This window comes from Bactrocera oleae, chromosome 6, assembly GCF_042242935.1.
Source record: "Bactrocera oleae isolate idBacOlea1 chromosome 6, idBacOlea1, whole genome shotgun sequence".
NCBI classification, from domain to species: Eukaryota; Metazoa; Arthropoda; class Insecta; order Diptera; family Tephritidae; genus Bactrocera; species Bactrocera oleae.
This window is the reverse complement of record NC_091540.1, coordinates 5187854-5476211: the sequence shown is the minus strand read 5'-3', so window position 1 is coordinate 5476211 and position 288358 is coordinate 5187854. Positions and strand designations below refer to the sequence as shown.

General features: G+C 32.9%; 4 protein-coding genes and 1 long non-coding RNA gene across 23 annotated transcripts; 4 read left to right on the top strand and 1 right to left on the bottom strand.

Annotated features, from left to right (window-relative positions):
* Positions 1-81030: 81030 nt before the first annotated feature.
* mub (poly(rC)-binding protein mub) lies at positions 81031-237467 on the top strand. Of its 19 annotated transcripts, none has more exons than XM_036358145.2 (13): positions 81054-81976; positions 149017-149089; positions 186084-186384; positions 187837-188355; positions 208236-208292; positions 208386-208502; positions 209652-209745; positions 209915-210078; positions 210328-210447; positions 217359-217496; positions 221754-221838; positions 221919-222189; positions 226063-228553. In XM_036358145.2, exons 4-13 carry the CDS (start codon positions 188275-188277, stop codon positions 226841-226843), a joined length of 1908 nt encoding a protein of 635 aa, XP_036214038.1. In that variant the 5' UTR covers positions 81054-81976; positions 149017-149089; positions 186084-186384; positions 187837-188274; the 3' UTR covers positions 226844-228553. The 19 variants fall into 19 exon arrangements, with proteins under 19 accessions (XP_036214040.1, XP_036214038.1, XP_069967641.1 ...); XM_070111540.1 differs by having other exon boundaries at positions 186084-186738; positions 209664-209745; positions 221922-222189; XM_070111529.1 differs by having other exon boundaries at positions 186084-186738; positions 209664-209745.
* Positions 197131-198138, bottom strand: LOC118680075 (uncharacterized). The gene is made up of 2 exons (XR_004975580.2): positions 197771-198138; positions 197131-197711 (listed from the first exon to the last, which is right to left on the bottom strand). It is a non-coding gene; the product is annotated as an uncharacterized lncRNA (long non-coding RNA).
* A 26599-nt stretch (positions 237468-264066) lies between the features above and the next one.
* LOC106619967 (organic cation transporter protein) lies at positions 264067-269624 on the top strand. Its single transcript, XM_014238325.3, has 6 exons — positions 264067-264577; positions 266577-266826; positions 266891-266994; positions 267054-267823; positions 267902-268083; positions 269334-269624. Exons 1-6 carry the CDS (start codon positions 264327-264329, stop codon positions 269517-269519), a joined length of 1743 nt encoding a protein of 580 aa, XP_014093800.2. The 5' UTR covers positions 264067-264326; the 3' UTR covers positions 269520-269624.
* Positions 269625-272503: 2879 nt separating this feature from the next.
* LOC106619969 (organic cation transporter protein) lies at positions 272504-280083 on the top strand. The gene is made up of 6 exons (XM_014238326.3): positions 272504-273404; positions 277646-277895; positions 277968-278071; positions 278148-278917; positions 278987-279168; positions 279577-280083. The coding sequence occupies exons 1-6, from the start codon at positions 273190-273192 to the stop codon at positions 279778-279780; spliced, it is 1725 nt and encodes a 574-aa protein (XP_014093801.3). The 5' UTR covers positions 272504-273189; the 3' UTR covers positions 279781-280083.
* Positions 280084-284379: 4296 nt separating this feature from the next.
* LOC118682938 (larval serum protein 1 beta chain-like) lies at positions 284380-287014 on the top strand. Its single transcript, XM_070111139.1, has 2 exons — positions 284380-284649; positions 284731-287014. Exons 1-2 carry the CDS (start codon positions 284440-284442, stop codon positions 286861-286863), a joined length of 2343 nt encoding a protein of 780 aa, XP_069967240.1. The 5' UTR covers positions 284380-284439; the 3' UTR covers positions 286864-287014.
* The last annotated feature ends 1344 nt before the right edge of the window (positions 287015-288358 follow it).

Genomic DNA, 288358 nt, shown 5'->3' with positions numbered 1-288358 from the left:
CTAGCACAGCGCGTTGTGGTGAAAATAGCAACAACAAGAATAACAACAACAACAACAATGATGTAGGCAAACATTGAAAATGTACCCAGAAGGAATAATTGACGATATATTTATAGCGTAGCTGCCAATATGTCCAGCATGGAATTCAATTAGTTGTTAGCGTAGGGGAAAGAAATGTGAGCTTTAAGAGGTTAATTATATATACGAATCAATGAATTCGCTAAGGTGAAAGCGGAAATTAAAAAAAAAATTATAATTTTTATAGACATGTGGTTTTGAAGAAAAATTAAGGCGCATTTAGTTTAATGCTATGAAGTGGATGAGCACAGCTCCAACAGTCGCGCGCAATGGCGGATGAACTCATTCAGATCTTCTTCGATATTCTGCTCCACACTAGCCATATTGTATGCACTAGAGTAAACGTGGTTCAAAATCGATCCATTGTGGTTTGAATTACCGACACTGCTGGGCGATTATGTCGAGAAAAGTCTAAGAGCTGGACTGCATTAGTTAACGTTGTACGCTCCGTACTATATACTTTTAGACTCACGAAAATCCGATCTGCACTAAATAGCCTACTGAAATCTTATCGACTTAAATCTCTTCATTCTTTATACATCGGTTGCATTCAATTTGGACCAATATCGGTCTCAGAGAGCTAATTACTTTTTGCAGTAATGATGATCTGAAAAAAGTTTCGATCAATAAAATAATATCTTTTTATATTTTTACCTTTAATAATTCATAAAATTTCTACCATTTGGATAGATATAGATTTAAATAACCGTCTAAAATGAACTCTGCGCTAAAAATGACCATTTTTCAAGTAATCCTAAACCATTCAGGATGTGCATGAAATCCTTTGTACGGTTTAATCTTAGGTCAGCTGGCTATTTTATGGGCACCAGCCATAAGTTTAACAAGTTTAAGTCTTCAAAACAATCACTCGTCCCATTTTTTAAAGCTCACAACCTCAGGTGCTCTTTCTAGAATAACGAGAGTACGCTGATCCAATTCATTGAGTATTTTCCCACGATTTTCACAAGTACTGGAAAATGTTAGCGAGACAATCCCATAAAACCTTTCCTTATACCATTTCAGGTATAAAGTAGGGAATCGTTTGAAGAAAATAGATTTCATATTTTAAAAAGTACTGAGAACTAATTAGTGGATCATTTAGATCTGTGGATCTGGATTATTTCCAAACCTCCATAGCAAATAGTAACGACATATATCGGTGGACATCTCGAACTAACTTAGTTTAATAACGGATTTTTCTTAGTGTTTATACCCAATTCAGCTATCGGTTTAATCACTTTTTTTTAATAAGTTTAGTCAGTAAAATACTTGCTTCAAGTCAACTGCAATTTTCAAATCTTAATTTTGCTATTCGCACTTCAGAGCAAAATGTCGATAATGTCAATAATTATCTTTATTACGAGACGTCTCCAGAGAGTTCGCTGCTGTCTCCATTAGACTTCAGTTTTATAAGAGCTTCCTACTCCCACTTATTCTCACCTCACCTAACCTTATATCTGTCCCATTGGGCACGCAAAAATAATCTCCGCACAATAGGCTGTGTAATTACAGCTGTATGCGTGTATGCTTGTATGTGTGTATATAAAGTTTCTTTAGCTTTTTCTGCAAATATTTTGAGACTGTAAAAAGAAATCAAGAAAATCAAATAGAAATTAAAGCAGAAATTTGCAAAGCGTGCAATTAGCAAGCCAAGCAGCACAGATTTACAGTTCTATATGTACATACAAACATATACCTGCCAATGTATATGTATGTAGTGTATGTGTGTGTTTGCATAAGAAAATTTACTTTTCAAATTTATTTTTGCTTTTAAGTGAAAATGGCATGAAAATCAGATTTACGATGCGGACGCCAATACAAAATCTTACAAATGACTTACACGCTCACACACACGTACATATGTACCATATGTTTATATGTATATATGAACAGAAATATAAAACTTATTTATGCTTCGCTTACTAAACTTCGTACAAAATTTTGATGCAATTTATTTTTAATATCTATTTTTGATATTTTTATTTCATATTTTATATTTTATTTAACATTTTAATTTAAAATTTTTTTTTTAAATTTTTTATATTTTTTTTTCAATATTTTTTTTATAATTTAGTTATTCTTGTTTCACCGCTGGGCGCTGCACATACACTCTTATGTATTATTATTATTTTTTGGCTTGTAAAAGCCAAATTGCTACATTTGCGAGCAAAGTTGAGTTAATGGAAATTGCGATCTGCCCAAATTTTATATGCCTTTAATAAAAATTCCCCTAAAATTCGCCTCATTACCTGCAAGATTAATATTGATAGTTATTTAAGTGAAAATTGTGTTATTTGCGTGAAAAGTTGTGCAAACCCAGCAGTAAAGTGAGCTAGTTCCAAACAAGTGTAGAACATTGTCGTTAGGAGGCGCTACTGGTTCTAATTAGAAATAATAATGATAATACCACCTACGCTAGAATTTCATAACACTATCTTAACTATTTTATTTCCATGCGGTCTATTCTATCTAATTTTATCGCTAGCTTTTTATATCCCACAGATATTATGGACATCAACTGTTCCATTTTACATACATTTTTCACTAGTCCTTTAATAGTTATTCCGCTCCTTCTTTCACTACAGGGAAGCGTTGGACGGCGTGTATTCACGTTAGCTGTCTTTCACCTGTCGCTTTATTGGAAAAGGCGGAAAGAATTTAAAATATATCTAGGTATATTTACAGTTTATAAGTTAGCTGTGGGCTAAATTAATTTTAAAATTTATTTCTAGATTTAACCAAAAGAAAAAAAACAAGAAGTGTAATTTTGTAATTACCAAAAAATATTTTCAAAATTGTGCTCTGACAATTTTTGCTAGGAGATCGTAAATATTTATGCAGTGTTGCTGACCTCATGTGCTATTTTCATGATTGAAATTTTTGTGTATTTTACTTTATGCCGAAAGCATTTAGGCATACGCAGACTGAACATTGTTTCCCAAGTTTATATATGTAGCTCTGAATACCTATTGTTGAACATATTTTAAACTTTTGCATCTTCATCATCATAAATCGTTTCTGAAACTCCGATAAGGCGCTTAGTTTGGTGACAAATTATTTCATTTAGATCTTTAACACTACTCTACTACCACTTACTCAATTTGGGAGTTAAAAGCGTGACTATTGGTCTAATAGAAGCACTTTAAGGCAGAAACCCCATTGTGTTCATGACTTTCTGACTTATGAATCCATTTTGTCCTTCATCTTGATAGTTAGCTCTCCACTGGTTTTTATCTTATCAAAAATTCTTGAGAGGGTTTTTCTACTTATAGTTTGAGTTTAAATGATAAGATAATAATAGTTTAGTCAAGTAATTTTAAGTTTACGGGAACAAGGCTGTGTATTTCAAGAGCAGATAGGTGCCAAAATTCTCTCGGATGCGTTGCAATATTCTAATATGGTATTGATATGAACTCCAAAGCATCTACTAGACTTCAGAGCCTTCTAAAAGAAACACAAACCAAATCGTCCCCGCCTGTAGTGACTAATTTGATGATCCTATGACTACATTTTTCTGTCTGTTCGTAGATAAATAAACATCGAACTAACTAAGAAAAAGTCGTAAGTTTAATATACATATGTAAAATTCATTAATCTCTCAAGCAATGGATCGATATACTCGAGGCTTTACAAGAACTTCTGAATCTGAGGCAACCACAGCTCTCGAAACAATGGTGGTAGTTTCTCATCAAGAGCATAATCAGCATCAATATATGTATGATTCCATGATTTCTCAGGCAATGCATCGATAATCCACCACATTTCATCTTCTGTGAAGTTTATATTCAAATATATTAGAGCATAATTTTTTAATCCATCAAAGAAAAGAGGCTCGAGTCAGCTATTTCAGGCTTGGCTAACGTTCATTGAACCAGCAGGTAGAAAGCCATGCCATATTGTGTAACTCTGAATCTACTATACATACAATAAATCATATCAATTTCTTCAAGAGTGCCATCGGCAGATTCTCCTGTTTTTTCCAAGTCCTGATGACATAAAGGCTAAGATTGACCTATTTATATGGGAGTAATAACCCTATTTTTGTCTATTTTTGGCATTACGACATATAAATAATAGATGGTTGAAAATAGTGATATTATTTATATAGGGTTTGGGGCAAGTTTCCATACATCTCTATCCATTTTAGGCACAGAGATGCGCTGTTATATATATATTTTAGATACAAAGATTCGCCGATATATGGGGTATAAAGCCAGCCGGAAGTTCGAAAATATTTTTATTAGGAAATATTGATCCGACTCAACACATTTTTGCCATACAAAAAAATTTACAAAACAAAAAGATTCTCTTCAAATTGCTATGATATATCACATAGATTGACCGATATTTTCGATAAAAAGTTCACTATAGAAACTGCGGTCCACGTATTCGGTATCTTAATCTCGGTGAAGTCCATAAAGCATTCTCATACTATCTCGTGTGTAACACTCATCCTATGTCTCTGGCGCATTTATTTATTTATTTATAGATTTGTCGCACTTTGAGTAGTTTTTAACAAAACCGTTAAATGGGGAGTGGGCGAGTTGTGATTACAAATTTTCAAAGAGTGGATAGGGATGCCAAAACTAATTGCCTGAAGCTAAAGAGTGAAGCCGTAAGATTTAGGAGTTCTTTCACTTTTGTGCTCGCTGTAATTTCTGAAAAACTTTCAATTGTTTCCGAAGAGAATTAAATTTACTACTTTTATGTTTGCTTTGCTTAATATCTCCGTGTTTATGAATTCGCAGAACAATTTTAATGTTTAATTTATAATTACACGTAGCAAGTGGCTCAAGAAGACAAGTGCGAAAGGTAAAAAACCACGATAAAGAAATTTTAGATGCGCAACACGGTCATGGCAACGACCGCAGCGGCGGCCACGCAAAACGCGAGCGCAAAATATTTGATAACATTAAATTGCACACGCGCGCAAATATAAAGAAATTAATATATATATATATATATATGTGAGTGTGTGTGTGTCGGCTGGTGCAGAAAGTTAACCACAAAGTTGAAATTCTTCAAAAATTTTACGCTGCCAAAATGCTAAAATAATATGACTTTCCCGATATATATGTTAGTGTATGTAAGCCCAAATACACACACATACAAAAACTAAACAACTGAATTTTGAATTAGTGTGCATAACAAGAAATAGAGATTGAATTTTCCCTAATTAAGCGCTTCCTGCGGTCGGCACGACAACTTCCGTCAGGCCGTGCGGCATGCAAATTTTCCTCACCTCACACACACCGCGTCGATTTATAGTGTTTGTGGAAGTGTGTGTGTAGTGTAGTAGCTTCTCAAGTAACTTTCCTTTTGCGAGAAAGGCTTTAGAACACACACACACACACAACCACACCGCCACCGTGAGGTAATTCACACCGTTGCTACGGTGTACGGGCACATGCCGTAGCGTAGAGACATTCTAATTATGCTCTACGTCCACGTTGTCGCAATCAAGTTGGTCTCTATTACGCGTACTTTGGGGAAAATTTTCTAATTTCCCTCTTGAAAGGGGTTAAACGTAAGTGCGGTGTAAAGTCGAAATATGGCTATGTTTGTGTTGGACGGTTGTTAGTGGCGAAATCACGTTATGATGGGCAATGAAATTGGCGTCGCCACTTGACCTCACGTTCATGTCATTTGCGCGCATCGTTGAATGGCAGTTAACAGGAAATTTATATTTTTGCCCAATTTTACCACTTTGGCGGCGCGGAGGCGTCGCTTGACTCGTGAAATATAATATAAAGTATATAGTATTTATTGCTGTAATTTCATTTTCTGTCGAAATTGCTATAATATCATGTTGAACATCATAAAATTGCATTATTGTGCGGAAAAATCAAGTAATTGGCAAAATATTTTATGAAGTTTCGTGTAAAGCTAAATATACGAAAATACGAAAATACGATACCGAAGCCGGAGCATTGTTAGAGTTAGTCAAAGACAGCTATAAGCTATAGCTTACCGATCACAACAATTCCTTTGAAAATCTAAAAAAATTAACTAAATTATCGATAGACCTTCGTGCATTCGTGACGGTGAATATCTCTGAAAGTGGAAGAATCGGTGATACCAGATTTTTCGATTCGCAGTTCAGCGTATTAAAATCTACTGACTATGTCTGAACTTGCCTGAACAGAAACTGAAAAGTGCACTTTCAGTCTTCTATGCTTGAAGGCTCATCAGAAAATCGATAGGTCTGGCTTTTAGTTGAGCTTTGCCAAACAGAACAAAATTATGCGAAGTTCATCCGGGTCTTAGCAGCTTACTTGGTTTCTTTATCTACAATTGTTGGATTTAGATAGTCACGGAAAGAGTGGTTGCCAGAATAGTTTAGTGTTTCATGTAAGGAATCCTCATCATCATCATCATCTTCAAAAATATCATCCCTTAATGTTTAACTTCCAGCACTTTTCCTTTGCTTTCTAAGGGGGTTCATGTTGATTTTTCTAGCTAATAATTAAGGAGATGATCTATAGCTAAGCATCTCTTTAGTACAGGCTTGTCTTTTTTTATTATATCCACAGTTACTAATCGTGATCTATACAGAGAAATATGAAATAAATCCTCGGCAGATCGATCGCTTTTACTCTTCATTTAAGGCAAAAGTCTCGCTTAGAAAATTGTATTTAATAGCTGTGAGAGTTGATTAAATGGGTTGTGAAAAGTTCCATAAGGGCGCCATAGTTTTTATATTTAGTAATACTCTGATATTTGTAGAGCTACAGCAAATCGTACTATTTGCGGCGCTCCTATTTAGTATGGAATATTTGCATTTCGATTCAATTTTATTTTTCTAAAAATTTTTATTATTCAACAATCTAAAGCTTGCTTATTTAATTAATTACACATTCCAACTGCCACAATTTCACTTTAGTTTAATCAACGCCAACAACTTGTGGCTGGTGTAGAGTGACCAAAAAATGTCAAACCTTCATATATATTTATATATATATATACTCCTCTTGGAAGTTCACACAAACAGCTGAAGAACAGGAAAAACGCAAAAACTACTTTGCAAGAGATTAAATTAAATTAGACTTAAGATGAAGTACAGTTTTATGGTCACTTTGTGGCTGTTGACCGAGACTTTGCGGAAAGAAGCGTAGCGTGATTATTTAAAAGACGGCTTTCAGTTGGCAAAGTTAAAAAATCTCGACAATTAGGAGCAAAAAAAAAAGTTCAGTGCACAATATTTAAAGAAAGCAACACAAAGAATAGAGGAAAGTAAATGAACGTATGGACGAAGAAGACAGAAAAAGCTACCAAAATAGAATAAGCACACAGTGGTGCTAAAAATCTGCGAAGTATTTACAAGCCCTTAATGCCGAAATGACGTCAGGCAGGTAAATGCGACATTGTCACCTGTTTTTTGATGAAAATTAGCATTTAAGACCGATAGAATAATACAGTGAAACATTTAACCCAGAGGCAAGCACGCTGCGTAGATTATACCGCTATCTTCTGTGCACAAATTTGGCGCTTTCGGATAGAATATGCATGGAGATGGTTGACAGCCGTTCTTCTCTCAATGCTCGTACATTTATAGATACTTGTATGACTGGAAGGATAAAGTGGAGGCATTGGTGCTGAGCTATAAACCCATACAATTTCGGAACCTGTAAAGCAGAGAGTTGAGCTGTCTTTGAACTTAGTTTTCATTTCGGTACAGAAAAAGTAGAGCTATGCGATAAGCTTGATATTAGGTTCCGTATCAAATCTGACCATCTAAAGCTGAGCTAAGCGTGAAATTAGGTTCCATTTCACTCCTGGAAAAGTAGAATTATTAAAAAAGTTTGAAGTTGGGTCTCGTTTAATTTTGGTATTGCATTTTGCTTTAGAGGAAGCACAGTTGTGAGCAGCTCCAAAGCAAAGTTAGAAGCTGAGATTGAAATCAGAAGCATAGGCAGAAATATTCGATAAATAAGACTGCCTAATATCGGAAGAGACTTAAAGGCAGCGAATCAAAGCGGTCGCAGTAGACTAAAAAGATATGATATCGATAGAAAAGGAGTGGAAGAAAAACAAAACAACTCAGAGGTAAGAAAGAAATTAAATTATGCTACAAAGAGGGCTCTTGTATCACAGAAACTAAAACGAAATCATCATAAAAATATGCGTGGCAGAAACTATGTCTTTCAACAATATTTACAAGCTTTGTTGAGCAGCTTCAACCACAAATTGAAATCGTTTAAGCTTCTTTCTTATTGACTTTCTGCGAATTCTAAGATGTAAATTTTAGCCGAAAATTAATTATAAAACACTTTGCCGGCGTTGTTCGATAATAACACGCCTCCGCTTTGATGCCGTACTCTATGCCTGTACGCCTGTATGTTTGTGTGCGCATGTGAGTGAGCGTTTTCAATCAAATCTTGTTAAACACATACGCACACACTTCAAAGTACTTTAATGTGTCAAATAGTACTGAAATTTATGCCTGTTCGGAAAATCAAAGGATCTAAAATTGAAATTCAATTACTACTTTATTTCGGCGACTAAAACGTAGTGCCAAGGGAGCTGTGTGATGTGTGTTGCGTGAACTAGACAGCGACGCACACCTGTATCAAAGTGAAGCACACACACATACATTCACCCACATACATACATACAAGCTTTTAATTTCAGCACTTTCACACTTTACGCAGGCGGCAGCCACTCTCACCAACACTTATACATCTAGCTGTAAGTACGCACACACAGGCACGCACAGCATTGACACTGTCATTGGCAAATACAAACGCACAAAAGCTGTAAATACTTGATTATGTCGGTGAATTGCACACAAAGGGTATTAAAGGTATTTTACAAAAGCAATGTGTCTGACATTTATTATTGTGCCACGCATACATATGTACATAATCGTACATATAACGTAGAAGTTAAAGCTGTCGAAAATGTCTAGCGACAAGTTTGCATATAGCAACTAGCAACTGCACAACAGCGTGTGGCAAGTAAATTAGTGCGCCAGTGTGTGCGCGTGTGCTCGCACTCAAAAATCTATGCATGCTTTTAGGCTGTTAAACGTTTATGTCGAATGCAAAGTGAAGTGGCATGGTGACTAAGTGTTTAGGTGGAGTGCTCGTGCTCGTGCTCTTGTATATATGTGTCAGCGCAAGTGTTTGTATGTGTGAGTAGAAGTGTTTGTATATGTGTGCCCAAGTGTTTGCATGTGTATGTGTGTGCCTTGTGAGTGGCTCTCCTGGCACGGCTGCTTTTGAAGGCCGCACAATTGCTAGCCATAACAACAACAACTACAAAGCCGATATATTTCGTCTGCAAGCGGCAGGCACAAAAGAATGGGATTCAGGCTGCTGCTTTATAATGGATTTATCGGGAAATTCAAATGCATTGTTGTCGAATTCGTCACTCGCTATTGTCGTTGTAGCCATTTTTACGAGTTTTTGTTATTTTTTTTTTACAATTTTGCGCAATTTTTGGTTTCTCCTGCCAATAGTAGTTGTTGTGCACACAATTTGTTGTTGTAATTGCACCCTCTAGCTTGGTAAAATATCTTTTGTACGGCGAAGTTCAAAATTTTGTTAACTGAAAAAAGTTAAATAATATACTTACAAGACTCTTAAGATCTAAAACATTGCAAATTATTAGCTAAAAAAAGTTATAAAAAATATTTCAATCCAAGGTTTCTTGAAAATATTTATGTATATTACATTACTGCAATAAATTGTGTCATTTGTTTGTACAATCACTGCATATCTCTAGGCGTAACCGAAACTTTCATTCGTTGCATAAATCAGATGCGTAAACTTCTCAGACGGTTAATAACAAAACATTTTTAAAAACTTTTACATGCCAAAATCAAAATCGCTTCACTAAACAGCGCTGCATTGTAACACGCAGCAAGTCTGTCCCAATTTTCTTTGAGTTTTCAAAAGTTTGCCTGACTTTTTCGCATATGGCATATATTTTAAACCTGCATTAGTAGTTGCAAAACAACTTTTTGTAATTTTTTTTGCTAAACCAACAACTCTAAACATTAAAAAATAATTACAAAAACAAAATTTCCTACAGGCCCTTGCATCAGCACACTAACAGTTGAATGCAGCTGAGTGCTGTCACTTCTTGTTATCACATCATCGCTGATAAGGGTTCTGGGAAACTGACTGTGGCAATTGTGTGTACAAATTTTTTCCTCTTTCAGTTCTAGGACTTGTCGCAACATATTGTATTGTTGTTGCTGCTGTTAGTGTTGTGCCTATTATCAGTTGCGTTCATACACACGAGTATGTTGTTGGACTTGACTCGACTGCTGTTACAACATTGAGTTTTCCAAGTTCATTATTGTTGCTTTTTCAGCGCACAGCCGTACTTGTTTCGCACTAAAGTATGTTCATGTTGCTGTTGTTGTTGCACTTGTCGCTGTCATTGCTGAAAGTTTTAAAATATTCACTTAACACAATTTAATTTGTGCATTAATGTGGGTAAACGGGTGTGTTAAATGCGTTTATCGAAAAGGAGCAGATAAACAAGACAGCGGCGAAGGGAGTGTGGAGAGAAGATAAGTGTATGTATGTCTGCAGTGTCTGCTTGAAGCTTTGTTAGGAATATATAGAAATAGCGGCCCAACCAAGGCTTGAGCTAAGTTTCTTATGGCCTCTATTTTTTCATGGAACTCGAGAAGTTTGTGTGCCTGAGTTTTATGTTTATATTTCGAATACTTTTCTATCAGCTCTATATGCTTGAATAAAAATCCGATCACTTACCAGTTACGAAAATCCGGTAATCGAGAAACGGCCTCGCAGCTTTGTCATTGTCCTCAGATGGTCAGACGCTGTTAGAAAGAGCTCGGTTACCAATAGAGACCGAATCCAACGACTGTGAAGTCGCAGTGCTTACATATAATCCTTACATCTCGGCTGACGGAATCTTTGATTCAAAAGATCTCTACAACTTACTGTTTAACCGACCTGTTCTATCTGAGCACATCAACCAGCCAGGCGAAACCAACTAGGTTTGTTGTTGTAGCAGAAAACATGTCGGATATCAAATCCGGTAGTCGAAAAACGCCCTCGTAGGTTTGTCATTGTTTGCAGGAGGAGGGAGACAACAGATTTCTATAACTTACTGGATATTTAAGGTATTTAGTAAGCTCTAGAATTATATAGACTTGCTGTAACTATTACCCATTGATTCACTATTCTTCGTTTAAGAAACACATCCGTTATTTAACGCATTAATTTTTAATGAGCAAACCCTTGCGCCATGAGTAAAATTTCACTTCTCATCAAAAAACTTAAATCCACATTTATGAAGCACTTAAGCAAATTTTATTAACTCAGACCTAAAGCTCAATAAATACTCGTCTCCAGCGTACGCCGCAAAAACTTTCAATAAACTTTTCCCCTTAAACCATCAAATATTAAAATAAAATGATAATAAGTACAACAGTAATCCCTAATTTTCTTACCCTTTCTTCAGCTGCCAAGTGAATTTTTGCTTATCGCAAATCTACAATTGAAACCGTCAACCATCCACGCCGACACGACGCGACGCCGAACGCTGCAATGAGCAACAATGTGCCCATTCCGCACGACTGTAAACGGCCATGTAAACTGTTGACAGCGCTCGAACGCTTTTCACGCCATTTCAAATTCCACTCAGGCAAACGGCAGCGCTTGTACGCCCGTTTCCGAAATCGACAACACGCCCGAACGCCATTGACGTCGCAGTGATGTGTCGCTCGAGTAGGCAAGAGTGGTGTAAATGGGGCAAAAAAGGAACACATTTTCACATAATCATTGAAAATTATCTGCTCAAATGACTATTTGGATACACTTTTTTCACTATTTCGCTCAACCATTCCTGCACGTTCGTCATCGTTGCGGTGCCACAGCAGCCCATAAAGTGATACTACGGCTGCCACAGTCAGCGCCACAGCCGCATCCGCACGTCGGTACGCTTGCTTGGTGCTTGCTACGCTGCCATTTTTGCTTTTTAAAAATATCCTTTTTTACCTCTCTTCATTTCTGCTTTATCCTTGGTTACCTCGCCTTTTTTTGTTGTTTGGGTGCTGCTGCCGGAGTTTCTGGCGCGTTGGCTGGGTTTGAGAAAAGTTAGTCGTCTCGTCGTTTGTACCCCACGGCGTAATTTGGTAATGGTATCGTGAAATCTTTGGTAGCGGCGCTCGGGGAACAGATTGTGGTAAGTGGCGCACAGGCCCGCGGGTTAGTCCTAACGTTGCTTGGCAGTTACTGACGCGCTGTGGCACAACAAACGTCATACTGCAGCGACAAACTCGGTGCGAGTCCCACGTAGGCACACATACTTAATCGGTATATTACACTTAGTTGTAGTACCGTGCGTTCGGATCGTATATACGGACGTGCTGTATCCTCACTCGACGCGCACAATGTGTCGCTCGTGGATATGTACTGTTATGACGGTGTGGCGTGGTGGATGGTGAAATTTTGCAACCAGTCGCGAAAGTAGAACGACCGCCATGGAGCCGCATAAGTTGGCAGGCGAACAGGAAGCAGCCAAAGCAAGCAATGTGCTGCAATTCAGCGCGCTTCTGCGGTCTCAGTTTATTCAGTTTGGTTTGTCATTTTTCGCTGCATTTGCTGCTGAAATCAAAATCTCAACCCACGGCATGTGCTTCGTACGCGCACTGACGTTCTTCAGCCGGCATTCTAACCAATTGCTTCTAACAACTGCTTGCCGCATAAGCGGTTTGTATGTCAGGCATTGCGGGGCAGCTGCAGCTTGCTAAGAAAAAAGAACACACGTGTCCGGAAATATTGAGTCTTCCGTTTTAAGTGTTTGCCAACCGCTATGACAGCAACAATGCCAACGCTATATCGACTCGCAAATTAAACTATAAGTGCTTTGGAAAATGTTTTCTTAAAAGGTTGTTAGCAAGGCGAAACTGAGTTGGCGAACTCGATTTTATGTAGTCGCACATAAAATGAAGTTGATAGTTTGGCGAAATATTAAACGCGTGCGAGGAGTGTGGCTGCCAAATTAAACTAATGGCGGTAAGAAAGTTTTCTCATGAATCTCATGGCATCGAACGCGACGTAGTACAGCTATTTATGTGGCTCTCGGTTCCAAAGACAGTGTCAGATGGTAAAGTTGAACAAGAAGTACGACAATCTATATATTCCTTTCCGCACCAATATAATTTCATACAGTCTAGGATGTTATCGAGAGTTCATTGCTTCCTTCAGCAAAGTAGTCAAATATTCTGAACTTTGCCTAAGACAGAACCTCATCAAGTCTTAAATTAATTATAACTAATTAATTATATAACTATATAAGAGACAATACTTTTTACCAAAATAATTGTTGGGTTCGCGCGACGCAACTCGCGCTGCGCTGCGCCCAATATCAGATCAACATAATAGCCCAGCAGAGTCGGTAATTCGAACAACTATGTATCGGTTTTGAGCCACGTATACTCTGGAAAATACGCTTCCTCAGAAACGCCGCACAATGCGCAGCGAAGACCCGAATGAGTCCATTCGCTATCGCGCGCAACAATTGGAGCTGCGGCCATCCGATTTTGCGAAGTGTTCTTAGTTTGCGAGCTTACAATGTCCAATTTGGAAAAGAATTGTAGCCGAACGATCACTAATCCAGATTTTACAAAAAAGTTTGGAAGATGTTGATGTGGACGACCCTCGGTTCCAACAAGATGGCGCTACATGCCATACTGCCAACGAAAAAATTCATTTATTGAAGGAAACTTTTGGCGAGCGCATTATCTCGCGTCATGGGCCTATAGTGTGGCCTCCAAGACCGTGCGATTTTGCAACCGACTACAAACCTTTTGTAGTCTCTTAGCTAGACCCTTAGGACTTATCTATAAAACGAATAGCCGAATATCGATCTAAATTCGTAACATAGTAGTATGGGAGGGAATGGTGGGTGACACCAAAAGACCGATTGTACTGACGGTCACTTAGCTCAGAGCTAAAACCAATATATCTCGAAAAACTTTAAAATCGGCTTAAAAGTTAATTAAGTTTCAAAATATATATATTAGTACTCATCAGGTATATCAGAAATCAGTTTTAATTACTTCGAAACTGAGTTGCTTCGAACTGACTAATCATAAATAATAAGTGGTGATCTGCAATGATATAATATATCAATATTTCTCGTCCGATCTTCAAGGGAAAAACGATTGTGTGTTTCGCATTATGATATTTGTATAACTTTACGATTTACCAAAGGCCTTGCACCTTACCCGGCGAAATCTTAAACATTTTCGTTTACGCAATATATTTTAATAAACCTTTGGCTGTAGTATTACTAAAGGTTTGTATTCCAGCTTTATCCACACTTTAGAGTGCACTTAAAAGTTTCTCAGAGACATTGTTTTCTACGTAGTACTTTTACCTAGTACGAGGTGTTTTACGGAACTTACATTTCGGCGCGGAGGGTAGTATGAATTGGTAAAAACTTACAGATCCGAAATTTCATATTTTATATACATCGAGATATTAAAATTTTTTAAAGATTTGTCTCAATATAAATAACAACAAATTTTCCTACTGGGTATGCTAAATATGCGCTTACATTAAATCTCTCTGTAATTGTATTTGCGCGCTTAAATTTCACCAAATTAAATTATTTACACACAGATTTCAATATTTCGGAAATTGGGATTTGAATTGGAGCACTTTGTAATTACCGCTGTCGCTGTGGTTGTTGTTGCTATTGCTGCCGTTAAGATTATTGCGTAACAGCGGCGGTTGGATATACGAAAATCTGTTGCTGAATGGTGGACAAAGATGAAAGAGGGTGGTATGGGAAGAATCTACTATTTGGCCGATAGGTAGCCGTTGATGTGACTAGACAACACTAGGGAATGAGGATGGGAGATTGTTTTATAGATGGTATGTAAGCAAACTGAAGAACTTTTTGAGCTGTTGGAGAATTTAGTATAGCTTGAGCGGTTCGCCAGGCACCGACATCGGTTGGACAGCTGACGAAGGGCGACGTTGTGGCAAAAGTATGTGACAGGGCAAAACTGCAATCTTCGAAGAAATTGTTCAGATCAAACCAATATAGCATATAGCCGTCATACAAACTGAACGATCCAAATTAACATAAAGAACTCTTTATACCCTTTTAGGCTTTAAGAAATGCAACTGTGAAGGATATTATAGCTTCGATGCAGCCGCAGTTAATGTTTTTTCTTGTTTGTTTTGTTTTTCTTTTCTTTGCTTTTCATTTAACTTTTGTTTTGAGTACCATAAACCAATTGTGTTGTGTGTATTTGTATTTGCTGCTTGCCAACGCCAATCAACTGCTGCTGTGTTTTCAATTTGAATGTCATTTACTGATTTGCCAAACAATGTAAAGAGCTAACAAATACAAATACACTTAGAGACATACACATACAAGTGTACTAATTTGTATGTCTGTGTGTGTGTGTGTATAGTATTAAAGATTATATTTGCATCAATATTTATTTACAACTAACTGAAAATGTGTGCGTGTGGGTGTGTGCACTGTCGGGGTTGAAGGAGTTGAGCATTCTGCTCGCACAAATTGTATTAAAACTTTTTGATGTTTCTTCTTTTGTACACAAATTGTATTCTATTTTCTTTGTACTATACACATACACACACACAATTATAGCGTTTCTATTTTTACTTGCTTCTCAGCTGTTTCACTGCTCGGTTATTTGCCTTTTTCGCTGTTGCTGTTTGCCCAATACTCGACAACATTCAGCTGTGCGAATATACTAACACATATATAAATATGTATAAATACCTATATATATACAAGCGCGTGTGTGCGCCTGTGTGTATGCTGTTTAATAAATTTACTGCGCGTTTTTAGGCGCTTCCACCCAGCTTTTGGCCCATTTTAAAGCCTCTTAAGCTACTTTCCTCGGACTTTCTTCAATTTGCTTTTTTACCTTTTCTCTTTTGTGCCGCTTTTCGGCTCTAAGCTGCTGCTGATTTTGTATGCTGCCTTAAATAAAACTAAATAAACAAAAAAAATATATTGGAAAAATGTTTGCACCCGGCCAATTTTCTCGCGCTGCTTGTTCATAAAATTGAAATATTTATTTTAAGCAAATAAATCGAAAAAAAAAATCAAAAAAATTCTTGCGCATTTTTTCGCTATTGATTTTTGCGCTTTTCGCGTATTTGATATGCCTTGGCATTTGATTTTCTTTTCATCCCCACTCTCTTGGCGCTTTGTTTTTATTTTTCGCTACGCATAATTTTTTTCTAGGAATATTTCTTCTTTGTTTTTGCTTTCATACGCTTGACTTATTCGCCATTTAAGCATTGATAAGGATGCTAATGCCGCACGTTTTCTTCGATAAGAAAAAATATAAATAAATAAATACAAGAAATATGTTGGCATAGACTTAACATCTAAAACGATATTTATCGACATGAATTATTAATGCCATAAGTTTTTGCTACTACTTAAGAAGTTGTTGGGTATCTCAAAAGTTGTTATGTTTAAATTCCGTACGCTTTTGGGTCGTTTGAATATTTTCAGACAATTTATGTAATAAATATATGAATTTGTGCATATTTGTTTTGTAATATGGTTATATAATTCATAAAATAATTGGTTATCAAATAAATTATTCATGCTGCTGTCTAAAAAATAGATTTCCAGAATTATTCAAGCTATGTTGCGGTAATCGAATGCACGTTTTCTCGACAGCTTAAAAATTATCACTTTATATACTAGCTCATCCTAAAAGTATATATATATATTTGATAACTGTTGCTATTGCATAATTTGAGGCGTTCTTCTATTTTATTGTGCATCTTACAAAATTTATTTTATTTTAAACTTATATTCCTAACAGTTATTTATAAAAAATGTATGAATTTCTCTCCTAGTATGGGAATACCAATACCTAAATTCTTCCTAAAGCTCATAGCGTCTTTTAAAACACTAGACACTTTTTTTTGAAAATTTGTTAACTTTATTTTTATCACAGTTGGAAGTTTTCTAAATATTTTCCATCGCTCTACCAGTATTTTAATTTTTAATTGCTTTTTGTGTCTTCTCTGACTAGGAAGAGAGGTCCCATCTTTTAATTATCGATATTCACTGAAAGTCTCTTTCCATTTTTTAGATTTGCAATCACAGTCATACGAATGGAATGACGTCTACGAGTTCTGACGCCTAGACCCAGGGATAAGAGGAACAGTTATGGTAAGCTATGAAAACCTCAAACTTAAGAATAAAAAGATTAAGAAATTTTGGAAAAAAGTTTAGTAAATGATTTTAATGAATTATGAAATTCGACGTTTATGAGGAATCTCCGAAACCTCCGCTTATCAAGCGTTACATGTATTCTTTTAAGCAGTTTTGTTTCATTTTCCTCAAACTATTCTATTATATGAATAGTACACTAGTTGGTAAAGAAAAAACCGAAGTGAATGGCTGAGGCCACTTAAGGATAATTACCAGTTTCCTAATATTTGTGCTTTACCTTTTCTCATACTCTGAACAGGGTATATTAAGTTTGCCAAGTAGTTTGTAACACCCAGAAAGAAACAGCGGATACTTCATAAATTGTATATATCAATGATCAGCGTGACGAGTTGAATCGGTTTCTGAGATACCGATCTGAAGTTTAAACTGAACCATTGAAATAAAGTGCTTTTATGGAAAGCTTTCTCGAATGACGAAATATCTTCATAAATTTTGGCATAGATTATCACCCAAGGCAGCGCTGCAAACTTCGAAGAAATAGTTCAGATCGAATCACTATAGCGTATAGCTGTCTTACCAACTGAACGATCGAAATAATGAGCTTTTATGGAAAGGTTTTTCAATTGACGAAATATCTTCACCAAATTCGTCATGGATTATTATCCAAGGCAACGGTGCAATCTCCGAAGAAATAGTTCAGGTCCATAACCTGCCATAAAAACTGACCGATCAAAGTTCCTGTATGGAATTTTTGTATATGATATGTGAAATGTATTAAAGCTTCTGTGCAGCCTAAGTTAAGTCTTTTTTTTTGTTTTTTAGAAAACTCCTTTTTTATTTTTTCAACAAGTTCTTATCAAATTTAGTATATTTTAATTAAGCTTCCGGCTTCATATGTATATTAAAATCGTCAAAACTTCGTTAGTGGCGAATCGAACAGACAACTGGTATAAATGCACTAGAATAAAAAGCGATTATACCACTTTAAATAGGTATCTACATGATCTGAATATATTGTTTTTAACAAGATTATTTATTTTAGTGTTATACATAAGAGAGCCCAACTGAAACAAAGGGAGCATAGAAGTGACAATTCGGCAACGACTGTCTTACTAACTCTGACATAATTAATATGCCTATGCTACCTAGTAAAGCCACAATGAATAACCACACCTATGAATACTTGGAAATATTAACCCATAGTTGGTTAACCCTTTTAAAGACTTTTTTTATGTCTTGCAATATATTTTTGAAGTAAACCACAACACACTTTTTTTTTATATATTATATTCATATATTACTTACTACAATTGAGTGGAAATTTAGCTATTTGTAAAACGCTTAGAATGTGCATTTCTCAGCACGCAGCTAGCTAACTCTGAATTCCGAAACCAAAAGGTATTACAATGAACAAAATACCTGTAAAACCTACAGCATAATTGAAAAGCGCACTTACCACAAGTGAAAAGAAATAAAATTATAAAAATTCGTATGGGAATTTCTACATAAAAATTAAATCTAATAAAATATCTGAACACATATGAGTACACAAGGTTGCAACAAAATGTGGTTTTAGCCAACGGCAGAGAAGCTTCGAATTTCAATAGTTAAATTCATTAAGACGAGTGTGCATGCAAATGTAATTTGGATACGCTAGCATTTAGAATAGTGTTTTAGTGTTATAAATGCTTATGCATGTAGTTAACTGTGTTTGTTGTTAAAAACTGGAGTGTGTGTAATTGTAAAATAATTTATATTTCTTTGAGCTAATAACTTGAGACACGTAGAGTAAGGTTGTAACCAATTTTTCACTAGAATTAGTTCGATTTTGTCTACAAGTCGATACTATACAGTGGTACAGATGCTTTTCCAAGTGCTATAATTGCTGTCAATTCAATAAACAGTTTACACCCAATCGGAAACATGAGACCAAAAAAAATATTATAAATAAAATCTTGTTTTTTCGACTACGTGTTTACTGTTTTTTTACATTTTCGGCTTGATGCTATTTCCGGTTTTCGTTCCGTTTCGAAAATTCTGAGCGAGTTCTGTAATGTTGACATATTTCTCTCTGACATATCAAGAGATAAACAAGCCTAGGCTTACTGGTCAGCTTTCACATTGACCCTCAAAACTCTGTCACTAGAAATCTAAGCTAGAATTTGTAAAATACTTTTTCTATTATTTTAACGAGCTCCTCGAGGTTGTCACGGTTGAAGTCACCGCCAGTAACGCTGCTTGACTATACAACTATATTGTAGTTTTTTCTACATGCCTATCGTTCTTCTGCAATACGATATAAATCCTCTCAGTTTCCAGTAATTTCACATGAGAACGCAGGCAAAGCTATGTGCAAGCTCTTGAAAGAGAAAGACATGCTTCGGACCTCAATGAATATACCGTTTCTACATGCCGGTTAATTTTGGATTTATCCAATCTATGGAAAGGCCGTTGTCATCAATTAATCAAAATTAATTGCTTGCATTCTTTTATAACTAATCTTACACCTTCCTGTGCACAAAGACTCAGTTGGAAATTACCTAAGAACTTTCTTACAAAGAATGAATACCATGAAAGCTTGTGTCATAGCTCCCACAGAAGATGTATATATTGTAACCTATGGCTCTGCGAAGCAAAGGGACAAACCATCCATTTATTTCGATCTTGTGCTAGCCGCTTGATTTGACGCCAACTATTTTGGAGCTTAGATATTTTGATATACAAATTTCTTCTCCAGAGTAGAGCCTTTCCTCGGCTGCCTTGTAGATTCCATTCAATAGCATTCTGGGTGATTGTGTCGGGATTTCGTTTCAGAACATGTCTGAGCCAACCCCATTTTATTTTTGTTTGAGCATTTCAGGCGCAGTGGTGTTTGGTTTGTGTGTGACCATGAGGCCGTATTAGAGACGGTAACGAGTCAGAAAATGCGGCAAAACGTGCGAAGTTGTGAAAACTTGCAGTTTTTTGATGTCAGACGCAGCGAGCTCCCATGTTTTCGCCGCGGCATAGAAGTGTAGACTTGTACACCGAAAGTTTGCATAAATTTCTTTAAACAGTTGGTGATAATAGAAACTTGATATCTAATGCTGATACTTCATACAGTCCCTAGAACTGCGAAGCGCCTCGATATCAAAGCAGACAGTTGGTAGGATCGCCTGAAATCAAGCTCCGCGCATTAGATCCCGGTTAACTCGGGTCGAATAAATTAGGATTTGAAATCTTGTACTGATGCAAAAGAACTCTTAATTAGATTTATCGCAAAAAGCTCCAAAACCACTCACGAAATGTATATAGGTATTTTATTAGCTATAGTCTTAACCTACCCAGAAGCTTACAGAGTTAATAAAAATAAGCTATGACTGCTTTTCCGACACTGTCTTAAACACAGTTCATTAACATCAGAAACCACAGCAGGCTCATGAATATGAGAATGCACTGTTGATACACACATACATATATACAATACATACATACCGACATACATTGTAATGCATTTGTATGGAGCTGCTGCCGCCCAAAAGTAAACGACAAACTTTTCTCATAAAACTTGAGCTGTTGCCATTAAAACGGTAATGTACTATGAATGTTCGAAGACAACAACAAAAGCAAAAAAGTACCACATTTTTGTACAACAAACAACAACAGAAGCGAATAAATAAAAACCGAAAGCGTGGTTTATACAACTCATCATCGCTGATACACTGATATACTGTGCTCGTGTACTCAAACAGACACTGATGAATATGTGTGTGTGAAGTACTTTTGTTGGGCTGGTAAACGAATATAATATCACTCGAGCGAGAAAATTCGAAATGAAAATACGAATTGCGTGTATTTAATTAAATGCGAATTGTGTGGGTGTGTTTGTGTGGTTGTGACAGGCAAAGTATGAAAAAGGATATGTGTAAAGGATATGCATATGCATTTGTGCTGGCGTCTGAAATGTTGGGTTAAAAAAAAAGAAGTAAAAAGTAAACTAAAAACTTACGCTGAATGGCTGACAGACGGAGTACGCTGATTGAATAACTGACTGTATGACTGATGTATATGCACTTCTACATGTGTATGGGTAAATTTGAAAACTGAATGACTGATGTATGCTTACGTCTACTGAAAAGCTCACAAATAACTGAATGACTGATGTATGCATGCCAGCAAAGTAAGAAAGCTAAAAAACATACACGTCCGACTCTTAAATCATCCAAAGACTCTCCGCTGACGACGACAAGTAGCCAACAATGGCTGTCATAATGCAATTGCATTGACAGTCAGCTCATATGACTCAAGCACCAACTAACTCACCGATAAATAGTTTCAGGTTGTGCGCTTCGAAGCATGACTATCATGCTGACTGCTGACTAGTATTCATAAGTAAATCTAGTATTCATAAATAAAATTGTCTTTAGTTGCAAAACTTGTGTAATATTCTTATTGCCATTCAAATGCATTAACATATATGACTATTGCTGACAGCGGGATGCTGTGTCGTGACAAGCGACTTCACTATGCGCTCTTGACGTTTGACACTTGACACTTTTCTAGCGCACAATTGCTGTCACACTCAAGTCCATCTAATGAAATTTGCAACTGACATTTGTAGCGCAAGCAAGCATATTGATATTCACACGTTTGTCATTGCATAAGAAAATATTGCAGAAGAGCTGACATACGTTTTGACATTAGTGTGTCAGGTTAGTGTCAAAACAGGTACAAAGCGAAGCTAGTCTGGGGTCTTTTGATTGGGAATGTATGTATGTGCTGTAACATAACTAATGATGTGTTCATAGAACTTTAAATATATATTATATTATTCAGGTCAATATGTCTATATCTTGACAGCAGTCAAAACTATGAACAATATTGGATAGTAATTAAGAGCAATATGGAATTATATATATTAAGGCTTTCCGGGGAAATTATAAAGCTAATAAGATATCAGGACCATAATAAACTGGAATTTGCATTATGAGTGGCAACTAGATACCTATCACTGACAACTGAGTAGACTTTCGCCATTTTTAGGATATTTTTTATGACTACTTGACGCTAAATCATCTTAAACTAGTACCAAACATTAATCCAACCTTGTTAAACCCTAGCCTGTATTTTTTTTAATTCTTAGAGCCTTTAAATTTACATTGTCACTAGTATTATCGTAACTTTCTTTAAGAATTATTACATAAAAGTTATGAAAAAATAGTTTTCCAAAAATATTGTTAAATTTTCAAAGTGGAAGAATTATAAAATATTCATTATATGTTCTTAAAAACCGCAAAATTACAATTTTCCAATGAAAACCAAATTAAATTATCAAAAATGGTACTATAGCGCCACCTAGCGATAGCTTTAAGGCAAAACAAACAGCAACTTTGAATTTCCCTTTCGAAGAACAGCTCATATTCTATATACATATTATTATATTTCATATAAAAAACGAATATCTTGACCCAAAATATAGCTATATACTATAACTTTTCAAAATATAATCATTATGTGATCAAATTTTACTGAATTTTTCCTGCATACAGGGTTAGGGTTTTTATGCGAGGTAGAAACTCTCATTTAGTTTTGATAAAAAAGTTTTCTGTTTCGTTTCATCATATTAAATTTTATATTTTATCTTTTTGTTTTTATTGATATGTAAATTTTTCTGCCTCACACATTTTTGCGCAATATCCCCCACTTGCCATTTAAAAATACATAAAATTCAAATATGAATGCGTATGTATGTTTGTTTACTTTCTTCACATAGTTAAAACAACATATACACATTTGTATTTCCCTAAATATATTAACACTTATGCTTATAACATTATCTGTTGGCGCTTTTCACATTAACATGCAGCATTCACGTGCTTTGCTGGCAACAAAATAACACTCATACGCCCCGGCGGCCTTAGAAAGTCGCAAAACTTGAATGGTGGACGCGCTGCGAGTAGCGTAGGAAATGAAACAGAAGCAAGGCAAAAGAAAACGCATACATTTAAAAATTTATAAACACACACATACATATATACACATATACATATTTGTCCATATAGCATATGAAAAGAGTTAAGCGAAATATGCGAATTTACGTGCGACAGTTAATGAATAAATAAAATTAATGGGCAAACATGTGAAGGCATGTGTAGATAAACAAACATATATATGTTTGTATATAAATGGAAGCAGTATTTTTACGATTGTGCTGCGCAAAAAACGATTGCATATAAAATGCGTTGGTGTAAAGTGTTAACTTTGAGCTTAGCTGTAGCAACTTCACAAATAAAAATATTTCTTGCAAGCACTCAATTCCGATTGTTCAGTTAATATGGCAGCTATATGCTATAGTCATCACATCTATACAATTTCTTCGCATATTGCATTATTGCCTTAGACAATAATCTATGCTTAATTGTGTGAAGATACCTTGTCAAATGAAAGAGTTTTCCATACCAGCACTTGACTCCGATCATTCCGTTTCGATTCAGATTATCAGTTTCAACGAATAAGCACCTTTTTGGGGAAAAAATAACGTATTTAAAATTTCAGAACGATATCTCCAAAACTGACGGACTAACTCGCGTATATATTAGCGCACAGATGGACTTAGCTACATCGCTTCAGTTTGTCATGCTGATCATTTATATATATAGTTTATATGGTCTGCGACGTTTCCTTCTTGGTGTTACAAACTTCGCGGCAAACTTAATATATCCTGTACAGGGTATAATGAGGATACAAAATTACACGAGATCTTCATTCCTTACAGAGGCCATTAAAATAATAGTGCTACACGTATCAGTATTATTATTGTCAGATAACTACTGACAGATAGCTACTATCAGATAACTACTGTCAGGTAACTACTGTCAGATATTTTCTATGAGAAAATAACTGTCAAATATTTTCTATCAGAAAATTATTGTCAGATAATTACTGTCAGATAACTACTGTCAGAGAACTGCTGTCAGATGATTACTATCATATAACTACTCATATGACTACTGTCACATAACTACTGTCAGTTGGCTACTATCAGATAACGACTGACAAAAAATTTCTATCAGATAATTACTATCAGACGGCTATTGTCAGAAGCCTACCAGATAACTAATGTCATACACTTATTGGTAATAATTACTATCACATAATTACTACCAGATAACTACTGCCTGGGGACTGTTGTGAGAGAACTACTACCAGATGACAGGCTAACGTCCTTACCCATCGTATTGGCTAAAGATCTGCTTAAAAAATTAAAAAATCTAACTACTTATTAGCTCAGTTTATGGGTCATGTAACCACAAATTCCATTAAACTATAACAAGCTTCTTTATATTTCGATTACCATATTTTATTGACAATGTGTGCATAAATTCAATTAGTTCTCAGCATTATTGTCGTTATAACTACACGAAAGCGCCTATTCAATCATAATAACAACATAGTCGATTTGTTGGAAAATGAATTTGTCGCACAAACACGACATTAGCTGTTAATTATGACAGCTCTGCGATGCTGGTTACGGAGTTGCAACTCGCGTTATCATTCATTTTCATAAACATAATACTCGTGTGCTTCGGGCGCTTATTATAGCGATGAGTTACTACGCAGTTACAGATATTTATACACCTCGCTAATTCAATTTTCCATTCCTCGTAAAAGTATCACATTCATCGCATATTTCTGTAGCTATTTTTAAACATTTTGGAGTGTGAGTAGATAATTGGTTTTGGTTTGAATTTCTAAACGCTGCATAAAAGCGTAAATATCAGATTTTTTTAAGCGGAAAATATTTAATATTATTGGAATGCTACTTGTCATAGCAACTCTTAACAAATCGATGCATGTGCGCGCCTAATTGTATGCTACAATAATGAGATTTATTTTGGGAAATGATTTATGCGTTCAAGCAGCATTTCTGACAAGCAAAATTGTCTTTCAACGCCTCTTGACGTCAAATCACATGGCATCTAATTTCCTTGCTTTTGAATAGATACGGTCCCAAAGATTCTGTGAACATTTCTTGTGCTTGTAAGCAATCTTCATCGATTATGCTTCCACTTTCACATCTACAAACTTTTTTTTACCACCTACGACATTCTTCGTCTTCTAAGCCAAAATCACCACCATTATTACACCATAATTTGGCAAACCGCTCGAATATAGTTATACGCAAAAAAAAAGCGAAAGCTCGATATGTATATACAGCACCTTTATTGGTTGATTTCAACTCCACGCTCCAGCGTAGCATTCGACCCATCCAGCTACCTTAGTTCGAATGATTGATTTCTGTATCTCCTTTTAATATTATATATATTTGATTCACATACGTGATTAAATACATATCATTAAAGTACCCATATAAACTCACAAACTCTAAATTTCATTTACTGCTCGTCAACGTAAAATTCTCGAATTCAATTCTTCCTCTCGTGCCGTGTCCATTTGTGGTTAAAAACAGGCAGCTAGACGATGCAACTTCTTTGAAGCCAATTTATAACCAAAATGTGGTAGACATCGAAAGAGAGCTGGACAATTACCATACGAATATGCAAAAATGCAAACAGAAAAGTTAAATACACATACATACTTACATGCTTATGTATGTGTGCAAGTGTGTGAGTGCAAACTTATCAGAAAAGTGCACAGCATGCAGACAGGTCACCTTTAAGAGCATACAGCTGTGTGGCTAGTTGAATGAAGAGCTTGTGGACAAAAGAAGTTTTCTTATTTTATTTCTACAAAAAAAAAAACAAAAAAAAAACAACACTATAGAAAATTTTCAATAAAAAAAATACGAATTTTCCATAGTTAAGTAAAGCAAAAATAAATCGATATTGAACATATACACTCACACTATTTGAGTTGAAGGAATGTGATGGTAGTTTTCCGGTAGGATTTATACTGTGTGCAAGCTACTTATAACTTCAATACCATTTCAATTCAATTCAAATCAATTTCAGCAAAAGTAACCAAATTTCATTCAACTGCACTCAACTAAATGACAAATTTATTTTTAACTCTTTTCACTAATTCACTTACTTGTTGGAGTAAGCGATAATACCATTGACAGTGTTTGTGCTACTTAATGTTTGCCTAGAATTTTACAGTGGTGAGTTACCGCATTGTTGAGGGGGTCATTGAGGTTGAATAGAGCGGGCTTTCAACCTCAATGATCTATTCTGTTTAGAAAAAAATCTAAGATGTAAGCATGATATTTAAAAAAAACTCTTATCAAAATGTGGTGGATATTATGAAAATATATCATAAAATTTTGGTATTGCCTTTTCTCCAAAAAAAAAAAAACTATTTCTAATGCTTTCGTATGGCTAGAAGGCATACATATAAAATATTGTCATATATTCGAAATATACCAGAATGTTGCCATTAACGATGGCTTTAAGTTTGTGGCACTCTGCTTTTCTCGTAGTATATTTTTATTCTGGTTTTTGTACGTTGTCATACTCCATTCCTGTGCTCTGTATATCTTAACCGGCTTAATTAGTGCTTCTTTTGTTCTTCGTTAAAATCTTTTATTTCTATGTATATGTTTGCTCATGTTAAAGTTATACTTTTTGCCTAATGTAATTCTACGTTCGATTTCTTGTTAAACATAACTTTCGGTGTTTATTCTGGTTCCAAGATAGATGGCATTGCCTACAGCTTTGTTTTTTGTTTATCACATTTAGTGTTAGCCTTTGCTTAGGTCATTTTTATTTATATATATAATCAATATACGCCGCAGTATTACTATCTCGGCACTATTTAAAACATCTTATAGTTTACCTATATTCTTTACAATTCCGACTAAACTGTTGATTAATATTTCTTCATAGAAACCAACCAAATTACCGTCTTCTACTATCCATAAGATTATACAGACTATGTCAGCTAAGAAGTAAGTGTTCGTCCAACAATTCGGCACTGCAACTGTTATACAATTCTACCATGAGTGTGAACTTTTATTCTTATAAATTCTGAAAGAACGACAAAAACGACTTCAATTCCAGTAAGGAACAATCTACTTATGTTACGAAATACATTCCAATAGTTGATTTCTATATAAACGATCCTCCAGCTTTAAAATTGCAATCTCACAAAAGGCCAAATATTTACTTGAGATCAAACAAGCTTTCCCTTAAAATTGATTAGCAAGCCTTATCATCAGTATGAGCCATATTTTTTAATATTTTGATTGTATCCGTCAACTGGCTTCTTCGAGAACATAATAAAGCACAACGGTTTCGAATATTTCAATACTATTTAAAATATTTATTAGTAAGAAATTGATGTTGAAATTTGTTATGCGCGTAATATACTTTCTAATGACTGACTTTGAAATTTGTTTAAATTACAAGATATTCGTAAGATAATTCTGAACTTTGGAGTATCAACCTTTTCCAATTTTCGATCATTTAAAATCAGCATATTTTTCGGTAACGCTGAATGATTTCCATTAGAGGTCATGGTACTGGTCGTTTCGAATAATTTTCATGAGTCTTTTCTTATTAATGGTGTATATGTATATTTAAAGTAGCTTTGTATAAAAGCACCAAAAGAAGTATATCTAAAGGTTTATAGAAAACTCTTGTGAACCAGCCTTTTCCTTAAAATTTGTTTCCCCCCAACCACTTCGGCGTTAGACCACTGTTCAGATATACAGACATTTATACTATGAACATATGTATTGAAGCCTGGAAATCTGTAACGTGTAAACCCAGCACAGAACTTTAATTGAATAGTTAAATGCTATAAAAATACCGACACTTTATTGGCAACCCTTTTTTGACCCTTTAAGCAGATATAATTCAATTAAAATTCATTCGTGTGCAATGCAATGGAAAAATGGATATTCATTAGAATATTAAATAAAATTAAACTTGCCAGAGATGGCCATTTGCAAAGCAGTGCAAGACAGCCAAGCCACTAAAGGATATGTGAGCAGACACCTACACACATTAGCCACAACACAAGCAAAAATAAATAAATATTCTATAATAAAATGTTATAAAGTGAAATAAAAATTAAAAAGTTGTCAACGGTAAAAATAACTATGAAAAATAATAATAAAAAAATATTACCAACATCTACACTTAGCGGCGCCAAGCCATTGAAGTGAGCCTTGTCGCGCTTGTCCCGCCGCGCCACCACGAAACTTGACGGATGAAGTGACCTGTCTGCCAATTCAATTGACCAAGCAAAGCGACAGAAAAGTGGGAAATAAAAATTATAATATAGGATCATGAACTGGCAACACACAAAAAACAGGGGAATAGAAATTTTGCGGCGACGACAAAATCAAAAAAAAAAAAAACATGGAAAAAACATTTGAAAAATTGAAAGCAGCATCATAATGAAGTCGCCATGAAAAAACTGGTGGCGGGGTGCTGGCAGCTAAATTAAAAAAGTGGTCGTAAATATAGTCAATACCATTGAATGAAGTAGGCAGTGGGAGCGTAAGCTTGCTACAGATTATTTTACATTTCGTTGGGCACACAAAGAATGTGAACGAGGAGGCTGCGACCGACGCGGAGTGCGGTCATTGCAATTATCACCAAACAGCTCAGCGCTGGGTTCATTTAAAGAGAGTATGCATATATCTATTATGATGACATAAAAAATTCAAAGCATCTTTCATATTCATTGAACAACAAAGCATTAATTTCGCTCATCCACTTACCGTTATGTGCTTGCTGTGCTCTCGTATAGGAAGTGTGGTTAAAAATAAAAATCGCACACAAGCACACACACCAAGAACTTAATGGGGCCGCCACATATATAGCTGCTTAATGACCATAGGCACCATGTGGACACTTTATATAGATAAGTGGGGGTAACACGTTGTCATACAAATAAAAACTCGTATATGGAGGACCTAAGCACATAAGTAAATGAGCGCATATTGGATTGCATAAAAGTGTTAGTTGATGGGAAAAAATGACAAAGCGGTGACCAATAATTACCACCAAAGAAAAAATAAACTGGTTGGGTGCCCGCAACAGCACAGTGTTGCCATTATAACAGAAAAATTAGCTAAAGGAAGAAATTTGAAGGAGAAAGAGAGTTTTGTTTTTAGAAACGTTTATATTGCTTGAAAGACTTCGGAACTAAAATTAATGTAATTACCTTCGCAATACTGTCTACAAAATTTAATGATAATATGAGGTTACTGTTTTATCGATATCTAAATACTTTGTAAGACTGATAAATATATTTGTAGTTCAATGAAAATCCACAAATTTCAGTAAAAAAAAAACTCTGAGAGAATCATAAATTTATTTGAAATGCCATAAAAATCCACAATTTCTACTCAAGCGTTAAAACATTATTTATTATAAAATGTTGTAAAGTAATCGGTATCGCCGAAGATGAAACATGTACCCACAAATTCTTTTCGTCAGCAAAGAAAACATTTTTGGGGTTAGCAGTCGTTTGATAAGTTCAAAAAACAGCAACCAGCAAACGTCCCAAGCGACAAGCGACTGTTCCACAAGTTCACTAAAAACAGCAACCAACCGTTTCATAAGTTCAACAGCTACAGATGGCGTACCTTACTTGGAGTGTGAAATAACTGTTAAATCATATATAAAGATCTTTGTATGAGTTAATCACCTCTTTATGGCGATATGAAATGGATTACATACATCGCTAAATTATACCGCTTAAAACTGAAAAGCGATGTTTGATAAGTTGTGATTTAAGTGCTTGTAAGGAAAACTTTTTTATTTGACGAGATCTCTTCCTCAACTTTTGCATGGGTTATTGTCCAAGCTTTAATGCAACTCACTAGTGGATACAAACCCTTAAACTCGATAGCACTCCTCATTTTAATAAATAATAGCAAAGCGCACACCGCAAATGGCTGTAGAAGCTGCTCGAGACACTATGCCAAGTTGCACCGCCTTAACTAAATGTATTTGTAAACGTTTATATTCAAAATTCATTGCATACAAATTGATCGGTTTGCGCTTATGGCAACCCTACTGTGAGCGCACGTGCCCAACAAAGCATATAAAACAATAATGTACGCAAATCCTTTAATAAGTAATCACTTTGTGTACACAAACATACCAGTTCATTGGTTTATTTGAAGTGATGCCCACAATTTACATAATACATATGCACGCACACACATACGCACAGCCGCGCGCATGCATGAGCTGAGCACTAGCATACGTTGGATGTGCGTCGTGGCAAGTTATTTTCCATGTGGCATAATAGCATAAACTTTTCTTTCCACTTATTTACATACACTTGCTGTGACTTCATAAACCTACAACGCATAGCCCTTTTCTTGGCAAGCTATATACACATACATACCTACAATATATATAGCTGCATGCATGCGCACATACATACTTATATTGACATATGTATGTGTGTGTATGACATCGCCGACATTCATTGAATTCAACTTCAGCACACGCGTCCTGCTGCGCTTTCAATGCTAGTTGTTGTTGTTGCAAGTAACTCGGTTATTAACTGAAACAGTTTGCAGCAAACAAATATGCACACATAGAGATCCCAACACACATACGCACAGAGTTGTAAGTAATCTTCATCATTACACTTACTGCTAGCTTCATAACGTTGATAAAGTGGAGCATAAGCTCATCAATGCTGGGCGTTAGGCGTTTGCCGCCTTCTGTTGCTCATGCTGTTATTGCTGTTTACAGGCCAACTTTTCATTTACTTACTTCCTTACACCATTTTACTCACCCTTTCTGGCCCGCTTTCATTTGCATAGCAAGCCAGCTGCCTACGACAAGCTTGATACAACGTAAGCTCCTTGACTGTCTGCCCAGCCGCTTTAGCACTCTTCAGCACTCTTTTTCGCTTTCCTGTGCCTTGTTGCTACACACCTCCCTCATCGTTTATGTTAATTTCCCTTTGAAGCTGTTGTTTTGCGTCCACTCATGCATTCAATGAATTCACATTTCCACTGACAACGTTAGCGCCGGTTCAGTAGTTGCACATTGGACTTCATCGTCAGTTTTAAACAAATACCCAAGCAGCCCTTGTAATGTCGGCATATATATATATATATATATAAGTCGTACATAAACATTTATACAAGTAAGCTCAGCTGCATGGCTTACAGTATTCCTTACGCGACGTAGATTCAATAGCCGAGTCGAGTCGAGTGAAGGAAACGCTTCCTTGTCTATATGTAGCGTTGCTTTCAGTTTGGTTATATTATCGTAAGCAGGAGTCCCACTGTAGCCGCTTTTCATTCGCAGCAAAACGCGGGAGCAGCTCATGCCAATGACAAAAGCATTATTATCCTTGATTCCAGACGCAAAGCAGTGGTCGGCATTTAACTGCTAACCGCAAATATACGGCGATATGTAAAGTAGTTCCTCTGGAATATCACAGAACTTAAATGCACAGGCGGACTGAATTTTGGTATATTCAAAGGGGTGCGTGCCGCTCTGTATGTGCTAGCTTGCTCAGGCTTTTAAAATTGTTATCACGATAAATTGGAGCGGTATAGTGGCAGCACTGACATTTTTTGTTTCTTTATTTACTATACATCTATTGTAAAACCTCAACCATAACTACCAACAACTGTGCGTTATTTATTCCAAGTAATCTGTGACCGTTAATCATAGCTCATAGCCCTTTATTTATACCAAGTATTCTCAGGAGTCTTAGTATAAACGATAGCGGATCAGCAGACCTCATAGTATATAATTTATTTCAGTTCTCTTATGGTATCGCAGTCGTAGTGATTGATCATAAGATCGTACAGTCCATTATTTTTTTTTCGTTTACCTAGAATTTTCTGGCCATAACAATTTCAGACGCCATAGTTTATTACGACACCTCCTATCTTTCAGCCACAAATATCATAAGACCTTACAACGATATTTATTGTAAAACCTCAACCATAACTACCAACAACTGTGCGTTATTTATTCCAAGTAATCTGTGACCGTTAATCATAGCTCATAGCCCTTTATTTATACCAAGTATTCTCAGGAGTCTTAGTATAAACGATAGCGGATCAGCAGACCTCATAGTATATAATTTATTTCAGTTCTCTTATGGTATCGCAGTCGTAGTGATTGATCATAAGATCGTACAGTCCATTATTTTTTTTTCGTTTACCTAGAATTTTCTGGCCATAACAATTTTAGACGCCATAGTTTATTACGACACCTCCTATCTTTCAGCCACAGATATCATAAGACCTCACAACGATATCTAGAGTAAGAGCCCAATCACAACTATCCTCAGATGTGCGTTATTTATTCCAAGTATCTTATGGAATTTCTTCTCTTTCATCAAACATCATATACTTTATGTATTTCAAGTATCTTGAATAATCTTAACATAAACGGACGTGGTCAGACCGTGATCCCAGTCACAGTGATACTCAGATCTTACTGTCTCTACGTAGTAGTGTATACCTATGTTGGACAAAGGGCTCCAAGATGACTTAACGAATGTTGAAAAACAGTACCAAAACATTGAGATAAAAGTGATCTTTGGAAATCTTAACTATCTAACTAACTTTCCTTAACTTTCATTCGTACTATATTTCTTCATACGAAGCGGTCGTCTCGAGTAATTATTTCGAAGTTCAACTGTGACTTAACTGTCGTTTTCGGCATAAACCTTTCTTGTATGATAGTTTCGAGAAAAGCTTTCGGCAGAACGGTCTATAAATGAAACAACCATACCCACACAAGTAGGTTCCGGAACGGATCTATATTTTTTAACCGCTCCACTCAACCACAGTTAACTGGAAATAGTTCAGAATTGTTTTTGTGGTTACAACGGCAGCAATATGAGAAACCTTAAGCGCTATAAAGGCTGATTATACTCCCCTAGTCACGAGATGAATGAGGGCTCAACTCGAAATAGCTGCGGTTACAAGGTCTGACCGGAGCCTTAATTCTGCTACCACGGAGAGTAGTAAACTAGAAATTTATAAACTTCTACCGATACTTCTACAAGTATCCATAGCTCCCCACTCAGCGAGTTTTCGCAATGCCTATGCATTCCTCCATTGAGACAAAGATTTATGTACGTATTCATATGGAAATATATATAAAAGTCTGTATGTCTCTATCAGAGGCGTCGCAGCTGTAACGTCGTCGTATATTTTGCAATCTTATAGCCCGGCACTCGTCAGTGATTTGATTGCTACGTCTACATAGTTGTAGCGCGCTTTTAACTTCAAACTAAATATTGCACAGGAGAGCCAATGGAGCCGATGATGCTGACGCTTAGGCGCATTCACATTTATTCATTCATTCATTCGTCTCAGCTCAATAGCTGTGCAGTTAGGGAAAGCAGAATGAACGTTGGTAATAATCATTGCTAACATTTGCTTTACACATTTACTCGCCAAGCAGACGGACAGACATTGTCGTTGTAGTTGTAGAAGTATTTGAATCGCTTATTGCCTTATTTGCATATATTTTATATTGCTTTCATTGCGTGGTGCCACGTACTTCCTACTCGGCGTCTCTCATCTTTTGTCAGTGAGCTCAGTTGCTCTTACTTCCTGCACACCTCTGCTCTTCTTTTGTCAAGGAACTCAGTGGCAAACCAAGCAGACAGCCATTTAAATTTTCTGAGAAGTCTAGGTTTCTTTTTATACCCTGAACAGGATATATAAGTATGCCACAAGGTTTTTAACACCCAAAAGGAAAAGTCGGAGTCCCTCTGTATATACGAACTAGTCTTTCAGTTTTTGAAATACTAAACTGAAATTTTGTACACATTCTTTTCTCACCAAAAAGCCGCTCAATTGTCGGAACCGCCGATATCACACAACTATGCCATATAGCTGCCATACAAACTGACCGATCGAACTCAAGTCTTTGTAGGGAAAACTTTTTTCTTTATCAAGGTCACTTCCCGAAGTTTGGCACAGAATATTACTCAAGGCATTGCTGCAGTGCCCAAAGAAAGTGTTCAGATCAGACCACTTTAGCATATATATAGCTGCCATATAAACTGACTGATCTAAATCAAAATAACGATCTATTTATACCCTTTCATGCTACAAAAAATGCACCTGTCAAGGGTATTACAGCTTTGAGCCAAAGTTAACGTTTCTTCTTTTTTTTCAATTTTTTAATTTTTATTTTTTTGCCTCGGCTGGCTACTACTATTTATTTTAAATCTTAATTCATTCTACAGTCTCTTTTTTTTTTTTGGTATATGTGTATGTGTGTGTGTAGTGGTAGTAAATTAGCTTGGCTGCACTTTCAATTTGTTTTTAATTAAATTACACTTGAAATAGTATCCGCCAACAACGGGCAACTAACTAAGCAGCCAACCAAGGAAAAAGGGGGGGTTAGCTACGTATACAATCAAGTCTTATATCGAAGTATGTATTCTATCAAATTTTTCATTGCTTTCTTCAAATGAAGCAAAAAGCTACCCAGTCACTACATCAAATATGCAAGTCACCATCGAGCTTCTGTTTTTCCTCTGTCTACAACGCACTCTATTGAACGAACCATTGCTCCGCCAGCCACCCACGAGAGTCCTTCAATGCTGTGCTCCAGCTCCGTTTCATTTATCAAATCTCAATTCACTTCAATTGCTTGAATGGTCGCGCAATTGGCTCACGAGCAGTGATCTGCTGCAGTTAAACGGCACAAACACACTCACTCTACTCGGTAGCTTTTTGTGTGAAGTGTAGCAGCGTCTGACTTCTTGACGGATTTGTTATTTTATTTAACAAATTATATACTTATTGATTAGAGCAACTATTAAAGCTACTTACCGAAGTAGTTTGTAAGTATCCTAAATGTGTTTGCTTTGGTGAATACGAAAATATTTTCGCACTCGATAATTGCGGGAGCTTAAAGGCATTGCAAGATGAGGGTATGCAATTTATCAGTAACAGACACTACTGGCTTCTAGAGCTCATAAGTTAAGTTGCAATTAAGTCATTGATAGAGCTATTAATATTATATGTTGTTGATTGGAATGAAAATGAAATGCATGCAAGAATTGTTTACTGATTTTTCTTGCATGTTTGGATTGAGACGCTCTTTTCAAAGCTGTGAGAAGAAAGCGATTATTTTTGGAACCACATTTAAATTTGAATGCTATACCTATATGAACCTTTTAGCGAAGACTCTCATGAAAAATTTTGGTTTGCCAGGCATTGTCAGCATAGCGTATTCTGTCAACAAATAAGTTTTACCTTCAGCAGCATCTAATTATATGACCGCCCGACGCTCAGTTAAGTTGATGCTTTTTTGGTTGAATCAACTCGCTCTTTGTCATTTTCATTATACTAACTACCTAGAGTCGATTAGGAATCATTATTCAAGAATCGCAGAAGCTGTCCCTTGTAATGTCTTATTGATCATATATATCAATATATTATATAGGTATATCTTGCGTTGGTTGATGAAGCAAGTGTATAAGTAACATCAATGGTGTACCTCAGTGAGACTGACTGAACCTTTTACTTGCTTAATGGTCAGGGTTGTGTAACCCAAGTATACCAACCTTTCTCTACACATCATTCTTCAGTCTAAAAATAGTTCCAGTTAATTTTGAAAAAGTCTCTATCAATAATCAGCGAAGTCTCCCCAAGATCTAGAGCTAAATCTGCAGCACTGGTGCTAAATTATATAAATATTAAGTTTAAGAGTGCCAAAACCCTTACTATCAGTATAAGAACTTACAAAATTACAGATCTGTTTTATAGATCAAGCAGAGTAATATATAAAATATTGCATAACGTCGTTAAATAAGCTTTAGGCTCTAAGAAAGAATGGAAAGGAAAGTATGTTATTCCGACAGTCACTTAATTGACTCAATCAGGCATTGGTTTTATTTAAAGTAAATTAGCAATTGTCTCAATTAAGGAGCTACAGATCAAACAAGGTAATGCTATAATAGTCAAAATTTTTTATATAAACTTTACGAAAAAATTAACAAAGAATAATGGGTGTCTCAAAAAAAACCTTAATTAAGTCAATTAGCGATTATTAGTTGTTGATTTAGTAATTGCCTAAGTTAAAGGATTAAACGTTTAATGTATAAAAATAAAAAAAATACTCAAACCAATAATGGGAAAAGAAGAATGAGTATCTCCGATAGATTCTTAATTGACTCAATTAATCATTAGTAAAAGAATAATTTTAAATAAATTTAGCAGATATCTAAACTGTCTGGAAATATAGTTCTGATAAGTATTGCTAAAAGTTATACATTTACTGCGTAAAGTTGTCTCAAAAGTATATGAGATTATACTTAAAGAAAATTTGTAAAAAAAGGTTTCTGGACCAATTGATTGAACATATTCTGCGAATATCAAAAATTTTGTCGCATCAAATATTTTCGTACAACACAAAGTAAGGTGCTGTTTATCGCTATTCCTGGAGTTTATATAAGCGTTGATAGGGAAAACGCAAATCTTTGGATCATTATGAACCCATGCTGTTCCTGAGAGTATGAAAAAGTTATACTATATATAAGGAAAAATTTTCACATTTCAATCCGTATATCTCTAAGGCTATCTCCCACTAAATTTCCGTACACAAATCCAGCATGAAATTCATATTCCAGTACCGCAATCTCAACACAAGTTTTCGCTCTTAAAATCTGGGAAAAAAAAAACACCAACAACAATTGTTAAAAATACATTTCAAATTAAACTTCACAATTCGAGTACGCGTTGCAGATATTCAAAAATCCAAAAACAGAAACGACACTCAATAACGGTGCATCATATGCAAATCCCCAAATTTCAATCCACAAAAGACATGCGACATGCGACATGTATACTAAACAAATAATTGGACTAAAAATATGTGAACAAACCGAGAATGTGTGAGAAAACATAAAGAATGGAAAACAAAAAAGAAAACAAAAAAACCTAAATTAAAAACAAAAAGGAACAACGAAAACAAACGCGAACGAATATCAATTTTCCGATTCAGTAGTAACAAGCAGGTACAATATACAAATATTTCGACAGGAGTGCAAAATGGAAGATTAACACACTTCAATATGACAACGACAGCACAATAACACTAACAGCGCCAACAAACAAGCAGTTAAACAAACATAACAATTACAACCATAACAGCGGAGGCCGGAACACTATTGACAACAATGCTGGGATGTGAAGCAACAAATTGTTTATAAAACAGAAGGACAATGGTAAACCAGCAAAACGAAACAAAAAACAGCAGGACTCACGAACAGCAACAACAAAAATAGACAAACTCACATACAAGTACATACCTCGGGATAATGACTACAGGCAGCCAGTTGACAGCGGGTGGTACATGGGTGCACCGTTGTCGCCGGAGGGATTGCGTTGAAAATGCCGATAAAGGTGGGCAATAAAAAAAGCATAAGGAAACACAGCAAGAAAAGGGTTTTAGGCATGCTGTTGGCATGACCAAAAAAAAAAAAACAAGGGTTACGTGCGCATTTTCTCACCCACTCAGGCGGAAGAGTGTTGTAGGGCGCTAGCTACCATCCAACCAGGCATATAGTGGACGCTTAGTGCGACAGGCGCTGTGTGCCTGTCGCTTTTCCGGCTGTTGAATTTCTCAAATATTGTACATACGCATGAGTCAAGCAAACGGACGCGCACCAAAGAACCAAAAAAATGAACAAAATAACCGGTTTGCTATACCGCGTGGCCAAAATATGACACTTATGTATTAAAGCAGTGGATTTTCTTTTCGTTTTCGGTTGAAAAAGCTTGATGTCCTTTGCTTCCGGTAGGAAAAGCGTTTTGAAAATATTTTTTAAGAAAGCTGTCTTTTAAGTTTGTAATCCTATCTTACTCCGGGTTTGAATGTTATTTTTGAAAGAGCGCTGAATATCAAGACAAGTAATTTTTCCTGATCTGTCACTCTTTGCAAGAGCCAGAGAGAAAAGCCAATATCCTACCTACCGATTTATAAAATTTCGCTGTCAGTATCATTTATTTGTACAAAATATATTAACAGTATACAAAATCGGTTTTAGAGAAATGTTTCAAGGTTATTTCAGTCCTTTTAGGCTATATGACGAAATATCTATCAATGATCCATCTCTTTAGATTTCCTACCAATAATTAATTAGACTTTAAACTGTTAAAGATCTGTCTCTTTAGATTTCTTACCAATAATTAATTAGACCTTAAACTAATTTCCATCGCTAGAGCGCTTAATGCTTTATCTGTTTATAGTTTCCGTGAAAGACTTCCGTCCAAATAAGCAAGGGAGGCATCATGAACCTTTTCCCGAACGATGTATGCCTTATACTCTTTTTAAACCAGTTCAGTTCAGTTATCACTCTATATCTAACAAACAGTTTTTGGCATCATCCACATATCAAATACTGATCTATTTAAATACATATTGGTTCTAACATGGTCGAACTCTTCAAGATCATCCCTTATATCAAATTAAGATAGCTTTGGAAATATACTGGCTTCTATCTCGTTTGAATTCTTCAATATCATGCTTAATAAATAAACATTTATCTGGCACTCTTTGGAAACCATTTTGGTTTTATTATGACAAATTTTAGTTGACTATAGAATTAAAAAGTCAGCAATAGGTCTTAATTTTTGGTGTCATTTCTGTAATCAGTAAAAATAAAGATCTATTTCCTATTCACCGTTTAAATTTCAGAATACGCATAATCTCTGATTCCGTTTCACATTCTCTAACGTTGCGACAAAAAGCGGTTTTGAGTAATCCGTCAGAGTCCTCGAATACTTTAATCACCTCACTTCTCTGAATACGTCTGGCTATGAGTTCTAACAGATCAATTAATCGCTAAAATCCATTTTTTTCCATACCCACATGTATGAAAATGTTTTCCTACATGTATTAATTTGTCTATATGTATGTGCATATTTGACCATCATTCATGACCATGCGAGCCAAATGCACACAGCTGTGAAACGCTAGCGGAATTATTAAATTCCAGTTTCTACTCCATTTCCTGTTCATAGCGTATGTTCGTGTGAATTATCCTTGATGACAGTCGGGACACGTGTGATACGAGTTGAGTGTGGACTTGTTTGCAAAACGAAAAACAAGGAAAATAATACAAAAGAATCCCAGTGTTGCGGAGGCTGCATAAATTGTGCCCAGTAGACATATTTTAGGGGTTAGGGAGGAATATACTTATTTTTCACATTTGGTGGGCAAACTTATTGTAGCTGCTTAGTCGAACTAAAGCTCATATTTTATACGAACTACTAATTACTTTGTAAACCTTAAGTATTTAAGTTTGATGACAACTTTGGCCAGCAACTTCGAGCCAATGTTGAACATTCAGCTCGCGACTGTGAAAACTTACTTTTTAAACAGGTTGCTATCAATTTCCATGAACCAGATGCTGATGGAAACATAGTAAAATAAGCCAATGAAAGTTTTTTCAATGGCTGAAGCCGCAAATCTAAGCAAAAAACTTGCTGGGTATAAAAAATACTCCGGACCTCACACAATGCACACGCAGAAGCACACTCTCGCCGCACAAAATCAATTCCCGTTGCCGCATATCAAACTTGGTCACTATCAACCTTTTGTGCTTCATGCTATTATCCCGGCATAACCTTCATGTTGGAGCGATGCGATATTGAAACAAAGGCGTATTTGATCACCAAAAACCAAAAAAAAAGAAAAAACAAAAAAAACAAATTCACCTGTATACATTGCCTCAGCTTTAAACATATGTCGGCAGCAGCAAAAAATGGTGGGTGAGTCTACAAGTGTTTTAACCACCCCTTTTCCTACACAAGGACAATGCAAGTGTCGAACGACCTGTCGCCCGACGCGCCCCACAAAACGTGCAAAAAGAAATGCAAAAATCAGAAAGCCCAAAATGAAGTACAACAAATGGGTGTACCACAAATGGATTTGCACTCAATAGCCATGGCAATCGATTGGTCGCCAGCATACTCTCACTCAGCACTGTTTCTTGTCTGCGTCCTTTTGTGCCTCGCTAACATACAAAATAATTAGGTAAATTCCTTTATTTTTGTTGCTTCCTTTGTCGTAACCGGAGATAGTATTTACCCACGTGTAAGTGTGTTTACTTTGATCCCATGGATTTGTTAAAGGAAATTAAGTTTGCTTTGCTTTCAGTCTGCTTCTCGTCGACGTTGTCGTCATTGCCGTAGATGCCAATAGCTTTTACTTCACCAGAGTCTCGTCCAGCCACCCACACCTTGAGCACCCACTGTACTCCAGCTCGAATGCCAGAAATACTTACTTCAGTCTATCTGTCTGCCTTGCAGTGTTTTAGGTTACTACAATATTTGTTTTTATTTGTGTTTGCATGCTTGGTCATAAGTGCATAATGCTTCACGTTACTTATATGTGGAGCTATGCACATTTATATGTTATATGTAGATACGTCTATAATACATAGCTTTGTGAGTAATTATTTGGTGTATGCTCGCTCATTGAGTAGCACATCAATGGTTGAGCCGAATACTGGATTCCTGCACTTTTTCAGTAATACTTATATATATTTCTAGAGCGTTGTTCTTATGTAGTTTAGTTTTTTTTTTTTGGATAGTAAGGCTGAGGGAATCATTTTCATATTTCTTCAAAAATTAATGTTACAGTCAATGGGGAACGCTATACCAGTCAAGTGTTCGAAAATTGTGCCTATCGACTGGAATTAATTCGAGCTAAGCGCAGCGCTCACTTGCCCGAAATCAATATCAGATAAATTCTTGGCCATAACATTCAATTATATGCCTTTTATTTCTTCTTGGAAATTAGTGTTTATGCTTTTATTAAAAGTCTTCTGACGGGCGATCTTGACACACCTTTATAGCACATCTTCTGGGAAACAACATCGTTTTACCCTTAATACAAGTTTAAAAATATTGTTTCGAGTTGTTCTTGAGTAGATCTCTGGTTTTAGCAGAATGTTAAATTTATCGCTACCCTTGTGTGTACCAGCATTAATATTTCGTGTCCCAAGATCCGTACTCGCTTGAGAGGTCCAAAGTCGATGCTATGATTTTATGTCATTAGCTGTTTTTGATAAAATTCCATTACATAGCTATGATCAATATAATATATATATATTTTTGTGATTAAGTTTCTGAAGGCGAATATTAAGTAAGCATTTGTTGAAAACTAGCCTAATCTGTATTGTTCACCCAAAAAACGATTACAGCTTCGTAAAAATTAATGAAATTATGCAGGAACATGGATGTATTAACGTTACAGAGTTAGCAGAGGGTCTGAAATTCTGTTAGAATTCGACAGAAAATCTTTCGCTGGTTGTTTCTGACAAGATAAGAGTCCTCTCCGGACTTATACCAAAGGACTCGATTTTTTTATTTCAAAAACCAACTCAACTGTTTATTAAAAATATATTAACCAATAAGATATAGAATCGACAAGCTCTTAGACGATTTATTTGTCACTTTTGGTTTCGTTTTCTGAAATTTTCTTGTTCTCGAAACTGAAATATTCGCTACGCGGAACGAACCATTGGTCGATGAAGTGCCTTAAAAAATTAGAACACTGAAGTAATAAGAATGTTTGCTCTTTCGACTAAACCCTTTACAAATATTCATTCAAAACAAAAGAAATGTGAATATACGAACCACCCTGTACATATACCATAGTCAATTACATAGTTACAGAGTTCGAAATCTTTTTCAGCAGACTATCGTATCAGTTTCGCTGGATTTAATGTACATACTTGTTGGCTAATCCTCGCAAATCCTGGCGTTCACTCAACTACACTTACATAAAAACACATAGTAAAGCATAGAAACACATAGAAATACATAGAAACACATAGAAATACATAGAAACATATATTGTATAAATTTTTATTGTTACTTAGGCACTTGTATATGACTGTATGTGTGCTGTTGCAACAAATATAACAAGTAGCTAATTATTTATTTAGCACTCGATAGCGCAAAGTGGCGCACGCCCCTTGATAGGATCACCACTACATTTACACCACAGCAATACACACACGCCTACACACAAATCATACTCCTCGACTCTTACAATGCCGAGCAGCAGTTTGAGTAGACAGTTGAATGAGTTAATTAATGATGAAGTTCAAATCGAATTAGTTTGTAAATTTGACTTGACGGTACTTGTGCTTGTAGTGTGGCAATTTCGTCTGTCAACAATGTCAATGTTGAGTGTTTGCATGGCGCGTGCGAAGCGGGAGAGCCACAAAAATAGGAAGCGGGAGTGCAAATGAAGTCGTCATTGTGTGCGTTGGTTATTGAAAATTTAATATTTTAGTAGGCGTCCGAAAATAGAGTTCAAATTGTGAGCATTGCTCTTATTGTAATTAAAAATGTATATTAATGTTGCAAAAATTAATGAATTCGCTGCTAGGCTGAATTATTATAAATTTAAGCGAATTCCGGCTTTAAAATGCACTTTCGGTGAAATGATAAAATTTTAATGTATTAATTTTGCTTTTGGTCAGATGTTATGTTTGTCTTTATCTTATTAAATAAATTTGGTCTCCATAATAATATAATAGGCTTAGGAGGCAAATTACTGACTAGTTGAACTATTAAATATATATACATACATATAAATGTATAATATATAGGTGTGTACAAAAACGATTATTTTTCACTTTATACCTTGAAGAATTGGTTTGTAGACACCTAAAAAAAATCTCTTCACGTATGAGCCCTTAATCTTAATAGGCAGTGCCTTCCTTTCAGCTTCATAATTTCTTTTATATTGGAAAAAATTGCATATCCCAGTATCTACTATTTGAAAAAAAAATTAAACTCGCCAAAATAATCTCTTACAACTTTTTCGTAAACCTCAATCAAACGCCATTGGTTTTTTGCTACAAAAATAATAATTCTAATCAGCTATAAAAAAGTATTTGCATTTAAGATAATGCCGGATAAATTTTTTGAATCAGAGAAATTTAAACTCGAAAAAAATCCAGACCATAAGTATATCAGTTCAGTTTAGATTTCATATGACAACTAAGCCCTTCGCCGACTTTTTATGCCAATATTGCTTCCACAAAGTTTTAACTACGGTGATATCGGTCTGAGTATCGCCACGCCTATAACTTGGTGCTTGGCACTGCTATCTTTTGATTAGTTAGAATAACTCTATTTGGTTGTTGGTCTATACATGGCATGATATAATATTATGCGCTTGATTGATAAGCCGACAGCTGGCTGCTCTTTCCACAACACCAAAAGCCAGCTCATCAATTTATTAAATTTCTGTCTAATTTCTAGATTTTTTTTTTAATATATTTAAATTTTTTTTAAATAAATTTTTTTAATTTGTAACACTTTTAAATTTTTTAATCATAAATATTAATATTTTAATTTTGGTAAATCTTTTTAAAAAATTTTGTCTATGTTAAGATTTTATTTTTTTTTAATTTTGTTTTAATATTTTCTGATTTTTGTTTAATTATTTTAAATTTTTTAATTTTTTTTTAATTTTTTACTCGACTTCTGTCAGTTTTGCGTATATAGGTATATACATATATATATGAAAGTACATACACATTTTTCTTTTCTTAATGCTGTTAAAAGGCTAAATATTTTTTGAGTTTTGCCAATCTTTTTGTTAATTTTTGCCTAATTTACATATAGATATTTTATGTTTTTAATATTTTAAATGTTTTTTTTTAAATATGATAATTTTTTTTTACATACCAACATTTTTTTGAATATTGTAATTTTTTAATTTATAAATATTAATTTTTAAGTCTGGTAAATATTTTTTTAAATATACATTTATATGATTTCAGATTTTATTTGTTAAATTTTTTTTACGTTTTCTGATTTTTTGTTTAATTAATTTAATTTTTTTAATTTCTTACTCGACTTTTTTCAGTTTTTTTTTATACACATACCATACACATTTCACTTTTATTAATGTTTTTAAAATGATAAATATTTTTTAAATTTTGCAAATATATATTTTAATTTTTGCCATATATAAAGATTTTATGTTTTTAATATGTCTAAATTTTTTTTAGTTATTATAAGTTTTTTAACATATTTAAATTTTATTTAATATTGTAATTTTTAAAAAATTTAATTTTTGAATTTTTTTTTTATGTTTCTTAATATTTTATTTTTAAATTGTTTAATTTATAATATTTAATTTTGGTAATTTTTTTTTATATTGTTTTTTGTTTAGTTTTTTATATTTTTTTTTATGCTTGTCTGTTGTTAGATTTTATTTTAATAATTTTTTCTAATTTTTTTTATTTGCTTTAATTTTTTTTTAATACTTTAAGTTTTTTTTTTACTTTCTGGAATACTTTTCTAGCTTTTGTAATTATTTTGAATATTTTTTTAACTTGTTTCTAACTTTTAATTAAATTTAATATTTTTTTTGTTTTTGTAATTACCCTAAATGTTTTTAAATAGTTTTGATTTATTTTCAATTTATTAAATATTATAAACAATTTGGTTTTCTAATTTTAAAATTTATTTTAAAAATGTTTAATATATTTTTGTGAATTATAATATTTAAGTATTATTTTTGTCATTTTATTTTTTTTTAAATAATTTTACGTTTTTTTTTAATTTAGCTTTTCCATTTTTTGGTACAGGGAGAAACTTTTTATTTATCAAACTATTTTCTCTTTTCAAGTTTTCTCGGATGATTTTCAAGGAGAAACATCTGTGAAGTGTAGGAACAAATTATATTTAAAAAAAATCGTCTCTAGCTTCTTGGCTCAAATTGCTTAAATCATCGATTTTCATCCCATATATACAATAGCAGTTTTGTTTTAGATATTTTTTTTCGTTATTTTGAATTCTATTTCCATTTGAATTATAAAAGAATACAAAATTGCTTATATCGGTAATCGGCATCTAAACGACCACACAGTTATAATGGAAAGTTGCTCCGATTTTATCAATTAATGTCTAAGCAGCATACATACACACATACACATACATGCAAAAATGTTCTATTAATTTCGCACACACACAGACACACAACATTGCGACGAAGTAATAGCGTTGCCATCAGTTGCAACAATAAGTGACACATGAAATTTGAACGAGAATGAGAAAAAAAGCGCTAAATATTGTAACTAGCATATGAATAAATTCAAAAGCGCACACATACACACATGCATACATGCATGTTTTTATTTATAGCCGCACAAACATTTGTGGATGCATTGTGTCGTGCAACTGGTAGCTGGGATAAATGCTACTGCTAACTGTCTGTCGCTTGCTGGCGCGTGTTTCCGAGTATCCGGTGATTGCGCCTGAAAGTATGTAAATGCAATTTTTAACACACCAACACACACACACACACAAGCATATGTAAAAAGTTCTAATTTTACTCTTGCTTCTTTCTATTTATTGCACTCTTTTCCATGCAACAACAACAACACACAAACACTCATATACATTTTAGTGTAACATAAATAAATAGAGAAAGCACGGCGCCGGTGACAGCTCGTAAAGGAAGCGTCGCACATGCCGCCGGGTGTGGGTGGTGGCTGCTGGTTGCTGGCTGGTGGTTTATGGTTGGTGGTTGGTGGTTGGCTGAGTGGCCTGATAACTGCTAGTTGCTTGTTTGGCGCGGACATATGCCACAAAATGTACAAACAGTTAAATGGCAGGAGTGTTTATCTGCAATGCAAGGTTTTATATTTTATTTTTTTTTCACACAAACACAGCCATTTTGCATTTGTTGTTGTTTTTTTATGTGTTTTTTGTATGGGAGAAAAAACCATGCTGTTTTCTAAAAACAAGTGAAATACGGGAAAAAGTTGTTGAGTGAATGGGCGACCACAAGAATTGTGAAAAAAACTAACATTTTGCATGTTTAAAGGGTACACACACACATACATACATGCATATGCACTCGTATATACATATATACACATAAACAAGCACTCTACAAAGAAGAGCATAAAAAATGGTTGAAAGCACTGTTGAAAAGGTAGATGAATGATTGTATGACTGGTTGAAGCATTGATGGCTTACTGTTGCCATATATTTGCACATACACACACACACACACGCAAACTTATTGTTTGGTATTTATGTGTATGCAACACATACAAACAACGCACTGCTTTGCATAGTTGGTCAGTTGCCTGACAGCAGGGAACGTTCCAATAGTGGCTGATGACTTTTGCTTTAACAGCATGCCTTCACTTTGACGATGTTTTTGCTCTCGTTGTTGTTGTTTTTACTGTAGCTGTTTTTTTATTGTTGTTATTGCCTTTTATTATTGTTGTTATATTGTTATAGTTGTTGCAGTTCTTTATTGGTATTGTTGTTGTTGTTATTGTTTTTTTTTATTGTTGTAGTCTTCATTGATATAGTTGTTTTTGTTGTTGTTATTGTTGTTTTTACTATTGAAGTTTTCATTGGTATTGTTGTTGTTGATATTTTTGTTGCGGTTGTTGTTGTTATTCTTTTAGTTGTTGTTGTTATTATTATTCATATTGTTGTTGTTGTGGCATTTGCTGAGGTCCATTGCTGACACTGGTTGACATGCCGTACCATCGTTGGTGCTGATGATCGCTTTATTATGGTTTCCCCACCGCACCCCACTCACTGCGCTTCTCTTCTCGCACTCGCCGCGCCACGCCTCGACGACTGTTTTCATCTCAACTTCACTAAACGTTGCATATCTTCTTCTGGCAGCCAGCATACAAAGTGATCCCTACCATTATTGCGGTTTCGGGTTAGTAGTCAATATGCTCTACTCAAACTCGGTTGTTGACCATGAGTGGTCGGTATTGCTTTCGGAATGTTGTTGTTGATGTTAGATTTGGTATTTTGTATGCAAAACACAGTTATTTATGTGTGCCTGTTTGCGCATACAAACAGTGTATTAAACTATGTCTAGGTTTGGGGACTTTTATTAACCCTTCGGAAAGCGCGAAGAGGTTTAGATTGTGGATTATGAAGCGAATCGGTGATTTTGATGGAAATCAGGATATAGTAGCTTTCCAAAGTTGATGCCAACTTAAAAGAGAGAAGTGTAAAATATTATCTTGCAAAAAGCAGCTCTAAAAAAAGCGGGTTCGAGGGGAATAATTCCCCTTCTTTCTAAAAGTAGAGATATATATTATATATAAGTTATAGATTGTAGAATATTAAGCAAATGATGTTAATTTGTATGTGAATGAGGGACCAGATCACCAATGTTGATACGAAGTTCATGCTTCATAATGAGTAAAGTTAAATATTCTCTACGAGTAAGCATCTTCAAAATTATTCGTTCGATGTTAATGATCTTCTCCCACCTTTAGTGTAGTGATTTAAAATCTCATTAAAGCAGTAGTGGTGGATTCTGTCACTAAATGGTTGGAACTAAGATAATCAGGCTAACTATACTCTAAAAAGCTCTAAAAAGCCCGACAATTTGAACATATCTACAGTTCAAAAACTACGGAGAGCATTATTTGTATTTGCATAAGCGAGATTTCTTTATGGAGACGACCCAACCCAAAACCAGTCATCGTCACTGAGTCGACGAAATAAGAATTACCGATCAGCAGAGCTGGTCAGTCGCGACATTTGCTGGTGCCAAGAACCTTATTTTAGCTTTCTCGTCGGTTAGGGTTTCAGTTAAAACTATTATGGCTTCTTAATGATTACTACAGATCGTGAAATTATAACTTTTATTGGTAATCGTTATCAAGGTGGGAAGCAACGCAATCGTAAACCAAAATTAGTCCATATCCCTACAAAAAGCATGGTTCGAGAACAAGAAAAAAAATATCCCAACATGCGACAAGATTTTTCTAGCTACATTCTGACTGTCAGATATCTCTAGAAAAATTATCGTTCGGAAAATGAAATAAAAACTTCAACTCTTGCAAAGAGATTTTTCAGGTTCCATCAAGACATTCAGAAGATTTGTGGACTTGGTCTGAAGTAAAATAACTCATATTAATAAAGCAAACTCGTGAGAGTGCTCTGAGAGAGAGGAAAGATCGCGCACGCAAAACTCAGCATATTTTATCATTAGAAACGTAGTTAACCGGAAATTAAATGCAATGTTTCAACACATTGTATATACTTCAAAAAAAAAACACAGCTGCTTTGAAAAATTCTGCGAAATTCTTCTGGGGATCTGCCTTAATCCGCTGTGCACCAACCCACTGTCGCATGAACCCCAAAGGTTAAGTGCGCACACCTGCAGATGTAATCGAGAACACCTGAGGCCACTGTGTAACTGCCAAAGTGCAAGTTATGTAAACCAAAGGTATGAGTTGAAGAGGACTGCGGCCACTTTCAACCACACGCACTCACACACACAAGAGTGACAGCAATCGTGTCGTTGAAAGTTTCGGTTATTTCAATGCATTTGTGAAAACAATGTCCGGCGTTGATGGGCGCCCAGCGCGCTAACATGCGCTCCATCGCCCGCACGTCACACGAATGTACGCTCTCTCTCGCTGAGCCAACAACGTTGCAGCACATTTCGTAATACTACAATTTGCTGTATCACCTTTACACCCACGGTGGCAATATGAGACTTGTTCGGGCAAAATTGAAATTGCACATTTACTTCGTAGCTGCTGTTGTCAACTTTCGGTTGTGTTTGTTGCCATTGTTATTGCAGTTGTTGCTTTTTGTTACAGCGCATGCATGCTGCATGATAATATTGCCGTGGATAGTTGCTGTTCGTTGTTGTTGTTCGTGTTGCTTTTAGTGGCATGCTAAATACGAGCATAAGCATGTGTGTGTGTGTGTGTGTGCGTGTATGTGCAACCCTGCATCCCGACTGTTCTACAGCTATCGCCAATTCGCGGCAGCATTGGCACTCGACTCATCATTTAATTTAATTGAAAATTGTTGGATTATCTGCGCAACACAAACAGCTCAACTCACCGCACACAAGTGTAGAAGCTTATGACCAACGTCATATACATACATATACACTCATAAAAATTCATTTGCATTTTTTCCTTAGTACACCTATAGTCATAAACAAGGTGTCCCGAAAGGGTGTTTGTTTCTTATAATATATGGCATAAAGATTATTACAAAAAAAACTAAAAGAGTGAGAAAAAAAATAAAAACTATAGTATTTGTGAGTGTATACTTCGTGCTTAGCAGATTTGAAGCTTTACATACAAACTACATATATTTGTGTCCATTGTAGTCAACCCTTCAAGATCATTATAAGTTCTTATAGAGATTATGAGCTTATCTTTAATTTCCTTGGAAAACTCTATGTTCACTGATAAGGTTTGAATAATCACTATATCTCTCTCTCAATTCTTTCAAACTTCATGAATAATTTTTTGCCTCAAAACAGATCTATATGAAGTCTTTTAAGTCCCTAACTTCGTAGTAAATTCAATCTTAAAGTCTTTTGAGCCAGCTGAGTTTCTAAAAACATTTACTTGAGACTACTGTGAGCAACAAACTGAATATTGAACTTCTGGAACACTATTATACTTCTCAGTTTTACGTTTTAAAAGGGCGCGGGACTTTCGACTTCGAATTATTGATGGTCTTCTCTGTCCAACAGCCTAGCTGTTATACCATTGACAAAGATTTGTACGCGATTTTACTTCAGTAGAGATTAGGAGTCCTAAAGAAAAGATGAAATTATATTTTACGAGTATTCGCCTACACCTTCTAACGCAGCCTGAAATAAACCATGTAAATATCAAATTATCGACTGTTTCTCATATGAGAATTCTCATATAAAGAATTTTTTTCACGGCATATTCAGTTTTCAACTAGTCTAGTTCCGTAAAGAGCATCCGCGCCTCCTCTGAATACTTCCGATATCTTTGTTTAATTAAAGCAAGCTGTGCTTAACGTGCTAAACTATTTAATCGAGTTAGTGAAAGCCGACTTGCCAAAACTGGTTCAGAAGTGGATACGAGAACTACATCCAAATGTAAGTATATTTTCTTCAGTTCTAATCTGAGTAGCTCATCACTCATTAGTAAAATACTAAACGTAGTTTTTATCGAGAACACATTTATTAAATGGCGAACAATAAAATGGTCAGTGTCTTGTCTAAATATATGAATTTTCGTACTGATTTTCTGGGCTGCACCGAAAGCTCCCAGTGATCTCGGAAGGTCGGTTGATAAACTTCATTCATGACTCCAGAAATTTCTGTGATTATCATCGGTGTATCACCGTGATTTAACCACCATTAACCTTATCCTCACTTCTTTAATTACGAAAAACTTAAAACATCTAAGTACGGTGCTTTTGATACAGTGTTTTAGCCACACTTTACCTGGTTGCGAAGTTGGCTACAAATGAACTGGGTATTACATACAAGGATCTATAATTTTGACTTTAATAATAGGTGCAATTTATATCCACAGCAAAAATGGACCAGACCTGCTGTCGGTGATTAAAATTTTGTCTTTTAGAATTATAATTTAATATAAGAAAAATTAGAAAAGGTGGTTGAGCTTAGTATGCTCTTATAGTTGGGTTAGTTTCGGTCAGATTAGTTTGGGTTAGTCTTGACTGGATAAGGTTAGGTTAGCTTAGCTTAGACCAGATCCGATTAGATTAGGTTAGGTTAGATTAGATCAGATCAAATTAGATTAGGTAAGAGTAGATTAAATTAAATTAGTTTAAATCTTATTTGTTTGAATTGGGTTAGGTTAGATAAGATTCGGTTAAGTTAGTTTAGGCTAGGTTAGATTAAGCTAGATAAGATTACATTAGATTAGATTAAAATAGAATAGATTAGATTAGACTATGTTGTATTAGATTCGATTTTATTAGATTAGATTAGATTATATTAGATTAGATTATATTAGATTGTGGTATATAATTTAAGATTATATTGGATTAAATTAAATTAGATAAGACTAATTAAATTAGATTAGATTATGCTATATCAGATTAGATTAGTATGGATTAGATTAGTTTATGTTATATTATATTAGAATAGATTTGATTAGATTAGATTATATTATATTACATGCGATTAGATTGGATTATATGATAAATTAGATCTGATCTGGTTAAATTAGGTTAGGTTAGATTATATTATATCAAATTAAATTAGGCTATATTAAATTAGGTTAGGTCACATTAATTTGGGTTAGGTTAGATTTGATCAGCATCAAATATCTTTCGCTTACAATTCTATGCCCAAACACCCTGTATTTTTTTAAATGCACATCCGCATTCATCAAATAAGTGCACTTGTAAGCCTGATTTTGCTATATTTTTTTCAGCCACTGATCACTCACTATTGCAACTATTGTGCGGTATTATTGCCATATAGTATGTGGAGTGTGTAATTGTTATCTTTGTATATTTACAATTTTTAATCTAACAAATTTGTTTTTATTTTGCACAATTATTTGCTGAAACTTTATTATTATTATATTTGTGAACATTTCGCAAAAATTTGTCAATTATAAATAAAAATGCTTACTTTACCAATGTGACTTACCAGTGGCGAAAAATATTGCTGCAAGCAAGCAAACACAGTGCGCCATAAAAGTAGCCAAATAGAAATGTATGAAAATTATGCTCGAACACATGTGTAAGAGTGTATGTGTGTGCTGTTGTGTGTTTCCGCAGAATTTTAATATCAGTGTCAACTCTGGCGTAAAGGTATCTTTCACCGTAATCTCATGTGTATGTATGTACATATGCATTTCAATTTGATTTACATATTCACAAATGCATGAAGCCCATCTGTTCAGCATGTTTCATCGCGGCTCTATAGCACAACATATATGGTATACTATATACAAAACGAACAATCAGTATGAGTGTTGAGCACATATGTATATTTTTATATATACATACGTATACGTATGTATGGTATATAGCGACATTTATGCAATTTGAAATTTCAATTGAATTGATGTTCATTGAAACGTTAAATCCAAAACTTCTGTTTACATTAAAAAAGGAAATAAGGTAGATTTCAGTTGTTAAGTCCCCAAAAAACTGATTCACTAAAATTTGTATTATTTTCAATAATTAAAATGTGTGCACAAAATTTAATTAATAATGCTACAAGCGGCAATTTAATATTTGGAATTTATACTAGTAATACAAAAGCTGTTAGATTAGCAAGTTTTTATTCCAGGAAAATTATGTTATATTATTTACGAGTAAACAATCTTCAACGAGGCAAAACAAACGCTTCAAAAATACTACTGAATAACTTTAGATTCTATGCATTTAGTGTGTGATTTATTAAATTAAGCTATTAAATTTCTTCTGGATAATGTCGGCATAATTGACGTTGTAGCATTAAGCAACTCCATTAAAAATCAAGATAATGAAATTCGTGGCTAAAATCCATGGACAAATATTGTAAAAACTGAAATTGAGACCATATAAAAGATCAACGATTTAAGAAGCCATTCCAGTTGTAAGTGAAGAGTACCGCGTTGTTAAGGAACAAGCTGGCAGTTATTTTGTGACGACCATAATTACAGGCCAACTCGGCTCTGTTCAAATGCCAAACGACTGTTTTTTTTTTTAATGTAAGAGCTGTCGGTCGCAATCATCATCAGGCATTTGAATCGTTTTAGAGCAGAAAAGTTCGTCTGAAAAATGGTAAAGTACTAAGTCACGCAAAGATTTGTATTCGATCTAATATTGCAAGAAAGGTTTCATAACTATTTATTTCACGGCAGATACTACAGTGCATAAAGAAGAAGAAAGAAATGCGCTAAAAATAATCAGAAAGAAGACAGCCAAGAGTCGAACTGACGCGCCTAATTGAGGTTTTCATAAATAGAAACTTTATCACGAACGCGCTTCGAAGAGTCAGTTCGAACTAGTCAGCAACACACTTTTAATCCCTATGTGGTAAATATGAGGGCGAAAATTTCGGTATTTATTTGTCAGCAGTACCATCAGAGGTTTAGAACTATTAATATTTTCTTTTTTGGATTTTGAAACCAACTCAAAGCAGGAAACTTTATTTTCAGTGCTTTTTAGCGCACATTTAAAGCTGTCGTAGAGCCGGTCATTAGTTTTTCAAACACATAGTCATTAGTTCACATATTCACGTACATTTTGTCTATAAGTATCCGATATTGTCTGCAAAGTTCAATTTCACGAATTCATTCAAGTTCAAAGTGCAGACGTGTAGGTGAAAAACTCAAACAACACGTCACCTTTAAATGCCACAGGTATTTTTTCAAACCTTCACACCTTCCACTTAATCTCCCTATGTAAGTCTATCACTCTACCTACATTAAACCATATCCAATTTTCATTTTCATTTTCCTTTCTTTTTTTTTGTTTTTTGTTGATGTTTAACAAAAAATCACACGAAATTAAATTTCCACACGTAGCAAACTCAATATTTGTATCCACAACCCACCGCAACACGTGCAACATGCCAAAGTTGCTCGGCGAGCTGTCTGCACAGCCAGCCGGGAGCGTTGCGAGCAGCAGCAGCAGCAGCAGAGCAGAAGGTATCAAATTGTGCGTGATGCAAACGTGTAATCACGTACGTGATCTGTGTTGTGGCAAACGGAAATTTTCGGTAGTTTAGCGCAAACTTACCACAAAGAGCAGCACATTATAATATTTTTCCCGTCGAGATTTCCTCGTCGTGCAGAGCATATGCGTCGTTTCCACGTTTGGCAAGTGCAAGTTCGGGGTTGGTTTAACCTCAAATCAGCAGACATTCAAAATGTTTTTATTTGGTTTTTGAAAGGGAAATTGCTAGAGTTTAGTTGGAAATGGGCGCAATCAAAGAATTACACAACAATGCGAGACACATACATACACACATACATATGTAGATATGTTTTGCTTGATGAAGGTTAACGCGTAAGTTTTTGATTTAGGCGGGTTTCTTTGGTTGGCATTGTGAAATCGCCTTGTCGCCCAGGGTTGATTATGTCTGTCATTAAATATGAAGCGGCGTTGAATGTCATTCAGTTCATTGTGGCTTGATTAGCGCCTCTGTTCGTCGTTATTATGAATATCACTTGCACGTCGTATTACAGGAAATTATGTGATTTATCAAACAAAAACATGTGGACGTTTGACAAAATTGATTACAATAAGTTCATCTTATTAGAAAGTTAGTGACATCAAAGGAAATGGGCGAAATTATTGTATTCATATTTTTAAATTATTATAAAAAAAAGTTGTCAAAGCCTACATAAAAATCAGAATACATGTCACATTTACCTAAAAAGAACTCAAATTTTGTTTTAAAGATTTTTTTAAATTTTTTTAATATATGTATAATATACTGAAATATTTTAGAACAGATTTTGAACATAAAAAGAATTGTTTCGCTCTGCTTGCGTTGTGATATCTTCTAAAAGGAAGTTATTCCTGTTAGAGATCCCTCTTTTTCTCACCGCCCTTTTTCTCTCTCACCCTCCCCTTGTCTCTATTCCTCTCGGCCTCTCTCTCTCTCTGGAATAAAAATCAATCACAGCGGTCCCTCTTTGACAGTCGAAACTATGTTCTTTTGTGATGTCAAAGTTTCTACATAGATATAAATCGAGAGACTCTCATGTAACGACGAAGCACTTTAACTTTTTACAAATTAGTTGAGACGACTCAGAAAATTCGAGCGATTTAACGAAGGTATGACATCGAAAGGTGTTAACCTTAGCTCACCATTCGTCCCGGCTTAGCCGGGATAGTCCGGATTCCGAGTTAAGCGTCTCGGCCGTCCCGGGCTTTATTATTAAAAAAAAGGATGAATTTAATAAAATTGTGGTGCTCTGGCACCCAGTCGAGTTTGACAATTAGCTACCGTGGAAATATTTAGCTTCACCTCCTCTGAGACAGAAGAATCTCACAGTCGAGCAAGTGCGGTTTGTAATGTTCATGTTATGTTCTTGTTAAGAGAAAATAGATAATAGTTGGAACATAGCGAGCTATAAATATTAGGTTGATATCTCAAAAACTGAGGGACTAGTTCCCGTACGAGTATATACAGACGTAGAGATGGACGAACAGACATGTCCGGCTAAATCAACTCAGCTTGTCACAGTGAATATTTATATATTTCCTTGATAGCGTTTCCTTTTTGGGTGTTACAAACATCGTGGCAAACTTACAAATATATATCCTATTCAGAGTATAAAAAGTGTGCAACATTAACTTAAGAATGAATTATGAGTTAAGCTGAGAATTAATACGAAAGTAGTTAAAGCAGGTTGAGTAATATTCCAGTTCATTATATACAATTTCCATACAGAATTTTCATTTTTATTCCTCTCTCTAACATGTTATTTTATAATAGCAAAACTTAAAAAAAAAAATCGAAAAAATAACTCTCAAGTTGTTTAAAAAACAACAATAATGCATATTATGTTATATAGTCATATCGGCAATAAATCATAAAAACATGTCGAGAAAAATATGTAGTTATTTAATTTTCGAATACATCCTCGCTGTCAACCCACACAACTTCGTTCACTCATACACTCACTCACTCGGAAGATATGAGTATCATTGCTCTCATTTCTCAACTTTTGACAACACACACGCTTGGGACACACAATCGATCGAATGGACAAATGAAACGGAATTGTAATGTTGTTTGACAGTCTTGTCAAAAACATTTTTTGACAGCTATGTTCAACCAAACCAAATGCGGGACACAATGCAAGGGAGATTTGTAAGGTATACAGACATACAGAAATGGATAGTAACAAAAAATAAAAAAACACTAAAATTGGAAAAACCTTGACTTTAGGAAAGAAAATATAATGTTTTTGTATATATACTCGTATGAATATTTTTTTTAAATTGTAATGCTCTATGAAAAATATATGCTTTTGTGGAAATTGTTCCTGCATATATAATTTTTTTTACTTATATCTTAGAGTTATTTTTAAAAGCAAGTGAATCTTAATGGTCGCAATCCTTTGAACTTATTTTCAACTATCCCATAACTGTCACGAAACCAGCAGGCAAGTAAGATTTTATGTTGTTGTCGCTCGGGTGAAAGTTATAAGTTTCGATTTAGCAAGAATTTTCCCATTTTATATAAATTTTTTATTTTTATTTTTATCGTAGAGTCTTAGATGAGTAAGTGCAGCTTACGATTCCATTTACGCGCACATTCGCAACTTAGAGATTCAGGTGTCGCAAATAAAACTGTGCGTATATATATGCCGCTTATACTTTGTCTATATGTTTGGCCGGAGTTTCTCTCTCATGCATTCTTCTTCTTGGTGATATACGGTAGCGCTCTTTACAAGTTTTAAGCCGCCTTTAATCAGCTAATGGATTTTAAGTACAGCTTCATTCCGGTATGGATTTATTGACTGCCGAGAGTTGACCGCTGTAAGAACAAAAAAAAATTGTTGATGCTTCTCGGAGATCTTGTGCGGCAAAAAGGAACAGTTCTTAACGCTACATAAATGATGGTCGTTCGACCTAAACAGCTTCCATTCAATCTTATTTCAAAAAGACGAATCAGCAATAGCTACCAGCCAAACAGCTATATTCAAAGAAGCAGATCCATCTGTCGAAACCTTTTAACCGTAATTATTGAAACACCAGCAGAAATGGGCTGCAGTCTTTCTGGGACCAAGTCTTAAATTTTCTTCATTCAAAGAGGCAACGACTGTGGACAATCTTCTGGTTAGGTCGGGACTTGGCAATACAGTACAGGTGGTGAATACTTCGAAACTCCAAATTTTCTCTTGCTTAATCATTTTAGATCATTCACAATAGTTTCGTAGAACTAATTGCATCGAATAGTAAATTAATCGCTGAGATCGATAGGTTTTGTATAGAGGCAGCAAATCTTGACAACATGAGTAAGTCATATTGCTTCTTCTTTCCGCGCATAACGTCATGACAATGATTCCTGCAGGGAGCAGGACTAGAGGCGGTGGCTAAAGCGTACCCTGACTTCGTGTATGGCTCTTAGCCGAACCCTGCACTACTGAGGAAATTGAGTAGATGCTGCAATACTGCAATCCTACGCTGCCCACTTACGTCTTAAGGGGAATCATGCCGAAGAGGACTAAGAAACCATATCGATAAGCATTGATATTCCTAAATAAGAAGCTCCTCAGTCCTCTAAGAGGCGCCAAGGGGGCTATATGCTATGGCTTCGAGAGGATGGCCTTGCAGATCCTCCCAAAAGACGCCAGAGCGGATCATCCGCAGACTCCAGTAGTGAGTAAAGAAAGCGATGTGAGGTCCAAACGGGCATAGAAATCGGCACCGTCCCTTCAGACCCTTAGAATTCACTTTGTACTACTATATTTGATCTATTCATGAGCTTTGTCCTTATCTGTCACAGTTTTTTTGTCTCATTAATTAACTTCTGTTTTGAGGTTAAGTTCATCTGATATAATGGAGGCCTATTTACGAAGTCTAAATTTGATAAATAACTGAAATTTTGACTCGTGAAGCTAAAAACGTCTCATCACTTGGGTAAATCACAAATATCCACTTCTTTCGTCGGTAGCTCTCCATCAATTCGCCATCTCTCGACCCGACAGGGAGATATTTTTTCGTCGGAAATCCAACTTACACTCCATATGTGTGCGCTAACGCGTGTCTTATACTCATAAGTAGCAGAATATGTCGCACGCTTGACACAAGTACCGGAATTTCCGTCAGTTGCTTCCTTGAATATCCGTAAGAGGCAAACACACACACTGCTGCCAACACACATATGTATACATTTATTTAGAAATATAAAGAAGAGCAAGGATGCATTCAGAGCTTGGTCGTCAGAAGTATTCATTCTGTAAGCTCCAATATATTTGTATGCATATATTTATGTGTGTCACTGAGTGCTGTCATACCCCTCTAGCTAAGACTTTTATTTGTAGTTACGCGCCCTTAGTGATATTAATAGTTCATATCGGGAGTGCTGACAACGAGTATTACTTTGAATGTCGAAGAAACCTGAATGGACTTTTCCAGCGAAGCGTCTTCCCCTAGAAGACAATGTACAACTGAAGCGTTTTCTAAGTGTAAATCACAACAACAACGAAAATGACAGCTGTTACTTGCATTGTTTTGCTGCTGAGGGGAGAAAATGCGTACAAGTTTCCATTCATCAAGGACATTGAACAATGGACCGCACAAGTAAGTTGCGTCTAAGTGCATATGTACGTTTTGGCTGCCACAAGCTCGGGAACAAGAAAGGATGATTGAATGGAACTAATAAGCAAAACTTTGATGATATTTTGAAAAAAGTCTGCTAATCTTCTTCAGTTTGAGGATTCTAAAAAGTGTTTAGTAGTAGTAGTAGTAGAGAGAGAGAGAAAGAGAGAGAGAGAGAGATAGGACTAGAGGTGAAGAATCAAAAGCGTAAGTATAAGCAGGTTTAAAAAGAGTGCGTGAAAGTGAAAAACAGAGAGAGATAGATCGAGAGGTAAAGAGGAGAAAAACCGGAAGAAAAAATAGAGAAAGAGTGTGGAAAAGAGCATCAACATTTCAGGAATCGGTAATGTGCTATGTTTATGAATAAACAAATAAAATTTAACGACTTTATTTAACTAAAGAGTGCGACAGAGCGATAAATAAGGATAAATAGAGATACAGAACGAGAGAGGAGGAGAGAAAAAGAGAAGGAGTATGCAAAAGAGCGACATAATAGGTCGTGAGAGTAAGAGGGAAAAACTGGAGAGAAGGAGAGAAATAGCGATAGATAGTAAGAGAGAGGGAATGATAGTATCAACATGTCAGAAATCTGTCATGTGATATAAATGGCCGTTAACAATTTGGGTGTTTAAGAAGCTCAAATTGTGCTTTTTCTTGATTTTTCAGAGCCCTTCGCTTTAGACAATTAACTTTTCTAAATTAGAACGCCAAAGACGACAAAACAATTTAGGGGTTCTATCATGGCATATGTCAAAACCGAGAGTGGAATCGCTACTAAAAAAGCAAAATCTACGCCTTTTCCTATTATTGTACATTTTTGATTTGTATGAGACAACCAAAAAGAATCGTGACTTAGATAAAGTCATAAAGAAATTCGTGAATAGAGAACAACAGTTGTCTCCTCTGAATCACGATGGTATAAATAAATATCTAAAATGTTACTAAGCGACCGAAAACCGTCTACTGAGCACTTCTCTCTAATACCAAATTATTTATTTTCCAATCAAAACTATTTCACAAACCTCGGAAGCCGCCTGCAGCGCCTCTGGCACCACGCGTTGCTAACAAAAACAAGCAAACTACTTTTTGGCGACCACGACGTGGCAACTAGCCTGCGAAAGCATCTTCAACTCAACCGCACTAACAACAACAATGACAAAACTCAATATTTGCAATGCGCCAGCAGCGCACAAACATTCACAACAACACTAAAAAAGTTACTTGCAAAACTTAACAACAACAACTACAAGAACAATTGCCAACTTGCTGGTGACTGTTGGCTGCTGGTTGCCGTCTGTGCTAGCTGCTATCTGTTCGCTGGCGCGTCTAATCCCGACGTGAGTGCAACAGAAGCTGAGTTTGCCACTCTCACAAGATTACAAGCGAAATTAGTATACTCGCTCACATAGTACGTGTGTGTGTTTTATATATATGTATGCAACAATGTTTACCGTGCTGTCTAGCAAGTATAGGATATAGAAGCTCCAACACACATGCATATCACATGTATTCGTGCAGTTATCTGCGTCGCGTGCAAACGTGCGTGCTTTCACGGCGATATGCCACTATTGTTGTTGTGGAGCCAGGCAACTACACTTTTAACCAGCTCATACCCGAAATTGAAATGCAATGCTTGCAACAGCAAATGGCTGTGACGCTGCGGTAGTTGTGGCAACACTTTACGGAAGTCATAGGCGCACACACACATACGGATGCATGCATGCATATATATACTTGTATATATATATATATATATGCGTGTAAATATATGCATTTATACACTCGCAATTTCGAAATCACATGTGTGTGAAATTTCTTGGTTGAAGTTATAGAAATATTCTTGCATATGTAAGTAAGAAAGGAAGAAAGCTCGTCGCACAGAAATATATATATACTTGTATATGTATGTACATATATTAGGGTGTCTGTTATTTTACATATTGTTTTTTATACCCTGTAACACACAGAAGAATATGTCGCAAACCCTATAAAAAAAAAAATATATATATATATATGATCAACATGACAGGCTGAGTCGATTTAGGCATGGCTGTCTGTCCTGTATATACGCGAACTACTCCCTCAGTCTATGAGATATCGGTCTAAAATTTTGCACGCTCTTTTCTCCTTAAGAAGCTGCTCATTTGTCGAAACCACCAATATCGGTCTACTATAGCATATAGCTGTCATACTAACTGAACGATCTAAATCGTCTCCTTGTACGGAAAACTGCTTTATTTGGCGAGATATCTTCACGAAATTTGCCATGGATTATTGCCTAAAGCAACATTGCAATCTCTGAAGAAATTATTCAAATCAATCAAGTTCTTGTAAACTTTTTTTGGTTTTTGTTTTTTCTATTTTTACAAACGCCCAGGGAAGTTTCAGTTTTTCCCCAAAAAAAATTGATCAACGGTAAGAAGCTCTTTATTTTCAATCAACTTGTAGATTAATGTACACCCTAATGTATATCTATTTATGTCTTTAATATATGCATATGTATGTAAGGCTCACCCATGTAAGCTCCTTAAGTGGCAGCAAATATCATTGTAAATCCAGGCAATTCGTACACACTGCTTGACTCACTAAAACTCACTGCAGCTTGTGCTCGAGTATTTAGCGCTACATTTGCCGGAAACGGAAGTCACGTTACCATGTCGTATTAGTGTTTAATCACATTACATTTGAAGAAATGTCACAGGGATATATGACAGCCAAAGTACGAATGCACGCTCAAATAAACGATTTCTCAGCTTGTAAGGCAGTAAGGCTAAGACAATGCTTCTGTATGCTCCACTAAGCACTGGCGCTCGGTATACACAACCCATGAATTTATGAGTAAATGCGTTACTTACTTGAATTCATGAAAAATTAAAATGACAGGAAAGCAGCAGTCAAGATGCAGCCAGAAAGGTACTTAGTGGCATAAGAACATTTAACGACTTAGTGAGCGACAGTATTGAGGTTATGTGTGAGTGAGTATTTGTGTCAAATAATCTTTGGTAAGTATAAATAATTCTTTGAGAAACTTAAAGCTGAGTGCATTGAGAATTTAAGCTATTAAAAGCTTCTGGTAATAATTAATGTAAGCAATATTACAAAATATGTAGGCCAATTCTGTAGTGATTATAAATGAGAATACTTCGTAAGACTAAAATTCTTTAAACAGTCCAAGATTTTGTACGTTTTTGAAAATATTATCTTATCCAATCAGCGTTCTGTTAATGAGCATGGTTACAGAGTTAAGGTGGTTACATGGTTAGAGCTTAGTATAGCTGAGCAAATTAAAAGTTCACTCTCTGCTATTGGGCGAAATTTTTATATTCTATTGAAAACCCAAATTCATAATACTTAAAAGTAATAATTAGTAATTATTATATATACTAATAAGTAAGTACCAACCACTTAGTTACAAAAAAAAAACCGAATACCCATAAAAAAGTGAAAAATTACTGATAAAATATACAAAATATCAAATAAAATATAAAAAAATAAAGTTTGAAAATGTATCAGAGAAATTGTATATTAACAAGCAACTACCAAACGCTTAGTTACAAAAAAAACCGAATACCCATAAAACGCTGAAAGATTACTGAAAAAATATACGAAGTATCAAATAAAATACAAAAAAATAAAGATTGAAAATGTATCAGAGAAATTGTATACTAACAAGCAACTACCAAACACTTCGTTAAAAAACCGAATACCCATTAAAATACCAAATAACCAAAAATGTATATTTTCTTTAAATGTTGCACTAAACGTTTCAAACAAAACTCAAAAACAAAAGAAACAATACATATCAAATACCAACTAACGGTTACCGAATACCCAATATTGTTAATAAAGAAATAACAGATAACTGACAACGAAATACTAAATTTCCGACTGGAAAAATTATCTTGTAAATTATATACTAATAAGTATCTATGTAGCTAAGCACCGAATAGTTCATTCAAAAAACCAAATACCCATTAAAATACCAAATAACCAAAAATATGCTTATACGCTTAAATGTTGCAATAAATACTCCAAATAATACTACAAAAAAATATATATGCCAAATATCAACTAATGGTTACCGAATACCCATAAATAAATAAATAACGGAAAACAAACAACTAATCGACTAGAAAAGTGATCTTGGTAACTAATACTAACAACCAAGTACAAAACACATTGTTAAAAACCCGATTACTCGTTAAAATATCGAAAACCGCATATCGAAATCCGCACTACAAAAACACACCAAAATGGTGCAAATGATAAAAAATAATACATTTTAAACAAATCCATGTTGCCACACGCAACTGTAAATTTTTACGAGGCACTAACTAGCATACCGTTAACTTATTGTCAACGCATGCGGCCTGTTAATAGCATATAAACTCATCTGCACATTTTAAGTAGCAACCAAACACATATCCAAACTAACCAACCACAATAATTGTGATTGTGTCGTCTCGCACGCAACCACACACATACGCACATAAATATAAATATCAGCAAATGAATGCCATACTTTTTACCTGCGCCTACGCACCGCTGAGGTGAGCTAATGCGATATGGCTAAATTGAATTTCCATATTTTTTTGCATTAACAGCTTACTGTGCTTATTTATACTCCTACTAAAACAGTTGTGTGTGTGCGTGCTTGCGCTTTCAGGCCTTGATTGCTTTGTGGGCACGTATTAGTAACTTTGTGCACACACAAGTGTAGCTAATATGTGTGTATGTGTGCGCGTAACGTTACCGTTAGCATGATTTTCAGTTTGTATTAACCAGGTGTTTGTTTGTAAGCAACACATTTTAAACACATCAAATTATAATTTCCCATTTTACTGGCAAACGCGCGCATATTGCTGCTAACTTTGTTTGCATGTACCTATATGTGTGTGTGTGTCTGTGTATTTTGTTGTTTTGGCCGGAAAACCATAGAGCAAATATGCATAGACGCCGGAATTTATGAGCACGCATACAAATGCGACTCACTGCCACACGCACGCATATATACACACATAAACATATGTGTATAGATACATATACACATAGATATGTTTACTCATATTTACACACATACTCATACATTTGTAGATGCGAAAAGCTTTAGCTCACTTTCCACGCTGTTTCAACTTTCAGCGCGGAAAATTTGCATTTTTTTATTGTTGCTCAAACTTGCGTAAAATTATTCACAATTTGCATTGATTGTAGTAAAATCTGTTTCGCAAATTCAATAATTACTCGTTTATGTCATTTATCATTTTGTAAATATTTATTCGAAAATTTTTAATGACTCGACGCTTTTTTGTTCAATTCGATTTTTATATAGTGATTTTATTGAAAATTGTTATTAATTTATCGTTTAGCTCATGTTGCATGCCACACGTATGAACGTTAAGTAAATTTTAGTAAATATGTAAATATTTGCATAAGTTTATTATGGTAATAAACTAAATAACGCCGTAAATTAATTTAATTAATTAGTGCAAATATTCTCAAGTGGAGTTTGTTTGATGCAAATGTGGCACTTAATTGTCGCAACATAAAGTGTGAGGTTCAGCTTAGTTAGCATAGATGTATTGGTTTGGCAACTAAGTAATTGCTGACTTCACTCATAGATGGCTTCAGTTGAATTTTTAGGTTTGCTGGCGTAGTCCAAATGTAAAACACATTTTGTTATTTGATAGTTGGCAATTCAGCTGTCAATCTGAAAAAAGAAGTTTTTTGATCGGTTGTGTAGTTTTAGTTTGGCGTTCGTTGAAAAATGGAAGATCAAAAGGAACATTTTCGTCATATTTTGCTTTTTTATTTTCGCAAAGGGAAAAACGCATCGCAAGCTCACAAAGAGTTATGTGCTGTTTATGGCGACGAAGCCATAAAAGAACCACAGTGTCAAAATTGGTTTGCCAAATTTCGTTCTGGTGATTTTTCACTCAAAGATGAAGGATGATGATGTCAAATCGTCCCCTATTCAGTTTTTTGCTAATAAAAACCAAAAGCTTTATGAACGTGGGATTATAATGCTGCCTGAAAGATGGCAAAAGGTCATTAATCAAAATGGACAATACATTACAGAATAAAGTTATTTAGTTTCATGAAAAAATTGTCTTTGATTTTTTTAAAAAAATCCGCAATTACTTAGTTGCCAGCCCTATATTTGGTTAGAGAGCGAAAGATGGGACTTTCATAAGGCAAAGCATGAAAAAATAATATCCTACACAGGTTCAAGTTTTCTTTACAAGTACTTGATTTTGATCGATTAGTTTGTATGACTTTTATATGAGAAAAAGACGTGTGCAAAATTTCAGATTGATGTCTCAGAAACTAATGGACCAGTTCGCGTATATACAAGCAGAGTGACGGCTAAATCGACTCAGCTCGTCTGCTCATCATTTATAGGTATACTATATAGACCATTGCTTTTACGTAACTCGACAAAAAATATTCTAAGTCAGTTAACTCGCTTGACTTATTTAGTCAACTAACAGACAAATTATGGATATGGTTTTGTTCACCTAAAGTTTGCGCCAACGAATTGATATTATCTCCTAATTTAGAGCTTGTTATATTTCTGCTTAAACCGACAGCGTATCATTTCCCAGCCGATCTTCCCATTGCTATTAAAGGTGGATCCATCTTTCGTATGAAAAAATGTATACACCGACACGCAAATCGCACTAAATAAAACCTTTCTGTCATTGAAAGGAAACTGGAATTCACTTCAATTTAACTTACTAAATAGCACTCAAGCCAAAAATGTAACTCACTGCTGATTTCTGTTACGAGCTATTTAATTTTACGACACCAAAATTGATATTGAAAACAAATTTTCATGTTTTTAAACGTTTTTCAATTATAACTACTTGCATGTTATGTACTTTTTCTGCCCATAAATGCTAAAACATGCATTTATTTTGACAGCTGGTTTGACAGCTATACCGGAAATGCTATAAATCAATTATATATTTTTTATTGTCTTGGCATCCATCTTCCAACATATCCAAAAAAAGTATAAATTGCAGCGTGGACCTAGATGCAGAGACTAACGTTATCACATCTGTGTGTATCGGTTATATGCCATCAACTTTCACCCTTTGTTATTGGCTTGAAATAGGCTCCTTTTGGAGTCAATACAAGCATGGTAACGCTTACACCAATTTTTCATATATTTTTTATAGCCACGACTGGGAGTGCTTTCAGCGAATGACTTTTAATGGCTTTAATAGTTTCAGGGCGCGTTCCTAAAGCGGAATTATCAATTTCGAAAACAAAAAGTGACTAGAAATCAAATCTGGCGAATACGGTGGCTGAGCGTATTCAGGCCTTTTGGTATGAGTCTAGCATTGTCACGCCGAAAACATTAACCAAAATGTGTTAAGTCTACCTCTCTGATAAGATATGTTGAAATTCTCTGCTATCTCTCTGATGCCAACAAGACGATTTTCAAGCACTGTTTCTTTAACTGATCAAATATTAGCCTAACTGACAAAGAAACAAATAACCAAAAAAACCAAACAACTTCAGGTATTTTAAACAAATCTAGCGGTAAATCCAGCAAAAAAGGTTTTTGGCGCGGTCGGATGAATATTGTTAATTATAAAATAGTGTTAATCATAAAGGTTTTACATCGAGCGCTTTATTTTGAGGTATTAATAATGATTAACACGTCACTTCGTGTCCTCAAAAAAGGTAACAAACGAAGAGTTTTAGTTGTGATTGAAGTCTCATTATTAACTAACAAGGCTGCCAAAGCTTCCCTTAACCTTTACGCTGAGAAAAAAAAAAGGTCACATACTCTCAAGTTGACTTGCCAACTGCCCCTGAAAGTAGATTACATTGCATAAGCTACGTCATATATTTGCATAAATTTCATTGTTATAGCCATGATCAATACCAAATAAAGCAGCTTAGCAACCTTATGCGGTCACATAGATATATGGAAATGTGCCAGCACCGCACCAACGCCGCATACACATACCGTCGTTTGGCTTTGAGCGCAACCGGCAACCAGTCAACTAGCCAGTCAACCAAGCATGTCAGTCAGCTTTATATGCTTCATCATCATTTTCAACAATTCAATGGCCAACAAAAATTTTGTTTGAGCAACTTGTGTGGCTCAACAATTTTCGAACAGCAGCAATTCAGCAGCTCATCGACTCGCTGCCGCCACGCATCATACGCTGCATGCCTCATGCCGCGCCGCGCACATGAAAAGCGACTTAATTTCCCTTACAACTATAAATTGGAAAGTTTAAGCGTATGCTGGCGTATGTAAATAGGCGTGCGAGAGTGTGTGGATATTTGGGTTTGTGTGTGTGTGTGTGCACCCATTGTGGACGACAAAGGAAATACAGGAAAACTTTTGCGCTGGTAAATGTGGGCGCTGCGTTGCATGTGTGGTAGCAGTGTGTGTGGTTACGGTGGCTTTTCTGCGGTGCCACTTTAAAGCGTCTTTTGTCGTTTTACTTACCGCTTACCGCTAACGTTACCGCCCTTACCCTACGACAATATCCTTTAAAGCTTACAGAATTCGCTTGGCACTTATTTTTGTGCAACTTGCGCATATAAAATTAATTGTGTTGCATGTATGCGCACATACATACTATGTATATGAGTAAAAGTTGTTACACTGACAATTGTTGTTGTTATATTCGTTTTTCTTGTTGTCCTTTCTGGTATTTTTCATGGCTTTGTCTTCAAGTCAAGCAACGCTGTCTGTCGTCACATATCCTGTGTTGTCACAAACACGCACGCACGCGACGCACACATGCACACCTCTACATTGTATACCATAGATACACACAAACACTCTCTACTTGTAGAAGCACATACACACACATACATGCATAATTTACGCAAGGAAATATATGACATGTGAAGTCCTGTTGTTCATTTTACTTTTCAACACCCTTCACTTTGCCTTACTTTAGATGAGCTCAATGCGGTTCGGTGCAGTTCATTCAAGTTCCGTTACGTTGTTTTCCTGACTCCGCTCCGTTTTGTTCATTTCGACTCAATCCAGTTCAGTTCGTTTCAGTTTGCGCTCAATTCAGTTCGAGCGACTTGAAGTTTAGTCCTTCAAGTTTTCTTATCTGCTAACAAACAGCAGCAACAAAAAAAAAAAAAAACAACAACGACAATGGCGGAAAAATACAAAAACCAAACTTCGTCGACAGCTGACTGTTTGAGTTGGTTGACTTCGGTGTAAGTTTGTCGGTTGCGTTGCGGAAACGCTTGAGCGCCTAACACGCAGGTAAGGAGACACCGCCTACTTAGGCGCCCAAACATACATACGCACACGTATACATACGTAAATTCACACATCCATACATCACTTATATTATATAATATGCACGAAAAAGTAAACATTAGTTAGTGGAAGTACCTAGCTAAAATAAGAACACACATATAAACACACGCTTGCCTCAAAAAAGCTTATTGAATTTAAATGCGCGCCGCTTTTTTCAAAGTTGCCCACCTCTCCGCTGCACGCACGTGTTCGTGCGCTCATTAAATACTCATTCGTTGTCAGTTTCAGTGTTCTTGTTGTTTATGTTTTCTTATCGCCGCCGACTCCTTCATTAGTAGCTGTGAATTTAAACTTTTTCAACCAAAGCTGCAAAGCGTTGGCCAAAAACAAAATTTACAAGAAAACCGCCAACTTTGACTGCACCAAAGCTAGAATATCCTTCACAGATTCACTCCTTATAGCATAAAAGCGCATAAAAAGTTCTTTACTTTGTTTTTGATAGTGCAGTTTGTATGACAGCTATATGCTATAGTGGTCCGATCTAAACAATATATTCGGTGATTATAGCGCTGACTTTGATAATAATACATACCAAATTTCGTGAAGATATTTGGTCAAATGAAAAAGTTTTCTATACAAGAACTAGATTTTTAAAGGTCATTATGTATGACAGCTATATCCTATAGTAGTCCGATATGAATATTATATTTCAAGATTGTAGCCTTGCTTTGTGCAATAATATATGCCGAATTTCGTAAAGATATCTTATCAAATATAAAGGTTTCCCTACAAGAGCTTGACTTTAGCAGCTTCTTGGGAAGAAAAGCACCTGCGGTAAATTTCAGATTGGTATCTCAAAAAACGTGGCTAAATCGATACAGCTCGTCACGACGGTCATGTGTACTTGTATATGTACTTTATAGGGTCTTCGTCCCTTCCTTTTGAACAAACATCGCGGCAAATTTAATATACACTGTTCAGGGTATAAAATATTCAGCCAAAAAGTGCAAACTCTACATAGCTACATACAAAATTTTGCAAATTACTTTTCTGCTTTCACCTTAAAATTGAAAATTGGTTAGAGCTTTGCTACAAATTACTGATACGAATCGAATTTCTTTTGCAATAATTAAAATAATTCAAGGGATTAAATGAAAGAGGGTTACTATAGAGCTTGGTTAATAGCATGACTTACATATAAATAAATTTAGATGTATATATATACATAAAATCAGCTTTGCGACATATTTGGCCGAGTTTCTGCTACAAAATGGAGGGCGCTAAAAGTGTTAGACTCCACCGAAGACGTTTTCACCTCTCTGAAATGCGCTCGTAGTTTTATTATTGCCTCCAACTTGGGTGAGCGCGCCTATTTTATCCATAATTAAAGATATTGTCTTTTCTTCCAGTAGTTGAACTCACGACACTTCGCCTAGTATGCGCGCACTCAAGACACTCCGTTACAGCGCATAGCATGATAACCAGAAAAATAATTGGTTCACACAAACTTCTTTCGCAGTGTAAAGTTTCCCAAAAAGCGTTTGTAAGAGATTAGCGATAGAAAGCGCGCAAATGAGTTTTAAGCACTGACAGCTGCTTTAAAGCACCCATTATATAAGGGATGGTTACTTTAAGGTGGAAAAAATTATATAAATTGTAACAATGAAAGTTAGAAATTAAGTTTGAATAAATGCAGTTTTAAGCAGCTTTAAGAACACCTACTCAAAATTAGATTTTTCCTGCTTGAGCGCGCCATATCGCTGTCGGTCAAACTGTGTAGGGGAAAGCGCGCTTTTATCATAATAAAAGTTCTAAGACAGCACTGCAACGGTAGAAATGCTTGTGAAGAGCATTCAAATTCTTGGTAATGCATAAAACTTTTTAGTCTGATAAAAAAGATATCCCAAGAATAATAATCAAAGCATTATTGCTCAATAATTAATGCAAGCTCCAGGTAAAAAATAAAGCTCATTGTATGCAGGTATAACTGCTATAACAGTTCAGTCGTTACTTAATGCATGCTACTTATTTCGTATTTTATACGCATTTATTTATGATTTATCTATGAGGGAGCAGTTACCGCAATTAAAATAACAAGCTAAAAATATTTGCCGAGTATATAAGAGAGGTATTAATACGCGTAGCTCCTAAACTTGTGCTTCCAAAATCTACACAGTATAAAAAGAACGAGCCAAAGAAGAAACCAAAAAAACCGTAAAATCTCTACCAAAGCTTATATGGACTTCTCAAAACTGATCAACACTAAATGAGACTTTGGAGTGTTAAATATATATATATATAGTAGGGTGGAATGGTGGTGTTTTTTTTTTGCTTAGCCTGAGGGTCAAATTTGTAGATTATAAAAACCAAAATTTTTTTAACATCACTCACTTTAAAAGTAAAGTTTCGAGCTAAAATTTTTATTTCGTAAAAATTTTTTTGATAAGTGTTGTAGAAGCTGTGGAGAGTCCTCTTTCTGGCCAATTAAAATTTATCAACATTTTTGTGGTCATTATTCGAGTTTAAAAAAATAAAGTCTTAAACGACAACATGCTCTCCTTAAGCCTTAAAATAAAATTTGAGTCAAAAACCGTCAAATTCGGAAATTTTTATAGAAATGTGAAGAGTTTAACCATAAAATTTTTTTTTTGTCTAAAAAAATTTTAACTCGAAATTTACGTTAAAAGTGAGTAGGCTCTAGATGCTAAAAAAATATATATTTTCCAAAATTTTATTTTCCCCAATTTTATTTTCCAAACTTTTTTTCAAAATTTTTTTTTTTTTTAATTTTTTATTTTATAATCGACAAATTTTACCCTCAGGCAAAGCAAAACAAAAATTATTTTTTTTTCGCTCCACCCTAATATATAAACTCTCTAACAGTACTTCTCTTCTTTTTATCGACTCTGTAACACACAATTTTTCACTCCCTGTAGACATGAGTACCAAACCAATTTTTTTCGCGATATTGATTTGAAATAGAAAATTTGCTTCGCAGATCTGACTGTGATCACATAGAGCACTCCTAACTACTTACTAAAATCAATAGTAATGTTTTTCAATAGCTTTAATTTCGAATTTAGGAGGCAAATATTTCGATTTTGGAGGCTAACTTCGAAAAACGGAGATATTGCTTATTTTTATATAGAACTCAATCTCTCCAAAAAAATTGATTATATAATTCTTCGCTTTTTGAGTTTTACGCAAGCTTTGCAGGCATTTTTGCTGAAGACCTGTTCATAGAGAAAGTGCAAGTATTCATCTTAAGAAAAGTAGAGATTGGGGCTGGGTGCATGAAATAAGAGACATTTTCTGGAAGTTTAAACAGATATGAGACACCTAAAGGTAACGGAAGTGGATACTTTCGAAGTATGCGGCTGCTATGTGTGAGAATAGCGCAAGGCTATTTCTACAGTAGCAAGTTCTAGGAAAACCGATGGCACACCAATTTTCGCAGTGCATATCCTACCATAACTAACTGTGTAAGCGAAATGAGTGTAATAATGTAAGCAGCATGGATTTTCAAAGCATCTGCGGCAATGCAGTCTCCATAATTACACACAAATATGCCGTAAAGTGCTGCAGGACAACAGGAACCGCATCATATGACCAAACCCAGCTAAATGTAGTGCTTTTTAATTATTTTACTATCATTTGCCATAATTTAATATTTTATAATAATTTATTAATTTTTAATAGCATTATTAGCCAAACATGACGCTGGCTTATTGCTTCAATGCAAAATATGCTTGAATAAGGAACTAAGTAAAGAGAAAAAGAGCGCCAGCCACAATGGCATTCGAATTTGCGCAACCGTTTATTGTGTCACTTTACACACACACACGCACCCACATACACGTACATGCCACAACTAAATGCAATATTTATTTGCCACAATTTTTTCGCCATATTTTTGCTGCGTGAAAAATGCTACATTTTTATTAAATTATCCTCAAAGTTGCAAAACAACCAAACATAACGGAATTATTAAAAACTTTCATTTTTACGGCGACAACGTGCAACAGTCAACATGCCGCCTGCAACACACTGTATGTATGTGTGGCGTGTGACAGCACGGAAGGTAACTACGTGGTGGCCTGATGCAGTAAATGCAAAAACAACAACGAAAATGGCTATAGCCCACGGCCATAATGCGCGTACATCCGTGCAACTCGTTGGCGTGAGTGCCACATTGCTGCCACACAGCGGTGCTTGTGCTTAGGTATGTGCGCGGTGTGTGTGTGTGTGATTTCTACGCCGCCATTTTAAGGCGCGCAGCTCGCCGCCTGGCCCTATGAAATATTGTGGCCAAGACAAACAGTGTTGCCAATTAATTGTTGAATTTATTGCCACGGCAGGTCGAGCAGTGAAAAGCGTGCGCCCCGGGCCAGCAAACAAATGAACAAAAAGCGAAAAGGTTCTCAGCGTGTTATTGCCGCCGAAATAAATTATATTGTACGGTGGCTGAGCGTGAACCAGCGTTGCTTTAGCGTTTATTATACCCTTAATGGGTGTAGTTTGCACAAAGTTTTGTAATATCGAGAAGCAAACGTCGGCAATCATATAAATTATTTAGCATATACGAGTATATGTCTAAATTAGCATGGTAAGCTGACGTGAACTAGTCTCTCCATTTTTGAGATATCGATCTGAAATGTTGCACACGCCTTTTTCTCGCTAAAAAACTGCTGATTTGTCGAAACCGCCGTTATCGGACTACTATAGCATATAGCTACCATACAAACAGACCTATCAAAATCAAGTTCTTATATAGAAAACTTATCTGATTGACAAGATATCTTCACAAAATTTGGCATAGATTATTGCTCAAGGCAACACTATAATCTCTGAATATATCATTCAGATCGAATCACTATAGCACATAGCTGCCATACAAACCGAACTATCAAGATCCAGATAAACATCTTTGTATGCCTTTTAATGCTATAAGAAATGTAACTGTGAAGGGTATTATAACTTTGGTTCTTGTAAATGCGTTCTTTTGTTTTTTTGTTTCATTTGTAGTTAACGTTTAACGTCTGGCAACTCTATTGGCACTTAATGCGCATAAGTCCCCATTTCATTGCAACATTTGTGGCATTTTGACAATTTTGACCAAAATTTTGCGGTATCGCTCATTAAAACGCGTCATTTACGAGTGGAGCGCGTGTGTGTGTATGTGTGGCTATGAGCTTGGCGACGACTACATTTATGGTGTTGGCGTTGACGTTGCTCTCGGCGCACACATAGTTGTCAGTTTTCAGGTGCACATTCTACTATTCGCAGTTGCCAAGCGAAATTGTCAGCTGTCACAGCAATGTGACATTTTCAAATTGTTGTTGGTACTGTTACATATATACATGTATGTGTATGTGTGTGTGTTTGCCTGTGACAGCCCATTTCTTAGCAGCAATCAAATATTTTTTAATTAAAAACAACAAGTTGTAAAAGGCTTTTATTAATTAAAATTATGTCAGCAGTGGTGGGTAAAAGTTGTAATTCGTTCCGTTTTATATGAATTTTGGCAGGCAGCATGGCTGAAAAGTGCCTAGACCTCGTTCTATATATAAAAACGGGCTTACGGCAATTAGTTTAGAGCAGAAATACTTTAGCGATTTGATTTTTTCATTGATATGAAATATGTATGCGGCGCTTTAACAATCTAAGTCGCGAGTATGGGTGGTCATTTGGTCAACTGATCATTTTTGGTATTAACTCTGAATGAGTTAATAGAGTTAGCAAAAAAGTCGTTTACTTAACTTCTTTTGCTTCCAATATATCAAACATGTCGAGCATCCACTTTCATATAACAGCGATAATATCGAAATGTACGCAATCGTTCTTTCTTTAAAATACGTCAGGGCTTCGCAACATCCTTTAGGTATCAATACTAATACTTCTTGGTTGATTATTTCGGGTTTGAAGCGCCAGGGATTCGTATTAAAAGTTATAATATCTTAGCAAAATAACAACGAGTAGAGACATAAATTGAGATGCTTACTAATAAAATGCTAAGGATAAGCCTGTACCGGCCAAGGTACATGAAAACTTGCTAACAGATCTCCGACCAACTTTTATAATAACTAAATGCAATTTTTCGGGAAGGATCTCACTTTACGGAAACTAGGCGCCAATAACAGATTCGCTTTATTTCCAGCCCTGTTTATATATTACGAGTTTACGTTATAAAAATTTCGACAACTATTCGGAAAGTTATCGAATGTACATATATTGTCAATTTCTCTACAAAGAACTTTGGTCTCAATCAGTTTTTATTTTGTAGTCTGAAGCAGAACAAACAGTTGTTTCAAGATAATCTCCTCTTGAGTCATCTAAATAAATTATCAGCCCAAATCAATAAAACAAAATCGAGGTGTCGAATGTAACTTCTATACATACTTCGAACTTTACTTCGCTATCAGATTTGCATTGTTCATATCCAAGTTTAAATAGAATGAACTCTGATATCATTTGCAATAAAAAAAAACTTATTAACAATACTATTTATTGAGGTTTTTTATAAGAAACCCTGTTTTAATTTTTTTTTAGTTTATTCTTTGGAAAACTATAATAACTTCGTATTTTTTAGCCAAATTATCAGCTTTCGAGCCTCTTAGCTAGCACTGCAACATCTCTGAATCTATTGTATAAATTGTTGTATAAATTTCTATAATCCATTCCATTAGTTTGTTTTTCCTGTCGTTAGAACATTGCTGAAAACATATTGATCATCTGCATTCCTGAAAACTTGAATAACTGTGTCACATTGGAATTGGATCTCAATTGGCATCCTGCGTTCTAACCCTGTATCAATGGACCTCGCGTGCACTTAGTAAGCGCTGGTCGACGACTCGCTTCTTCCTTGTGGCCTAGAACACAGGAAGTCTTCTGAACTACTTGACTAAGTTCATCTTGACGCAATCGTAGGGGTTCTTTTTGGCCACTGTTCAAAAGGCCTAAAGACTAAAAATCTTGACGGACGCAAGTTGTCAAAGCTGTATGGAGTAGGCTGAGATAGAAACATCCAGGCACTTCTACTCTATTGTCCAGCCTTTAAAGACTGAAGTTGAAACATCTCGACAGTGTTATCTTCGCCGAACCAGGAGACACAGACATAGCAGAAACTGACATTAGCCGTCTCAACAAATTTGTGGTAGGCACAAAGCGCTTTGTTGATTTGTAAGGGACTTATGATCCAGTGTATAAGAGTTTTTTATGTACCACAACGGACGGCGTTCTAAGCTGTCCAAGTGAGATCCCTGTTAGGATCGACCTCATAATCTAACCTAATTATTATCTTAATTATATTTGTATTGATAATATTCATACAGAACCAGAAAAAATGGTGACAAACTCAATTATTTGACCTTCGGGGATTAAACAAAAATTATTAAAAGCTTTTGTAACAAGTCGCAAAAGGATTAATTATTATTTTCCAAAACATTCAATAAGCAAGCACTCGTTTACACAAATTTATATGCCATTTAAATTATTAAAAAAAATTAATAAATTTTCCACAGCCTCCAGCACACTTATTTATAAACAAAAACTTAATATATACACGGCATAATTGAAAATGTACTCAAATGAATTATATGACTAATCCCTGCGGATATTTCTAACATGCAACCAAATGTTATAATTGTATAGCTACAGTTGTGTGAAAATATATACACCTATATATTGTATATACTTTTTAATAAATTTGCATCAGAAGCAATTATTAGTGATATGGTAAGCAGAAAAAATATGAAAATGAAAGGCATTACAAAAAGTCTCTTTGCAAGCATTTACGTGAACAGTAAACTTAATTGAGAGACAGCAAAAAAATTATAAACGTTTTTCTGTTTCCTTTTTTACTTCATACGTAATTATATGAGAACAACATTTTATTTTTTATGCACTTTTATTTTGTTTATGCAACGGCACGCAATTCTAGAGTCCTTGGCGCTGTTTCCTAACACACTTGCAATAAAATTTTGTATGACAAAGGTTCCCAGGCTCCCAACTATTTTCACTTATTGAGCTACGCTATACCAATGCACTCATAACTTGTCAGTCTGAACGTAGAATCCTCCATTAATTAACAGCAAATTTGTCTCAATGCTAACAACTCTCACTCTCAAGGCCAACTTGACAAATCCTCTGAAATTATTCTGCTAAAATCCAACTGTCATACGCTGATGACATAAAACCGTTGAAATGTCAGCACTTTGGTTTTGACCGCGTCATGGTCAAAGACAGTGACGTGCTTACTTATCCTCTTTTCCATATTTATTTACATTTTTTCGTTTCGTTTTTCGAAGTGTACACACCGGAAGTGCGTAATAAGGCCAACGCGTAGTTTCCAGCCACATCAATGCGTCAGCAGCTGCATTCAGTTTCCTGCGTCCATTTTGAATATATTTATAATATTTTAAGATCATACAGGATGGGTCCCAAATCAAATTTGAAAACACCAAAATAAGCATGAAGACAGCTATTGTATTAAGGCACAAAATTTGAGTCAAATTTACTTCGAGCACCGGGACCACAAGGGCATGCCGGGAAGCGAAATAGCCGATAATTGCGAAAAGTGCCATACGCTTGGCTGCTACTCCAGCATAGAAAATACGCAAAACGCTAAAAAAATTACACAATAAGATTTTCGAAAGAGCTGACAAACTTGTCTGTCTAACATACAGGAACGCCAAGATCAGGTGCAAGAGAACGGAATGAAACCAAGCATGCTTTTACTCACACGGTCTTAAAAAGACTGCTGGACGGTTGTTGGTGTAGTCACAGCTCACAACTTACAGTCATCACATGCAATCCGCATGAGCTTTATTAATAATGACACATGTAGAAAGTGCAGTGAAGTAGGCATGAGAGTGACCTTGGAACACCCTCTCTACTTCTGTCCTGCCTTATTTAGGGTTCGGCTTAGATATCTAGGAGCTTCACAGGTCAAGGGACTTTTTGAAGTACAAGAATTAGATATCAAATCTATATTCAACTTCGCAAAAAGCTTTGACGGACTGTGCAACGTAAACTTTAGCTCCGGCTAAAGCTCCAGCTGCCAGTACAAATAACCTGTATAACCTAATCTAACCTAATCCCGCAGCCGATCTCTTAGAGGTAGTCCGAAAAAAGATGTCCGGCGGTGAGCAAGATTTTTCTGCTTAAAATTAATTTAATTGCTTCGGTCATTACCTGACGAAGGTGGTTGAAAATGTTAAGTAAATCGGTCCAGCCGCTTCGGAGAATTTGTGCTCACCGACTCTGAAAACCGTATTTCTCGAAAAACGCGTCTAAAGTTTTAGGAGCCGATTACACTAAGTTAGACAAATCTTGCAAATACGCTCATATCTCTAAATATATTTTTCCACAGTATAAGCAGGTCCAATCTAACCAAGTGACCCACCTTTGAAAAATTTTAAAATCGAATTTATTATGTGAGGCATTTAGCGAACTAAGTTTCTTAAATGAGATAAGGCTAATAGTGCTTTTTCGGAAAAATAATACGAATGATGAAGAGCAAGAAATAATTTATATTCTGACTGTGGCTATATACGGTCCCGATATATGTGAGCGCCTACTTTTATTGTGAGAGGACCGCCGTGTTTGAAGGAGCCGAGTGAAAGCGCCAAAGCTGAGTTCTAGGTTCGCATCCTTGCTTCGATGGAAATACAAAAATATAATTTCTTCGAAACGTTGCTATCTGAATTAACGGAGAGTCTTAAGAGGTCTGTGAATATTATTTAACGAAGAGTAATCGGGCACAAACCATGAATAAAAGCCAATTGAAACCGGAAAGTGAGAAATATATAGAGTCAGAGAGAGAGAGAACACAAAAGAGAGAGATAGAGAGAGACTTGTTATGTTAAAGTAAATGTGCCATGGCCGACGTCAGTGGTTACTAGTTACATAATGTAGCTGAACAGGGCTGCCACCTAGCAGCAAAATATTAAAAGTCGAGCTTTTTAGTAAGAATAACAAAGAGATATGCGTACTAAAGTGAGTGTAAGTGTACCAATGCCGAAGTTAATGTACTCTAATTACATAATATAGTTGCACAGGGTTGCCACCTAGCTGTAAAATAGTTAAAATGTTGAAGTCGAGCTTTTTAGTAGGAAAGTATTCTATACGATGCTCACCCTTTATAAACGAACCTAACTCTCACCATATGCTATACAATTACCACAGCAATAACAACAAAAACTATATGTTCCACACAGCTTCATATGCCGCTGCTGAGTAACTGTGTATTAGTGCGCTGCATATCCTTTTCAATGGCGATAAGAGGAAATTTAATTAAATGTTATTCAATTTTGTTTTGCTATAGTTAGTGTTGTTGTTGCTTTTTTTTTGCATACACGCTAAAGAATGCAAATGCAGATGGAAAAATGCAAATGAAAATTCACAAACAAAAGCGAAATCAGTCGATTTATAAAAATATCCGAAGTAAGAATTAAAAGTAAAATAAATACGCAAATTAATGTAAAAATACAACAAAGCGTAAAAGCATTAATAACATATTGAGCAAAAGCAACAACAACAACAACAATATTGATAAGCCAAACAAACAATGGTAAACGGTAACATGAGTAGCGAAAATAAAAATCCACGCAATAAACACGTTAAATGCATTACGAAAAAATAGCAACAACAACAATAATAACAAAAACAAATGCTTGTGAAGTAAAGCTGCTATCGACGTTAAGCGGTATACGCGTTACATACACACTTACACTATAACATCAAAGTGGCGCTGCCTCGCTTACTGCTTACACATTTTCATCTCATTTTTATTGCGTTAAATTTCCGCTTTTAATTAAATTATTATTAATCTCTTTTTGGTTGATAGATGAGTGTGCGTTTGTAGCGCTGCAACAGCGGCCGCAGCAGCGATAATAAGTGCTAGGCAGCCAGCGTATGTATGTACCGTTATTGTAAGATGAGTAATTACAACTGCAATTGCAAAAACAAGATGGCAGTAGGCAACAACAACAATTACAAAAACAACAACAAAATTACAAAAAACAACAACAACAACAAATAGTACGGTAAAAAATGGAAAAACAACAACAGCAACAACAAAAACAGCAAAAGTTAACGCAACAATAACAACTGCAGCAACAGCGCATGCTGCCTCCATTTCTATTGAGTAGTGTTTTTGTTGTTGTTGTTTTTTTTTTTTGTAATTTTCTACAGCAACGCTAGGCCTGAAGGCTGTTGCTTACTTGGCCGGCTGCATGCAATTGGCGGTTTGGCTGTTGGCAGTAAATAATTTTTGAATTAATACACTTGGCCACATACTCGTATACATGTATTACTTAACATAATTACAACCATACATATGCTGTTTATGTGTGAAAATGCACACTATACCTCGCAAATGCATCTATACATGTGTGTATGTATATATATATGTGTGTGTGTGTGTGCTGTGCATGCTTTCACACTTTATGCCTTTTAATGAGTATTACGCGCTTTCAACGCCAACATCTCTAAAGCTCGGTGCTACTGAAGCGCAAAACGCTTGACCTGAAAAGAAAAAACGTTTAAGAAGAAGAAATTGCAAATGCATACACACTCGTATGTGTGCAGCAACATATATGTATGTATATGTAACTGCATTCACACTTGCTCAGCTACATTGACGCAGATTTCTATACAAGTAGGATTTCTTTTTTATATACATATGTATATGTATGTATATATGTACATATGTATTTATGTAGTTGTTTGTAAAGGTGTTGCTGTAAAAGAAAATCAATTTACTAATTGCGTAGAGGCACAAATTCAGGATATATATGTAGCTACTTAGTGGGTTTTCTCGCTTCACCAAGAAATCTTAATTAATGTTTTGGACCACAAGTGATCTCACAAAAGCTGGCAGCCGGCCAAGTAATAACTAAGTCCAGGTGCTATCCAAAGTAAAACTCTTTCCTGAGCTCACGAGCGAATTTTGTATAACATAAAAGGGTATAAAAAGATTTCTAACTTGATTTTGATGGGTCAGTTTGTATGGCAGCTATATGCTATAGTGATCCGAACTGAATAAATTCTTTGGAGGCTATAGCACCGTTTTTGGCAATAATCAGAGCAAATTTTCTGACCGATATCTCAAAAACGGAGGGACTCGTTCGTGTATATACAGTCAGACAGACAGGCGAACATGGCTGATCATCGTTGCCAAGCTCCTACCGAGTCGAAATCTAAAACTTCCATTCAATTTGAAGCTATTTTAAATAAGTGATTGGCTAAACCGCAAACTTAGATGTATTTTGTGACATTCGAAAGTCTCGAAAACTAGTAGCGTTTCTAAAAAATATTGTTCAGTCCACAAAACGTTCGATTACACTTCAAAAATAGTGTTTATTCGGCCGAAAGAAAATTGGTGAGGTAATCGAAGAGATCGATCTATTTCGTGTTAATATTCCAAGAGTCAGAATATTAATCAGCACTGAACAACTGTTGGCCATGAAAGCTCTAATTAATCTCTTAAAGATAGAACGAACTTGTTAAGCTCGCACAGCAATAATTTTTGGCGAATCTTAATTCTAGCAAATAGAAAAGAGACTCTGCGTAAGAGTTGACTATCTATGGCCGGAGTAAAAATGCGTTGTCGACTCCGCGTCATTAACTCTGGCCAAGGACGTTTAATTTTTACGCATTCCTGAAAATAATTTGGAGAATATTTATGCCTCTACAACAAGAACAAGCAGATTATGCAGTTTACTCTTTCATCAGAGTTCATAAATTAAAAATTTTTAGTCTAGCTTTTTAAGAGCGATTTAAGAAGCAGTCACGGAAAGCTTAATTTTTTATAACACCGACTTCAATACTTCCTACAAGTGGCTAAGAAAACCTATCTCCAAATGCATTGGCTTTTAACATTTAAAAGCAAACGCCAGAAACTATGTATACAGGATTGAATGGACCAGGCTTCGTGACCCAGCACTGGAGATTTCGTTGCACATATCCTTATGATAAATAAAAACATGAAAGGATCACTTCATATTAAAAATATTATTTTTTTAGCAAATTTCATTTTTGTTCTCATTTTTATATATGTCAATTTAATAAATATCAATTTCACGAAAACGTAGTCACAAACATCCGGCATACTAACGAATGCAACCCTGGCACATTGCTTAATTTGTCGCACATATGTACATATGGTATATACATATATAGTTCACTCGGGAAAAATTCTAGTTGCATTGCCTGCACCAAACAGCGCAGCGCTACGTCAATGCACTCAAATATCTTTCCACTCAAAGTAAAGGCACTACACTCACTGCAACAAGCCGCAAACCGCTCAAGTAGCCAGGCCAACTCAAATATGCGCTCTTCTACCTCCCTCATTGACAACAGCTGAGAGTTTGCGTGTGCAGTACCACTGCATGCCAGCCACCGCCAACCGCCTGGCGACGCTGCGCGTGTTAAAAAGAGCCAACACTATAAAGGGTGCGCTCAATGGCCAAACGAAGAGCCATGTAAAATGGAATAGTGAAAAATCGAATGACGGCCACGAACGCAACGACGACGATGACAGCGAAAACTGCCAAACAACGGTGCTGTTCCAACTAGCAAATTCACTCATAAAAATTTAATTGTGGTGTTCAAATCGTTAGCAACGCGCAGCGGATAATTTCAAAGCGAATTTCTTGAAAGAGTAATTTATTCTTGAATTATAATACAATACTTAATAACATACTAAAATTGTATTGCTAACTGTGCAAACGGTAATTAACCAAAACAGAAGTGCAAGTGCAAAGGAAAGAAGCAACGCGTCTACTAAGCGGCAGAAAAGGTTTGTGAAAAATTCGATTGTGAACAAGTAGCGGCCTACAAAGCGAAAAGTTAAATACTTACAAGTTTTACAAAGCAAAATTAGTGAAAGCAAATAGCAAAAGGCATTTGCAACAACATACTATATTCAATTTAAAAAAATATATAACGGGTTTACTATTAATATTTACAATTTTGCGGTAAAATTGTTTGTGCAGCACGCCAAGTTAATGTCTGCTGATTTTTTGTGCTGTCGGCGGCAATACAATTCAGAAAGTGACTAAAAACAACAAAATAAAAATTGAAAGTTTATATATTTTATGTGTGTTTTGCTGTAATAACGCTAGACAGCCAAAGCAATAAAGAATTTTTAGTGCGCGCACAAAATTATTGTGTAAAGATTTGTTAAAAATTGCAAGTGCAGTGCATTATTGCACGAAAAAAATTACTATAGTAAAAACAAGTGTAAAGTTTTGAAAAATTAATATCTAAACGCTCCTTGACAACAGCTAAAAGGATATTTGTGCTTGTTTGTGTGTGTGTCGAATAAACCTTTTTGAATTTAGCTGGATTCTAATTGAGATTTGTGTGCATTTGATTTTTCACGTCTGACGCCGTATGAGGAATACACATAAAGCAAAATTAATAAAGCAGTATAACAGCGAACAGAAAACTCAACGAAAGGAGTTGTAAACGCAGCATAAAAAAGAAAACAAAAGGTAAATTTTTGTTTTCCTTACTTGCATTATACTTATGTACATATGTAGCCGGTTAGTCAACAATGTGGTCTGTCCGGCTGGAAAAATTCTATAATAAACTGGCTACTTGATTACATTCCTGTGCGGCGTTGCATTGTGTTTGTGCATGTGCATACATGCACTTCTAATTGGCTAATATGCATTTACATGTACATATGTATATAAAATTATTTTATAACTAATCAACGCAATTATTAGAATTTATCAACTGCTTATGCCAAGCAGCCGTCAACATAACATCGCCAATTACATATATTATATTATATAGCTTTAGTTAATAAAATCCATTTTAATAAATGCTAATTTTATATGTGCTTTACATTAAGCACAGCATTTTATATACAATTTGTACGTCACATTTGACGCGCTGCGCCAGCTATCAGTGAGTTGTTGACGTCGTTCGCGGTCGCTGTCGATGTCGCTGTTGACGTTGCCGTCACTTGAATTGATTTTCTGCTGTCTCCCTGGCGCGCTCTGTCTGTTGCCTTTGATTTTGTTTGTGTTGTTGCTCTTCGCTTGCTTCGCTTTGTTTTGTATTTCGCTTTCTTCTACTTGGTTTGACTTTTTACTCTGCTACATCTTTTACGTTTTCTTATTTGTTTGCTTTCTTTTGTGTTGCGCCGCGCACTGTGTTTCGTTTATCACTAATTAACGACTATGCTTCTCACACATTTGCGCTCTGTGTGTTGACAGTGCGCTGCGACGCGTCGCTGTTCTGTGCCGCTGCTACGGCAGCGTTGCGCTGCTTGAACTGCATTTATTTTCTTATTGCAATAACTTACTGTATTGCTGGGGATTTTGGTGCCCAGACGTTGTGAGTAATTATTTTATTAAATTATTTGTTTGGAAATATAAACAAAAAACTATATAAATTAATAAAATGTTAAATAAATAAAATAAAAATCTGTAATGTGTCTGCTTTTAAACTTTTGTAGTAATTATACCATACTAACACACATAAATGCTTTAAAATTACATCCATTGCCATTTATGCACTATTTTTTACTATTTAGTTATTATTTTTAATACCTTTTTTATTTTTATTTCCTTATAATTGTTATTTTTTCTATCTCCTTTGTGTGTCAACTTCACGGTTCGTCGCGCTTGTTTGTATCGAAATGTCATTGTCCGAAATTTTTCTAGCCGCGGGTCAATCGCCGACCACTGCCAATTTTTTTTCTATTTCTTTATCTGTAGAGATTATTTAATTTTTTCTTTTTGTGAAATTTGCATTTCATCATTTGCAAGTCTTTTTTTGGCATTAATCTTCTGTTTGTAAAGCAAACTACCGAGCGACCCAACATAAATACATATGTACATACATACAAAAAATATATACATATGTAAATATTTATACACAAAACATAAGTGATAAAAAAATAATCCAATAAAATCACTTAAACTTCGTTCATTGGTCACACATTGTGTTTCGCGCATAAATTAATGCTGTGCGGTCGATCTGCCGATTAACTTTAGGGTTATTGCACTCTACAACATAGCAGGTATCGCAGTCGTAAAAAAGTAAAGAAAAAAGTTAATCTTTTGTATACAAAAACATGTGTTTAAATAATTTTTTATTAAATTGCTGGCTTTTCGAGAAAATATAAGAAAAATTGCGAGTTCTTTTATTCTGTTGTAATTAATCTTTTGGTGGACTATTTAAAAGTTTTAGCAATTTATTGTTATAAAAAGCAGGAGAGCGCTTTCAAATTCAGAAAAAAACTTTTTTTTTTATTTATGAAAATTTTCGCATATTTAGTTGTGAATATATCGGTTAAACTCTACACTAATGTTCCTCAGATAAATTTTATTGCTTCACTTAAGAAAAAAATTATTTTTAAGTAAACAATTTTTTTTACACATATTAACTTTTTGTTTCCTTTTTAATTTAATTATTCTAAAATTATAAAGAAATAAATTATTTTAAGTACTTTAAAAAAAATACTAATACTTTTTAATGTAATTGTTTTATAATTATAAAAAAAAATTTAAGTGTTTTGAAAAAAATACTAATATTTTTTTATAAATATCAACTTTTGTTTTTTGAAATTCTTTTTAAGTACTTTGAAAAAAATACTAATTTTTTTATAAATATTAATTTTTTTTTCCTTTTTTAATATAATTATTATCAAACTATAAAGAATATACATTTTATTTAAGTACTTGACAAAATACTAAAGAACAAAATATAATTAATTTTTAATTATAAATTAATAAAATTATTTCTTACAATAAAAACTAATATAAACTTTTCAATAATTTTTATAATTTACCATTATTTTTTATGTTGTTTTATGTTTGTTTCTTTTTTAATATAATTTTGAAAAAATTGTAGGAAAAAATTCTAAAGTGCTTATTATTCAGAATGCTAAAAATACAAAAAAAAATATATTTAGGTGTTAATTAAAATTGTTTTTTTTTTTTGGTTTGTTTTTTGTTTTTCTTGTAAATAATTGATGAAATGTGTAAAAAATAAAACATTATATTTTTTTTTATAAGTTTTAAACTACATAATTTGTATTTTATTTAATTATATAATCTTTTTCTTTTCATTTAATGTCAAGTTGCCAAGCTTTTTTATTTATGGTATAATATTCTCAAGATCAAATTATGACCCTTAATACATATATAAATATATAAATATGTATTATTGCTAAAAAAGTAAAATATTTTCTGTTTTGTTTTTATAATACTAAATACTAAAAAATTTTTTATTTTATTTTACTAAAAATATTTATTATATTTGTAATTATAACTCTCGAGATAAACACAAAATTTTCTCAAAAATTAACATTTTGCTAATTTATTTCAAATATATATTAACAGTTTCCACACTAGCATTTGCAATACAGCTCTAAATTTATACAAACATGCTTACAGCAAGCTTGTGCATTAAAAATAGCTGTAAATTTGTAATAAAAATTGTTTTAACATTTTTTATGAACTATAGTACAATACATATTTGCTAATGCCAAGGGGTAGTTCAACTACAACTAAAAGCTTATTGTAAAATTAATGCTTTCAAGCGGTTTAAGCCATTATTGCAGCTTAAGATACAACGATTCTACATTATATATCTGATGCATTATTTTTTATAACATTTTTATGTTACCCCTGGCGCGTTAAATCCACTCTTATTAAGCATTGAACTATGAGAAAAATTACAATTTTTTCCGTAACATACAGTACATTTGCTCAATCACGTTAAGTGAACAAACAAATGTGCCGATAATGCATTATTATCGCGCTTGTAAATCAGCCGCAACAATATTAGCATTACAATATTTGTAAAATTATATTGTTAAGTCGCAGCGAGCATAGTTACAAGTCCGCCATTGAAACAGTCAAACCGCTATTTATCTAAACAAACAACCCAAACGTCAGCCGGGCAGTCAGCGCGACCAACCAACCAAGCAGTCAAGACGTCATTCAGCCCGGCCGCAATTAGCCAGTCAGCTAACGTTCGCGCGCTCGCACAAGTGCTAACGACACTTGAAGATTTTCTAGCCGGCTTGCATAGTAATAGAAGTACTAGTACATACATATACCCAACCGTACTTGAACGCAGCGCTTCGTTGAGTTTGTTGCCATTACCAGCACAATGTTGCATTACTTCATTGCATTGCAAGCAACATCAGCATAACTTGCGCCTGCAACTTCTTATTTTCTGCTTTGCTTCGGTCGCCAAACAATTGCAGTTGCACTGACGCGTGTAGTCTTCTAAAAAATTGTTGACTGCCTTCTTCTGCCACCTAAGTTCTAGGCATACACACTCGTATACTGTTCGTTGAGTGTCTGTTGTGCTTGCTCGTACCTATTAGCAATTGTTGTTACTTGCTTGCCAAGCCATTTTCTTGCAATCTGCAACGATTCTATGACTTAACATTGTTTACACCGCTTTTTATACTCCTTTTTTATTCTTCATTTTTTATGTGTCTGCTTCACACATTTTCTACGTTTTGCCACAAAAGTCGGTATATATTTGCACAACTTTATACATAAATAGCAAGCAAATTGAATTGTGATTACATTTCGTTGCTTCGCTGCATTCGTTTCGCCTGCTGGATTATAGCCTAGGCCGTACAAATAGACCACCCACTTGTGTGTCTATACCATGACTCCGCGACAGTAAGCAAAGTTTTGCCCCTAAGTAAAGTTTATATTTTTAAATAGTTATATGCTTAGTCGCTTTGACATTTATTTATATAAATATTTATTTACTCGCATTTTCTTTCACGAAATTCCAATCTGCTCTACAGTAAGTCCTCATTATTATGCTTTTTCGCTACCTCCATACTTAACCACTTTACATTTGCGCTTGCAACAACAGTTAGTCCATTAGATTTTCATGTTTCGTGTCGTCTAGTTTGCTGTACTCTCCCGGATTAATGATTGCTTTCTTTTACTACTTCTTCCTTTTAAACGATTTTCTTCTATGATTGTCTGAAGCATGCTTGCATTGTGGTTTCAAGTCTGAAGTGGATATTAAAATATTTTCTAGTGTTGCAAGCAATGCTTCTTCTATAAGCATACACTATAGAAAAATACTTAAGGTTGGGCAAGCTTATGTGTTATAGTGCTGATAATGATTTAAGGCTTTCAAGACACACGCCTTCCGAGAAATTAACTGTAAAATTCATGCTATAATTGCGTGAGTTTTAAAAAAATAGCAAACTCTTGAGAGTAAGTAGGTTGCTCTATGAACTATTTGTGATAAATCAGAACTTTGAAGAATTAAATTAAGCGAGAAAGTAGTGCTTCTAAGAACAAAACATTTAAAAACTATGATTATTTACTCAGAAAATCGAAAACTGAAAAATACTCTTACTAAAATACTAGCTTATCTTAACTTTCAGACTCACAAGCGAAGTTCAACAATCCTATAACGCTTCAAATTAACCCAAGTTCACATTAGTTACATAGCGGGCAGTGTTTCTAGCGGAGCAAATTCGATGCTTTCGGAGAAAATCGCATTGCCAACGAATTAAATTAGGCGAGCCTTATAAAACTATTCCTTCAAAAATTATGTGCACGTACTTAGAAACAGCTCTTGGAAATCTTCTGTCAAAATACAAACTTATTGAGCCTAATTTAGAAGCATTTGAACCTTGGGAGTCCTAAGTGAAATAACAAATTGGTAACCTTTCTAAAATGAAGTAACAACTCAGTAACCCTTCCAAAATTTGTATAGATGGTACAAACTTAATATAAATCAAAACACAAAGTATGGAAAGTTCACTTTATGTGCATGCAAGGAGATGCTGACGGCTCGTCGTTCGAAATAATGTGTACTTGATACATTTTCTTTAAAATGTGTATATTTATTACTCAAAGTTTTCGCAAAGTTCAGAAGTGGTATATAATGTGTGAATCTCCAAAATCTGTTATGATCCACAGTCTGTACCAATATGTTAACCACCCTAAAGCCCATAAAATGATAATAAACTCTAATGATCTATAGTCTGTTCCAAGCTTTCAGCTCTAAAGCCCATAAATAGCTGCTGAACTGTAATAAACTATCCTAAATATATGCTAGACATCTATATAACATGCTGACTCTTACACTACTAACTCCGATATACCAACACTAACAAAAATTACTTCATACAAAACATTAAAAAAAATACATGTTTACCAAACAAGCCACACACTTCTTTACGAAAATATACCCAGCGTAGCCGTCTAAGATTTCAATACTGTCAGCAATGCAGACATTTCTCCAAAGCGTAACACTGTAAAAGTATATGACGTCTGTCGTCTGCCATTGTTGCGAAAGCAGGATTAAAGCGAGTGTCGTTTATATTTTATATTATACCACTGCATGTTGCTTGTTTTCAGCTTTACGCTTACTTACTGCATTTATTGTCTAAGGCCAACGACACGCTATTCCTAACACACTTTCTATGCCGCTGCATCGCCCCGAGAAATCCGCTTTTGTCACAAAATATTTACGTTAGCCCGTCAACTCCTGCACCATGGCCCACACTTCACCACCTCTCACAACCAACGGATACTGCTGCTAATATCCGACTAATTCGACGCGCTAGACTATCCAGTTACTGGAATATGAGAATCTTTCAGCAATGAGCGCTTATTTACTTATTTATTTTGCATGCATTCATGTCTCTAAGTAAAGTTTATATGTTGAAGTGTGCCTGTTGTTATTGCTTTATAAGTATTTGTGCCGACTTCACTCGTGTCGTGTGGCGGAACTTGCCTGGTTTATGCGGTTTCGCGTACGACCTCTGTATGCGCTACTTGTTTGGGGCACTGCCTCACTCCCAGCAAGTTCGCCTTACTTGGCTATATTTGTAGCTCGCCCAACTGCCTGACTGTCTATGTTTTCGCGTCTCTACTTTATATTTCCTCTACTTTATATGTGCATTTTCTGCAATTTTCCTGCTATCCACTTTAACTTTATGCACTTTGTAGGCTTGTTGGTGTTTTTTTCCAATTATTTTATGGCGTCTATTGCGTGGACGAGTGTCTGTGTGGCATGCATTGGGCTGTTGTGGCAACTTGTATATAGTGTTGGTATTTGGCTCATTCACAATTGCAACACGGCACATATTTATCACACATTGCCACATGCTGGTGTATTGAAAGGAAGCACCAACAAATTACCTGCGCTAACCCCAACACCAACCCAACAAGCGTCTCACTGCGCAGCTCCTCACTTTACTGTAGCCATAACACACCTTTTTTTTTTTGTGTCCAGCGGCCCATTTTTACGCCACACTCTTTGTTTTGTTTCATCACATCTACACTTCCTCTTTTCCTTGCATATTTTTTATACCCTGAACAAGGTGTATTTAGTTTGCTACGACCATATCCTTCTGTCCGTATATACGCGAACTAATCCCTTAGTTTTGGAGACATCTACCTGAAAATTCGCACATATGCTTTTCTCTATAAGAAGCTGCTCTTTTGTTGGATTCGCCGATATTGTACCACTATAAAGCATACAGCTGCCCTACAAACTGATGGGTCAAACGTCAAGTCCTTGTATGGAAAACATTTTTATTTGACAAGAAATCTGCACGAAATTCGGCATAGATTATTGCCCAAGACAATGCTACAATCTCCGAAGAAATTGCTTAGATCGGTCTACTATAGCATATAGCTGCCATACAGACTGCCATCAAGATATATACCCTTTTATGCTATAGGAAATGCACCTGCAAACGGTATTAATGCTTCGGTGCAGCCGAAATCAAAGTTTTCTCTTTTTTTTGTTTTTTTGTTTTTTTAATTTATTTTTGTGTTTGTAAACCTGCCGTATTGTGCTCATATTTGTTGGTCGTAGCGCTGGCATTCACGTTAGCGCCGTAACCAAATCAGTAAGCGCACAAACAGCACCTATTGCTGACCGCCAGCAGCACCTCTTATGTGCGCCGTGCAATGCGCCAACTAACTTTTCGCTAAATCAACATGACTTTGTACCATCAACAGCACATTTCTTCTTTGTTCATTTCACCTTTTTTTGTTGCTATTTATTTTTTCGTTTGGTTGTTGGAAATTTTTGTATAGTCCATTGCAATGGTTTGACTAACTATTACGTCGTCTGCACGGCCTGACCTCATGCTATGCGCTACAAAATCCAGCTACTGCCAGCCGACGGCCACTGTTGGCATTTGAACTTTTCTATGCAACATACATATTTACTTGTTTGTTTCCTACTTTGCCTTTGGTTGAACTGTGCGAATTTCATCAGTTTCAAACACTCGTCACATTCCCTGCCATCACTGTGGCCTTACCACTTACCATCCCACCCTGGTCGCGTTCTATTGCATTGCCCGCCAGAAGCGTAAGTGCAATTTAATTTTTTTCTTCTACTTTTATTCACTGCCTCTATGCATTCATTTGCAGCAAAGCTTACAAAGCGAAAAATATTATTGCCGGCTTTCAGTGATTTTCACCCGTCTGCCAAACCAACAGCTTGGTGTTTCGAAAGGTAAGGGTGGAAAGGCCTTCAAGCGAAATCTCATTCAGTGGCTTTGTTATTGATTTTTATGTGCGCCAAAAGGTGTGATGACTGTTTGACTGTAGATGAAAATAGATTAAGCTGCACGGAATTTACTGTGGGAAATTTAATGGACTTTATTATTTATTTATATCTTTTTTTGTTTTTTTTTTTGCATTGGCTTCATAATAAAAAGTTTGACAGTTCATAATGTGTATGTTACGTTGCGGGTTTTACAAAATGCTAGTATTTCTATATGAAAATAGGATCTTAAAGTTGTGCAAGTACTTCAATTATGACTATTTCAACTGATATTCCGAACGCTATAAAATTATTTTTAGGTATATATCTTATATTATGTTGTAAAACCCTCAATCTGTACCGTATATTCTTTAAACTGGTTTCTTAGATTGCTATATATCTTAGTTTTAGATTTCGAAAATTTGCTTCCAACATGTAACATCTGTTAATCTGTTATGCTTTTAAAAGCTCCATTTTATTTACAAGATTAGTTCGTCTTGTAAAAGGCGTCTTTAATCTGAAGAATAAATATGATTATAACCTCCTCAAGAGTTACAGTTGTTGGCAATATCGGTTTTCAGCCGGCTTAGAAAAGAGGATGGTTTTGAATTTGGTTACTGGGGTGCGAGTTTTTAAAAAGTTATAATTTCAACTTCATTTGGAAACCGATATTTATGAGTTTACAGACTTCGTGTAAGAATCTCTGTTATCCACTGCTATACATATGTATATAATGGAATTAGATTCTAACGACTAAGCTAAGAAGTCAGCGTTACAGAATCAAACCAAAAACCTCCAGCTTTGAGGATCATGGGCACAACTCAATTAGTATGCTTGTCCCAGCATTTACGGTTCTCGCAACTGCTATTGATGCGTGGATTGGGTGAGTCGGTTGGAAGTTGAAGGTAAAAATCCCGACGTTAAGTGAGGATTGTAGGTAAAAATTCTGACACAAGTAAAGTATCTATAGTTAGAAAAATTAATTTCTGAAGACAGTGATGCTATGGCAAGTCATATAAAACCTTCAAGTGTATTTTCGAGATAAAAAAAACATGTGTTTGTAAATGTAAACAGAAGTATGCTGTAAGTGGGTAATGGCAGCATTTAAACCGGCTCTTCGTTTGTAATATTTTAGGGAGAGTCTGCGGTTCTTTGAAGGTTCATGACGTTCAATAATGCTGAAATCACCATATGATTCAGCCGATTTTTATTTTATTTTTTAGTTGCATTTTCCTCATTTTGTTCTGCAAGTTTTCGTCGCTGGGTTAAAGAGAGTTAAGTTGGAAAGACTTACGGTAAGGATCGTGCATCTACACATTGTTGCTTTTTGGTGTAAACTGAATTTTGAGTCTATTAAAAAGAAGCAGAAGTGAATAATATACTTGTAGTATTTTTTTATTAACAATATTTTTTTTTCTGCTACGAAAAATTCGCAGCCAATCACCAAAAGTGTTAACTAAAAGTCATTTGTAAGCAATTTACTGCCTTGAGTGACTTTTGAACTCTACATGCTTCGTGCTTAATTACTATTATCCGTTTTTGACTCCATATAGTTACGCCATTAACTCGAACAAATTTATATAATCTATGTGTTATTTTTATACCCTGAACAATGAATATTAAGTTTATCACGAAGTTTTTAACACTCAGAGCGAACCGTCGCAGACCCTGAGTCAATTTAACCAGGTCCATCTGTCTGTCTGTATAAACGCAAACAAATGCCTTAGTTTTTGAGATATCGATCTGAAATTTTGCACACCTCCTTTTCTCTCCAAGAAGCTGTTCATTTGTCGGCATCGCCAATATCGGACCACTATAGCATATGGCTGCTATACAAACTGAACGAGCAAAATCAAGTGCTTGTATGGAAAACTCTTTCATTTGACGAGATATCTTCGCGAAATTTAGCATGGATTATTGTACAATCTTCGAACAAAAATCGGATAACTGTAGCATATATTGTAGTTGCGCTGCAAACCAAGCGACCAATATCAAGTTCTTGTATGGAAACTTTTTTATTTGTGAAGGGTATTATGGCTTCTAGCGGAATTTTTTTTTGGTTTTTTTTTTCTTAGTCTAATTTTTTTCCAATATGTTTATGCTATTTATTTCCATACTTTATTCTGAATATTTAATTTGCGCTACAATACAATAAAGACATACACACACACACACCGAAGCGTGCAGTTACCTCCGTGTTCACGCCTAACGTTGAATGATTCACAGCTAGAAAAGTGTAAAAATCGCAATTAACTCACACGCTGTGAAATTAAGTCGCATTTTTTGTAGTAGTTGTTATTATTAATGTTTCGTTAATGTTATTTATTTTGTGTTTTGTTTGCGTTCCTCCCTCCAAATTTTCGCTACATAATTTAATTGTTTGCTGCTGTATTCTTTCCGTATATATATTTTTTTATTGTGCTGAAATGCTGGTCAAATTTCAAGTTTCGATTATTTTGATTTATTAGTTGTATCTCACGTTAGTTGGATGTTGGCACGTGAAGCTTAGCCTCGGCGAACAGGTGGGCGCTTATAGCGACGTTGGCGGCGTGTTTGCTTGATCGCTAAACGCTAAATAGCCGCCTGTCTTGCGCTCACAAAATGCGGCGCTATTCAAAGTAAGCGTTTCTTCGCATTTGTTCAGCTTTTTGCCTTTTAATTTGATATTGTTTACCCACTCGTGAGTAGTTGTACACATAAATATATCTATATACTCGTACTTGCATATGTATGCATATGGGTGTATTATTTATGCGCGTTGCAAATGCGCAAAAGGTGTGTGTTGCTAATTTTTCTACAAATTGAATATCAAATTGACGGTGTCATAATTGTAAAAAATTTATTTAAATAAGCATTTGAGTAGAAAATAGAATGTACATTGTGTTAAATTATGCAATTCATAATAAGGTAATTGTATAAAATTAAAAATATTAATACTAATTTTTATTGCATGCAGTTTTTAAATATTTTATAGCATTTTATGGCATAACTATTTGCAATTGTTTGTACTTACACAGAGACAAGACAACAATTAAATTGATTTATGCGTTTTTCTTAGTATTTTAATGAAGGGAAATTGTTTATGCGATGCAGTATGTGAAATATACACAAAATAAATTGATTATATATAAGTGCAAATCAATCGTGTCTTTAAAAAAAGTTCTCTCTCTTACTTCACACTCGAAATTCTATGAAAACCGTCACGTGAAGTGAGTGCTGATACTCGATACTTCCGATCTAATCAAAGACTAGTTGAAATTTTGAGTGGATTGATGAATTTAAGGTTCTAAACATCAGTTCAGTAATAATTCTAGAGACGCAGTAAATCAGTTTAGATATTAATTTTTTTTATAAATACATTTTTTTTTTATTTATTTTTTTTAATTATTTTTTTTACTAATTTTTTTTATTAATTTAATTTTATCAATTTTTTTCATAAATTTTTTTCTATTAATTTTTTTTGATTTAGTTTTTCAATTAATTTTATTTTATAATATTAATTTTTGTTTTTAATTGAATTTTTTTTTTTATTTTTATTTTTTTTTTTAAAGATATTTTTGTTTTTATTTTTATTTTTTTTTTTAAAGATATTTTTGTTTTTATTTTTATTTTTATTTTTTTTTTAAAGATATTTTTTAATATTTTTTTTATTAATTTTGTTTTTTATGCTTATTTTTTTTCATTATTTTTTTCTTTCATTAAATGTTTTTTATATATTTTTTTTTTAAATTTTTAATACCCTGAAGTTTGCCAGGAAGTTTGTAACACCCAGAAGAAAACGTAACACCCTATAAAGTGAAAACAATATCTACAATATATGATTAGCGTGATTCGTTTCGCTCATATCGGACTATGTTCAAGGCAAGGGTACAATAACTAAAGAAATTTTCTAGGATATAACTGTCATACAGACTGACCTATCAAAATCAAAATAAAGATCTTTCTACACCCATATAGGCTATGAGAAATGCATCTGTAAAGGATATTATAGTTTCGCTGCAACCGATTTTAGCTGTTTTTTTTGTTTCTTTTGAAATACTCTCGTTTAGAAATCCTGTGTTGTTTTATGTTCATGCTGAGTTCACAATACAAGAAACCGCGGTTTAGTGAAATCTTTTTCCGCACATTTCTTACTTCTTTTCTCGTCTCTCTTTTTCCGTTAAATTTTCGTATATTTTTTATGGCAGTGTACCTGGTTAAATGGTTTCAAAAGATATTCATTTTTTTTAATCAGTCTTTCCCTTTCTACGGCAAAGTGTGGATTTCTTTTTTTAATTAAAAACTGTTAATGCGTGCTAAAAATACCTTTTGGTTTCGGTTGTTTTCTGTGTGCGTTATGTTTTTTTTTACTTTAGCTTTTGCGTAATATTTTGTTGTTATTTTTTTTAAATAACTTATTTAATTTATTCTTGATTCTTTACTTTGTTTTATTTAATTTTTTATTTTTAACTTTTGTATTTTTTTAAAATTTTATTATATTTTGTTTTAATATTTAAAAAATTTTTTTTTTAATATTTTGTATATATTTAAAAAAAATTTTTTTTATATTTTGTATATATTTAAAAATAAATTTTTTTTTAATATTTTGTATATATTTAAAAAAAAAATTTTTCAATGTTTTCTATATATAAATAAATATTTTATATATTCTTTTATTTTTTGTTTTCTTAATTTTTCATATATGATCAGTTTTTTTTTACCACTTTTAATATTTTTTTTCTGATCGTTTTATATGTGTATAGGGTTTGCTATTTTCCTTTCCTTCTTTGAACGCCACATCTTTGCTTTGCGCAAATATCCGCACTTTGTGCGCTTATAATTGTTATTTGCTTTGCTATTTTTGTTGTTGTTGCCAGTAACCACAAGTGCTGACGCTATTTTTGCTGTATTTATTTCACTTTTATTTAAAAAAAAATTTTTTTTTCAATTTACATTATTGTTATTGTTGGCATTACTTTATTTATTATGACTTATAAGCGCTTCACAGGCACTTCTAGTTTAAAAAGCCACGGCCTGTAGCCGCTTTCAGCAGCCAACAACAAAAGGCAGCAATGTATTTGTGCGTTGCTGCGTCCGTTCGCTCTCAGGTGAATTTTAGCAGATTTTTTATTTATTTATTAATTTTTTTCAACTCGTTTTACATGCTTTTACAACAACGCCGCCGCTTGTTGTTACTTTTGGCCACTGCTGCCTGCCATATACGCTTGTTGGTCATATTTCGCTTGCTTGCAACATCGGCGCTCTAATTGGTAGTCGGTCGTTGTTTGAATTTTATATATTGTAGAAGTGCTGCTAAGAGCGTTTGTGCAGAGTGCAGGCGCACACAGCTTGCTTTTTCAGCCTAAATAGTTTGCCCCATGTGAAGTAGAGCGAAAAGCTTTTCCAATGAAATTTTCAAATTGCCGCAAAACTCTTTTGGTTTAAATAATGAGTTATAGTTTTTATTTTAGTTGATTTGCTGGTGCATGGTGTGTTGTGTGTGTGTGTGATTTTATTGATTATTTTAGTGATTATTAAATTATGTTTTCAAATTGCTTTCATATTTTTGAACTGCCTTTACGTTATATAATAACTTTTGAAAGTGTTTGCTTTCATAATATTTTAGTATTGATAAATAGATTTTTACTTGTTTTTATATTTTTTTCTATTTGTAAATTTGTATTGTTATTATTTTTTTTTAATTATTATCATTATTATTATTTTTTTTTTTAATATAATCATTTTTTTATTTTTTACTATTTGCGTTTTCTTTATTTTTTAAATTTCTTCATGTATTTTGTACATGTATATTTAATTTTTTTTGTTTTGATTATTTTTTACTTTTAAATTTATTATTTTATTTACTGTATATTTATTATTTTATTTACTGTATATTTATAAAATTTCGCACAGTTGTAATTTTGTTTGCATTAATTAGTAATTTTTGTTGTAAAAAAAATATTATTTATTATTAATAATAGTTTAATAATTTATTGGCATTTTCTTGTTTTTTTTTTAAACTTTTTGTATATTATTTCTTTAATTTTTTTTGTTTTTAAATTTATTCTTTGAGTTACTTTTTACTGTTTTGTTATAATTTTTTTTCTTCAAAATTAATTGTCTGTGATGCAAAAGTTTATTTTGTCAGTTGTCATATATTTTGCATCAACTTCATCTAAAATTTTTTTATTATATTTTAAGTATTTATTTTATTCAAATGTTTTTGTCAGATATTTAAAAATTTATACATTTTCGGTTTTGTCTATAATATTTATATTGTTTTATTATCATGCTTTTCCTATTTTTTTGTTTTTTATTTTAGTATAATTTTTTTTTTTACTTTATTAAATAATTTTTAATTTAGTTTTGATTTAGTGTTTTTTTAAATTATTTTTTTTTTACTTATTCAATAATTTTTAATTAAGTTTGATTTTGTGTTTTTTTAAATTATTTTTTTATTTTTATTAAAAAACTTTTATTGTGTTTTTGATTTATTTTTTTTTTAACTATTTTTTTATTAAATAAATAATATTTAATTTTTGCTACTTATATAATTTTTCTTATTATTTTACTTTTTTCTATTTATTATTTTAAGAATTTTTTTTTATTAAATTTTTTTTTTTATTATATATATACTATAAATATATATTTATTTTATTTTTTCTAAGATTTTTTTGGTTTTATATTTTAATACTTACTCTTAAAAAAAAGCATATATTTAAATATTTTTTTTTGTGATACCTATTTGCATATTTCAGTTTTTTATTTTTTTTAATTTTTGGTCTCTAAAATATTTCACTCTACAAATTTGCAATTTTTTTATTTATTTTCCATCAACTTCATCAAAACTTAAGTACTTCCTTTTATGATTTTGTCACTTTGTTATATTAATTTATTATTATTTTTTGCTTGTCATGTCGACTTTTTCCAAATATCGCTAACCATGTTTATGCATGTTGCGTTGAACTGTAATATTTATGGCTAATAGCGCAACGGTAAAGCTTAGCGTCAAGTGTGGACTTTAAAGTGCCGTGAAGCGGTAAACATTATTTTCCAGCTTGCATTTGAATTGATATATTTTTACGAGTTTTTTTTGCACGCTTTTGCCGAATAGTTTTGTTATGTTGTTTAGGTTTTAAAACTTATGCCAAAACATGCCGCTGCAATAAATTACTAGTGAGCTCTGCATTTGTAGTTCATATATTAAAGGTGTCTATATGTTTTGTTTGTTTTGGTTAACATATGCATTTTTTTATTATTATTTTATTGTTTTTTTTTTGGTATTTTTTTGCAAATAGTTGCTTCTGTTATTTAAATTAATTTATTATTATTTATTTATATTTGCTTCTTTTATTTCTAGCATTTTTTTAATTTTGGTTTATTAATTTATTGCTTTTTTGTTGAACACTAATTAATTATTTGCAGATTTTGACTTCTATTTAATATATTTTTTTCAAAAATATTTTTCCTTCTAATTTTATTTAATTAATGCTTTAATTTACCATATTATTCATTATTATTTTCTCATTTTTTTTATTTTCTCAATATTTTTATTTCAAAAATTTTTTTTATCTTTTAATTCAATTCTTATTATTTTTTGTAATATTTTTAAAATTTTTTGCTAACAATTCAACTGATTATTATATATTGCTGGAAGAAACCTGCTTCCCATTTGTTATTCAATGCGATGAAGTAACGCGACATTATCTTTATTTCCGAAGACGCTTTTAAGGCATTGTTTAATTATCTTACCAACAAAATATTAACAAAACGAAAAAGTTTAGCTTCAAATAAACGAGATTCAAGCTTCTGAACAAAAAATTCGAAAACTCACAAAAATTGTTCCGCCAGGTCACACACATCGATAGTGACTCACCAAAAGCTCCGGGAGCTTAGTTGAGAGGTTCTTATGCATCCTACCAGTTCCTGTCAATGTCGAAGGGTTTTCTGGTCTTTACGGTCGTGCTAATCTACTCAAAGTAACTCATAGTCTTGTTTTTGGCAGTCTTATAATCTTACGGGGTGCGAATAACAGCGTGCCTAGTCTAACTAAGTCTTGAATACCCAAAATTTATATGCAGTAGGATTTTATATGGTCCAAAGACACTCACTTAAAAAAACCTCTTTTAAATCGCTATTGTTGTTCTTAAAATCAACTCAAATTGTTAAAAGCAGTGAAAGTATCGTAGTAAATAAAATTTGGCAAGAAGCATTCAATTTTTATTTATCTTCATATACACTTAACTTGGCTGCTTGCTGCACGACTTAAAGCTATGAAATACCGGCTCGAACAGCTGCAAACGAGTCATAGCTTTATTATTAGAATTCTATTTGCATAGCGTGAGATGCAGAAAGATAGCGAAAACAAAAGTCAAGTGCTGGTGTGTATCTCTTTTTTTGTCACTGAAATGAGCTAAGTCATTCAAATTGCCGTCTTAAATCGTTTCTATATATAATACATATATCGATTGTTGTAGCCTTATATCAATGATCAATGTTGGTTGTGTGTGTAATCCAACTAACAAGCAGTTTCGCTCAAATTATGATACATACATAGAAGTCCAGAACTTTCACAAGTAAAATCCGGTGATTTAAACTTAAATTATTCGTTGTGAAATGTTTTGCGGTTTATATACAAGAACAGTCAGTGGCTCGTGAGTTCAAAAGTCGTCCACGCCTGCAAAAAAACAACGAAATATGACCGTATGAAAGCTCTATAGATATAGATGAAAGCAACAAATCACTTTGATTTTAAGCTTACGATTTAGCATGTACTTGCTTTTAATTTGTATGAAAGCTCTACACGTAAAACTGTACGCATCAAATTGCCGGTTTTTAAACGAAAGTTTTTGTTGTTACATACATTTAATCTATGAAAGCTCTTCTCAAAAATGTGGAAGCACCAAGTCACTCTTATTTTAAGCGTAAGCTTTTGTGTTTCGGATTGTACTTTCTTTTGATATGTATGAAAGCTCTCCACCTAAAGGTGAAAGCATCAAATCATTGTTTTTAAAACGAAATTTTTTGTGGCTACTTGCTTTTAATCTACGAAAGCTCTCCATGTAAAAGTGCAACCGTTAGCTTTGCGGTTCAGCTTTTACTTTCTTTTGATTGGTGCTTTCAGCCGATCAGATCATTCTTATTTTAAGCGTAAGCTTTTATGAATTAGATTGTACTTCCTTTTAATGGTTGCGAAAGCTCTCCACATAAAGATGAAAGCCCCAAATCATTCTTCTTTTAAGCGTAAGCATTTGCGGTTCAGCTTTTACTTTCTTTTGGTATGTACGAAAGCTCTTCACGCAAAGCTGAAAGCAACAAATCACTCTTTTTTTTACGCATAAGCGTTTTTGGTGTATTTTTCATTTTCATTTAATGTGCGTACTTATTCTTTTCTTCACAGTATCTTATTATTTTCTTGCAATTACACTTTTTTATGCTCTCCGGTTACCTTCGCTACTTGAACTGCATTCAAAAAATAAAAAGGAAATGTAAAGAAAACATCAAATTTCGCCAAAAGCTCGACAGCAGCACGGACATCAAAGCAAACCGTAAAAAAGCGGAACTAACCAAAAAATAATCAAAACACATTTAATAATTGGAGTAATATACATATATTTAAGCATGAGCACATGCTATAGGAATTTCGCGTTGCCAACGAAAGCAACTTAATAACCACTTAGCGTGATTGCCTGGGCGAAACAGCTGCGCAAGTTTATTTTTGTTTTTAAACACTTTTTAATAGTTATTCTAATCACGAAACAATCTTCCCCGGTATCAACTCGTTAAATCCTAACAAGATCTTGTGTGTATTGTCACAAGTTGCATTTAATGCTCGACCATTAAAGAAGCGTTTATAACTCGCTTAATTTGCATTTATATTATTGACCCATTTCGCGAACGTATGCCAACAGCAGAGAGTTAATGAAAAAAGCAAACACTAAAACTTTACTTTGTTGCGCTGACATGCCCAAAGCTTGGCCCACTACTACTCGTTGTGCTTGAGCGATAACCATTCGCCCGCAGGCAACCCGAAGACTTTGTGTTGTGACTTTCGTTTAATCAAGTTGTTGTCTACCAAAGCAAATCGTCTTCAACTGCTGCTGCTGTTTGTTGTTGACGTTGTTGTTGCGCGTTTGGTTCCAATCGGCTACGCATCACTTGATGCACTTGACATTTTCACTTTTTCGCAAATTGAAAACGAAAATAAATAACGGTACCGAAACAATACTCAACTGCGAAAATGTCCATGAATTATTTGCAGTTGTTTTTATGCCCCGAACAAGTTATATTACTTAAGTTTGCCACGAAGTTTGTAACGCGTAGAAGGAAAGGTCGGATATCCTATAAATTATATACATATATCCCTCAGTTTTTGAGATAACGATCTGAAATTTTGCATACGTTATTTTTTCTCTCCAAAAACCGTCGATATCGAATCACTATAGCATATAGCTGCCATACAAACTGAACGATCGGACTCAAATGCTTGTATGGAAAACTTTTTCATTTGGCGAGTTATCTTCAAGAAATTTGGCATGGATCATTGTATAAGGCTATGGTGCAATCTCCGAAGAAATTTTTTAGTTTGGACCACTATGGGATCCATACTCCCATACATACAAAATCCAGTTCTTGTAAGCAATATTTTCTACTTGTGAAGGGTGTAGCTTCTGTTTGTTTTTTGTTTTCATCGGCGCATGAAAGAACCCACTTGAGTATTCATGTTTTGTTATCTAATACAACTTTTAGTTTATTATTTTTTTTTTTTTACTTTTTTTTTTTTTTTTGTTTGCCTTCACTTTACTTTTGCACACGCAAACTGTCCCAAAGCGCTTTCGCAACATCAAGTGCTGGCCTGCCTTTGCTGTTGTTGTTGGCCCTATCGGTTGCTGTAAGCCTCTGCGCTTCGCACAATCAACTTTAATTCAATTTCTCATTATCTCCGTGGAACCTTGTTAAGTTCAGTACTTATTTATAAGTATTTATTTATTTTTTGTTATACTTCGTTTTACTCTGCTTTTTTTTTTAATGAATAACGGCGATTAAAGTTCATTACTTGTATACAATTTCCAAAATTAAATACATTATCTGTGGCTTTCTCTCTTTGTGCGCGCTTTTGATTCCAGCGGTATGCTGGGGAGCGCCATAACAAACGTTGAACTTAAATACAATTATTGATAACGCGTGTTCGATTGGTGCTTTTACTTTTGTTATTAGCAGAAATTTGGTTCCGCCTTGTTTGACACCAACAAAGAAAAGCTAGATTAGACCTTGTACGTTTTCGTATTGTTGAAATGTCTTAAATGGTTACATCCTCTAGGTGGTCTGAAAAGCTTTTATTTAAGACTTCTTTGAAGCGTCAGTTCATCGATATGTAAAGCAGTGTCGCTTCCAGCTGAGCTACATAGTTACTTTTTTTCAATTCGCCATACGTTAGTGAGTGGCGAATAGAACACCCGATTGGTATAAATAGAATATAACTGGCATAATCAACTAGCAAGATCTTATATCACTTCAAAGAGAGTGTGTTGGATACTTTTTTATCGAACAAACAACTGGTATAAATATAATATTACTGGTATAAGCAACTATCAAGCATTTTTAGCACTTAAATGAGCTAACCACATGCTCTCTACTATCGAATTCAACTGGCTAACTTTGCTAAAGAGTTCTCAAGCAAAGGGCACACAGAACTCAAGCAAAGAACGGCGAGTCGAAGACCGTTATTATTATATGTACAAGAACAACTATGGGTGTGTGTACATCAACATAATGTCATTAATTACGACTTCTATTTAAAACCAATAAAAATCATCAATGTCAATGGTTTTATTGACGTTCATTATTTCTATAAACTGCAATCTCTTGAACCGCCTATATTTAGAAGAATAATCAATATTATTTTGCCTTATCATTATATTGCTGTAAATAGTTTATATGGTTTTAATTTATTTGTAATAAGAAAATATTTATTTACGCACCCTGCTGGGCATTGAGTCTATAGTTATGAACTAGTGGAGGTCTGTGGTATTGAACACTATTCCATATAATCTTTCTTAGAAGTAATTAAGTAAAATGTTCCTCTATTTGTGACTAAAACATTTACGTTCTTCAATTCGGAATTTTATTCGACAAAAAATTTTTTAGTAGACAACCGCTTTATATTGAGAGCGTCACATCCGGGGATGTTTGTCAAAAATAAATCAATTAAAATGTTATGTTTTCGGACTTTCCAGCTAAATTCTGAATTAAAAAGAATAGTGAGTAATCATATGAGAAGTGTATGTCATGTCCTATACACTACCAGATAGTGCCCTAGAGGAAAAATTGTGAAAAAAATTAAAATAAAAATAAATTATATAAAAAAAAAATTTATAAAAAAAATGTATTAAAAAAATTTTAAAACAAAATTAAATTTTAAAAATGAATAAAATTAATAAAAAAAATTAGAAAATAGTTCAACTAAAATTCTACAAATAAAAATTAAAATAAAAAAACTTAAATTTTAAAAATAAATAACATTAAAATAAATTCAAAAAATATTTCAACTGAAATAAAAATGTAAATTAAAATAAAAGAAAAAAAAATTTAAAAAAATATGATTATTTATGTATATAAAATTATAAAAAAAAAGAGTTAATAAAAATGTTAATTAAAATTAAAGAAAAAAAATTTAAAAATATATATATATATTTATGTATATAAAATTATAAAAAAAAAACAATTAAATCGAATAAAATTCAAAATCAAAAAAAAAATGTCTTTTACAAAATTTTCTGCAGGGGCTTAAGTCTAACCCTACACATTCATGTATACGAGTATACAGTCATTATTATTAAATCGCTTGCGCCATGTGAGCATACTAAACATCTGGTAGTGCCACTGATTGCAGCAGTAAATTGACTAAAGTAAACAATTCACGCCGTACTACATGCACAGCATTTGTTAAAAAATAAACAAAAACTGATAAAGTAGAAAAATATGTATATTAAACCACAATAAACAAACAGCAACACACGCCCTCCCTTTTACACACACACACACACACACATATATGGGCCAGTTCACATCGGGCAAACGATGATGTACTACTCGCATGTGTCTTTTTCACTTTTTTATTATTTTTTGTTGTTTTTTCTCTCTACTTACAAATCGTCGCACTAAGTTGGGCATATTGAGTGAGTACACGCCTTGTCGTGCGATTTTGCTGGGCATTTTGTTGCCGATCTTTTAACTTGGCAAGATTTGTCAAGATAATGTCACGGCAGTCAAGCGTACGACAAAAAGGCGAAAAGCCAACGAAAACAGGAATTTTTTTTGCACTAGCAGAGTAAAAAGAAGAGGCAAAGTAAAGCGCGGAGCACAACCATAACCTAACACAACTCAACCCAATTCCACTTTTAGTCGCTAGTTGCTTTTCTTACATACATAGATATGTACTCGTATATCAGTGTGTGTATGTTTGTGTTTATTCCACTTTAGCGTCGCTATTGCCTTTCCGCTGACCTTTTCCGCTGTTTTACTTGCTCTTGCTCCGCTCTTGTTTTTCTCTTTTTCTTGTTGTTTTTTGCACTGATTTTTTACATGACGCACTCCATACTTGCGCTTACTGCTCTTTATATAGCCGCTGTGCGTTCCATCGGCTACGCTGCCCATTTTTGTGCCAAATTTACACAGAATCGTATTTTTTTTTGTGCTCCTTTACATTTTCTAAAAATATATGCATATACTTTTGTTTATTTGCTTTTCTTGGCTACGCATGCACATGTGTCGGCGCCATAAAGGCCATAACACGAAGAGCGGGCCGAAAAGCTCAAAAAGAGTATCGCAAATAATGATTTACGCCATGGCCAAATATAGCAAATTGTCAACGCACAGCACTGGAGCGTTCGAAGGAAAGGTTTGTCGTATTTTTGTCGCTCAGTCTCGGTTTGCAGTATTACTTCATAAAAACTCCTCATATATTCTGGTGGCATTTTGTCAATATCCACTTGACTTCTTTTAAGCATAGTAGTAAATATTTTTTATTTCAATGCTATCTTGAGTTTATGGGGTCTTATATTAAGGTATTAAAACAAAGATGTAGGATCATCAAGTAAGTTTTTATCACCACTTTCTCGAATCAATTTTCATTTTAAACTTAATAATTAAATTTTACCCGCTTTCCAGGTATAATTTTCAAAGTTTGTTCGAAGAAATTATCTAAATTCGCCGATTCCAAGGTTTTTTGGCAAATTAATATCCGTTTGATATTTTTGAGCATTGCAAATATTTTTTTTAATACTACTTTTGAATTTATAAGCTCTACTAATAATTTCGGGTTTATCAAAAAAATTTAGAGATGCATCAAGTGTGTTTTTTTCACCACTTTCTCGAATCAATTTTCATTTTAAACTTCATAATACAATTTTGCTCGCTTTCCAAGTATAATTTTCAAAATTTGTTCGACGAAAGTATCTAAATTCGCTAATTCCAAGGCTTTTCGGTAAATTAATATCAGCTCGACTTTAAAAAAAAAAAAAAAATATTTCTTATTCCCATACTACAAGTATTTTGAGTTTATACGGTCTTATGATAAGAGCAGGTATTTATTAAAAAATTTCAGAGGTGCATCAAGTGAGTTTTTATCACCAAATGCCAAATTTATGGCGAAAGACTAAACACTTTTTTATAAACGCAAATCGGAAATAAAAACAGTGAGTTTAGGTCAGGCTTTCGGTTTCTTTGTTAAATTTTTGAAGTTTCCTTGTTTTGACTAAGTAAAATTTAATGACTTCCAAGTCGGTACCATGCCGCACGTGTTAGTTGCTTCTTCGTTTCACTGCTCGCTAAGCGTTAATTATTGAAGTCGTTTAAAGTAAACACGTTCAGTTATATGATACGTAAGTCAAATCGTAAACATAACCTCGTAAATATATAGTATCTTAGCTAATATCATAAAGTATCTTTACAAAAGTCACCTGTGCGTATCTATTACTTTTTCTCTATTTGTAAAATTGTGCTTAATTTTATTCTCAAACACCCTTTACAAATACCCTACAATCCTCATATGCATACGTCCTACATACATACGTATAAATAATGTCTTAATATATTTATTTTCACAATTAACACCTGCTCTCCTTGATCTTTTCAACTGTCCATTTGTTCGGTTTATCTTTTCATCAACTGTAATAAGTTTATATGTGACTTCCGAGTTGTTTACCAAAAGTCTGTCTGGTAATTTTCTCTACACAATTTTTGCTCTTGGTATTTATCAGTTTATTTCATCTCTGATTTGAATCTTTCGGTTTTTGTTGTGGTTACTGTAAATACTATATTCATTGGTTTTGGCATTTAAGAAAATATGTTAAAGAAATCTGTTTTAATTGAGTTTGTTTTTCTTTCTCTCTGCTCTTTGCAGGTACGTACTCATACCGTGTATAGTTATAAAATTGAAGGCAATATTGTATGACTTTTGCTGCAGTTGTACATATGTTTCATGTGATAAATATACATCCGTGCGCGTGTAAGTTGCAAAATTTTTTATATTTCTTAGCATATATTTCTTGGTAGCGGAAATTTATTTGCCAGATACAATTTTTGATAAGCATAAAAGTAATTGGTATATAAAATGTTTGTGAAGGTATGCTATGATATATTTTGTTGGAAATTAAATAAGTTTGAGTTAGTTTTGGTCGTTAAAAGTTTATATTTCTCAAAAGTTTAGTGAAATAATTGATTGGCCAAGCTTTGACTTGCGTAGCCAAAAAATATTCGTGCCTTCATTTTTCTTATATACGGAATACCCACAGCTCGCTAAACACACTTTTTTTTACCTCTAGATACATTCGTTCGATAATCGTCTAACTTGTGTTTTAGAGCATGTATATACGATTTTATAAGCTTAATGGTTGAATAACAGAATCACAGGATTCATGAGGAACTGTGTGTTATTGCAGTCCCGCGAGCTTTATACCTCATTCTTGAAAGCATCAAATGAGCCTACTTAAGTGCAAAATAAGTTTTCAGCATCTGTCTACATCTCAAGTCTGAAGTTCAGTTGTTTGAATTTTTTTCCCCTCAATACGATTTGGTTAAGTAGTAAGGATACTGAGCCATATAATAAATTAATATATGTTATAATATTCCAAAAAAATCGTTAACACATTTTAAGCAATACTTCTTTGTCAATCGGAGGTTGATATTTAAAACTCAACTCGAAAACGTATATTAGCCATATTCGTCTGTATATACGCAAACTAGTCTCTCAATTTTTCAGATATCGATCTGAAATTTTGCACACGTCTTTTTCTACCCAAAAAGCTACTCATTTGTCGGAACCACTATAGCATATAGCTGCCATACAAATAGAAGGAACAAAATCAAGTCCTTCTAGAGAAAACTTTTGTATTTGACGAGAAATCTTCACGAAATTTGGCATGAACTATAGTCCAAGTTAACAATACAATCTCCGAGCAAATTATTCAGATCGAACCACTATAGCATGTAGCTGTCATACAAATTGATCCATCAAAATCAAGTTTTGTAAGAAAAACTTGAACCTGTATTAAAGGGTATTAAAGCTTCGGTGCAGTCGAAGTTAACGTTTTTTCCTTGTCGGTGTTGATCTTTGATGCGGACTCAAATAATACTGAGTCAAGCACTTACAAAACTGTTTGAGAAATTACAGATTAGTTAAGCCATATATTGGTAAAATCGGGTATTCATAACTAGAACGAACCTGAATTCCAATTTCTGTCGAGACAAGAACTGCCTACTAAGCTGTTTTCCACATATTTTTTAGTTGAATGCTTTCTATTATTGCGCTTAAAATCTTATAATTTTATCACAGCCTGTTTAGCAAGATTTATAGCATCACAGACTCGCTGTGCTTTTAACTTCCACACACACATACACACAAAACACATCGCCATTTACGCAGATTGCGTAAAAGTTCTAAAGAAATTTCAAAAGCTGTCATCTAGACACATTTTAATGACAGTTCGTAAAAGTTATATTCTATGGTCATTAAGTTAATCATTTAGCATTCAATTAATTACACTTAACTTGAACTAATAATTGCGTAACTTTAGCCTATAAAAATCTATGCACTGCTCAGCCATTCTACGTCACTTATCCGGCTCCGGCTAAAAAGAAAAAAAAAGGAATTAAAATAATGCGAGAAAAGCTGAACGCTGCACGCCAACGCATATTAACGCATCAGTGTTCTGTATCCTGCGTCACCGGCATGCGTGCGACGCCTTCGCACAGTGAGTTTCTTTAATTGTCGAAAGTTTTTCCGATTTTCCACTTGTCCACCATCCATACCAGTGTGTAGAAAGCAGTTGCAGACGCAATGCGGCAACGTCATCAACTTTCTTCATCTTCTTCTCCATCTTTTGTCACCAAAGTACAGCTTGTATGGCGTTCATGGCGTTTGTCTAAGCATTTTATCCGCTAAATAGCACATGAACTCATTTCCACCGCCCCAACAACAGTTGAACTTCTTTCTGCAGCGTACATGCCACGTCGTCTTCTACAGATTTGTCGCATCTTCTGGCCTCTCGACTTGCGCTAAGCGCATCGCCTTTCGAGTGCGCTATCAATGCGCCGCTGATTCTTGTGCTACTTTCGCCGCTATCTATTCTAACAAACACTTTATGTTTATTACACACGACTCGTCGCTGCATCCACGCTTTCAGCGCGCTAGTGTCCATGCGTCAGCCTCTCGCTGCGTGCTCTGTCCTCATTCTTTTGAGACTGCGTTCCTAGTGGCATGACGGATGCGCTTTCACCACGCCATTCAATTATGCTTGTATGTATGTATGTGTGATCTCGCCAGTCTGCGAATATTAGGTGGTATATTGTACACACACACACCGAGCATAATCCACTTAACTTCTACTGCTGCTGTTGCTGCTGCTGCTTTGTGGCAAGTGCATCCTCTTGTGGTGCAGCAAACAGCCGCAGCCAGTTTCACATCGCATATCCGCATTCATTCGCACTTCTTCACATTGGAAAAGTTTCGCAATTCAAGTTGAGTTGAGTGGTTGTTGCTAACATTTTTGTTGTTGTTGTTGTTGTTATTATTTCTATTATTATTGCTGTTCTTAGAATAGACGATCGTTGTTGCTGTCACCATTGTTGTTGTTTTTATTATTATTATTATGTTTGTTATGCATTCTGGCAAGTTTTTGTTGTCATTGTTGCTATTATTTAAGTTTTTGTTGTTGTTGTTTTTGTTATTTTTGTTGTTGTTGCTTTTGTTATTTTTTGTTGTTGTGTATTCTCGCAAGTTTACGTTATGATTATTATTATTATTGTTTTTGTTGTTGTTGTCGAGCATGCTCGCAAGTTTTCAAGATTTTTTGTGAAGCACCATTCGTGTCCTGTTTTTGCTGTTGCTGTTATTGTTTGCCCACTTGTCTGCAACTAGCGCGTGCGCTCGCGCATTGTGTTGGACATCAGCAGCAGCAGCAGCATTGTGTTTATGTCAGCAACATATTTGCATGTATGTACATATGTACAATAGAATATATAGTTAGCAGCAAGTTTTTACATTAATATTTTATTTTTTACATCTTGCCATAATAGAAAATTGTGCGAAACATACGAAAACTTTTCGTCGTCCAGCATATGCCGCCTTCGTCGCCTTCCACCAAACTGGTCATACACTCTCGAACACACAAACAACCGTTGCTCAACATATACATACATCAAATTGCCATCTCAAGCTTACCCGCTCTTCTCACCAAAATCAAGTTGTCCGACTAATCTCTTTACTCTCCACCTAACCTCTCGTACGCATCTAACCTCCTTTCATTACCTAACGACCTTTTCCCCACCTAACCACTTTTCATATACCTAACGCCAGTTTGCTTTTACCGCAGCTTTTAACCATCTTTATGCTATCTATTCTTGCTAGTCTAGCTATTTCCCCTACCCATCTCTGCGCAGTTGTCCGCTTCATTCGCTTCGCTAATGCTTAGTGGCAGCTTCACTTCGGTTTTCTAGTTCACTTGCCACAACACTTCTCGTTTAAGTTAAGTTGTTGTTTGGTTGCTTTTGTTGTTTTATGTTTGCATATTTCATCGAGAACATTGTCACTCATGCTCTGCAAACTACTTCGCATTATTCATCCAATCTGCTGTAAATTGATAAAATGAAAATATTTTCCTCGTCTAAAATCTCAAACACACGCTCACATATAGACTCACACTTATTTGTAAATTTTAGCGCGTAATATTAGATATGCTGTGGTTTTCGGTGTTATAAACAGCGGTTTTTGCAAATTACGTGAGTGTGATATGCGGCTGTTGCCTTTGACGAGTTTTTCTTTACAAATAAAATAGTGATGAATAGTGAGAGTTCGAAGAGAAGTCTTATATTCCTTATGCGCAGCTATGATATGGTGATATGGTAGTATATAGTTTTGAAAACTGTGAAGTCTTATTAACCTTTACACTTGTATGGAGCTTAGATTCTAGACCTCGGAGAATAGCAGTCAGCATATTTTGTTACATTTTTTTCGAGGAAAATAGAATAATAGCAGACAGCCGTCTACTATAGACTCATCGGGAACAAGAAATGTAAAGCTTCTTTTCACTTAAAAACGCTAATCGCAAATTTAAATTCTCTAATATAGTTCTGATTCCTGATCGTAGCGGAATCGATAGAAAGTACAAAGCCGATGAGCTAGCCAGACGGAGCACCGTGGTCGAGCTCACATCGAAGTGAGAACGAGTTAGAACTCCGTTGTTATCCTGTCCAATCTTAGAACCTACGGATCTTGCGTGCGCTTAGCAAGCGTTGGTCGACTACCAGCTTCTGTGCCACTGCAGGGTCCTTTTGACCTAGAATCAGAACGCAGGAGATCTACTAAATTACTTGCCTTTAGTAAAATTCAAGTTGCCGCAATTGTAAGTGTATTGATTTTACTCGACATTGTCTAATGGGCATTCATGCGGTAAGGCTAAAAATCTTGTGAACGCAGGTTGTCAAAGTTGTATGGAAGAAGGTAAGGGATTCTCCTCCGCTGTCCAGCTTTTGCAAGACTGAGCTTGAAACATCTCGGCGGACATACCTTCGATGAACCAGGACACATAGCCGAAACTGATATTAGTCCTCTTAATCAGCAATTATATAGAAGTTTTAGTTACCAACAACGGATCGTTGTTTTAATTTGTCCAAGTGAGATCCCCTGTTAGGAACGAACTCTTAACCTAACTCAATATAGTTCTTTTAGGTTAAGTGGGGCTTTTCTTCCTTTGCAACCACTTGTAATTTCACCACACATACTTTCCGTTTTGGTGTGCCTGTATCGATTCGGACGTCGAGTTCTCCTCGGCCTATATGTTGATTTCATTGCTGGCATAGAGCTCAGAAAAATTTAATAAATATGTACATCTTTTGCAGTATTTCTCATTCGGAAATTCCTTCAATTCAATATTGCAAAACATGCCTAATTTTTCGTACCATTCCGTCTCCTATATACAGAACATTCTCTCAAAAAATCGAGGATAATACTATCAACATTGACTAGTGAGCTTTCAGCCTTTTTCGATCAGCGCCAATCTGTCATTAATATTAACTCCATCGGTTCATGAGAATAGTTCTCACTACTCCAAAATACTCGACGTGTAAGAATCCTTTACATATACGAAGAATCCAAACATTTTGTGGATTATTATTGCTGAATGTCTGATCGTGCTTCTCACCACATTGGTAGTCGGATTTTGATGTCATTCGACTAATTGAGAGACCCACAAGTTTAAGCCTAACTCTAAACCACTGAATTATGTGAAGCTTTTTCATAACAGGACTACCCATCGAAGATTTGAGTGTTTCCTGTTTCCTAAAGTCAGTCATAAAAAACCGTTTTTGAACGAAAACGTTGAGAACTAAAATTAATTGCAAGCAGTTGAAAATTTCCAAAAATATGCTAGCGCAAAAACCATTTAAGTCGCGTCTAACTGTACTATACAGCAGCAAAAACTTTGAAAATAGTCAAAATAAGACACAGAGCTAATTATGCGCATATTTGCTGTACCCTTTCCCACTACCCACTTAAATGCAATGCATTTTTTTTTTAAATTTTTTTTTATATCTTGTTTTTGTAAAAAAAAATTTTTCCCCGTATTTTTGTTTTTGCTTTGAGAAATCTTGCGTTGGCAAGGCAGGTTGCACGCAAGCACAAGCAACAACTGCAGAGTAACGCCATAAATAGACAAACAGACAGAAGCGAGTCAACAACAGCAACAACTAGTGAATGCCCTAAATTTGAGCGTCACAAGAAGTCAAAACTTGTAACTGACACACGCGCAGCGGCGTACGCTAGGAAATTGCACTGCTACTGTGCATACACCTACATATGCACAACACACACAAAATACACACACATCTCCTCGCTTTATGCGCCACTGCAGCAGTGGTGGCGCTGGGCGACGGCGTGTGGTGGCAACACGAGCCGTTAGCACCGGATAGCTAAGCGCCGCATAGCGTAAAAGGAGGCCGTCACCGTCGCGCAAGCCATCAAGCACGCTGGAAATGTACATATATAGAAAGGTTTACGTAAAAAAAATCGCACAAAAATTAGAAAAACTTGTTGAAAAGCAAATCAAATAGAAAAAATCACAGAAATATGTTGGCTCTGCTGCATTGGCAACAACAATTGCATTGCATACGCACCACAACACATATACAGTGGAATCTATGCCAGTGATAAGGCAAGTGCCATGAGCCTACAAGCCTAAATAAATACTGGCTCTCGCATAATTGTGTATACAGTGGTGTGCAAGGAAATGTGTGCACCAATAGGAAGCTGAGTATTTTTGGTTTGCTCTTAACAGCTTACTGTTACCTCGTAGTCTTGAACACTCTCGGATTTTAATTAGCATACCATATAGCTACCATATAAACCGATCTATCCAAATCAAATTCTGTATGGAAAACTAATTCATTTAACAGGATATCTTTACGAAATTTTACATGAAATATTTTCAAAGACAAAGCTACAATCTCCGAACAAATTGTTCATATCGGGCCACTCTATGATATAGCTGTCATACAAACTGACCAACCAAAATCAAGTTCTTTTATGGAAAACTTTTTTATTTGACAATTTATCTTAACGAAATTTTGTATAGATTTTTGTCCAAGGCAAAGCTGCAATCTCTGAACAAATTGTTCACATCGGGCCACTATAGTATATAGCTTCCATACAAACTGACCAGTCAAAATCAAGCTTTTTTAATGAAAACCTGTTTTATTGGACAATATGTCGATTTCTTCTTTTATATATGTATGTTGTTGCAACTTTTTAGTTTTAATCATTTGCATGGTGCATGTAACCCATCTATCCCAATTATTATTGCTGCGACTGTCTGCATAATCTCTGCTGGACTGGCTGTGTGTGCACTAAATATTTTATGTTTTCAGCAGGCATATACAAACTTACCAACAACAAATATGCATATGTATACAATTAGGTGCTAAGTCGGAGCATTGCATTGTGGCCAAACCGTTCCAGTCGAAGCCATTGCAACAGCAACAGCGCTTAAAGCTTTACGAATTGCACTGCAGTGCGTCGCCTAGTTCATATGTCAGCCAAAGTATCTGCTTAATCGCAACTGCAATTGTGGCACACGTATGCAAAAACATGTTTATATACACACACACACACACACATGTATGCATGTATGTGTAGCTTAAATAGCAAATATTTAGAAATTATTTACTGTTTCTAGTTTCGCAACAAGCACGCACGCTACACATGCTCATGCATACATATGTAAGTTCAACTTGGCAATGCTGCGCTTGAAGACGTGTCCATGCTGCGTTTATGTGGCATAAATTGCGAAATAATATAAAACTATGTTCCACGCGCATTTATATAAGCATGAATATTCATAAAGTGATGCATGAACACTTCCGTATGGATATACGAAATTGATTGGTGGAAAATATATGTATTGTATAAAAAGCTTAAAATTCTTAGAAAGCCCGCAATTTCTGTGCTTTTGCACATTCGTGTCAGTATTTATCACGAATAGTTTTGAAAATATATGTTTTTAATAAAAAGTTATTGTGCGTAGATCTATGCGTGACACCCTGGCTGCGTCTTAAACAACAATTGCAATAAGATAAGAGCGTTCAAAACCGTCTCAAAATATTTCAGAACAAAACATCTTTAATTCGTTATCCATATTTTAATTATTCGTTGATTTCATCAATTAGTGTCAGTTATAATTATTAACAGGTGGCAATGCTACCCAGAAATATATCCGAACATCTTTAATTTGATACCTAAAATGCATTTATTCGTTGATTTTTATCAATTGATACTAATTGGAAATTATTAAAGTGTTGGCAACCCTGCTCAAAATATCTTTGACTTAACAACTCTTCACTATGTATTCTCATATTATAATGATTTTTTGATCGTAACAATTAAATTGAATTAATTTTTTTGTACAAGTGGTAACACTTCTCGAAAGTAACTTCATTTGCAAGCTTTCTTAAATCTCTTTAGTTAGATACCCATATTGTAATTATTCGTTGTTTTTATCAATTCTATTGTATTATATTTTTTGAACAGGTGGCAAGTCTTTCCGAAAAGGTTTTTTATTTATAAGCTTTCTTACATGCCTTTTGTTTGATACCTATATTGAAATTATTTATTGAACTTAATAATTGAATTGTACTGGTAATTAAATTGGATTTTTTAAAGAAGTGGCCGCTTCGCAAATATATCTTTCTTTGTCAGTTTTTTGAAAGCTCTTTACTTAATGCCCATATTATAATAATGCGTGTATCGTATAAATTGTATTGACTAAAATTTTGTAAAAATGTGGCAACCCCTATTATATATTTTGTTTGTCTTAAAGCTTTTTTAGAACTTCGTTTTAAATACCCACATTGTATTAGCTTTAAATTTTATAATTGTTTTTATTTTTACAATTTTGAAACTGGTGGCCAGCTCTTTTTTTTTTTGTTAAATACCTTAACTTATTATTTTTTAAATTTAATACTCTTAGTAGTCCATTGTCTCTCTCTCTAAATGTTTCACTATCTTTCTTCTTTCACATTTAATTATCTTACATTGTTCTACTTAACCTACATCTTTTATAATCTTCTTAGTGCAGATTTTCCTCAGTACCTACACTTCAAGTGCTGCCCGAAGCAAACGACGAAAGCAAAACAGTCAATAAGAATTAAAATTTAGAGTATACATATCTACGAGGTTATATCTGTAAGTTCGTGAAATGCGTTCGTGACTCTAAACTGACATTTCTAACCTAAAAATTTTGCGTGGTAATTTCAGAGCAGACTATCTACCATAGATATAACATATACTATAGTAAGCGACAAAAGGCTATATAATCTTGACCTGAGAAGAAAATTATGCTGGAAAAGAAGCTATGCAAATTTGTGATAAGAAAGTAGGAAAATATAGAAAAAATGTCACGGAAACGAAAACTGTTTCCGAAATTAATATAAATTTTTGCCAAAATTAAAGGAAAACCCTGTTAAGCAGTTAGATTGAATGTTTAACAAACAAAGTCTCTTCTGCCAATAAACTGGCGACTTGACATCGCTTTATAGGAAATAGTTAGATAAAAAGTGGACCCTTAAAAAGATTTATTCGCTTCGTATTTGCGAAGGGTGAACGAGATGCAAGCGAATTCGAAGGATCAGATGCTACTCGAACTAGTCCAGTTCAGTTCACTGTTTTTGAGATATCGATATGAAATTTGGCATGGATTATTGTCCAAGGAAAAACTACAATCTCCGAACAAATTGTTCAGATCGGACCACTATAGCCTATAGCTGCCATACAAACGAAAAGATCAAAATCTAGTTAAAGGTCGTTTTTTATACCTTTTTATGCTAAATGCACTTGTGAAGGGTATCATAGCTTCAATTGAACAGGTTCCGTTTGTTGTTTTTTTTATTTGTCTTGTTTTTTTTTGTTTTTTTTTTTTTGCTAGGGTAACAATATCTACCATAAATACGTATCTGCGCAATTTCGCGCTGTAGCTGTCAATCTGCCGGAAAATCTATTCCGTCTCAAATTAAAATTCTTTCTATTTTTTTTCGCAAATTTCTTTCGCACCAAATCTAAGCGCTTTAGGTGCGCTGTGAAGTCCACGATATTTTTGCAATTTTTCTCAGATCTTATTTTTGTCCACTCGCCCATGCAATTGCCACGTCAATCTATCACTGCACCAGGGCACTATTGTCTATCAATAGCGGCGACGAGTGCCTGCTTCGTATGTATGCGTATACGCATATGTATGTATGTGTGTCGCCGTCGCTCGTCAATGCTGTCAAGACTGTCTATACAAATATTTCTTTTCAACTTTTTCCTTTAATCTCTTTTTGCCTTTAAAAATTTCTTTTTTCATTTCGCTCGACTGCATGCCCACACTTTTTTTTCGCAATTTTTCTCATTTGCTGCAGTGCAAAAACAAAAGCAGCCCGTGGAAGTTATCGCGCGAAAGACCAACCAAGCAGGCCATCAACACGCAATGAATGCGCAGCCACGTCTTCGGCTTTGTCTATTACACTGCTGCACCTTTGTCTAGCTTTCTTCTCGGCTGCTAAAAATAAAAGCGCTCGCACAGCAACAACAAAAATAAAAGAAAAGAAAGGCAGGAAAATTGAAAATGGTTGAAGAAGAATGTGAAATAAAATCGAATATGCATTTGAGACGCGCATAAAGTGCCAAGTGAGCAGCGTATAAACGTACGAAGTCACCGACACCGCGCTACCGTTCGCTACGCCTGACGCCTGACTGCCAATGCGTAGTAACTCATACGCTCGGGTGCACTGCGCCGCCCTCGGCGAATGCGTTTGCTGTACACATGTATGTATGTGCGTGTGTGTATAAGTGTGAGTTGCGTATGCATATATTGCGCTGCTTAATACCATCCGTTATGCGATTGCAACTTTTTCGCTGCGGCAAGTAACAAGACATGCACACACACACAAACAGGGAAGAAATTAAATGCAAAATAATGCGAGTGCAATTCAATCGCGCCAGACACCATTGCACATAGACACCATTGCAAAAAGTACAAACAAAAAAACAAAAACGATAGCGATAGCAACAACAACAACCACAGTCAGCAACAGCAAGAATCAGCAACTTGCCGCACCATCAACAGCGCCGCGGAGTCATTGTGCTAACTCGTCATTGACTCTGTTTGTCGCTTTCTTTCGCTGTCGCTTCTTTTATTTGCTTTTCTTCTTCTCCGCTGTTGTTTTTAATTTCTTTTTTCACTGTGATTTTCCAGTTGTTGTGCTCGCTCTGTGTGTGTGTGCGCGTGTCTCATTGGTTTCTTTTTTGTTTTCTCTGTTCTTTGGCATTTTATATTTGCTGTGTTTGTTCTTCTTTTTGTTGCTGCTGTTATCGTTCTTTCTTTTGCAGAGTTTTTGCATTGTTGTTGAACACAGCAGCGTTCATTGCCCGCCCGGCATTTTGCGCGTTGTTGCGGTTATTCTTGACATTCTTTTTTTTTGTTGTTGTTCTTGTTGTATACAAAGCGTGTTATCGTTTTTTTATGCGCAAATGATAATTTCTGGCGCGAATTTACTGATTGTTCACTTACATATAATATTTATTTACTTTTCACTTGATTATTTTGCTTTTTATTTATTTAATTTATGAAAAGTATTTGTTCCATATATGGAAAGTTTAATTTTATTTTTAGATTAATATTTTTTAATAAACAATTCAATTTATTGTATTTTATTAGCTAATGTTTTCTTTTAATCGACCTTTCGATATGTGAGGGAATTTGTGCATTTTTAAATTAGTAAAATAATACAAAAACAAGGTATTTTTTTAATGTTTGAAAATACTTTGTAATGATAATGTTTTTTAATTTTTTCTTATTTTTTATAAATATTTTGTAATATCTATTTTGTAATATTTTTAATATTATTTTGTAAAAGACTTTGTTTGAAAATAATTTGTGCACTTTTAAGTTAATACAACAAAAAAGATTTTTTCAAAATATTTTAATAATTTTTTATTATTATTTTGTATATTTTAATTTTATATTAAAGTTATTTATTTTGAAAATATTTTTTTATTTTTAGTTTTTTAATATTTTATAGTTTGTTTATAAATATTTTGAAATTTTGTTGTAGTTATTTGTAAAAGTTTTTGCTTTAAAATATTTTGTGTATTTTTGTGTTAATAAAACAATACAAAAAAAAAGATTTTTGGAAAATATTTTAATATTTTGTATATTTTTATTAAATATTAATGATTGTTTTTTTTAATATATTGCTTTTATTATTTTTTTATATTTTAAAGTCTGTTTATAAATATTCTTGAATTTTGTTTAAATATTTTGTAGAAGTTTTTGTTTGAAAACATTTTGTATACTTTTAAGTTAATAAATCAAAATAATAATTTTTGATGATATTTAAAAAAGTTTTAAATATTTTGTAAATTGTCTTTTTTTAATACTTTTTATTTATTTTTAATTTTTTTTTAATAATATATTGATGTGAAAATATTTTCTTTTTTTTTTAATAATATATAATATAATTTTTTTTTTATTTTTTTGAAGTTTTGTTATATTTTATTTTTTTATTTGAATATAATTTGTAAGTTATATTTTGGATTTTTTTTCTTTGATGTTTTGTTAATATTATTATTTATTTTATTATTATTTTTTAATATTTTTATTTATTTTTTTAATTTTTTTTAGTTGGGGTTTTCTTTTAATATTTTTTAATTTTTATTTTTTAATATAATATTTTATAAATTTTTGTTATTAAAATTTTTTAAATGTTTGAAAATATATTTAAAAATTTGAAGATATTTTGTAACAATTTATTCATTTATCAAAATATTTAGATGTTTCTTTTTTTTTAATATTTTGTAATATTTTTGTAATTTATATTTTTAAAAGTTTTCTAAAATTAATTTATTAAAAAAAGTTTATTACGAATCGTTTTAAAAAGTTACACGTTTTTCTTTTATTCCTTAAAAAATATTCAATTTACAAAATATTGAAATAAATGAAAACCAAACTTCTCTATGTATTAACACCACATAAAATGTTCGTAGAACTTGGTCTGGCGAAACAAGTTTAACAAATAGTAGAGGAGAGCAAAAATTAACACATGTTACGAATGAATCTGGTAGGCGTTGCTAAATAAAAATTTCTTTTAGCCCTAAGCAAGGTGATTTGTTGAGAGAGTTGAGTCGATTACACAAACAATTTGCCAATATTTTACTCAATTGTATAGAATAGTTGCATATTTGTTCTCTACTTCTATACCTTCCATTAAGTTTTTTTTTTTTTTTTTTGCAATAGCTATTATTAGTATTATTAAAAAATTTGCCTTAATGCCTCTCTCATACGCTTCTGCTCTCTATTGCGATTTTATTACATAGTGTTGACCTTTTTATAATCAATATTCATCAATTATTAAACATTTCTATTCGCTATAGATGCCACGTTTTGAGGTTATCGCTTAGGCAGCCGCGCCACATGCCTATTTCACACACACGCGCACACACATCCGCTGCCACAAAAACCTACACGCCCCCTGCTTTATTTTCCTTGCAATTTATTATATGAGTAATTTGAATTCTTCATAATTTAATTTGACTTTATTTGCTTTAAAATTGTCATAAAAATTAGTTAAATAAACATTTAAATCGCTCGTAAATAATTTGCAGCAATATATTTGCTATTTTAGTTATTTATATAACACAAATATAAATATTTTATATATATAATATTTTTAAAAATATATAAACAAATTTTATAAGTTTTCCAATAAAGTTTCAAACATTTATTTTTTTTATTTAAATTTTCTAATTATTATTTTTTGTAAATTTCAATTTAATATTTTTTTGTTTCATTTTATTTATTTAATTTTTTGAATATTATTTTTGTTTTAGTTTAATTTTAAATTTTTTTGTTATTGTAAGCGTTCTAGCACACATGAATTATTGTTTTTGTTGTTTTTGCATTTTGCTTGTTTATTTTGCCATCATTTTTATTAGCTTACTTTTATAGCACATTCCCCAGTTTAACGATCGTTTTCCGTCTTTTACCGTTCAGTTTTTTATTTTCTATAAATTTGGTTTTCTCCATTCATTTGTATTGTCACACACAACCCATACATACATACATAGCCCCATACATACCAACAATTCATTGCAACGACCTCATCTGCGTGCAGCATGTTGCTCGTCACTGCGATTACTTCAGCTTCGTCAGTGAGTGCCTCTTTCGTTGTTGTTTGTTGCTGTTTTTTTTTCTTCTACGCTGCCAGACACCCCCTACCCACCACACCAGCTGCTCACCTTTCGTATTTGCTTTAGAGTTCATTATGCACAATCACAATGTGAGTGTGTGTGTGTGTGTATTCCAATCCAAAAAGCAGTTCTCTCCATTCTAAGCGCTCATCATTTCGAGTTCTTCTTTTAGTCGATTCTTTTTAGATTTTCTTCCTTTCCCTCAGCAATTGGCGCTCCAAAGCGGCGGTCGCAGTTGCTTCGCTATGTTGTTTGTTTTTATTTCTCCTGTATTTTACACTCATTCACTCACAGCAATGTGCTCCCCGCTCCACCAACATCAGGTTAACATATGTATTAAATACGCCCATGTGGCTGCCTATCTCTAGTTTGTGGTTAAACTTGCGGACTCGGTACTCTAAACGGTGGCGTGCAGCGCTGCGATTCCCGACCTAGCCAGCTTTATTATTTGTTGAGCAGATATCGTAAATTTGCACCACAAACATCCATAAATACTTATGTAAATATGTTTGGTTCTATGACGACACTAAAACAGGCTATGCTCGCTACTCGACCTGTTTACTCGTCCATATGTTGGTCGGTGTGGTGTGTGTGCTTGCTTAAGGTATGTCCATATGCGTTCCATATTCTGGTCACCGCTAGTGAGTAAAAAGTTGTTTTAGTTTAGCAAAAAAAAAAATTCGCTCATAAAATCATGTCTCCAATATGATTATTGTTTTTGAAAAACTTGCAATAATTTGATTCAGTCAAATAAACAATTAGTGCTTGGTAATTTAAAATTTGAGTGATTATTACTTTCTGGTTTGCCGGAGTTGTCAAGTGCATTGAAATATACGCGACTCGTAGATGTGATCTCACAGCTCGTCGAAGTAGCTGTGCTCTTGAGATCTTTATAAAGTTGCCAAATAATTAATTTCATACAAAATAGAATTTTATTTTTAAAATAAATATTAATATTTTTTTTACTTTTTCTTACAGGTAATTTAAAATACATATTTGCTGACTGAGAACGCTATATTGAATTAAAAGGTAACTCACATATTTCTTATATGACTTGTGTTTTATCAAAAAGATACACTTTTAAAATCTAGAACTACTGATCTATAGTTCCGTCAGCCATTTTGAATATTTCAAGTTACAATATAAATTTCTTTACCTACACTGGCAATGGCTCCGAATTCTTTTAGGTGTTTACTTAACATTCTAGCAGTCAGAATTCTAGAATCTAGTTTCACTAATCTGACATCCATAAATAATCCAGTCAGTATACCAAACCAACCAATTAGCGATTATTTATACCCCTAGTGTACTACCGGTTCTGTGTAGACTGAGAAAACTCAAGACTCTACAAGTAAAAACATATAGCTGGCAAGGACAGATTCTTCATCATTCAGATTTTTAACATTCTTTGATATTCCTTTATTTTTCTTAGTGAGATTTGTTTCGATAATAGTTGGAAGTAGTGCTTACAGTCCCGAAAAAGACTTTTATTAGTCAATGGTCTCCCATAACAATTTGTTTGTCGTCAGGTCTACCTAATCTTAATAGACCTACATTTTTTCTCGTCCATTCATTGTGACTTCGGCAATATTTTTCACCCTAGATTAATTTGGTTCTGCACCCTAGATCAATTTGTTTGCCGTCTCCAGAGAAGTCAGATTTAAGTAGCCGAAATGGACCCGAATTTTTCTGTCCAACTGTTTCCATTAGTTTTGGTTACATTCGCGGGTCCAGCTTCTACATAAGCTCCAGCTACTGAACCAAAGTTTTAATTGGATTCATCTCTAGTGTAGTTTATTTAGGTAGGGGTAGAGAAATTTTTTGGTATCCAATTATTTTAAAACTTATTTTCCAAGCTCTCAAATCGCTTCATACATTTTTAACTCAAAAATTTTTAATTCGCTTGTATGTACTATACTTTGTGGTAGCCACTGTCCCTCAGGTGACGTACAAGTCCCACTGTGCCCGCACACAATATCCGCGTCGTGCCTGCGCATTTATTACTTGAAAGCATAACAATAATAAGAACGCGAGTAGAACTCGCAAAAAAATGGGAACGCCATGAAGCAAATATACTAAAAACGGCCTGAGAGCCCCCACCCAGTGGCGTTGAGTAGAAGCGGCGCGTGAGTGAGCGCCAGTCGCTAAGTGAATGAGTGGAACGTTGCGCTGGTGGGGCGTTGAGTGAATGAGCGTCGTTTAACGAGCTTGCTATGTTTGTTGTAGTGTAACTGCTGGGCGCGTCTGACTAACACGCGAGCGCCGCTGCTGAGATTCGGCGTCAGATTTATTTTCATGACAACGATTTTTTAATGAGTTACTGTTGAGCGCGCTGCTTACCGCTCCAATGTGCTTTATAAAGTTGTTGTTTTTTTTTTCTTATCATTTTCGCAAAATGTTGACGTTTCCATTGACGTTGCGCTTTGCTTTTGGCTTTCATCGCATGTCACGCTTACATACACAAACATACAAACAAACAACAAAGCACAAAGCGTTTGCGCGTGTGTGCGTCACATTGTTGTGGTCGCCGACTCGACTCGACTCGTCGTTTGTGGTTGTGCCTATAAATAATTTAGCACTTTGCGTTGCCACCAGGAAACTGCACAACAACAACAACAACAACCGCAATAAGAACAGCAATTGCATTTACAGCAGCGTATTACTGGCGTTGAGCGCAGTCATCGTCATCGCCAATGCCGATATTGCATTGCTGTGCCCAACAACAACACGGCATGCGTCGCAGCGCTCCCTACAACAGCACCACACCGCTTTGTAGTCAACGCTGTCGACATCGCCTAACCACCTATTTGCCTGCCGGCAATTGCAACACTGCAGTTTTGTAGCGGTGCAATGAGTGTTCTTATACTTTTTGTAGGCACTGTTGGCACGCATACATACCAACATACATGCGTGTATATATTGATTGTTATGCACATATGAAGTATACACTTCTTATGATGTATGAGCTTATTTGTATACCCTGTACAGGGTATGTATTATGTCTAGGTGTCTGATGTGCTGTATATACGCGAACTAGTCCCTCAGTTTTTGAGATATCGAACTGAAATTTTGCACACGTTATTTTTTCCCCAATAAGTTGCTCAGTTGCCGTTATGGCCAAAATCGCCCCACTATAGCATAGAGCTGCCATACAAACTGATCAGTCAAAATCAAGTACTTGTATGAAAACTTTTTCATTTATCAAGATATCTTCACGAAATTTGATATATACTCCTATCCAAGACAGCGCTACAACCTCCGAATATTATGTTCAGATCGCACCACTGTAGCATATAGCTGCCGTACAACCGACCGATCAAAATCAGGTTCTTGTATGAAAAACTTTGTTATTTGACAAGATAACTCCACGAAATTTGGCATGGATTGCTGTCTAAGACAACGCTACAATTTCCGTATATAATGTTCAGATCGGGGCACTATAGCTTATAGCTAACATACAAACTGACCCAACGACATAAATCTCTAGCATGTAAAATTTTATAAAGCTAAAGTGTATTGTAGCTTCGGTGCAACCGAAATTAACGTTTTTTCTTGTTTCTTATGCAACAATGTTGTTGTTGTTGTTGTTTTTGCTACAATGTCGTCGACACCGCAGCATGCAACTCAGCGTTGCACTACCTTGTCATCTGCGCTGCAGTGCAGCAATAGAATGCAATGACTTGCTTTACGCTAAGCTGTAATATAAAAGCAGTAACAACAACAACAACAACAGCAATAAACCCGGTATTGCAGCGTCAGTGGTAGCCACCATCATTACAGTCATCAGCGCCACAATCATTGCCATTGTTATTGCCAAGTCGAGATTGCCATTGCAGGTTGGACGCTCGTCGCCATAATGCATGCATGCAGCTGCAACAACAACAACAATAAAAACTACTACTCTGCCTAGTGATTGCTGTTTGCGCATTCGCATGACGTGCACATATGCGTGTTGTTGAAATAGAAAAGCGTGTATTTGTATATATATGTTGCATGTGTGCATATGTGTGTGTGTGTATATATGTATTTCCATATGTGTGCGCTTCTCAGCATCTCCATCGCAGTTAGCATTTAAGTACAGCATACAAATGTAGCTATAAAATCTATATCTGCCTTGACTTCTATAGGCATTTCGAACAGACACAGCCAACATCATATTTGTTATTCTTTTTGCAATAGTACAGTTGCTTATTTGTTTATATACAAATGTGTGTGTGTGTGTGTGTGTTTGTGTGAGTAATGTCTACTTTGTTTTTCACTGTCTGCCTCTGGTTGTGTGTATGTGTCTGCAACTAACGCATACACATGCCTATCACAAACACACACACACACACACACACATGCGAATAGTCACAATATTTGCCCATTCGTCTGCCATTACTTTTTTTCTCTGTCGCAATTGCAAATGAATATTTACGTGAGTTTTTAATAGGAAATCTGCAGCTAAAATGGAACTTGCTTCTAGCAGGTTTGCTCTAGCACAAATTTACAACAAAAAAGAAAACCATATTTACAGTTGCTAAAATTGGTGTCTAAGTGCGGCCGCTGGGTTGGTTAAAAGTGAGCTAAAAGTACGCATGGAATTCTTATAGTCTTAGAGCTGCCATATATGCCTTGATTTAATAAGGTCATTGCTGTCTAGTTTAACGAGTACTATGGTTCGTAATTATTTCGAAATGTGTGAACTGAACCCCAATTTTAAAGTGATCCGGGAAATATCAAACTTAATTGTAGTTCGAAAAGTTTAAATTCGTCTACAACTGTTTAAATGGTTCTGAGGATTTCTAATATGATTGAGAATTCTTCTAAATCGTTGTTTGTCTTCTTGTAGTTAGTTTTTTTGAAACTTTGTCGTTACATTTTTTAAAAATTTTTGAACATAATAACCGCGCACTTTTAAAGATATACATATGTAACGTAACGGGTTATATTCTCTTTTTTTTGTAGATATGTTTTAAAGCGCCATTTTATATAATTATTAAATAAAATCGATGTCAATTTTCAGCATTTAATGTACTTTTTTAAGTAGCGATTCATTTTGAAAAAATTGTATTCCCTTGATCCCGTAGCCGATCTCCAGATATAAAAAACTCATAAAAAAAAATTGTTATTGCAATAGATGATTACATAATTTTGATTTTTGTTTTTTGATTAGTGGCTTCCCAAAAAAAGTCGTTTTTTACTTCTGTGGTTAAAAAAATCGAAATTGTTACCAAAAATTATTATTCCTTCCATCATTACCTGACAGAAATATCTGAGAAAGAAAAGAAGAACAAAAATCATGTGAAAATCGCAAGTCGATTAGTCCAGCCGTTTCGGAAACATTTTCCTCGCCAACTCTAAAAGTGTTTCGAATAAAACGCGTTCAATGTTTTTGAAGCCACCCTGTATACTCCATATCTCGGAAGCTGTTTTCTCTGCAAATACGACAGACATTGGGATACTGCTTTATTTTCACAGTCTGTCTTTAGTATTTCAATCCTTCAAACGGTATACTTATGCCTGTAGTTTCGATTACCCATCTCGTTAATGCCTAGTCCACTTAGTTTTAGGTAATAGAAATATAAAGATTATTTTCCGTTCTTTTGAGTTCTGGTAGAATTATTGCATTAAACATACATAGTTGTCAGGGCCCTAAACCCTACCACGTATTCCATAGTAAAATATTTGTTAACGCCTGACTTTGGTGATCTCTGATTTTCACTTCTTATTGAAGTATTTTCACAATAGAAATTGTACCAATAAACCGATTCAATTCTTTATTATAGATATCAATAAAAACTGATCAAAATTTAATATAAAACTTGGAACCTATTAGGAATATGTCTAACTTGTACGGTAGATCAAGGGCAACAAATACTTTTTTTCTGTAATTATTTATTCTCAAAATCAGAACATACTCATAGCTAAGGTTATAGGTTCTCACTGACCTTCAAAAAGTACTCAAATTGAGTGTGTGCGTGTGCGTTCACTTATCAATAAATCCTCTTTTTTTTAAAATAAATTGTAGCAAAAATTCAGCATATAATTCCACACATTTTTCTTCTTTAATATACCACTTGCTTTAACTTATATGTTCTGCATATTTATCGCTGCTTAATCGATTAAAATTTCCAAAACTGTTTAATACACTAAAAAATCCGTCATAAGCGCCCCCGTACTAGCGTGCGAACTTATCTTATCACAAACTAAATATCAAATATAGACTTATCAATGCTTAAATTATAATTCTATAACTTGTTGGCCGCTTGTTATTTCATTAGATATTATTTGTTTGATTATTTTTTATAGGAAGCCATGAATTAGTTTTTATACATTATTCTTACATTTAGCACTTGTAATTGATAATTAATTGAATGAGTGGTATTGACGTTTTTTTGCATGCGAAGCTGCTGCATTTTAAGCGTGATAATTAAAGAAATTATTGTATACATAAATATTTTTTTACAGCTCTTAATATTTCTAATGATTTTTTTAAAATTTTATTTAATTAATTTATTATTTAGTTTTTTACTTTTATTTACTATAAATTTTTTTTTAGTAATTATTTTAATATTTTATATATATATTTGTTTAAATTATTACTTTTTATCTTATTTTTTGATAAGAATTAATTATTATTTTTAATAATTTTTTAATTTTTCTTTATTCTCAAGTACTTTACAATTATTTTTATTTTATTTTCTATTTTTTTTTAGTTTAATTTAATCTTTTTTTTTGTTGTTACTTTTTAATTAATTTCTTTTTACTAATTATATTTTTTAGTTTTTAGTATTTTTTTTATTATAATTTTAATATTATTTTTTGAAAATAATTAATTTCTTAAGTAAATAATAATTTGTTTGTTTTTAACTTTTACTTATATTTTTAGTTTTGTTTACATTTTAATAAATTTTTTTAGTTATTTTTTTTTGGCTTTAATTTTTTTAATAATTATTTTTTGAAAATAATGAATTAATTTTCAAATTAAATAATTATTTTATTCTAATTTCCAAAAGTTTTGTATAATTTTTATTTTTATTAATTGACTAATTATTTCTTTTTGTTTAACTAGGTACATTTTTTTTTCAATAATTAGTTTATTTTTTTTAATTAAATATTTATTAATTTTTGATATTAATTTTTTTTATTTTTGATATACATATATATTTTTTTAATTCATAATATATACATATATTTTTTGAATTTTTGATTTTTTTTTTTTAATTCTTAATATATAAATTTTTTTTAATTCCTAATATATTTTTTTTTTTTTTTAATTCTTAATATATAATTTTTTTTAATATATGATAAATTTAATTTATTTTTTTAATTTTTATATTTTGTTTTTTGTATTGTAATGTTTTTATGTTTTAATAATTTAAAAATGTATCTTTGTTTTTCATTTGATGAATTTTTTGTTAAATTATAATCTTAAATTCTTTAAATTTTGCACACTAAAGTACGTATGTATGTGTAATCATTATATTTTGCAGCGCTTTCACGCCCAACCCCACTGGCTTTTGTCGGCATAAATATTTTCTACCTTGCTATTTTTTCTTTCTTGCAATATTTCTCATTAAGTGTGTAAAAAAAAGCATAAACCATGTGATAAAAAAAATTTTTCGCATGCACTCATTCACCATGCTGATTAACTAGCGCTGTGCCGCCTAAATAACTGACTTCTCTACATTTTCTGTAAATAACATGTACGCACATACATACATACACTGGTGATTTTTTGTTTGCTGACTGTGGCATGCAAACACCTATGAAAATCGACTGCAAACAGCAACTCTGGCATCCACCCACAGCGCTGCGATGCTTTCATAAATGCACACGACACATACACACCTACATATGCGCATCTACAGCGGCAAGGTTACGCACACAGCTGCGCGTTTCCAGTGTTTTCAATATGAAATTGCAAATGCCTAGCTTTTTTCGTGTATGTGCATGTATGTGTTTAGAAAATAATATTTCGCTGCACTTTTTATTCGCCACCTGCCAGCAGTGAGCACCTTTCTCCCGCCTACGCCCTCATACATATGTACATATGTATGAATTATATCTGAAAGCAAGCACCGCTGCAGTTTTACTTATTATTTTATTTAATATTAATTTTTTTCTATTTTTATTTTTTATTTCTGCCTTTCATCAGTGATTTGAGTCGTCTCATATTTTTGCGCTTTCTATTTTTCAATGCATTTTTCCACATATTTTTGCAAGTGCACTTTTCCCTTCACCCTCCACATTGGCAGCGACAGTCATGTAAGCAGCGTTGCACATATTTATTTATGTGTGTGTGTATGGTGTGTCACATAAGCTGTCACTGCGTCATTTAATATTTTTCATAGTCTTCGCTGCTACTGTTGTTGTTGTTACTTTTTGCTTGAGTTGTTGTTGTTTTTCTTATTGTTGCTGTTGTTGCAATTGTACCGCGCCATGCACGCGTTGTATGAGTGCATCTTACTACACGCTCACTCACACATGCAAATGTGCAGCTCCCTGCCTTTTGTTTGTCTGTCAGCGCAATAGACAGCTTTGCCGCAGCTTAACGGTGTGCATTTTTCGCCACTTTCCTGCCGCTGTTGTTGTTGTTATTGTTGCAGCTGCTGCACTTTTATGGTATTTGTCGGTGCGCTTGCATTACTTGCCGCCCGCGTATCCCCACCACCGCTCAATATCAATGCATGATTTACAGTCGCCCCCTTCCACTTCTCTCTCAGCTTTCTAGGGCCGCCACACACATGTCTCCGCATACCATTTTCACCGTGTATAGCATAATCTTTGCCGCTACTCTTGCTACTGTCACTGTCGCTGACATTTGCTGATTTTCCTCTCGCTCGTGTTTGCCTTGTGTGTGTGTGTGTGTGTGTGCTTGTTGTTTTTGCACATTTTTCAATATTGTTCTCACACACGCTGAAGCACGTACAGTGTTGCATTTATTTTTGTGCGCGCTATATTACTCAAATATTTTGCTTGTGCGCCCCAATACGCCTCTTCGTCGCAATATTGCTTCCGCGGGTGATCCATCCCGTTTTTGTTTGACCACTGGCAGTAATATCCTTTCCCGCAGAGTAATAATATAAGCGTTTTTTATTTTACATTTCTTTCAAAGGTTGTGGGGCACAGGAAGAGGGATAGTTGAGCAGAGGACTGCTAGTAAAGTGAAAAATCTCCATAAATCATGAAAAATGCAGTCACTGACGTCCACTGAACTTTTTTATAGCATTGCCTGGCATGAACTTACATAAATGCCAGCTATAAAATATTATGTTAAGCTAAATAAACACACAGTGCTAACCCTTGCTCCATGTTTGCCTAACAGACAGCTTGAGCCGTTTACAAAAAGTATTAGCCTGCAGTGGGTGGACTAGCATATTTCTTAAAGCTGAGCAAACTCATTCATTTCTTGTTGCCTATTGAAATGGTCTCACATGTTTTGCCTAGTGTGGAGCAGTCTAAAGCTGTATCTTGTTTGAAGAAAAAAGTAAACAATGGACATAAGATAATCTAAATCTGTACTTTAAAGTTCGTTGGAAACACTAAATCATATTCTGGTTTCTCCGAGCCTTCTTATTCTACTTGATACAGTAAAAATTCTACTGAAACACCGATCTGTTCATCCTTAATCGAACAGTTTTTAAAGTTTTTTGGTAAAGTCCGTCTTATAATCAAGATTTGGTCTCTTCTTTAAAAATTTGTTGTTTTTTGAGTGCCTTCCTTCCTTGCGGTGTTCCGACCCACAGAGAGCTTAACTAAGCGTTTGAGATCTTGCACACAGCCGAACTCAACTTAAACCACGAAGCAAGTAAAAGCTATTCAATGAACTCTGAAACCTCTAGTACGCCTAGTATTTGCTTTTTTGCATTTCGCTCTTGGTACGGGGATGTGCTCCAGCCGGTGGCTGAATCAGAGTTTTCTATGCATTTTTTCCTTTTGTTTTGCCAGCTATTGCAGCTGCATATCTTTTTTATCTTCTGAATTCTGTTGGCAATGCATTTTTGTGCAATACTCCCTGTCGTTCGAGCTGTGGGGCAACAGCTCTAAATGCCAGTCTTTAAATTCCATTATTTTGGCATTTTGTGCGCTCAATCATTTTCGGTATATTTTTTCACTTACAGCACTACTTACTCGACCTCCGTCACCGATATCACATTCTTCTGCTAGCTCTAAAAAGCACCGAGCACAAGTATTTTTTTTTTTTGCCAAAGTGTTTTTTTTTCTTCCAAATTGTGACTTTTTGCTCGCCCTACCTGGCCCAGTTTTCACCTGTACCATTACTGCTATGCGCCCACCTCCGCTTGCTTCGTGCTGTAACTGCCCTATGCGTCGGTAAGCGTGCACTCTTGCTTGCGTGCTGCGGTATGTGTGCGCATTTCCAATCCTCTGGCGTTCACTTTCTTGACTTGCTTGTTTTGATTTAATATTTTTGGCAGCAAATATTCTACCAACCGCAGCCCATACAGCAAGTCAACCTGCCAGCCATCCATCCATCCAATCGTCGGTCTGTCCATCGTTCCGTTATTGCTTGTAATGTGACCTCAACTGTTGTGTATGCAGCTACATCGCTATCCATTTTGCCAACCGTTTTCATATTTATATTTCGACTAATAGCACTTTTGACTATGACAACTAAGAAACAACCAAAACGTGGAAGCAAGTAAGGTGGTTCGAATACTGGCGGAAACGAATAGTCTTACGCTTCGAAGAATCTATATTTTGTGCATTTTCCTAATAATTTAATATTGTAATACCGGAAAATGAATAAAACGTTTCATTATGATTCCTGATACCGAATATTTTACCTCAAAAAATACACTTTTCATATCTATATATGTTATATATCTTTGTCTCGCTTATACGCCAAAATCCAATTATTACATGCACAAAACTGTAGCCGTTCAGTTTCCATATCTGGATTATACCAGTTTATGGCGTTTATACCAGCGTTGTATGGCGTTATACAGCGAAATTTATCTAGCTGTGTTCATTATAGCATCTTTTATTACTAGCTTATGAACTCAACACATACATATATCTACCACAGATAATACCAATTTAGTTATACCAGTTGTATGTGCGATTCGCCATACTCAAAGGTCTGATGTTTCGAAGACAGCAAAGGTTAGGCAACTGTATTTTATCAAGTTTTACCTTTTAAAAGTGCTGTTAACTACTCGTTTGCTAGTTGCTTATACCATGCTTCTTGATTTATACCAGTTGCTTGTTCGATTCAACACTTCAAACTTTGTAAAACATATATTTTTTGCCACACCATGTACGTTTCATGGGTTTATAAAATGCACATACATTTCATTTATATACCGTTAGCTTGCTGCTATTCACTTTTCTGACAGTTAAATTGGCTTGAGTGTCCTTCATTGCGTTTTACCTTACCCCATTTCTGTTTGTAGCAATCTGCATTTTTTGTAATATCTTCTCTTCTCTGTTTTATTTGGCATTTTCTAAGAAAAATCAAATGTACTCAGTTTCCCTTCTTTTTTATTTTTGTGAGAGAGGCATGCAGAAATGGCATTCATATTAAAATTGTTCACCTTTACATATGGCAACTACTGCAAGTTGCAATCAGTAAAATGAAGTCTTAGCTTGTTTGAAATTTAATATTTTCACCGTTTTTCTTTGCTCTTGTTTGTGAGCGTATTTTTGTTCAAGCTGTTTGCTTGGTTGTCCATACTTGACCGTTTTCGATATCTTTTTGAGTGCATGAGTTTTGACTTGCCTTTAAGGGTATTAAGTATTGCGTTGTTGATGCCTTGAAATCAATAAATACTTTGCAGTAGCTCGTACCTAATTGAATGTGTTGGAAGTATAATATTGTACGTGCTCGAAAAGAATTTTCTGATTACATTATTACCTTTTGGTTTTTTCTTAAGACGTAAAGGCTTTTTAAGACTTAGGACTGAACTGAACTGGTGCAGTCGCAAAAGAAAGCTAGGTCGCTTTCCTTGAAACTTGGCATTTAACCAAAGCAGAGGTATATATTTGAAAGCCCGAGTAAAGCGTTTCCATACAATTTGACGGCTTCGAAAAGAACTTATAATTTTCTGAAATTAAAGAAATTTCAGTTTGTTTTTTCCTGAAATTGCATTAATATCTCCAATTATTTCACGATCGATTTATCTCGTACAGTAAATTTATATACCATCTTAACAAATTTAACTCGGACTGGTCCATTCCGTGTAAACTTAAATGTTCATATGTCAATAGTGTGTGTTTTGGCAGCCGTTTGTTTACGACGCGAAAAGTTTGTCTGCTGATTTTTACCTTGCAAAAATTTTGCAAAAGTATCACGGCTAAGGAATCGTTGAAAATGTTGCAGACGTTTTTTAGGAACCCGCTTTATAAGAAACACAAATATTTGAATGGCGTAAACCATTCAGTAGAGGTCGTGAAAACATCGAAAACTTGCCTTTTGCGAGTCGTACATCCACGAAACATACCATCGAAAAAAAAATGAGAGAGATACTCGAAGAATATGATCTCAACAACAAGTCGAGTCTATTGCAGGCACTCATTGCCACCCGAGCCAAATTTTATAACAAGCGTCTGGAAAATTAGATAAAGCATTGCTTGCATTTTCATATAAGGAGGCGCACATGGACAGTTCTTCTATAGGGCATACTTCGATGACCGAACTGTTGCCAATGTGCATGGAATGGAATAAAACCACAATATAATTTTATCAGCTGGTTTTTGATCTTCCAGCACTTGAAAGCGCTTTAATCCCAAGCATACAATTTCATATAAATTTCTTTCCAATTATTTTTCAAGCGAAATTGCAAATCCTGTTGAATGTGAAAAATTAATTTCTCTGCATATTAAATTGATATTATTTAAAAATATGCAAACATGAAAATTCAATTGTGCTAACAACAACAAGCCATTGTGTGCAGTTGAAATGATATATAAAAAATTTTTTTTTTGTAAAATTTTTTCACTTGCCACTTTTTTCTAACCTACAACAACAGCAGCTTAGCGCGCGATGCTCTCTTTCACAGCAAAAGAAAAGAAAAACACAGCAACAACAACAAAGCCATTACATATTTGCGGAGTGTATTAAAAATTAAATTATGAAAAATTAAAATATAATTTCAAATAAAAATGGAAATTACATTGGAGCTTTCGCTAGAAGTTATTACGCATTTTTTATCCCACTTCTTAAATGGATGTGGGTGTATGTGTGAGTTGAATATGCGGGCAAGTGTCAGTATTAAATCCAAGCACGTTGCAGGGAATTAGTTAGCAAAGCACACAATGCAACATAACACTTCGCACTGCCCGCCAGCCGCGCAATATTTACACCGCTAAGTATAACAGGAGCAGGGGGGTGGCAGTCGCTTAGAATATTTGTCACACACTGACAAGCAGACAGACAACTAAAAGCCGTGCTTTCTGCGCTTAAATGAATGCATAAATAAATGTAAATGGCAAAATAAAGTGGCAGCTCACACACACATACATATACACACACATCCAACAGCACTCGCCAGCAAAGGGCCATCATAAAAGCTGTGTTATTTCCATTTTTGCTTTATTGTTATAAAGTGTAGTGAAAAAAAAAACAAAAAAAAATAAATAAAAAAATAAAAATAAAATGTGTATGAAGCTCGGTATGCTCGTCTCAGCTTTGCCGCTAAGTAAAAGCGCACATTAAAATGAATGTGAAAAAATGCAGCGTTAAATTAAAATGGAAATGAAAGCAAATAAAATTAAAATGAAACATTAAACATTAAACCTGTATAAAAAAATTCAAAAATATGTACTCAAATGCTGAGTTGCTGTGAGCTATGTAAACGTGGTCTCGTACTAAGCTTTTTCAATTGTCGATAATTGTATAGTGAGCACTTATGATATATTCCAAATCAAAAAAGGTACTCTCAGCGGGATTAATAACACAGAAATATACTTAGAAATACTTTATAATCATTAAATTATCACTTTGTACTTCAATGCGCCGCTTAGTTCTCAATCTATTGGGTCCATAACTACCATATGTTCGTACGTGTTTTTTTTTTCCAAATTTGTACGTTTTTTTAAGAAGAACATCTACAATATAATATTCAGAAATTTTTTGTTCATCTGAAGCTATAACATTTTCTCACATTTCTGGCAATTTATGTATTCCATGTCAAAAGAACAGCGCCAATAATGAATGAAACCAATTTTTGATACCATGTTCTGATGTGAATCGTATCGGAAAATTATTGCCCCGTGTTAGTCCTAAATATCTTCAATGCGGTCTCATTCACTTACACTCAAGATTGTGTAATTGCTTTTTTTATAGATCTCATTGAACTAAGCCCCTCTACTTTACTAACCTATTTTTTGATATTGAAGATGTTTAATAAAAGATGTGTGATTGAAATTGTTCCAAGAAAGATGTTTTCGTATCCGATAACGAAATACTCATAATATGCACCTAAAAAATTTACTGATTTCTCCATATTATAGCTTTATATCTCTCCCTCTGATTTTTCATATCAGCTATTATTTGATTAATATTCACTTCGACGATAGTCCGTCCCTTATCATCATCCCTATATACATTTCTATAAACTTTACAGTTTAGAAAAGTATTTTTGTATCTCGGTTGCTCTCCTTTGAAAGACGAGGAAGTTATTTTTCTATCAGCAGTTTCCGACTATCACTAACAAACTGCCGATCTCATCATCATCAGTATAAGTGAAGCTCTTGTAGAGTTTTAGCGATGCTTTTCGATATCTGAGCCCACTGGTGTATCGTTTTAACTTTTTCACAACATTTCCTTATCTCAAACAGTTCCGAAGTATAGGATCAATAGTTGATATAAAAATTGGTTGATCTACAACAAAATTTCCAAAAGAACTCTGAATAGCGTAAGACTAGTGACTCGTTGCTATTAGGTGGTTTTCACTTTTCATCTCTGAGAATTTTCTCCCTGTCTTCATTCAGAACTCCCGATTATGATAATTGTATTAGGGTAAACTGCCCTTCATACCTATTTCTTTTGAAAGCCTACTCTGATATGCTTTATATACTGAAATCTAAGGCAGTATATTTTTATTATTGCATACTAGATACGCTAGTTGAGTATCAGCCTGAATGTAGGCAACATTTTTATAATAGCATTAAAATAAATTAAGTATATCGTTGCCTACAATTAGGCGCTACGTAAAATACTAACTTATATAATACTAACATATATATAAATGATATTTTGACTAGTGCCTCAGTCTTTGAGATATCGATCTGACATTTTGCACACATCTTTTTCGCCCAAAAAACCGCTCTTTTGTCGGAACCGTTCGATGTCGGACTACTATAGTATATAGCTGCCATATAAATTGATCGATAAAATTCAAGTTCTTGTATGAACAACTTTTTTATTTGACGAGATATCTTTGGCATGGATTATTGTACACTGCTATGCTACAATCTCCGATCAAATGATTCAGATCGAACCAATATAGCTTATAGCTGTCATACAAAATGAACTATCAAAATCAATTTCTTGTCTTTTTTATTTGTTTTTATTACATTTTTATATTAAAATATCTGGAAGAAAATAATTTTGTAGTTTTGAGCTTTTAACGAGCACGTAAAATAAGAATTTTGTTATATTTTCCACAAATCATAAATTACAACAACCGCAATTGTGTCCAACTGTGCGATTTAATTTCATTAAAATATTAACTTATTCATTAAAAAACTTTCTGAGCTAAGCTACAGCTTTTGAAAACATAAAAATTTGTCGCTAACCCCAGTTTCATAGTCCCAGAGCTTAAGTATGCTACATCCTTTAATCTAACAGATTCCAACCACGCCACAGCTTCTTCACTCAAATACCAGCAATCAAATTTTATTTTCGTTACCCAAACCGCCGCCTCCCCGAAACAGCTGTCACTGCCTGATTGATATTATATAACTCGTCCGAACATTTAATAACTTCGAGAAAATTAAAAGGCGAACGAACACGCGTTGAAAACTTTTTGTGAGAATGGTAGGAAAAATGAAATCAAAATCAGCATAATGCGCGCTTCGTGAGCGTTTTAGCAATTTCGTTTAAATTTTAATTTTCCTCATAACTTTTTATGCATTTGCTGTACCGTCTTCCGTTAGCCGCTCCACTAGCTTCTATGCTGACTTGACTGACTCGTTCGCTGTCCAGCGCTGTTGTCAGGCTACTAGATAAAATTAAAATCACAACAACAACAACCAGAAGCAAAGCACTAAAAATTGCGCATTTCCGTTGTTGCACTTGTGCGCGCGACCGCAACAGCTCACCCCACAACTTATGCGCCGCGCCGCACTCTGGGTCAGCAGTTACGCACTCGCATTTATTGTCGCTTGTTTGTGTTCTTGTTATTGTTGTATCTTATTGTTGTTCTTGCTGTTGTTTTATTGCTTGCCTTTTGCAGCATTGCCATAGCAATAATTTCAATTTCATTACGCTCAAACTCGCGCTGCCGCATGTGGGCACTTAGCAGCGAAATTAATTTTGCGCGCATAAACTCTTCATATTTTTATCATTCTCATTTGATCGCTTGTGCTTGTGCTCACTGCTGCCTACATATCCATTTGTTGTTTCTCGCTTCGTTTACTGTTCAAAATAATTACCTTTATTTCTCTTTCTCAAAATAAAGAAAAAGAGAGCGCTGTTGATGGGAGTTGTTGTGGGGAAAATGCTCGCCAAAGATTTGTTGCCCGTTTGCTTGGCGCAGCAAAATTTGATTGATTGCTGTTCGTAAGTTTTCGCATAACGCTTCCTCCGCACGCGCTTTCCTTCTGTTGCTGCTAATTTCATAATTATTTCTGCTTAGTTGTTGGTTTTTTTCTTCTTTCATTTCTTTTTCGTTTGCGCCACCATTAACCACATCATCGACAGCGCAAACAATTGGAAATTTTACTTTCCTCCCTTCAGCTACTACTTCAGACCTCCACACATTAAACCGTAATTTCAGCGCGCTCTCTTTCCACGCCCTTCAGCTCTGCCTGCTCCGCATACGCTTCCACCTTTTGTTTGCGCTCCCGCTGATTTCCTTCCGGCACGCATATTAGCACGCCTATAATTGCCTCGGCTAAACGTACACGTATCACTATTTAGACAATTTGGCTTAGCAAATAAACGCTATTTGCCAATACCAGCAAGCGTGGCGCTCACAATTTCGCTTATGCCACTGCTTCTTTTTGTTTCGTAATTTAATTTTCATATTTGTATTGCTTGGCTTTCGCCTTGAGCGCAGCTTTTATATCATTTTAGTACACGTCTACATCGATTTTCTCATCTCCGCCGCATTATCGCCTGCGCTACGTCGTGTGTTTCTTTGCTTTTGAGTCCCTGCTGCATTGCCAATCCCCGCGCTTTTCGTGCTTAATGACGTTCTTCGTTTACTCACATGAATTGTTAACTTTCTTCCAAAAGTACTTTGCTATTCTGTAACCATCTTGCGCATTTATCATTGTCTTCAGTTGGGTCGTATGTAATGCGAGTCTATATTTGTATCTAATATATGTACAACCTACACCTACTCTCTTTTCATATTCATATTTCCACTACACGTGTTTACTTACCCACTGTTTTAACAAGCTCTCACACACGCCTTCTCTCATACCGCTCTTTCTGCCTTCGCCATTAAGTCCTCAGCGCAATTTATTCGCATCAGTGCCAATCTATGCATTGTTAAACTGACTGACAATCAAATCTCATCATTCTCAGCTGCACCCTGTCTGTCCCATATAATGCTCTATTACTAATAAGACTTATGAATATACGGATTTTTTTTTATCAAACATACATAGGTTTGAATTATGTGTAGTAAAATAACGGTGTCAAGCGCGAAAGACACTGGTTTCATTGGCAACCGTTTCAAAATTAGTTTTTTGTAAGTCAGTCTGTGGCTCGGTTCAACGTTGAAACAAAGTAATATAATAATCACTTCTAATGTGGACGAAAGAAATTTTGTAAATCAATATGTGATTCGACCTGAGTCGAAGCTATAAAATAGTAATCAATACCTAGTATAATGAAGTTTTTGTGGTCGAAATGTCGTAAAATAAATTGATACCAGTATTTTCATATGCGATAAAGACATAATGGAAATGGCAGTCAATAACTGAAAGCTTACAATCTCGAAAACCCCTTATGGAGTAACTAACGTAACGTCCAAATCAGTAAATTATTTCTTACAAACAATTGTAGAATTTAATCTCGAAGTTGTCGTCCTTTCAACGCTAATTATCAGAATATAACTTGAGTATGAGAAAAACGTGAATCTTAGCGAAATACCTTCGGTGTAATATCCGAAGAAATTGTTCAGTCGGAACACTATAGCTTATAGCTGCCATACAAACTGAACGATTAAAATCAAGTCCTTGTAAGGAAATATTTTTTATTTCCCGAGATATCTACACGAAATTTGGCATGGATTCCTGTACAAGTTAACGCTACTATCTTTAAGAAAATTATACAGATCGGACGACTATAGCATATTGCTGCCGTACAAACTGAAACTTGTATATTTGTGAAGAGCCGAAGTTAACGTGTTTTCTCTTTTTTCTTTAGCTCAAAGTCGAAGAGGGTGTTTATATTAAATCAAGTTAAGTTCGATCGGTTGTACTTTAATGATTTCAATATATGTGTGACCTTCCTTGCGCAAAAGCCGACCGGTGCTATATTGAAATGAATTAGTTTCATACCAGGCTTATAGCATTCAATACCACAGCAATCTTCTACCTACTTACATCTAAAGTATGCTGTTAGTACTTGCAATTATAATCAGAACAAATTGAATTAAATCACCATTAATACACGACATAAGACCCACACATCCCGCAATATATAGTATATATATTATATATATACTATACCGATTCGCAGAACTGCAAACGAGTACACTTCAAGCATACGCTTACAAAATGCTATATATATCCATTTACATATCATTGTATGACTCAAGTCAATATGACAAATTGCCATTGTCGAACGAGCAACCGACCGCTTGTCATTTGCCTCTCCGCCTCCCCTGCATTGTCAGCGCTTTCTGTTTAACCGAGATTTTATGACTCGTCTTTGCTCGGTTTCATTTAACAGCCCTACATACACTTATGTACAACAGTTTTCCGAGTTATTTTATCGCAAGCTTAGCTGTAGAAATACTATAATTCTAATTCTATATGACGCTTTTAATAATTATCTCAATACTGTTGCCTTACAGCCGCTGCACAAGATAGCATTACATCTGCTCCATGTGATATCGGCTTATAGCATTGCGTGTGTTGTGTCTTAATTGATTGATTGCGTAGAAAACAAGTGTGGAGATTCATCAATTTTTTGTCGCTTGCATTAATTTCACTTGAAATCCTCTTTTACCTAATCCGTTTTGGGATCTAATTCGTAATAAATATGATAAGATTGATTGAATGCATTCATATGTGGAATTAAGTGATATTCATGCTGACGCAATTGATTTATCGAATGATGTTGCGATTAGCTGCAATGCGATAAGCTACAATATTACTCGGTTAAGTCAATCACAGTTTCCAAAAGCCTGTCAGATACAATTTAGTTAAGGTCTGTAATAGCTGACTTCGATTCAGCAAAGCTTAGATAGCTTAAAATGGTGAATCGGGTATATTATCTTTATATATTGAAGCTATGATTTTTAAGAACCAGTTGATGTTATAACAGTAATTGTAGAATTTGTAGCTTACTATTTATGTACCTATGTATATTATTGGGTCTCAATGTGAGGGCGCTATTTCATTGAAAACAACGTGAGATTCCTTTAAATAGCTGTGTCGCAGACCAAAAAATTCGCTGTATCCTAGCCTAAGTAAAGCTTGTTAACTGCGAAGTTTAAGAACCCGACTTTTCTACTGATTTATTATCATTTCAATTTGGTGGATCCCAGGTTCTCTTTATTAAAAGACATAAATACAATGCTATTGGCAGGGCTTGCATTGACTCAGGAACCTTTTTTGAAGGGGGTAATAAGGGTTTTTATTAAAATACTTGAGAATGTATTTTTTTTTCGTGGCAATCCGGTTCAAATTTGATCAGATGTTATTAAATTCTTAGTAAGATCGAGGTTTTTGAAATAGCTATAATAATAAGGTTCTGAGAAATAGCTCTAAATAGTTCATTCGTAAACGGATTAATTGCTGCCGTTATGTCTTAAGATATCACCTGCCTTGTGTATGATTCGGCAATTACTTCGTGTCATTTTCTTTTTGCAATTTATTTTGTTTTCGAACTCGAAACTGATTTCTGTAAATGACTTTATTTATCACCGGAACTCGCTGCATAAGCCCATTTCAGGTTAGAAAAAAGCAATTTCACATAGTTGCTAAGTAAACCGAGTTAAGTTGCTAAGTGAAACCACAGCTACTATTTATCTGAGTAACTTTACAGCAAACTGAAAAACTTTTAACATTTTAATCCGTTACCGTTACAATTGTTCCACAAACAAAAAAAACCTAAGACGCTGCTGCTAATGAGACACCGTCTACGAGCGAACGCGCCATTGCTGCTAGACAGATCGGCACACAACATAAGCCGCACAAAAAACAGCAGCTTGGCGACGACAAGCGGAAAAAGATTTTTAATTTCTGTGCCAAAAAACCGCAACAAAATCGAGCGAAAATAGAAAACAGCATAAGAGGAGAGTTGGCAAAAGTTTATTTTCTCACTTCACAAAGTCATGCGATGGCAGTGCTGGTTACACCAAAACAAAAACAATTACAAAAACCACAAATATATTGGCAAAGAGCAATGACTTCTTGCCGCCGAAGTTGCTGCAACACACTCCACTTTGCTAAGAAAATCAAACATGCTTCTTTTGTCGCTTCTTCTTTCCGATTGTTTGTATTTGTTGGCGCTTTTTTCCCGATTCGTTTTTGTAGCGCTGATTGTTTCTTTTGCATTCCAGTTATTTTTTGTTTTTACATTTGTATGGCAAAAATAGAAAAGCTTTTGCTTGGCTCATACGCGGCGCTGTTCTCATTTCACACTTGAGCGACGAAAAAGTGGCAACACCCTTACAGAACAATAAACAACTTAAAACAATAACAGCTACAATGCATACAATGAATGCGCAAAGAGCAAACACAACAACAATAGCTGTGCCAAACATACACATTTCATTGATCATTGATGGCAATGTGGTGGCAAGGCAAGACAAAAAATGTGGCAGTCAACAACGCCGAAGAAGACGTTAAAGAGCATTCTGTATACAGTAACAGCGAAGGTGGGAAAATTGCTCGCCAAGCAATAAGCGAAAGACAAAAAAAAATACCGTTGTTTATTAGAGACTGCAACGAAACCGAAGGCACAGCGCGCCATTTTGGAGGTTGTAAAATTGCAACCGAGAAAGTAGACTGAACCGTAATGCCGCTGAGATGTTGCTAAGAAATATAATATATGCATTATTTGCAGCTTCGTAGTCACAACTGGTTTATTGTATATAACTACGACTGTCTTGAGGTTAGTGAGGCCACTTCTTCACGTAACCATTGCATCCACAGTTAGTCGTTAGATCTAATGAAGCACCACTAAAATCCACTTCTAACCAATTCTCGCGTTGAAACGAAGCAGTTCTAGCATATAGTTTTATCCAAAATTAAGCTGTAGACCCGGTCTTTTAATCTCGAGGAAAATAATGGAAAAAGCTTTCGTTCGATGCTATTTTTTAAGTTTCGTAGTGTCAGTTATTTTAAAAATGTTGTCCATGCATAGCTTTAGTCTAAAATTGAGTTGAAGATCCGATAATACCGTCTCTGAGGACACAAGTCGAAGGGAAATTAGCAAAAGCTCATGTTCAAGGTTATTTTTTTGACTTACGGTTCTTTGTTTGGTGAGTGGAGCTATTCTTTAAAGAACGTGCCAAAGTCGTTTAGATTTTTTCAAATACAAATTCAATTCTGCAAAATACCGTCGAGCTTTTATGAGCTCTTTGCTTGGCATTTCGGGGTCAAGTCCACGAGCAAATGTTTGCGGAGTTGCTTGCAGCGAGAAATCCTACTAAATATTGCCTAGACCAGTGCACTCTAATAAAAAGCATGCAGACCTCGTTTGTTTACACTACAACGGTACATTAAGAGTCGGTTTGCAAGTTGCCTACACGTTTCTATTAATAGAAATCAAAAAATATTACTTCTTAATATTTCTATGGAGCGGCGGCTTGCTCTTCACCGATCTTTTTGCAACGTTTCATCGGTTCCACCAGGAGTACATAGCTTGTTATTAGTTAATTTTTTTACCCTTTAAAATTTCACTATATCGCACATCAGTCCTAAAACCTTCGAACTAAATTTTTCCAGCAGACGCAAATAAACGCAAAACAAAAGTAGAAGAAACCTTACACAAGCTCAGAGGTAAACATGTCGAGTATGCATTACAAAAACAACCGCAATAACATTAATGACGACGACGACTAAGCAATATACACCTACTACGAAATACCCATTCAGAGTACTCCAGTTACAAATTTCTACTATACGAGTATTTAGTTGCATTGTAAACACCCACAAAGAGGAATGAGCATTGCATAAGCACATGCACATATAGCTTACATAGCTACTTACATACATATATGTAGTATTTACATATATTTATTTTTAAATAACACACCGACATATATTTCTCCACTTACCTTACCCCAACTTAAGCCCTGCGCATTAAAACCTTTCAAAAGTGTATAACACAAAACACATAGCAAAAGCAAGGGGTTTGAGGTGGTGTACCTTTTAAGCTTTATTGTCTCTGAAAAGTCTTTGGACAGGTGACATTCAAGAATTGTCGTTAAAAACAAAAAAGCTTAGTGCTGTTGAAGAGATGTTGGTTCAAGTATTGTGACGCGTGTGTAGAATGAGTGCACGGCAGCGCTTTACGCGTGGCTGACTGCTTACACTTACTGCCAGACGACTGTCAACTGATTGTTGTGTAAGCATAGTACTTGTTAAAAAATATTGTTGTTGATGTTTGATTTTAGTATACTGCACGTAAAAAGTTCGTGAATAGCTTAATACTACCTACCATATTATAAGTATTAGTCTTAATGCAAACGACTATTACTTCTCGAAAGCAAAATTTGTAATTTTGTCTTGAGATATTATGCCACCCTTACTACCTAGTTCTTTTTAGTATTTCCTTTTCCTCCTCGCTTGCTATGTATAGTTCTCTCAGCAAATTTGTCTGATCAAATGTTTTTCTGTCATCTTTTAGCACCGCTGTTCAACTCATATATTTTCTTGAAGATCTTTATTTCAACTAAACTAGATTTCATTTTCGCATGTGTGCCGGAAGGCTGAAACCAGAAACTGAAGACCGAATACTGTATGAAATCATATTATCTCATTGCATCATTGGTACTTTTTTAGTGCCTCTAGTGTAGAACTAAGTATTGGAAGAACACTTTAAATTTCATCATTAATTTAAAAGTTGGTCTTATAAGACCGGTAATGCTGTTATTTTCCGCTGTATGCATAATTCTACATATCTAACCACCTATGGCAGTTCTTTTCTCGATAGCGGTTTGATAAGTAACGGTTAACGTTAACCAAAGTACGTAATATCGAAGGCTAAAACTATATTATCTCATTGTAAAGCTCTTCAAGTGCGCTAATTTAATACTTTCGGCCTTTTTTTTTTAGTAATTTGCTTAGATAAAAATCAGTCTCTTAGATAAAAGTATACCTAGATGCTCAAGAAAAAAATTGCTCACATAGAAAAAAGTGATATTAGTTATCCAATATACCAAAGAACTCATGTCCTCTCTCCTCAAATTTACAGCAGAATTTGTCTTCTTGCAAATTTCCACAAATATTTGAGTCCGAAAGCGCACCCACACGGTTTTAAGATCTTAACTCTCACGTATGCCGAAAGTTAATACCGTCTGAGCTCTCATTTCAGATATCCAATAAATCATTTGGCTTACAGAAGTTTTCTAAGTTACTACTCCACTCGAAATTAGCCCTTTCTGAATTTGTTTATTTCATTTCACTTTTATTTCTTATTTTTTTATTACCCTCCTCGTAAAAAAGTTTATAAGCTGTCCTACCCTTTTTATCGTCATCTATTAGTGATTTTTTATGGACACCCTAAAGAAGTATTTCGCTTACTTATGTGCCAAACATACAAGCACTCTACTTAGAAGCAAACTTGGTTCAGTGGAATTATATATATGTCTGTATGTGTTTACATATGTATTTATGCATCCTGTCACCGCTTTGTATGCAATATTTAACAGTCAGTGTATTTTTACATACATAGAAATATATATTTTTATACCCTGCACATTTCTTTCATTTGACGAGATATATTCAAGAAATTTGGCATGGATTATAGTCTACTTTTTTTATTTGACAAGATATATTTTTCATGGATTATAATCCAAGGCAGCGCTACAATATCTGAAGAAACTTTCCAGATCGAACCACTATAGCATATACGAGTCGCTGTCAAACAAACTGAACGATCAAAGTCAAGTTCTCGTATGGAAACTTCTTTATTTGTGAAGGGCATTTTAGCTTTGCTACAAGCGAAGTAAACGGTTTTTCTTGTTTTGGTTTTGATTTCGTCACAAGCAAATGTTTTTTTGGCTCAAAACCGACTGCATGGCAATTGCATTTACGACTGGCCGCACATTTACTACCACTTTCGGCGCAACGCCATCCAGAAAGCTACTCCACTTCAGCGGCTGCACTCTATATGGCAGTCTACTCTATATAAGGATAATAGCACAGTACATTCGTAACAGTTGCGCACACTTTTAGCGACGACAATGTAAACTTTTGCATTTTGCAACAGCAAAAAGTGTCAACTCTGTTGCAAGAATTCGTTGCAGCAAGCCGAGTTTGCAAAGTGTGCAACATTTGTAATAATAACTTGACAACTTAGCAGCAAGCTGGCATTTGCAACATGTGTTGTGTATGTTATCTTAAGCACCGGCAATTCACATGCACAGTCTTAGGACTTAGTCTTTGCTAAGCATTTGGCTCTGTGCTAAGCTAACAAGCAGCGTGTGGAGTGGCCTAGTGCAAATGGAGTGCTTTTGTTGTCGCTGTTCTTAAGCAGATTTATTTTCACCTGCGTCCTAGCACCTTTTGTGGTGAATTGCCAAATTTTGCTGTTATTTTTACCGTTGACATTCGTCGTTTTCTGTATCGTAAAAAGGTTTATAGATCATCAAAACGGTTCAAGCTGACAAAATACATGGCACAGCAAATCTAATATTTTAGGGTGCATGTTGCATGTCGCATGTCGCTTTGCTACAAATCCGTTATTGTGCTTTGCTATGCGAGTAAATTTTTTTACTATTTTACAGTTAAATTCGAATGTTGCTAAAAGCAATGATGATTTTTGACTTCTATCGTTTGCTTTGTTTACGCAAGCAACGTTTATAGCATATTTCCTCAAGTAGTTGACAGATAATTCTTAATCTGAAAGAGTTTCCGATTTTGAAAATCAGTTTAATCAGAAAATTGAGCTTTTTGGCTGCTACTAGTTCGACTATGTAGTGAAGCGGCAAGTAAAATGACTGCTAGTAGATTAAACATTATTTATCTAGAAGCAATATTTCTAGGTCTACGCTTTGGACGAACTTCTCCTCATATTTGGATCGACAGCCATTAAAAACCCCTGCTTTATGTTTGTTGGCACGAGGAACCCAACCTACTGTCCTCCATACGAAACTCACGAAACCACAACTGTAAAAGATTTATAGATCTACAATTTAGAATGAATAATAAAAAGATACATAAAAAGCAAATGTCTTCATTTCCTTAAGAAATAAGCTAGCGAGTTGACTAAAATATTCCAGCTTCCAATCAACTTTAGTTAATTTTTGAAACCACATATCATTTTTGTTCGTAGTATAGAATACTAGATAGCTTTTATGGTCTCTGAAGTAGTCTCACTGACTATTTACTCACTGTGCTAACAATTCGGTCTGATTTAGCCATATCGGTCAATCTTCATATACCTGAGCTTCTCAGTTTTGGAGTTATCGTTCTGAAATTTGCCACATGTGCTTTTCTCTCCTAGGAACTGCTCATTTGTTGGAATCGGCGATATTGAAATTCTATATTATATATTGTAACTGTCATATAAACTGATCGATTAAAATGAAGTCTTTGTATGGAAAACTTTTTTATTTGCCAAGATATTTTCACGAATTTTGGCATGTAATATTTTCCTTGCAAATGCCATAAGTACTGAACATATTGTTCCGATTGGACCTCTCTATCTTATAGCTGCCATACAAACTGATTGATTAAAATGAAGTCTTTGTATGGAAAACTTTTTTACACGGTGACTTAAAAAATCGTAAAGAAATACATAATAGAGATATGTAAGGAATACATGATTACATTATGCAAAGCAGCTGTTTGTCGCTCGCAGAATCCTAATAGCTATAAGCAATGCCAAACGCAATAAAAATGCAAATAACAATTTGCATGGGACTCAAAAGTAAATTTTTCAAAGCAGCATACACATTTTTTTTTAAATTTTTTTGTGTTATTTAAGAACAAAAGCATTTGAAGATGCTGTAATTTTTTGCCATATTACTTTGACGCAAGTATTGTTTTACGTTGTCATTTGGTGAGAAGAGCGCGTTGCGAGCTGAAGGTTTTTTTCGGAAACAAAAAAAGGTAGAATGAAATTTGATGCGCATACACATACATATGTAAATAGTGTGCAATTTGCATTATATTAGCGCTCATATATGCATTTTCAAAATATTTAAAACGCCACGCACACCCACTCAATAGCATACACACATACTCGTACGCTTACAAACAGAAAACGGAGCTTAGATATTCTCGACAAGTTTTCGAAATTCAATACCAGCAAGTGCGAGATGCGCTGAATCTGCTAGTAATGATTTCGTGTCTAACGCAAACGCTCAGCACCGTTCACCGCTAGTCAGCAAAGCACGCACACACACACACACATGCATGCAAACTCACGCTGATGCTGCTGCGTCTCAGCTTACCAAAAAGTCGACGCTTTCTTCTCCAACCGTGTGAGAGGCTGACGAACTAACCACAACAACAAAAATTATAATAAGAAGAATACCCTGCTTGGCATATAGAATTATTATGGCACTGCAATTCTCCGTTGAACGCCAACAAATTGCCGCGCTGTCGCCTCTCAGCCGCCCAGTCGCTCGGCCGTGGCAGTGTTGCATTGCATGTGCTTGCGCGTGGTTCCTTTACCGTTCGTTCGCCTCGTTTCAGTCTAATTCAATCTCGGCCATGTGCTTTATTTGTGCATAAAGTTAGTGTTCTGCTGTTGTTCTTATTGTTGTTGCGCTTTTTTATGCCTTCCTGCATCTAACACCGGTTTACTTTTTACCTCGCTGATCTTCTTACTTTTTGCACGTTTTTCTTGTTGTTGTTGTTTGTTGCTTTTTACCATATTTATTTATGCATTCACTCTGTTGAACATTTGTTTTTTCAACATGTTGTTGTTGTTTATGCATGTATGTATGTTTGTGCACATATATATTTTCTGTTTGTCGTTTGTACATATGTATATAAATTTGCTGTTTTTGTTGTTGTGCGCATATTATTTTCAATGCACAAACTGCAATGGCTCAAGTTACACGCTAATGTGATTTTACTCCAAACACTATTGTTGTTCTTATTGTGATTATTGTTGTAGTTATTGTGCTTGTCGATCGCCAAATCTGTAGCCATGTGACCGCTTAAGCTTACAGCGCGCACATGTCCCAAAAGAACGTTCGTTGATTAGGGATTTTTGCGAAATTTCAAACTTCAAAGAACGTCCAAATTTTGTTTAAGTGGCAGAAGAAGTAGCGGTCACTGACCTTGATCATATCGCTTTGTTGGCGAAATCGCAAAGGAATTGCTGATCACTCAAATAAGAAAAGACAGCTTGGGTAACCGCCCGATTGAGTTTGAACTCATTGAATATGAAGCATATTCGAACAACGAAAGTATATGAGTTTGATGTAGATTGGAATAAAGTACCGCAAACGTTCTATATACATACATAAATATACACAAGACTATCTTGTATCGATCTGTGTCGATTTATAAACCTGTTAACGATTTAATCAACTTCTTTAGCACTCCGTAGCATTTAGATCTCTGAAAAATACGTATGAGCTACCTTCCTCTAGCTACTTTCATCCACTCTACATTTCTTACCAGTCTTCTGCATTTTTAAATTACATCCTCCCAGTCTTGTTCCAACTAAAACTTGATTTGTGGGTATGTGTTCAGTGAAACTGCCCAACTACATACCCTATAAAACCTTCTATATTCCAAGTCGTTGTTTATCATAGCATATAAAGACTCTTCACCGTTTTGTGTAGTTTTAGAGTTATCCAAAGTGATGAATGCTGAAGAAGTGTCCTCTTTTCAACGATAATAAGCACTTCATAAATGCAGTGACTTAAATTTTAAACATATCTGACCAAGCGCTATTAACTCAGCTGGTAGTTTTTACAAAATATGTTGGAAAGTTATATGTTTGTTGCAATATCTAGAACATAAGAGAGACTTCTCACAAATTATATAACATATAATAACTTGGCTCTAATAAATTACTATCCTATGACACTTTAGTAAAATTTTATTATAAACCTGACGTCTTATCACGGCTTCCATAATCCCTTAATTATTATTATTATTATTAGATTTTTTAATTAGACTATATGTTGTTGGATATAAAGTAAATGAATATGAAGAAAAACAGCATAAATCATAAGTCAGTTGAGAACTATAAGCACCTACAATTACATTCGAATGAAAAGTTATAATCTTAAATTTCAGCAAGGTATAGTACGTAAGCCACGAAGCTTACAGCAGCTAAAAGGAAAGGTCGGAGACCATATTAAGCATATATACCATATAATTTTTGATGATTTTGATTTTTATGAATTATTTGTCGAGACAGCGGTATATTCTCCGAACATATTGTGCAGATCGCCATAGCCATAGAAACTGACCTATCAAAATCTTAACGAAATTAAGAGTAGTCAAACTCTGTATACTTATATTGTAAAATATTTCCATTAATTCTTTAATAATTTATTTACTTTATTTCGCTACTTTCCTTCACAATTTCTTTGACCCACACATTTATCTAACTTTTTTTCCGTTATCTCTATTTATCATATATCTCAAGTTGCGCCCTTGTGAACGCACACTTTGTTTAAGGCTGTTTAACAGTAACGCACCGTTAATTCGTATAAGCAAAGCAGTCAACCGACCGTGGCAACGCTAATACACCCATATCTCTCACTTTGTCTAACCGCAGTTTATCGCCGAGCTTGTGGAAGAGTCAGTGTTTTATTACTTTTATTCTTTTTTACAATATTTTCTGACACATGAAAAGTTTGACTGCTCTTTACTCTGCATACCATGTTCCACCTGCAACCGCCTAAAGTTGCTTATAATTATTACAGTTGTATGAGGAGGTTGCCACCTGTTCTCAGACACAGTTTGAGCTTGTTCTTTAGATTAAGGATAAAAAGTAACAGCGAAGACTAAGACTTTTGCGACATTAAGTTTAGAGAATGTTCATTCTTTTTTTTGCTTCACTTGCAACGCTGCAGGTTAAAGAATCTCGCTCTTGAGCATTGTCCGTAGAAAAGTTTGCTCGGTTGTGTCTCGCTTTAATTACGTTTTCGTCTATTTTATTATTATTTATTTACATACATACATCTGCACTTTTTTGCTTTGCTCCACAGCAAAGTTTTTCAAATTTAATTTTAAAATTAATTAACTTTTTCCTCTCCTTTTACATTGCAGCTTTCGATTCATCCATTTGAATGGCAATTTATGCGACTTGCAAAATACTCATTGGACGTTGAGAAATATTTTTGTAAGTACCGCAATTTAAACAATTAATATTGTATAGCCTTAAAGTGTTTATATAAACATCATAAATGTTTTAATTAGAAATAAAAACTGTTTTTTATTAAATGAAACCGCCACTGTCATTGTTTTATGTGATAACTGTCCGTGATGGCGCCAATTTGTTTTAGCTGACGTTGCATTTACATTTTATTGACGTAGAAAAATAGTCAATCAATAACGCTTACCAGGTGCAGAATATCATCAGCTTATGATTTGTTATGGTTCAGAAAATAATAAAAATTATTTTTTATATTTAACTGCTTTCCAAAGGCGGTACGATAGAGAGGGTAGCAGTAAATTGGCGTCAGTAACGGCTTCGAAACACTTGCTAAGCTATAACAAAGCATTAACAATCTATTTGCTTAAAAAATTTTCATACCGAAATTTCGGGATTTGTAATTAATGACTCGGGATCCCGAATTTTTTCTGAATAGTAATGATGATAATAAAGTATTTCCAATTAATATTAAATATTTAACAAAATTGTATCCGAAATTTCGGGATTTATAATTAATGACTCGGGATCCCAAAATTTTTTTCTCGATAGTAATAACGATAAAAAAGTATAGTATTTTTAAAAGATTTAAAAAAACAAATTGATCCCGAAATTTCGGTATTCTCTGTTTAAATTCTCATCATTGCTCTCATCAGAAGACTTTACTAGGTTGTAAACATAGTAAATACGAAAAACGATACATATACTGTTCATAATTGTTTTGGTGCAGATTTCTGTAATCTCGAAATTTCGGAATTAAAAAAACTACTATTTGGGATCCCAAAAATTTGTATAAGAATATAACAAATTTTTTGCAAAGAATTCAATAAATCATTTTATAGTTTATATAAAAAAAACATTTCAGTAACCCTCCCCAGATTATAAAGTCCACCGGCACTGCCAACAAGCTTCATTTCAATGATTTGCTGACGACTAGTTTTGACAAGTAAAATAATAATGAAAAGCTTATACAGCTTCTCAGTAATACATTTGCTGCGTGGTGCATTACTTTACTGCTCTTCTCTCTCACTTTAATTAAAGTTCATGGCAAAAAATAATATTAATTGAAATGGCTTTTAGCATCACTTCTTTTTTTTTTACCTAAAACGGCAAAAAATGTATGGCCATTTGCAAAAAAAAAAACAGAATTTGCATTAAATTTTACTTTAACAGCATTAATAACACTAGTATAGTTTTGTTGATAGTAATTGAAATTTAAAAGCAGTAAAATTTATTCGCTCTCTCTTTTTTATTTTAAGAATTTGCATTTCCTTTGAAATCTATTTGTCCATGTAATTATAATGAGAAAATGCATTAATAGCACAAAATTGAATTTCGAATGTAAATTTTCCATGCAATTACAGTGTCGTGCTCTCATTTACAGTTATTTGGCAAAGAGTGACGGCACATTACGGATGTTAATTACACACAAAGAAATTGTGTGTACTTGGGCAGTGCGCTAGATGATAAAAGTTGCAGGTGTTGACACGCGCTATATAGTGGTGACCGTATTTTTAATAAGCTGCTTCTCCCAAAATTTCTTTTCATAATCGTCCTATAAAAGCAAGATTCTTTGAAAATGCGGCTTTCAACTGCAAAACTTCCAAGCCATTTGTGACTGTGAAGCCGTAAAGAAAATGGTGATTTTTTGGAATTTTCGGCAGTTAAAACTTTTACAAGCGTTAACGGTAATCTAACGTCAAAACTTTTTGCAAGCATATAAAATTAGAGTAGTGAGGTTTTTAAATTCTATATTATTTAAAGTGATTATTTTGACTTGTACTAAATAAATCCCTATCTATATATGTATATATACATATTATATTACCAAGGTTGACCTATAATTATTTAGCCTGCTAAAACAATACGATTTTGCCCCTTTTGCTCTTGACATTCGTTCAATATGGCTGTCTTCGCTTTCTTCAAATTGACCAGTCAAAATCAAGTTCTTAAAGGAACTTTTTCTATTGGTGAAGAGTATTATAGCTTCGGTGCAAGCTGAATTAAGGTATTTTCTTGATTTTTATATTTTTTTTAATTTTTTTTTATTATTATTTTTTTTTATTATTTTCTTTTTTTTTTATTTTTTTCTTTTTTTATTATTTTTTTCTTTTTTTATTATTTGTTTTTTATTATTATTATTATTTTTTTTATTTTTTTAACATTTTTTTTTATAATTTTTTAACATTTTTTTTTATAATTTTTTAACATTTTTTTTTGTATAATTTTTTGTTTTGAATTTTTTTTTTTTGTATTTTTGTTTGTTTGATCGCTGCTCCAAACCCACTGACCCAATAAACAGCATGCATAAATCTATTTTAAATGTTCGCTAACTCTGAGCCCTAACATTCCTCAGTGCCGTAAATGAATAAAACAAAACGAGATAAATCATGCCGAATCGCTCTTGAAGGCAAATACCAACCCAATTTATATATGTACATACCTAAATATATGAAAGTATATAAATATTTTTGTAACTTAGCTAACTGCCAACCTCGGTCAGCTACCGCATTGTTACGATACTCAAAAAATAAATTAGAAATTTTAAATAATCATTTTAATGACCAATAAAAACGATGTTTTAGTGACCCAGCCACACCAGCCGCACAAACATACCGACACAGTGCTGCAGCGGCGCAGACGAGACGCGTACTCGGCGTGTCAAATGTGATTTAATGTACATATTAAAGTCAACAACAACAATAGCATAGGTATGCGCGCTTACTGGTATTATATGGTATACAACTACAACAACACCAACAAATAAACAACATCGTTAGCCATTTGGGGGGCGCAAAAAAGAAAAAAATGCTCTTGTAACTGTAATTGCCAAATGTTGTCAGCGCTTGGTTGCATATACTTATTGTCATTGTTGCTTTTCTTGTTGTTGTTAAGTTGTTATTCATTTGAACACATTTCTTTTTGTTGTTTGCTGTCAACGTCATTAGCGCGCGCTAGATGGCAGTTTCTGCTTTTTTACACCTGACGTTTGCCTATTACGGTGTTGACAGCAACATTTTTTGTTGTTTTTTTTTGCTTTTTTTATATTTATTTATTTATTTTTTTTTTTTTTCTTGTTGTTATATATTTTTTGTTGTAAGGGGAGCGTTTATTTCAGTCGTTTTAAGGGTGTCGCTGGGTTATATTTGATTTACTTGTGTGTCACTTTTATTTGTTTATGTTTTCACCCTCGTTTATCGTTAATTCTAGTCGAAGCTTTTTATTTTGAATTGTTTTGAGGTTTAAACTAATTGTGGGTTTCTATTATTTTATTAAGTCCATTCATTCTTAACAGAATTAAGCGTTGTTTTGTTCTCCCTTCCAGCTATTTAGCATTATAGTTCAATGGTTTTACTCTCCAGATGCTCTTCAACGTTTACTACAGAGTTGAGAGAGAGCTTTAGCTTTAGCAAATATGCAGAGTTTCACACTTGATACATCAAAGAGATAATTAACTCATATAGAAAATCTGTCACTAGAAGAAATGAGTGTTGAGAATATTTTTTCAAATATAATTAGTACATGATTACATTTAAGCGGTTTTCAGCGTGAGTTTATAACATAATTCGTTTGTGCCCCATAAGTGTGAAATTAAAAAAATATTTTGTTTAATATTTCGATAGAATATACATACCTTTAAAAATAACATACTAACATTTTATTGATTGTCGATATCTCAAAACGTTTGTGAGCTGTTTCTAAAGTGTAATCGCTCAGTTTAATCCTCCATCAAATTACCTTTTTTCCTTGAATCCCTTTTTTCAAATGAATGATTACTCGTAACGAAATGCTCTGATCGCACCTTCACTTTTTTCAAAAGTACATTTTTCAAATATGCTTGAGTGATTACTCGGAGACAAATGATCCATACAGTGACCTAAAATTTTTTTGATTTTTTCAAAAATCGGATTTCTAGTGAAAACATTTCTTACTCTCAAAAGTTGACACTTTGACAGTCGCACTAAATCGACAATATCAGCAGTCCCCACCGACATTTTATAGACTTCTGTAACTTAAATTTATGAAACTACGAATGTTTAATAAGAAGAAGAGTTTAGGTGTTAATGACATGCTGGCGCCATCTAGCGTCAATGTTTTTTTTAAACTTATATGTTATCCGTAATCCAACTGGAATTTGAACCAAATCAGACAATAAATAAGATTTTCAGTAATAATTCGAATTTTTTTTTTAAAGGTATACCTATTTTCCTTAGCGATATTTTAAGTATGAGTGATAAAATATGCACCTTTAAAGGATGTTATAGCTTCTGTGCAGACGAAGTTAGCGTTTTTTTTTCTGCTTTTCTTTAAGTTTATTCATTATTTTATTTATAATATTAATTTGACTCACGTTTTATGCGGTATTTATTGTGACTTATATTATTCGCCTCCTTTTAATGCATAACTTAAATTTTTATTGGTATAATTCTCATGCTATATGATTTATTTATTTTTGCTCCGTTTGTTGTTTTATTAACATTTTCATTTCTTTTGCTTGTTCCAACACAATCAAATTGCAGCGACACCACAGGGACTGTACGTTCCGTATTGTCTGTTATTTTGTCGCATTATTATTTCTAAACTTGTTTCGTAGCCTACACCGCACTTCAATTTCGTTTCGCTGCGACAAAATAACACGTCTACAAATGCTTGGCGCCTTTGTATAGGCTTTCTTTTCACCTGTCATGTTTGTGCCTTTGTGAGTTGTCAGTGCCTGCATACATGTTGGTTGTCGCCTATGCCCATTTCTAATTGAAAGCGGCAAATTTGCACATGTGTAAGTGTGTGGTTTTTCTTTTTGATTTTTCTTCTTTCATTTTTCTTATTACTTTTTCTTTTTTATGACTTTTTCCTTTTTTTTTTTGTGATATTTCTCGTTTTATTCTCTTTTTTTTTTGTGTGTTTTTCCTTTTTCCTTTTTTCAGTTTTCTTTTTGTGATTTCTCCTTTTTAACGCTTTACTTAGTCCAATGCCGTTGCGGCCGCTTGACATGTCGCAGAACCGCTTTGACGCATATGTGCCTGGACCAGCTTCACCAGCGACTGACTGCTGCCATATTTGTTTTTTCCTCGTTTGCTTTGTAAGGCTTTGCTTAGACCTGCTACAATTTTGCAACGTTTGCGCCTCCACCAAAAATTGTACATGTAAATGTTGCCAGCGCCAATTTGTTGTAGACCTAACTGCCGTTAATGGCGCACAAGCAAAACTGGAGCTGTCCCCAAACATATACATATATAATATAGGTATATACAAATTAAATGTACCACAACATCAGTACACACGTGATTTTATGCAACCTCCTAGCCCATTTTCCTGTTTTAGATGGCAGTGATGGCTTCGCCGCTCACATATCGTGTTTGCATGCGTGAAAATTATAAAGAAAAAAAAAATCTGCTCTATGCATGATACTGCCGTTTTCCACTTAAATATTTATACATATCGTATATTATGTGAGCGTTTGCTCCTCTCCAGCCCACCTTTATTGCTTCACTACAGGCTTCCAAGTCAGCTCCTACCTACCCGATATGTATGCTTGCGATTCGTGCCACAAGCAAGTGCTCGTCGGTTTTCTGCCTCGCCGCTCACGCAATCATATTTGCCCAACAAGCGGCGCGTCACGAGACAAGACGACGCTTTTTATGTGTTGTGTGCAGGTAGGAAGTGCGCCATTTTCACCTTCTATACAACGCCATCGTCATTACTGCAACCAACCTCCCCTCGGTCATTAAACTCATACCCCTTCTTCCTCTACTTCTGGATCTCTACTCATTTTTACAGTCTGTTGACTTTTTCGCGACGCTTTATAAGCTAGCTTCCTACTCGTGTGTCCTTTTGTAAGCCACACTCCATCTTCACTCTCTTCCGTCCGCATTTTTTAGCTGGCGCTTCAGAGGTCATGTCGCCTTTATTTTCACCGCTTGTCGCGTACACTTACAGCCAATATTGCGTGCATTTAAACGCGGCATTCCAACCCCCACCGCCGCTTTACCACCTTCATTGCGCTGCAATCACCGCTAAAGTACAGCTTACAAGCCATATCGTTCCGACTCTCATTTCCCTTCAACGCGCTTAATACATTTTTAATAGATTCGTTACTTCGCACAGTTTTGTTAGCCACAAATACTTGTATTATTTTACCTTCTCGTTGTGCTCTGCTTCTACTCCGTTGGCGCGTTGTTTCTTTATCGACTTCCCATCACGCTCACACATTTTGTGCTACTGTCTCACGGCGCTCTTGTCTATTTAGCTTCACTGCCAGTTGCTTGTCCTGTTTATCCGTCCATTCATTCGCCTGCCAGTCAGTCAGTCATGCAGTCACCTCAAATACTTCGCCTGTCACTTCACATTGTCGTTCAGCTCTTCGTTCTTCTTACCTCGGCTCGCTTTCTTCATCCTTCAACCTTTTCACTTGTGTTGTGTCGTAATGTACTTTGTACGCGCGCGCTTTAAGCTCTTCACACGCCTACATACCCGCTAAGTGATGTATGTAACCCATCACTGCCATGTCAAAAATGCGTCGCGCGCCACCTTTACCTACCAGTGACTTGTCATTTGCCACCTCTCATTTGATCTACCTACCCACTCTGTCATCCGTTTGTCATATGCACTCTTGTTTTTTTTTTTTTAATGTTTCCTTACATCACATTACGAATATTTTACATGTTTTTAATGACAGCACTTCGTCCGTTGTTCTGCTCGAGACAAAGTTCGTCCTGTTTCATTAGCAGCCAGTCATAGCATCCACGCACACTCCCATAGCTCTGCCGCGCTTTAATACTTCCATACTTTATTCTCTCTGGCAGCTGAAAGCATCTTCGTGTTTTAATTATTCGCATGTTTTTCCTCACTCCCTTCATTTTTTCTTCTTTTCCTGTTGTAAATGCTCACACATCGATTACCATATAAGTGCAATTTGTCATGCATATATTATCAGTGTACATAGATTAAACAGCGATGCTTCGGCGCTCATATATTTCATTTGATTTCCATGCATATTCATGAGAGCGCGTTTACATACAGACACTTAAGTGTTTCGTAAGACTGATTTTTTAGGCTACCGCTTGAAAGAATAGTGCTCTTTCAAGTAGGTTTCTATGTTTCAATGACATTTATAGCAAAATATATATGATATATCTTGTTTAATAAGATAAATAACAAGGTTATGGAATGTATTTGACGCAGCCTGGCTCAGAACCATTGATTCTCTTGGTGTTTAGATAATATATAGTTCTTTAGAGAAAGTGCCAATAAAATGCTCTTCTCTTAAAAAATATGATCACTTAGCCTAAAGTCACCACAGTTCAACCAAGTGGTATGTGGCGTTGCTAATTGACTTTTGTGTTACATTCTGTCCAATAAACACTCCATACCAGCGTTTAGAAGAGTCTAACTTTTGTGGATTAACAAGCCTTAATTTTTACTTCTCCGTAATAATATTGGTTCAATAAATTAACAAATAAAAAAATAATATTACAATTGTCATGTTAGTTTTAGGTTGTTCTTTAAAAAGAGTCCATGTTTATTGGTAACTAAATTGGAGCTGAAAACGCGTGAAAAATCCGAAGATTTATTTTTTAAAAAGAGTACTTGTCTATAGATAACGGTACTAAATTGGATCTAAAAAAGCGAGATAAAGTTCGATGATTATTTGAGCAAGATAGAAAAATTTTTTAGCGTGTTCCTTTCGTTTTTCAATATCGTTTGAAATATTAGTATAGCAAGCTTCTATTCCGCCACTTAAAAGTGGGTTCAGACACAGTAAATAACTTTATAATAAATAAATTTTAGTAAAAAAGATCAGATCAGATTTTCATTAGATGGTCTCATCAGTTAATTAATTTTATATTTAGGAACACGAATTGGAGAAGTTAAGTTTATATCTTTATGAATGATCTCAATTTAGCCATGTTTTGGGAGAGTCGTTGAGATATGGATCTGGAATTTTGAACACGTTTTTTTCTCCACAAAAGCTGCTCCTATATCCGGACCGCCGATATCGGAACACTATAGCATATAGCTGCCATAAAAACTGACCTATCAAAATCAAGTTCTTGTAGGGAAAATTTTTTTATTTGACGAGATATCTGCACTAATTATTGACTGAGGCAACTGTACGAACAAATTGTTCTGATCGAACCACTATAGCATATAGCTGCCATATAAACTGACTGATAAAAATCAAATTCTTGTATGGAAACTTTTTTTTTTTTTTTTGTTAAGGGTATTAATGCTTCGGCAGCCGACGTTAACGGTATTTTCTTTTATTTTGTGATTTTGATTTACATTTCTTCGAAAATGTATAAATTACCACAAATTCATACGGCCATCAAGGTGAAATTTTCATCAAAATGTATAATTCAAAATTTCGCCTCAGCTAATTAAATTATATTTTTCCCTTTAAACAACAACAACAACAACTATTGTATATGCGCATAACAAAATACAGAACTTTGACTAAACCTCCATTTGCCCCAGCATACGCATATCGCGCTAATCCATATGCATTTTAGTGCGCTTTGATTGACCCCAACCGCATCGTTGCACAACAGCTGTGTGCCACTAATTCGCTTAGTTAATTGCGTTGCATTATAATCCAGTTGATGCTGCGCGACCGGTCCAACTGCGCTACATAGTTGGGCGTGCATAGATTGTTGTCGCGCTTTTGTATGTTAAAGGTGGGTGTGGGGGGATGCCTAGGCTCCTGCTCATTTAGTTTATTGTAATAAATATTATGCATAAACCGCAATGTAAAATGAGACTGGACTCTTTTTGACATAACTCATAAATTTCAAATGAAGTGCGCTGGCGCGTGTTGCTTATGCTTGTGTTTATATGTACCATATGTATGTGTATGTAATTACCTTTGTTGTTGCGTATATACAGCCAGCTGCCTTGGTTGGACTTTTATTACGATGCACTCGCGCATAAGTACAAAAACAAACAATAATAACATAGCCTTAAAATATAATATCTACACACCAACAATATGTTGTTGCTATTGTTGTTGTTTTTGGGTTTTCATCCTTTTATACGCGTATACGAAATTAATTATTCACAAGTGGGCGTTTTGTTAATGCCAAAGCTGGCTTTACAACTCCAACTTTGTTTATGTGTAGGCCGCTGTATGTGTGTGTGTGTGTGTGAAAAAGGATACTGCCATTTTCATATACACATACAAACATACATTTGTTATATACATATATATGTATACATACGCATACAAACGCAAGTGCGTGCCTGCCTAACTGCCTTTACTTGCAATCAAATCTAAATGTGTGCGTGCGGTTGTTTGCGTTCAGGTGTCATGGCCACGTCCGTCAGCGAACCCGAATACAATTTAATACACATTTTCCAGTATTAAATAATTTACAATAAATATTAATTACTAGCGATAAAAGTGTGTGGTGTTAATATCCTGCTATTATTGTGGCAAGCAGACGCAACATCAATGTGTATATAACGCTTAAAGTTGTTGAGCGTTTGCCCAGTAAAGCACTCGTGCATGGTACTCTTAGAATGAACGCAAAGCTTATACATACACTGTTATCATAAATAAGAACTTAACAAGAAATAAACAACTTTTGTGAAGATCCTCATCTTGATTTTGATCGGTCAGTTTGTATGGCAGCTATATCCTATAGTGGTCCGGAGATTGTAGCTTAGCCTTGAACCATAATCGATGCCAAATTTGGTGAAGATATCTTGCCAATATAAAAAGTTTTCCTTACTAGATTTTGATCGGTCAGTTTGTATGGCAGCAACAACCTATCGTGGTTCAACATCGGCGATTTTAACAAATTAGTAGCTTCTTGGCTGAATCAACTCAGCTGATCGATTATGTATAAATATATACTTTATAGGTTCACCGACGTTTCATTCTGGGTGGCGAACTTAATACACCCTGGTCTAGGCCAACTTTTACTGGGTTAACCCTGCAACATTCCAGGAGTTAAATGGCATAACATCACGCACCGACGGTAAGCACCCATCATTAATTGCATTTCAAAGTGCCTACCGGCTTCTTTGACTTCAGACTCCAACATCACCGTTAATGGTATGCTGACGTTAAATATAATAGCTTGAGGAAAACGCCTCAATAACTGCATGCCTCACTTAGCCGCAATGAAAGGTGGAAAATTAACGCTTTCACGGCTACCCGATAAACTTTACACTTTGCTCACTTGCAGCGCTAAAAGCTGCACAGCGGAAAGCAAAACCGTTACAAATAATAATAACAAAAATAAAAAAATTAAATTAAGCTCCACAAAAAAGTTAAGAGTTCATCAAACAATTGTTTAATTATGCGCCGCGTAAAGCACAAAAGCTTGTAGGCAATTATTGCCTGCTGTTACCAACTGCCGGTTGGTCTGCGCTGCCCGGGAAGCCTGTGAAGCCGACAAGGACTCGACGCTTTAATGCGCCAAATGATGAATTGCCTACTGGCTGACATATAGTGGGCTTTGGATCTGATTGCATGATTTGCGTTAATGCTTATGGTAAGTGCTAGTGTGTTGCTGAATTTCTTGGTATGTGTGTGTGTTTGCGATTGTTGCAAATGTGTAAATGCCAACACATTGTGTCTTAATGCCGAGTCGAGTCAGCAAAAACACAAAATTTCCATGCACACTTATGTGTATATACGTGTATGTGTATTTGTAAGCAAAATGCTTGTAGAGCTTTTGCTGCCTCTCCTTTGTGGCAGCGAGTTTTTTTTGCAAATAAGCAACATAATTTTTTTTTGTTTTACTTCGCAAATTTCCTCGGTATGCACGCAGTTTTTGCTTTGTTGCCGAAAATAATGCTGATGATTGGTGCAATTGTAAGCTTATGTGTTGTGTGTGCGTGTGATTATACGCATGCGTGTATCTACTAATGTGGCAAGTAGCTCTCGCATTCATTTCTATGCTTAATAGGCAGTAATGCTACTAATGATTGTATTGCTGCCACTTCTACTGCTGATGATGTTGCTGCTGTTGGCCTATTAAAATGATTTGCCCAATTTTCAACAAGCAAACCAAAACAACAGTTATATATGAAAAATGTGCTTTAATGAAAATCTTCGGAGATGCTGACTTTGTATTTTGGTTAGCTTGGATAGTATAAGCTTAGCATAACTTGCAGTTTTTGCTAATATATGAGGTTTTTAGGCGCATTTACACATATGACGGTTGCAATGACCCTGTAGGAAAATTTAGAACTTCTGCGTATCATGCTTTTTTTTTTATTAAAAAATCATTTCGAGTTTATGATTTGTCTACTATTTCTTGAACTATTTCCTTATAAAGCTTTGAACTCTTTTTTGATAGTTTTTAACTATATTTCGAAAGTTGCGTATTAGGGCTAAATCACAAATAATATTAGTATATTTATACATAGTTATTTCCCCACTAGCTACAGTGCAGTACTTAATATTTATTTAATAAAAAACGAAGGTTTAAATACATATTTTTAATTAAAAAATTTTGTTAAAATTTTGAGTTCTACAAGTATATAGAAAATTTTTACTGAATATGCTCTAAATACTCCTTACAGGAATAACAAAAAAAAGCCAGACTACTAAAACACAGATGAGAAAGAGATTTAGTACTTGGTACTAAATTTCACCATATATAATAAAACTGCATTAAATTTTAGTACTTAAGGCTTTAGGTAAAATGAGTACTATGTGCTAAAATTTTCAAATTAGTACTAAAAACTAAAATTTGTACTAATTTCAAAATGTTTTTACTTCTTATTGTTCTATGTACTTAAGTTTTCAAATAAAATCACTACTCAATAGTACTAAACACATGCAATGTACTAAATTTTTTAAATATTGCTAATTACCAAAGTTTTAAGTACAGTACTACCCAGATAAAAAATTTTTGTAAAAATTTAAAACAAAAAATAAATACTTATTTAGTACTAAAATAAAATAAATTTTGTACCAAAACTCGTTTCCTATATGAAAAAAATTCGTTTTTCGTATGTATGTTCAACTAACATTTTTTGTTCTGAATCGGCCATCATCGCGTAATCGATGCCTTTGAATTTTCATAACTATGTATATCTTTAGTTCTAAATTATTTTAAATACCGCCAATCGTTGTTTAAACTCATACGTTGCATATTCACCAATATTTATTCGTACTTGCTTGTCGGCATCAAAATTAAAACGCTTTGTATTAACCATTCAGGTGTTGGTACTAAAATTGGCAAGCACTTAAAGTGATTTGTTATGGTTTTTAATTGGGTCTAGTACTATTATTTTTGCACATAAATTGAGTTTAGTACTATTTTTTTTGAAAAAGATAATAAGTTTAGTACTATTTTGCGTAAAAGTAACTGAGTTTAGTACTAAAAAATTTTCTTACAGATGGAGTTTTTTACTATTTTTTATATAAAATTGTTCAGTACTAAAACAAAGTTACCAACACAATATATTTTAGTACTGAAAATCTATGATAACTTAATTTGAGTACTAAAAATTATACATTCAACCGATTTTAGTACTAATATGTTTCTCAAAGTTCATATTTAGTACTGCTTTTATTCTCATATTTGTGTTTAGTACAAAATTCGCAACCTATATTCGTAGTTGCTGCATTGCCTGAAGCTTTTCTTTAGTTGGGTACTAAACTACTAGTACTAAACAACATTTTCCTAAATTAATTTTAGCATTAAAAATTTTACGGTAACTTAATTTTAGTACTAACCCATGTACGTCCAACTGATTTTAATACTTAAAATTTTACGTCCAGCTAATTTTAGTTTTAATAATATTAACAAAAATAGGGTTTAGTGCAACTTTTTGCAATTAGTACTAAATCCGTAAACATTATTAGTAGTTTCCGCATTTATTATTGTGAATTGCATAGATGTATTAAATTTAACTCGACTTACCAAATCACATAACTCAATTTCTTATCCAATTTTTAAGGAAAAAATTTAGTACTAAATTCAATAATTTAAAGCAATGTGTATTCGAGCCACGTTCTATAATTCCAAACTGGTTCTAAATTCTATGAACGAACTATTTCCAAACAAAGTCTGACTGACAAAGTATGTTCTTTCATTTCAATTCAAATAATGTTTCACAAGTTCATATATTTTCTCTGCCGATATTATTACAATGTAAAGGCAATTTCACTAAAACAAAAATGTTTTACTTTCGAGAATAATGCGCCCATTTCCCTCACTTGAATGAAATCTAGTTTTTGGGCTTTTCTAACACGCACACACGCACACACATCACAAACACACACGTACTTCCATATGTGGTTCTGCGTTTAGTAAAACGGAAAAATTGTACCATTGAAATTTCGAAACAAAAGCTGGAGGCGAATAAGAGGTCAATCTCCAGCTTTGGCGGCCGTTCCACCCCAATCATAACATTTCTGTGTCATGCTTAGAACGATTGCATATTTCAGTACTTGTCTGTGTGTGTATACCCTCTTATCAAGCCCTCGGCACCTCCGCCAATTTGGCACATAACTAAACTTTGGAATTTATTCGATTAAAGTCACAAGTAAAAATGCACATATACATGTGTGTCTGTATATATATATTTTTTTTTTATATATGTATATACATATATGTTTGTATGTGTGTGACTATGTGTATATAGCACGCTGGGGACAATTGCTTGCTGCTGCAATGCGCTATAAACCCCACTCAGCAATTCATGAACTAAGAGCAGCACATTCCTACAGACAGCGCTATACATAGGTTAGTATCTACATATGTATATACACAGAATTTGGATTTCGTTTCATTTCTGTGCGTGTGTGCGTCCGTGCGTCGTATGTGTGTAATAAAATCGTTTGGATTATGGATTATAAATGAACCATTTTCATTTATTGCTATGGCATGTAATGGAAGAAAATCGAAATATTGCTTGCTTCTAATGCAAAATGTATTAGTGGATTTTTTTCATATTTGTTGTTCCGCACTGTAATCTACTGAAAATGTGTTTGGTAGGTGTTAATTTTATTAAGTAATAAATAAGTAATTAGGGGAAAAAATGAATAAGGTTTATAGGACCAAAATAGGTTAGCTGAGTATAGAAATGAAAAAGAACTCCATTTGAAAAAATTAATTAAAAAACAAGGAAAAACGTCAACTTCGACTGCACCGAAGCTATAATACCCTTCACAGTTGTATTTTTTTTTTTTAACTTACAACAGTATATAAAGATCTTTATCTTGATTTTGATCAGTCAGTTTGTGTGACAACTATATTCTAAACTGATCTCTACTGAACAATTTGTTCGTAGATTGCACCACGGTCTCGGACAATAATCCATGCCAAATTTTGGGAAGATATCTTGTCAAATAAAAAAGTTTTCCATACAAGGACTTGATTTTTGCCGATTAGTTTGTATGACAACTACAACCTAAAATGATTCGATGTGAATAATATGTTCGGCAAGAGTAGTAGAGTTGCCTTAGATAATAATCAATGCCAAATTTCGTTAGGATATATTGTCAAAAAAAAAAAAAAAGTTTTTCTTAAAAGAACTTGAATTTCATCGGTCGGTTTGTATAACAACTATAACCTATAATGATCGGCGGTTTTTGGGCGGATTTTGGGGAGAAAAGGACTTGTGTAAAATTTCAGATCGCTATCTCAAAACCTTGGAGACTAGTTCGTGTATATTAAACCGACGGAAATAGCTAAATTGACGCAGCTCAGAAATTTCTCGTATAATTTTATATTTATTTATATCCATTATTTTGTTCGAAAATTCGCTGTTATTCGCACACAAAACTTAGTGTAGTTAGATGCTCTTACGACTGATGTTAACCTCATTTTGTCGACACCAGTTCATTGTTCTGTTTCGGTAAGCAACTTAATAATTTTTTCATGTAAATATTTAAAGGTCCTCCACATCAACAGAACAAACTCCGTAAAAATTATTGACTCATTGAAAACCACAAGTTTAAAAACAAAATTTTATTATTTATGATGGTTCTTTGCTGAGGCAAAACATTTTAATAAGAAAATTACTGCAGGCATCTTGAAATATTTCAGACTTCTTAAATTCCTAGAAACGACCAAAGTTTTTAAATTTCTGTTGCGCCCGATTTAATTACATATTTACTCGCTCTAATTCAGCAGCCGTAACAAGATTCTTAAAATTTATGCTTAAATATCCATATCAATTTAAGCGTTATTTTCTTAACCGTTGGCAGCGTAAGAAATTTCCTTAATTAATTTATCATTTCGCCTACGGTTATTTTGACAACATTTGCATTCGACACATATTAATAATGGCCACATACATACATATGTATCCATATGAGACACATGTACGATTGCACCATCAAAACGCTGACTTACTTACAATATTTGTGGTTATAATTTTACTGACTTTCCATTTCGGTCAACTGCAAACAAGAGTTTTATTGATATTTGGCAAATTGCTGGCTGCAATATTGCTTATACGGAATATGTATCTACATATATATATGTATATATATATATTAGAAAGTGCAAGTTGAAATCCTTGACTTTTCACACAAATATTTGCCCATTCGACATGCCTTGATAGGCTCATTTGTAATTAATTAAAGACACATATTTTTCCAGCACCAAATGTCTTCCGACTTTTCTGTTGGTCAGCAATTTAGATTTCACAACTAATAGCACTCGACTTGCTTATACGCCCACACATGACTCACAGGACCCTGTTAGTATTAGATTTATATGTTATGTACCATATGTGTGTGTGAGTGAGCATACAATTTTGCATAACTGAGTAAAATATGTACACAAATAAAATTTAATTGCCAACACCAGGAACTATAATATACATAAGTTCCGTTATGGAACGGATAATGTAAATCAAATAATGAAAAGGAAGATTTAGAGCGAAGAGCGCGCATTAAATTGCTGCTGGGCAAAATTCCAGCGACAGAGACGGAGACGTAAGCTTTGACTGTGAGCTTATAGTAGCAGGGCAGTAGTAGTGAAAAATCATCTCAGTTCGATGCATTCCGAATGGTTCAATCATTTCTATACACCAAATAGATAAACGAGCAGCAGTCATACAGCAATAGACAATGAAGCATACAAAAACCCACAGACACACACACTTTCGGAGGTTGTGTGTGACAAAAGCACACTAGCAAATTTTCTTTAAGTATTCACGTATATACTCGTACATACTTATGGGGACTCGAATCAAAATTTCTGTTCATGTGCTCTACTGCTCTCTGTAGCGACATAATTGTCTATATGTATACATATTTGTATGTGCTTGTGTATGTAAGATAACGGTCCATTGAAATTACCGAGCCGTAGTTGTCAGAAATATGAAGTGGCATTTAATTAAAACTTATATGCAAGCGATACTGGTCCACCGACAGCAAGGACATGCCAATATGTTGGTGCGCTGTAGTCTTCATTAAATATGTGATTATTGGGGGCGAGGCAGGTGTCGTGTATAGGCTATTGTCGCTTTTGATAGAAACGTGAATGTTTGCGGAAGCGTTCTGAGGCGGTCTATATACAATATATACGATAAGGAAGCTGACTAGATCAGTGGTTCGGTTTCAATGTATGCAATGCAGATGAAAATTTGACTAGTATTTGATATATATATTAGTACGCAAGTAATGGAGGTTTTGCAAAGAAAGGTTTTGCAAAGCTTAGGTTTATGGTCGGCTTAACGGTTTGTCTCCCAATTTTAGATGAATAACGTGCAAGCTCAGTTCGAATAAACAGAAAATCTGCTTGCTCACTTCCGTCATGTTGTGTTTGACCAATGGTTCTAGCAGTATCTTTTTCAAGGTCTACAACTATTAGCTTATCATAGAATTAAAAGTATAGTTCGTTATAGTATTAGTAGCGTCTGGGAAAACACCGTGGACTAAAAGTTACTATTTATATATGAAAAATTCTAAAGCCGCTACGGTCTTTTGCCTTTAATTCTGTTTTTGAATGTATTTTTATAAATTCTTTAACTTTCACTATACTGCTGGACCTTTTATTACACAGTCGGACCTTTTATTATTCAGCTGGCAGTAACATTACTAAGCTATAGCTGAGAGTTCATCCTCTTTCAATTGGCTTGCTAATACTTGAAGAAGAGCTCCGTAGCATAAATTAATGTTATAACAGATGAAGTCCTTCTAAGACGGGATTAATCATTTGGTTTTTGATTTGAAGCTCTGAGACTTTTTCTTATTAAAATGGAAGGTGGCTTACCACGTCCAACTTCACAAGACTATTAAAATTTCAGCAATAATTAAACCAATAACTCCGAGATTAAATACTTCTGGAAGCTCTGCTGAGCTCCTCTTCCTTTAAAGAAGTTCCTCAAGCACGTGCAAGTCCAGATTTCACTACCAATAATATCCGTTAATAGATATAATAAACAATAGACCTAAACGACGGAAAGTCGGTATGAGTTACCAAACTGACGGCCTTCTAAGTTGGTGTGATTTCATTGTTGTATTTTTGAGGAGCAACGAATTATTGTGGAAAATAGTTGAAGATGCATTACAGTCCCCATTGTGCTCCGTGGGTATCCTTTTATACACTACTTATGGAAATAAGGATGACATTATTATTTCAAGAACACTCTCTTTATTCGAGAAATTACAAAACAAATTTGTGATCTATATCAACACATAAACTCTCACAGATGTACAAACATCTCATACCAAGTAAACGAAATAATAAATACCGGCACCCTAAAAGTATACTACTAATAATTTCATTCAAACAAACGATGCAAAATAAATAGTAAGTTTAAGAACGCCTCCCAAAATCTATAAACGCGGCCTCTTGAAGTCGGTAACTGATGCTGGTGTATGCATTACAACTTGAATGACCGTTACGTGCTTGAGTTAGTTATGATATGCGACCGACAAATGTCTGGTAACATTGCCACGGCAAACACCGTCGGCGTCTGCGAGCAAAGTTTGCACTAAATTTCCAAAATTATTGCGGTTGCCGTTAGTTTATTGTATATACAGACATGTGTGAATGTATGTGTGTGTGTGTGTTTCTGGGTAAAGGCAGTCAGGTAAATTTGAGCGTTGCAGGACAATCTAAATACTACTGCTGTCAGTTAAGTTTGTCAGGTTGCACACACACATACAAATTTATATAGTACTCATGATGGCACTCCGGAAACTGACACCGTCTATGTGTGTGTGTGTGTGCTTGTTTGGGCAGTCGCCCGCCTTCAACCTTTCATATTTAGTTTGAGAGACACAACTGGAGCATATTTGAATGGGATTATCAAATTAATTTGGTACAAGTACTCTAGTTACTCTGCTGGCGCAGTAGGTTTTGCCCCGTTGGGCTTTGTTGCTTGCAAAATTGTGTAGCCGCAAACCCCGTTATGCCAGTTAGTAGCCAAGCGCTTTGACCTCTTCACCTTCGCTTATTTTGCACAATGCGCTTTTGGCTCTACGCCCGCCACCACTCGATCTTAGTTCATGTCTATACAACATATAGCCTTAGATTGTTACTAATATAGACACATACATACACACATATATATATATATAATGCAAGTAAATATATTATTTATGAATTGTGCGCCATCTAGTTTGTATGCCTTGTTCTCACTCGCTCTCATTGCGAAAATTTTACGCTTCGGCATAGAAACAGCAGACGAAACAAAAGCAAAATGTTGCGAAAAATTCTGAAAATTTTGTCATTGTAAGCTCGAAACTAGTTGGAATGTAGTCGACTCTAAATTATCGCAGATTGAAGATGCCACACACAGACTCACAATCGACCTGTGTCCCACTCCCGACTTTTGCCTCGAACTTACTGTTTGTCCAAAACTCCGCCTGCATGAAGTACACCCTTGGGACGCACTTGTAGTGGAGAGACAAATAAGTTAGGGCGAGCTTAGCTATTAGTCTGGTCAAAATGGCATTGCAAAAAGAAGCATAATCGGAAAATTTGTACTCAGTGGATTATGCTTGTAAATTTGGTACTTATTTAATTCCAGTGCAGCTGCACTCAGCCCATTTTTCATACACTCTTCCTCTGGACTAAGATTTATTTTGGGAAGCTGGTGTTACAAACATATATAAATGTCGAGATTAAAACAAAATATTTATTGCCGTTTTCATGCAAAATCCCTGTAGTGCTCTGAGTGTCCGTGCAGAATTTCTAACTCATTTGCTTTAAATTCTTAGCTTTTTCAAATAGCAGGCGCCCTTGTTGGATTTTCGGCACTCTCTTATATTTTTTAGCTCATAGGTTTTTAAATACCATATATTGTCCTCAGAAAGCTTAAGTCATTGCAGGATAAATGTGATTCCTCCTAGGCTTTTTTAGATTTAATCTCTTATGTTTTATATCAGTAAGGTCCTAAACTTTAGTGAAACAAATTAACGCAATATCATCAACGACCAAGTTTGATTTTTCTTTCAATTAAACTATGCATCAATGAGCTCATGATGCTTTAAAGCTTCAATTCGAAAATACCACTGGTTTATGTCAAAACTATGCTGTTTTAGCTTTCTAAATGACTAGTAGATCTACCTATTTAGCAAGATTGCAAACCTAATAGTTAGTTCTGAAGTAAGTATTCCCAAACAAATCCATATCAGTGATATTTCTCAAGAATTACTCGACAAATTTTGGGGTTTGAAAGCACTGGTGTTTCACTATACCAAGGATAAGTGCTGTATCTATGCTATAAACTGCGCTTTATCTCAGATCGATATTAACTTGATAGGAATACCCACTATAATACTAAAAGTTTTTTCGACACTTGCTTTAGTTTTGATAATTTTGTATAGGTGCCACAAGAAGTTCTCTGTTCGGAACTAGAGAATTCAGTATTTGTCTCTCTATTATGTGTCTAAACATTTTCAGCCATGGGACATCTTTTAGTCTGTGACGTCGTTTAACAAATTTATCCGATTAAATTATTGATTATTATGATTGAGACCTTTGAACCTCTAAAAAATGGGTGAAATAATCCGTAAGCGCTACAGTTTTATGAGCTGTTTTTTGTTAAATAATTTTCTAACGGTGAACAGATGCCAAGCTAATAAAGTCACAATTTTTTATCTTAATTTTTAATAATTTCCAGATTAAATATTTATTAGCACCAAGCATCTTCTTGATCAATATTAATAATCAGCATTATAATATAGCTTATACAAAGTGTCATTGTTCTATTAAAGCTTAAATGTATACTAAGCATTTTCTATGTGAAAATATAGCCTACATTTAGGCGCATTGTTTAAATAATTAAGTTAGATACAACATGACAAAATTTCACGCTTTGTAGGGTGGTAAGAAATATAATAATCATAAAATGTATTTTCTTATACGAAAATATAGCCTGCATTTATGCTTTACATAAGCTATAATATAGCTTATTCAAAGTGACATTTAAATTTTAATTAGTTCTAATAAAGCCTAAATGTATACTAAGCATTTTCTATGTGAAAATATAGCCTACATTTAGGCGCATTGCTTAAATATTAAAGTTAGATACAACATGAGGAAATTGCTCGCTTTGTAGGGTGGTAAGAAATGTAATAATCATAAAATGTGTTGCTGTTGTAGGTTACTCAGCACGTTGGCAACGTGTGTGGTGCAAAAAAAGTAGTGAGTTCAACTCCAATTGCCGGAAAAGTTTAAATTTATATATAAGGCTACTTAAAGCGGCTTAGAACTTGTAAAATCTTCCACTTACAGCAACAAAAGAAGCACCTCCAAACTTTAAGCAACGATACCGGTGTTAACATTTTAATATATGTACCTAAATACATACATACAATATAACCTTTAAACACATGTGGGCACGCACAATTTAAATTCGCTCGAATTATTTCCATTTATGCTTTTCAATTTGCGAAAATCTCACTTTTGTCGTTTGCTGTGCACAAAACTTGAAATTTATGCACGCTTCGTTACACTTTGTGTAATCTTCGCTGCTTGCCGCCATACACACACACGCATAATCGTACGCTCTCCTTCCACCAACACACTAGCCAACCGAATTGTAATTTTATCAACACGCACAAAACACCATTATTTGCATGCAGCGAAGCAGTGCCAAACACGTTGGACTGATAAGTTCAACCCGAAGAAAGAGCGTCATGGTACTACACGCATACATACAAGTATATAACTGCTATCAAAGCTTACATACAAATAGCTGAGCATAAGCATATCATTTGTAAAATAATCGCTGCAGGAATACGTTTGCTTAAGGCAAACTCTCAGTTTCTCCTCACCTTCAGCACTGCGCCCACGCCGCCGCCAGCTTGGTCCATTCAATGGCCGGTTCGGTCATTTCCGTTGTAACTGTAACTGGATTAAATTGGAAATAAGTTTTCTCGCATCATTGACCATTTTCATGGCTTATTGCTTTATTGTTTGCATATTGGTTTTGCCGTGCCGTCGCAACGCCTCTCTCTATCTAACAGCAACACACCACCAGCTGTGGCGACCTTAACAACTACATACACATACATACATATTTATAAAACTATTTCCATATTATCATTGCTATAGTCGCAATGTCTGTTTGTATTATTAGTTGTTGTTATTGTTTCGGCAAAACTTTAATACATGTGTGCATGTGTGTCGTGTAACTGTGCTTTACTTGCTGCTTTGCGTTGCGTGTGGGAATTTGCGTCGATTGCATTGGCAATATTCCCCTTTGCCGTCGATTTTCCGTTATTTTATTTTCTATTTTTATTCTCTTCATTTGGATTTACCGCTTGCTGCTTAGCCCTTTTAAGTGCATGAAATTTATGTTAAATTCGTATTTCTCAAATTGCCAATATTTTTGTTATTTTGCATAATCAAAACACATTTCCCCAGTTGGTTGCTTTGTATTCTACATTTATGTGCATGCAACGAAATGCGTTATGCAAATACATACAGACATGCATATGTACATACAAATATGTGCATTCCTTGCTTGAGTAAACTTGTATGCAATTTTGATTGGAAATTCTCTTGATTTAGTTTTTGTATATTAATTACCGTAAGTAGAGTTGTGCAGTTTGTAAGGAGCAGCTCAGTACGCAGGTGAATTTCGCATACAAAAACAAAATTTTGAGGTATAAGTATAAGATAGTAAAAATTTTAAATAAATACTTTTCTCGCAAACCGTTAACCTTTATTAGTTAGTGATGGTCTTAAAGGCACAGGAATATTAAATGCGATTGAGCATTTATATCCACTAGCAAGCAGCGTTGCAAATAATGCATGACAAAAAATAATTGAATTAACATTTGATTGAAATTTTTTATCTATTATTTTTTAATCCCAAATATGGGATTAAAAAATTTTTTGGTGACCTAAAAGCTCCTTTCAATTATATTTTTATTACCTTTCAATCTTAATCTAATATTTGTAGTGTTTTTATGACTAACATGATCTCATCACATAACATCATGAACTTGATACTTTTATTTCAATGGTTTTGGAAGCCGTACTAATTGTTACGTGTCACTATTGTAATCTAGCCGTACAAACATTCATTATTTTATGATTATTTAATAAAAAATAAGTGATGATTTCGATTATAGATCTCAATTTTCAGAAATGTCTGCTGTTTGTAACTCACGCTATTGTAATCGAGCCCTAAATGTAGGCAATGATTTTGTAAGCTATAATGAAAGTAATAAAAACGTTGCCTACATGTAGGCAGCTTCATGTCAAAGTTACACACCTAAAACTTAATTATTATTATATTGTATACAAATAGTTTGTAATATGTTCACGTCACTTATTTGTAAATTTCTCTATTTTCTTCACTTTCGGCTATTTAGTTTATCATTCTTTTCAAGAAGTATAATATTTTGCCGCAGTTTTACTTTAATCAAATGAGCTCAAACTCAAGAATGTGAATTGGCAAGCGAACCAGAGCTTAGGTTGAACTTTTTTGCCTGATGGTCAATATATTTTATTTGAAATAAAGAGCATATCAAGTGAAGACAGATATTTTTATCTTAGGTAAAGAGCAATGAAAGTAAAAATATATTTTACATTTTATCTAGAGCATGAGCATGGTTGCTTATTGAAATAGAACAATAGAAAAATATTTCTATGAATAAAAAAAATTATAATTATTTTCACTTCTTCTTATTTTTTACAATAGATATAACAACATTTTATATTTGCTGTTATATTATAGAGTTTATATTTTTTGTAACAGATTTCCCCTACTTCAGCTCTATTAAATAAAAGTTAATTAACATACTCGCCTACAGTGGCTGCCAAACTTTTTTTCAGCGCACTAGAGCTTGGCGCTCATTTAAATGCATAGATTTTTAAAAGTGTGTAACAGAAAGTGCTAAAAATTTTAAATTAATTAATTTAAACCCATATCGGCAGCCACTAGCCACGTCGACAGAGTGAAAGGCATGCATATGAAATTTGAGCACAAACTTAAAAGAAAAACCGAGTATAACGCCTGGTTTGTAGCGATTAGAATTTTGCTGAGCTTTACTTTACATTTTCCACTAAAAATGCAAGTATTTAGCGGCAATAAAAGCGGTTAGAGATAAGCTTAAGCTTAAGATTTTCACTGAACTAAATGAAAATTGAATAATGAGCAGAGAAGGAGATGAAAGAAAGCGTCATAAAAGCCATAGCAATAGAAAAAAATATATTTTTTTGCAGATTTAGCAAATTTTCGCCAACTAAAGTCGGTAATGGTGGTTGTTTTTTGTTTTTATTTTTCGTTGCTTAAAAGTAATGATTTTATGCAAATTTTTAAGGCATTCGAGGCTGTCGAAAGAAAAATTGACAAAAGCAAAAAAAAATTTAATAATATGTTCTTAGCCGATGGCAAGTGTCGAAGAAAAATTGCAACGAATATTCAGATATAAAATAAAAATAAAAATATTTATCTTGAGCTTAGACACTCTCAGTAAATGCTCTCTTCCTACAATAATACAAGCAATCGCCACTTTGTCGGTCGCTAATGCCGCAAAGCTGCTGTGCAACTAGCAATAGTAATTTTATTGAAGCGGCGGCATCAGCTTGAGCTTCCAGCTATTGTTTAAATTAAATGCATTTACGTATAAAGTGAAATTCGTTGCTGTTGCCTGTCAGCAGCAAACAAGCAGTGTTCTGTCTGTGCAAATCAGTATGGGGAATGCGCGGCCCCGAATTCGCAGCCACTAAAATGTTGCACACAACAAAGCATAACCGCGTTACCGTTAGTTTCGTGATGCCCGCTTAGAGGAGAGCGTCAAAATGCATTCGCGAGATATGCAGAAATGAGCGCAAAATACCAGAGCAACCGACAATATAATACCGCTGCCTGTGGCTACAGTTTTGGACACGGTAATAAGAACGACTGATTGACAGTAAAGTTCTTTAGTTAGTCGCTATTCCGCACTTGCATATGATACCTAATTCTAGCCTACTCAATAGACAGTTTAAAATTATTGACTTCAAAATATGAGCCTTCTGTGTTTCATTGGTGGGAATTTCTATAAATTAACTAAGCACGGCGCTTTTCCGAACTGAATTGTTTTAGCAAACGCATCGTTAACTAGCAAAATCTTTCAGTTGACTTTTCACGAAGTATAAGAATCGTTCCTCGCCTGAAATTAATTTCCGTCGACCCATATCGGCAAACTTTCAGAGCTCTGTGCCTTTGACTAATTTCAAATATATACAGTGCTGAACCTCGAACCTGCTTTACTAAAGTTATTAAACAAAACGGAAGATTTCAGAGAACTACCTAATGTGCATAGCCTTTCTCGAGTCGTAATTCATACACATATATTCATAGCTACTTTTACATTTAGGTTGAGAATTGAAGTATCTACATTTTGACAGCAAGGAATCGAAACCTTTTAAATTATACGAATATCATTTAAACTATCGCGTTTTTAAGTTTTAGGCATTTAAAACTAGTTTAATTTATAGTATATCATCCAAAAGCTGTTTCTTAGGTTGCATTAAACCGTATGAGAATTACAATTTTTTTAACGAATTCTTACATTTTCTCTTAAATTATGAGAATTCAGGTATCAGTCTACAGCTATCAAAGACTTGGTAATGCTCTTCATTTTTCTTAATGTTATATAATAACTCAAGATCACCCGTCCCACTTTCTACAAGTATTGCTGTTATATTTCTAATATACCTTCAAATATGCTTTGCGATCTATTTTTCAGTATTTGTCTCTATTCTCAAGCCTGCACTGTAAACTGCTCTATGTAGTAATATCAATGTATGAAAAAATATTTCTTTCTACTACGCCAATCATATTCCAGAGTGCACGCTCGACTACCTCCAGCGTGCGAATTTCTGCGGATAAGTGGTGAGGGTGGTGCAGGTCGTAGCGCTTATAGCTTGCTTTCTGCATATTGTTGCGCTGCAATGAGCATGGAAAATTGCCATAAGCCATATGCAACAGTAGAGTTCCTTGAAATTTAATCGAAACGCGAAAGGTCATACAATTATTTACTTTTTCACGCGTATGTTGGTGACCATGCTAAGGTGATAACGAGGTAATCCATGCTGCGCGTATAATTGCAATGCCTTGAAGTAATTTTAAATCCGAGTTAAGTGTGGATTAGGTTAAAACTCTTCTCCATAGCGTCGTGTTGGGTTTTCTTGCTACTCTGGCTGTTTGAAGTGAAAGTGTGAAAAAAATTCTTCGTTTATTTTATTCAAGATAGTTGCCTACGCTCACTGATTAAAATGCTCTTTTTCGAATACTTTTTATTGTACGATTTAATTTTTGCGTCAAAACTGGCCTCAGTCTATGCGATTCCGTCTTACTTATTGATAAAATTCTTAACAGCCAACAATATCTTGAGGTTTGAGAATAGTAAAAGGTAGCAGCTGAATAAGGTGAATGAAGAAGCCATTTAGACGAAATGTTCCGCATATGCCTTTGATATATTTAGAGAGTTCTGTCAATTAACTTTCAATAATCGCATAACATTTTGTGGATTTTGATGCTTTCAACCTCTTTGGTACGTCTAACATGAGTATTAATTGTAGGTAACTACCATGAAATTCTAGTGGGCTCCGAGGTTCTATTATGAGCCTTGTTCGCAAGCTGCTTTAAAATATTACATTCGCATTAAGAAACCCATCTGCAATCTACGAATGTACCCTTTGCATTTGCTAGTTGAAATAAAATTAATTCACATTTAAATTCAATCAATTTAAAAAGAGCGTAGTAAATTTCTCATAAAAAATAGTTCGCAAAACAAAAAGCAGAGAAATTGCCCACATTTCTTTTGCCGTTCGCTTGAACCACAACTATCAAATTCCCAACCAGCTTGTCGGCGCTAGTGTTTTATTGAGGCCATAATGGCGAAACCACTTCAACCACCGCAAAACAAAAGAGCTGGCAACGCTGCAGTCAGCTGCTTACAAGTGCTGCCTCCATGCAACCATGTATGCGGTACTCGTCGGAATACACGCTTTGCCATCATTACCAGTACTAACCTATTTCTGCTGCCATATGCTCATTGTGCTACTTTCTTTGCCATACTTACCCGCTATTGACACGCTGCGGATTTGCTGCAGTATTGCTTTTCTCTTGAAAATCATTGTAATTGGCCGGCTGAGTTACAATTACCTCTTCTGGCTATTACATCCTCAACAAGTCAGCATTTAAGTATATTTTAGGTGAACAAGAAGTGAACTTGTTTGAAATGAGAAGTTTCAAAGTAGATACAAAGACGTTTGACTTAGTTGTTATCCAACTTGATACAGACTGTGGACTTTGTAACGGTATCTAAAATTTGAAGGAATATATTTGATTTTAAAACCGGACAAGTAAAGAAATATAGGTATTTTACTGACCATGAAGCAAAGAAAGAACTTACTGAAAATTTTAATTATTCGTTTTTACGAATGAATGTTTTTCCGTTTTAGAATTTTGTTGAAATTTGTTGAGAATTACAAGAATTTTGAGTAAAATATTGCACTATAACTAAATTAATGCAATTAAATACGTTTCTAATTTATATTTTTTTAAATATAGTTTATATATCCCCTTAGAAAGCTGTTTTTTAAATAATCTTAAACCGTATGAGAATTATAAAAAATGTTGAATAAATTTTAACACGTGCTCTCGACTTATAGCAATATGGACATCAAATGGCAGCTATTTGAAAAAATTGTACATTTGCAATAATTTTGGATACTGTTGCCATAACAAATAATAATGTTTTGATGTTATTTGGCAACACTTTATCAAAATTAGTTTTATACCGACACTTAATTAGTTGAAATTTTCTTACCTATATTTTTATTGTAGCTACTCTAACGCATTCCAACTACATCTTTTTTTTTTTTGGTTTTGAATGAGAAAGCCTGAGCGTTCCACAGCTTTAATCTTGGTAACAACAACTTTTTCAATATCCTCTTATCTCGTCATTTATAATTTATTCTTAACTTTATTGACACTCACGTTCTTCAACCAAAAATATTTTTGCACTTTTCTTTTTGTGATTCAAATAAAATTCCCATGGCTACCATTCATTCAGCTGCTACACGCGCAGTGGGTCAATGCAGTTTCTCATCAAAAGCTAACGAAAAGAAATAAAACTAAACTGTACTTTTCAAATATAAATTTGATTTTTTCTACGATTTTCCAAGGAAATTGCGAAAAACATTTTTTTTTTACAGTAAAGAGAAAATCAGTTATAATACAGTGGATGACATGAAACAGGTAAACAACCATATATACATGTATATATAATATATATTAATATATACATATATGCATGTCTGTACAAAAAAAAATAGATATATAGAAATGCATATGCAAGAGGAGACTAAGTGTTTACGTCGCAGGGAAATTGCAAAAGATTCGCTGACAAGCTGACATGCGATTGGCGTTAGAAATAATACTGGATATCAGTAACCAGAAACTAGTCGTTGCGCCTTTTCGCACTCTTATATGATGAACTAGATATGTATATATTTATGTGTGTATATATGCATTTGCCAGATTGATTTAATATGAAGCGCCTTGTGTGTAAAAACGCAGTTTGCTGCTTTTTATTTGTTTGTTTGTGCTTAAAACTATCACTGAACAGTTGTTTAGAAAAGTCTGGCTACAGCGGCGACTTAAAGATATTGTGAAAAAAATTTGTTATATATTATAAATATATTTTTAACAACATTTTGAACTACTAAACAGCAAATAGTGTTAAATTCAATAAACAAAAAAGCCAAAGTATTTTGATAATTTTATTTGTATTATATATTTTTATTTTTAATACGAAAAGTATATTTTTTACACAAGTTTTAAAGTTTCTATAAACAGCATTGAAAAATTCTTCCTTGCAGTAATTTTAGAGGTTATAATTTTTAATTTTTGTTTTTGTGTTGTTTTTTATTATTAATTTTTTTTCTAAAATTTTGTTTTTATTTTTCACTACTAGCGTTTTTTTTTTAATTTTCTTTTAAATTTTTGTATTCGATTTTTAGTTTTTATAAATTTTTGGTATAAAGTTTATTTTATTACATAAGATTTTATATTTTTTTATGATCTAGTATCTATTATTGAACACGTCTTTCTAACGATAATTTTTAGTTTCCCTTTTTAATATTTGTTTACTGTTTAATTTTTTTTACTATCAACTTTTTTTTTATTTATTTTCTTTTAATTATAAATTTTTTTTGTTTTTATGAATTTTTTTGTTTTTCTTTATATTAATTTTCTTACTTTTATATACATTATTTTTATTTATTTTAGTTTTATTTTAGGTCATTTGGTAATTATTTTTTATTATTTTCCTTTTAATTCTTATTTTTATTATATTTTTTTTTTGTGTTATTAGTTTTTTTTTTAATATTTTATTTTGTTTGTATTTTTTTATTTTACTTAATTTCAATTTTATTACTTTTAATTTTATAATTTTTAATTTTATAATTTTTAATTTTCTTAATTTTTTATTTTTAATTTTTTTTATAATGTTTAGAAATATTTCAATCGTGTGTTTTTTAAAATGTTTGAAAATATTTTTTTTTTTAATTATTAAAAAAAAATTATTACAAAAAATTTGTTTGCAAAAATCAATTAAGCAACGAAATGCCGTATACTTTTGTCTGCAACTGTAATGCATTTAAAAAATATGTCTCATGCATAGATTAAACAGCAATTTCCAGACTAATCCACATATTTTTTTCAAATCTGGAAACCTAATATGCACTTACTATTATTTCTGCTTTATTTGTTGTTGTTATTATTATTTATTTTTTGTTGCTGTTGTCGTTAACTATTATGTATGACAGCGTGTGACAAGTCGCACGCCGCTGGTACGGACCCGATTAAATATGTATTCTTGTTGTAGTATTTGTATATATCACTCTACTAGTTTCGTGCTTGTGTTATATTGCTCTTGTTTTTGTGTTTTGATATTATTGAAATGAAATCTAGTAAGTAAATCAAAGACGTGACTTTTATTGCAATTTCTTCGCGTATACATGCACACAGTCTGCAGCTCAAAGTGTTGCACTCGGCACACATACATATACCTACATATTTACACCTACTACTTGCCCTTAGCGTGTGTGTGTGTGTGTTGCTTGCAATGTCATTGATATCATACTTGCAATAAGGTTCTCATCGCTGCCAGTACTATTCTCTTTGGCTCATCTCCGCGCCACCTTGCCATCATTTGTATCCACACACATCCACGCATACATACATACCTACATAGTTACAATAAGTTTTGTGTACATGACATCTTTTATGAATATTCAGTGATGCTGAATATGCTACAGCAGTGACTGTGCGCGGCAACAACGCCAACAACAACAAAACTGTGTACACATATCGTATTTATATGCAAATTGCAAAGTAACGGAAAAAAATACTCGCTGCCAAGCTGCGTCCACGACAAGTGTATCATATTTGTGCATTCACTGAAATCAAGAAACTTCATGACTGCAACAACAACAAAGCGAAAATGTGGCATTATTAAAAGAATATATAACTGCAACAACAACAACACACAAATAAGAGACTTCAAATTCTATATTGCAGCTGCAGCTGCTGCAGTTATGACAAGTTTTCAGTTACAATATCTTTGCATCTACTCAAATGTACATATAATACATTGATACATTTGTATTTTTATTTGTTGTACCTATGTCAGCTTGTTTGTGTACTGTGGACTTTTTATCTAGTTGTTTGCTGATTACTTCGTTTTTGAGTGTCTTTATTTTTGTTGCATTTTTTTTATTAATGTTGTTTTTTGTTGTAAATTTTTGCTGTTTTTTATCTCTTCTTTTAGTTGCATCTTCTTTTTTTTGTTGTTGTTGTTTTCTTTTGCAGTAGTAAATTTTTGCTGTGTTTTATTTCTTGCTTTTTTTTGCATTTTTATTGTTGTTGTAATTTTATTCTTTTATTGTTTTTGTAAAATTTCGATAATTTTTGGTTTTGTTGCATTTTACAATATTTTGTTGTTTTTGCTTTTTGTTGTTGTTTTTTGTTGTTGCTGCTACATATTTTTACCCGAATCGTAGTTATTGTCATATAACTGTGACTATATCTGCCTTTGCTCTCATATACATAGATACTTTATAATATTTTTAAGCTGCTCCGCTGCTTCTGCCTTACCTTCGCTAAACACATACATACATATGTATGTGCATTCGACTTTTTAATCTACCAAATTGATTTTGAAACTTCAAAAGCTCTTTGGCCTCTTTGCTGCCGTCTTCACCAAAACACACACACAAACACATACACCAAGCAAATTGTATCGTCTTTGACGTTCAAACTTATTTCTTGCTGTCATCTAACTGTTGACATTTTGTAATCATTTTTGTTGTTGTAGTAATTTTTTACTATTGTTTATTATTGTTGTTGTAATTGTTATTTTCTTGTTGCAGTTATTGTTTATTATTGTTGTTCTTGTCGTTATTTTGTATAGAAAATTTAACTATAGCAAAAAGCTTGCGCTTAATACAGTTATTATTGAAATGAAATATGACTGATTGTTTTCAAGTGAGCGCTCGCTCAGGCGTCTTAGAAATTGTAAATTTGAGTTATAAAATCAAATGAACTGAAGCTTTTCATAGCTATTCATTAGAATATTTCATTATGCAAATATTAGTGATTTGTTTTTCGAATTAAATCAAGGCTTTTTGATCTTACAAAAGTTTTGTAACGAAATAAAAATAAACTTTAACTCAGTCATGCTGAATTTGTGAAATTATAACAGGGTGTTGCATTTAATATTTAAAGTATATGCGCTTTGAAATATAATTTATTGCATGAAACAAGTCGAATAGGGAGGATTTTTCAACTTATCGAGATCTTCAGATTTTTCGCTTTTAATAATCGATCAGTCATTAGTAATATGAACTACCAAGCTTTTTAAACTCTACATTCCGAAAAGCTTGGCTTTCGTTCACAGAGTTTGCTGTGAAATATTTTTACAAACAGTTAAACTCTGGTATTTTGATTAGCTAGTACCATTTAGTTAGTACAGATCTTGAGCGTCGAGACAAAGCAAAGATTCGTAATGGTTCTAAAGACTGCTTATATCCTCAATTGTATTGGCCTCAGGTTAGCTTCACTAGCTGATTCTCAAAATTATCTTATGAATTTTTTTCTTGATTTTAAACTTGTAAAGCCTTGTTGAAGTTTTTTCTTCGGTGATTTTTTTTTTAACGAGCAATATTAATTAATGAATAAATAACAAAAAATCTACATTACAAAATTTAATGTACATGTATGATCGGCGATTCATTTTGAAAAATTTTGAATGACCTTGCCGTAGCTGATCTCCAGAAAGACACACAAGTGAATGGTAACCCCTAAGTGGCCCCAAAGTACGACGACAAACTGAATTAGTTTCCGGGATAGATAAATCTTAATCTATAGAAGATCTCAGAAGTGGATCTCATTTAGGACAATAAGTTTGCAAACTTATAGTTGATAAACTTAAGCGCCTGTGCCTTTCTAGATGGAAGACATACACTACATATGCAGTCAGTTGCCGTTTCGGCCTTTATTTTCATATACTGATGTTCGCTGTTTTCTCTCTTGAGTTACCATCTGTTTTTGTATCGCTCTCTCTCTCTCTCTCTTTTCTCTCTCTCTCTCTCTCTCTCCTTAAAGTACTAACTTATTATAAGCTAAAGTGTTGCTTTATTGGTCAATAGAATTCAAACTAATATTTCAAAACAAAAGCCAAACAATTTTAAAAAATCTGTCTTCGATATTTGCGTTAAATTTCATCTTCACTAAAATCCAGTGTCTTGCGTGCATTTACTCTATTCGAGCTCCCAACAAAAACAAATTTCAGCAATAAACCACACCACCAACCAACTAACTACATATTATAGCGAGCTGTGTAATGAATTATTCTTTACGGCCACTCAAAAGCACATTAATCCGCTGCGTCTCGCGGCACTTGTCTGTAGTGTCATCGTCTGAGTGCGTTAATTCAACGCTGTTTGTGATTTAATTTGCCATGGCTTCATTTTAATGCAAGTTGTATGTAAAATTTTATTAATATAACAACAACAACATACTCACACACGTACTTTTCGTTTATTGATAACAATGTAAAGTGGTGGCAGCGCAGCGACAGCAACAGTGCCTGCGGTAATATCATAAGTGATGATGGTGTAATGTACGCCAAAGAAAGTTAAATCGACAGATTTTTAGCAAGTGTAATGCATGGTTGCCATCACATTATTTTTATTTTTTCCAATTTTTTTATTATTCATTTGGTTTTTTTTTTCTAATATTTAAAATTATTTTAATTGATTATAAATCATTCTTATTTTAATTTTTTTCTCTACATTTTTATCTTTTTTAAGCCTTTAATTTATTATAGCTTAACATTTTTTTTTTATTATTTTCCTTTACGTGTTTTGTATACGCAGAACAGGGTATATTAAGCTTAACACGAAGTTTGTAACATCTAGGAGAAAACGTCGAAGAACCTATAAAATACATACATATATAAATGATCGGCATGACGAGCTGTGTCGATATAGCCATTGACCTGAAATTTTGCACACTGTCTTTTTTCCCCTCATTTGTCGGAATCGCCGATATCAGACTACTATAGCATATAGTTGCTGTATATAAGCTGAACGATCGAAGTCAAGTGCTTATATGGAAAACTTTTGTATTTGACGAGATATCTTCACGAAATTTGGCAGGCATTTTTGTCAACGGCGCAATCTTCGACGAAATTATTCAGATCGAACCCCTTTAGCATATATGTAGTTGCTATCAAATTGAGCGATGGAAATTAAGTCCTTTTATGTAAAACTCTTTTATTTGTCAAGGTATCTTCATGAAATTTTGCATAGTTTATAATCCAAGGCTTAGCTGCAATTTCAGCACATATTGTTCAGATCAGATCATTCTAGCTTATAGCCGCCATCCAACCTGACCGCATAAAGTTCTTTTTTTTAATTTTTTTTTATATATATTTTGAAATTTTTTTTTTGTTGTTTCCTCTTCATAACCACATATTTTTTCGCTACGCCGACTTGCTTTGCAAAAAAAGTTTACATTTTTGTAAATTATTTTGTCTGCAAATAAACAGATGTGCGTGTTTTTTGCCGATTGCTGTAAATACATATGTCATTATGTATGCTTTACTCACTTATTTTTCTGTAATTGCAAGTGCTTGTGAAAGAGTGGCATGTAATGAGTCGTCGCAGTTAAGTTATATGTGAAAATTTTATAACATTATCAACAAGCAAACGCAGGGAACTGTATGTTTCTCTGCACTTATTTTACGCAGATGTATTTATATATGTCGCCATTGCTTACTTATTTATATATGTCGCCATCGTGCTTGCAACTTGCGTGTTTGTATATTTTTTCGTGCGAATAATTCGCTGCCATCGATGCTGTTTACCGCCGAAATGCATTTTTTAATGGCGAACCGGCATTTATTTGTGCGCGTCTGAGATTCCGCCTCGGCGAACCACAAACAATCGACACAAAAAATATGTACAACAACAAATACAATATGTGTGTACTTAAGTCCTTAATGCATTGCGTTAATTTCATTTCATTTGAATTTACAGCTGGAAATTCCTTAGCTGATTTTTTTACAAAGTACTTTTTGTGGTTTTATCTCAGTTTTTATTTTGTATCAACTTTTTTTTAATTACTTTTGTTTTGTTTTTTCCGAGTTATATTTAGTTTTATTTTGTTGTATTTTATTTATTTTTATATATTTTTATTTTATTTATTTTTTCTTTTTTGATTTATTTCTTTTATTTATTTTTTCTTTTCATTGTTTTTCTTTTTTATAATTTTTTTCCTCACACATTTTTCATTCATTCTTTATTTTTCGTATTTAATTTTCGCGTATGCATTTTCTTTTGTTTCTCTCTCTCTCTCTCTGCCTCTCCCCCTATATAGCTCTGCCTACCTCCCTCCCTTCCTCTCTTTCACACTCCCTTCCTCTGTATCACTACCACTCTCCCTCTCTCTCTTTTTCGCAGGTTTTGCTCTTCATCTAAAAAATAATTCCATTTGATATATCTTCTGTTGTTAATACTGTTATTCTGCATTCACCTTCCTTTCCTTTTTTTCACTAACATTTGCATTCCTTTAGTCTATTCATAGAGAGTACAGTATGTTTTCGAGTACTTACTTTGTAGTGCATTAACGTCAGGAAGTGAGAAAGCAAGCGTCGATGTTTCTTTTAATGATATTTCTTTTCATCATAGAGTTTTATGTACACATTTGCATTACTTAGTTAATGACAGGATATGAATTTACTATTATGTACCACGTTCAAAGAGAAGGAAACATTGTTTTTGCTAAAATTTTAGTCAGCTCCAGAGTGATTTTTTCGTCAAAATAGTCTTGAGAACCTTTTAAAATATTGCTTCATACATTTTTATCTGAGAAGAAGGTCAGAGTTAGGATAAAAAGTAAAATTCTTGAAATTAAATAACACTTATGTTATATATATAATTATTTACCGTTATTCTAGTATTGAGCTCAGTACTCAACAAAAGTCAGAATTGTCCCCATGATTGATAAATTTTGATTTGGTAAGCAGTCATTTCATCAGTTGCTTAAATTTGTTAAAAATTTTAAAACATTTAAGAATTAACAAATATTTGTATAATTTATTTTTCCTATTTTGATCAAATAACGGTGCTTTAGTTAAAAACCAGTGCGAAAAATTGGAAACAAATTTTCTAAATATTTTTTTGCGATGCGACTTACATAGGAATTTTTAGAGCAAATAAAGCAAGAAAACATGTTTTTAAATCAAAAGCGCAATCGCTAGAAATTAGTTCAGAAAGTTAGTCCTCACAAATAATTTCAAAGTAAAAAAATTACAATTCAAAGCAGGAAAATTTCAGCAAAAATAAATATTGTTGAATTTATTTTAGTTGCATATAAGTTCAGTTGTCTTGTAAATAGACGCTATTAAAAAATTCAGAATCACACCTAGTGTGACCGCCTAAAAACGACGATTTGTGGGGAAATAACTACTGTGCCAATTACAATAGTTTTTAAGGGTACATTTATACATACTATTTAAACAAAAATTTCGCAAAATTTGTTGAAAAATTAAAAACATGTGATCTCCGACGGCGCTAAAGAAAAACGTTCTAAACTGCTGTTGTGATGCCGGCCTTTCACAGTTTGGGACATAAAAAAAATTTCTCGTTGAAAGATATTGTCCATTTAATGACATGCAGTCGAGAAAAAAATCAAAAGTTGACAAAATGGCGGCGTTTGAAAAAATTGTATTTTACCCAAAGTTATGGTTTTTTTTTGGCCTGCCAAAACTCTATTTTTGATTTGATCAAAAAACTTCTGATTTAATGGTATGGGGAACTAGGTATAGTATGGGAATATGGTATAGAGAACATGCAGAAAAAAATTTACAATGATCGTATCATTTGTCTCCGAGTAATCACTGCAGCAAATTCGAAAATGTAATTTTGAAAAAAAGGCGTTTAAATTTAAACTGATAGAGCTGCTTGAACTGAGCGGCTTTATTTCAGAAGCCTGCAACTCAAAATACATTTAAGATATAAATTTAAATTTTTAATAAGGTATTTCTAAAAGTAAAGGCTATTGAGATATGCAAAAAAAATAAAACAAAAATATTTTTTCAAAATTTCACGCAGGGTGCGCTCCGTAACTAAAAAAAATTAATGAATTAAGCTGTATGCTACTTTAAGTAACAAAAGCATACAGATGAATACTCTTGAGTAACCTAAGTCACAGCTATACACAGATTTAGTCTCTAAAAGCACGAATTATTTCGAATTTCTACGTATAAATTAAGTTTGAGAGAGATTTATTATATAAGAATGGCGTCACAGCAATGGTTGAAAGAATTTATTATATATACCATACATATATAGTTATAGATATATTTCTAGCTTGTATTTATTTGCTTATACCTATTACACACATACATATATGTAGGTATAAATATTTTTCGTTTTATCTCCACATCAATTTTGTGCTAATCTCTCTTTTATAAAATTTCCTTTGATATGCCGGAAGTATTCGCCAATTCAAGGCGATTTGGTCATTTCCTTGCTAACTAACTGCAGCAACAACAACAAACATTTAGCTAGCTACTAATGCCCAGAACATGTTTACAGTGTGCTTAAATTAATTATGTGCCAAAACAGCGACGACAAATGCCGCCGAAAGCATTTCCCCAAAATCGCAACGGACGAGTGTAAGTGTGCATGAGTGTGATTTTCTCTGTGTGGTTGTGTGTGTTTTGTGGCTGTGCTTGTTTGTGTGTGTGTCTGTTTGTGCTTTGCCAAATTACAAACGACCTTTTACACGAAACGTTTACCCCCCGGCACTCAGCGCTTAAGCTGCTACTTTTTCTCATATTTATTTAGAACAAAAATTAATCTGTTCATAGTTGACATTTGACAGTATTTGCACACACAGACATATGCCCATATATAACATATGTATATACATATATATATATATATTTCTATTTGTTATTAGTAATTAATTATCACTAATGAGTCGGTGTCTAACTGACATTTCTTTGTTGCAGGATTTTAGAAGCATTTCTCGCGGCGTTCCTCACGGTCATACGCTCGCAGCACTCGAAGTCATCGTCGTCGCCTGCTCTGTGTGCCTTTGTGCGTTTGTGTAAATTGACGCGCGCTCAACCGCACACAAAACTCAATACAAACACAAACAACACAGCGTTGTTTTCCTAACACATTTATTCCGACTGCACGCGGAGTCAGTCGGTAGTCGTGGTTGTAGTAGGAGACTACAGCAGGAATCGCACTGAGCAATAAAATTGTGGCTTCAGCATGCAATAACACACCACAACAACAACAACAACAGCAAGTTCAAATTAACAAAAGAAAAAAGCGAAACTGAGCTTCTACGCTTAATGATTAACTGATAACGCCCGCAAGCCGGCAAAGTGTAGCAAAACGCTTTTTATTGTACTTTTGTTTCTTTTTTTCTTAATGTTGCGCCCCTCCAAGTTCAATCAACCACAAGCGAGCGAACGGGCGAGCGCGCTGCCAACCGACTAATCAATTGACCATTAAATAAATAGAAAAGTAAAATAAAAGCAATAAAAAATATACAACAACAAACAAAAGTGTAGTGAAAAGCAACAACAACACACAAAAGCGTAGTGAAAAGCAACAACAACAGCTATAACAATAACAATAAAGCAAATAAAAAGCGTACGAAGTGATTAATAATGTGCATTTTTTAAGTTAATAATTATCAAGCAATTTAAAGTGGAAGTAAATATAAAAGTTTAAAAAAATCAGAAAAATAAAAACAAGAAAACATTTTAACTTCTGCTGCACCGAAGCTTTGATACCCTTTACAAATACAAAATATTCCTTACAGGAGCTTGATATTGAGCAATCAGTTTTTAGGGCAGCTATATGCTATAGTGACCGGATCTGAATAATTTCTTCGGAGATTACACCGTTGTCGTATAGAGTAGTCCATCTCAAATTTTCTGAAGATATCTCATCAAATAGAAAAGTGTTCCATATTAGCACTTGATTTCGATCGTTAAGATTGGATGACAGCTATATGCTATAATGATCCGAGCTGAACCATTTCTTCGAAAATTGCATCTTTCTCTGGGACAATAGTCCGTGCCAAATTTCCAAAAGATATCTCGTCAAATGAAAAAGTTTTCCATACAAACACTTGATAGTGATCGTTCAGTTTGTATGGTAGCTATATGATATAGTGTTTCGATATCGACGGTTCCGACAAATGAGTAGCTTCTTGGGGAGAAAAGGACGTTTGCAAAATTTCACATCGATATCTCAAAAACTGAGGGGCTGGTACGCGTATATACAGACAGACGGACGATTATGGCTTAATCGACTCAGCTCGTCAAGCTGATTTATATATATATATATATATATAATTTTTATGGTCTTCGACGTTCAGGCTGCTAGTCACTTCGTGGCTTATTTAGGTTATAAAAAACAAAAAAATAAATAAATAAAGCTCAAACAGTCAATTCAGCATAAGTCAAATGAAAGCATGCACACACACAACCGCAAATACAAGCACTCTTCAAATTTTTTGTCTGTGCGCTAGGACGCTTGGCAAGCAAACGCTGAAAGACACCACTAATTAATAAAAGCATTAACTAATTAACTTCTTTTTATTGTTTTTAGATCGGTAAACGATGTATAAACGATGTATGAACATACAAACGTATATGCGCGTATATAAATATATACATACAGAAATAAAAGTAAATCAATTTTAATTAACAAAAAGCCAATAATTTTTTATATAAATTCCAGGTATTCAGAATAAAATCACAGCAAGTACATTAAAAGTTTACTAAAAGCTAAAGTGAAGTGCAGAAAATACAGAAAAAAAAGGAAATAAGCAAAAAAAAATAAAATTAAACAACAACAAGAAAGTTGTAAAAAGTAAGAAATCAGCGTAAGTAACTAACTAACTTAAAAACGGAAATCTCAATAATAAAAAAATCACATACACACACACACCGCTCTCTCACACAACCGCTAAAGAAAAGCTAGTAGTATCTACATATGTGTGTGTGAGTGTAGCAGTGAAATTCGCTAGTGTGTTTGCAGCGAGCGAAATTGAGTGAAGAAACATAAAAAACCATAGTAAATCATAGCAAAATTACAACCGCAAATACCGCAGCAAGCAGGTAACCAACAATAACAACAACTACAAAAATAACAGCAACTACAAAAATAACAACAAATATGGAAGACAATAACACAAGTACGCCAATGAAAACCGACGAATCAGTCACATTAACAATAAGGCTGATAATGCAAGGCAAGGTAAGTCTGCTGAAAAGCTCAAATCTATGTAACTGCATATATGTACAGGCATACAAACGTCAATAAATATATAAATACATACATATAACTATTGTACTAACAGCCATAAACACTCATAAGTACATATTTGCACAAGCTAAGTATCTAATTAAATTGCATTTCTCAAATGTTAAGTGAGCTAGAAAATATTGTGAAGGTTGTTCGTTGGTAATCGAGATTACCAATCGTTGCTGAAGTTAATTTAGAAAGCTGCTGAAGTGTATAACGGCAGGTAAACATAATATAAATAATTATTTTACAGCTTTAGAGTTCCGTGTGCGTATAACTCACTCTCACATCTAAGATTTAGTAAAAAGAAATCCCTCTATTGGCAAAAAAAAACTAAGACAGTTGATTTTCACAAGCTTCGCTTGAAGCGAAATTTTCACCAGAAAATTCAAACAAAATCACAATCTTTCGACATAGTCAGCAACAAGTAGTAATCACTTAATGCCCCGGTGCAGACTGTAAGGTGGCTGCATCAGAACCTTCCAACCAAACTCACGGAGTTATCGCATATGTTATCAGAAATCGATCGATTTTGTTACGGTGCGCAGATGAAAATTTCGTCCATGAGGCTTTTTTTTGCATTAACTCGTATAGCACCCATACATCGAGTTTCTTTTATTATTCAACCGTAATTAAATAGTTAAAAACGATTTTTTGTGCTATGTTTAGTTTTTGAACAATCGAAATGGTGCTTACATGATACATCAGCAGAAGGTTGAACTCGACAATGTCCACTTTTTTTGCGGTCGATACTTTCGACAGTTGTGTCTCTAGATCGTGGTGCATCTCTGAAATCAAAATGACCAGAACAGCTAAAAACCTCAGCAAAACTCCTGTCAATAAAATCTGATTTTTAGGTTAGGTTCTTATCCATGCTATGTAAAACCTTATTTGAGGTTAAATTCCTTTTCCTGTTTGCTTTGTTCATGAATAGATAGACAAAGTAATGAACGCCAGTACTTAAGCTTTTTCAGTTACTAACAACGCTTAGAAAATGTTGTAAAAGTGGAATTTTTCTATGCTCGCACTTTAGAAATCGTTCTCAGCAACTAAAAAGTCGAAAAAAATTAGCTGAAAAGTGCGCGGTGTATAAATTTAATAAGTCTAATAATTTTTTAAAAACCATTTTATTTATTTAATCATTTACATTTACAGTTCTTAAAAAATGTTATGACACTTTTGTTTTAAAATTTCATCGTTCATATTATATGTTAGAGTACCGCCAGTTCTTTCAACTTTCTTCTCTTCTCTCCCAGACTAATGCCATTTATTTTCATTAAATTTGCTATGAACGATTTATTTAGATTAATGCATCCGAAATGCCTTAAAATGATCAATGATAGCAAAGAACATATTTTTGTATATATTTTCTAGACTTGCATCCAAAGTACTTACAGCCATACAGACATGTCATGAAGCCTGTAGGAAAATTTCCTTCTTTGCTGTTAAAAAATTGTTAAAGTGTTTTTTTTTTTACTTTGAAGGCAAGGCCAGCGAAGATATCTTGAAGTAACTGATTGAGTTTTGTTTCGAAGTCAAAGTGATAATTCGATGAACACATAAATTTCGCATATATGTATTATTTTAAATTCATAAATAATAACCGCATACTAAAATATATCTATAAAGGATCTAGATTTAGCCCGTCTGTCTATATACCTATACGCAAATTAGTCCCTCAGTTTTTGAGATATCGATTTGAAATTTTTCACACGTCATTTTCTCCCCAAGAATAGAAAACTTTTGTATTTATAGAGATATCTTCACGAAATTAGGTATGTATTATTTTCCACGGCAACGGGGCAATCTTTGAAGGAATTGATCGGATCGGATCGGATCACTATAGCATATTTATAGCATGTATGTACCTGTTATACAAACTGACTGATCAAAATCACGTTTCTGGTAGGAATAACTTGTATTAGTGTAGCGTGTTGTATTTGCGGTACAACCGAAGTTAACGCTTTTTCTTGTCTACGACTTCATCCGTTCAGAAAAACTTTTGCAAGCGAATTTTCAAACACACTCAAATATTTCCTACAGGGTCTCCCATCAGCCATTGGTCAGTTATTGTACAAATGTATTTATTATCTACGCTCTATCTAATGAAAATAGGGTTTATCTGTGTATTAGTTGAATTATTTGCGTCCTCGCGCTGCACATAACTTGAGTGGCTGCCAAAAACACAATTATTCTTAGGCCCTCACCGTACGTATGTCTGTAGATACTTGTAGTTTTGTGCAAAGAACTGCATGTTGTATGTTCGGCAGCTAAATGCAATTGCAGCGGTCGATGTCGTTGACGTTTTGTCGACAATATTACGATGCAAACGGCGGCGCAGAAGGGTATACTTAATATATATAAGGAGGGAAGATATATGGCTATGGGCACAGGCGAGCATATACATATATTTGGCGCGTCGTCGATGATGGCCGACGATGCCTTGTAAAAATTAAATTTTGAGATTACTTTTTCTGCTGCTCAACTGGTAAAGCCACCAATTTTTATTTTAGGTTTGAATTTTGTTTTCTAGTTTTGTTTTTTCATATGTTTTTGTTTGCAAAAATTAATTTTTTTACTGCAACTTCGGAGCCATTTCGTCGCAGTCGACCATAAATCGATCGGACCGCATAAATTTTGCGTCATGTCCACTTTATGCCGTCAGCAAGCCAGCCATTACACCTGTCGTTGTGTGTTGCAAATGTCATTTCGAAATACTTGTACATTTGCACATCATGTTGCAAATAAAATTTACTCAAATCTGCGCTAATGACAACTACGTGGTAGGGTTAATGAAAATTTCCCAGACATTACAAGAAGATTTTTCTACTTTCCACAAATAGAAAATATAAAAGAAATATGAAATGTTGGAAGTGATAGTTTGTTTTCTAGTAATGCAAAGCAAAGAGTTACACAATATCAAAATATTTTTTAAAATATATAGCATTTTGTTACCTCAAACTTCATTTAAGGATTTGGAATATATGTGTTGCTAAAATACACATAAATATATTTGTATGCGATTATTATTGATGTAGATATTGCGTACTTTTTCTTTCCAGTCAGGCATAACTACCGAAAATGTTGACTGATTACATTTCAGTGCTGTTCGAAACATAATCGAATTGTGCGAAGCCAATTACTTATTTATACAATTAATTATTGATGTGCCACTTAGTTACGCCGTCATGAAATTAAATTGGTCGTTTTGGGATTTGATGTCAGTCACGCGACATGTGATTTTGACAGCTATGGGATCTCAGTTGACCGTTGACCTGTCAATTTTCAATCTAAAAATATATTTCCAAGGATTTAAAGTAATATTGAAAACGTGTTGTTGGAGACGGACTTTTAAGCTTACTAAATAGAGGAAAAATTTAGACAACAATGTGCTTGGCATGAAAATGTATCGCATACTTGTCGCCCAATCACGTTTGTCAACATCGCGTAAGCTTTAGATATTGCTGAGATCATCAACATTTCTTATGGATTTATGGACCAAAAAAATTAGGTGTACAAGGGCTAACTTTATATAAAAATTACGTTGGTCGGAAAGAAAATGCCTACCTAAAAAGTGCAAAAACCTGTCAGCGCTCAGTAGTCACGAGATTCATGTCTCTGTTGCCTTTGCGGTTGCCGAAGCTTGAATATAAGCACGGTGTTGCCATACCAGACCTACAATACGTTTATGAGCAATCTGATCTAATATTTCCATTCTTGTTTTGACCTAGAAAGACGGGAGAGACGCTTTTCTATTGCTCTCAAGATTGTAGCTGTGAAACTGTACTCATTAAACTGTCCGAAACATAACTTGTTCATGAGCTTGCTTAAGTAGAGCTGTACATATCCTTAAGTCCGGTTGTTGGAATTATCAAAATTAGCATCGGCTTCGTTTAGATCTTTAGCCTCCTTACCATGTATACATATGTATATATATAATCGTGAAATTTACTAGGAGTTGAGTAGATAAAAAAACCTTTTTAGAGAATTTGATTCGAAGATTCGCTACTGTCTCTTTGTAATAAAACTATAATAGGAATATTTCATCTCAGGCTTCTCTCTTTCAACAATCAATCGGTTTAATCGCAATCGCTGTCTCATAAAGAATTAGAATTTTACTACTCAAATTCTCGCATATACAAGGAAAATTGCTTCGCGGATTCGCTACTCGCTCTTTCTCTATCACTTTCTCTGCCACTGAAAAAAAAGGTCTGTTAGCCATAAAAAGAAATTTATTATAGGCCGCTAAAATAATTTTAAGAACTTTATGACTTCGTCTAACTTGTATAAGCTGTATCAAAATATAAATTTTTGAGGTTATGTTAGTGTTGCTGTTTCTCTTATGAAATGACTTGTTCGTAAAATTGTGTGGGGTGGAAAATTGCATTAAATTCATTAGCTTTATGTTAAAAACGTATTTATTGAAAATTAAAAAAAAAAAAAATTTTTTTTTGGAGCTATGTATGCATATAGTATACTAATTTTCATACAAAATCACTTGATGGCATAATATAAACTGAGATAAGTAAGTAGTATTGTATATTGGTTCAGAGCACGCATTTCTTATTTCTCTAAGGGTTCTTTCTCTCCTTCGAAACCCTTAACATCTCATATTCCACAACTCAATTAATTTGCCGCGAACTGTAGATTTTCAACAGCGTTGAAAACAATTTAAAAAATTTCGCTAAACAAAGTTTAATAACTGCAAATACAAACAACAAACACGACTATTTACCTTCGGGCTTAACGCAGTCCACTTGCCGCACCTTTATAATGGATAGTCAGTTTTTTATTGCAAATTAAATAACACTTTTTTATATGCATATGCAAAACACTTGTACTAATAATTTTGAAGAGTCTACCCACCAGTCTGTGTCCATTAATTAAAACATGTGCTATTCCACATCGAATGATAATTCATTCACCCATTCATATTTTTATTGCTTTTCTTCATATGTTTTTTGTTCAGTTTATTTTTTTTATTGAAAAATACATTTTTCGTTTTGTTTCGGCTACCTTTTTGATATTTTTATTTCGATATTTTATCCATAAGCCTCGCTTTGGATTTGGGTGTTGCTGACACAATTCGGGAACGCTGACTCGCACAACTGGTTTAGTAGCGTCTTTTTGCCTTTTTGTGTCTTTGTCATTTTGTTGTTATTATCATGTTTGCTATCATCTTACCTTATTTGTGAGCCTCGCTTCGCAAACTGGTAAAAATACACGCTCTTTTATACACACATACTAACGACCTCTTGCATGGGCTGGGCCGTTTCATTCGGCAACTTGTCAGCAACATCAGCATTTTTCGCGCCATTAAAGTACTTATTTATTTTTTCATAACTAATTATGTTGTAGCATTTAAACGCTTGCAATATAAGCCTATGACATCCATTCAAATCGGCTTAGCCTAATAGTCATATTAGTGTTAAGTTTTTAATAGCATTCACCCTCCGGGTGTCAACTGCTTCACGATTTTCACACCAAATAGTATGACGTGGATGCTGTGCTATGAAGTGCGGTCTTAAGCGTTGTCACAATCCCAATAAGATATATCAAATAAATAATTCTTGACATAAATAATACACAATCAAAGCGAAGGATGAGACGTATAAGAACTTAGATAGTTTCCGTCAGGTGATGATCACTGGCATAAGACTTTTGATAATAATTGAAGTGTAAATTTTTTTCACAAAAAAATCTATTTTTTTTTGCAAAGCCGTCATTTTGTCAAAAATCAAAATTTTCTCTGTGATCATTAGCTGCGCTCATCTATAGTAATTATAATATTGTTTTTGGATTTGAGATCATTTTAAGCAGAAACACCTTCATCAATGCCAGACACCTTTCTTCAGAAATCTTTCTGAAGATCGGCTACTTTATATCAAGTAGAGCAGAAAAAGTCGTACTAAAAGGAAATTCAGACCGAACTTCTTATGTATTTGAAAACTTAAAGCATTGACGGTCTTCTAAGGCCTCAAACAGCGATAGCTTAGTGCTACCAGCGTCACTTTTTTGCACCCCAAATAAGTTAGTTGTGATATAGCATTAGCAAATATATTAGTCTAAAACTCAAAAACTGGTTCTCATAGTTTATCAATTAAAACCAGAAATATCGCGATGAAGCAGTGAAAGATGCAAAGCATTTTTCCTCGCACAAGTTAGTCAAAATAACCGAAAAATCGACAAAATGCTTGTGAATGTATCGGGTAGTGAGCCATAAACATATATTTCTCGCATTCAGCGATTTTCACTATGAAACTTTTTGTAATAATTTTATATTAAGCTGATTGCTTGACATGTCCTAGAAGAAAAAGATTTGAAATTCAGTGTCGTTTGTACATATAAGTATATACTATAAAGCTGAAAAAAATTATGTAGAATTTGGAAATTTCGCGGCTGTCTAACGTCAAACATTTTTCTGTGCTTAAAAATGTCATGCCATGCGGCCTATGTAGCTCCATTGAAGTGGCTTTCTTATAAAAAGTTGGATTTTCATGGAAACTTTTGTTGATTTACAAAATCTTAACTATGTGCTCTGCAGCAGATTTGACCATGCACCAGCCAAACAATAACGTAAATTACTTACATTATCTACATACATACATATTTACGTACATCTGTTACTTTCTTGTCTAGAATTTTGCATTTTTAGCAGTCCAATTATTGCGTACCTTCTATTTCGCAATGTAGGCAATATTGCAAAACCTTTGCGAAAAATTGAACTTGTTTGCTAATTTAATTATAACAGAAAAATTTTCCTTGACTAACTTAATGAGTAGCCGGCCGAAGACAGGCTGCCTGGTTGCGTGCGCGGCTAGTTGATTGAGTAAATGAGCAACTGGCGCAAAGTAGGTGCATATGTACAATAGATACGATACACACCTACGGTACAGATTACCTACATTTGTTGTGCAATTTATTACGTTTTGGCGCAAATACTTTCCTACTTACACACTTTTGTTGCGCGCCGCAAAGTGTCCAACAAAATCAAATGCATTTTCAAAGCTACAAATATGTATGTGTATATATGCGTATACTTATACACTAAGTACATATGTAGTTACATGCAATATTTATTTCGATTTTTATTTTTTCATAAACAGAATTTCACAAGAACAGAAACAGAACAGACAGCTTGCCACACCGCTTGCCTGACTGCCGCGAGATGAGGTGCAATAATAACAAATTATTATCGCTGGGTACAATGCAAATAGCAACAACAACAAACAAACAAATAATAATAATAAGTACGAAAATACAAAAACAAAAAAAAAAATAGTGAAAACCTGTAAATGAAGACAAAGTGGCTGACGTACAGTTTTCTGTTGTAACAAATCGACTGTAAAGTTTGCAGACAACGCCAGAAATACAAATTCGTACAAAATGTAGCTTGAGGCGGGGCCGAGGGCGCGCTTTGAGATGTTGCCAAGGCCCAGATACACAATGCTCATTATAATGCACTTATTGGCGCGTATATCTACCTAAAAATACATATATATGTAGCGCCTAGGTACATATATATTTAACAATAGAAAATACAATTCTTTTTTTTTTTTGGCTTGGCGGCTGTTGGCTGTAACAAGTTTTGCAAGAAGTTAGCAAACGGCGCAGGCACTGCGGAGACGCGCGCTGCGGTAAAATAAGCAGTGGCAGCAGAGCTCATGCATTTTTAATTAGACAAACGGCGACAATAATGACGACCGTCAGGCAAATTGTAGAATTAGTGAGTGAGTGACACCTTTGCGCGAATATTCAACAGCGCGCCAGCAGTAGTTGCATGTTCAAATGACACAAAAGCGCAGAAAAAAATTAAATGGGGAAAAGGTGCGCGCAGTCTACAACAAGAATAATCTAACAATAACAATGCAGCACAGAAAAATACTGAAAAATTGCAGCAACAGCAAACAAAATAGTGAGAAAGAGTACAGAAAAAGAATTGAAAAAAAAAGATGTGCCGAGCGACCCAAAACTATAGTCATGATATGCACTTGACTGAAACTAATTAACCAAAGTGTACGAATAAATTCAATTAACAATAAGATGAGAGAGCGCGCGCGCGCGCTCGTTGCTGAAAGCCGATGAATGATGCGCGGCAGGCGGCAGCGTGTGTTGAATACAGGAGGGAAGTAAGGCGCGACAGACGGCGGCGCACTTAAGTCGCAGCGCGGCCTCGCGCGACCGACAAACGCAGCGAATTGAATTGAATTGTAAGTTGGGCGGTTTACAAAAAGAGAAAAGAAAATCAAATTGCCAGAACAGACAGCCAGCAGCGTGCATATGAAGTAAGGCGCGAGCGCGGAGGGAAAAATTCGCGCAACAGTGCCAACGGCGGCAGGGCAACATGACAGGAACAGTCGTTGTCGCGCGGTTAGGCAGTACGCCAGTCGGCGCGCTGACAGTTGAACTGTCGCGCCTGTGGTAAGACCCAGAAGATGTCAAGGCGGAGTGCTGGTTGGTAGTGAACAGATAAAGCGCTTCGTCCACCACATCAACAGTCGTAGTCAAGCATCACAAAACATTGCTTAAACTACTTTGTTCTTATGTCATTTTCAACTTGCTGGCCTGTTCTACCCTGCTCCTCTACATCTTCAACGTCTTTACATCTCTCTTAAACTTGCAATTCTTCAGCCTCTCAGCCATATGCCTTTGTCAAATCCACAAGCAGTTCTAGGAAAGCTTAAATTGCTTTTGGCTGCACTCACACAGTAAATGAAACCAATGTAATTTCATTCAAAAGTTATCTGTTAAAATTTCAAAAGTTTCTGTTTTATTTTATTTTTGCTGTTTTGGTTTTTTGTCGTGTGAAAACTTATAGGAAATGACTACGTTCCCAGCTACTTTGCGCGGTATCCATCAATTTGGTATTGGTGTTGAGGCGAAACGCTGATATAATTGTTGAACCAGAAACAAATTTCTTATTTAGATTAAAATTTAAATTTAAATTATAACTGTATTATAGCTTTTTGCTTCTTAAGTTCTAATATTAGCGCGCGGAGTGCCAGATCAAGTAAAATTTTTCATAAGCTAGATTGCTTATAAGAGTATCAAGTTTTAATTTCACTTGCTCATTTGTCTCCTGCTCTCTTTTCCTCTTGCTCTCTTCCCTTCCTTATTTTTTTAGTACGTCAACTGGATACTCCTCACCGTTGTTAAATAGTCATTTCGAAAGTAGTAATGCCTCGTAAGGCATTAAAAAAAAAGAAGGAATCCATAAAGCCTCAGACTGGAAAATTAACCTAATTTATTAATCTTATCACTAAGCTGGTCTTACAACTATTTGAAGCTTCAGTTGACTATCTGTTTTTCTGAAAGAAAAGATATATTTGTACTGTTCTGATACTTAGCATAGACCGCTGATTCTCACTGAAGTCAATGTGTTTCGCGATTTCTTTTTCATGAAAGTTCACATCAATCTATGACGGCTTTCTCGCGTCATTTTTTTATTATAGTGCTATCTGTAATTGTTAACCCATAGGAACTTCCCTTCGCACTTTTTTTCAACCTAAATCCACCACTATAGCATATAGCCGCTATACAAACTGACCGCTCGGAATCAAGTGCTTGTATGGAAAACTTTTTTATTTGTCGAGATATCTTCATGAAACTTATCATGGCTTAATATTCAAAGCAATGCTGCAAACTTCGAAAACAAATTTTTTAATCAGATTACTATAAGATCGGAGCAACTGAACGACCAAAATCAAGTGTTTGTATGAAATCTTTCGTATTTGTGAAGAGTGCAAACGTTTTTAATTTTTTTATTTTGCTGCTCATTTTATTTATTGGTTTCTGTTATATGCATTTTTTGCCACCGCGAATATGCTACTTTACGTCAAGATTAGCTTTATACGCCTCCGACTTGGCATCAGAGTGCCGCTTATTACAACATGTGTTGGCCAATTGTTTCGCACCAATGTCACTGGCGTCACCTTTTACGTCTACGGTATACATTAATTATTCCTTTTCTGTGTTTAGTATTGTATTTTTCTATAGTATCTCTTTTCCACTTCATTATGTTTCACACATAAATTTTCACATGCATTTGGATTGCAAAAATGTTAAGCATTTTGAACTTACATGCATTGCAGCAATTTATTTTTATTTTAAGTTATTCAGATTTGTCAATTTACCAATTTTTACACGTTGCAGAATATTTCATGTACATACATATGTATGTATATATGGTATATATTTTCGTTATTTTTCGTGCTCACATCTGTTGCTTGCGTGTTAAACTGCAACTAATTAATTATTGCCAATTTCAACAGATAAAGAACTTAACAGCAGAAACAATTATGTAGTCTCGGTTGAAAATGTAATAGAGTGCCGTGAAATATTTTATAATATGCTTTGACTATGAAATCTTGCCCAATAATTATCATCAGTTGTTTTCCAGTGCCAAATCTATTTCAAAAATATTTACCGCTATAGCCCGAAGTGTCTCGAAAAAAGCGCTAATTGCATAGCTGAAATGAAATATTTCAAAATTATTGTTATTTTATATTTTAATTTAAAAATTATTGCTTTTTTTCAGATATATTGATTTTCATCAATGAATAATTCTAATCGTATTTAACATCTCTGTTAAAAGCTCGCTCGAAATTGAGCTTTCAAGCTGAATTTAGTATACATTCAGGCGAAAAGCTCTCAACGTTGCTTAGAACCCGTTCAAAATTGAAGATCAAGTCGCATTTAGTACACTTTTCGCCGAACAGCTCTGATCTCGATCACATCGTAACTTAGAATCAGTTCATATTTGATTTTCACGTCGAATTTAGTATATTTTCAGGCGAACAGCTCTAATCTTAGCCCGCACCTAAGTTCAGAATCTATTCAAAATCGAATTTCAAGCCGCATTTAGCATACTTTTAGGCGCACAAACCTAATCTCAACTAGGACTAAGAGCCTGGTCCAGTTTGAACTGCTTTTGAAAAAAAATATATGCTTTAAATTTTTAAAAATTGATTACAACAAAAACCTTAAGCCCTCACCATAAGTGATCCAAAATTATGTCGACAATTATAATATAAAGTCGTTTCCGCAATTTTTTCGCACTTTTTAATACCCTAACTAATCGTGTTCTAAGCTCTTCTGAAAGCACTTACGTCAATAAAGGCCGTGTGTATGCATTTTCATTGCTTATTATTATTTCTTTACTTATTACCTTAACACAGTTCAATGTCTATTTACAGGGTCCAATACAGTGTGTGCACATTACTTAATAATTTTTTTTTGTACTGTTAACAATACTTTAGGCTGCACGGCGCACACTTTTCGCGTCAATTTTATAAAGATGAAAACATATACAGACTAAAATATATTTTTAATGTTGACTGGTAATTTTCGAACGAAAAATTGCTTCAATCAAATATTGATTGAGACTCATTAGAGGATCAGGTGGAACTAGTTAGAGAGTAGTTCGCGGTTTGTTTGCAAATAAAAATCTATTTAGCTCAAAAGTTTGAAAATATAATTATAAAATTGGCAAATTTGCAGTAACTGGACCATAACTAGTCTAAAAGTGATATTTTTCAGCAAATTCGAACCAAATTATTTTAATATTAAAGAACTTGTTAAAGACTAGTACGCTAAAATATCGAATTTTTGCATTTGAACCGATTTCGAAAACAGTTTTGTACTTTTATTTATGTGGCAGTTATGTATGTATGTATCGTGCTTCAGCTTGTCCGCAACTACCAAATTTGTTCAAATAAAAGTAATACGAACTGAACTAGTCTGGGACTAGTTCATAAAGTGAACGAATTTGAACAATTTCACTGAATTTGTAACCGAAAGCAACTAGTTAAACAAACTAAAATCACTACATACAAATTTATTTATCTATGTGTGTACACAAACTCTTACATACATACAATCAACTGTTACACCGTTTTCATGGCTTCTCAATGGCATTTTGCCAATTATATTGTGTAAAAACTGTAATTAGCTTGTTGTAGCTGTACTTTTGTTACAACAACAAGCACATAGCATGCATGCAATGCACACTCAAACATTCGCTTCTACATAAATAAGCGCCTTTGAGTATGTCTGTATGTGTATACATGTGTTTGTGTCTTCGTTGAATGCAACTAAGCGATTTGCTTAGATTTCTCCTTACAAGTAGCGCATAGAAATTTGTACTTGGCTGCGCAGGCATTATAGCAAATATTCACATATACATACACACACACACATGTCTACATATAGATTTATATATTTACAGCTATGTGCATAAATAACTTGCCATACATACATGCATACATACGTGTAATTGCGCTCGTCGACCCCACCTCTGCTTGTCCCAAAGCAGCTAAAGCTTAAAATACATTCTTTGGCGATTTTCATCCTATCCTTTTATTGGCAATTTTCTTCTTGTAAATTATTTAAATTTATTATTTATTTATACACAAAAGCAATCGGACGCTGTGCTACCCAACCCACTCTACAAACATAAATTCTTACATGCAGCCATATATTTGTATTTTTGTATATATGTATATTATATTATATTTACATAGAATTTGTGTAGGTAATTTGTATGCTTACACTTCGGTGTTTGCCAATGCAAATACAAATATATACATGCACACATTTATCACTGCATACTTATGGAAAATTGGTTTGAAAAGCTCGCTTTGTAATTTATGTGCACTTACAGTTTAAATATATACACTTATTTCAATATTTATTGTTTTCCTTTTTTCCTGGTATTTTTCTTTTTTTGTTCTTTCCTGGTATATTATTTTCCTTTTTCCTGGTAGTTTCATTTTTTTCTTTTTTTTCTTTTCAGTTGTTTTTTTTTTTGTACTTTTTTCCTTTGTTTATGTGTCTGGGGCATTTTGGCGTATGCAACATAAATTTAGCAACAACGCTAATTTATCTATTAAAAGTTGCGATTCCTTTGGCACTGCTTGTTTTCAAAACAATTTTAAATGCAATAAAAGCCGCAATAAACATTTTATATGCACTCGTAAGTGTTTGGCATAAATCAAAAATTCGAAATTATTTTCGAAATCACAAATCGTCTAGCTCGCTGCCAATTTAATTGGCTTTATTAACGAGAAAATATATGTATACTTCATCTGCAGACATATGAATTGTGCGCTAATGAAATCTTTAACTTATTTTCTTGATTTAATATTAATATGATTTGATATTGTTAATAATATTTATTGTGTTGACATAGCAATTTTTATCACGCAATGCTTTTAGTTATGGTGTTTGTATAGCCTAGTATTCTCTTTAAACCCATCATTAAACCGATCATATAGTTTTCTTTGCATCAAAGTATATGTAATTTCTTTTATGTAAGCTTAAAGTACTTTCGAAATTATCTAATTCTTGTGATAGACATAAAAGTTTTTTTTTTTTGCTCTTATTTGATGCCTTAACTTATTCAGTAAACGTCCTAAGCATAATTTGATAAAACTAGAAAAATGTATGTAAGCCTTCAGAATTTTTAAACTTTTCTAAACCCTATAAACAAATTTTTCAATTTTAAAAGTTTTTTTTTTAAATTTTCTCTAAAGCAACAGGCCAAGATGGCTTTAGCGGTTATATCCGCGGAGTTTTTCAGTTTCGTTTGTTCTTTTCGCGTAATGTTGCCTTCTAACCAGAAAAAGTGCAACATTTTCTAACGTTCTTCAAACTTAAGTGTGAAATATTTATTTATTGTTTTTTATAGTTATTATTATTTTTTTGAATTAAATTTTTCTTTTAAGTAATTATAATGAATCAGTTAATTTTGTTAATTTGTGGAATAAGTTGGTTGACATTATTTTTTGTTCTTTGATCATGTAAAATAATGACACATTTATATAATGTTGCAATATAATGAGGCAACATTTATATCGAAAAAAGAAAACGCTAGTAAATATCAATACATGCCAAGTCATTTAATTGTTTTTTTTTTTATTTTTAAGTGATTTCAATGTGAAATATGACAACCAAAATCATATGAAAAAAAGGTATAATATCATTCTGACTTCATGCTGTACCGCATCGATTGAACACAAAAATATCGCACTCATTTATTATATTTTGCATTGACATTTTAACAAAACGGTTTCAGCTACTGTATTGCCAACTCCAATGATGATATTGTATGAAAATTACTCGCTAATAAAACGTCAAATTTATTAAATGCGTTAACGATTTAGTATTCATACTCAAACAGTCATATACGCATAACGTATTGGATTATTGGCAATCAACTGCATGACTGATGATCTTTAATCACCTTAAAACAAAGCAATTAAGTGAATTAATGACAGCATTTTATTTTATTTTTTATTATCTTTTTTTTTTTTGTGTATTTCCATTTCAAAAATGAGTATTACTATAAAATAACGCTTTAAAACAATATATATTTCTTCTTATTCACCAATTCACATTTAATTAGCGCCTTTTCAACACCCCAAAAAGCAACGACAAAATATTTGAAATTCATTGCAATGTATCGATTACACTTTGATTGAGCGTTTTGTGCGATAGCAATTTGATAATTAACCGTACATTTATACCTATATATGCATATACATATGCATGCTTCTAATGAATACTTATGAGGGCGCGAGTTAAAAAAAAAAATTAATTGCGTATAAATATTTTTGTCGATTTGAGCGTCTGCATATGATTGACTGTGTGTTGTGGTGGAGAAGTAGAGGCTGCGAGTGAGTTATGGAAAACGTGTAGAAATTATTTTGTGCAAAAAAAAGAGCATATGGCTTCATGCTTTAAATAAATTTGTTGCTTTTAGATGCATACCAAATACTTTATTATCTGCTTGTTGAGAAAGCAAATGACAAATAACGTAAAGTAATACAACAAATTTTAAAAATGAGTTCATAACTCGTATTTCATGCAAGAAAAAAAATGTCAGAAATTTCGTGAAACAATACAAGAAATTAGATATTTGAATTTTGCGAGTTAATTTTTTGCTTTCGATTGGAATTTTGTGCAAATTTATTTTGCTAAAAAATTATATATTAATACAGCTTGTCTAAAAAGTGGCGACGAAATGCACATAAGGGTGGATCTGTTTTTTTCTCTTTTTTTCAATTTTTAAATAAATACCAAAATTATAATTTAAAAGTTTTTACTGCGACTTCTAGTTTCATTTTCATTCATTCAGTTTTCATTTTCATTAATCTCTCAAACTCTTAAAAAATACTTCCGAAAACTCCACGCCTGTTATGTAAACCATCAAAGCCATCCACAATCACTTTGAAATCTCAAAATCCCCCAGAATTTCATCATAATTGCCAATTTTTGTATTTCAATATACTATGTATTGTACATTTCTGCCATTTCGAGAGTCAATTCATTGTTTGCCGTCTGCTTTAAGCCGCTAAGAGAGTGGCTTTCAAATTTATGCCTTTTCCAACCTTTCTTATGCAAACATAAGAATTTGCTGTTGCTGTACTAAGCTAGTTTTCTCGAAATCTCTCTGCGGTAGAAATATGCATAAACAAACAGAATAATAGCTGAGGCAAGAAAAGGTCTGAAATGAAAAGCAATTAAAAGTACTAAAGAGCAGCAGCAAAATCCTTTACAAAACAAACATAAATACAAACATACAGACATTTTTTCATAAAAGAACTATAAAAGTCCCTGTAGGAAATTTAAGACCTTTAGATTCAAATTCTAAGCTAATTTTGGCTAGTCCTTTGCTCATTACCTGTATTCATCTATAGTAATAATACAAAATTTTGGTTTTTAGATTTGGCCAGACACCTTTTTTCGGAGGTCCTCCTGCATATCGGGTGCTGGATCGAGAGAATCCAAAATTTTTCAAAACTAATATTAAAGTAATTTAATTTAATTTTTTATTTATTAAATAAAATGCCTTTTTAAACAAAAAAAAAATCACAGAAGCATTTTCTCTGACTTGCAAGTAGGTACAACCTTTTAAAGCTAATACATTTTTAACAAAAAAAAACACTTTTTCTAGACCAAAAAAAATTTCAGTTAGGTTAAGTTCGCTGAGAAGCAATTAGGTTGTTTTCGGGCCAGTTTGAAACTACTTTATTCCGTAACTGTGCATACTCGTCTTCAACTCGTCGTCCAACTAATACAGGAAACAATTAAAAGTATGGTTTATTTCGGACTAGGTTGAAACTAGGCGATTATCAGTAACTCATATCGGTAACTGTTAGCTTCAAATATATGTGTATCTCATCGACAGTTACAAAAAATTTACTCTAACTCCTCGGAGAAGCTATAGTATTAAATTTGTGTACTCGGCGTAGTTCGATTTGTACCATATCAGTATCCGTAGGCTCCAAATATACGTGGTTCACGTCGCTAATTACTAAAATCTGTTTTAACTGTGTGCAGCCACCATATTAAGTGTGTCTTTTCGGGCCTGTTCGAAACTAGTGCTATTAGTACCATATCATTGTTCATAAATCTCGAGCAAAAGTGCATTTTGCAGCCAATTGCATTAAATTCGGCTGTAACTAAATATTTTTCTATTCAAATTTATTTTTATTTTGTTTCGTAAGCTTGCATAAATTTTCCTACGGGGTTGCTTTTCAAATATAAAATCAAAACCAGTGCATTTCCGTTACGGTTATTCAATATTTCAATTACGTATGCCACAAAAACAATGTAGGTAAAGTAAAGGTAGGTAAAGTGGCTGTCATTCAAAAACAATGTAAGGTGTATAAAAATTTTGAAAATTCTCTCACCCTCACATCTAACAAGTTTGTCAGCGACCCACAGAAGTTATCGCTTCAGGCTCGACAAACACTCGAAAAGTCTGCAACAACGGCAATGACAGCATACTGATTTTAGTCAGCTGTTGTTCACATAGACTTAACAAATATATATGTATATATATACTTTTTCATAAACCTACACACTTTTTCGTAGGCATACAAACATACTCTTTCTTATACATATATATGTAGGCATGATTCCGCATAAGCCGCCGCCATTTTTCCACAACAAATAGAAAATTTGTGGGAGTGTTAAATGAAAATTAGTGAATTAATTACGTTTTGGTTGAGTTAAGAGCTCGGAAGTAGTTAGCATGCGCGTGGTGTAGGTATTTGTTTACAATTGTTGTTGTTTTCAATTGAATTGAGATTTTTAATCTAGCTCTAAACGTAACCTACCATAATTTAATTGGTTCACATAAAGCGCATGGATCCCAGTCGAATTTTAATTTCATTACAAATTTCTCCTGAATTGAGGTTAAAACCGGTGTGGATTATTTTAATTAATTAGAAGAAATGAGTAAGGTTTGTGGTGTAAAGTTTTCCTCTGTGTGTGTGTGGTTGCAAGTGTTCCAAAAGTAATTTGGTTGCAAAGTTATTTCGTTTTATGTCAACAAAATGTATAAACCGATGCGAAATAAGCTGGAAACTGCTGTCAAATATTAATAAAATATAATGAATGAAGTATAATTATAGAATTTATTTAACGTTATTACGCCTATTTTGAAAACCACAACTGCTCATCGAACTTATTTTCAATATGATAATTGAAATTTAGAACTTCTTCTAAGAGACATTAAGGTGACACTAGTCGCTCAGTTTTTGAGATATCGCTCTGAAATTTTGCGCACCTTCTTTTCTACACAAGGAGCTGTTTATTTGTCGAAAACGCCAATATCGGACCACTATAGCATATAGCTGCCATTAAAACTGAACGATCAAAATCAAGTTCTGGTATGGAAAACTTTTTTATTTGGCAAGATATCTTCACGAAATTTCACATGAATTATTGAACGATCAAAATCAAGATAATGACATTTGTATACCCTTTTATGCTATTAAACATAGAACTGTGAAGAGTATTATAGCTTCGATGCAGCCGGCGTCAACGTTTTTTCTTGTATGTGGTGTTTTAGACTAAATTGAGAGAAAATCAAGAAAACTATAGTATAGAGTCAATAAACTTTGCCATATTAAGTGACCAAAAGGCGCGTGGTCCCATACACTAAAGATCTTCCACTTTCCTTATTGTAATTTCGGCGACATATGGACTACATACCATACATATATTGGACTGTGGCACAATATACTCGTACATAACGCGAAACATATTTTCAATCAAGTTACGTATACGCACTGTCCTCCAAAATTTTTGCTGCCTCAAACTTACTAATAAGCATGCTACGTATACGCAGTGTTAACCACAGCGTGATTTTAACTTAATCTAATTAGTTGCTAAAGAATTTTCGGAAAGCTTTTATTAACTTTTCATTTATATAAAAACCATATATTATTTCCGTAAAACTCCTCATTAAAATTTATTTGCAACCACAAGTTGCTAACTTTGTAAAAATATGTCCAAGTGCAAACTAATGTTAGCAGACACCGGGGAAGAGAGAAAATAAAGAAATTTATAAGTTTCACCTCCAGTTTGTATGCTATACACCGAGTGGTAGAATTTGTGGTTATCTATCACCACACATATAGACATAGCTTTTGTTAGATTTGCTAGTGTTACTGCCGTAACTGAGAAGCAAACCATGCTAGTTATTTCCACAAACTGAATTTTTATGTCGCCAGCGCTGCATGTGAATTTTGTTTAAAATTTTCAACAAAATTCTAGTCAAAATATTTGCACCGACAACTCTTAACCAACGTACACACAATGGAATTTCAATGCAGGTATAGGAGCAAGCGTGCACAAGTGAGGTATTGTGTTTATATGCTGGTAACAACGAGTACCTGCCTTGTTGGAAAAAATTTCAAGTAACAAATTTGAATATCTGAACCATGGGTTGTATGTAGGCTATAGTTTCTATACAACCGATTTTAGTGGTTTTAGCTGTGCATTTTCTAAGTTCGCAAGTCACAAGTAAAGATTTCACAAATTTTGGTGCTTGCAACAGTATAATTCCAGAAGTTATAACAAAAAATGTCGTTTTGGAACAAGCGTTTGTATGGGCGGTATGTGTTTCACTCGTTCAATTTTGACGATTTTCGGTATACCTTTCCTACTCATCATAAGTAAATATAGCACAAAATGTGTTGTTAGTAGCAGTAAATTTCCAAAAATTATAACCAAAAATATAATTTTTGAACGTTCGGCTGTATTGGCAATTGCGATCTCGACGATTTTTACTGTCTATTTTTTATACATGTTAAGCAGAGATTGTACAAAATTTGTTGATTTTATGTACATATATGCCTAGTTTATGAATTTTGGGAAAAATTTTCCCTTTTTTTTTTTTTTGTATTAAAATAACATATTTCGAACTTTTTTTTTAAAATTGCCTAAAAAATTGCCTTTCATGTTTCTAGTAACTCAGAACCTCTAATATTATTCCAAACGGGCTTGAACAAATCTATGGTATATATGTATATTTGTATAATAAACTTCCCAAAACTAAACTTTCAAAGTGCATTCCATTGCACGTTCACGCAAAACTTGTGCAGTCCGAAATAATTTATTTACACATTATATAAATAAATACATATTTATTATATTTCAAAAATATACCTAACATAGTTGTCACATGTTTTATAAGCTAAAATTGAACTTTTATCTATTGTGGCGCATCAGCAATACACAAAATTGTTGTGATTTGTTGATTTTGGTTCGGCAACAGCTCAAAATACGCCTAGCATACGGAAACTTATGCAACAGCCGCATACAATGCAAGCGCATATGCCCAACGAAACCACAAAATTCACATTCCATAACCGCTTTGACACAAGCAAATAACTCGGTTATTTATCGGAAATAATTGTTTATATAAAAACAAAAATATTAAGCGTCATTTTGTCATATAATTGTAATTGAATTTCGTTGTTTATCCTTGCTGATTTACAAAAACCTTTATTGATGTTGTATTTTACTCTTATTTGCAGGAGGTCGGCAGCATTATTGGCAAAAAGGGCGAGATTGTGAACAGATTTCGTGAGGAGGTAATTTTATTAACTATTTTTTATTTGATGTTTATATAAATTATTATTATTTTATATTTCCAAATGTCTTTCGTCACATTTTCATCGGCATAGTCTGGCGCAAAGATCAACATCTCGGATGGTTCATGCCCGGAGCGCATTGTCACTGTGTCGGGCACGACCAGCGCGATCTTCTCGGCGTTCACGCTCATCACAAAGAAGTTTGAAGAGGTAATGTAGATAGATTTTAATGTCTGGAAAAAGAAAGAGTGGTTGGTAAAAGTTAGTTATTTTTAAAATATTTTACAGACATTTTTTTAATTTAAATATATATATTTTTTTATTTGTATATTATTTCTGGGAGGCCCAATTTGCTTTTTCCATTAAATTTAAAAAAAAAACATTTATTTTTTGTTGGTGTACATAAAATCTTAAAAAAACATTTTTTTTTGTTTATGTACATAAAATCTTAAAAAAAAAATAGAAATTTAAGCTTAGAAAACTCCAAGCATTGCTTAAAGTTTTGTTTTAACTACTGAAAATATATTAAAAATTAAATAAAATAATATCTATACCCTGAACGGGATATATAAAGTTAGAGCCGCAATACAATATATATATATATAAATGATCAAAATAACGAGCTGAGTTGATTTAACCAAGTCATTCGAGGGTATAATTCCCTGAATTTTTGAGATACGTTCAAAATAAAGTCCTTACATGTAAAACGTTTTTTATTTTCAAGATATCTTCACAAAATTTGGCATAAATTATTGTTCAAAGCAACACTATTATCTCCAAACATATCGTGCAGATCGGACGACTACAGCATACAGCTGAGATACAAACTGTCTAATCAAGATAAAAGAAGATAAAGATTTTTACGCTATAATGCCATAAGAAATACAACTAGGAAGGATTTATAGTTTCGTTCTTTCTTGCTTTTAGTTTGATTTTCACTACTGAAAATGTATGAAAAATTATTAAATTTTTTTACTAAAATTCAGTTCAGTAATAATTTTATTAAAAATATTTGAAATTTTTTTTAATTTTTTGCTTAACCTTTTTTCAATAATTTCTCTTTCCCATAAAAACAAATTTTTTTAAATTTAAATTAAATTTAAATTTATTCACTTAAATTTCTTTATGTAATTTCTAAATATTTGTTAATTCAATATTTCAAAAATGTTGCCTCGAATGCGTTTTAAACTTTCAACGCCAATAAAGTTGATTTTAATTGCGTTTACATCAAACGACACACACACAAATATAGTAGCAATGACATACACATATAAATTAATCTCAGCATAGCCCACCCACCACTCTTTACTGACTAAGCTAAAACTTGTTTGCATATTTAATACATACAATTCTTTTTAGTGGTGCTCACAGTTCAGTGATGTTGGCAAGGTTGGCAAAACTCAAATACCAATACGTTTAATTGTGCCCGCCAGTCAATGTGGATCGTTAATTGGTAAAAAAACACAAAAAAACAAATACTTAAACACACACTTATACTTGTATCCAGCACAATTTACACTAATGTAATTGAAATATCTCTTTACTCCTTTTTCTTGTTTTTTTTTATTTTTTATTTTGCTATTCTTCTGCTGTGCTCGCTTGTCTCCTGGCCGTGTGTGCAGGCAAAAGTGGCTCAAAAATCAAGGAGATACGTCAATCCACTGGCTGTTCGATTCAGGTTGCCAGCGAAATGTTGCCAAATTCAACAGAGCGTGCCGTCACTTTGAGCGGCACTGCCGAGCAAATAACCCAATGCATCTATCAGATTTGTCTCGTTATGCTGGAGGTGAGTATTGAATTAAATTGCTGGCTGGCTGGCAGAGTTGCAAGACGCAAACAAGCACACAGTTCATTCTATACAAGCTAACATGCTAACATACATATGGGCTCCCATTTCAGTTAGTATGTATATATGTATATGTTAGGTGTGTGTGTTTGCGCCACTGCACTTTGCCCAGTTTAATTAAATTTACCTATTTTCTAAACACACGTTTGTGTAATTCATCTACTATAACAACAACAATTGGACCAACAGTCACCACCAAGGGGCGCCACCATACCGTATCGGCCAAAACCGCAAGTATCTGGACCAGTCATTTTGGCAAACGGACAAGCCTATACCATACAAGGCAACTATGCTGTACCCGCACAAGAGGTAAACTAACCGCACATCTATGCATGCTTACCCATACATATATATATCTATATATGCATACATATATATATTTACACCTATGTTAAAGGAAATCTTCAAGTAACACATACATAATATACATACACATATACAATGAAACACCTGTGATAATAGCAATAATGCGCCTGCCCATACGGACACGCACATATGTGTTCATGCTTACCACTGCTGTGCCACACTGCTTCTGACCCGACACCCAATTAATCGGTTCTTTATGGGTAGCATGTGGTGTGGCACTAAGCATATTGCGCCTGTGTGCGTGCGCTAGTTGCCTGTGTGTTGCAGTCTCAGACATACATAAGCGCATACTATTTACAATTATCCTGTCTACTTATACACTTAATACCATATTTATTTCTATGTCTGTAAATTTATGCCACACGCTCAACTCACATACGCATATATACATATGTACATTCATGCATACATATATTACTTTAATATCTATGTATGGGTGTATGTACTTTGGTGTATGCCATTCACCATATTATTTTTAAAATTTATTTTTTTGGAATTATGTTGCTCAACTTTTCCACATATATTTTTAATTAATTTTTAGTTTTTATTATTTTTGGTTTTCTTTTATTTTTTAATTATGTCTTGTTTTTGTTTAAATTTTTTTTTTTTGTAGTTTTTTTTTTATTTTTTTTTTAATTAATTTTTATTTGGTTTTTTTTGTAGTTAATTATTATTTTTTTTTTGTTTGTTAATTAATCTTTTTTTTGGTTCCTTGTTTCTTTAATTTTTTATATATGTTTTATTTTTTCTTTTTATTTATTTTTTCTTTTTTTTTATATATTTTTATGTGTATATCGTTTATTTAAATTTTTTCTATTTGGTTTTTGATATTTGTTGCCCATTTTTGCCAATATTTTTCTTTTAATTTGTTATAATTATATTATATGTATATATATATATAGATTTTTTCTAATTTTTTGTGAATATTTTTTTGAATTTTTTTGTCACCATTTATTAATTTTATTTTCAAATATATTTTTACTTTCATATCACTACTTATTTTATATCAATATGGTTTTTTTTATTTTTTTTTTTTGGTTTTTTAACATTTTTTTCAATGTTTTTCTTTTAATTTTTCTATTTGTTATTTTTTTATTTAGTTTTTACAATTTTTTTTTGAATTTTTTTGCCACCATTTTTTATTATTATTTTTTTAATGTATTTTTACCTTCATGTCACTACGTATTCTTCATAACTTTTTCTTTTACTCACATACCTTGTTTTTACTGTCTGTGTGTCAGCTCTACAGCCTCGGCTGTCTGCCATATGCGCCAGTCAAATAAAATTAAATTCCTCGTCGTCTGCGTATTTTCTTAGCAAATAAGTGCCTGCTCTATTTTTATTATTTTTTTTAAGTTTACTTTTCAGCTTTTCTTCCACCTCTTCTTCATCTTTTTTACTGTTCATTACGCTCCACAATTTACTCTTATTACATTTTTGTGCTCTTCATTTGTTCATTACAAATTTACTTTGTCAACTAAATTTTTGCTTTGCCTACTATTTATACACATACATACAAATGTATACTATATATTATATACATACGAGTATATAAATTTTTTTATTTTCTGAATCTTCACAAGTTCTCCACAACTTTTGCTATCATACGTTTATTCATATAATAATGTTATTACTTCGCTTCGCTCCATTTTGCTATCCACTCTTGTTATACTCTCAACTGTACACCCACTTTACTTAGCTTCGCTCTCCGTCCCCCTTCTATCTCTATTGACTTATGTTCACTTACAATGTGAGAATTCTGTGCGCTTGTACTTTTTTTCGATTTGTTTTAATATCTTCTATTTTTATTTCTATGAATTTTTGCTTCCTGCCACCACTGCCCTCGAACCACTACCATAAACAAACTTAGTTTTAGTTAGTGTATATAATTTAATTTGATCAACTTAAGAGTAAAGAGAAGTGTGTAAAAATTTATATAAAAGCACTTTTCAATATTTTTTTAACTCTCTTTGTTTTAATATTTTCATATTAACTCTGTTTTATTCAAAAATGCCATTGCAAAAATGACCAATCTCTCGTTTTGTTTTTTAAAAGAATATACTAAGCCTTTACTAACATAATATCTGTCGGATTGAAAAGCAATGCTGTCAGTTTATTTATATTTATGGATATAAACAAGTTTTCAATTAAAAAAGGACATTAGATAGGACAAAGGACATAGAGAGCTTGATTATAATTACGAGATTCGTGGTTCAATTTTTCTTAACGAAGACATCTCCCAGCAAGCAACGATGGAGCTGCGTGAGTCGCCAGTTGTTTGTGGCTCTCCAAATACATTTACAACGCATTTTTAAAGTAGTCCTGACTGATTGGCCTCTCATTTTGTAAGTTTTGTTGCAAAGCCATCAAGTCATACGCATTGAAAATGTGCTCTTCGAACCTTATAAACTCTCACATAGTAACATAGGTTACTTTCAGCCCAGCATATCAATAAATTTGAGTTAAAAAGCTTTTCAAAACTGCTCGCTCAGAAGCATAAAAAAGTCTTCTCCTAATTATTATTTAAAATCTGCCAAATTTTACTCGCTGGTCCGCATTGCTTTGAGATCACCACCTATCAACTCGTCTCCACTATTTTGTTCCTCTAATGTTATTAATAACCCTGTATTTCAAACCTAATCTCCACTTGTACACCCAATATCTGTAGGCATTGCCATCTAAACAAATTTGCTATGTATTTACTACAAAAAGAAAGCATTTTATATATATATATAAACTGTAAGCATATTTTTGATTACTTATATTTTTTTCTTTTTTGTATTTTGTTTAATATTTTCTGCACTTTCTCTTAGGATAAGTTCAACGTCGTTACTTTGTCGCTTGTTCGTTCGCTCGCTAGTGTAAGAACAAAAAGCCTGTCTCACCAATATCAAAATATATATATATATGTATATGAAACAGAATAACAAGACTTTAGAGGCTTTATATTAAATCACTTATAAAGAATCAAAACAAAACTACACAATCAATACAGAAAATTTTCAAAATGAAAATGTTATGCCACCGCAGAATGTGTAACAAGGATTGGTTGAGAGAGAGAGAGAGAGAGAGAGAAAAAAAAATATATATATATATCTATATAAAGAAAGCGATCGTCTTGGCAGTGCTTGATTCACTCACAAGGTCTACTAGAAAGTAACAAAGTCAAAAAAACAAAAAAAACGAAACGGATATACAGCTCACGACCCCATTTATTCTGCTTTCGTTCTACTCGTCTACTTATTTTGGGGCCCGCAGGGAAATTTAAGTACTGTTTAAATAGCTCTAACTGAAAATGCAGAACTGCTACTCATTAGCACGAGGGCTCGTGCGCAGTGTTGGAAAGTATGTGTATACTCAGTTTACTACTACAACCCAATCACTACTTGTGTTTATTTTGTTTTTGTGCCACTATAATACCCTTAAAATAATTATTAAAAAAATAAAATTTATATAAAATGAATTTTTACGCAAAAGTTTAAATACAAAACCATTAAACCTCGTACCTTTCAATAAATTCTATTTACAAAAAAAAAAAAAAAATTATTAATAATTCATACATATACCTCCATACCGAAACAGCCTATAACCTGCCTACATAAAGGTGTGTGCCTCTAATTTTTGTTAGTAAATTGCTCATTTACGCAGCCAAAGACGCAGTACGTTCTCATCAGTTCTTCAAGCAATGTATACTACCTAAAAAATTTTTTATAAAGCGGTTTTCCCACGTTTTCCATCCGTTTATTTCGTTCAGTGTTAACTATACTTAGTAGACCCTCAATTCAATATATATTTTTTATTATAAATAAATATTTAACATTTTTAGCTACATCTTATTTTATCACCAAATAAAAAGTAAATAAATAAAAAAAATTACATTTTTAACTTGAATATGCATTCAAGCATAAATAAATTAATTGTTATACAATATATTTACCTGCCCGAGCCCTCACTCGCAAATATCTCAAGTATTATAAAATTAACCATTTTTCTTTTCAAACCATCTGTAGCCATACGAAATCTCTACAAAATTTAAAAATAATAAAAATAAAACCTTTTTAATATATTAAAACATAAATAAAAATTACTCCAATACCGTTACTTTTCACACCGACCTTACCATATACAACACATACCATATTTATCTATACAGTACCTTTAGATAATTGACAAAACAGCACAAAACACACTCCACTTACAGCAAATGATTTCACAACGTCCATGACTTAACTACTACTGACCTTATTTTTTTTTTTTTGTTTTTTTTTGCAGTCTCACATGAAAGCTGTTAGTCTACCATATTCTCTCCTCTTAGCCATGACTGTCCTTTCTGATTCGCTTCTCACCAAAATATCTCCTTCGTTAGTATCGTATTACGCCAGTGAGCGACAACCCCCTAACTCCACTCGTTCTCTGTTCAACATTGTCCCCACTTTTCCACATTCGTATCGATTCGTAAAGTATTCTGCGTGTTTTAGCTCTTGCCCAATCCATAGTATATTGCTCCTGCCTGCGGGGCTGAGTTCTTAGTCGTTCATATAAACATTTCAATCAAATTAGCGCTTTGTAAAATGCTTTAATCAAGTTTGGGAACCGGAAATGTGTATATTCAGCTAAAATGCCCTAAAAGTTGTTACATTTGTAAATTTTCATTATTTGTTTTTATCAAAATTACCACTATTTTTACAAATACTACCAGCATTAATTTTCGAATAATGGTTTCCTTGTCTTAAATTATTGAAATTTCCCTTTTTTTAAAACATAGGCTTAGGAAAAAATATATAATCTGCCGTACGTTAAGGTCAAATTGTCAATACTTATATTTAATATATAAAATTAATAAAAATAAAAACAAAATCATATTTTTCTAACTCTATAAGATTTTAAAAAATTTTCATCCAAAAAATCATCTTAAAAATTAATCCCAGTATTAATTATAGTAAATACTTTTTATCCGTTCTACACTAACTACCATTCTAAAAGTTCCGCTTTGGTAATTTTGTAATAGATAGATTAGAGTTAAAAATTTTAACACAGTTCTAAAATTATTTCCATAAGTTAACATTACTTTATTATTGCACTCTTTGATTATTTCAACTGATTCAAACTATTATATAGTTATAATGCTTTCTTATAAATAATATATTATTATTTATATTTTACCTAAAATAGCTCCTTTTGACTGCCTTAGGCAGCTATTTCATTCTCAATAGCTCATTTGGGTTTATAACCTTACTTCACATAGTCTTAAAGCATTTCGTCAATTATTCGATGAAAGTGCCTAATTCTAACTATTTAAAAAATTCCCCCTATTATTAGGAAAAAATATTATTCACGAGTTAAAACGTTTTTCGTATCATATTCAAACCTTAAATATCATTTTTGTACGCTGAAACACGTCATAGAAAATTTCCCACTATTTAACTGAAAAGTTATTTTTCATAGTTAAAACAATATTTTCTCTTCTTAAACCTAAAATGTTTCTTCTTCATAATCATTTTGAAAAAACTTGTAAATTCCTTATATCTCTTTTTTTTAAACCAGTATTATTTTTTTAAAAATCCCAGTATTTTTTTTTAAATCTCTGTATTATTATTTTTTTTTAATTCCGAGTATTTCGTTGTCTTACAATCTAATACACTAACAGTAATTCTGTACCGTTATATTGCATAATTGTGAGTTTCTCATATTTCTTAAAGAAATTTTCCGGTATTTCTTTGATTACAATCTAACATATTATACCTTATCTTTTTTTTTATACCTTTATCTTTTTTTTCACCACACCATAACTTATCATCGAGACTCAAAACTATGCCACAACTTCGCGTACTATTTCAACTCTACCTTACCACTATTATTAAAACTACAATAATAACCTAAAAATTGCGTCGCCAATCTCTTGTATATTTGTTTGTTTGCATACCTGGGTAGCTTTTCTCACTTTGCAAAACCAACCGGCCATCAACTCCCTCACCAATCCTGAGTATCACATTCTCTCTTTGGTGGAATATTTCCCTATATTAGCCTACTAAAGTCGCAGAGACAAATCATGCACTACTTTCTAGGAATATCGTTAAACAAAAAAAAAATCCTCCGACCTGACCTCTATGTGTTGCATTGAAAAACAATTGTCTTATACATATTCATGATAGCTTGAAGAAAATGCCCCGTATCTTACAACTCTCGCCTCTCTACATATGTAACTGGGTTCTGATTTTATAATTAAACACGAATTTGCGTATCATTTCCTCCTTAGTTGAGTTATATAGCATATGATTTGATTTAATTTACCTGATTTGTACATATATATAATATATACTATACTTTATGACTTCTCATTGTGTTGAACCGCCGACCTACGCTCTCTCTCTAATAATTTTTCTACATTGTTTAATTTATTTACCCACTCTTATAAATGTTAACCCCGAACCCACACCGCTTAGATAGTGAAGAACTGACTTGTTTTATGAAAAAATATATGTCTTTATTCTGGCAAGAGATCTCTTTTAATTACAACACATATTTTCTTTATATTCTTTTCTTATTGTTGTTAAAAATCGTGCAAAAATCAAATACAAAAAAATCGTTTAACTCACCAAAAAACAACAACAACAACAAATGTAATAACTACTGCTACTACTATGTACTACCATCACTACTATTCGTTACCACCACTCACCAACACCAACCAACTTCTGCTACTACTATTACTACTACTACTACAACAAACGTCGAAAATACGCGGCGTTGCCACATCTGCCCGCTCGCCTGTCTAACTCTTCAAATTGGCCATGCAAATGCAACAAAATGAAAATTGTTAATGCAAATCAAAAATGAACTACAACACAAAATAGACATGTCCCGTATTTCCGCTGGCCTTGGCCGCCGGTGGCCTACACGCTGGTATCTCAGGTTTGACGGATCCTCTCTTGAAAGGGGCACATTTGCAAGGAGCGGTGCCGGCCCACCATCATCTACAGCATATACCCGATGTGAGTTGCATTTGTTTACTACAACAACAACAAAAGAAAAACAACCAACCAAAAGTAGACGCAAAGCTTGATATATACCGTATTTTCCAAAAACAAAAAAACTTTAAAAAAAAGTAGTAATGTTTTGGAAGCTCTACTGTGATCTTTGTGGTTAAAATTTTATAAAAACTTTTTCACAAAATCATAAAAAAATACAATCCCTATCGCCGCTATACAGGTATTTTATGCGCACCCCTTAATTTCCTCCCCCGCCCTCTACCACCTTACACCAAAACCAACTCTATTTAGCTTGCTTGTGGTTCACACACGCACACATTTGCTGAAGAGGTGTGTGAAATCACATCATATGAGCCCCGCCCATCAACCCCTTTCCACTAGTTAGTTGTTTTTCCGTAGTTGCTTTAGAAAGTGCCCCCGGTTTCAGCAGCAGCGTTTTAGAACTACATAAATTTCATTATTGCTTTATGCTTCCACCCTGTACTTGTACCTGTAGCCTCGCCCCCACCCCTTACCTTGAGGTTTGTACCAAAATGTTGGTGTTTTTTGTTTTCTTCACCGGTTTTGTGTTTTGCATTTTACCCCTCCTGGAATGGATTCGTGAACTTGCGTTAAATTTTACTATATGTATTTACTGTTAATGTGGTAATTTATGCGTGGTCCAATCAGTAACTTCGAAAAGTCACCTTCAAACTATTTTTTTCTGGTGACATCGAAAAAAAAAAAACAAAACTATGTTTAGGGGACTTTACTACCCATATAAATACATGTTTATAAACAATTTTTTTTTTTTTTAATTTGAAAAATATATGTTTTCATAGAATCCCCTGCCCGCATTATAGTGTTCTCCGGCAGAAAACATTTTTTGTGGTTCTAGCAAGAGTATACCTTGAGGTAACATAACCGCCACAATTCTTTGCTGGGTGACAGTGTTTTTCGAAGAAGCTTATCTGGTAAAAGACGTGGGATTTTTTGTGTTGCATATTTCATTTGTTATAAATATTTAAGCGCAAATTTTTTAGCAAAAAAAATAAAAATTTTCGTTAACTGACCACCATTTTTGCAGCCGATAATATAAAATAAAACTGCACGTTTCGCTCGAGCTTCTGGTATATAAAATAAAACCAAGTGCTATAAACATAGGATAGTAAACATGATGCCCTCTAAGTATAATTTACAATTTTTTCGTTGTTTTCCCGAAAAAAAAAATTCGAAATTTGCTTACTTTTTTCAGATTCAAATTCAGATTTTAGTGGCAGCCCGCTTTTATCCAAATTTCACGATTTTTTTTTTATGACTCGAAGCTCGAAAATCGTAAAATTCTATTTTACAAACGGGTCACGCCTAAAATTCTGTATTTAATAGTACGCCATCAAACAAGCCTGTCTAGAAAAATTTAATTAATTCTAACGCATAAATTACCACATTCATGCTCGACTGATCTACCAACCGACCCCTTTTGACCCCACAGCATTTTTGCACTTCTAGTAGTCCTTTCTATATTTAGTATGTAATATATATTTCTATATATTAAGTAATTTGTTGTTTCTGTACTAAGAAATTGCCGTGTATATTTTATTGTTATATTTATGTATGTAGGTTTCTACTACATATATGTACATAAATTTATGCGCATTTCTTGTTCTAATTGTTGTTCTTGTTGTTATGTCCCATGGAATGTGCCCCTGCCCCTGTAATTATACCCCCGTAATGTTGTACTTAATCGTAATACCATTTATTAACGTGCTATGAACTATTGTCATAAGCAATTCTTCCCTTCATTTACACATATAAACATATTTATACACGCACACTTACACAAAAAACTGCATATTCTTACATTTCCACTTTTTAAATACATATGTGTACATATACCACAAAGATATGTCTACCACACTTACATTTCTCAATTCACATTCGAACACTAAGCTGCATTTCTAAAAAATTTCTTGCCTATCACTATTATCTCTATGTCGATAAATGCATGTTTTTGTAAAGAGTGAAAGAAAAAAATACTTTCATTTCATTTTTTATGATTTCTAGTGTAAATTTTAGATACTATAGAAAAAAAATTGAATATAGGTAAAATAGAGGAATAATTTTTTCCTTTCGATAACATTTTTTTTTTTCGAAATTAAAAGATGTCTTGTGGCTACTGCCATTCGTTGACTGGAATTTCCATTGCCTTATAGTATTCATAGCTCTTTGCGAAAAAGATATTTATATATATTTTTATACATCTAATTAGGAGAATCTCGATACAAATCACGGCTGAGGTAAGATTATAAAAGAAATATATAATAGCTACAAATTTCGAGTGTATTTTTATATAAGAAAACTCAAGAAGTTATAGCCACTCAGAAATCCAGTCAGAAAAACACCTTGTTTTGTGAATTTTTTCGAAGAGATATTTAGTTTAGTAAATAAATAAAAATGCTGTACATTTACAGAATTTAATGTAGCTTAAATAATTGCCAATTCATTTTCAAAATTTTAATTTTTCTTGATTTCATAGCCGTTCAACAAAAGGAACTCCGAAAACAATTGTCAAGCGGTGAGATAGTTTTTTCCGCTTAAAATTAAATCAAATCCAAAAATTAAAACATTTTAATAATACAATAGATTAAATCAGGTAAAGATCAAAAGACTATACAAAATTTTGATTTTTGACAAAATGGCGGTTACCTAAAAATATTTACACCTCAGAGTGGCTTAAAAAATCGAAATTATTATCAAACATTTTATACTTTCGATCATTAGCTGACATTTATAACTACGAAAATCGTGTGAAAATTCAAATTTTTCAGCTGTTTCGGAAAAAGATTTCCACATCGACTCTGAAAACAACTTTACGAGAGAAAAACGCAGTAAAGTAATGTTTATTCATATTCGCTGGAAATAAATTACAGAACCTATCAGATCATACTGTATTGAGATAGATATATATTGAAGTGTATGTCAAAAAATATTTAAAGCTTGTATAAAATTGTCAATTATGCTGTGATTCAATAGAAAAAATATGTATCGACTGATTTTCAGGGGAACTACAAACTACTAAAGCCAGATTAGGTCAATGAAAAATATATATAGAGTCTTGGACTCAAATCAGAAATTCAACAGCTTCTCGATGTTGCGAAAAAAACGTTCTATAATTGTAAAGCGAGATTAAGTCAAGGAATATATATATATATATATTTAGGGGGTCCAAAAATCTTTTCCAAAAGCCTCTCGTTATATCGAAAAGAACCAAAATTGTGAATTCCCTCACGTTCGCCAATAGAACTAAAGCCTTTTCTAATAACTTTCTTAGACTTTTGATATTCAAATTAGTTAGTCGATATATACATACATAAATAATAATTTTTAATAGAAAATAATAATATCTTTAAAAAGTGAAAGGCTAAGCGGTTTCGAAAGGTAAAGGTGAAAGTATTGGATAACAATATTAAATAAGTATGTTGTGGCTTTAGAATATTATAGTATACCTATATCCTAATTATTTTATAATTAAATACAAAAAATTAAATATATATTTTAGACAAAAAGTATCAAAGAGGGGTTTTTTTTCAAATGAATGGCCAAAATTATTAAATTATAGAATCATTTTTTTTTCTAAATCAAGACTTTTATAGAATAAATAAAAAATTATAAAATTTTGTTTGAAAAAAATCTGAAAATTATATACATAAATAATTGCACAAATTTCCTTAATGCCTTAATTTTTAATACGAGTGTATAAATATAGAAACTTTAGAACCAAAAAAAAAAATGTATGCTATATTTTCAATAAATCTGCCAAAGCTCACAAGTCTGCGCTCTTACTCACTCCCCACAGCACTACACACCACCAAATACAAAACTAAATTTCAAACCAACAGCTTCACCAACAACCGTTACAATTAACTGTCTTTATTTTAAAGTTAGTTTTGTTTAAAAAAACAAAAAAAAAAAGTTTCTAAAATGCATACTAACAACTTTGGTTACAACAACTGTTATTGTTGCTGCAGAAATTCCCGCTCTGTAATTGTTGTGTTTTGTATGTTCTTTTGTAAATATATTTACGTAATATATTTGTAGCATTAAATAATTTGATTTTTCACTTTGAAATGGTTTTAATTAAATTTTTAACAAAATTTGTTTAGAAATGAAACTGAAAAAAAACAATAAAAATGTATTTTCTATTTTCCATTTCCTTTCTTCCTATCTCCCCACACGCGCACGCGCACACATACGACGCACCTCAACCAACCACAAACTTAGGTGGCAAAGAATCCATTGGCTAGCTTGGCAGCGTTGGGTTTGGCTGGCATAACACCCACCAATACCGGTGGACTGAATCCCACAGGTAAGTTGTTGTGTTTTTGAAAGATAAACACTTTCTCGAATTTTTTGTATTAATATTTTTTTTATATTTTTTTTCTAAAGCAGCTTTGGCCGCCTTAGCTGGCTCACAGCTACGTACAGCCAATACAAGTCGTACACAACAACAGCAGCATGAGATGACCGTATCTAATGACTTGATCGGCTGCATTATCGGCAAGGGTGGCACGAAAATTGCCGAAATACGCCAAATTTCCGGTGCAATGATACGCATTTCGAATTGTGAGGAACGCGAGGGTGGCAATACCGATCGTACAATCACGATTAGCGGCAATCCAGATTCGGTGGCATTGGCTCAATACTTAATCAACATGAGGTGAGTACCATACTATGCTGTTATAGGCGTCAAACAAACAAATTCAAAATTAAAAAAAAAAAAATTAATAAAAAAAAAAGTTTTAAAATTAACAAAAAAAAAAATATTACAAAGAAATTTTAAATTAAAAAAAATATATAAAAAATTTTAAAATAAAAAAAAAAATTTTTGAATAAAAATAAAATTTTAAAATTTATATTTTTTTAATAAAAACTATATATAAAGGAATTAAAATAATAAAAATAGTGCTAATTATTATTAAGTATATGCATTAACCCTTATTGTATATTCTCTCTATATATATATATCTACCTCTAAAAAAATTAAACATATATATATTTTGTCGAATTGAATTGCAAATTAACAAAGAATTTCAACAAAAAACACAAAACACATTGTACGCTGTTAATAATTATGACGTAATTGATTCACAAACACACGCACACACCGTTCGTTCAAACAATCGAAACATTGATCAATCAATCGAGCAATCAATCAGTCAATTGAAATGAAAAATAAAAATGAAAAAAAAAACGTATCAAAACAAAGAAAATCGAACATTTTCGTACTTTCACTATTTGAAATCTATGCTAAGTATACGCAAATTAACATACTATCTACATATATATAATATGCGGTATAAGGAGGTTCTTTGATGATGATAAAAATTAAACAAAACAAAAAAAAAATTACTAAAAACAAACAATATTAATATTATGAAATGAAAAAGTAAATGCGTTCTAAAATGTCACAACTACATGGCAACTCTGTATTAGCAGAAAAAACAACTTTTGTTAACTGTACTTTTGTTTTCACTAACTTTGACTACCAAAAAATGCGTAGCGCATAGCTAACAGGCAGCCTGTGCCTAAACTTAAACTTTAGTAAACCCTTAGAATTAAGCCACTTCATAGGCGCCAAGCGCACAATAACAACCATAACTAAGGTCAAAGGTTAATTTGTGCTGCCCAAAAGAAAAAAAGCACACGACTGTAGTAAAAAGCTGTCCACCTTATTTATACATGTACTTAGAGGCATAAATAATTGTGTACCTTGCAGTGCAACACTGCGCGTAAATAAATTAAAGTAGAATTTATCAAATAGTATTAAAAAAAAATATTAAAAACAAAAACTACAACACAAGTATACATATATTAGTTTCGAAAACTTGTAAAGTGAAGCAACTTTGTTACTACTTGGTATAAACAACTTCTAACTACCATTTTGTCCCCAGCACCATTTTCCCAACGAAAAAAAAGCGCAAGCAAAAATTGAGAGCGAAAGTAAATACAATTTTTGATTACATCAATTAATATATAATTTTTCCTTTAATTTACGCACCAAATTATTAATGTGCACTAATTTTTCAACATTTTCTTTGAAACAAAAGCAAAACAAAAAATTTGCCGTATATTTTCAATTTTGTTTTGAACCGTTTTAATATGAAAACCTTACTTAATTTAGCCTTTCATAACAGTAAACCACCAAAAAAAAAATATATACATTTAAATAAATATGAAAATACTTTTTTCGAAAAACCCACTCATCTCCATACCACTCAAGCGCAACAAATAAACCAAGCCCCAAACCCGTTAAAGCAGCAAAAAGAAAACATAAACATAGCAACCAAACACCCACAGCCTACCGCCACGTTTGCGCACATTTTTTTCTACATTTATTACGATCCAATCAAAAGCAGTCAACCCAACCAAAACTCAAACCAGAAACTCACCACTAATATGTTATTTCACGTACCAAAAATCCATAGTTTATATTAGTGCTGCCTACTAATTTCCAACAACATTTTAACTATTTTATCCAAGTAGTGTGATATCCCGCCTCCCACAGCACCAACAGCAGGTGTATAATTTTTACCAAACTCAACACCAACACCCGTCACTTTAAATGTGCTCCTCCTAACCAAAAAAAAAAAATATATATATACAAGTTATATATTAAAAAAAAATTCATTTTGTAAACTAAAAAAACTTGCGCTCACACTAAATATTATAAACACCATAAAGCAAATACTACTTGCCACTGTATTAAACTTTTGTATACCAATACTCCTACATATGTATATGTAACATTAGTATGTATGTATGTATGTAAGTAGAGCAGCGCCCAAATCCCCAAATACATTTAATAATAATAATAATTTAAAAAAACAATGTAAAATCGCTGCCACAATTGGCAGCAGCCATGGCAAAACGCCGCCGCGCTGTCACACAAGCACACACAAATCGTACGTCTCGTCTCATAAAATATTTATATATATATGAATATTGTTGTATGTACGTTGTTGCTACCCATGGGATCACGGCCGTGTATGCAAATCAACGTTCCATAAAGTATACATAACTATCATATAATCCATACCAGTTATGCCAGTACGACCCCGACCCAGCCCCCTGCCTGTCATTGACCAACCCAATATCACCCGCTAAACGCTCGTATAAAACGAAAAGCATCCACAGAAATATAATAAGTCATATTGAAACGTGAGCCTATTTGAATGCAGCAGCGTGTGTGGTATAAGAAATATATATTTTGTATACATACGTACATATTTTACAAGAGAAATCAGAGAAGTTTGTAGTTCGTTAGATTTTTTTATTATTTTTTTTACAATTTTGAGTTCTGATTACTTCTAAAGTAGTTGTAAACAATTATGTATGTCGATAGTTAGTTTTAGGTTACTTTTAAAGGTTTTTTCTTAGACGTGCACCATAGATGTAGTTCTCAACCTAGTATTGAACAATTTACCAACGAAAAATGTAGAATATACGAGTTTTAGACAACTAAAAGGCTAAATATAAATATCGCATGGTTCAAGTCTCGAATCAACTAACGAAAAAAGTAGCTCTTAAAAGTGTTGGGTAGCTCATCGATAAATATAAATTTTATATGGTTCGTGTATTAGGTAGCTAAAAGGCTAAATCTAAATTTTGAAAGGTTCAAGTCTCGAACTAACTAACGTAAAAGTAGATCCTAAGAGTGTTGGTAGCTAACACGTTATATATAAATTTGGAAAAGTTCGAAATCTTTTCGTTCGTGCGAAATCTTTTTTAATATACTGCAAAATTCATAAATAGCTTTCAATACTATGATAAAAGGTCAGGTTTAGGGTCCGATTCATGCTCAAAAATAACTAAGAACTTCGTATAGTACACGAACAATAAATGAACAATACAAGTATTCTACCCACAAGAAACAAGGTTTATTAATTGATTTGGGCACTATGTGATTAGAATCTCTCTTTTTAGTTTTAACTATTAGAATAATTAACATTTTTGCATTTTATTAATTAATAAAAATAGTTACGAAACCCAAATTAATTTCAGAAAAGTACTACCTGTTGAAATTTTTAGCAAAATATTTTTATTTATAGTTCAGTTCTTATATTTTTAATATGCAGAAGTTTCAGGCATTTCTCGATTCCAACACAGCGTTGCCACTGCATTCAAAGACGGCTTACTCAGAACCCCTCATTAAATTCCCTCAAACAAAAAACCATCACCGACCACCGCCACCACCCACACACTTGTACCATTTTGAACGCCAAACCGCAAAAAAAAAAAAATATATATATATAAATAACATTTAAAGAATCCTCCTTGTAAAACAAAAATCCAGCAAATTCCCTCCTTAACCCTTAACGCAAAAATATCATCAAATTCCAAATTTTTAAAAATTTACAAGAAAAAAAATATATATAAAAAAATGCAAAAACCAACTCAATTCCACAAAATCACCATTAAAAATTACAGTCATCACCTTTCAATGAACAACTAAACCTTATCTCATCACCACATACAAACAATATCCTATTGTCCTTTTTTCTCTTTCTCTCTCTCTTTATCCCTTTTCCAGCGTTGAACTGCAGAAGGCCAATCTACAGGAGGCGAACAATGGCGGCGCCAATGGTCAAGCTAACAATGCTAGCAACAGCAACAACAACAACGCCAATGTCACTAATGGCGCCAGCAATGGCAATGCCAATACGAACAGCAGCAACAACAGCAACAGCGGTGGTAATCACATAAGCGGCGCAACCACCTTAGGTGGCAACAACAACAGTGCTGGCAGTGGCGGCGGTGGCGGCAGCAATGGCAGCTTGAATCAGACCGGCGGCAGCAATCACAGCAGCAATAATAGTTTAAACAATTTAAATACGAATGCGAGCAATGCGAATAACAGCAATAATAACAACAACAATACACAACACTCAACCACAGCCATGACAATGACAAACAACAGCAGCAATAGCAACAGCAACAATACAAGCGGCGGCAACAATTTAACCTTAAGCACAACTTCCAACAATCCAACCAATCCATTTTCCACTTCATTGCCATTTTCGAATACACCAAATCCATTTGCCAACTCCACCACAGTCAGTTCGCTAGCAACAGCTATACCGTTAGCACAATTGCTGGCCAAACCGGGCGCTTTGAATGCGCTCTCCAGCCTAACGGCGCTCGGCGGCCTCACCGATCTGTTGGGCGGCTTGGCCACGCTCAATGGTCCACCCATACAGACGACCGGTGTACATCGCACCAAAAGTTTCGCATCGACACGTTTTCGCAGTCATAATCATGCCGATGGCGGTGCTGATAGCGAAAAGACGCGCAATAAATTCAATCCATATTAGAGTAGTTGAGCATGTATAATGAAAAGTAGGTGTGAAAGTTGAAGAAGTAGTGGTATGTGGAAGCGTTTTGAGATTGTAGTGAAAGCATGTAAGCTTTTAGAATTTAAAGTGACTGAAAGCTTTTGAATTTTGTAGGTATGATTTAACAGCTTAATCCTGTACGAGTGAAAGCTTTCAAATTATGTGTAAAGCTTTAAAAGTATATACAAGTGAAAGCTTACAAATCTTGTATAAGTGGAAACTTACAAATCATGTATAAGCGAAAATTTTTAAACCATATGTACGTGAAGGCTTTCAAATCGTGTGTAAATGAAGGCTTTTAAAACATGTGTACGTGTAAACTTTCAAATCATGTGTAAATGAAAGCTTTCATGTATAACCGCAAGTTTTTAAATCATATTACAATGAAAGCTTTTAAATCATGTAAAAGTGAAAGCTTTCAAATCATGTAAAAGTGAAAGCTTTTTAATAACAAAAAATAAAGCTTTTGAAGTACAATTAGTTAGTGTTGCGTGCTTTCGACATACAGAGACACTGAGAATTTGCAACAAATATGAAAGCTCAGTAAAAAATTGTTTAAAGCTTCGAAAGTTAGCTTGCAGAGTATGCACCCAAAACACAGTTCGCTCGCAAACAAATTAGTAGTGTGAATCGATGTCAACGCGTATTTTTTTCATTGCTTAGTAGAGTTGGCGCTAAATTAGTATTAGTAGTTGTACGAATAGCTTTCGTGTGCAACGATATTGGTTTACTAAATTTTTGCAAGCCCGCACACGCTTGCATTTTATTCTTAATTCTTACTTGTTTTTTTGGGTAATAGCAAACTTTAGGCATTAGAAATACAAATGTACGTACTAAATGATGATATTTACATAACTTTAAAAATTGTGTGATAAAAACCCGAGAACCCACAATGAAGCACACGTAGTTTGGAAATCATGCAATTTAATTTTAAAATATGCAAAGCTTTGCATTAAGCAAATTAGTTTAGTTATTATGTTTTTGCCGGCTCGTAATTATGGCTTTAACATAGTCATAAAACGCGTCTTAGTTTAACAACATCATGTTCTCATAATCATGCCCACATGCCTATTATTGCCATCCAGATTTTATTTTTAAAATTGTGCGCTTTTGAAAAATTTATTTAAAAAAAATTACAAAAATTTATTTTGTTGTTGAAATTGTTCAATAAGACGAAATTGATAATTTAAAAATTAAATAATTTCGAACTTTAAAATGCAAAAATCAATAGAAATTAAATTGAAAATTTTACGAATTTCGAAATGTTTAATTGAAACAAAAAAAAAACACGAAACTTATTAAAAAAATTAAATTTTTCGCTTTCTCGTATGAAATTTTTCAATAATTCATAATTAAAAACACAAACATTAAATAATTTCGTATTTAAATAAAATAGCAACACCCTTAGCTTACTTGCAACTAAAATATATAATATATTTTACAACATAACAATATTTTCTAGGTGCGCAACTATATTTTCTACCATTAAATCAGCAATCATTGCATATACATATATATATAGGTATATTATATACTTATAATTGCATACTCATAATGTTTTGAAAAATTTTTAAGTTTAAAAATTAGTTTCTAAGTGCAAAGGCGATATGTTATCATTGTAGTTTTTAAGCAAAATCATGAAAAAACTAGTTTATTAGCGCTAAATAAAAGCATTAAAGGCAAAAATAATGTTTATATTGTTTTTATTGCAATTTGGAAATATACTTTTAAAAAAATTCTAATATTATGTTTAGATATTTTTTTGCATTTTAATATTATTTTTTTAGTTTTTTTCGAATTTTTTTGTTGTTATTTTTTTAATATTTTTTTTTTTTGATCTTTATTTTTTTTTTATATTCTTTTAAAATTTTTTTTTAAATATTTTTTGTTTTTTTTTTTTAATATTTTTTGTTTTTTTTTCTATTATTTTTTGTTTAATATTTTTTGTTAATTTTTTTTTTTTGTTAATTGTTTTTAATTTTTTTTATTGATTTTCTTTTACTAATTTTTGTCAAAAATTTGTTGCTGTTGTTATTATGTTTTATAAATATTTTAAAGCGATTATAGTATAACTATTGGCATCATGACAGTCAGCACATAAAAATTTGCATACCCATTATTAAAATTTTCTTATATATATGTATAAAATAGTTTCATTAGTTGTAGTAGTCGTAGGTAAAAACAGGTTTCGAGAACTCGGAAGTATTCGAAGCATTAATTTATAAAAAAAATTGAAAAATTAAGTATGGTAAATTAAATTGCATAAGAAATTAAAATCAATCAGCGTACATACACACATATACAAGTCGTATACGAATTAAACCAAGCTGTTAGATTTTATATAATGCTGAATATCTATGTTTTATTAATTGGAAAAGACCATTATGGAAAATTGTGATGAAAAAAAAAATTAACTCAAATTATATTACGAAAGGAAGTAAGCAAAAAGTATAAGGGCAATGAGAGTTAAAAGCATATAATTTAAAAAAATATAAAATTGAAATACAAATAAGTTATAAAAAGTAATCAAAATTATTGTTTAAAGAAATAAATATCGTTTGAGAAACAAACCTCGGGAAAAGTATTTCTTTTTTTTTAGTCAACTTTTCAAAAATGAACAGTGAAGTTGAGAAAATCGAAATCGATAAATTCTTTACAATTACACACCTTTAAAAAATGTACAAATGTGTATATACAATTGCTATCAACTGGAAAAAAGAGAAAGAAATATTGTTTTAAAATTTTGAAGTAAAAACCAAATCTTGGGCGCTAGGATGACTATATATTAAACGGTTTTATTTAAAAGATTTAAAATATATATATTTCGCTCATTTTAAATCAACAACCATTATTTGAGAGTACGAATGTAACCACGAACTTAACTCAACTTATTCTCAACTGCAGCTTACTTTCATAACTTTATTCAGCACAAGAACACGATAGCTGAATATAGCGCTGAATGCTAAAAGAGTAATTTATAGTTTATGCTTTTGGATATTAGAAAGCAACAAAGCCTATTTCGGTGGTCTATAACTCAAACTCAATAAAATAATGCTCAACTGCAAATAATAATAAAAAAATTACTTTGCTCTCATTGCTCTTAAAAAATTGACTGATGGGGAAGCTTTAATATTATAAAAAGTTTCTCAAAGTAGCATTATATTGTATTTTAATTGTTGGCGTAAATATATATTTAAAAATCTTGAAAGAACAGAAAACAGGTATTAGCTAGATGTAGATTGGAATATTTCTATTCATGTCTGCAATTGGACCGGGCTTGCAAAGGAAACCCATTTTGAAATATGTATGTAGTTTTAGAAAAACGCTCACTAGTTTTATATGGATTGGTGTTATTAATAAATCTAAGAACATTACCCGTTAATTTGTTACTATTATCATTCAGCAGCTTTAAATGCATGTAAATTCAGCAGCACTTACTTTTTGAAATATAAAATGCAATGTACATAATACGTTGAACTTTATTGATGCCAAAAGCTTTTCATAGTAGTAATAGACAGTGTTTAGATCAAGCATATAGTGGAGAGACGAGCAAAAGAGTGAAAATAATAACACATTTACACCTCCATTAACTCAAATAATAACACTAGTATACTAGTATGACATTTCGGAAAGCTTTACGGTAATATTTAGAAGTTAATTCTTCATGATTTAAACTTCACTTTACTAAAAGCTTTGTTTATTGTTACTCATATTTATGCATGTTAAACCTTAAGCCAGCTTGCTATCTAATTTCCATACTTTTTTATGCATGACGAGCTTTCACTAAATTTAAATGTAAAATATAGCTTTAAGCTTGATAATCGAACTTTTGTAATACTATTACTCGAGAGTTTAAGCGGGTAGAAGCTTTCACAGACTAATTTGAGTACAAAGAGCTTTCGCTAATGGCAATAGTGAGAAAGCTTTAAGCTTGATTACAGAACTTTACAAAAAATACAAGATCCCTATATAATGGTTTATCAATAAATGAAGTGAAAGCTTGATCTAAGCTTTTGTTAAGAATTTATGCGCCAAATCATTATTATTATTTTAATGCCATTCTTAGTTTTATAGGTTATAATAGTGTTTAAACTTTAGCGTTTAGTTTATCTGAAGAAAAGTTTCAGAAAGCTCTCTTAAAGCAGGCGAAATACTTTTTTCGAGATTATCATATAAAAAAAAACATTATATATTATTATTTGATTACTAAAAAACGAGAGCGCTTGAAAGTTTAAATTGCTTGGAGTGCTTATATAATTGTAGTTTTTTATACTCCTGGTAATTACTTATAGAAAAACGAGTAAAGTTTGTTAACGGAAAAAAATTTCAAAATTATCTATGAAAAGAAAACTCTGTTTCAGACCAATTTTGAATTAAACCTTTTTTTGGTTTTATAAGTTTGTTTTACAAAAATTGTAATGAAATATTTAAAACAAATTATATAAATTATCTGAAGTTGGTATTAGAATTCAAAATATTTTTTTTAATCATAATAATTGCTATGATGAATCATTAATAAATTTTTATAATTACCTACATCAAAAGATTGATATTTCCAAAGTGTTCCCAATTTATGAAAATGGCATATGAAATGCATTAAAATTTACTAACCTTGAAAACCGAAATTCATATTGCAAAACAATATAACAAAATTTACTGAAAAACCAATATCCAAGGCGAAATATATACAACAATCTTACTATATGGTATATGTACTACAAGTATTTATGAAGTAATCAATTTATATGTATTCACAAAACAAATATATATATATACACTTATACTATTCCCTTTTCCTACCATTTATACTACCTTATGCGATGTAATTATAAATAAAATATATAAGACACAAAAAATTGGAAAATATATAGCGAAAAAATTAAAAAAACAACAAAAAAAATTGTAGAAATTAAAAAATTGACGAAAAAATATTTCCAAAAAAGAAGTTAATAATAAAAAAGAAACTACAGAAAAATAATAAAAAAAAAGAAACTCAGAAAAAAATCTAAGCAAATAAAAAATTATATTACAAAAATCGTGCAGTTTGCAAAAACATATTGAGAACTTCTTAAAGAAGTTGACGAATATCCAGTTTTAAATAATTTGTAATAACAAATTCGCTCAGTAAAAATAGTTTAAAATTTAAACTTAAAAACCAATGCAAATATTGCTAAGAAAATTGACTAGAATTAAAAAAAAAACATAACTTATAAATTCTTTCAACAAGCTGATGAAGAATTTAAGCGCCTCTAAGTATTGTAGCTCCGGTATCTAAACTTTATTTAAAATATTAAAAATTTTTCAAATTGGTAAAAAAAATGTTTTTTAGCGCATAGAAGTTATTAAAAATTTTTCTCATAAAGCAAACAGTAAAATATATTAACGTAGTTAATTGACAAATTGGCTTTAAGTCGAAATTTTTTTTCCAATAAATTTCAATTTTCGTAAGTAAAAAGTATGTATATATAATATTCAATTGATATGTTAAATGGTGTTAATTAATAATTTTTCGGCATATACGCAACTTTAAAAATAAAAATATAATTTACTTAAAATGTAAGACGTTAATAAGTATGAATTTTTTTATATTTGATTTTTTATATATTATATATTTTGTATATTATTTTTTTAATTTATTTATTTTTTTATATATAATGTATATTCTTTTTTTTATTTTTTTTTTTTTTATTATCTAAATTTTTTTTTTATTTGTATATTATTTTTTATTTATTTTTATATTATTTTTTATATATTTTTATATCATTTTTTAACATTTTTTGTTTTTTAATATATTTTTTTATTATTTTTATTTTTTTTTAATTCTTTTTTCCCCCTTTTTTTATTTTTTTTTTAATTCTTTTTTTCCCTTTTTTTATTTTTATTTTTTTTTAACTTTTTTTTTATCATCAGAAACTCATTTTGCTATTAGTTTTAATTGTGCAAAATTTCTTTTCATAATCAAAACTTATTATTCTATTAACTTGATAGCTGAAAACCCGAAAATTTTTCACATCATTGTTCATACAAGTTATATTTTAAAAACAAATTACTGTTGATTTAATTATAAAAAAAATAATAATTTTTAGTATTAAGAATTATGAACAGTTTTAAATCCGTATATGTAGTTAATAAAAAAAAAACAAAAATACAAAAATAAATAAATAATAATAAAAAGAACCCGAAATTAAGCGTAAAATTCAATCTTAAAGTATTGTGAGTATTACTAGCGCATACGATCAATCGAAAATTTAATACACTCAAAAAAAAAAAATAATAATAAATATGAAAAAGCATTAACACGAAAAAAAAGCTAAAAATTAAAAAAGATAAAATCATCATGAACCACATTTAAATATAGCAGAATCGTGTATTAAGCGTCATGCGTAGCATTTTGTAAATCACAACATACATATAAACACTAGTAGCGAGCAAAAAACTACAACTACTTACTTACATACATAAAAGCAGCGTTACATATTTATATACTTAAACTTATAACTTAACTTGTAACTTGTAGTTCTTACGAAAAAAGCAAAAACAAAAACAAAAAACAAAATATATTTACTACTACCAATTTGTAATGGAAAAAAATACTTATACATAATAATAATAAAACAAAAACACTTACACTTTATTATATGCATAAACAAACAAACAATTTACGCAAGCGTATCAGTAAAAGCAAATCGCATTCATACATACATACAAACAACATATTGCAAACATTCAGAAAAAAAATACAAATAAATATGAGAAGAAAATTTTTGTGACTTTTATTTATTTAACCGCAAAACTGTATTTCTTGTTTTTTTTTGTTCGAAATACTTTTCAAATTTCAATATTTTGTGTAGTATTTATAATTAAAAAATGTATATGAAAAATAATAATTCTAACGCAAATAACAGAGTCGTTGCGATTTTCGAAGCATACAAATGCCTGTAAATCGCTTTTTTGCTTTAAAAAGGATTAAAGAAGCGACAGAAGACAGAAGGGCGTCAATCTCACAAAATAAATTTAATATATACTAAAAATGAAAGATTTTATTTGTCATGTCTTCGAATATTTTTTATTTGAAAAAATAACTATATAACATTTTTTATTAAAAAAAAAATGTTTCTTTCTAATTTTTTATAATAAATTTTGTTTTGTAAAATTTAAATAACAATGTTCACCTGTGTTTATATATTTATGTAATATTACAGTAGCTTCAAATCAACATTTTTTTTTTTATAAATACCATAAATTCGGCTTAAACCGTATTTGTGCAAAATTCAATCCAAGTACAAAGAAATAATAAGAGAGAAATAAAAAAGTAAGGTTATGTTAGGCTTCTATTTTTGTAAATCTAGAATGTATCTATATAATATTAATAGCTGAGAGAATGTCCACAGCATCTTTAAAACTATAGCTAGAGTTCTGTATTTATAAATAAACGAGTATGTATGTAGTCCATTTAATGGAGAAGTAAGTACTCATGTCCCTCTCTAAAAGTTTAGACAAACATTTTCACGTTTAAAGTTTTTCATTGATTTTCCTAAAAAAAATGCAGATAGGTTTGTCCTAATTGACGCGACAATTTTAGTTTAGGCGTTTATATATGCTAGGAAGTCAGAAAAAACACGTTTTTTATGAAGAGAGTTTTATTTAATGATTAAATTAATAACAATTAATGTACTTTTATAATCAGCGATTAATTTTCAAAAATTTTTGATTCGCTTGCTCAAATTGCCGATCGCTCGAAGGGCTTCGGAAAAAAGGTGTCTGGTCGGGAGGAAGATTTTTCTGCTAAAAATTATTGCAAAGCCAAGAAACCAAACAAAAAAAAATATTATTTATACTATAGATACGGTTAATGAGCGAATAAATAAACAAAAATTTTATTTCTGACCAAAAACCTTATTATTATATAAGAATATTCTTAAATATACATAAGTACGTGCGGTCAAAAAAAACTTCGGATTTTTTTAAATTCACAAGTATATATAACCTTTTAATGCAAAGATAATAGATTACTTTTCACTAGAGCTTATAAAAGGGTACAAGCGAAACCTCAGTTCAATTTCAGTCGGATTGATTTTTTGTATTGTTTTTAATATATATAATAAATGTATATATTTTTTTATATGTATAATATTTTTGGAATTTAAGAATAGTCTAAAGCAATGTTAGAAAATTACAACATTATTTCATGCAGCTGTCTGCGATTCGCCGGACTTTGGAGAAAGTATAGAGATAAGGATAAATAGCTTTCAAAGAGAGCAGAGCTTACACATAGGGAACTGAAGAGTGGCGAATCGAACACTACTTGTCTAGTATTAATTTTATAATAGGAACTCAAAAGCTAGTCAGTTGATCATAGTAATGATTATTAACCAATTAACGGCTTTTAGATTTATTAAAGATGAATATTGAAAAATGTTGTATGCTGAATACTGATAACTGAAAACCTTTTTTTTCATAGCGACGTCAAATAATTTTTGCCTATAAATAAAATGTATGATGTATATACAAATTATTCAATTAAGCATAATAAAAAAAGGAAAAAAAATTAAAATTAAGTAAGTTGCAAATTTTGCCTTTCCAAAAAAAAATATACAAAAAACAATGTTTATGATCTATGTTTGTCTCTCACTACAATTTGCTTTGAAGTCAATCACTTAACTGCCACCTTTCTTCTCTCTCAATTCTCTTTACAGAATATCAATGGAAACAGCTGGTCTGCCCATACCCGGTTATCATTATATTGCACCGAATGCAATTGTCAAAACGCCAATACATTAAATCGCCAAAAAATTTAAAAAGCAAAATAATAATAACAAAAACACAACAACAACGTGCGAAGAACATAAAAATGCGATTGCGTGCTCAAACAACTCCAACAAAGCAAAGAAAAACGCATGTGAGGTGAATATACGTGTTGGAATTGAAGTGAAAAGAGAGAGCATGAGAGTTGAAAAGTCATTTGTCAACAAAGAGGAGCTGTGCAAAGTAGACAAAAGGCAAAAAGGAAATAAATTGCAAGAAGAGAAATAAATTACAAGAAATGAGGCCGCCGCGCAGTTTAATTTATAATAAATAAATAAATAAAATATTAATGAAAAACAACAACAAACGCGGTAACAGCAAAAATGGCAACCAATAAGCAATAAATAATAAGTATAAAAATAAAAATATTAAAAACAAGTTTAGTTAAAGGGAGATTGCAAGAAAAAACAAAACGAAAACAAAAATAAAAGTAAATGAAAAAATAATTAAAATAAATATTTAATTTAAAATTTTGTATGTATTAAATATTTCTGGTTTCACACACACACACACATGACGTAGTTGAATGTGCAAATGTAAAGTTTTAAATGCAAAAATGACGTATACAAAAACAAAAACAAAAACAATATAATTGTTAATTCTTTTTTTATGTTATATACAAAAGCAATGTAATTTTGTGCTGTTTTTTCATGTGAAGAAAAATGATAAAGTAGCAAAATAGACATACATACATATGTACTACTTGAGCACACACACGTGCATACATATATACACACACATTTACACACGAACAAACTTTAGCACTTTGTAGTTGTAGTGAACGCCAAAAAACAGGAAAAAATAGAGGTTTGAAACAAGCGCTTGGCGCAAAATCAATACAAGAATAAAACCGTTAAAAAAATTTTTTGAAAACAATATGAAATTTGTTTTAGAATAATGTGTAATAATACCGAAAACCGTTAAAATGTGACAAAAAATTTATTTTCATTCTATGTAATTTTTTGTTGAGAAAAAACCAAAAATTGTTTTGTTTTACTAATAAAATTATTGCAGTGCAACAACACACACCAACATACATGTACGTGTGTTATTGTTATTGGAAAACAAAAAATAACAAAAAAAAAACAACAAATTTTTTTTCGAAAACCGTATAATATCACATTCATATCGCAAAATAAATTGCTGCTGCAGAAAAAAGTCATATCTTCATGCGACAAATAACTGCATTTGCAGCAATAAAAATTATACGACAACAACACTAATAACAACAAATGCAGGCAAATCATAAGCAAAATGTGCAAAATATACACAAATATACACAAATATACACAAATACCAACATATGATTGCAAAGCAACGGCAATAACGGTAAAGAAAACGTAACATAATTACTTAGACACACATACAGACAAACAAATATATACACATATTTATGATATTAAGCTATTTACTAATTTACTACACATTTTTTCAAGCAAACCTGCATACACACATATATACACATACATACATACATACAAAAATAAAAAAATTAAATGCAAAAACAATAAGAAAAACATTACAAGCAGAGCAAGAGACGGCAGAAACATAGAAAAAGCAACACTGCAGCGTTGATTCTTAAATATTTGAAAACCTAACATATCCGCTAAAATAAAGAAAAAATAATATAAACAAAATGGATGCGTGGCAATAAATAAATAAAATAATGCAAGCAAAAAGCAAGAGGCGAACAGAAGCAAATGAAGTTAAAACAAACAAAAAAAAAAGCAAAAAACAAAAATAAAAAACGTAGTTAAAGAATAGTAAACAAATTATGATAAATGTTTAAGTAAAGCAACATTAGTTGAAATTGCATACACACATACACATACATACATAAATTTATAATTATTAACTAAAACACTAATTATTTTACTTTCGTTGTAGTTGTTTCTTTCTATTTGCGCCCTATTCTCTAAAAGTAACTATTTTCTAATGTTCGTTCTTTATTACTTAAATGTATGGTCTTTTTTTTTTTTGAAATTGTTATATATACTCTATACATATCTACACACAGCACTTTCTTGCTTCCTTTCGTTTTATGTTTGATTTTAGCAGAAAAAAAATTGTAGCTAAATATTGAGTCAAAAGTTTGCAGTTTTTGTAAAATTTATGAAAGCTCCACGGAAGCTGAGATTTAAACTGAAAAATTGATAAACGAACAAAAAAACCACAAAAATTTTTATCGATATTTTTAATGTCAATAATGCAACGCGCGCTACTTTACACTTTAGGTGAAAGGAAACGAAATCGTGTGACTTTAAGAGCTTTCACACAATCTTTGCGCTTTACTGCGTGAAATATCCAAACGAATAACCATACAAATTATTATTTTAATATTTTGAATCTCAATGATGTATTGCTACTTCATGAAACAGGAATTTATGCGTCTCAACGAGCTTTCACATATCACTTGAAACAGAAAAATAATTTTTTCTTTACTATAAATAAGTTTTTTATCAATTCGTATGAGATTACTGGCTACTATTCATTTATATTTAATACATGAAAGTGATAAGCTTTCATTTTTTACTTTCAACTAATAAAGCGTTCAATTTTAGCTTTAATTAAAGCTTTCACTGCTTTTGTAAAAAAACAAGCACACATATATATAAATATAATAAAATATACTTTATTTCATAAAAATCGCATGCTGTTTATAGTAAAAATTGAATTTGCAAAAAAACTTGTATTACTCAGCTTTCATCAAATGGTAGCTTTTTGACAATTTCGTGCTAACAATAGTTTTAAAACAGTTCATAATAATAGAAAAAGCGACAAAGAGTTTCATGTGGGATTTGCGATGAAATTTGCTTATTAAAGCTTTTCTCATCTGCGATAAAATTCCATGATTAAAGCTTTCATTTGATGAAAGCGCCTTGACAAAAGATAAAGCGTAGTTATTGACGAAGCTTTGTAGAGATAATAAATGAAACAAACAAATTTACTATGATGCGAAAAGCGCTAAAAAAAATGCGAAAAACAATTTTTTTTTATAAAAGTTTGTTAGAAAATCTCATATAATTTAATGGCGTGGAGCATAGGTATAGTAAATAGCCGACGGTTGACTCAATATTTAGCAAAGCTTTTTGTTTAATTTTTAATTTTTTTTTTGTAACTCGTTATTTTAACTCTAAAATTTCATACACTACTTACTCGTATAGCAGAGAAATCTCATTTGCCTAATAAATAAATAGCAAAGCTATGCTTTTAAAATATTTTAACATATACAAACTCTAACTAATATTAACGGTTAATTTTAATTTTTAATTGTTTTGACTTTGCAATTTATTTTTACTGTTTTCTTCTTCTTGTGTTTAACTTAATTAACCATTTATTTTATGCATTACTTGCAATAATTTTTATTTATACATGTTTCTCAAGTCATATTTGCGTAAATTTTAAATTAAATTTAAATAAATAAAAAAAAAATTAAAATATTATATATACACAGATTAGCCAATGCTTAGCAAGCTTCCAAAATTTCATAGAAATATAATTTATTAACATTATTATTATTATTATCATAATTATAATTATACATAATAATTAAGCAATGTGGAAAAACATGAGTTGCATAAGTAGAAGATGAAAGCAAAATGCTAAATGCGAAATGCGAAACGCGCCAAATAAACGGCAAAGACACAAAAGACTTTTTTTTAATAATTTTACTTTATATACAAATTATTTTAAAACAAATTTTATTTCATTTATTGAGAAAGCGTGGTGGAAAACAAAAAAATACAAATTATTTAAACGTTTATAACGTTTTAGTTTTAGTCAAAAAGTGAGCAAATTTTACAATATAAATAAATATAAATATTTTTCGTTTTGGAAAAATCAAAATTTTATTGGCATAGAAAATTATTTGTATTAGCAATTAATAAAAAATAAAAAATAAAAACAAAAATATATATATATACATAAATGCATACATGTAGTTGTATGTATGTTTAAACAATACAATATTATTCATTTATATTTTCGCATGCGTCGACTTTTTGTTGTTGGAATTTTCGAGCATATATATAGTTTACATACAATACATACACATATAAAATTCATATTTAATAATATCTAAATAATAATAAAAAGCGAAAAAATATTCTCGTACTGTAAAGTAAAAAAAAAACAGGCGTCTTTTTCTTTTAGTTTTAATAATTTGGTTAAAATTATTTCACTTATTTTTTAGCATTCATATATTTGCTTATTTGCGGATGCGGGACGTGGACTTAAGTTGTGAAACATAACAAAAAAAAAACAACATAAAATACTTATATTTTAATCTTCTTAGTACACATAAAGCGAAGGTAGTAAAATAGGGTCTCTAAAAGCAGACTTTACTGCACAGCTGAATTATATGCTAAAATGTGAGGTCTACATAAAAACTTGCTACGAATATTGTACTTCAGTTAATAATTTATTAAAAATTCATTTAATTCTAACAAAATATCCAACAGCTGGTTGCCATATTGATCTCAAATGTCACTTTCAGTGCAGTAAACTTTGAATACGGCTGAGTAACTTGAGTTTATGAAATCGTATATGTATATATGAACACATAGTAAAAATTTGATAGCGCTATGGAACTTGAGTTTATGACGTCACATACGTAGTACTCATAACTGTCAACACTTTTGAGCAAATGAAGTAAAATTATAAATTTTTGACAATTAAGCTTTGATTTTAAATCAGCTTAATTTTGATTTGTTAGTTAGTTGAACTACATTCGCCGTAAAAAGAACGACTCTAACCAAGTTTTATAACTCTATGACAGTCGAAAGAAACTACTGGGTGCACAATGAACTTTATTGGCGCTAGTCGAACGATATATTTTCTATGCAATTTTTCTAGCAATAAAATTTCACATTCAAAATCTACGTCATTTCGACAGTTTCGGAAATACATTGCTGTAATCAAAAATAAAGAAAAAAGTTTTAATTTCCAAGTAAGTATAATAAGCCCCCAGTGTCGTCCCGTTTATCTTTTAAATGTAATTTATATTTTTTATTTATTTCTTTTTTGTTTTATATTTTTCTTCAAAAATATATTTTCACATTTTTATATACAAATATTATTTGCAGATCTACACATATTTTTATTTAATTTGTTATTTATTTTTTTAAACAAAAAAAAATATCTATTTGTTAACCCAACATATCTCTGAACATATTACATACAAAATAAATTATTAAGCATATTAAATACATACATATGAATATATTGTGCAATAAATGCATATTTAAGTGAAACATATCGCAAATACATATTATGAAGGTGTTATACATACATACAAACATAATTTACTCAAAACATGCTAACCAGTTCAGATTATGGTTGAAAATAGTACTATAACCTAAAATACCATATAACAAACAAATATCAAACATAAAAATTATAAAAAAAAACTAAAACACCAAATGAATTTTCAACGCCAATACAGTGCGACAAACATACAAAACAGGACATTCAGGTTGCTCTCGAGCAAAAGTTGATTACCATAAACTATAACTAATACATAAAATACATAGAAGCGTTGAATAACGAAGGCAGGCGGAAAATGCGAAGAAGAATATGTATAAAAGAAGCGGTAGTTATGACACTTAGAAACTATGAATTATTATATGTAGTATTATTTATTGAAAAACTCATACTTAATAATTTTGAAAAATAAACAGCGCCAACAGCTTTTACTATATAACATATACTCCGAAAGCGCGAAAAGTGCTTATATTTCTGCGAAACGCTGACTAATACTTAATATTTCTATATTCAATATTTTTTTTCATATTCAATATTAAATATTATTTATTGAAAAATAATACACAAAATTAATTATTTCGAAAAGTCAACAGAATGAACATAACATACTATATATACACGTTGAATGGATGAAAAGTGATTTTTTTCTTCAAAAAATAATATTTTTGCCAACAATACAAATTTAAAAGTTTATTGCCATAAAACATAATATTACATAAAATTCATAGAAAACGTTGAATAAAAAAGGCAGACGGCAAATGCGAAGAAGAGTATGCGTAAAACCAGGTGCAGTTATGATACTTCGAAACGTCAAATTCCTATATTAAGTACTGTTTATGGAAAAGAAAATTTTACGGCGAATGGATGAAATATGATATTCTTGCTTCAAAAAACAATATGTTTACGAATAAACCATATTTAAAGACAACCAAATGAATATAGAACAAAATAATCATTTATGTATGTAAAGAAGTGTTTTGAATTTTTAAAAAATCTTTATGAAATTTTTGTGCAGAAATACCTACAAGTATATATGTACATCCATTGGCAGTAATAATTTTAAAAACTTAAAAAATTTATTTAACAATTCAGCGCATGAAAAAATACAAAAAAAAGTGAGATTTTTATTTCATTCAAACATAGCTCGCTTTTTGAATTGAGAAACATATTCATGCAATGGATGAATTCGTTTACACAAGTTTTGTAAGGACTTACCATACAGTAAAGTTGCGGTGTATAAAAACATAGAAAAACATGACGAAAAATTGTGCAACACTTCATTCATCCATTGGATGATCTTTTTCTACTTTAATAAGTAATTTTTTTGCCAGCATCCAAATAAAATACGAAATATTAATTGTTTGAAATCATTAACTTTGCACACAACTTATTGTAAGCTAATTTCTGGGCCATTCATTGAATGGTTTATTAGCATATAACAGTAGCTATAGAAATGCGTAGAAAATAAAAATTTACCACCAGTTTATTTATGAATAACACTTCATAGACCACAATTAAAAGAAAGCGACGTGCTATTTGTCTTTTAAATAATTACGGTTAAACGTTGAATGATGAATATACGCGCGCATGAACGCGAATAGCAATCGTTGTCGGCATGAGACATTGCTGCGCACAAAGCAAAATAAGTGAAAAGTGTGTGTGTTTTCTTTTTACTGCAAAACCGAAAAGAAAATTAATAAACTGATAAAATGTAAACCAACAACAATCACTTTAAGCATTCAAACAAACAAAAAACAAAATGATGAAATTTATGAAATAAATATGGACGAGAAATTATTGTACGCAATAAGAAAAAAAATATTAAATATATAAAGAAAAATATTAAATATATAAATAAATATTAAATATTTAAATTATATTAAATGAAGCAAAAACAAAAATAATAATAAAACAAAATAGTAAATAAATATTATTGGCAAAAAGGAATTGAGCATACAAAAGTATTATTAAAAATAACAACAAAAAAAATTATATAAATATATGAATGAATTTGTAGCGATATTTTTTTTTCTAAATGTAAAAGTAAAAGTAAATGAAATTAAAACAGTTTTTTAGCGCTTAAGCTTTACTAGTATTTAGATATTACAAACGTAATTGATACAAATTAATAAGAGTAATGAGTTCTGACAATTAAATGTGTGGCAAAAAATAGGATGGTAAAAATTAAATTTACATGCAATTTGTCTTAATGATGCGTATGCGCTGGCGGAAGCCGAAGCACACATAAAAATATACACACACCTTCACAAAATACTTAAAAGTGAAAGTAGGTATAACATAGTAAAGAAAGAATTTTGAAGCCGTAAATGTACTTTTTAATGTTTAGTATATAATATGTGTGTAAATGAAATTTCAACAATGTGTACAAGAATTACACTGTAAGAAATAACTCACCAGCAACACGATACACAATTTTGTATTTAATTTACATATAATATTTGAAAAAAAAAATACGATTCGTAAAATTATGCAGCGATTTTTTTAGTGTAAGTTTTTACAATTTTCATTGAGATTTCTCTTGTTTTTGCTTACTTAAGCGCATACCTAACCTCACATTTATACATATTCCAGAATTTAACTTAAATCATTTACAACAATTTAAAATTTTTTATAGAATTTTCACCAGCAGCTGCAAATATTTAGTCGGTATGACTACAATAACTCAAAAGAATTGTAAGAGAGAGAAAATTCAAGAGCGTAACAACCACTAAATGCTCATAGGAGGCTTATCAGCTGTTAAATTGCAAATTTCTTGTCATTTTTCCAGTCAATAGCTTTTTTTGAATTCCGCTCTTTTCTCACTCATAATCTTTCTGTTATTGCACTCTCTTTCTCTCTCTCTCGCTCTCGCTATCTCTCTGTTTCTCGTCGTCTTTAGGCTTAGTTTTAAATGACGCTGCCAACCGATTTTTATTTAATCTAGAACTATTTCCACGAAGATTTTAAATATATTTCTTTGCTCTTTGGTATTATTTTACCTAGAAACTACTTTTCTTATTTATATAATAAATTAATGCTTCAGTGAAATTCAATTTCTAATTACTCGAAGAGAAATTTTCTGCGATAACATACTTCTTTATATTTACTTCATTACTATTCTTAAGAACTTTCAAAAACCAGATGATCGCCGTCAAAGTAAGGGAGCAATAGATAGATAAAGGAAGAGAGAATAGAAAAAAGAGAACAAAAATTAAAAGTTGCGAAAACAGATGTTTACTTTTATGACAGCTAGAGAGAAAGAGATAGATGATGAGAGAACAAGAGGACAAAGAGAGAGTGAGGACAAATAGAGAAAGAGAGAGCGATAATTAAATTTGTAAAAAGCAGATGATTACCATTATGACAGGCTGAGAGAGAGAGATAAATATAAAGAGAAGGTAGCGAGAGGGGGGATAGATAAAGAAAGAGATAATGCTAAAACAGATGGCTGCCTTTATGACAGCAGGAAAGAATAGACAGAGAGAGAGAGGTATAGAACGTGATTTATAGATACTGAGAGAGGATAGTGGAAAAGTGAGAGAGAGAGAGAAAGAGAATTAGATTTTGCAATGTAAAATATTTGAATACACTTGAGAAAATAATTTGAAAAACTATCTACTGATGTTATTTAGTACTTTTGTTGAGAAAAATATATCAGGTATCATTTCAATGTACACATTAGCTTACATATGATTTTTGAAAATATGTTAGAGCGTTTATTTTTTTAAGCAAAAATTTATACAAACACTTCGAAATTTGTTTTTAGTTTTAAAAACAAATCAGCACAGATTTTTTATATACACACTGGAAAAGAATAAATTTTCTGCACACTAAATGATGTATGAATACACCATTACTAACTCTTCTATGTGCCAATTTTAAGACAAAGAAAATATAATAGCCACATAATTTTTTGGTATTTTTGCCAGCCAATTTAATTAAAAGAACTTACTATTCAATATCAAATACATACATACACATATACATAAATTCATGAAGTAAAAAGCTTTATCTACGCTGAACTGAAATCAAGAACTTTTTATGCTGAATTCGAAAACAAGATGCACAGTCATACTTTTCAAGCATTGAATTTTCTAAAGGAAATTAAAATGTGGTAATAATCAATAAAAAAAAGTATATATATAAATTGATGTGACTTCGATGTTAAAATGGGTATAAAAGCATAACAAAAAAAATTAAAAAAAAACTACCACAACAACAAACAAAACTTATGAACTTAAAACACTTGATTACAGGAAGAAAATGTTTAAATTTATTACTGCTAAATACTTACTGAATAAAAACATACACCAACACATACACACAAACTAATAAGTGTCAAATCACCAAAAAAAAAAATTTAAGTGTAACTAGTATTTTGCAAATATAGAAGTGCAGCAAATGATAATACAAATGGGTGCTATTCGAGATCCACAAAAGTATTATCAAAACTATGTTATTTGAACAAATTTAAACATGAAAAAAAAATTAAATTTAATAGTAGCAAAAGCGCCAAGCAACAGCTATAAATCAGTAGGAGACTACAGGAAAGCATATTGAAAAAAAATTACACACAACTTTTTTTCGCAGTGTAAGAAGGGTTTTTATGCGAACCATTTAAAATAAATAAAATATCAAGTAAATAGGAATACACACCTACATGCATATATACACAAATATATATACACTTACTTGCGCATATATGTATATAAATTTATTATATACCATATACTAACATATACATATACTATGGCAGCAAATAGTAGGTGAAGAAACAACAAAACCAACCAACCAACAAACAAAGGGGGCGAAACTATTTCGTGATTAAAATGACAAATATTTCGCTTTCGACGACAAACCAACTTCAAAGCAATCATTTTTGAAGAAATAAAATTTAAAAAAATATTGTATTGAATCTTAAAAAATATATTATTACAATTATATCACAAATATTTAGTGAATTTTTTTAAGAATGTATTGTAAGCAAAGTTAAAGAAGATAAAATTAAAATAAATAAATTTTGCAGCGAAAATAAAATCGCTTTAAACTAAAACTGAAAAGACACAAGCTTAATTTGAAGTAACTGTATTGAAACTGAAAATACTGAAGTGCTGAATGCCTAAAATAAAGTGCTGAATGAATTTAAACTCTGAACATGCGCCGAAAAGTGACGTTAGTGAAGACGCAAGAGACGAATGTACATTTGAGCAGCCAGAGGAGTGTGGCATATGCTGACATAAAGCGCTGAATTGCAACAGTAGTGGTCTAAGGAGCTGAATTAAAGCGTTTAATAATATAAAGTATTTGTGCGAGTGCTGAGCTGTATGAAACATGTTGCTGAAGTAAACTTGTGTTGCTGTATTGCAGACAGAGTTGCTGAATGGCAGTCAAAATGGCTGTATGAGCTAAAAGTAGACGCCGAGTTGCAAAATAGGTTTTCATAAAAGTAAATTAAAAACCAAACAGTTTCAGGAATTTCAACTAAGTTTAAGCTGCCTAGAAAGCTATTAAGCGAAGTGGCTGACACAAAAAAACTTCTGAAATCCGTTTTTAATTTTTCCAAAACTGAATAGGAAGTATAAAACTTTTACCAATAGAATCTATCAACTATTTATATGCTGAGCAGGCTAAATCGCTTAACTACCAGCATATTTCAAAGTAGAATTTCACGCAAACTAGCTGCATGCGTTGCTTACATAATTGCAGCATTTTATATCAGCTGAATTGGTGCAAAACATGTTGAGAACCATTTTTAAATAAAACAGTAAATTGCGTACCAACTAAATGCATTTAAAAAACTTAATATCATATATGAACTAGTTTGGCATGTTGATCATGGTGATTCAGCGGAATATGCAACTTATAACTTGTATGCATACATATGCAATTCCAATTAAATAACTAGAATATTAGCAAAATTATGAGCTGAATTCAGCGCAAAAATTCTGAACATGATTGCAACGTAAACATACAAGCAGAGTTTTGGTATTTGGCTTTGGCTGAATACATATTTTAGCAGCTCAATGCAACTTTTGTCAGCAAAATGTATTCTGAATGGAGCTTTCATCGGCCAAATGTACTCTGGCATGTTTATAGACACCCAAAAGCTAAAAGTTAAAGCTATTATTTGGGTATAATGATTTGAAAAATGCGCTGTATATGAAGTACAAGCTGAATATGACGAATTTAAGCTTATATACAATGGTGATGTAGTTTGTGATGCGCACAACAATCAGTGGCATGTTAAAGTGTGATGTTTTTAAATGCATAAATGTTATGTGCCACAGTTGGGGATTAGTAATGACTGAAGCAGCACCAATTAACAACTAAATACATAGAAAAAATACATTGAATATAGAATGACAAACTGATATAGAAAAGCAGCCGAATGCAGAAAAAATTCTAATGGATTTGTTGCACTAATAATAAAGACAACAACAATACTACCAAAATATAACAACAAAAGACAAGAAACATGCGAAACGGTAACTGCAACATAAAAAGGGATAAACACTAATAAAATTGCAATAAAAAATAACGGAGACATATACATATGTAGTATATATACTTGTATATAAACGTTTAACTGAGTGGTTAGTTAATTTAGCACAAATTAAAGCGATAACAACAATTAGCAAAATAAGTTGAGGGGTAGGTAGAAACCGAAACTGAAAAATGCGAGAATTTTAACGACAGTCGGAGCTACAAGTGTTAGCCTGATTTGAGATACTTTAGAGTGCTTGATTTAAAATAGAATTTTTTTGTTAATAATTTTTTTTTGTTTTTTGTAATTTAGCGATTTTTACTGTTTTATATTAACTAATAGTGTTCGAGGATCAAGTGGAAGCAGTTGATGAAAGGATAACGTTGACAATGACAATGACTATGTTTATGATAATGACTTTTGACTATTGATAAATTGATAATAATGTTGAGGGGGAATGAAGTTGTTGCTAGCTAACGTGTTTACGTTGTTTTATTATGATACTGTTGGGAATATTGTACATTCACCAAAATATAATGGAAAATACGTGTAAAGAAAGCAATTGTAATGGTGCCTTAATTACAAAGTGTTTAATTTCCTAAATTTAAATATGTAAAAATAAATCAATAATGATGATTATGTAATAATGTATAAACAATTGATTCCAATAGTCGAAATATGAAAGGCTTCTTCTACTTACTGTAAATTTCCCTAATGAACATACAAACATATGTATGTGTATAAATGCATAAATATTAAAGAAAAAATGTATTTAAATGCTTCGCCAAAAATAAACTAAAGCCCAACAACTACGCCAAAAATGGGTGAAAAATAAAAAAAAAAATTTCGCTGATTAACTGTGAGACCTAAAACAAAGTGTACAAGTGACACAAAATTTAAAGAAAGAAAACAACTCAAAGGTCAGCAATCAGTCTTTCCACAACTGTATAACTTAAAATTGTTTCCAAAAGAAAATGCGTAACTCTGCAAATTTCCGCTTTGTGTGCCCCCTTATGCGCCACCACCAATGTTGTTATCCCTTAAGAAAAAAGAAACTTAAGCAAACCAAACAGTACTACAAATTACGGTCCGTATATCAACCAATGTCAAACCAAGGACAAATGAAAGTAAAACCCCGAAAAAAAAGTATATATAACCGTACAGCAACTAAAGCACACACACATACTAAATGTATGGCCCAGCCAAGTTACCAATCAAGAAAACCGAATACCAATAAATCAGCTGGCATAATGATATGAAAATAACGGATATCCAATGATATTTACAACACAGCAAAGACAACAAATCCAATCCGATCAACAAAATACATATGTGCAATAAATAATTTAAAAAATATATGTATATGCATATAACTATTCAGATATAAAACCACACGCGTTTACCCTAACGATTGGAAAAACAACGCAGGCAGCGCTGTCGACGAGTTGAAGGTTAACGAGGCGTAGGTAAAAGCGCAAGTAGGAAACTAGATATAGAGGCTTATTCGCACCACAAAGATAACGAGGTTCACACTTTTAGACTGCACCTGCTAGTGAGATATCTTGAAATCAGCAATGTATGACTGCTGATTGTTTTAACACTTAGAATCTTGAAAGCATAGGCTGATCTTGCTTTAGACTCAAATTATATGTGTTTTCCCCTATCGCAATCACCACTTAAAGAATTCTTACTTCAAAAACATAACATAAAAAGTTTCTTGATGTGTTGCTGAGAAAAGATGTTCCTATTGCGAAATCCAACAACCCATTTTAATGGTCTGACATTTCAAACTTTTTTTCGTGAAGCGCAGTTAACCATTCTTAATATTTGAATATTAATTTATATCGAGCTCTTCGTTTTATCGATATTCTTTTAATGGCTTGAGAGTCAGCAATCCATAATAAAATGAGTCTAAAAAAGCGATGGGAGTTTTTTGAATGGAAAACGACACTCGACTGTCTCTGTTTTATATTCTCTATGAGTACTCTCTTTCGATGAACATTCTTTATTGGTGAATACGCTATATTAGTGAGCCTCTATATTAGTGAGGCTGTCATAAAAATTAGCAGCTGTTTAGAGAATATATTAGTGAGCCTCTATATTGGTGAGCATATTCTGTGAGTGAGCTTCTGTATTGGTGAGTCTGTCATAAAAATTATCCATTGTTTTGTGGATATATTATATAATATTGATAACTTCTGAATTTTAGTTTATTTTACCGAATATTTAAACGAATTTATCCATGCTTGAGTTCATCAAAAGGCATTTACCACTCTTACAAGCTTTTACCTACATTTTTATAGATATAACGGTATATCGTTGTCGCTCGTCTGACAGCCGTCGCTCTCTATTTACACTGACCAAGAACCACTGTAGTTAAATGCAAGTCAAAATATTTACACAAAACAAAATAAACAGTTATATGTACATATACAAGTATAAGTAAATATTAAGCGATAATTGAAATCGACAAAAAATTAAGCAAATATACATACATATATACAAATTAAATTTAATAAATTCACGTGATTGTAGTATAGATTTTTTTAGTTATTGTAGTCATGCATTCAAAAGTCTGTAGTTGTACTTAAAAATTTTAAGAAAATCATCAAAAACACAACAACAACGGATTTTTTTGATAAAAAAAAATCGCATAAAATGTATTAAATTATTGCAACCAATAATTAGCTTGAAATAAATTTTTTTCGCAAAAACAAAAAGCACATGGTGACTTGCAACAAATTTTTGAATGTTTTTTCGCGTCAAATGATTTTTAAGTATCTCAATGTATAGAAAACCACACAATATTCAATAAAAATTGAAATTGCAAAAAAAAAATCCAAATATTGTATGTTTACTTATTATACATATGTACATATGTGTGCGTGTATATGTCAGATACGATTTGAATTTCACACACATATTTACTTACATATCCCTCACACGCCCCCAAACCCGCCACACCCACGACTTTTATGTGTATTTGTACAAAGCAATTTACAGATTACAGAAACATTAGTATTTATAAATAATAATTGCATTACAAGCAAATAAATGATTAGCGCATAAGGTGTAAGCATAGTCTTAGGTACAACACATGATTGACAATTTATTAAGCAACAAGAAAAAAAATACTGTTAAAGTTTATTTACATAAAGAATGCATAATATGTAGGAAAACTAAAAATGAAAAATGAGATAAAAAAAAATATTAAAATTTAAAGTGAAATATATATACATAGTATACATAAGCCAGTGAATAAAAAATTGTATCTACAATATAAGGTATTTTAGATATTCTTATTTAATATCCGCAAAAAAAACATGAACATTTAATAGGTTAAAAATGAAATGAAAGAATTTAAAACACACAAAATAAAAGTGGAAAACTGAAAAACAGATATGAACTGTGAAATAAAGTTGGACAACTGAAAATACACGAATACATGCATAAGAACATTGAAGAAAAGAAAATGTTGAATGCTTTAAAGGTCAACGCAGTGAGAGTAGTTAGCATTAATGGCTACAGTTGAGAGTAAAATATAAGCTGCTGGGGTTTCAACGAGGAAGTCAGCGCAATAGTTTATGCTGTCAAACTATTAAGCGCTTCAAATATGCAATATTTTATACTTACAAGTTATTCAGCGCTGCAACTTTAATATTTTTTCTTATGTGATTTATATTTAAAATTGAACGACAATCTACTTTCTTTCTATCACGACCTCGTCAAAATAAGGAAGCTATGAAAAGTGAGATTTAAATCAATATTCAGCATTTCCAATATGCCAGAAAATTCACTAAAGATTATTTAAAAACACACAAATAAAAATTAAAGTAAAATTTCAAAAATTTACAGCTCAAAATGTACTCCAAATGAAATTCAGGGCCCATATTGAAACATAAACAAGTTATTTTACGGTCGTTCTATTAAACTTTACTCTTATGCAATCCATTATAAGTGGTTATGGGCTATTCAGCTTGCTTGAAACCTCATTCAGCGCTTAAGTATATATTACGCAATAAAATATGTTTATCATTTAGTTAAAATACAACTAAATCAGAATATTTAGCGCAATCTGAACTGTATTCAGCGCACATAAATGCACTTTCCCAAGCAAAATATTGTATTACAATGTTCATAGTACAGTTATTGTATCTAGAATTGGTATTCAAGCCAAATTAATATGCTTTATATAAAAATGTCCGTAATTTTGTGAGTGAATATAACTAAGCTTACTCTATGTTTAATTCAGCGCGCTGAGTCTCCGCTGAATGCCTTAAATTATATTAATTGTTAATCAAAGAAATTTGTAGCTTAAAACGTCAGCGCTTACTTCATTGAAGCCCCAACTGACAGCAAACAAAATGAAGGCGAATTGCCTTCGACAAGAACAAGAACTGCAAACAAATAAATACATACATACAATATATATCGTAAACACAAATAACAACAAAAATACGACTTTCGAAATAGATATGGTTTCTTAATGATGAAAAACAAAAACAAAACATAAATATATGCATACATACACACTTACAAGTAAATATACATATACTTAAAAATAAAATAATTAAAACATTGCAACAAAAACCACAAAAATTTATATTAAAAACATATAAATATGTACGAGTAAAATGAGAGATTTTCAAAATGAATGAGAAAAAGAAAAAACATTGTTCAATATTTAAGGCAAATAAAATTAAGCAATACGGTTGCAAAATAATTGAAAATCTAAGAATAGTAAGAAAAATATAGAATACATATTTTAAAATAAAACATATTTACAAGAAATGGAAATGGAAAATGGTTAAGACAATATTGTTTGTAAATATTATATTAAAAATTGCAAATTAAATAATATTAATTATTAGTATAAAACAAAAAAAAAACATAAAAGCGCTAAAGCAGAGCGAAAGCGAAATCAAGTGTGCAGTTTCAGCTGTTTGTTAAGATATTCAGAAAGCAAACGCTATCTCATATACGAGTTTAATGTTTGCTTATGTTAGTTCAATTATTTTTAATAAAAAATTTTAGTAAAAATATTGCCACAGAAATTGTGCGTTAATTTTTTTAGACTTTTGCTTCACAAAAAAAAAATTATAATTATATAAAAGTTTTTTGTGCAATTAGTTAACTATTTAAAAATTTATTTTCTATTTGTTCTATAAATTACGAAAAAGGAAAGAAGATTGAAGCTACTTGACGACTTAATAAACTTTGAAAAATTTTCATTAAATTAAAAGGTTCTTGTATTGTGGTTGATCAAGCAGGTTGATTTCTTAAAATTTTTCCGTTGAATTCGATTGTTAGAGTGAAATATCTCCGGTAATTATTACTAACACGTCCCCTCCATAGTGTGCAGTCGACTTTCATTTAGTGTAATATAGAGAAATCTGATACAGATACACAAATAATTTCTAAATTTAAGAATTCAAAATACAGAGATCAGGGGGAGATGAGGAAGCTTTTCAAACAAGTCCATTTAAAAGCTTTTAAAAAGCGTCCTGAGGAAAAGAAACAAGCTCATTTAAAAGCTTTTAAAAAGCGTCCTAAGGAAAGGAAACAAGCTCATTTAAAAGCTTTTAAAAAGCGTCCTAAGGAACTTTTTTAGAATTTCTTATAAAAAATTTTAAAAATGTTGCAGTTTTGCGACCTTTTCAGTGTACTGGAGTGAATTGAATACTTGTACTACCACCATGCAACTCCTGAGTTCGATACGGAATTAGAGCAACTTAGAGCAAAAAACAACATTAAATTTTTCTGTCGAATAAGGTTTGCCCTTCGGCAGACTTCCGATATATATTTGCACTAAAACGGCTTCTTAAACATTCCTTGACCGATACGGGTCGGCATACCATAAGAAAATACTTGCATTTGTCTGAAAACAAATGACAAATCGCTAGAGAGAGCGTTGAGCACTAAACGTTAACTTTTTTTTTTGTTTGTTTTTGAATTTTCATAACTTTTAAAAAAACAAAAAAAACTGTGCCAAAACAGAAATAATTTCAGAAAATATTTGAAATTTTGAGAAAACAAGTTTATGAACGTTTAAAATTTATTAAAATAAAAAATAGGTGGCAATATTTTATGCAATAATAGTTTCTGAGGAAAAGTGCTTTACAAAAAATAAGAGTGAACAAAACGAAATTGCTGCAGCTGCATGTTGTAATGAAAGTAGTGAAAGTGATTTTAGCGCAAAGGGTAATGATTTGATTGGCTTTAATTTATCACTGAAATTATATGTAAAAGAAAAAAAAAACTTAAAAATCTAAATGGTTTGTAGGCACCATTTTAAAAATCTTATATATATATACATAGCAATAAAAGTTAAATACAGTATACAAGTCTATACAACTTGGTGAAAATGATGAACAAAAAAACACATACACAAACAAATTTAATGCTGTAATGTGTAGAGGGTATAAAAACGTAAGCAAATTTGAAAATTTAGTTGAAAAATGTAGTGAGCGTCATATAGTCATAAATTAGACAAAAAAAAAAGAAGAAATTGCAACAAATATGAATAACAAAAAACAAAAAAATAATGTAACACTTTGGTAACAACAACAAAACAAAGGAATTTCACGAATTTCACTTAACAGCAATTTAGATAAATGAAAGAAGTAAGAAAACGCGAAAAGAAGTAAAAAAAAAATATTAATAAAAAAGTGCATAAAAAACCTTTGAAAAATAAATTAAATAAAATGTGTAGTAAGAAAGTGTTTAGTGAGGCAATAAAAGCTGTTTGCGAATAGGTGGCAACACACTGTGACTAGTTGTACGACCACCAAAAGCGTTTACTGCTTTATTTATTTTCCCTTAATTCGATATGTATACCATTCACACAATTTTATTAAAAAAGAAAACAAAAAAACAATTACAACAGCACTTTATTATTAAAATATATACATACATACATACATATTTACTTAATAAAAATGGAAGTGGTGGAAATAGACATGAAAGAAGTTGAATAATAATAAAACAAAAAATGATTATTGGAAACTGTACCAACACGAATTGTAACTGCTGCAATGAGCTTAATTAACAACTTTTGAATACAACAAAAATAAAACAAACAAAATACATAGATACATATACCGCAAATTATTGCATATTGTACCGACGATAGTGTGTGAAAGTCAAAGCAATCGTATTTAATATATATATTACAACAAAAAATTATTATATACCACAACAACAAGTATTTGTTAAAATTAAGCATTCAAAATTAAGTTTTTATGCTGCGTAAGACTGTATAACTTTTCTTTTTGTTACGCAACTCAAAAAATAAAATAAATATTTAAATAAAAATTACAAAAATATTAAAGCAAGTATAAGTAATAATTCAAAGTTAATATTTATATTTCAAACAAATGTTTTGCAATAGTTGCAAAGGCAAGCAGAAATGCAGGTGAAATATAAAAAACAAAATGTAGAAAAAAATATTTAAAAATAAATTTTGCGCAAGAATCGGGTGAGCGATGCGTAGATATTTTGTGCCAAAGCAAGTTTTGTCTTTTTAATGTAATTATTTTTAGCAAAATTTTTTCATACAAAATGAGTCAAATGTCATATACATAAGTGCACATACACATATACATGAAAACATACAAAAAATAAGAGACACACACAAATGCATACACTTAAATGTAAACAGACATTAGAGCAATTTTGAAAACATATTAAAATTTTTACGTAAAATAATTTGTTTTTCATTAAAAATATTACACTTTTTTTAATACGAAAAATATTTTTTAATTAAAACAATTTTGAATATATGCACTTAATAAAAATTAGTAATTATTAAATTATTTTTTTAATAAAAATTATTGTTTATTGTTTTATTATTAATTTTTTTTTTAAAGTTATTAATATTTTATCATTTTTCAAACAATTATTTTTTTTTTCTGAAAGACTTTTTTATTAGTATTATTAATATTACTTTAAAAAAAATCATTTTTCAGATGATAAATTTCATCAAACTTCTAATTTACATTTTTTAACTAGAAAATAAATCAAATCCTTAATAAAAAAAATAAATAATTTAAAAATATATGGACCGGAATAATTCATAAAAATATTTACTTCTTAACAATTTTTTTTTTTCAAATAATGTATTTTTTAGTGAAAGTAAAATTTGAAAAAAACCGAGCAGTATTTATATGAAAAATCAAATTACTAAAAAAAATATAGCACAAAATTTATATTTAAAATAATAATCAAAATAAAGCTAAAGGAAAATAAAAATAAAAGTATAAAATAATTTAATGATTGAATAATTAAAAAAACAAGATAATTGAGTAATTAAAAAAAACATAAATAATAAAAAAAAATGCTAATAGTTATTAAAAAATTATATAATTTAATATTTTCATCAATTAATAAAAAAAACTTATTTCAAATATAAAAAAAAATTAATAACAATAATAATAAAAATAAAATTAAAAAAGGGTACTAAAAAATGTAATTCCATCATTAAAAAAATATGTAAACAAAATAAATTATTTAAAATTACATAACAAGAAGATAAAAATTGTTATATTTATTTTTTTAATTAGACTATATCACAATCATATGGTATCATATATATCTAATAAAATCAATTAATTGAAAATTTAACAAAATATATTATTCTATATATTTTTAATGTTTTAACTTTTCATAATAAAAACTGCTCGATAAAAAAAATTTGTATTAGTTTACTTTTTATTATTATTAATATATTTTTTAAACTTTGAATTTATTTTAGTTTGTTTACTTTTTTATTGGTATTATTATTATTTTTATTACAAATTTGACAACTCGTCTTTTAAATATTTTCTCGATTTTTTAAATATTTCTTTTTATTAATTCCAAACTTGCATTGTTATGCTTATATACAAACATATGTCTTCATTAGCAGAATTACAATAGGTTTAGTATAATTGCAACTAAATTTATTCAAATAAATTAATTTATAATAAATATAGTAAAAAATTATTTCTGAGCACTAAAAAAAATCATAAAAAGTTTGTAGTCATGGAAAAATATATACTGTAAATTGACAAAGATTTCCAAAAAATTAATTTATATTCCGATTATCTTGCATTTATTTAAAATTAAATTTAAATTACTAAACAGAAAAAAATATATTAAAATTATTAGAACAAATAAGTAAAATATGTCACAGTTTTTTTTTTAATAATAAATATAATATTATTTGTAAGTAAAATTTTGTATGATTTTATTTAATTATTTTAAAATTTAATTTGAAAATGTACACATATTATTTGTAATAAATTAATACATTTTTAAATGTTTTATAAATAAGTTAGTATATAAAAAAATTATAAAGCAGTTCTGGAAAATATTAAAATTATAATTTTTAATTACCTTTATTAATTTTTAAAAATTGTATTCTTATTAAAAATCATATATGCTTATTCAATCATTTTTTACAATTATAAAAAGAATACTAAAATTTAAAATTAATCCTTTTTTAAAGCATACAATATATGCGTTGGCATGTGCATACATACATACATACATACATATTTATGCCATATAAAAGGAATCATAGGTACTTACATGCATTTTATATAATACATACATACATACATACATTAATTTTACTTATACAATACATAGACCTAACCTCAATGTCGAAGGAAGGATAACAATAATTATAAGTAACAAGCAGACAGCAAAAGCAAAAACAAAATGAATATGAGCAGAAGCGCAAGTATAAAAGTGAATTCATAACATACAAGTACATACATATTTATATGGTAATACAGTGCATATACATATATACAAACATACATCAATAATATTTACTTAATATGGACTATACTATATTATATTTATTATTATTATTAATATTATTATTAAATTAAAAAAAAAAAAAAACAAGTTAATTGTAGGAATTTTATGTAAAACGTTTAATTTGTTGGATTCATAAATAAAAATTGTGGTTTTATTATAACAAAAAAAAAAAGAAGAAAACAAAAACAAAAACGCTTTTTTATTTCGGAATTGCTTTTTCCTTCGTTATTTCGTGAGTATTACATTTATGTGCTAAACTATTCTATAACTCTTTTTATCTCTCTTTCTCTCTCTATTTTGCCTCTTTATGTATATTTGAAGCATAACTTTGCTTTTCCTCAGTTGGCTCTCGGCTCAAATATGATATCGATAATTATATTTCCTATTTCATTTTGATTACCTACAATTCAATTATTTTATTAAAAGAAAAAATTTACAACGGAGACTTTTTTACAAAACAAAACAAACAAAATCACCAACACGCTTTCATGTTCATAATGTGAAAATCGAAAAGGTTTCCTAAATCAAACTTCATTTAGATTTGCTGGACTTAAAAATTATAACTGGGACGAACCTAAAATTATTATCAAAAGAGATTGATACTAAGTCTATAAAACTGGCCAGTTTAATTAGAAAAAAGAAAAAACTTTTACTACGTTTGCACTGCAGCTATAATACCCTACACAAATAAAATAGTTTTTTATATTAGAACTATATTTCGATAGTTCAGTTTCTATGGCAGCTATATGCTATAGCGGTCCGATATCGACCGTTCCGACAAATGAGCAGCCTCTTGGAGAGAAAAGGCCGTGTGCCATATTTCAGATCGATAGCTCAAATAAAATAACAATAAATCGACTCAGCTCGTCATGCTGACATTTATATGTACACTTTACAGGGCCTTCGACGAATCCTTCTGGGTGTTATTTAAATATGCACATATGTATGTACTTTATATTGTCTCCGACGTTTCTTTGTGGGTGTTACGACCTTCGTGGCAAATTTAATATACCCTGCTCAAGGTATACAAAACACTTCAAGTCTCAAGAACCTTGAAAATTCGCTTAATTTAAGGGGCTGCTAGATGTTCCATTTCATCAAATATATAGGCAAATATAAACGGTGCCAAGTAATTTTACTGCCAGAATCTTCGCTTATTTTCCTCGTTAACTTAAAGTGTTATCGATATAATATTTCTCTCTTCAAATTATAGTATAATTTTTCAAGTTTAAGTTAAGACTGGCAAGAATCAGTTCCAAAGGTATGTCCATAGTAAAAATGTTCTGGAAAGTTCTTTTTGTACCATCAACAGATCGCGAAGATTTGTCGATTATAAAAAAGTTCGTCGCTTGTAAACATTACAAGAATATATACTTTACTATATGGTTTAAAGTGTGATCGATTGCATTTGCGAAAACCGAAGGTATTAAAACTATAAGTTAACTAAAGTTTACTCTTTCTAGAATTTACGCGATGGAACTTATTAATATATTATTTTAATATTTTTAATTATTATTTTTTTTTTTGTATTTTTTATTTATTTATTTATTTTTGTATATTTATTTATTTTTTAATATTTTTTTATTTATATTTATATTTTTTATTTTTTTATATTTTTTTTTTGTGCATCTTTATATTATATATTGTATATAAATATATATTTTTTTATAGTTTTGATATTTTTATATATTTTTTATTTACATATTTTTTTACTAATTGTTTGTTGATTTGTTTTCTATTTATATGTTTTGTTTATAATTATTTTTAATTGGAATCACTTGTGGCTGAGTACGTACACAAATACTAATGTACATTTATAGCAGATAATATGGTAAAAGAAATTTTCAAAAAAAAAAAAATACAAATAACTGAAACTAACAGCAGTGAGTTTAAACAAAATAACAACAACAAAACATAAAAGATGACAACAAAACCAAACAACATTGAAGAAATGCAAGGCAATCATTAAAATAGAGCTTCAAATAAAATTAATAAAAAATAAATTCACAAACCAAAAATTAAAAATTAAATTAAAAAATTAAATAAAATAGTATAAGAATAATATATAACATTACATACATACATAAAGGAAAATAAAACCAGATGTAGAAAAGAAAGTAGGAAAAAGAAATGACTTGAAAAAAATACAAATAATCAGCGAAAATATTTAGAAAGTGCACAGGACACATATGTAACTACTATACATATATGTACATACACACTTACTTATACACATAAACCTACGTATATGTGTATATACAGTTTCAAATAAAATTAGAAATAGTTTAAATGGAAAAAATTAAAAAACTTCTTGTTAAACTATTGATTGTGTGCCAAATGAGTGCCCAACGCCTGCAAGTATGCTTCGAAAAAACGAAAAAATCTTTGAAAAAATGCAATAGGCCTAAAAATTGTTGTAAAAAGTAATTTTTGAACGTTTTGCCAATATATAGTTGCGCACAAACAGCATGCGCAAGCTAAGAGTAGGCCAGCTAGTACGCATGCGCGAAATACACTTTCACATGAGTTGAATGTTTATAAGTTTGACAAAATGCATCTAGGTGTTTTAGGTGAATTTCAAACAAATTTAAACAAAAGAGGCATTAAAAGACAAGCGAATTTATTAGTAAAACAAATTTAAAAGAAGAATATAAATACATTTAAAACGTAACAATAAATACGGAAACAACGCAGCAACGAAGTTTATGGTTCATTAATGTATTTGCAGTAAATAATAAATAAGTAGCGGAAGAGTTTAAGAAATCGATAATGAATGCGGTTAGAAGTGAAAAAAAATATTTTATGTAAAATGAATAAATTGAGTTGAATATATATTAAAGTTTTGAATACATTTTGAATTAGTTGTCATTTAAAAATAATAATTTCAAAGCTAATATGTAAAGCAATAGCAAAGTATTGATTTTTTATAAATATGCTAAATTAAGAAGAAAAAAATAGTAACTGCTAACATTAGTCCGTTGCTGAAAAATATACCTGAGACTCTTATAGGTACGTTAGCCTACACGGCGTATGAGTAACATTTGCACTATGAATTTGTAAGCCATGTTGTGTTGGTGAGAAACATAGTTTTTTTATTAATATTTAATCCGAAAATGTTCACATATGCAAATTACAAGTACAGTATGTTCTCGATAACAAAAAAAAAATAGTAATAATTTTATAATTAATGATATTTATACGGAAATTATGATGTCTTCACTCAACTACAAAAAGTGTTTCTATGTACAACAATGCATGTAAACTATGACATACAATTTTCACCAATAATTTGCAACATTTAAGAAACAGTAATAGTTTATCATACTATATATAAACATATATAGTAGTTAAATAACATTCAGCATATGCTACTCTAGCACATAGCATAATAAAATAATTTGGAAGTTATAAGTATGCATGATATTGTGCAACAGCAAAAGGCAGATAAATCGATTACTTGCTTATTTATCAGACTTACATCAAGCAAACAACAATTTAATTAAAGAAAATACATACTTACATATATTTACAAACAATTTGCAGTCAAGTGCATTATTGCTTATACATTCAAATACAATACATACCTACAAATACCTATGTATACAAAACATTGAAGATAACATAATTGACAAGCATGCTTACGATATATTTATTACTGCATTTAATAAAAATATAGCAATTATTGAATTATTTATGCAAATATACAGACACATATACAATTATACATGGTGCATACTTACATACAAAATATTATATTTACTGATATATTACACTCAAATTATTACAAATATATACAGCTCTGCAATAAGAAAAAATAAATAAAAATATTTTAACTTGCAAATAATAATAAAATAGCATTAGTTCAGCAATATTTCGGTGTGTGGCAATAAATTAATAATTTTGGGTGAAGAAATTTAACTTGTATTGTCAATAATATTTACAAAAAAAACTTTACTCATGCAGCTAAAAATTACATAGCAAAAGTTTAAGGCTAAAAATGCTCAAGACAACAGTTATAGTACTTAAAATGTACATTAAAAAAATTAATTTGTTTATTTATATTATTTTTTTATATTTAAATTTTTTTTTAATTTTCAAAACATTTTATTGAACTTGTTTTCAAATTTTTTTTAAATTTTTTTATATTAATTTTTTGTAAAATGATTTTTTTTTTTAAATTATTTTTAATTGTTTTTTAAATTTATTTTTTAATTTTTTTTTAAATTTTTTTAAAAATATTTTTACATCTATTTTTAATTAAAAAAAATTATAATTTTATTTAAATTTCGTGATCATTTTTTTTAACTTTTTCTTTTCATTTTTATTTTCAATTTCAATAAAAAAATTTCACATCGATTTGCTAGGTGTAGCAGCATAAATTTTAATATGCCGAATCGTATGTACCACAAATACATACATAGTATATACAAGCAGATGTTGAAGAAAATAAAAGAGTATTGCATTAATATAATGTGTGTTCTAAGCACCAACAATATGTCTACAATCAGATTAAAATTTGAAAAAAAACTAATAATAATAATCTGTTGTATTATATATGAATACAATTTTTGAAACAAGTTAATAAAAATATGTGTTTAGATATATAAACTATTGAATAAAGAAACATTATGAAAAAGAAACTTTTTTTTTTTTGTTCATGAAGTGCTTTATTCACAAATTCTCTATCGAAAACCATAAACAGCTTATGCAAAAACAAATTTTAAGTTTTAGCTTGATCAACCAAGCACACGCTAGATGGCGCTGGGGTAGCAATATTTACAAACTATCTGAAAATTGTGGATTTCAGAATAAAATGTATCTATTAAATATAGAAAGTACAGATCATTTGCAATAAAAAAAATTTGCTAAAATTAAAGCCAGAAGGCGCTGGAATCGACGTACTCAAAGAAGCTCAAGCTTTCTGCCACAGGATGTTTTTCGGGGAGTCAAAAATATTTTGAGTAAGAGAATATTTTCTGAATTGGCAAGTTACAAAAAAATATTTTATTTTTCAACTCTTCGATTTTATTAAATCCATTTTTGAGGAAATTTTTACATATTATTACATGGATAGAAAAAACGTCGAAAGCTCAGTGTTGATAGAAGTAAAAAAGGGAAAAAGAAAATAATAAAAACCCAAATCGTTATATAACACTTATGAATAATTAATCACAATCCATATTTATAAATAGTAATACACTTTTGGCAACAGAAAAACTCCTAAAGTGGTGATAATATTCATTATGTCTAAATACGTAATTCTCTTCTAACGCTACAGAATTCAATCTAATAAATCTAACGCAAAAGCTAATTAGACTACTTCTATCGGATAGGTTATCAATTGATAACAGCCATAAATTGATTCAACGATTTACAAATAATTACTCTTATGAAACATTAGAGCGATGAACTAATTGAGTACTACAATTATGTTATCGCAATCGGTACAAGTTCTCTTGTAATAGTTGTTATTGTAATAGTGACAGCTATTTCTCCCTCATAAGAGCAACAAAACATGTGTAGTTTCATGTCAGCAGTAATTAAAGGCTAACAAAAAAAGTATCGAATCTACAGACGAGTTCGTTAATATATTATATTTACTAAACTAACAGGTTAGTATATGGTTTGATTGACATTAAAATGATCCTACGCTCTAACACCAGAGTATATAAAATTCAAATTTATGGAAACGTATAGAAGAACCTATGTCAATCGAAGTCTGGCAACGTAAAACACAAATTTCAGGGAGTATATTCTCCTTTGAAAGAGGAGGCAAAATTGTATATTTCTCTCGAAGTATGGCATCTTAAAAGTAAAATTGCAGAGAGTCCTATGGTCATAACGGTCCGAAATTTATATGCGAATATTGTTAAACACTTATTAGCTCAATATAATAAATAAAAATTTCAGTTTAAAATTTTGGACCTTGACCGGCATGTTACCTTTAGAGAGATCAGTTGGGCTTTATTGTGATCAAAAGCAATTAAGCTTCAAGAAATGAAGAACCAAATATTAGAGACCCGATCCCAAAATACATTGGGATCTATAATCGGATTTGCAAAGGATGCTCCAAAAAAATATGACGCCAGATTTTAGTTATAGGTTTAAAAATATACCAGCATAGTACCTTTAAATTATCGATGGCAAGTAATAACTACGGTACCCAAAATACATTCCGACCTATATAACCAGTGCGAACCCGGTTTCATATGAGAACGCAGATCTCATAATTTGTTCAAAGGTCAACGATCGCATAAATATAATTACTGTACTTAAAAGTATTCAGATAAGCTTGCAATGTAATCATACAACTCTCGAGAAAAATTATTACTATATAAAAAGGTATTTCAATAAATAAAATAATAGCGCAATAATCCAATTCTCACACCATTAGTCGTCGTGATTAGAATAACATTTTCATTTGGCTAAACTAGTATCAATGTCGTACTTTGATCTACATTCTATGATCAAACGAGTCATGTTTAAACAATCGAGGCGAAACTGAAAGCAAAAATATCAAATCTAGCGTTAATCAAACTTAATGCAATAAAACAAAAAATACTCAACAAACTCAATAAACGCTAGTACAAATTTTCATAAACAGAAACCACTACTACAAATAACCCTCTCTATTCTCCAATTGTACACATCCCCTGGATAAGTAGTGTCTCACAAGTGGACACGCATGCGAAAGGCGGCAGCTGCCCCCAACACACCAACGAACGTCTGATTTGAAGCAGCGATAAAGTTATAAAAAAAGAAAAGCAGAAAATAACAGAGAAGTGAACGCTCGAGACGCTCGCGATAAGGAAATCGACGCGTCGAACAGTCGATCTATCAATCTGCTAATTTAAAGACACGTTAACCAATAGACAGGCAGTTGAGCGCGTAACGTAAAGCCTAGCAGATCACAACGGGTTGTCTAAAGAAAGTAGTCACTCCAAGAAACACGCGCGTGGTCTATATGAAGTCTATCTAGCGCGTGTGTGCGAAATCAAAGTGTATTGGGTGTAAAAAAAGCATTATAATTTTCAATACTGGTGTTTTTTTTTATTTTGTTCTGAAAAATTTACAATACGGCAGAGTGAGGTGAAAGCATTTAAAATGGATCCGAATACTACGCATAGAGATCTGTATGATTTGCCGAATAGCCAACCGAACACGAAGTCGCGTATTGCAGTCGCCGACGTTTATGAAAAAGAAAATGAGGAGTCCACTTTAGATGACATACTTATTCGCATTGGACAGTTTGGTCCATTTCAGTTGATCATACTGCTATTGATTTGCCTGGCAATGTTGTTCAGTGCGATATATTCGATATCATATGTCTTTACGGCCAGTAGTGTTGTGCACAGGTATGAATCTCAAAAGGGAAATCGCAATAATATCACAAATTGTAAGGTACATTGGGGAGGGTCGTTTTCGCTTGCAAATTTTAACAATATATGTATAGTTTGATTTTTTTTTCATATAAGTACGCTATAAATGGCGTTGCTTATGGGCTTATCTTCAATTGTTATTGTTTAAATGGATTGCCAACTGTCTAAAGTAAATCCGTATACATTTAAAAACAACATTAAGACGTGTTAATAAAAGATTTAAATATAAATATTTAAGTGGATGCCGCCAAAAACGGCTGTTACAAATGTTAGTAATTACTTTATGATAGCAAATTAAGCAAATGAAGATTTTTAATTAATAACAAATTCAACGCGACACTATAGAAATATTTTTTTAGTTGAAACAAAAGAAAATTTTATTTATAAGAGTCAGCTTTGACATTCGCATGAATATAATATTTCAAAATTGATTTCGGATGATTTGCAATAAGATGCCGACTGTAAAGTAAAGTTTATTTGAATTAAATTTTTTGAAAATTTTTTCCGAAATTTTTATGTTTTTTTTTAAGTGGTGGCAATCCCTTTTTTTAACTTATTAATATATGTGTATACATAAATGCATATAAGCTTAATGTAAACAGACTTAAACGATCGAAATAATTCAAAATTTAATTTTAATAACTTTTCAAGTAAAATAAAAATAGGGTTGCCCTAATAAAAAGTCGAAAAAATTTTCCAAAAGTGATGAGTAAGACATTATTTACACATTCATTTAATCTGACCTTGATCATTGTTTGTATTGCTAGTTTTTCAACTCATTTCCAAGAACTTCACTTTTATCTTTGAGTTTGTATGTTAGATATATGCTATATGTATTGTACGATATCAGCAGTTCCGACAAATGAGCAGCTTCTTGAAAAGAAAAGAACGTGTGCAAAATTTCAGATCGATGTTCCAAAAACTAAGGGAATAGTTCGCGTATATACAGACAGACGGATGACTCAACTCGTTAACCTGATCATTTATATATAAGTATATATTTTACTATTTTATAGGGTCTCCGACATTTTCTTCTGGGTATTACAACTTCGTGACAAATTTGATATACCCTGTTTAGAGTACAATAAGTATATTTGCAAGGTGGTTCCAGTGTAAACACTTTTCCTATTTCTTCTAATTTTGATTAATCATGCTATGTAAAGCGTGAATATTTCGGTGTGAAATAATTTATAGCTCAATTTATGGAGACAAAATAATGATGAGATATCACGTGTTCAAGTTCTCTTTTATCTCTCCACTTGTTAATATCAATAACACTTGTATAGAACTTACTTACATATTCTATGTATACATAATTAACAAGTACTTGAACCTGTTCAGCGCCTGCTATGATTGCTTGCTTAAGAGTTGTAATTTGTAAACAGTTCATCGAATTTTAAGTACTATGGGTGACAAAAAAATACTTGTGAACTATCAAAAATCTGAACAGTACTAGATCACTGAAACAAAAACTATGAGTATATTGCTCCTTCAGACTTAGCCGGATTATTCCCGATCATAGAATCCGCTATAAACGTTATAAAGCTGAGCTAAACGTTATAAACTAATCTAATATACCCCATATTGCCTGCATATTAAGTACTTTAATAATAGTAATCCGACAGGTGAAGCCTAAAGCTTAAACTGTGGAGACGAATGTCGAAGGGAGTACATTCATTCCTATTCAGCCAGAAACGTCTTAAATTTGCAGGCTGCAGTATTCTTCAGAATCTTAGGTATTCTAATTGGTATAAAATAAGTAGAGCCCGACAAGCTGAAATTCTAATGCTTATTTTGTTTAAATTGTTGAAGTTCCTAAAAAACAGAGAACCCTTGAACCAATTGAATTATTCTGCAAATATTCTGAGATATTTCTACATTGTAACACTAAAGAGCTGGAAACCCTAGAAAATCTGTAAATTTCCGAACATGGTTTAAACCCTCCTTTTTAATGACAAAATTTCCTATTACATAGATGCAAAATTCCAGAATGCGATAGCGCTTCCAGTGCTTACGAGGAGAGCTGGACCGAATTTAGCATATCCACGAAAAATAATGGTTTGGATCAATGTAATCGTTTCGTGGGTAATTACACCCAGAATCAAACACCACAAAATGAATCAGTCGGGTTCTGCTATGCGCATAATTTTGATAGCAACAAGAAGGAGCGATGTTCGGACAATAATTTCATATATCGCGATATGGAAGTAACTATAGCGAATGAGGTTTGAGACATTTTTATAAACTAATTTATATAAAATATAAATAAAGAACTTTATTTTCGCGTAGTTTAACATTTACTGCGAGGATGAATGGAAATTGGCGATGGTGGGCACCATAGGCAATCTGGGACAATTTGTCGGCATACCATTGGGTGGTTTTATATCCGATCGGTAAGTTGCTTCCTAAAAACAGTTTAACTGCAATTCAGCACTTTTCTTTGTCCACACAGTTATGGTCGACGCACTGCGCTCGCTTATGGTGGCTTCTGTAGCGCACTCTTAGGGATACTACGCTCGTTTACGCCCAGCTACACTTCGTTTATAATTTTCGAATTTCTCGATAACATAGCATCGAGTCCTATGTACTCTGTTTGCTTTATTTTAGGCATTGAATTGGTCGGACCGAAGCGTCGTGTCATAGCTTGCAGTTTTATCACGATTTTCTATGCCATCGGTGAGGTAGCGCTTGGGCTTGTGGCAAAATATTTTCAAAATTGGCGTGTCATATTACGTATTGTTTATATACCGGCCGTAGTATTTATCACGTATATCTGGATACTACCAGAGAGCATACGTTGGCTGCTGAGTCAAGCTAAGGAGGAGGATGCCAAAAATTTATTGCAACGTGCCGCGAGGGTAAATAAACGCAAACTATCCGAAAATTTGCTGGATAAATTGATTTTGTCAAATCGTGAGAAATTAGCCTCGGCGACAGGTGGTCGTTTTCCGATTAGGGAGTCTTTTCAGAAACTAACTTGGCGCATAATAAATTGTTCGTTCTGTTGGATTATCGTTGTGCTTGTCTATTATGGCATCAGCTTGAATGCAGTGCTATTGGATGGCGATAAATACAATAATTTCATATTAATTGCGCTTATCGAAATACCCGGCTTCTTTCTACCACTCGCTATCATGCCTCGCTTTGGCAGAAGATACTCACTGTGCGGTACAATGCTGTTAAGTGGCTTTTGCTGTTTGATAACAACTTTTCTGCCGGCAGGTAAGTGTTTTACAAACAAATGATAAAGCTCTCAAATTAACAAAGCATTATGCTAATTAAGATTTTCGATGTTCACAGATCAGTTTGTTTGGCGTTTAACATTATTCTTAATTGGCAAGCTAATGATTACGGCAGCTTTTCAAGTGTTGTACTTTTTCACATCGGAAATCTTTCCGACAAATGTGCGCAATAGTTTGCTCTCGTTCTGTTCGATGGTGGGACGTGTGGGCTCGATGTTGGCGCCACAAACGCCGCTGTTGGTGAGTAAAAGAGTTTTATGTACACTCAATAGTAATTTCAACTGTAATCGATACTTTTTTTATGCGAAAACTAACCTCAATACGGTAGTTTGACCTATTCTCACAACATTATTGAAACCTTCTAGCGAGTGAACAATGGTTAGACATAGGTTCACTGAAGTAATATTGGACCACATAGACATATGTTAAAAAAAATATTAAAACAAAAAAATAAAAAAAAATATTTAAAAAAAATTAAAAAAAATTTTAAAAAAAATTAAAAAAAAAATTAAAAAAATATTTAAAAAAAATTATATTAATAAAAAAAAATAAAAATAAGTTCGGCTGCACCTTAGTTAGTAGTTATAAAACCCCCTCACAGGTGCATTTTTTCTAGCATAAAAGGGTATAAAAAGATCTTAATCTTGATTTTGAGCGGTCAGCATGTATTGGAGCCATATGCTATGAACAATATTTTTTGAAGATATCTTGCCAAATAAAAAAGTTTTTCATACAAAGATTTGATTTTAATCGAATACGATATCAGCTGATAACACTAGTTTACAGTCGTTTTTCGACCGTGATGTTACAGGCTGTTTCTTGTTAATTTTGGGTTGTTAAAACCGAAAATGATAGTAAAAATTCACTTGAAATTTAGTACCAAACACAAAAAGTTATCTATCTGGGATATACCAAAAACTAAGGAACAGACAAAACAGTAGAGTTTTATGGATAAATAAAAAGCATCGAAGATTTGGGATTCCAAACTACTAAATCATATGGATGAAACGATCATCGGCGTAAGCCGATCAATAATGGTTTGCAAGGGTAGTTTACCGCATATAGAAGGTCTTTAGTCTACATTTAATCATATGCAGTCAACTGCATTACTTTGCTAAAACCTCAAAATAGCTTGAGTTCACTTAAACTATGGTGGACATTTAGATTTCTGGAAGAAAGATGAACATTTTTTTAAAATAAATTATACCACAATTTTAAGGTTCCGATTCTAAGTTATCGCTAAAGCAAACATAACGTGGAGTTTAGAATAAAATTTAAAGCATAAAGTAAATTGTCTCCTTTGACCTAAGTTGACTGAAACTATTTATCATATGAATAGAGATTCGTAAAGAAAAAACATGGAAGCGTTTTAAAGTGAAAGGGAGTGCGGGACAGTACAGGCATTTAAGTAAAATATAGCTGATTTTAAGCAATAACATACGTATACTTTTAATGATATTAACTTATAAAATGTTTTCTTTATTTTACAGGCCAAGTTCAATGAAAATGCTCCCGCCATTTTATTTGCTATTTGTGCTATTACAAGCGGAATTTTGGCGATTTTCTTCCCGGAAACGACAGATGTTATATTGCCAACGACGGTGCACGATGCGCACATTATAGGCGCAAAGGCGTCAAAAAATAAAACTGAAATCAATTCTAGTGATAATTCATGAAGCTTTAGGCATATAATATCTGTAAAAGCACGCAAAAGTTATTTTTTCAAAAAAACTACAATAAATTGAAGCTTAATAATAGAAATAAAAATGAAGATGAAAGAATGACAGCGGTTTCATTTCATAATAAGTACTATGTGGAATCGATATAGATTATTATACAAAATCGATCGTCAATCATCGGTGTCGTTTACGTATAAACAAGCAACTGTCAAGTCTCGAGGTTTAAATTGAACCCTCTGAATACAACAGACTTGAACAAAAAAAATTACAAGCAATTCTTGTGTAATTTAAAGATATTGAATAAGAATCTTTATTCGTAAAAACGGAACGACTTCTAGACAAATTCATACAAAATTACTTAATATTTAAGGGGAATAACCTCACACAAACCGTTGACCGCAAAATTAATAATAAATATTCCGCGTGAAATAAACTGAACCTAGCCTAAGTCAATTTCAATTATCTTAATTATTTGTATTTACAATTCAAAGCTTACTGTATACATATATACTATAGATCTCTACACGTGTTCAGTCAATAATTGTTAGCTATAACTGTCTACTTGTCATGAGTGCTACCAGCTGCTATAACACAGTATATTCAGAACGGTTTTTTATTTAATAACTACAAATAAGTATACATGAATTACCGTTTTTCAAACGAGGACGTAATGGTCATTTCTAACTTACTAGCGTGGAAATACAGATTATTTATTATTCGATTTCTCTGAATTTCGCCCACTTTATTGATACTTTTTACTAGGGATTTCAGATATTAATTGCAATTATCACTATCAAAATCCTTCGTTTTCTTTGTAATTAAAATTAGTCAAGGTTTACGTTCGATTTGCATGTCTGTAACGATTTTAGTGATTTTATTGAGACTGTAAAGCAATTAGATTTCTAATCATTGATTTAACATTTTTTTGCTCACAGTAGCATTCAAACATTACTGCTAATATATTTAATACCATCGGTTTAGAAAAAAATTTGCAGAAATTATGAAAAACCAGTATTTTTAATTTATACCAGTTGTTTGTTCGATTCACACCAATCTCTAAATTTAGGCAAATCGCTTTACTGAATTGGCTAAATTTCAATTACTTGGTTAATGAGTGAGAAAGTGAGCTTCTTGAAAGCGATTATTGATTTTCGCGTGCGTTTTTTGTTAGCTTCCATGCCTAAAACTGCCATAAGTTCTATACAAGTTCAGGCCGTTATCAAAATGAAACTTTACAAAATTTTTTATTAATAAATTTAATTTTATTACATAAAACATACATTAAATGTGAAAGAATTTAACTCAAAATGGTCACCTTTTGTTTACACACAAGTTCTCATACGATTCGGTTATTGATCAATAGCAGTACGCACAGTTACTATTGTTATTGATGCCCGAACCAAAGTTTTTTTGAATCTCTCCAAATTGCTATGGGGTATTCGACAGGCCACGTTCTTTAACCCTGACCGCAAACGGCCAATTATCTGGTTGGTGACCACGTTGAACCCTTGAAATAACATTTTTTGCATCTTAGAAGTTTTTGCGTTGACTTTGTCGTTTTACTTATTAAAAACTTCTTCAACAGTTGGATTTTTTCATTTATTAAGAGGATACTTTCATGGCCGCTCACCGCCTGCCACTGCAGCATCCGCTTGCATCAGTTGAAGCTAATTTGCTTTAACCGGTTGACCGACGCTGGGTTTTCATGTGGAAATCAGTCGAATAAGTATTAACATTGATCTGGTCGATTTTTTCTAAGTTTTCTGAGAAGAATGCGCCCGGGAACAGTTTTTATGGCTGAATTGGCTTGAACTCAGCGAGAACGGCCACTTCTCTTTATGTCATCAACTGGAGACGATTGGGAAAAACCTTTCTCGAAATATTAAATTTTTTGTGAAGCTCATAAATTTTACTTGCGCTTTTTTTAACACTTAAGTAAAGCAATTAACGCAATACGATTTTCTTAAGCTCCCCACTCCATTGTTAATAAAGAAAGCAAACACAAAACCGATTATTATACATACATGAGTAGAAACTGTGTACATATTATAATAAAAAGCAAAAAGAACGATAACTTCGGCTGAATCGAAGCTATAAAACCCTTACAGGTGCATTTATGATAGCATAAAAAGGAATAAAAATATATTTACCTTTTGAACGTTGAGTTTGTATGACAGCTATAAGCTATAGTGGTCTCATCTGAGCAATATGGTTGAAAATTGTGGCAATGACTTGGTTAATAATCTTTGCCAAATTTTATGAAAATATCTCGTCAAATTAAAAAGTTTTCCTTACAAGCACTTGATTCCTATCATTCAGTTTGTATTGAAGCTATATACTATAGTTGACCGATATCGGCGATTACGAAAAAAAAGCAACTTCTTGGTAAGAAAAAAAAACGTGTAAAAAATTTCAGACCAGTTTTCAAAAACTAGAGACTGGTTCGCACATATACCTGCCTATCTGTCCGACACATAAATAGACTCAACTCGATTATTTATATATTATATATAGTTATAATACTTTATAGTCCCCGACGTTTCCTTTTGGGTATTATAAACAATGCATTATTGTAAACTTTGTAACAGAATTTATGGCAAGACTAGGTAAAATCTCTTTGCGGCCCCTATTTGTACCGCCACTGAATATGGCATTCAATATAAGGCAAGCAAAAGAGCAAGGTATGCAAATAGAATATGTTAATAGTTCATTATCATGGCTTTAGAGTTATAAAAGAAATTCCAAATATAAAAAAGCAGTCAAAATGCTCAGCAATGACTTACAGTAATGTAATACTTGTAGACTTGCTTACACTGTATAAAGAGGTATGTATGTATTTTTTTAATGTAAAATATGTATGTAAGCTTGCTTAAATTATGGTAACGCTCGCTCGAAAACTATATACATATTTAAACTAGCTGCTCGACTTCAACTGCGTATTCCCTCGAACTTAACCCACTCAATGCGCTAATTCGCTAGCTTTCTGTTTGCATTCGCATTCTTCACCTGCCGGTGAACAGATCGTGCTGAACGCTCAACGTTTCAAAATATATTTTTTTTTGTACTAGCTTTCATAGAGTTAGTGTTTTGTATGTATGTAGTGTAATGTTGTAATATATACGCTTGCGCAGCGTTAATGAAAACGTGCGTGGCGATTAAAAACGACTTACACGCAAATTCCTGACAGCAAACGGGCGGTAGTGGTGATAGTGAACGGTTGATTGGATTTAATTTGTCGCATACTAATGAAATTTAGACAATTTTAATATAAAAAAATTGTGTATGTGTAAGAGTTAGAGCACGTGCTAGTCAAAGGAATTATTGTTATTGAAATGTAATTAATGGTAATGTACATATTTAGTGAGTTCTAAAATTAGCGAAATTCTTGAGTGATTGAAAATGTGAAAATATAATTTGAAACAATAAAAAAAAGTATTTAAAAAAATAACTCTATAAATTAATAAAGACATTTATGAACATCAGAACAAATTGGCTGTCATACCACTCAAACCCACTTTCTTCAACGTGGGTTGCTTTCAAAACTAATATAATAAAATATAAAAAAACTATTAAAAATATATAAAATCAAAAGCAAAATATAGCAAAAAAAATCAACAACAAAAAACAAATTTAATAATATATGTAATATAACTACTCAATTGGAAATATGCAATCCAACAACGCTTCTGCAGCACAAAGCATTGAATCATTGTCTGCCGCCAACAGCAGCAAGGAGGAATCTACTTTGGATGCCATACTCATACGTTTGGGGGAATTTGGGCGGTTTCAGATCGTAATACTTATATTAACTTGCCTGCCAGTGCTATTTAATGCCGTATCGTCGGTCACATATATTTTCACTGCTGGAAATGTGGCGCACAGGTGAGCGTGCCATGGTGAAGGTTTAAAAAAAAAACATAAAAATAAAAAACAAAAAAAATATAAACATAACAAAAAAAATTATTCAAGGTGGTATTCTGATTTAGAAGCCCGAACTTAAGGCGCTTTTTCGGACCCGATAAAAAAAACCAGAACTATTTTTACCATACATTTTTTATATGTTTTTTATTGATATTTAAAGAGTACAAATTAATTGTAATATTAAAAACAAAAAATTTCATTTCTGTTCGGAATTTTTTAAAAATATAAAATATTTGTTTTTCCAAAAATCCTCTCGTAGTGCGATAGTATAATGTATAAAGAAGCTCTGTATAAAATTTCAAGTAGTTCAGAGAAAAACTCGCGGCGAGCTGTCAGTCGCTTTGGTCGGCGCTCTCAATATAAGCTGTAACTCAGAAAATAATTGAAATTTCGAAAAATCGTTTTAGGGACATATTCTTAAAGGGTTATACTACAATAATATGCAAAAACAAAAAATATATTTAAATTTTTAAACCAGAATACCCCCTTAATGACAAATATATATATATATATATATATAGGCATTTTATATTTAGAAAAAGTATTATATGGCGCCTGTAATGATCCGAAGCAGTGTTTCCAGCTCTCAAAAATTTTTCTACCTAAAACTCCAACAAAAGCTCTCTAAATTCCTCTAAAAAATAATTCAACTGGTTTACAGTGGTTTTGTTGGCCTAGATATAAGATCGATTATAAATATATTTGTGTTCACAGTGCATGAAGTTATAAATGGTTTTGTAAAGTTTGCTCTCGTTTATTTTTAAATCTTTATTTTAATTTTACATTACAAAAAGCAGAGAAAAATTTAACTGCCATCACGTGACGAGCCAATCAACATTCATGGCTTTCTTCCATTATTTTTAGAAGCTGTTTGAACCGCTCTCTCAGTTCCTCACTATAATATCCAATTTAGTAATCCCAAATACGGGATTAAAAAATATAAAAAAAATTTATCCCAAAAACCGGATTAAAAATTATAAATAAAACTGATTGAAAAGTAAAAGAGAAAATTTTTAATCTTAAGCATATAATTCAGAATTAAAACAAACAGAATTTGTTTTAGAATTAACATTTATTCGCGTTTGCGTACTTCATTCAAATCAAAAAATAATATTTTAAATTTTCAGTTTTAAATGCCAAACAGCTTGAATTAAAAATGAAAATTTAATTTGTAATCTCAACATCGAAATTAAGAAATGAAAATTAAATTTCTAAATCCAATCTAAAATTATTGAATTAAAAAATTTGCAACATTCATTTCGCATGACAGTATACCAAATTTTCATTCGTACTATCAGGTGCAATCCAGCCTGTAATATAACAATAAATTGTAAATAACGTCATGTGAGTTGAAAAACTTTACAGGTATAGCAATTCACAGTTATAAAAATGATAAACATGACAAAACAAATGCCACATAATTTTTTATGGTATATAGTAAATATATATATACTTAGTGTGGAAGTCTACATTCAAAATCCAACAACAAACGAGGATGTACTTATAGGAGTTGTTGCAGATTCTTTAGCTAAATTAAGTAAAAATACCTTTTTTTTAACTTTATTGATGTAAGGCTATTTGACGACGCCGGCAATTCTACAATAAATGATTATAAATATTGAATTTTATATTGTTTATAGTTATTATTTATGAGAAGGAATATTATATTTATTATGATTATAAATGTAGAATTTGATATTGTTTATCGTTTTTATTTAGGAGAGGAACAGAAGATTTTGGTATTCTTTGTTTGAATTCAAAGTTGAACATTTAAAAGGATATGAACTACATGGTCCTTTCTAGTTCAGATCAGTTTCTCGAGTCTTTAAATATTATATTTCTGGTAATATTTTATCTCTTCCGCTTTAGGCATTTTAATTAAATACTTGTAACAAATAACGATTAGGGTAGCAAAAAAAAATTATTGCTTTGTTTCTGTACATATTTATCATATATTTCTGTTAAAAAAATTAATATTCAATGTATAAAAAAAAACTCTACAAATACTCATAAAAATATAACACCCCTAAAAAATCGCATTCGACTCTTTTACCTCCTAAATTTATGAGGAAACTCCCTAAGTTGGTAAGACTGACCCGAAGATTTGAGTTTTGAATTAACAAACCTTGACTTTTTGGTAAACAGAACATGCGGAAACCTAATTAAATAAATTCCTTTTCAATAAATTTTTGTACAATAGCACTGGTTACCTGTAAGTTCTGACTAATTTTCGCAGAATTTTTCAATTCTACGATATTTTCAATATTCTCAAATCCGATTAGATACACTATGCAAATAGATGGTTTCTTTAAACCCTTGGATCCTGATATTGTGATATGCCACTCAAAAAGACCTAAAATCGACCCCAGTTTGCTATCAACCTGATCCTCAGACAGGTCATGGCAAAACATTAAGTCTCTACCAGCCGCATCAAAACATTTACTAACCGCTCAAATTAGCCAAAAAACTAATTGATTTATCGAGAAAAAATCAAGACATACATACATACATAAGAAGCAGACAACAAAAGCAAATATACCACCATTACCACAACAGCCACGAGCTTTAAAAATAATTTAGGCAATGTTTTCCTGCCGCTACAAGATCCACAGATGTGGAGCCTAGATTGAGTCATTGAAGACCGATTTGCTTCGTATTCAAAATAGATGAAATCAAGGTCGCGTTATATCTATTAGGGTGATAACCATTTCGTGGAGCCCTAAGAAAATGTCTCACTTTGACAATTTATTTTCTCTGTCACAAATGAACAGCAAAATTTTCTTTGTTTACTATTCTACTAATTGAGTATTGTTTTAAAGCTCTAATCTGTACCTTAAGCTTAAAAATCGATGTTTTCAATAGACCCATTATCAGCATATTATCACTATTTTCACCCTTTTCCAAGAAACAAAATCAAATTAAAAATCAGCATTTTTACAAAAAAAATAAAAAATAAAGGACTGCTAATTTAGTATATCAATACATATGTATGCACATCTCTACAAGTACTATTAGTAATAAATTTGTCTATTTCTCTTCGATTAGTCTGTGAGACAAAAAAAATAATAATAATTTGTATGTTCATCGAAGTGTGTTAATAAACCAGGTAAACGTAAAATTTCGCAGATTCATTAATCATAAATCACATCAAAGCATGTTTACCATTAGGAAATGAAGCGTAAATTGGTTTGTAGGTTGCCTAGATTAATATGCACCTACATATTATTCACGATAATTTCTTGGACTTTACTCAACGAAAAAAAATTAAACAAATAAAAATGTTAACTTCAGTTGCACCGAAGCTATAATCCCCTTCTCAAATAGAAACGATTCCTTACAAGAATTTGATTTTAATCGGTAAGTTTGTATGGCTAACATAGATATATGCTAGTCCGAGCTGAATAATTTCTTAGGAAATTGCATCATATATATTTTATAGGGTCTTGAAAATTTTTCCTGGATGTTACAAACATTCTGGCAAACCTAATATACCATGTATGGGTATACAAATATTGAACATGAAACAAGTATACTGCAAATACTGAACTACTATTTCCATCCTATGTGTAGAGTGTAACAGTTCTTTGATAAGGCTAAAGAATATAATATTATAATATTAAGCTGAGCTCATATACCATAATAAAAAAAAAAATAGTCTTAGGAAGCAAGAGATTAAATTCCGTTGAGGTCTTGACATCCTCAGTGAATCCAAAAATTTCAGATAAAAACCTTTTTAATGATGAATATTCGCCGTAAGATTATGAACTGAGAGTAAGAAAACTTTTTGAGTTCAAAACCGAGACCGAACCAAGAAGCTATAAATATGGGAACTTTTTTTTAAACGGTTTTCTCTCGCGGTATTTTGTCAAACTTTGAGTGTACTTTTGACTTCAAAAAAGTTTCTTATCAAATCCATCTGTTATGAGGAGCTTTACAGCACTTATATCTGTTCATTTATCAAAAAAAATCAACCACACAACACAAATGGGAAGAAGTGGCAACCGAGTGAGTTGAATACGCGGTAATCTCCTGGATTAAAATAGAACCTAAGCCGAAGAAAGCAACCGCATTTATAGAAGATTTTCAATGTTCAGATCGATTTCATCAGCCATTCCATTATTTCTCATCTAACATCAAGCCATATAGTACCGATCGACCTTAAAAAGATCGCAATCTACAACACCTACTTAATTTTAATTTAGGTGTAATATCACGGAATGTGATGGGCCACAGAGTGCTTACGATGAGCCATGGGTTAAATATGCCATACCAATGAAGAATAGTGATCTGGATCAGTGCCAACGATATGCACCCAGAGCAATTACGAACTGGAGCGTTACAAACGAAGCTGAACAATATTGTACGGCAGATCTTTTTGATGACGAGGAGACGCAGGATTGCCCTGACAATAATTTCATATTTCGCGATGACGAAGTGACAATATCAAATGACGTGAGTATAGAGCAATGAAGAAGTGAAGAAATATAGTTTGAAAACTAATATATACTCGCATAAACTCTATAGTTCGGCATCTACTGCAACGATGAATGGAAGCTGACGCTCACCGGTACCATTAACAATGTGGGACAATTTATCGGTATACCGTTAGGTGGTTTGATATCGGATAAGTGCGTAATATTTTTAAGATACAGCGAAGATTTTAGTTATAAACTAATATTATAACTTTTCTACGCAAATATTTAGATACGGTCGGCGTAATGCACTCGCGCTTGGTGGCGTACTGAGCGCCATATTTGGGATTATACGCTCATTTACTACCTCCTATGTGCCATTTCTGGTCTTCGAATTCCTCGACAACGTCGCGAATAGCTCACTCTATTCCATTTGCTTTATCATTGGCATTGAGCTGGTCGGTCCCAGCAAGCGCGTATTCGCCTGTAGTATAATTACGATCTTCTATGCAATTGGGGAGATGTTCTTAGCCGTGGTCTCTATGTACTTTCCGAATTGGCGCATTATGCTACGTATATTCTACATACCGGCGTTGGCTGTGATCTCCTATTACTGGGTTTTGCCGGAAAGCGTGCGTTGGCTGCTTAGTCAGGAACGTGAATCAGAAGCTACAGATATACTGAAACGTGCGGCGCACATAAATAAACGTAGACTATCTGATGCAACGTTGGATAAATTGATTTTGGCGAATCGTGAAAAACTAAGCAGTCAAAGGGGTGGTCGTTTCCCTTTGCGTGAGGCTTTCGGTAAATTATTCTTTCGTATTGCAAACTGTTCGCTATCTTGGATAGTGACGGTGCTGGTCTACTATGGACTCAGTTTGAACTCGGTGCTTTTGGCCGGTAATAAATATTTTAATTTCATATTGATTGCGTTTGTGGAAATTCCCGGTTTTTTCCTACCCTGTCTGACGATGGATCGATATGGTAGAAGATATTCGTTATGCGGTTTTATGTTGCTCAGTGGTGTATGCTGTCTGTGTACGGTGTTTTTGGGTTCAGGTCGGAAATCCTTGTTGAAAAGCTGTATTTTATTTGTGAACATCATTACTTATATTTTTGTTTTTACAGGGAATTACTATCTACAGTTGAGCTTGTTTCTAGTGGGTAAGCTCGCCATCACCGCAGCGTTCCAAGTTTTATACTTTTTCACTTCGGAGATATTTCCAACGAACTTGCGTAGCAGCTTGTTGTCTTTCTGCTCGATGGTTGGCCGTTTTGGTTCAATGGTAGCGCCACAGACGCCTTTGTTGGTAAGATTTTAAAGTAAATAAAAGCAATTATAGTTTCTTCCTATACCTTAAATCATTAAATAAATAAATTGGAAATATGCTGAAGTGGCGCTCAAACATAATTTCAACAATTATATTTATCTATGATAAAAGGCTTCTGTCCATAGACCAACATTTTTCTCATGGAAGTACAAATAGAAACTACTAGAAAGTCTGATGATCGCACATTAGTTCAATATAAATAACCGAAACAAACCCGGATATATGTATATCCGGTCAACCTTCGGTTATGATTCTGCAGCACTACCAAAATTATTTAAGGAATTTAAGGAGAAGATATTTTCTTAAATATATTTTAACCATCACCAATTTTGCTTCATTGTTATTTCTAACTTGTTAAAAAAAATTAATTTTCTTGTCTCTCTTCAGGCTAAATATTATGAGAATGCGCCCGCCATATTATTTGCAGTTTGCGCTCTAGTCAGTGGTTGCTTGTCGCTGCTCTTTCCGGAAACCTCAAATACAATTTTACCGACGACAGTGCACGAAGCGGATACAATTGGCAATAAGAAAACATCGAGCAATCCAAACAGCAGCACATTTAGTTTAGAGAATGAAAGTACTTATATGTAATTAGTTATTTAACAATAATATTAATTTAGTAATTTTAAAAGAAAACTTAAAAAATTACAGTATTGCTTAGATAGTTAGGTAACATTTGTAATTTTAAAATTGTTTCTATTAAAAACAGAATTTTTTTGAGTTCAGATGAACTCAGTTATAAATGCTTTCAAACTAACTATGTCGGCCAGTTGCAAACCAACATTTGTCAATTTGGCGAGACAAGTTGGGCTGTACTGGAAAAAGTAATGCAAATTGTGAGAACAACGGTATGAAATAAAAAATAATTACAAACTGAAAAGGTGATCTTCAAAATATTTGCTTTTCATTCAAAGTTCAACATATTGAGAAAGGTTATGGTCACTTTGACCGACAGCCCTGACAAAAAAAATAATAGATTTTATATACTTCTCTGCAAAAAAAACAATACTAAAAAGTTGTAAAAAATTCTCTGAAGCTGTTGAATTAAATGGAAATTTTTTGAATTATTAATCAAAAAGTGTTAAAATTAGTGTGCGTTGAGGTTTGACTACGAATAATTTTTGAACGGTTAATTTAGTACAAACTCATAGAGTATGCGCATCATAACAATACTTTGTAAGCGAGCTATAAAACTCAGGAAAAAAAACGGAAATGTGCAGTAAAATAATTAAATTTTTATTCCATTTACTGCAAATATCAGTGACGTGAGATTTTTTTCAAATATGATATATAGTATAGTCTATTTCTGTCCAATAATAAAATAGGAAACTGAGAAGCGAATGATCTTCCTCTTAATATTAGGAGCGCATATTTAAAGAGCTTTTTTGAGTTCTCTACAAACAAATTTTATAAAGTGAAGTATTAAGTGAAAAAAATTAACGATTTTTTTGACCCTGCTTTATATACATATATACATACATACGTACGTAAATGTCAAATATACTGCAACCATAATTTTTATTAAATATTTCATACGGCAACTTAATTTAGTTAATTAGCAAGTTGTCCCAATTAAGAGGTATAAGGAAAATGTTTTAATTGACTCAATTATACCTTTTAATTGACTCAATTATACCTTTTAATTGCGTCAATTAGCATTAGCAAATAGTCTAAATTTCTGTATAATATATATATATATATGCATATGTATACAATAAAAATGTATTAATTGACTCACTTCTTCCTTTTAATTGAGTCAATTAACAAATTTTCATTTTAATTTAGTCAACTAACAAGTTTTCAATATACGCCAAGTTTTACAAGACGCCTGAATTTCAAAAATATGATTTTGAAAATATAACAATCTGGCAACACAATTTAACAGTTTTTTAAGTTTTATTATAAAAATCATAAAAATTAATTACAATGTTATTTAACAGCTATTTACAACATCACACAACATATCTGAACTAATGACTAACATTTTAACATTTTAATTAACAAATTGTATAAAATAATAATTAATATACAATAATATAGTGGGTTATTAACTAAATATCAGTTATTTTGTACTATGTAAATACTATATACATTTTTTACTTTAAATAAAACCTGCTTAAAACGAACCGCGGTAACTTACTAAGGCAGCATTAGACAGAAGATAACACACTTTCTTCTCTTTGATAATTAAGTAATAAGGGTTTAATGTTCTAAATTAAGACTACTAAATTAAACTAATATTTTTACAAAAAATAAGACCGATATTTGGTGGGAGAATAACTTTTTGTTTGCAAAGGCCCCCATCTTATAGACTACACAAAGCTTGGACGGCTTAACCAAACGCTTAAAGAGTAATAATTATTTAATTTATATCAAAAATAAAATTTTTAGCTTTAATATAATATAACAGTTATACATACATGCTGATACTACTCGAGTACTGGACATATTCTTCCAAAAACATGCTCGATGGAATTGAGCTTGTAATTCACCTAAAACACACGATCAGTGATCAAGGCATTATCCTTAGAACCATAGCTACGCCGCCTAGCGTTAACTGCAACTGTAATTTTAGCACCTGAATTTTACCGCCTGAAAGCGTAGTGAAAGTTTTTAAACTGAAAAGTGCATATGTTCTAAACATTGCATCGTGTGCAAACCAGCATTTGTCGATAACCTCTAGGTTATGTGTTTAATGCTAATAATAATTGTACGTGTTTCCGCTCAGCATATGCAAAGTTCAGGTAACACGCGTACATAGGTATTATGCCAATTTTTTCGAAAAATTTAAATAAAACAAAAAACAACTTTGAGTGATAAGACTTGTGTGTGACTCGTTAGTCGTCAACATATGCAGATTAAAATTAAGCAGTAAATCTTCAAAAATATTTATTATTGTCATGCAAATAGGGTGTTCATCTAAAAAATCACAGATCTTTTAAATCCACTTACCTATAAGAGAGTTTTTTTCAATTTCGATGTGATTAACATGAAACATCAGATATAAGCGCCTCGATCACTCAACAGCATGAGTCAATTAATTTTAAAATATATGATTTTTTTGACTCTCAGCTTAGCAAATACATACGTAGCCCTATTATATTTCTACAATATATAAACTTACAACATTTTTTGAAGAATTATGTTATCTGAAAAAAAATATAGGAAAATTGGGATTCTACAAGAGATATGTCAAAAATGTTATGTTAGGTTAGTCTGGTAGGCTAATAAGGCACGCATAAATCAGTTTTGGTCCTTTGTGGAATTCCGTTACGAAGCTCTTGAAAAGTAGTCATCCTTTAAGGTGCCTGCGCTTGACGCGAATTTTAACAGAAACTGTGGCCTCACTAACGATACCTCTTCTCTTTGTATATTTACCATCTACCATTTTACAAATGACTTTTGCAGTTTTGCAAGCAGGTAGATCGTTCTATCACGTTTTGACTTGATTTTCTATGCGTTTTCCAATATTCACCACGTATTCGAGTGACCACTCGTGGCAATCTCGTCCAGTATCTCATTGCCCTCGATGCTTTTGTGATCTGGCACCCAGTAGAGATGAAATGCGCTTAATTTTGGCGATACCCTCTACTAGTGCTCTGCTTTCCGAGACACTTCTGGCCGAAATGAGGTTAAAAGCTTGATTGCTGCTTGGCTGTCCACGTAGATATTGACTCTGGAGTTGTCTGCTGATTCATTAGCTCGGCGTTTGCGCGCAGTTAACATGCCTTTACACAAACCATCTTTTCCTATGTTTACTCTGAACCTTCTTCCCCAATCGAAAAGTGTTATTATATGGCGGGTGCTTGTCAAATCGCCAATACCCACCAAGCTATGCCCAAAGGTTCTAGTGTAAATTCTCTTACAGCCAATAGTCGCTCCGCCGATTTTGCCGCTCAAGCTATTTGGTGGTGTGAAAAAAGAAACCTAAAAATTATTCCAGAGCTAAATTCTTAATCCTAGCGCGGTATACCCGAGCTTTAGTTGACCTGATATCGGTTTTGAAGCATATGCAAATTAGATAATAAAGGTAATTTATTGTATTACACAGTCTGTTTTGAGTCCATTGATATGTTTTAAAAAAAATTAGAAAAAAAAAATGAACACAGTCTCAATCTCCTTCAAAAGTAGAGATTTTATAAATTCGTCCATTCCTTATCATCTTATCATATCTGGAAGCAATTAGAGCGTGACAATAATAATAATTCGTTGTCTTCTATTCGCTAAGCGTTAGAGAGTAGCGAATCGAACACGTATTCTGATGCAAGCGCAATTGTTTTGCGCTTCTTTCTTTGATGAAGAACTTTTCTTTCTTCGACAAAAAACGTTTACTACTACTACTTAGTTTTATTTGAAGGTAACTACTTAGTTTTATTTGAAGTGAAAAATTATAACTGCTTTGGGATCTTAAGTTTCCAAAAAAAAATATTATGTTTTGGCATTACTTTGTCATTAATCTTCAAAAAAATAATAAAAAATTCTTACGTATCCGTATTAAAATGATTCTGCTTTCTGGAAATACATCAATAAAAACTCAATTTCAAATTAGGAACAAACGGTAAAAATAAGGACACATATACATATTTACATCTGTGGAGTTCTAACAACCACTATTATAAAACTCCTTCCGATCAGTTTTGTTAGCTAACTATAGAAGAACAAACCTTTAGAGCAACAATTAATTAATAATATATCTCATTGCTAACAAAAATCTTCAAAACAAGCAAATAAAAACAAAAATGGTCTGAATAATTTCTGAAGACTCATGGAGCCTTGATTGAAAGTGGGTAGTTTTCCAAGACACCTATGTATAACTGATAAGGCATGGACTCAACACCAATTAGCACAATAATTTTTAATTGCATATGTTTGTGAATGTGTTTGAGTTTTAAATAAATACGATTTCTAGCACATCTGTTCCAGAATGAACCACAAACATATAAACGGTAGCCGACCATAGCATTGAATAAGTGAGCTCTGATAATATTATCACACCAAATATATGCAACATATGCTCTCAACTTAGTGAAAGAAACAAAACATTAAAACAACACATGAATTGTTTTCAATAAAGCAGGGTACTGGCATGGTCAGAAAGGTCACGCAGAATCTCACTTCTTTAGCTGTACGATAGACAAGAACTGCTCGCCTACTGATAAGAACACTTGTATATAAAGGCCTCTACATTGTCGAAACATTAACAGTCTTTAGGCATTGGAGCTAAGTATCTAATCCGGAGCAGTTGTCGCAATGAAGTTAACTATCGTTCTTTTGGCCCTCGTTGGCCTAGTAGCCGCCGCTAGCATTACTCCGACCAATCGAGTTACCGGAGCCGATCATGTTTTCTTGGAGAAACAGAAGTTCCTCTTCGAAATCGTTTACCGCGTGGAGGATCCACTGATGTTCGAGGAGTACATCAAGATTGGTCACAATTTGGTCTACGACAAGGCACTTTACACCGTAAGTTTCAATTAATTGTCGATTTACGTCTCCCCATCATGAAACTAATATTATACATTTCTACACACTCTGCATTTCTAGCACTTTGATCAATATATGGAGATGTTCTACGAATCCTATAAAATGGGCGCACTCTTGCCCAGAAGTGAATTCTTTGGTGCACTCGTTAAGACTCACCACAAACAAGCTTACGGTCTATTCAACTTCTTCTACTACGCCAAGGATTGGGAAACGTTCCAAGCCAACGTTGCATGGGCTCGCATCCATGTCAACGAAGGCATGTTCGTCTATGCTTTGACTTTGGCTGTCATCCATCGCGATGATTTCAAGGGTCTGATGTTGCCATCCATCTACGAAATCTTCCCACAATATTTCCTCAACAGCAAATTGATTTATCAAGCTGAGAAATTCGATTACAACACCTGGAGTAAATACACTCAATACCAAAAGGAATTGAACGATGTCTACCACAAGAACCACCAATATTACAACCAGGGCTATTTCTATATCAAGGATTTCAAGACATACCAATGGTGGAGACTTATGGGTTTGGATGAACAGTGGTATGCCGCCGAGAGGAGCTTGCCTCTTCGTGAAAACTCTTATGAACTTGTTTCTGACGATATATATGTCTCATTCATGAAGAATATCAACATGTTCTGGCATCCGGTTGATTACACCCGTGACATTGACTACTACAACGAACACTCTGTATTATCATACTTCACTGAGGATTTGGGTTGGAACTCATATTGGTACTACTTGAACATGGATTATGCTTTCTTCTTGGACGGTAAAACTTTCGGTTTGAATAAGGATCGTCGTGGTGAACTTTGGTTATACAATGTTGCTCAGATTTTGAACCGTTACTATTTGGAACGTTTGTCTCATGGTTTCGGTGAAATTGACGATTTCTCCTGGGATCACGCTTACGAATATGGTTATGATTCCGAATTGATTTCCTATAACGGTGTTGGATTCAGCACTCGCAGCAACTACTTCGAACGTAGATCTTATGGCAAATACGACATGTTGAACCAAATCCAAAGTGGATTCAAGCGTATCTATGATATCATAGACTATGGTTACTACACCACCGCTGATGGACACAAGATCGATATGCGCAAACCCGAATCTATTGAACTCATCGGAAGTTACATGCAATCGAATATTGATACTTTCGATAGATTCTTCTTCAGCTATTGGAATATGTTAAGTCATATGTATCTCGCTGATGTGGACTACAACGATTTTGAGATATATCCAAATGTTTTCCTCAACTTCGAAACTATGATGCGTGATCCAATGTGGTACAGCTTCTACAAGAAAGTTGCCGATGTCTTCTACCGTTTCAATTATCATTTCACACCATACACACAAGAAGAACTGTTTGCTCAAGGAGTTCAAGTCAAGGATGTCAGCGTAAGTGAATTGGTCACCTATTTCGATTTGGTTGATATTGATGTTACCAACTTGTTGAACGACAAAATGGTCTTCGATGATGGTAAATTCGTGTGGGACAAATCGTTGTACGCCCGTCAAATGCGTCTCAATCACAAACCATTCCACTACGATGTCACTGTGGAATCTGATAAGGCACAAAGGGTTGTCCTTCGCACCTTCTACGGACCTAAATTTGACGAATATGGACGTATTATCTCGCTCAAGGATAATCGCATGAACTTCATTGAATTGGATGAATTCGTCTATGAACTAACCGCTGGTGTAAATGTCATCAAACGTTCATCTGAAGACTTTTACTGGACTGTTAAGGATCGCACCACCTACACTGAATTGTATCACTATGTGATGGCTGCTTTCGATGGCAAATACGAATACCCTCTGGATATTAGTGAACAACAGAGAGGATTCCCAGATCGTCTGATCTTACCTAAGGGTTGGGAGAGTGGCTTGCCAGTACAGTTCGTATTTTTCATTACTCCATACGATGGCTCTGTCGAACACCCCTCGAACATTGATGTTAACTACCTATCTGGCATTGGTTCCGGACTACGTTACACTGATAACAAACCATTCGGCTATCCATTCGATCGTCCCATCGATGAATCCCAATTCTTCGTGCCCAACATTTACTTCAAGGATGTGAGCATCTATCACAATGACACACTAAGACAATACTATGAAAACTACAACAACTACGGCCAATTCGACTACAACTTTTACAACGAGTACTACACCAAATACTTCAACTAAATCGAGCTGGCTGTGGAATAAAGATATTGGGTATAAATTTCTTATTTATACCTAGTATGTGGGTTTTTAGTTAATTGTTAGTCAAGCAAACGTAAATGTAATAAAAGTTAATGCAATCAATTTCTATAGCGATGCAAATATAAAAATAAAATGTCTTTCAATTATAGTATTTAAAGAAAAGTCAAAGTTTCTTCGAGATATGTACTATACATATGTATATGCTTACAACATCTGTTCTTCATGAGTCGGTAATAAAAGTCGGACCACCATTGTTATGAATATTTTGCTTACTTACACAAAGTTTTTAGTAGATGTGATGATCTCATATAGTGTGAAAATGGCTGAAATCGTCTAATAACCCGATCACCTCACAAAGGTTAAGAAGTATGTGATACCGCGTACTCTGAGGTGAGTTCCCATATCTCTTGAACGACTATGGACCATAACTTTTCTAGCCCCCAGATATCACCTCAACGATAACAGTCACTCACCAAATAGATATCTTAATGTAAGTCATAGAGTATCATTTTTTGGTAATTAAGTACGCTGATGCTAAAAATTAATAAAATCGGTCCATACTTCTCCTAGCCCCAATGCACCTACCATAATATAATGAATTCGGTGGTCTATAGTATATTGGTAGCAAAAATGGATGAAATCGATACACAAATTGGCCCAACCCCTTCTACTGAATATAATGAGTATCATTATTCTAGTGGAATGCTGAATATATCGAAATTTTTAGTTATCTGTATAAAATTCCTTCTTTTCTGAAATATAGTCCTCGCTTACTTGTTCACTATACATATGCGGTCCCTAAAGCTTCTACTTTGTCCCTAAGCTTCTTCCTACACTATATGGTGCTACAATGAATATTTTCGGAGCTAGAGATACACAATTCACTCAAACGCTATATCCGAGACAACGTAGCCAATATTACTGTCATTAGAATTTGTGCTTAATATTTTAGCAAATTTATATAGAGTCTTAGCCACATACCATCAGCGCATGGTATCCGATCCTGGCGTCTACTTATCGTAACTGACTGTATAAAGATATACATATATGTAAGTCCTTGCTTAAAAAATTTAGTTTATATGATATTTTTAATTTCCAACTAGAAACAAATTATTTTTGGAATCATAGCGCAGTCCTTATACTTTCTTCAGAATACTTTACTATCAACGTCATTTTATTAATTTTATTAACATATCTGATATATAAATCCATATAACCGACATAGTTTAACACACCAAGAACAAAGTGTCTCTATTCGATGTATGCTCCAAAATACGAAAACTCCTCCTCCAAAATTCGCTTCGTACTTACTATGTCATATTTGCTTAGATCATCCCAAAAACAGCTGTAACCGTCCGGGTCATTGAAATACCTTTTTTTACCAAAAATAATTAAATTACGCCATACTACACTCCAGGTCATTTATCTTCGGGCAAATTCCAATTGCTTTGTCTTATTTTCAATTTATAATGTAAAA

What these genes read in the sequence shown, in the direction of transcription:
- mub (XM_036358147.2), top strand. Translation starts at nt 188,275, where the DNA reads ATGGAAGACAATAACACAAGTACGCCAATGAAAACCGACGAATCAGTC. An exon ending in TCACAAAGAAGTTTGAAGAG is followed by an intron (nt 208,503 to 209,651) that starts GTAATGTAGATA and finishes AATTCTTTTTAG; the next exon opens with TGGTGCTCACAGTTCAGTGA. An exon ending in TTTGTCTCGTTATGCTGGAG is followed by an intron (nt 210,079 to 210,327) that starts GTGAGTATTGAA and finishes TTGGACCAACAG; the next exon opens with TCACCACCAAGGGGCGCCAC.
- LOC106619967 (XM_014238325.3), top strand. Translation starts at nt 264,327, where the DNA reads ATGGATCCGAATACTACGCATAGAGATCTGTATGATTTGCCGAATAGC. An exon ending in AAGTAACTATAGCGAATGAG is followed by an intron (nt 266,827 to 266,890) that starts GTTTGAGACATT and finishes ATTTTCGCGTAG; the next exon opens with TTTAACATTTACTGCGAGGA. An exon ending in AACAACTTTTCTGCCGGCAG is followed by an intron (nt 267,824 to 267,901) that starts GTAAGTGTTTTA and finishes CGATGTTCACAG; the next exon opens with ATCAGTTTGTTTGGCGTTTA.
- LOC118682938 (XM_070111139.1), top strand. Translation starts at nt 284,440, where the DNA reads ATGAAGTTAACTATCGTTCTTTTGGCCCTCGTTGGCCTAGTAGCCGCC. An exon ending in ACGACAAGGCACTTTACACC is followed by an intron (nt 284,650 to 284,730) that starts GTAAGTTTCAAT and finishes CTGCATTTCTAG; the next exon opens with CACTTTGATCAATATATGGA.
- LOC106619969 (XM_014238326.3), top strand. Translation starts at nt 273,190, where the DNA reads ATGCAATCCAACAACGCTTCTGCAGCACAAAGCATTGAATCATTGTCT. An exon ending in AAGTGACAATATCAAATGAC is followed by an intron (nt 277,896 to 277,967) that starts GTGAGTATAGAG and finishes TAAACTCTATAG; the next exon opens with TTCGGCATCTACTGCAACGA. An exon ending in GGTGGTTTGATATCGGATAA is followed by an intron (nt 278,072 to 278,147) that starts GTGCGTAATATT and finishes GCAAATATTTAG; the next exon opens with ATACGGTCGGCGTAATGCAC.